Consider the following 288,358-nt stretch of genomic DNA (forward strand, 5'->3'; position numbering starts at 1 on the left):
TTAAGAGATGCACACCTCTTAATAAAGTAGATACAATTCTGGCCGCCCGTGAGCTATAGATTATACCAGTAGCTTTGTTAGATGTGTGCTATAGTTGACACCAGTTTCTGGCATAAATTACATACATTTATTTGGTGTGAGTGAAGGAAACTGTACAAAAGTCAACATTTGCCCACAAAATTTTTGTGCCGTTTGTGACTTTTCTATAACAGAAGACTGCCGTAAAAACATTAATACATTTTACCCGTTGTGTTTGTTTGTTTGTTTGTTTCCCAGTCAAGGTGATTCAGAGGAGTCCAGGGCGGACATGTCTTTTACATTGTCACTTCTATTATTGTGTTGATGTACCTGGCTGAGCTGCCACATTAATTATTTTTAGCCTCCTCTAGGTTAGCCAGCTTGAGCAATGGCAGTGGGTTAAATAGGGAAGGATGCCACCTCGGCCCTAGTTTGCAGAATGTGCTGATTTTTTCCATCAGGCATCAGTGCAATTATGGGTTTGATGCTATTTGTAGTGCCACCGCTCTCTGGCACAGACAGGATCAGCAGCTTGCATCCTGCTTATTACATAGGGGTCTACAATAGGCACTTTGCCATACATTACACCAAATATTACTACTATAAGACAATTACATTTTGATTTTTTTTTTCTGTCTAATTGGTATTACTTAATACACTCTAATACGTGCATATATCTCTTCTAGATACTGAATTAAGTTGGTCTAGTGGTATACAAAATAATGGGTATATTAATTGAATTCTGTATTACAGGGACCATTGTAGTAGACTACATGGTGGTATTTTTCAACACTTGCAGCATTTAAATGGGTTCATATAATAAAAGAAAATAATAGTGCTGCATTCAGATATTTGAATTTACACTATTACTATTATAGCTGATGGCTGAGAAAACCTATTCAATATATCAGTTTAGCCTCTTTGGTTAATTTGATGTATAAAGCTTCCCAACAAGCTGCTGCTATAGTGACAGGGATATGGCCCCATCTCTTCTCACCCCCTCCATCTCAGTGCTCACTGGCTGGAATGAACATCACCCCGGACATTGCCTTATCATCCTCCTCATCAGTGGCAGTGTGACGGAGGAGCTTGGTATGCTCATCACGTCTACTCATCACTCCCTCCTCTATATCCAGCTGTCACATCCAGCAGGAGGAGGCAGCTCGCCCTGCTCTCATCTTGCTCTGATAGGTGACTCCAGCTTTTGTATGAGGCTGAGATTAACCAACATTAGGAAGTGAAAAAAAATAATTCTTAAAAGATATATCTACAAAATATGCAAACTGGCACATACTAGTGAAGTAAGCAACCAGCTCTGTTGTCCAGTACATATAAGCGTTAGAGAAAGTACAGCTTTTTTTCAATCAATCTAATGGACAAGGTTTAAAAATGACACCTCAACATGTTTACAGTGGTAAGATAAGGAGTGTAATGAAAGAAAAATATAAATATGCTTTTAATTGTTCTTCAGTGATGTTATAAAAACCTCTATATTGTTGACCTAGCTCCTAGTGGACAATCTAATGACATCTCATATCCTGTATGTGTATATATATATATATATATATATATATATATATATATATATATATATATATATATATGTGTATATATATATAGATACACACACACACACACACACACACATACACACACATATGGCAGGTCTCCCTTTCAGCTTTCTATTTTATGCAGAATTTGTATTGTTCTACATAATTTTTTGTATATTATGTGTTTTCTTGTCATGTGGTGTATTAGCCTTCGTTCACATCTGCGCTAAGTTTTTTGTTTTTTTTCCGATCCATCAAAGGGATTGAAAAAAAAACAAGTGCTGTTGTATCAGTCACTAACGGCGCCCGATGGATCCCCTTGACTTTAATGGGTTCTGTCGGGTTTCCGTGAGGGTGTCCGTCATTTTTCACCGGAACTACGACGGAGGCCCCTAACAGAGCCTCTGACGCAGATGTGAACAGAAACACTTGTAATTTTTTTGTTTTATAATAAAAAAGTTGCATCAAATCTGTATACATTCGACATTTCGTCATAGTTGAAACTTCTAATGAATGTCCTCCTGTGAGTTTTCTTTGAGTATGTGACATATCTATAACAGTTTGCCAATTTATTGCGATTAACACAGTGATTTTTTTTTCGTTATGTGTAGAAGAGCTTCATTATTTGAAGTCAGTGATTTATCATTGTACATAAACAATGTGGTACCAAAGAGTTAAATGACAGATTCAAATCTGCTACATCAGTATATAGTGGACTTGACACATTAGGAATACTAGGAGGATAATGTGAGCTCTTAGCAAGTGTGAGACATAGCACTGCTCCATCCATGCACATCATCCAGATGTGTCTAGCACTACTTGGAGTGTAAGGGGGCAGAGGATAAGATTTTGGCAGCTGGGAGCTCCTCCTCTTCTCCCAGCCTGGGAGGTAGTAACCCCCTCTACTGTTCCACACAAGGAGCTTTCTCTGTGTTTCTCTCCTCCCTTTCTTTCACGTACAGTCACATAAACATACACACACACACAGAGACAGCACTACACACTCACTCACACCCACTCACACATACACAAAGCAACAAGCAGCAAGCTTCAGAGGACTAATGCAGACAGAGCCAAAGGCAGAAGATGGCTGACCTGACAGCAGTGCACTCTCAGCCCAGCAGCCTGGCATCCCCAGCCCTCCCTCCTCACACAGTCCCTGACGTCTTTCACCTCTAGATAGAGGGGGAATAGCCACTCCACTTTCCTACTCCACCATCCTACCAATACTCTTTTCATTCACGCAGCCATTTCATCAGCACAAACTATAGAAAAAATGGCAGAAATGGAAAAAGAGGGGAGACCACCGGAAAATAAAAGGAGCAGGAAGCCTGCACACCCTGTGAAGAGAGAGATCAACGAGGAGATGAAGGTAAGGGGCTTTTGCTTTGTCAGGGTAGCTTTCCCATGATACTCTAATGTAGAGGTGCTTGTCATTTTGTGTAGGATGCATTGAATGTCTGAGTACCGCCTCTCTCCTCTAGACACATTCACACACTCAAGTCCTGTCAATTGACCGGCTATCATTTTTATGTCACTGAAGGTGACACTTTAAATGGACCGCATGTTGCCATATGCATCACACTGGGTATGTTCCTGCAGCCAACATTTGCACACCTTACCTATAGATAACCCCACTTATAGATAAACGGCGGTAAATCCAGGAGCCATTACTCCAAATGCCATAACAATCGTCAGTTTATTGACATCAGAGTCAAAACACCGAAAACATGAGTTTTTCTTGCCTATTTTAGGAAGTGCCCTTCGTATAGATGAAGCATACCTCACTTAGTTCTAAGCAACTCACTTCCACTGTATCTTCCTCTACCCAAAATTACTTGTCACCTTTATTGTGTTTTCTGTCATTTATAGTGTTTTGCTTATTTCATGTGTATGACAGACCCTAGGGGAGTATGTTGTGTGCAGTAGTCCTGTAAGCCATGGTCACCCAGATGTTTTGCAGAGGTTGCTCTCAATCTGGTCCTTCAGATGCTGCACTACAAAGACAAACAGAATAATAGAGTAAATGACACAAGTAGTCAACTTTAAATGACCACATGTACCGTCACTAAGGATGTACCAGAAAAGCTTCTATACTGTATATGCATGTTTGTGGCGATGATGAACGATTGAAACAATCTATATTTTTCATACACCGCTCACTACTATTAGACTGTATGATACTATATTATATTACATCTCTCTGAGCGATGCCTAGTTGACCAGAGGCCCCGCTTCAATTTGTAGACTTCCATATCTGTCTTGAAAATCTATGTAACTTTCTATTAGCAAATGTGGCATTTCCATTCCAAATCAGTGATCCTTGGTATTTTTCAGTTTTCAGGTTGCACATCGTCTAAAGTGGACAGGCATTTCTCCACATCAACTCAGAGGGTCGGTTTTATTTTTCTGAATACAAAACATAAACTATAATTGAAATGGTTAATTGCCTTCCTGCACCTCCCCGACCCCCCCCCCCTTTCCAGGGCTGCCTAAATCTATCACATTGTCATTGGCTGCTCTAAGCCATCGCTTAATGTGATCTATATGGATTGCAGCTTTTAACATAGGTTCTAGAATTACAAATTAGCTAATTTTAATCAAAACATGTGAAATGTTATCCTGGCTGGATATAAAGGCTGACTGTGCTGGATCCTCTGGGTTTGTTTTGTTTATTTTGGCTGCAGGCACTCTCAGTGGTTTGGGAGATAGTTGTTCTTCATAGCAGATGTTTGTCTGAACTGGTGGGGATGAAACAAAAACAACATTGTAAGGGGGGAAATGACCCTATTTTTAACCAATGCTTTAGTATTAAGGACTAAATCTTATAGTGGATTAGATACTTTCCTTCTAGTCTAGTGTTACTGGTCTTCAGGGTACCCCAACCTACAGTAGCCATTGAGGTGAGAAACACAGCTTAACATCTTTTTAATATATTTGCGGCAGTATAATTCTTTGTTTGTAATTAAAGTACGGTAGATTGTATTTTCCCCTAAAATATTTATTAAAAGTTGCCTTTAAGTATAAATCTCACATACTCCTCTTGTGTAAAGTCATTTAAATTCTATTCAGAAATTTATTTATATCTGTGTTTGGGAAGGTTGAGTGACCACCTATATGGCTGCCCTGCCATTACAGTTCATTAAAGGGTTGTCACCTTGATTATGCGGACTCTTGTACCGGAAAATATGCAGGAATACAAGTAAGAGGAAGGGGGATGGATCATTGAGGATGCTGTAAAAGATGTGTGACAACTTCAATTGCAGCGGTAAAAGCAGCCATATTGGTTGTCAATAAGCTTTCCCGGAAACAGACATTAATTAAAAAAATGGCTGCATGAAATATTACACAAAGCAGGACAACAGCAGCTTATCTTTGGACATTTTTTCTAGTTTTTGGAGAAAATTCTTGTTTAGTTCCTTAGACTTAATAGCAACTTGTGCAGGGTACATGTTATTTTCACCTACTTTAGGCTAGGGTTCCACGACGACATGAAGTCACACATGAATCACATTAAAATCGCAGTTGTGACACAACTTCAATAGTGCCCTATGAAGGAAAAATTGCAAGTAATTGCAATTATCACAACATTTTTAACCATTTTAGAAATTTTGTGATAGTTGCAAGGTCACATGAAACTTTTCTCCTCAAAGGGAACAATTTTAAAGCGATTCACTTGTGATGTCATGTCGTTGTTATGTAGTCCTAGCTAAAAAGGTCACAATGGACTACAAACATTAACTGGGCATAACTTGGTTATGCTCATATTTTTATTTTTTTTGCTGGGTCAAAGAATACAGTAAGCACATAGTGGATATATGGTAAAATAAGTTTGATACAAAATGTCAAGAAGGACACAATGTGCTCTTGTGTAGTTTCATATCTGTAATGTTCAAACAGCCTGGCTATGTTTCCCTTCATCTGAGCAGCTTTCATCTGGACTAGTGTAAAATAAGCCCTGGTAAGTAATCACTGCAGAGCAGAAAGAAAGGAATGTATACAGCAATAGACGGTCTAAGCTGTAAAAACTGAAACCTGAGCACTGGCCACAGATCGGGTATCAAGGCTTTAAGGTAGGGGAAATGAAAGAAATGAAGGAGAGGGAAACACGAGAGTGGGAATGGAAAAGTCAGCTTGGAAAGTAAAGGGGTTGGAGGAGGCCCTCCTCAGGGAAATTTGGCCCAGGGATTAGGGAATTTTATCATGGTGTACAGTGACCTACTCATGTTTCAAACCACATTGGATAGAATTGCCTCTCCCTGCTAACAGAAGAAAAAGAACTGGTGTGCACACTGATTCCCTGTCTACCTCTCCACAGTAATAAAAGGCCATTACTTTTCATTAACCCTTCCAAAGCTTTTCCAGTAGAGAATGAGTTAATTGATTACTGTCAACTTGTCCAGACATTCTACATACTGGCCTATACTAATGACACTGACAAATAACTGGCAAATGTTAGAACAATTTGCTTATACATTTCAAGCTCTAAGCTACAGCTGCCCAAATTTTGTTTTAAGAGAATGCGCTTGAGTCTGTATGGCATTGTAACGTTGCTCTCCTAGTCATCCATTGGCTTGTATGATCCTAATGTTACTTTTTCCTGATATCAGAAAGATACAGTATGCACCTTCTGACACCTTTTGATACATAGTATAATTTCTCATTCCACTTCTGTGTTCACATATTGCAGTTCTGGAGCAATAGTTACATACATTTTTTTCTAACCAAAATAAAGTAAAGTTTATTCGCACCTTTGTGCGCTATTTCCTTTTTTCTGACATAGAATTTATCGGGGTATGAGTGCTGTGTCCTCATAATCTTAACAAAGGGACTGCTGCGCTCTTTCAGACGCCATGCTCCTTCCGCTCCCATCTGCTTGGCTCAGCTTTTACTTAGGAGAGACAACGTTGGGCCATTACAGTTCCACCTGAGTAAAGTAAAGCAAAGCCAACATGATACGAAGAGGGGCAAACCTTGGAAGATACCTACAGATTCACATTTGTTCTAGTGATCTGTGGGAGCTTTAGTGCTTAGTCCTCTACTGATTTTCTATGACATGTCAGAAGATAAGAAATCATACAGAATGGTGCATATCTACTTTAAAGACAGGAGTAGAAAAGAAAGTGGACATGTTCTTTTTATTGCACCCATACCAGTTTAAGCTTCAAAAAACATATTAAAAAAAAAACATGAACACAGTGGCTATAGAAATGCCAGTTTGTGTGAAATTGAACATTGAAACTATTATTGCCATTCCAACTGAGGGAAAGCCTTTCCATTGGTCAATTGGACAATTTATTGGGAGCCATTTAAAAATATTTTTGCAATTATAGGGTTTATCAACAATCAGATTTTTTCATTTATTTTTCAATTCTTCATTTCGGACATTGCAAATTTTAAGCAAGAATGATATGTTCAGGTTCACATTGCAGCAAAATACCTTTCATGTACAGAAACATTGTCTAATCATGGCCAAATTGTTGTGTCTTTGGCCACCCATAGTGTGAGAAAGTATAAGCCCCCCCCCCCCCCATATCCCATTAGAAAAACTGTTTTACATCTGACATAACAGTTTCACTTTGATTAGGGGCTAACACTTGTTGCTTTTTTAGACCGACAGATATTATGTTTCAATAACTTATCATTTGTGTAATGTACATGACAGTTGTAGCAAATATAAATGTGATACAATACAACACTGTGTTCAAAAAGTACATGACTCTGCATAGTTTCCTCATATTATATTTCAATTGGAGAATCATAAAAATATGTTTACCTTACAGTGACCTTTATCACATTTCTTTCCCTCAGCTATCTCTTGCTGCCCCATTGCTTTCTTTTGCTCCTAATAGCAATCACATCATTTAAAAAAATATATAAATGGGTTATCCCACAAAAAATATTATATTTAGAGGAAAGGAACATGTGAAATGAAGTATATTTGCAATAGAAATGGATAAAAAATAATGTTAATTTGGCGGGATACAGTACCAGGGGCGTAACTAGGAAAGACTGGGCCCCATAGCAAACTTTTGACTGCCCCCCCCTAGGTGCCACATGCGGCCTCCCTTATAGATAGTGCCCCCTGTAGACTGTGCTATACAGCCCCCCTGTAGACAGTGTCACACCCCACTTGTAGATAGCGCTCCCACCTCGGTCTTGTAGATAGTGGCATACAGCCCCCTTGTAAATATCGCCATAAGGCTCCCCTGTATATAGTGCCACACAGTCCCCCTCCCTTGTATATAGTGCCACACAGCCCCCTCCCTTGTATAAAGTGCCACACAGCCCCCCTTCCTTGTATATAGTGTCACACAGCCCCCCTTAGTAGATAGTGCCACTCAGCCCCCAGCAGATAGTGCCACATAGCTCCCCCTTGTATATAGTGCCACCCTGCTACCCCCCTTGTATATAGTGCCACCCTGCTCCCACCCTTGTTTATAGTGCCACCCTGCTCCCCGCCTTGTATATAGCACCACCCTGCTCCCCCCTTGTATATAGTGACATCCTGCTCCCCCCCTTGTATAGAGTGTCACCCTTCTCCCCCCCTTGCATATAGTGCCACGCGGCTCTACCCCTTGTATAAAGCGCCACCCCGCTCCCCACGTATATAGTGCCACCCTGCTTCCCCTTGTTTATTGTCCCACCCTGCTCCCCCCTTGTTTATAGTGCCACTCAGCTCCCCCCTGTATATTGCCACACAGCCCCTCCCCCCCAGAAAAAAAAAATATTGTACTTATCTTGCCCCGTTCCCACGAGTAACGGAGCACTGCACATCCTCCGGGCGGCATGCATGCTCAGACCAGTGTGATGCAGTGACATCATCACTCCGGCCTGTGCAGGGAGTCTTCCCAGCGCCTTATAGGCTGCAGGCCTATTGTGGCCTGCAGTCTATAGTATTCATTTGTTATCTGAGGACGCAGATGCAAGTGAATGTGGCTGTCGCTAGCATCGGGGCCCCCTCCGGTGCTAGCTACACCACCCGGGATGAGAGGACCCATGCCGCCAGGCCCATAAAGTCACCACATACCCCAAGCCTAACACAACACTGTGCTGTTGACAAAAATAAAGGGTAATTGTACTATTCCATTTTCCTACGTGCAGCAATTTATATTTCTGTTAAATCCATAAATTGAATGATATAGCACATTGGTTGGGCTGCAATCAATAGATGTAAACATGTTTTGTTTGTCTTCTGTGTGAGAAGGGTAAATCTCTATCCTTTGCACCTGCAAAATATAGACTGTTTGTAGTTGATGATACGAATTCAGTGTAAAATGAGCGATACAGCTGTTCTGTATAGAGAACACAAAACAGCTGTGTCTCCAAAACAAAAGTAAAACGATTTTTTAATAAAGACTAATTAAAATGTTACACTAAACACACTGACTAATCTATTTATTTAAAAAAAAATAATAAAAATAATAATGCCCTCAAAGGTGTACATAGCCTTTAATTTCCTGGATGGTTAAATACTCCTGGAATGTGGTAGTGTGAGTAGTAAGGATAACAAACCATATGGAGGCTATAATGGTGGCCATACTAGATGGGATTTAGCTTTCCTAAAAATACATATACAGCAATAAGACACTATACAGCTGTGCGGAAGAGGTTACAAGGGGTGTTCTAACAATATAAAGTTATGGTACAGTATATCGAGTATATATCATAATTTTATGATCAGTTGGGTATCTAAAGAATAAAGGGCCCCTTGGCATGTTCTCGGCACAGCATTTCTCTCGACCAAGCTCTCTGCAGAATAATCAGCGAGGCAGCGTAAGAGGCACACACACACACACACACACACGCACGCACTCACACACACACACACACACACACACACACACACAAACGCACACGCACAAGCACACACACACACACACACACACACACAAAACATTCCCAGCCACGTAAGTACTACAGACCGGGGAACATGATGTCTTGCAGAACATTGTAGCATAGCCTCATTCAAATGAATGGGGCTGTGTCGCAGTACCTGTACAACATCAGATCATGAGTGGTGCTGCACGAGGAAAAAGTCTGAATTTGGCCACAGTTGTTTTGCTAACATTGAAGCTTATTACAGTAGCATAAACATAGATGATATTTGAACAAATTTCGGATTCTCAATCTGCAGTATGACAATTTGTCTTGCAAAAATGCTGATGGAAATTCCACAGTGTTTAAAACTGTAATTTGTTGTGCCTGTCCAATGTAACTACAGTGGAGGAAATAAGTATTTGATCCCTTGCTGATTTTGTAAGTTTGCCCACTGTCAAAGTCATGAACAGTCTAGAATTTTTAGGCTAGGTTAATTTTACCAGTGAGAGATAGATTATATAAAAAAGAAAATCACATAGTCAAAATTCTATATATTTATTTGCATTGTGCACAGAGAAATAAGTATTTGATCCCCTACCAACCATTAAGAGTTCAGCCTCCTCCAGACCAGTTACACGCTCCAAATCAACTTGGTGCCTGCATTAAAGACAGCGGTCTTAAATGGTCACCTGTATAAAAGACTCCTGTCCACAGACTCAATTAATCAGTCTGACTCTAACCTCTACAACATGGGCAAGACCAAAGAGCTTTCTAAGGATGTCAGGGACAAGATCATAGACCTGCACAAGGCTGGAATGGGCTACAAAACATAAGTAAGACGCTGGGTGAGAAGGAGACAACTGTTGGTGCAATAGTAAGAAAATGGAAGACATACAAAATGACTGTCAATCGACATCGATCTGGGGCTCCATGCAAAATCTCACCTCGTGGGGTATCCTTGATCCTCAGGAAGGTAAGAGCTCAGCCGAAAACTACACGGGGGAACTTGTTAAAGATCTCAAGGCAGCTGGGACCACAGTCACCAAGAAAACCATTGGTAACACATTACGCTGTAATGGATTAAAATTCTGCAGTGCCCTTAAGGTCCCCCTGCTCAAGAAGGCACATGTACAGGCCCGTCTGAAGTTTGCAAATGAACATCTGGATGATTCTGAGAGTGATTGGGAGAAGGTGCTGTGGTCAGCTGAGACTAAAATTGAGCTCTTTGGCATTAACCCAACTCGCCGTTTTTGGAGGAAGAGAAATGCTGCCAATGACCCAAAGAACACCGTCCCCACTGTCCAGCATGGAGGTGAAAACATTATGTTTTGGGGGTGTTTCTCTGCTAAGGGCACAGGACTACTTCACCGCATCAATGGGAGAATGGATGGAGCCATGTACCGTCAAATCCTGAGTGACAACCTCCTTCCCTCTACCAGGACATTAAAAATGGCTCGTGGCTGGGTCTTCCAGCGCGACAATGACCCGAAACATACAGCCAAGGCAACAAAGGAGTGGCTCAAAAAGAAGCACATTAAGGTCATGGAGTGGCCTAGCCAGTCTCCAGACCTTAATCCCATCGAAAATTTATGGAGGGAGCTGAAGATCCGAGTTGCCAAGCGACAGCCTTGAAAACGTAATGATTTACAGATGATCTGCAAAGAGGAGTGGGCCAAAATTCCATCTAACATGTGTGCAAACCTCATCATCAACTACTAAAAATGTCTGACTGCTGTGCTTGCCGACAAGGGTTTTGCCACCAAGTATTAAGTCTTGTTTGCCAAAGGGATCAAATACTTATTTCTCTGTGCACAATGCAAATAAATATATATAATTTTGACTATGTGATTTTCAGGTTTTTTTTTAATATAATCTATCTCTCACTGGTAAAATTAACCTAGCCTAAAAATTCTAGACTGTTCATGTCTTGGACAGTGGGCAAACTTACAAAATCAGCAAGGGATCAAATACTTATTTCCTTCACTGTATATATATATATATATATATATATATATATATATACACAGAATCCAAAAATACAAGACAAAGAAAGGCCCCATGGAGTAGGGCTGAAACGTCGCAAGTGGTGAAGTGATCCTATTTTTGCTGCTTTTTCCCCGTTTTTTTTCAAATATATATATATATATATATATATATATATATATATATACGCACACACACACACACACAGTATATATACAGTAAATCAGCAAGACATGACCATCGTATCCTATTCATAAAATATGAGATTATTTATCATCATTCCGTTCCTGCTGAAGGGATTTGTACTATTGGCTGTAAGGGCATGACCACACATGGCGGAATTCCTCCGCAACTGTCCGCATCAATGCCGCACAGAATCTGCGTTGCAGATTCTGCAGCGGATCTGCACAAAATGTGCAGAAAATTGATGCGGACTGGCCGCTGCGGACTGCAGGAAAAGTGCTTCCCTTCTCCCTATCAGTGCAGGATAGAGAGAAGGGACAGCACTTTCCCTAGTGAAAGGAAACGATTTTCATACTTACCGGCCGTTGTCTTGGTGACGCGTCCCTCCTTCGGCATCCAGCCCGACCTCCCTGGATGACGCGCCAGTCCATGTGACCGCTGCAGCCTGTGCTTGGCCTGTGATTGGCTGCAGCCGTCACTTACACTGAAACGTCATCCTGGGAGGCCGGACTGGAGACAGACGCAGGGAGTTCTCGGTAAGTATGAACTTATATGTTTTTTTACAGATACATGTATATTGGGATCGGTAGTCACTGTCCCGGGTGCAGAAACAGTTACTGCCGATCGCTTAACTCTTTCAGCACCCTGGACAGTGACTATTTACAGACGTCTCCTAGCAACGCTCCCGTCATTACGGGAGCCCCATTGACTTCCTCAGTCTGGCTGTAGACCTAGAAATACATAGGTCCAGCCAGAATGAAGAAATGTCAAGTTAAAAAAGCAAGACGTATCCGCAGCACACATGACATGTGCATGACAGCTGCGGACTTCATTGCGGAACTTTGAATCTCCATTGAAGTCAATGGAGAAATTCCGCCATGAGTCCGCCACTGCTCCGCAACAGACAGAGCATGCTGCGGACACCAAATTCCGCTCCGCAGCCTATGCTCCGCAGCGGAATTGTACGCATCGTGTAAACGAACACTGCTAATTTAAAGTGAAAGTCAATGGAGAAACGGCTCCGCTGCGGATTAACGCTGCGGAGTGTCCGCAGCGGAATTTAAGTGGAATTCCGCCATGTGTGAACCCGCCCTAAGACATATTGAACCCACTGGAGTGTATTAATTCAATAGACACTGTGTTTATAGCCTGGAAAGTGCTCTGGGCAATTTCATCTGCAGCTTAAAGATAATGGGGGCTGTGATTCAGAAATGGTGGTCTTCTCACCACAGAACGGCTAATCAGGGCAAGGATTCGCATATTAATAGCATGATGATAGAAGCCGGTCTAGATAACAATATGTTCTTTGCCTACACTGTAAATCAGTCAAAGATGACAATAAGGGTATGTGCACACGATTAACAAAATACGTCTGAAAATACAGAGCTGTTTTCAAGGGAAAACAGCTCCTGATTTTCAGAAGTTTTTTGAGCAACTCGCGTTTTTCGCGCCGTTTTTTGCTACGTTTTCGCTTCATTTTTACGGCCGTTTTTGGAGCTGTTCTTCATTGGAGTCTATGAGAAAACGGCTCCAAAAACGTCCCAAGAAGGGTCCTGCACTTCTTTTGACGAGCCGTCATTTTACGCGCAGTATTTTGACAGCGACGCGTAAAATGACAGCTCATCTGCACCGAACATCGTAAGACCCATTGCAAGCAATGGCCAGATGTTTGCCGACGTATTGGAGCTGTCTTTTCAGGCGTAATTCGAGGCGTAAAACGCCTCCATTACGTCTGAAAAGAGGTGGTGTGCACATACCCTTAGAAGGAGCTACCAGCTGCAAGCAGAAAGCAGAATAGTCTTAGTAGACAAATCCTCATTTTGTAATAATATGAACTGGGGCTCATTGGTTGCTGTATGGTATAGGGTTATTTTGCTCCAATGTCACTGCTGCAGACAGTCTACTTGTGAATTGTTATAGGGCTGTATGAGTCGCAATGATATGTCACTGTTGTTTGCAATATTCTGGCATATTTCAGTTGGTGGCAGAGAAGACTGTATATAGAACAGTAATAAATGTGGGTTCATTTTCCTGTATTACAGCATTTTGTTAATGCTCTGCATAAGTTGATAAAGGACAATCATTAAAGGGGTTATGTGCAACCCTAATTGAATAAAAATAGAATAGCATGTTCATAAAAAACAATGATCCTTAGGGTATGTTCACACGACAGCGTCCGTAACGGCTGAAATTACGGGGATGTTTCCGCCTGAAAACATCCCCGTAATTTCAGCCGTAACGGCATGTGCAGGCGCTTAAACGCCGCATCCATTACGGACGTAATTGGCACTGCTATTCATTGGAGTCAATGAATAACGGCTCCAATTACGGCCAAAGAAGTGACAGGTCACTTCTTTGACACGGGCGTCTATTTACGCACCGTCATTTGACAGCGGCGCATAAATATACGCCTAGTGTGAACAGACAAACGTCTGCCCATTGCTTTCAATGGGCAGATGTTTGTCAGCGCTATTGAGGCGCTATTTTCGGACGTAATTCGGGGCAAAAATGCCCGAATTACGTCCGTAATTAGTGCGTGTGAACATACCCTTACAAGTCTGTTGTATAAAAAATGTTTAGCTGTTCCCTCCCATATTGACCGCAGACTTAATAGGGCTTTCTGTACCGCGGTCATATAACGCTGTATAGAGGTCATGAGACCTTGTCACATGACCATTTACTCCAATAGATCTAGTACTGTATTCATAGAACTTATAGGACGATAATGATTATTGTTTTTGTTTATAACTAAAACCACCAGTTTGGACCAATAGAAGTGCATTGATTGGATTTACAAGTCTAGCACTTCTGAGTAAATGAGCTATTGAACAAGAAAATGCATTTTCATCAACGTACATAAACAATATTTGCAAAATTTAGAAGAATTTTCTACATGGAAAATCATTTCCATCATTGCAGATATCATGTAACATATGTTTGTCTATCAACCAGCAGCCTGATAATGAATATTGTAACCCTAGTTGGATCTGTGGCAAATTGACCTATGTACTGTATGGCCTTCCTAAGGACCAGGTGTTTGGTGCTGAGGATGAATTAATATGCAGCAGTTTTATCAGATGTACTTGTCTTTGAATGGATGTTTGCCATGGTGCTTTTTTTCCTATGACCTTCTGAACAATTTCAACATGTGTTTCCAGCGCACGTTCACTTTGAAATGGCGACTACACATCACATTCCCTCCCAGAACCTGTCATTCTCTGCTCAGCTGGTTAATGCATTGTAAACGTGCTATTTATCATGGCATTTTATATAATGTAAGTAAATGTGATGCCTTACTGTATAGTTTCATGATCACTGGCAGTGCACATTGCTGTATAAATCCGTTCCCTGATAACAACTACTTTAATAACTACACTGTTCAAAAAAATTAAGGGAACACTTAAACATCACAGTATAACCCCAAATCAATTAAACTTCAGGGATTTCAAGCTGTACAATTAGGGAGAATAAGCGGTTGTGAATCAATTTCTGCCTCCATTGGTGCAAATGAAATTGACAACAGGTGACCTAGAGGGGCAACAGCAAGACAACCCCCAAAAAGAGAATGTTTTTGCAGGTGGTGGCCACAGACAATTTCTCTCTTCTAAGGGTATGTTCACACGAGTGCGTCCGTAACGGCTGAAATTACGGGGATGTGTCCGCCTGAAAACATCCCCGTAATTTCAGCCGTAACGGCATGTGCAGGCGCTTGAACGCAGCGTCCATTACGGACGTAATAGGCGCTGCTATTCATTGGAGTCAATGAATAATGGCTCCAATTACGGCCAAAGAAGTGACAGGTCACTTCTTTGACGCGGGCGTCTATTTACACGCCGTCATTTGACAGCGGCGCGTAAATTACGCCTCGTGTGAACAGACAAACGTCTGCCCATTGCTTTCAATGGGCAGATGTTTGTCAGCGTTATTGAGGCGCTATTTTCGGACGTAATTCGGGGCAAAAACGCCCGAATTATGTCCGTAATTAGTGCGTGTGAACATACCCTTATTCTTCCTGATTGATTCTTTCCTAGTTTTGCATTTTGCAAGTGTCCTTGTCACTAGTGGTAGCATAAGGCGGTAACTGCAGCCAATTCAGATTGCACAGGTAGTCCAACTGCTCCAGGATGGCACGTGCCGTCGCAAAAAGGTTTTCTGTGTCTCCCAGCACAGTCTCAAGAGCATGGAGCAGTTTCCATGACACACTCCATTACACGAGGAGTGCTGGACAGGGCCGTAGAAGTGCTTAAATCCATCAGCAGGAGGAGCAATGCCAGAGCCCCACAAGCAATGCCAGAGCCCCACACAATTACCTTTAGTGGGCTACTAGTGTGCATGTTTCTTACCAGAAATAGATTTCATGAGGGTAGCATCAGGGCCTGTTCTTCCTGTAGTGGGTCCGGTGCTCACAGCCCAGCACCATGCAGCTTGATTGGCATTCGCCAGAGAACACCAGAATTGGCAGGTTGGCCATTGTTGCCCCATTCTCTTCACAGATGATAAAAGTTTCAAACTGAGCACATGTGATAGACATGAAAGAGTCTGGACACACCATGGAGAATGCCTGCAGCATCATCCAGCATGACCGGTTTAGCGGTGGGTCAATGATGGTCTGAGGGTGGCACAAACCTGATAGCCAAGGGTACCTTGACTGCTGCTAGGTACTGGGATAAAATCAGACCCTATGTTGGTTCAGTGAGCTCTGGGATCCTCCTGGTGCAGGACAATCCCCGGCCTCATGTGGCCCGAATATGTAGGCAGTTCATGGATGACGGTGGCATTGTTGCCATTGACTGTACCTCACATTCCCCAGACCTGAATCCAATTGAGAATCTCTGGGACATTATGAATCAGTGCATCCGACGCAAGTAGCACCACAGACTGTCCAGGAGCTCACTGATACCCTGATCTAGCTGTCTCATCAGGAGCATGCCCAGACGTTGTCAGAAATGCCAAGTGTCACATTATGAGTTTCCGTAATGAAATTCACGCAAATTGATCCACCTGTGATTTCAATTTTTGACTTTGATTTTCAAGGTGATTTGGAATCCAGCCCTCAATTGGTTGTTTTTGGTTTCCAATTACCTTTGATACATCATTTTTTTCTCAACGAGTTACACAATTTATATCAGTAAACATTTTCAACTTGAATATTTTGTTCATCAAGATCTGATGTTTGAATTAAGTGTTCCCTTAATTTTTTGTGCTTTGTCCTTAAATGTAAAGACTAAAATAATTCAGCTTTCACCATGCCTGGTACTTTATATGGTAAGACCCCTGATGATTTTCTGTCAATAAATCCAGAGGCTAAAAACTCACCGTGACCTAGTCCTTCTTACACAGCTGCGGGTTTGCTACAATGTTACTTTGTAGACAATGCCCAGTGAGTTAAACACATCAGTAGCAAAAATCTCATGTTCTGACAGAGGATTGCCTAGACTGGATACAATTATAACTCCCAGCTGTGAGAAGTAATAGCTCATTGACAGCAAGAAGAGGTCTTGAAATGGTGAGAAATAGAAACACAAGGAATGTTGGAAAGTTGCATAGCTTTTCTTTAACCCTTTAATGACCAGCCTATTTTAAACCTTAATGACCAAGAAATTTTTTTTAAGTTTTTCCATCGTCGCATTCAAAGAGCTATAACTTTTTTAATTTTGCGTCAACATAGCTGTATAAGGATTTTTTTTTTTGCGGGACAAGGTGTATTTTTAAATAGCACCATTTTGGGGTACATATAATTTATTGATTAACTTTTATTAACTTTTTTGGGGGGTAATAGAAAAAAAACAGCACTGTTGCCACACTTTTTTGCGTCCTAAATTTACGCCATTTACCGTGTGGTATAAATAACACAATAACTTTATTCAGCGGGTTGTTACGATTGCAACGATACCAAATTTATATCGATTTTGTATGTTTTACTACTTTTACACAGTAAAATCTCATATTTTTCAAAATTATTTGTATATGTGTCTCCGTATTTGAAGAGCCATAACTTTTTATTTTTCTGCCGATGCAGCTGTATGAGGGCTTTTTTGTTTGCGAGACGACTTGTAGTTTTTATTGGTACCATTTTGGAGTACATGTGACTTTTTGATCACTTTTTAACACATTTTTTTTTTTAAGGCGGGATTCACAAACAGCAATTTTTGGATTGTTTTTTATTTTATTTTCTGTGGCGTTTGCCGAGTGGGTTAAATAACGTAATAACTTTATAGTTGGGGTTGTTACGGACGCAGCGATAGCAAATATGGTAACTTTTGACATTTTTTAATTTTTTTATAATAAGGGTATGTGCACACACACTAATTACGTCCGTATTGACGGACGTATTTCGGCCGCAAGTACCGGACCGAACACAGTGCAGGGAGCCGGGCTCCTAGCATCATAGTTATGTACGATGCTAGGAGTCCCTGCCTCTCTGCAGGACAACTGTCCCGTACTGTAATCATGTTTTCAGTACGGGACAGTAGTTCCATGGAGAGGCAGGGACTCCTAGCATCGTACATAACTATGATGCTAGGAGCCCAGCTCCCTGCACTGAGTTCGGTCCGGTACTTGCGGCCGAAATACGTCCGTCAATTACGGACGTAATTAGTGTGTGTGCACATACCCTAAGCAGTTTGTAAGGGGAAAAAGTGGGTTTTTCATTTTTTTTTCACTTTTTTTTATTTATTAACGTTATTAAACTTTTTTTTTTAACTTTTTGTTACCAGTCCCACTAGGGGACTTCACTATGCGATCGCTATTATAATAAACTGCAATTCTTCTGTATTGCAGTGTATTACTGCCTGTCCGTGTAAAATGGACAGGCATCTGCTAGGCCATGCCTCTGGCATTAACTGGGGCAGACCTGGGGGCTTTTGTTAGGCCACCCCGGCTGCCGTAGAAGACACCGACACAATGCGATCACACGCAAGATGCCGGTGGGGTGAGAGAGGGAGCCCCCTCCCTCTCTCCAAAACCACTCAGATGCGGTGCTCGCTACAGTAGCTGAGTATAGGGAGTTTTAATGGCTCCCTGCCATATTTATTTATGCTGATGCAGCGCCGTAAAAAGGCTACTGCATTGGAATAAAGCCCGTTAGTGGCCTCCGTAAAAACACTATGGGGCGGTCACTAACGGGTTAAACCATGAATAACCTTTGTTGACATAAAACGAGAAAAGCAGTCTGATCATGATCTAGTGGAATCTACAGTATAGAGACTAGTAGGATTACTTAGTTAGTTGTACTTACTAGATGATACTGAAGCCACATGGCGCTATGACATTATGTTGCTATAACGCTCTTCTTTAATCGTTTATTTAGACCACTTTCACACGGCAGTATTTGTCAGTATTTTGGACCAGTATTTGGATGCCAAAACTAGGAATGGAACATAAACAGAAAAAAGTATAGTGGAAAGATTTCCACCTCTACCATGTTATGGACCAATCCTGGCTTAGCAATACTGATGCCAAACACTGACCTAAATACTGTTGGGTTAGTGAACCCTTAATGTCATATAACCACTGTATGAGTGCAATCACACACGGCAGATTTTGTTGCAGAAATCTTCTGCGACTGAAAGTTCCATTCATGTAAATGGGGTTGTTTCTGCTGGCAGGTGCATGGATTTCAGATGAATGGAACTGATTTTCAGTCACTGAAAATTTCCGCAACAAAATCTTCCGCGTGTGACTGCACCCTAAAGGAAAGCCCCAGTCAAGAATGAGAAGTTGACTATCACATAATGTTTTGGTGTTTCTTCCCTTCTCATTGCAAAGACATTATGTTATCTGTATTCACTGTTACCATGGTTCATATAGATCCCTATGTTGTAGCCGTAATGGCTGTTGTCCCCATGACAAAAATCTACCTCTAATAGTATTTTCATTCCACTACATAGACATCATATGGACATCATGAAACAGCTACCCAGCACCCAGTGGAAGAAAGATTAAATAAAAAAAATGTGAGTTGTAAATGATGCAACATGTGACATAACATAAAAAATAAGGCATTTATAAATTACTATACTGTTTTAACCTTTGATCACCAATTTACAGCATGTATAGCAATATATTCTAAATAATGTTGAATATCTTTGTAAATACATTGTTACATTGATCATGAGTTTCATCAGATGTTATAGCCAAGAGCTGCATTCACAGTTCTGCTTGTTGTCATTGGAAACAGTTGACAACTTCTGTGCAGAAAGTGATCCTGCAACCAATAGTGGAAGATTTCACTTCTGAATCCTGCAAAATTGTGAATGCAGCACTGGTATAATGCAGGCTGTATTCTATATGTGAAATGATATTCAAAAGTGGGCATAAACTTTAAAGCGTACCTATCATTGTAGGTAAATTATTAGAATAAGCCATCATGTTTGTGTACATGAGTAATAACAATATTGCTGACCATAATGTTCCCTGTATCATGTATTTTTCTGTAGTTATTTTCTACATTTCCATTTATTACAGCACTTTTGTTTTTTGTGTGTGTATAGATACAGTGTATATGTGTTTCTCTAGATACTTTGTTATACCATGCATGATGAAGGAACCTAAATATATCGAAAGCTTGCTGTTTAACATTATTTCTTTTATTTCAGTTATTAGGCTCCATTCACAGGACAGGGTCTGAGTGTCGGCCGATTAAAACGGCCGTTTTGGTCCGTTTTTCTCTGTAGATAATTCCATACACTGCCTTCTGTAGATAATGCCACACACTGCCCTCTGTAGATAATGCCACACACTTCCCTCTGAAGATAATGCCACACACTGCCCTTTGTAGATAATGCCACACACTTCCCTATGTAGATAATGTCATACACTGCCCTCTGTAGATAATGCCACACAGTGCCCCCTGTAGATAATGCAGCACACTTCCCTCTGTAGATAATGCCACATACTGCCCTCTGTAGATAATGCCACACACTGCCCTTTGTAGGTGCCACACACTTCCCTTTATAAATATTGCCACACACTTCCCTCTGTATATAATGCCACACACTGCCCTTTGCAGATAGTGGCACACACTTTCCTCCGTAGATAATGCCACACACTGCCTTCTGTACATAATGCTGCACAATGCCCTCTGTAGATAATGCCACACTGCCCTCTGTAGATCGTGCCAGACTGCACTGTGTAGATAATGCCACACACAGCCACCTGTAGATAGTGCCACACAGCCCCCTTGTAGGTAGTGCGACACCCCCCCTTGTAGATAGCATCACCGTAGATGGCACCCCCCCTGTAGATAGCGCCACTGTAGCTCCCTGTAGAAGCGGAATCTCTCTGGCACGGGAATCCCCGCTTCAGGAGTTGCCCCTGATATCACTGTCCCTATATGGATAGTGACGTCAGTGACTTCTCCAGCTACAGTGGCGCTATCTATGGATGGGGGGTGAGTGCCATCTATGGTGGGTGCCATCTACAAGGGGGCTGTCACACTACCTAAAGCAAAAAAAATCTATGAGAGCTCTGTGGTCTGGAGAACGGCCCAAAATAGGCCATGCTCAATTTTTTGACGGCCCCGTTTACCGGGCCGTCAAAAAAATCGGCCATGTGACTAGCCCCATTTTGTGTCTATTGTTCTTACTGCGGTGGTGCGATGGCTGTTAAGTAAATGGCTGTGACACGGCTGAGTATCCCTGTCGTGTGAATGGGGCCTTAGCTATTTTAAAGGTATCATAACTGCCATACTTATGTTCTGTTATTGAGAGCAATACCACTTTTTTCAACTGGCTAACATGTTATCAAACATTTTTTCTTCTGCTTCTTTATGAGACATGAGAACAGGCAGCAAGTCTGCAAACCCCCTCTTGTCCCACAAATACATCAGCAGCAGAGTGTTTAGGACATTTTAAGCATTGGCGCGACATACTTACTAGAAGATGCTACGTTCAGCAGGAGAATTGTGAAAAGACAGGCCCCCTGTCCTTTCCTCTCTTCCTCTCACACACTCTCTCTGTGGGGTCCAGGACTACACCTAATATTACATTTAAAAAATCTAACTGGTGTACCCCGGCTTCATCCACCTCTACGGGAAGAGGCAGGGTTTGCAATGTACGAGCTGTATACATTGTGTTAGCCTATAGACCACTCTCAGTTAGAGAATTATTGAATATTAACAAAATTAATTATAGTCAAGACAGACAGGACAAGCATATACAACTATTGCGTGCTCCAAAACGGTAATTAAAACTAAAGGAGAGTTCAACTCATCCCATATACCTTACCACTTTTACTTAGATGCATCACTTAAAAGCAAATTAGATGAGGTTCTAGATCTCAGTCAGTCCCCTAAAAAGCAATATCCTCTTTGGCCAAGTACATCCAATTGCTCCCCATTTCCTATGAATGTTGCATTTCGGGTGAATCTTTAATGTGAAATGAGGACAATAAGAGGATGAACATTAACGTTATAATATCATATATTTTAAAATAAGTAGCTTCACTTTTTATCATACTTTAAGTAATGCCAAAAGCAGTTATATTTTGCTTCTCCCAAGTAGCACTGTATTTTACTGTGGCAATATTTGTAAAAGGTTTGGTTTAGGAGGCCACACAAGTTGGAAGTATCCAACTAGTTGACCACAGATTGCAGAATAACAGATCTGTTCATGTCTAACTTGTTACCCATTCAAGCACAGCTTAACAATTCATTTTTTAAGTAAAGATTTAAATTAAAGTTCCTTAATTTATTAACATAGGCTCTATATGAAGGCAATAATAAAAGCTAGTATCTTTACAATATATCTTTTTTTGCAGTTTTCACTTATTTTTTAGTTCATTTTTACTGCAACATAAATCATTTGGACTGTACCTGGAAAAAAATAAACAAACTGCTGCTGATGGATTTCTTATTCATGTGTGGCATGTTCCATCGGACTCCGTATGTACGGAGCTATGCTTCTAGAGCAGAAAATCTCCATACACATGAAGTACACAGAGGCTGTATGACTCTATACTAAAGGTGCCAGTGAGCATGAGCCCTTATGTGTCTCTAGTAGCCTGTGCGCATAATATTATCCTGCTGTGAATAGGCTGATTGATTCATCAATACAATATGGCCATTATAATATTTCCACGGCAAAAATAGGATGAAATCTCTGGCAAAATCTGCATACAGTATGTTACATTCATATTTTACTGCAGATTTGGCTATAGATTTCTTCGTTTACATTGCAATAGATGAAATTGGTGGTAAATCTGGAAGAAAGTTGCAACAAATAGGTCATCCTGTGGATTTGAATATTTATATCATGCCCTCAAATCACACCATTTTTTTCAGCAACATATGAATGCGATTTTCTAATACCCTATGCATCCCATATCTAATGTTAATTCGAATGTTTTGATGCTCATGTGTAAAGGTGATTGCAAAGGGCTATTATTGTTACAAATTGTTAGTTTACGATCAGTCGTAACCATAATTGTTCAGTGTAAATGCAAAAAGAGATCAATGATAAACGATCATTTATTCTTGTTCTAAATAGATTGTGAACGCATAAAAATAATCACCATCGTATCAAGTAGCAACTTTTACAATGCATATGTCTGCCTAGTGGATGTCTCTCTCTCTCTCTCTCTCTAGAGAGAGGGAGAGAGAGTGTTATCACTAAGCAACGATGATGATGCCTGCTGGGCAGAGGAGTTTTCTCCTCGATGACTTCTCTATTAGAAATGTCCTTTAGATATTTTTAACAATTTTTTAATCAATCGTTTTTCGGGTGTTTGAATTGGCTCTCACTAAGAATTAAATATAAGTTAATGTACTAGTGGGCCTTTCTGCAGACAATAATATGAATAAAATAGAATCATAATAGGATCCATCAACAGCAGACTGTTCATTTACTGAAAAGAGTAAAAATATATTTAAAAATAAATTCAAGTATTAAAAAAGCTATGAAGAAATCTCACAAAAAAGTCAATGGGTTATTTGTGGACACACTTTAAGCAATCCCATCAGGACTCAGGTACACGGTTGCCAATTTGCTGAGAACTATATAGCCAATATTAATCAAAGCTACAGTGTTCTTTTAAGAACACCTTCCAGTCTCATCATTACTGTACTGGTAATTTATTACTCACAACTTAATGAAAGTCATATTTACAAGAAAAGGAAAGCCATAGCCCTTAAATGTTCTAAGTGTGTTATTGCCCTAAATTGCCAGTTACATCTGCTTGGTCACAGTGCTACAAATCTATGCAGATGACTTAGAACTGCAGTTAAATCTTACAATAAAATAATTACAGAAAATGTTATCTTGCAGCACTGAGAAAATCTTTATTGGACATTCTCCAGCAGAAGTGCTGGTTCAGCCTAATTAGTGGTAGATATTAATAAGGATTTATAGAGCTACTGACCATGGCCCGCAGCTCAGAAAGAGCCTGGATTCTTCCTTGTTAATGTTTCCTGCTACTATTTGCTCCAACAACCTCTATTCCATGCATTAAAAACTCCTTTGTTCTAGCCAATTGATTGGACCACAGGACTATAGCGATTGGTGAGGAATCATGCTGGCATTAAATGGCTTCAATAAACTATAGAGCATGTACAGAGACATTAGGATTGTCAAAAGTTCTGGATAATTACTGATAGAAAATGTAGTTCTGGGAAGGTTTAAAGGGTTATTTCCATCTTAGACATTTATGTCATATCCACAGGATAAGCCATATATGTCTGATAAATTCGGGACCCAGCTCCTATCTCGAGAATGGCAGTCCTCTGACCTCTCCTTTACCTGGTGAGGTGGCTGACGCATCCAGTCGGATACTCAGTGGAGAGTTGGCCAGAGTTGCAGAAAGAGCAGAGCTCGCTGTTTCCGTATCTCCCATAGAAGTGAATAGGTGTTACGGAAACAGAGTAGCATAGGTGGTGATAGGGTTTGAGGTCTGGTTCTTGAGATAGATCTTTTCTCAAAGTTTTTTTGGCTATGATGTGCAATAAAGAATGTAATCGATTTTATTCGGCTTATGCTGTACAAAATATTGCACACAAAAATTTGCAGTACTAAAACCAATAATTGATGACTAAGCATGGGCCAGTCACTTGCTAAGATGCTAAGTCGTTCAGTACAAATATAAATATGTATGTGTACCTTGTTTAAAATGCTGTGCTCAATTTTCTTTGCATGTTCTTTCATTGTCTACTTGCGCTTGTCATTCCTCATTTTGCTTCTGGTGCTGTTAACTGTGTGAATTTACTTGCCTACATTCATATGTTTGAAGTCTTTAACGGACCTGCCCTCTGACAGGGAAGTTATTATAGCCCCCCATAGGGTTGTTAACAATTAGTAGGGCTCCCCTTCAGGCCAGCCGCATCAGAATGGAGTGGGCAAGCAGATGCTGGTGAGTGACATCACAAGGTGTGCCTGCTCCAATCACTTAGACTGTACTGGCGTCTATTACGTGTGTCAGCACAGTATTAGGCTATTACTTCTCCCCATATTGTCACTAGAGGAGAGCAGTACACTCAAAATCACAGAGACATTTGTCATCATTACCACCGCCGTCAACAAACAGTAGTGGGGAGGACCGGAGCAACCAAATTGGAATGCCAGGGGATCTATCAAGTGAGTAATGGCTCTTTTATTGTTTTATTGCCTTCCCCTCTTTGGCCAGTTTTTTTACAAACTCGGAAAACCCCTTTAGGCCCTCACATCATATCTAAAGTGACTGTCCCACCAAATAATCGCTTTAAAAGTGCTATTAATTTTGCTGAAGTTATTTTTTGTTACCCTTTTTGTCTTTGCTTCACCATCACAACTGTTACTGCATGTTTTAAAATAAAACTGCTATACAGTCTCCATATAATTTTTACCATAAATATGTTTCCTGCTGATCACAAAATTACTATAGGGTGCCGAAAATCAGTGTCATATAATGTCATTGTGTCGCCGTGTGTTAAAAAATGTAGGCTACAATGCAGATGTCCGGTCAAAGAACCCAGCGGTCTCTGTGGCCGGAAAGTAAATGGTGGGGAAGGGTCATACAACTGTTTAGGGCACAGTGTGCCCAGGATTTTATTGAAGAATCAGGACAGTTTGTTACTATGCAATAGTAGATCGAAAAAACTGAGTTTGCAACTGCTTATTTACTTATTTATCATTGTTCTAGCTCTTAATGTGTAGTATGTAACCTCTGTGATATTTCTTGCACAGCAAGGACGTTTACAAATGAAGCATGTAATTCCCCATTCGTATGTGTTAGTGTCTGTACTAACCAATTGATTTAATTTGTCAGGCAGATTTTACGGAGAGTCTGGTATGAAACTTCTGCAGCTCGTTGGTTTCTCATGTGGAAAAACTAGTGTTTCACACGTGGAGTGTTTTAATTTTTGTCTGAGCAACCAATTCAATGCATTTTTAAAATCACCATAACAGAAACATAAGTTATTGTAATACATTATAATCAGTATATCTGTAATTAAATGGACATTAACTTTTCAACAAACTTTGCATAAATAGTACAATCAAATATAAAAAAAAAACATTGTAATATATCTTATTAGAGAAAATTGCCTCTTTTTCCACTTATCGGGCTATTTCCTCCACCAAAATGTTTACGTACTGTGAATTTATTTCTTTTTCCGTCTTCACAAACAAAGATGGACTGTCAGCTTACTGAGTGATCAGGTTATAGCTGCACTTAGATGTCTATGGCGAGGGGAGGGGAGAGGAGGAGAGCAGGAACAAAATGAGGAGAGAGACACACACGCTGCAGCAGCTTATAGTAATTGTAAGTGTTTATTGTCCTATTCTCTGTGTGCAGTGTATGGTAGACATAATAGCAGTTGGGCTTCACCCCTTAGCTTAGAGAAAACTGAGAAGAAGAGGTAAAGCCTGCACAGGTACCATCATACAATTTTGAGAGTCATTTTTCATAAAAAATTGCTAAAAATCGATATTTGTGGCTAAATGTGTCACCCAAGTAGAAAATTAGATGCACCACACATCCAAATAATAAAAGTTACATTTGTGTAGGGTTCAAAATATACTATGCAACCAAATGCAACTTTTTTTTAGAGCTCACAGCTTACCCTGTATAAAAATATGACTTAATAATTTATACCCACAACCACCTTCATGCAACTTTGCCTCAAACAGTGATTATAAATAGAAATTATATGAAAATTCAGCTTTGCGACTTAAATGCATACGCAAGCAGAGCCCTTATGCAAAAATGTACTTTGTAAAAATGTATAAGATGTGAGGAGTTAATACATAAAACACGTCTACTATCACAGGTGAGTGTGTTAGAGAAACGCCCAAACTACAGTAATGCAGCAACCAAGTTTGGATTGCAAAATAAATTTGGACTTATATAGGTACCGTATATATTTTTCTATACCTCTATACAAACTTTAGGCTTTGTTCACACGTTTTTTTCACCGCGATTTTTTAAAAATTCTGGCAAAACTACTCCCCATTTTGCTGCGATTCTGCGAAAAACAACTATTTGATGGCAATATGTCAACACAGTCTTTGTTTTTTTTACCGAATATTTTTTTATTGTTTAGTTTCATCACTCAAAGTACTCCAAAGTACATAAAAGAAGAAAATTATAACATAATTGACATTCAATTCTGACAAAATATGACATAATACATGCAGTATCCAAAAAAAGAGAAAAGAAACCCTTCAATCCCTGAGACCCCAGTAAATCGACAAAGATTGGTCAGACAGTAAGGCAGACCATGGGTCGTGTGATCACTATATATCGAGCCCACCTCAGTGACCGCTCTAAAGTGACCGCTTAATTAATACCAAACAAAGAGGGAGGGAGCCTGTCTATGGCCACCTATAAGATTGGGATTTACAGACCAATGTACCATAGCTACAGTTAGGTCCAGAATTATTTGGACAGCGACCCAATCTTCATGATTTGGGCCCTGCATGCCACCACATTGGATTTGAAATGAAACAACTGAAATACAATTAAAGTGTAGACTTTCACCTTTAATTCAAGGGGTTGAACAAAATATCCTGTGAAATGTTTAGGAATTGCAACCATTTTTCTACACAGCCTCCTCATTTCAGGGGCTCAAAAGTAGTTGGACAAATTAACATTACCATAAATAAAATGTGTATTTTTAATACTTTGTAGAGAATCCTTTGCAGGCAATGCTGCCTGAAGTCTGGAACCCATGGACATCACCAAACGCTGGGTTTCCTCCTTTGTTATGCTTCTCTAGGCCTTTACTGCAACTGTCTTCAGTTGTTGCTTGTTTATGGGTCTTTCTACCTTAAGTTTTGTCTTAAGCAAGTGAAATGCAGCTCGATCGGGTTGAGATCTGGTGATTGACTTGGCCATTGCAGAATATTCCACTTCTTTGCCTTAAAAAACTCCTGGGTTGCTTTCGCAGTATGTTTTGGGTCATTATCCATCTGTACTGTGAAGCGACGTTCAATCAACCTTGCTGCATGTTGAATTTGAGCAGAAAATATATCCCTGAACACTTCAGAATTCATCCGGCTGCTTCTGTCTTCAGTCACATCATCAATAAATACTAGTGACCCAGTGCCTTTGGCAGCCATGCATGCCCATGCCATCACACTACTTCCACCATGTTTCACAGAGGATGTGGTGTGTTTTGGATCATGAGCCGTTTCAAGCCTTCACCATACTTTCTTCCTCCCATCATTATGGTACAGGTTGATCTTAGTTTCATCTGTCCAAAAAATGCTGTTCCAGAACTGGGCTGGCTTCTTTAGATGTTGTTTGGCAAAGTCTAATCTGGCCTTTCTATTTTTGCGGCTGATTAATGGTTTGCACCTTGTGGTGAACCCTCTGTATTTGCTCTCATGAAGTCTTCTCTTTATGGTAGACGTAGATACTGATACACCTACTTCCAGGAGAGTGTTCTTCACTTGGGTAGATGTTGTGAAGCAGTTTTTCTTCACCACGGAATGATTCTGCGATCATCCACCTCTGTTGTCTTCCGTGGACGTCCAGGCCTTTTGAAGTTCACGAGATCACCAGATGCACTGTTTTTTTTCAAGAATATACCAAACTGTTAATTTGGCCACTCCTAACATTTGTGCTATCTCTCTGATGGATTTCTTCATTTTTACGCCTAACGATGGTCTGTTTCACTTGCATTGAGAGCTCCTTGGACCTTATGTTGTGGGTTCACAGCAACAGGTTCCAAATGCAAATGCCACACCTGGAATCAACTCCAGACCTTTTACCTGCTTAATTGATGATGGATTAACGAGTGAATAGCCCATGCAGCCCATTAAATAGCTTTTGAGATAATTGTCCAATTACCTTTTGGTCCCTTGAAAAAAGAGGCAGCTACACATTAACCCCTTAAGGATGCAGCCTAGTTTGGGCCTTAAGGCTCAGAGCCTGTTTTTCAAATCTGACATATTTCACTTTATGTGGTAATAACTTCGGAATGCTTAAACCTATCCAAGCAATTCTGCAATTTTTTTCTCGTGAGACATTGGGCTTTATTTTAGTGGTAAAATTTGGTCGCTATATTCAGTGTTGATTTGTGAAAAATAGCACAATTTTGAGAAAATGTTAAAACAATATTGCGTTTTTCTGAATTTAAAGGAACAGTGTCACGAAAAAATTAAATTTTGATATCAATTTGCATTTAGTGTTTTATTATAAAATCTTTTATTTATGTGTGTGTTTGTGTTTTACTTTTTTATTTTTTATAACTTTTACTTCACTATGGGGGCTGCCATGTTGTTTTTCATCTCTGTATGTGTCGATTAACGACACATACAGACATGGAATACGGCAGCTACAGTCCATAGGAGTCAATGAACGAGACCCGTTCCATTGACTTTGCTCTATGGCTCTGTACTGCGCAGACGCAGGTCAGAGTCACACAGAGCAGAGCAGCTGTTTGCTGGGAGAGAGCAGGTGCCATCTTGAAGACCAGCTGCACTGCAGGTAAGATGTACGTCTCTGCATGTCCCACTCTCTCTCTCACAGACCCCCGCTCTCGTGACCCCCGACGGCCCCCCCCCCGACGGCCACCCCCGACGGCCCCCCCCTCGACGCCCCCCCGATGGCCCCCCCTAACGGCCCCCCCCTAACGCCCCCCCCCCTGACGGCACCCCCCTCCTTTGTGTGAAGGACACATGAAGAAACTGTACTGGGAAAGCACTGAATGATAAATCTCTAGTTGTGCTGAGACTGTTTGGGGACGTGACTAATGAACCTCTCAGTCTCAGCACAATTAGAGAGATTTATCATTCAGGGGTCTGGGAAAGCTTGGTGACCACCATTACCCCTCCTACTGGAGTGTGAGAGGTTCATTAGTCACATCCCCAAACACACTCCACTAGGAGGGGTAATGGTGGTCACCCAGCTTTCCCAGACCCCTGAACAATAAATCTCTCTAATTGTGCTGAGACTGAGAGGTTCATTAGTCACATCCCCAAACAGTCTCAGCACAACTAGAGAGATTTACCGTTCAGGGGTCTGGGAAAGCTGGGTGACCATCATTACCCCTCCTACTGGAGTATGAGAGGTTCATTAGTCACATCCCCAAACACACTCTAGTAGGAGTAATGGTGGTCACCCAGCTTTCCCAGACCCCTGAACGATAAATCTCTCTAGTGCTGAGACTGAGAGGTTCATTAGTCACATTCCCAAACAGTCTCAGCACAACTAGAAAGATTTACTGTTCAGGGGTCTGGGAAAGCTGGGTGACCACCATTACCCCTCCTAGTGGAGTGTGTTTGGGGATGTGACTAATGAACCTCTCACACTCCAGTAGGAGGGGTAATGGTGGTCACCCAGCTTTCCCAGACCCCAGAATGATAAATCTCTCTAATTGTGCTGAGACTGAGAGGTTCATTAGTCACATCCCCAAACAGTCTCAGCACAACTAGAGAGATTTACCGTTCAGGGGTCTGGGAAAGCTGGGTGACCACCATTACCCCTCCCACTGGAGTGTGAGAGGTTCATTAGTCACATCCCTAAACACTCCAGTATGAGGGGTAATGGTGGTCACCCAACTTTCCCAGACGCAGATATAACCAGGAAAGGGCTGGATGGACGGGCTGAGGGTGCACAGGGTTTTTGGTGATCCCCCTCTGTCATGTGATCGGACCTAGGTTACCGGTTCATCAGACGGGGTTCATGTGACTATAAATCTGTCCATAACAAGAGACAGTGCACTCAGGACAAGCCCTGCTCTTATGCCGTAGTTGTGTGGTTCTGTCTGCAGTGATGGCGGTGGGTGGCTCTGACACCCGCCTCCCCCGTTGGGTCATCTCAGGACAGAAGGGGTGTCTGGACTGGAAAAAACACAGCGCTGCACCTGTCCTCAGGTCGTGTCTGGTATTGCAGTTCACCTCCATTGAAGTGAATAGGACAGAGTTGTAATACCACACACGACCTGAGGACAGGTGCGGCGCCATGTTTTCCTGGACGACCCCTTTAAGACTTTTCCCGTGTGTGTGTGGCAGAGCGGAGTGTGCACGGGCGCCGCTGATACTTCATAGCCGCTTATCAGCTGTTTTGAAGAATCAGCGGCGAGCACCCCCCCCCACACACACACAAATCCCCCACACACGCAAAATCAAGTGTAATCAAGCGTTTATTATGTGTTTTTTTGCACGTAAAATGTGCAAAACAAAACATGTCAAATACACGGCGTGTGAATCGGTCAACTGAAAAGTCATTCACTTCACTTTCATCATTCTAAGGCTTGGTTCACACAACCTATTTTCAGGCGTAAACGAGGCGTTTTACACCTCGATTTACGCCTTAAAAGACGGCTCCAATACGGCGGCAAACATCTGCCCATTCATTTGAATGGGTTTGCCGACGTACTGTGCCGGCGACCTGTAATTTACGCGTCGCTGTCAAAAGACGGCGCGTAAAATAACAGCCTCGGCAAAGAAGTGCAGGACACTTCTTGGGACGTAATTTGAGCCGTTTTTCATTGAATTCAATGAAGAACAGCTCCAAATTACGGCCGTAATTGACGCCCCGCAAAACGCGAGTACGAGCAATTACGTCTGAAATGATGGAGCTGTTTTCTCCTGAAAACAGCTCCGTCATTTCAGACGTAAATGCAGTTAGCGTGTGCACATACCCTAAGGGTATGTTCACACACAATGTTTTCAGCTGAAAAATCGGAAGCAGAACGCCTACAAGCATCTGCCCATTGGTTTCAATGGGAAATACGGCGTTCTGTTCCAACAGGGCGTTTTTTACGTGGTAGTTTTCCAAAAACAGCACGTAAAAAGACGCCCGACCAAAATGAAGTGCACATCACTTCTTGGGACGTTTTTGGAGCCGTTTTTAATTGACTTTATAGAAAAAAGCTCCAAAAACGGCCGTTAAAAAACGCGAGCTTGATTAAAAAATGGCTGAAAATCAGGAGCGGTTTTCCCTTTGTTTAGTAAGCGTGTGAACATACACTTAGCCTTTTAGTGTGTCCTAGAACTTCTTCCAGCTGCAGAATCACACCCAATATGGCTGCCGGACACTGCTTAGCAATTTGAAGACACCTTTACCTGGCTTGTGAGAGGGGGGGTGAGGTTCCCTCCCACATTTACAGCAGCTGTGAGTCAGGTTGCTTTGCCTTATTCACCTTGCTGTAATTCTGGGAAGTGCTCCCCCTGGTGGCCAACATTGGAAAACATGTCAAATTATTATTTAATTTTTAATACTTTCCACCATACGGAAAAAAAAAAAAATACAGCAAAAAACTTAAAAAATATAATAGAAATAAGTAACGACACTTAAAAAAAAAGGTTTCATTTGCGACACATTCCCTTTAAATACATCTGCTTGTAAGACAGAGGGTTATACCACCCAAAATAGTTACTAGTTCACATTTCCCATATGTCTACTATATCTTGGCATCATTTTTTGAACATTTGTTTTTTTCCTACGACATTACAAGGCTTAGAACAAAAGGAGCAATTTCTCATATTTTGAATAAAATTTTAAAAGCCTCTTTTTTTTAGGTACCAGTTCAGTTCTGAAGTGGCTTTAAGAGGCCTATATATTAGAAACCCCTATCAAACACCCAATTGTAGAAGCTACACCCCCTCAAAGTATTCAAAACAGCATTTAGAAAGTGTATTAATCATTTAGGTGTTTCACAGAAATTTAAAGCAAAGTAGAGGTGAAATTTACAAATTTAATTTTTTGGGCAGAAAATCCTTTTAATTTAATTTTTTGTTCTGTAATTCAGAAGGTTTTATCAGCGAAACGCAACTCAATACTTATTGCCCAGATTCTTCAGTTTTGAGAAATGTCCCACATGTGGCCCTAGTGCGCTAATGGACCGAAGCACCGGCCTCAGAAGCAAAGGAGCACCTAGTGGATTTTGAGGCCTCCTTTTTATTAGGCACCATGTCCGGTTTGAAGAGGTCTTGTGGTGCCAAATCAGTGGAAGCCCCCCAAAAGTGGCCCTATTTGGCAAACTACACCCCTCAAGGAAATGATCAAGGGGTATAGTATGCATTTAGATTCCACAGATTTTTTGCTGAATTTTGTGGAATTAGACTGTGCAATTGAAAATCAAATTTTTCCAATAAAAATTACGAATTTTTAATTTTGACAAGGAATAAAAGGAGAAAAAGCCCCCCCAACATTTGTAAAGCAATTTCTCCCATTTACGGTAATACCCCATATGTAATCATAAACTGCTGGTTGGACAAACGTCAGGGCTCAGAAAGGCAGGAGTGCTATTTGGCATTTAGATCTTGCTGGATTGGTTTCTGAGCGCCATTTGCAGAGCTTCTGATGTACCAGTACAGGGGAAACTTCTTAAAAGTAACCCCATTTTGGAAACTAGACCCCTTGAGGAATTCATTGTAGTTTTAATGTTGTGCATGAGACTCTTTGATCAGTTTTTATTCTATTTTTAAGAGGCGTGGTGACTAAAAAACAGCAATTCTACTATTTTTTATTCTATTTTTTTACAGCGTTCACCGTGCGCTATAAATGACATATTTACTTTATTTTGTGGGTCGATATGTTTACGGCGATACCATATGTTTATAGTTTTTTTTTATGTCTTATGATGTTTGCACAATAAAATACTTTTTATTAAAAAATTATTTACTTTTTGTGTTGCCATGTTATAAGAACCATAACTTTTTTATTTTTCCATGAAGAAACCTGTGTGAAAACTTGTTTTTTGCGTAACAAACTGTAGTTTCGATCAGTACCATTTTTAGTTACATGCGACTTTTTGATCTCTTTTTATTCCATTTTTTGGGAGGTGAAGTGACCAAAAAATTGTGATTCTGGTATGCATCTCTGACAAATCATTGTTTCTTAACCCTATATCCTTTAAAATCTTTGGGGTATAATAGAGTCTAAGATTAATCATAAAACAAATAAATTGGTGGGCGTGATTCAGTGATACTTCCCCAATGTATTTATTTTTTATATAGTGAAGACAAAAGTCCATTCTTCGTTTTTTAGACACTCTAAGGGCATGCCCACACGTGGCGGATTTCCTCCGCAACTGTCCGCATCAATGCCGCACAGAATCTGCGTTGCAGATTCTGCGGCGGATCTGCCCAAAATGTGCAGTAAATTGATGCGGACTAGCTGCTGCGGACTGCGGTAAAAGTGCTTCCCTTCTCTCTATCAGTGCAGGATAGAGAGAAGGGACAGCACTTTCCCTAGTGAAAGTAAAAGAATTTCATACTTACCGGCCGTTGTCTTGGTGACGCGTCCCATCCAGCCCGACCTCCCTGGATGACGCGGCAGTCCATGTGACCGCTGCAGCCTGTGATTGGCTGCAGCCGTCACTTAGACTGAAACGTCATCCTGGGAAGCCGGACTGGAGACAGAAGCAGGGAGTTCTCGGTAAGTATGAACTTCTATTTTTTTTACAGGTTGCTGTATATTGGGATCGGTAGTCACTGTCCAGGGTGCAGAAACAGTTTCTGCCGATCGCTTAACTCTTTCAGCACCCTGGACAGTGACTATTTACTGACGTCTCCTAGCAACGCTCCCGTAATTACGGGAGCCCCATTGACTTCCTCAGTCTGGCTGTAGACCTAGAAATACATAGGTCCAGCCAGAATGAAGAAATGTTATGTCAAAAAAGCAAGACGCATCCGCAGCACATATAAAATTTTCATGACAGCTGCGGACTTCATTGCGGAATTTAGAATCTCCATTGAAGTCAATGGAGAAATTCCGCCGTGAGTCCGCAACCAGTCCGCCACAACTCCGCAACAGCCTTGCATGCTGCGGACACCAAATTCCGCACCTATGCTCCGCAGCGGAATTTTACGCATCGTCTAAACGAACACTTCTAAATAAAAGTGGAAGTCAATGGAGAAAGTGCTCCGCTGCGGATTAACGCTGCGGAGTGTCCGCTGCGGAATTCAAGAGGAAATCCGCCACGTCTGGCCATGCCCTTAAGATAAAAAAAAAGTGTAAGAACGAACCTTGATTTTATATTAACCAAAAAGGAAGGTTTTATTTGAAAATATCTGAATAGGCCATTCTCAGGGACCTTGTAGAGTTTCTGCAGTTCAGTAAAAGTTTTTAATCGTGCATTATTAAATAAATATGAAATGCTTGTAATGTGGTACTTTTTCCAAAACAGAGAATCTGGGAGTCTGTCAAATGCACTAATATTCCTGTTATCCCATAAATGTGTAACTTCAGTAAAGGTATTTATATTTTCAATGAGCTTAACAGCGTCACAGACCCTCTGCTTGTTTTCATGGATAGGCCCCAGTCCCAAATCAGGAGATGTCAAAACCCCAGCTTCTAAAATTTCAAATATGTTAGATCATTTAACCCTTTAGGGTTTTTAACAGAAATCTATTAGCACCAAGGTACTCTGAGTCCCGAAACTGTTGGAACTGAGAAGCCAAAAAGTACTTTCTCCAGTCTGGAAGGGCAAAGCCACCTTTATTTACAGAGTAGGCGGTTTTTTTCCCCATTCCATATTAAATCGTTAGAAATGCCTTCAAGAGTTAAAAAAAAAAAAATTCTGGCAATCAGATCGGACAATTGGAGAAAAAGTGTAATGCTTTAGGTAGAAAAATAATTTTTATCAATTATGTTTTTGCAGCTGTAGTCAAGGGTAATTTATGCGTATTTTATGTATTTAATGTGTATTTAACCCCTTAATGACCAGGCCATGTTGTGCGTTAATGACCAAGGATTATTTTTTGTTTTTTCACTGTTGCATTCCAAGAGTCGTAACTTTTTTTTTATTCCGTCGACATAGCCGTAAAAGGGCTTGTTTTTTGCGGGACGAGTTGTATTTTTTAATTACATCATTTTTGGGTGCATATAATATATTGATTAACTTTATTTTAGGAATGAATTGAAAATAAACGGCAATTCCAGCATTGTATTTCACGTCGTTACAAATTTACACCGTTCAATATGCGGCATAAATAACATGTTACCTTTATTCGATGGGTCGGCACGATTATGGGGATACTAAATATGTAGAGGTTTTATGTTTTGCTGTGTTTGCAGAACAAAAACCCTTTTAAAAAAAATTTAATTACTTGTTTTTGCATCGCTGCATTCCAAGAGCCGTAATTTTTTTTTCTCCGTCAATGTAGCCATATGTGGGCTTGTTTTTTGCGGGACAAGTTGTGTAGTTTTCATTGGTAGTATTTTGGGGTACATGGGACTTATTGATTCATTTTTATTTCATTTTTTTATGGTGGGAATGGGAGAAAAAAAGGAATTTTGCCATTGTTTTTTGTGGGTTTTTTTTTTTAACGTTCACCCGACGATTCAATTAATGCATTAACTTTATTGTTCAAGTCGTTGCGATTGCGGTGATACCATATATGTGTATGTGTTACCTGTTTTTCACACTTTTACTTAATAAAACTACTTTTTGGGGAAAAAAGTGGTTTTATTTTATTTTTACTGTAAGCTTTTTTTTATTTATTTTTTCATAAACTTTATTTAACTGTTTTACTTATTTATTTATTTTTGGTCCCACCAGAGGACTTCACGATGCGATCTGCTGATCGCTTATATAATGCTTTGGTATACTCAGTATACCAAAGCATTATTGCCTGTCAGTGTAAAACTGACAGGCAATCTATTAGGCCATGCCTCTGCCATGGGCTAATAGGCGAATGCTGAAGGCAGACCTGGGGGCCTTTGTCAGGCCCCCGGCTGCCATGGAAACCCGACGGGGGCGCCAAGCTCCCTCCCTCTGTCAAACACCTTAGAAGCTGCTGTCGCTTTTAACAGCGGCATCTGATGGGATAAACTGCCGGAATGGGAGCGCGCTTCGATTCCTGCAGTTGTGGCAGGAAGCGTCTGTGTAGAATGCTGGCAGTACCCACCCCATCAGAGGGACGGATATATCCGTTGCTATGCGGGGACTAACATCTGCTGGTGACGGATATATCCGTTACTCGTCGTTAAGGGGTTAAGAGTATTTAATGAGGTTTTTTTTCCCATTCCATATCAAATAGTTAGAAATGCCTTCAGGAGTTAAAAAAAAAACTAAAAAAAAACTACCATATAGGAGAATTAGAGAAAAAGTGTTATACTTTAGGTAGAAAAATCATTTGTGTCAATGATATTTTTTCAGCTCTAGTCAAGGGTAATTTATTCCATGCTCTTACTTTCCCTCTCAAGTATAGGAACAGGGGAATTATGTTCAGTGTGATATAATCTGCAGGGTCTCTAGATATTTTTATGCCTAGATATACGAAAACCTCAACTTCAATTCAAGGAGGAGACCTGATCAAGGTTTACCTCAGCCGAGACATTTAACCCCTTCAGGACTGAGCCTGTTTTGGCCTTCAGGACGAAGCCGATTTTTAAATTCTGACATGTGTCACTTTATGTGGTAATAACTCCGGAATGCTTTTACCTATCCAAGCGATTCTGAGATTGTTTTCTCGTGACATATTGTACTTTATGTTAGTGAAAAAATTTGGTTGATAAATTCAATATTTATCAAAATTTCTACGTTTTCTAAATTTAAATGTATCTGCTTGTAAAACAGATAGTAATACCACACAAAATAGTTACTAGTTAACATTTCCCATAAGTCTACTTTAGTTTGGCATCGTTTTTTGAACATTCTTTTATTTTTCTAGGACGTTACAAGACTTAGAACTTTAGCAGCGATTTCTCATATTTTCAAGAAAATTTCAAAAGGCGAATTTTACAAGGACCAGTTCAGTTCTGAAGTGGCTTTGAGGGCCCTATATATTAGAAAGTCCCCATAAATCACCCCATTTTGAAAACTGCACCCCTCAAAGTATTCAAAACAGCATTCAGAAAGTGTTTTAACCCTTTAGGCGTTTCACAGGAATCAAAGCAATGTAGAGGTGAAAGTTACAAATTTCATTTTTTTTTTACAAAATTCATTTGTAATACATTTTTTCCTATACCACAGAAGTTTTTACCCGAGAAATGTAACTTATTATTTATTGCCCAGATTCTGCAGTTTTTAGAAATATCCCACATGTGGCCCTAGTGCGCTAATTTACTGAAACACAGGCCTCAGAAGCAAAGGAGCACCTAGTGGATTTTGGGGCCTCCTTTTTTTTAGCATATATTTTAGGTACCATGTCAGGTTTGAAGAGGTCTTGTGGGGCCAAAACAATAAAGCCCCCCAAAAGTGACCTCATTTTGGAAACTACACCACTCAGGGAATTTATCTAGGGGTATAGTTAGCATTTTGAACCCACAGTTTTTTTGCTAAATTTATTTTAATTAGTATGTGAAGATGAAAATCTACTTTTTTTCTGAAAAAACGTAGACATTTTTAATTTTTTCAAGGAATAAAAGAGAAAAAACACCCCAACATATGTAAAGCAATTTCTTCCGATTATAGCAATACCCCATATATGGTAATAAACTGCTGTTTGGACCCACAGCAGGACTCAGAAGGGAAGGAGCACCATTTGGATTTTGAAATTCTGATTTTGCTGGAATAGTTTTCAGTGCCGTGTTGCGTTTGAAATGCACTTGAGGGAACAAGTGGAAACCCCCGGAAAGTGACCCCATTTTGGAAACTACAGTCATCAAGGAATTTTTCTAGGGGTAAAGTTAGCATTTTGACCCCACAGTTGTTTTGCTGAATTCATTGGAATTATTCTGTAAAGGTAAAAATCTACTTTTTTTTATGAAAAAAGGTAGCCATTTTTAATTTTTACAAGGAATAAAGGAGAAACAGCACCCCAACATTTGTAAAACAATTTCTCTCGATTACGGAAATATGCCATATGTGGTAATAAACTGCTGTTTGGACCCACAGCAAGGCTCAGAAGGGAAAGAGAGCTATTTGGCTTTTGGAGCTCAAATTTAGCTGAAATGGTTTTTGGGTACCATGTCGCATTTGCAAAGCCCCTGGGAGGCCAAAACAGTGGAAACCCCCCAAAAGTGGAAATTACACCACTTAAAGAATCTATCTAGGGATATAGTGGGCATTTAGACCCCACAAGTCTTTTGCAGGATTTATTAGAATTAGGCTGTGAAAATGAATATCAACATTTCTTCCACTAAAATGTTACATTTTTTCAATTTCACAAAGCATAAAGGGGGAAAAAGCTGACCAACATTTGTAAAGCAATTTCTCCCGAGTACGGCTATACCCCACATGTGGTTATAAATGGTTTTTCATTAGAAAGTAATTAACCCTTTCTGGACTGATCCATTTTTTTCTTTTCCTTTTTAGTTTTTTCCTCCCCGCGTTCCAAGAGCCATAACTTTTTTATTTTTCAGTCAATAGAGCGGTATGAGGGCTTATTTATTGAGGGACGAGCGGTCGTTTTTATTGGTACCATTTTTTGGTACATACAACTTTTTGAGCACTTTTTATAACATTTTTAAAGAGGCTCTGTCACCAGATTTTGCAACCCCTATCTGCTATTGCAGCAGATCGGCGCTGCAATGTAGATTACAGTAACGTTTTTATTTTTAAAAAACGAGCATTTTTGGCCAAGTTATGACCATTTTCGTATTTATGCAAATGAGGCTTGCAAAAGTACAACTGGGCGTGTTGAAAAGTAAAAGTACAACTGGGCGTGTATTATGTGCGTACATCCGGGCGTGTTTACTACTTTTACTAGCTGGGCTTTCTGATGAGAAGTATCATCCACTTCTCTTCAGAACGCCCAGCTTCTGGCAGTGCAGATCTGTGACGTCACTCACAGGTCCTGCATCGTGTCGGCACCAGAGGCTACAGATGATTCTGCAGCAGCATCGGCGTTTGCAGGTAAGTCGATGTAGCTACTTACCTGCAAATGCTGATGCTGCTGCAGAATCATCTGTAGCCTCTGGTGCCGACACGATGCAGGACCTGTGAGTGACGTCACAGATCTGCACTGCCAGAAGCTGGGCGTTCTGAAGAGAAGTGGATGATACTTCTCATCAGAAAGCCCAGCTAGTAAAAGTAGTAAACACGCCCCGATGTACACACATAATACACGCCCAGTTGTACTTTTACTTTTCAACACGCCCAGTTGTACTTTTGCAAGCCTCATTTGCATAAATACGAAAATGGTCATAACTTGGCCAAAAATGCTCGTTTTTTAAAAATAAAAACGTTACTGTAATCTACATTGCAGCGCCTATCTGCTGCAATAGCAGATAGGGGTTGCAAAATCTGGTGACAGAGCCTCTTTAAGTAGAGCGAAGGTGACCAAAAAACAGCGATTTTGCCGTTTTAAATTCTTTATTTTTCACGTGAGACGCTCCATACATCACCCCCCACACTAAGACATGCTATATCGTGGTGTGCGAAGGGGTTAATGTGCAGCGGATGGTGCAGAGTGAAAATTTAAATTTTCCACTCATATGCCATTTTAGTACACAATATGTTATGCCCAGTTTGTTGCACTGAAGACAAATACCTCATAAAATATTAACCTGGTTCTCCCGGGTATGGCGATGCCATATCTGTGGACGTAAACTGGTGTTTAGGCACGCTGCAGGGCTCAGAAGGGAGGGAGCGCCATTTGGCTTTTGGGGGACAGATGTAGCTTGGTAGTTGTTCTGTTTGGGGTTTTACTGGTGTTTCAGTTTATAATGTGGGGGCATATGTTATCTGTGTGGGGTACATCAGGATATAATAAGAGGGTATAATATCGGGGTAAATAAATAATAATCCGGAGATATGTGGCCGGTGTCGCACTGATAAATGGCGCCCGATCTTATCTGCTTTTGGAACACTGCACATTTTGCATCGCCATATCCTGAGAGGCAGAACTTTTTTTATTTTTTCTCTACCGGAGCTGTGTGAGGGTTTATTCGTTGCGGGACAATCTGTAGTTTTCATCGGTACCATTTTGGGGTACCAGAAATTTTTTGGATCACGTTTTATTCCATTTTTTGGCAAGCAAAGTGACCAAAAACCATCAATTCTGACAATGTTTTTTATTCTTTTTTTTATGGCCTTCCCCCTAGGCTATAAATGACCATTTTACTTTATTCTGCGGGTCGATACAATTACGGCGATACCATATGTATATAATTTTTTTATGTTTTGCAGCGTTTGTGCAATAAAATCACTTATTTATAAAATAAATTATTTTTTGTGTCACCATATTCTGAGAGCTATAACTTTTTTATTTTTCAGTCAAAAAAGCGGTGTAAGGGCTAGTTTTTTGCGGGATGGGTTGTAGTTTGTATCGGTACCACATTTTGGCGTACATGATCACTTTTTATTGTATATTTTGGGAGGGTTGGTAACCAAAAAATTGTGATTCGGGCACTGTTTTTCGTTTATTTTTTTCGCGGTGTTCACCGTGCGGGAAAAATAATACTAGAGTTTAATAGATGGGGTCGTTACCAACGCGGTGATACCAAATATGTGTACTTTTTTTAACGTGTTCATTTTGTTCCTATATTAGAAGACTTATTATAGGAAAAAAAGCATTCTTTGTTTATGTCACTTCTAACTTTTATTTTTACACTTTTTAAAAACATTTTTATTATCTTTTTTTTACTTTTTTCACTTGTCCCACTAGGGGACACAGACTTGCAGCTCTGATCGCTGCTGGAACACATTACACTACACACGTAGTGTAATGTGTTCTAACTGTCATTGTGACGTAACTGTCACACTGACAGGAAGCATCAGAGGACCGGCCGGAGGCTGCTCCTCCGGGGCTTCCATACATGGCAACCCGGAGGTCATTGTCTGGCCTCTGGTTGCCATGATAAGGATCGCAAATGCATGTGGGGGGCTGCCGATCTGCTGTAAACCTCTTCAATGTGGTGATCGCAATCGACCACCGCATCGAAGGGGTTAATTGCCGATTTCAGCGGCGACAGGCCGCTGATCGGCAACGGGGAGAGCAGGGCAGACACCCTGCACAGTTAACCGTCGCTGCGGTGTAGCGCCACGCGGCGGTTAACTGCCGCACCCCCCTTTCTAAATTAAAGTAAGCTGATTTCTGGCCATTCATGCCCAATCTGGCCTTTGGTTGTCTATACAATAATTTAATCCAATTTATGAATTTTTCTCCGATACCAAAACGACCCAATATCCTAAGAAGAAAAAGCCATTCCACTGTATCGAAATCTTTCATTGCATCAATTGAGAAGATGACCCCTCCCATTCTGCAAATGAGCAAACACTCGACGAACATTATTTACCATAACCCTTCCAGGAATAAACTCGGTCTGATCAGGATGAATTATACTATTCATTACCTTCATCAATCTACTGGCCAGGACTTTGGCCAGCAGATTGACATCTGGATTTAACAGTGAAATAGGCCGGTACGATTCCGGCAAAAGAGGGACCTTATCCTTCTTGGCAATCATAATAATCTCTGTAGCCTCCATAGACTCAGGGAGCCTACGTCTAAAACGGGGATTTATTTAACCTGGTATATATTATATAATTCAAATGGAATCCCATCTACCTCAGCCGCTTTGTTATTAGGCGTTTTTTGCAAAGATATGCTCAGCTCTTCAGTGTTATAAGGTGGTCTAACATTGATCTTTGCTCGTTATCTGTTTTGGAGAAATCAATTCCATCCAGATATCTATCTATGCTATCCTCAGATTCTTTTAACCTTGAGCAATAAAGAGCTTGATAATATCCCCTAAACTCTTTGTAAAGGATCTGCCAGGCACAGCTTCGGGGTTAACGCCCATAGATAATCAGTCTGCACCTGCTTCTATGTCTGTGAGACTGACTCCATCTTCCACCACTCAGGGTGGCAGGCTTAGGAGTGGGAGAACCTATCACAGCCTGGCCAGACGGAGCTAGCTCCCGCCCTCTGTCTATTTATACCTGCCTTTCCTGTTCCTCCTTTGCTTGTGATTCTTCTCGTTTGGTTTCCTGGCCCTGCTGCAGCTTCTTGTACCATTGTCCTTGCTTCATATTGACCCCGGCTTGCTGACTACTCTCCTGCTCTGCGTTTGGTACCTCGTACACTCCTGGTTTGACTCGGCTTGTTTACTACTCTTCTGCTCTGCGTTTGGCACCTCGTACTCTCCTGGTTTGACTCGGCTTGTTCACTTCTCTTGTTGCTCACGGTGTTGCCGTGGGCAACTGCCCCTTTCTCCCCCTAGCTCTGTGTACCCTTGTCTGTTTGTCTGTCGTGCACTTATTGAGCGTAGGGACCGTCGCCCAGTTGTACCCCGTCGCCTAGGGCGGGTCGTTGCAAGTAGGCAGGGACTGAGTGGTGGGTAGATTAGGGCTCACTTGTCTGTCTCCCCACCCCCGTCATTACACTCTTCTACAATTTCTCCTACATCATGAACAAGTTCCCCTTTATGTTCCTAATGGAAGTAATAGAGTTAGAAGGTTGTTGATTGCTTACAATATGGGCCAAAAATTTACTTGTTTTATTAGCTTCAAAATAATATTGTTTGCAATTTAAAAAGATATCTGATTGTGCTTCCTCCCATGACAGATTATCCTACTTCATTGGGATTCAGTAACCTCTGAAGGGTTTTCTACTTATAGTTTTTCCGCCTCAACTAACTGTTTTTTTAGTTGCATCCTTTTGGTTATACTGGATCTTCTTAATATTTTTTTGATGTTTAAAGACTATTGCCCTAATAAATGCTTTTAGGGCATCCCATAGAATCGCTAAGTCCGGATAGCCAGAGTTAGCTGCAAACAAGACTGACAGTTCATTATCTATCTCCTGGAATGGAATTTTCAATAAGACCGATGGAAAAATCTTATTAACCCGTCTCTGACTCAGATCAAGCTTGACCATAATAAGGGTATGTTCACACGAGGGCGTCCGTTACGGCTGAAATTACGGGGATGTTTCAGCCTGAAAACATCCCCGTAATTTCAGCCGTACCGGCATGTGCAGGCGCTTGAATGCCGCGTCAATTACGGCCGTAATTAGCGCTGCTATTCATTGGAGTCAATGAATAACGGCTCCAATTACGGCCAAAGAAGTGACAGGTCACTTCTTTGACGCGGGCGTCTATTTACGCGCCGTCATTTGACAGCGGCGCGTAAATATACGCCTCGTGTGAACAGACAAACGTCTGCCCATTGCTTTCAATGGGCAGATGTTTGTCAGCGCTATTGAGGCGCTATTTTCAGACGTAATTCGGGGGAAAAACGCCCGAATTACGTCCGTAAATAGGCCGTGTGAACATACCCTAAGAGGAGCATGGTCTAAAATCCCTGCGGTTCATAAGACACTTTTTTTATATACTTCAGCATTAATTCATTAATAAAACATGCAGGATCCACTTGTAAACGATCACATCTAAGTTCATAAGTTAGATCTGATCGATTACACGTGGATCCTGCGTGTTGGTGATACGCAGGACCTGCCGACACTGAACCTGTCAGTTCAGCAAACTATACAGTTCTACTGTATAGAGAATACAGAACAGCTCTATCTACAAAAGTAAAACTAATTTTTAATAACAACTATTTACAAAGTTTCACTAATCATACTGACTAATCTGTTTATTAAAAAAAGAAAAAAAGAAATGCCTTCAAATGTGTACATAGACACATTATAGACTATTATAATATTAAAATAGATTGCTTTATATCCTTAGTGTAATATCTTAATTTTTTTTTGTTCATCAGTTAATATCTTAGTTATTTGTTGACTAATTGTAGCCTGTTATTTATTGTAGTTGCTGAAAGTTTGTCACCTCTTTAAAAAAGATTTAGGACAATTGTTGCAAATGTTACAAAATATTTTAAATGAGTGAAACCTCCCCAGACGGAGGGGGGGGGGGTGGTTTTGAGAAGACCTCCCCCCATCCGGACCGAATTTGTCTGTGACCGATTTTCCCAATCATTATAGTCTAAGGAAGCTGCCCCTTTATAAGCAGACCACCAACTAATCCGATCAAAAACCGCTTTTTTAAGCAACTTTTTGCAGTGGGAACCCCTTTGAAAAAAAAACAAATTGGTCTTGTATGCTCTATAATGATCTGGATGAGGATGTGCGCCGCATCACCTGACTGGAGAGAGCAGGAGACTTGCTTGGCACATCAGGGGTGAGAAGCTACCAGCATCGCGCCGCATCATTGGGACAGTGGGAGCAGGAGGAGGAGCATTCCTAGCACCATGTAGCATTATAAAAAAGGGGGAGGAGGAGGGAGGCTGTTAGAGAATGGGAGGGAGCAGCATCATACTGCACTAAACAGCCCCTGGGATTGCTGAGCAAGGTCGCATGCAAACTGCAACTGGGTCATCAATGTTAGCAGTAAGGGGGGATATGGAGAGTGGTGCATTACTTGTGTTCAAGAATGAGGGTGTCATACTGGTGTACTGTACTGTATAAGAATGAGATGGAGAGCCATGCTGGGGATGAGAAATGAGAGGGGTGCCCTAATGGGGACCAGGAATAAGAAGGTGGCCATTCTGGGGACTAGGAATGAAAGGGGAGCTATGCTGGGGATTAGGAATGAGAAGGAAGCCATAATGGGGACTACAAATGAGAGCGGAATCCATGCCGGGACTAAGAATGAGAGGGCTGTTTATTTGTGGGCTGTGAATGTTTGCTGACTGCGTTACATACTTTATCTGCTTTCTGAGTACTTTTTTCTTTCACAGGAGCACCCTCATTAAATATAATTTTTCAGTGCAATTTCGGGGGGTTGGTTCAAAGAGGTTTCACTGTATATGGAGCATCAGCACCCAGAACTACTTAGACACTTCCACATTAAAATTAGATTTTCCAGCTTAAGTAAATAAAATGTATAATGAGATGTTATGCAACTTTCTAAAATACTTTGTATATATAAGCAAACAGTGTCAGTCAATATGTTTCAATTAAAAAGAAAAATTTCTCCTCGCTCCAAGTCACTTTCTCTATTAGCGCAGATTTTGAGCTGCAGAGATTGGCTTTGAGGGAAGTGTTCTGTTTTGAGGAGCAGTTAGTGAATGTCTGCTCCAGCCTACCACACTCCAGGCTTTGCAGGAGACTTGACTGCTCTTTCAAATGTCTGGTAGGTACACCCTTTTTTCAGGACTGTCTTGGACAATCTGAAAATATTGGCAAGTATACTTTAGGTATGAAAGGAGATAAAAGATGACATGACTGAAATATCAGTAAAACATAAGCATAACGCAAAGGATTTACAATGATACTCAACATTAGTCAAAATTCCAAAATGAATTTACTAGTTGGTTATCCTTATGCTGCTCAATAAGGTGGAGCCACATTTGTGCTTCAGTAGTTGTCTACAGATAAAAAAAAGCAGAAATTCAAACAATGCAACTACTGAACTGACTTAGAAAAGGTTGCATTTAGGAGTGCTGCAGAGAGCCACACCATTTCCGAAATAGAAAAAAAAGTGCAGTATTTTAATGCTGTTTTTGCAATAGCTTTGCCACAATTGAGGATGTGGTTTTAGAAGAAAAACAGATATAGGAGAGAATTCTTAGAACTGTTTCTATGGAGAATCGCAGCCACAGTACTGCATTTTCCTCCACTTAAGTCAAAGAGGAAAATTATAAGAAAAGCATCATAGGCCACTACAATTGCTGAATTGTAATATCTGACCACTGCGGTAATTTAAAAGCACTGTGAAAAAGCAAAGATGTCTGTCTATTAGTCTTGAAGTAGGCTTTCATTCTTATTAGCTACCTTCTGTACAAGAGGATACTTTTAAAGAATCCCATGTCTTAAGCCAAACTAACACTTTGCCAGTCCAACAAATTTAGACTTCCGACTCTGACCCACTGCCTCTTTAGGGCATGACCAGACGTGGCGGAATTGCTCTGGAAATCCGCAGTGTACACGTTTCTCCATTGCTTTTCACAGCTTTCACAGTAATGGAGATTCAAAATTCCGCAATGAAGTCCACAGATGTTATGTGTGTTGCGTAGCGTATTTGTTTTACGAACATGACATTTCTTCATTCTGACTGGACCTATGTATTTCTAGGTCTACAGCCAGACTGAGGCCCCATGCACACTAACGTAAAAACGCCCGTAATCACGGGCCGTTATTACGGCACGGGCAGGCCCATAGAAGTCAATGGGGCTCCCGTAATTACGGATGACTACGTGTGTGCACCCGTAATTACGGGAGCGTTGCTAGGCGATGTCCGGAGATAGTCACTGTCCAGGGTGCTGAAAGAGTTAAGCGATCGGCAGTAACTGTTTCAGCACCCAGGACATTGACTTCCGATCACAATATACATCAACCTGTAAAAAAATAGAAGTTCCTACTTACCGAGAACTCCCTGCTTCTTCCTCCAGTCCGGTCTCCCGGGATGACGTTTCAGTCCAAGTGACGGCTGCAGCCAATCACAGGCTGCAGCGGTCACATGGACTGCCGCGTCATCCAGGGAGGTCGGGCTGGATGTTGAAAGAGGGACGCATCACCAAGACGACGGCAAAATAAGTATGAATTTCTTTTACTTTTAGTAGGGAAAGGACTGTCCCTTCTCTCTATCCTGCACTAATAGAGAGAAGGGAGGTACTTTCACCTCAATACGCAACGGCTAGTCCGCATCAATTTAATGCCCATTTTAGGCAGAGCCGCAACAGAATCTGCAACGCAGGTTATGTGCGGCATTGATGCGGACAGTGGTGGAAGAAACGTGGCGGATCACCAGTTTGGAGAGAATTTTTTTTATAGGATATTTTTTGTTTTGGTAAATTTATATAAATACCATCTGCCCTTGTCTTCTGTAGTTTTGAAAACTGAGGCCCATTGTGCACATACTTACCAATATTTGAATCCTAAATGAAAGGGCATTTAAAGCCCTTCTTCAGCTCCTACCTTTTAGGGCAAATTTGCATAAATTCACCCTTTTGTGGTCCTATTGGCAGAACTGGTTGGCCATAATTGGGAAGTATGTTGTGCACTTTACACATTAATATAGAAAGTGTAACTCTCCACTAAAACCTATCAATGTGGCAGACCTATTCACATAATCATATGTGTGATAAATCGATACTACTAAATGTAATTGCATCCACTAAACTACCCCCCAAAAGTGCCAAACAGAGGGGCGGAGCTGCTGACTACCTAAGAGAGATCATGTGATACACCATGTAATTCCACAGTACCAGAAAGTGCCTTATTTTCAGTACTCTGTTTGGCTCTTTGTCCGTTTATTTAGTGGATGAATGTTTATTATGAGTTTTTTTTTTTTTTACATTTGCTTAATTAAGAAGAAACGCAAAAAATAACCACTTAAAGATCACTTTTAAAAAACATGTCAAAAAAAGCTTGCATTTTAAAATCTGCCTCAAAAATCCTGAAGGTATTTTGAGACAGATTTTTTCTGCTTGGCAAAAAACGCCGTGTGTATCATACTGATGCTCCAATATAAAGAGGTCTGTCATAGTGACAAGTTCTCTTTAAGTGCCCCTTCCAGAAACCTGTTTAGAGAGTTCATTTTAGCTTTGCAGAAATTCTTTATCCCTTCTTGTAATATTTATGCTTTAACAACTGTGACACTACGGCAGACATGTATTTCCTATTGAGGGACGTGTTTTGGCATCTAGCACAAATATAGCGGAAAAGCCTTTCTGTCCTGGAAAAACATTAAATCTGAATGCATATATTCACTTTTGGACACCATTTTACAGTTTACTTATAGAATTAATCTACATGAAAACTTGAGTAACTTTGTAAATGCACAATCTGTACGGAGCTTGCTCTGGTGATTTGTGTTATGTGAAGTGTAAGGCCTCATGCACACGACCGTAGCCGTGTGCACGGCCGTGATTTTCGGGTCGGCCGGCTGCGGACTGTCAGCGGACTGTCAGCCGCAGGCCGCCCGCAAATCGCGGGACATGCACATGGCCGTAATAAGACATGCCCGTTCTTTCTGCGGTCCGGGCTCCCGGGCCGTGTAAGGACCGCAAAAACTACGGTCATGTGCACGGCCCCATAGAAAAGAATGGGGCCGCAATTCTCCCGTGGATTTTCGGGGGAATTGCGGCCGCAAAAACACGTTCGTGTGCATGGGGCCTTATCCTTACATCAGGCACTAAGTAATAGGATGTAGAAAAAACGAACTGGCTTACTACTGTTAGGGATCTCTCAATAGAATTGATGTCTGTTTCCAATAGCAATCAGCAGATTTGTAAGCATAGCTCTGGACTATAAGGCTATGTTCACACAGGGCGGATACACTGTGTAAAAGTAGGGTGCCGCAGGGAATTCCCGCAGAAAAATTGCGGTGTCGTTTTTTGGCCTGAATGTCCGCTACGGAAAGCTGCACACAAAAAAATAAAGTTTCATACTTACATGAATCATCATCCTAGGGGGCTGGCCTGGACGAAGAAACTCAGAATTCTGGGTAAGCACAGAATTATGGGTAAGTATAAGGTTTTCTTTTGCTAATAGCAGCATTTCCACCGTAAAAATCATAACATCTGCTATTTGTTGCAGGTCTTACCTCCCCAATTCAATGGGGAAAACCCGCAACAAAAAAGCAGCGATTACGCAAATACAATTAACATGCTGTCGATTAAAAAACCGCACCGCAGGTCAATTTCTGTTTTTCCGCTCATCATTTACGCAGCGTGTGGATGAGATTTGTTCATGGATTTCTGCAAGTTCCATTTAGATGAATGGAACTGATTTTCAGTCGTAGAATTTTCGCCAACAAATCTGCCGTATGTGACTCCAATCTAATACAGACTAAAACCAGTACAACATTAGTAATGCAATGAATTGACAAAGTTTACAAATCGCTATATAGATTAATTCTATATAGAACGGTATATTTATGTTTTGAAGTTGATGTTTTTTATACTTTAAATGACCAGTATGCCAGCATAAATGTACATTATGATATTATGTCACTATTATGCATTTAGCTATAGCATGATCTCAGCTAATGTGTCACCTATAAAATATTTAAAGAAGTACTCTAGCAATATTTTTTTGCCTATATAGGGCAGCATAAGCTATTATTAAAGAATAATGTAGAGACTCTTGTGTATGCCATGTTATATACATGTTTTACTTGATGTGCCGTTTATGGTTTGTCTGCCATTTTGGTTCTTTCTTCCCCTAATGCAGCCTACTTTTCCCATGATGCTTCTGGCTTTGCAGAGGGGGCGGAGTCTTATTACACCGCACTTGCTCTGCTCTGGATCATATCTAAGTGCAGCAAGTTATAGATCAGTAGCATAGAACTTCTGTCCTCACACTGCAGAGTCTCAGTGTATCCTATGTGATGCAGCTCAGCCTGTCTCCTCCTGCTACTGTCTAGTTTTCTTCACTTAATTTTTTACATGAGGCAGCGAGGAGCAGCATCTCATAGAAATAAACTGGACTCTTTGCATGCAGCACACACAGATAGTATAGACAGTGTGAGTCAGGGGAGTTTTATAACTCTGCAGCTAATAATTGTGTGGACTCACCTATTATATCACTGCACTCCAGGATTCCTTAGATAGAGCAGAAATCATTTCTTTAGCAGCACTATATGAAAGGGGGGACATATAGAGGAACAAGGATGGTGGAGCTGGGTGGGGAGGGGAGGTGTCATAGCTGCTGGGAGGGATTTAATTGGGGATGATATAATCCTGTAGTTCACAGCAAGTCATCTACACAGGAGAGAGTGACCTCCAGTCTATACATGAGCGCATGTTCTTTTTTGGTGATTAGACTGAGATCACATGACACAGTTGGCTATAATGAAAGGGTTCAAAATGTATAGAGCTGGGAAGAAACAAATGACACTGCAAGAATATTACTGGTGAGTTAGCATGATATATACGGAAAAAAAGTTGCCTGAGCGCTTCTTTAATAAAATATGTCTATGGTTCATTTTCTGGATAACATTATTATATGGCTATTTCTTGGCTACCAAGGATCTTGCAAATAACTGGGATTTTTTTTTACATTTTTTTCAGAACTTTGCAGAGAATACCATGAATGAACTTCTTGGCTGGTATGGTTATGACAAGGTGGAGCTGAAAGACGGAGAGGATATTGAAATTAAGAACTACCATACAGATGGGGAGGGACGGCAGCATATTTCTGTTCTCAAAGGTAATCATTTATTATTAAGGCATTTTATATAATAAGGACATAACAAATCAGTTTGTTCTAGAGTAAGAAAGGAAAGCATGTTAGCCTTGAAGAAAATATTAGTTGGATCCACCAGGGTTTTCAATGCTTTTAACCAGTTCTTACCCCGTGACATAATAGTATGTCGCGGTGAGCTGGTTGTTCCTGTGAACCGCCATACTATTAAGTCTGCCAGTTGACAGTCGGTTGATCAACCCTGCTTCAATAGCGACTCCCCTAAAAAAAGCAATACAATTTAATCGATGAGCTATATGAATTCCAAAGTGGTACAGTTGAAAAATATAACTCATCTTGCAAAAAGCAACCCATCATACAGCTATGTTGACTGAAAAATAAAAAAGTTATGGATTGGCTTTCTGAATGTGGTGATGCAGAATGGCAGTTCTTATACTAAACCTTAAAGGCTGCAGGCGCCATTAGCAGAGTACAATAGCCGTTTAAGCCTGCATTCTGTGAGCACATTACAACAGTCTATTGGAGTGATCTAGTCACACAAAAAAACTGGTTGTTATAAGTGGTGATTATATTGTGCTGACAATGTCTGCAAGGCCGTGGTGAAAATTACAATTTTCTGCAGCCCTTCAGGCTTATTATCAGAATCACTCCTGCTTGTAAATAGAAGGTACTTATAATATTAACATTATATAAGGAAATGTTAATATGCAGTTCTCTAACGTGATATTTAAGATGGCGGCAAACATCATTAAAACTTTATACTTACATTTTCAGGTCTTTTTATTTTAAAGTCTTTTTATTTTAAAGATCTGGGATGTTTTAAATTTGGTTGCAAAATTTGACATTTTCAGTTAGGCTTCTTTTAGACAAGCATATTCCATCTTTTGTGGACCATAATATGGAGCTAATGTTAACCCCTTACCGCCGCAGCCATTTTTCGGATTTTCACGTTCGTTTTTTCCTCCCCACCTTCCAAAAGCCGTAACTTTTTATTTTTCCATCAATATTGCTGTATGAGGGCTTCTTTTTGCAGGACGAGTTGTAGATTTTCACAGCACCATTTATTGTACCATATAATGTAGTGGTAAACTGGAAAAAAAATATTTGGGTGGTGGAAAAAGAAAAAAACAGCGATTCCTCAATACTTTGGGTGGTTTCGTTTTTATGCCGTTCACCCTGCGGTAAAAATGGCATGTTAACTTTATTCTGCGGGTCAATACGATTACAGCGATACCAAATTGATATAGTTTTTTTTTATGTTTTACTACTTTTACAAGGAAAAAACTGATTGTTAAAAATAAAATTTTAGTTTTGTCGCCATATTCTGAGAGCCGTAACATTGTTATTTTTATGTTGATTTAGCGATATGAGGGCTTATTTTTTTGCGGGGCAAGCTGTAGTTTATATTGATAAGAATTTGGGTTACATGAGACTTTTTGAGCACTTTTTATTTAATTTTTTGTGGGAGATAATGCGACCACAAAACAGCAATTCTGACGTGTTTTTTTTTTTACGGTGTTCACCGTGCGGACTAAGTAATGATATATTGGAATAGTTCAGACTTTCACGGATGCCTCGATACCAGTTATGTTCATTTTTTATTTTTTTACATTGTGCTTGAGGGAAAATCGGAAAAGGTTTTTTTTTGAACTTTTAATTTTTTATTTATTAAAAAAACTTTATTTTACTGTTTTTTAACTTGTCCCCCTAGGGGACTTGAACTAGCAATCGTTGGATCGCTTGCACGATATACTGCAATACTAATGTATTGCAGTATATCGTGATTCTGAAAGTCTTCTATGAAGCCCTGTCAGAAGACCCCAGGCTGCTACGCCAACCAAAGGCACCCCCCCCGATCTTGCGGCGGGGAACCAATGGAATGTTACAGGGGGTCTCATTTATTGGGTTAAACAAGCGGGATCACGCTTGAGCGGGACCCCGCGCGTTACACACTCGTCCTACGGAGCAGGCTCAGTCCGTGAGCCCGCTCCATACTCCCCCACCCAACGAATCTTTCCATTATAGTTTTTCAATTTGTGTTTCACTCCTGGTCTTGGTGTCCAAATACTGATGCAAAATACTGATTAAAATATTGCTGTGTGAAAGTGGCCATAAAATTTATGGAGAGTGATCAAAATATGGATGCATCCGTATTTGGTCCGTGTGTCATCTGTATGTCATCTGTATTGCATCAGTTTTTCAAAGAGGCTGTCTTATGTCACTAGTAGACAGCCCATCAGTAATACAGATCTGTAATAGGATTCAACACTGATGAAATACTGATACAAAATCATCCGTGATTCCTCCGTATTTCGGATCTGTATTAGGCCACTTTCACACTTGTGTATTTTGATCAGTATTTGGGAGCCAAATCCAGAAGTGGAACCTACACAGAGAAAGATTATAATGGAAAGATTTGTGCCTCTTCAATGTCTTCGACCCACTCTTGGTGTTGGCTTACAAATACTGATGCAAAATAGTGACCAAAATACAGAAGTGTGAATACGCTCGTCTTAAAGAGGCCTAAAATTGATACGTTCTGTCAACAAAGTGGTCCTAATATAGTGTTATAGCTTCACTGTCTGTCTAAAACCAAATTGTTAATCCAAATTTGGAATACAAATTGGGATTGGTGATTACACTAAGCTGAGTGTGGATCTGTTTCATGTAAATGTAGAATCCTAGATGTGATTGAATTTTGGATGCAGATTTTAAAATGCAAGCTATTTTGGATGCCTCTCTAATGTTTTTAATAGGTATTTGTGGTGTGGATTCCGCGCCAAGATAGGTCAGCTGGCTTTTTTTTTCAGCGCCGCTGATTTAGTTTCTGCAAGCTAAAAACAATAATCGGTGTAAGTACTATTGTGCTAATTCTTATTAAAGGCTTTGGAAGCCAAAAGTGAGGCGCCGATTCTGATGCTGAAAAAGAGTCGTAATTAGTGTGCAAAAAACACTGTGTGAGCCTGGACTTACTAAAACAGGGCATCATATAAAAAAAATGTTAGTTGGCAAGATTCAAGAGAAGTTCAAATTTCCTGTTACTTGTATGTTGACAGAATATTTCTGAGGCAAAAATAGCTCAGTCATGAAGCTTGGGTTATGTGTTAAGAGATGCCAGTATAAATAAGAATTGATATAGCAGTATAGATTGTGATAATTTTTCTTTAACCAGGGCAACTAAATAAATAATTCCCTCCCTCTTAATGATCTGAAAAATCAGTAGAGACATAAGGAAAGGAAAAATGTCTGCCTTATTTTCTAACACTCCAGAACAGAAATCGGTCTGAAAAGGCATAATAATAGTATATTGGCATTGAAAAAAATCGAATCATACAATAGTGAGTGATGCTTATGGGAAATAGAGGAGTGGGCTGTCTGGGTGATTAGGTGAAATGTAATTTTATTTTCCTAGCTTAACCAAAGCTTAGTAAATTGTGATAGGCAGAGGCAGAGCTGCCCTAGGCACAAAGACTGAATACGCCTCTGTTTAGTCAATGAAGGTCATGCATTAATGCAATTACACCAGTTTTCTGGCATATTGGCATTAAAAATTAAATTGAACGAATGTCATATGTAAGAAGTTCCTCCGACACTTTTCCTTAAGCAAACGAAAGATTTCCTTATCAGGTGACAGCGGACATTGAACAGTACTGTGGGCTACACTCTGCACCATGTGCAGCACCAATACAGTGGATGCTATACTGCACTTTTCTCCAAAATGATATACAAATAATAGTAGCACCATACAGTGCGAACATAACAAAGCCACACATAGCTCACATAATAATGCCTTTAAGTGCTCGAATTATACCGCCAATGTCAACAAAACAGTGTCATGTAGTACTCAAATAATACAACCATCAAGTGCAGAATGCTTCTATACGAAGCACAAGTAACTGTACTTCACAGCATCTGCATAATACCGCCAAAAACATATCCAAGCATGTTAGGCAGTGCTGAAATAATACTAACATATAGTGCTGAAGCAATACCTCTGTATAGTGCTTAAAGGGGTTTGCCCATCAGGGACATTTATGGCATATCCACAGGATATGCCATAAATGTCAGATAGATGAGGGTCCCACCTCTGGGAGTTGCACCTGCCTCTAGAATGGCCCCCCCTAAACCCCGTTCTACCTTTCTCGGTTCCCGCTGCTGACCTGGGCCTCTTCGTAATTTCTGACCATATAATCAGTAAACATTTATGAAAACAGCACTGCTCACGTGCTGGAACCGAGAACGGTAGAACAGGGTTTGGGGGACCCCGTTCTAGAGATAGGTGAAGGTCCCAGAGATGGGACCCGCATCTATCTTACATTTATGCCATATCCTGTGGATATGCCATTAATGTCCCTGATGGGCAAAGCCCTTTAAAGGCTATGTAAACCTTTGAACAATTTTTATTAAAAAAAAAAAAAACAAACGTATACATATCCTGTATACAAAGAAGCTGTATCTTGCCATCAAAGCCAAATCCGTCAGGTCAGCAGAACTAACGACTTCGGTGAAAACTGGTCCTGGGTATCTCTGACACGCAGGATCCAGCTGTTATCGATCAGCTCTAAAAAAGGGTCTAGCAGCTAAGACCCTACACCAATCAATATAATAAAGTTGAAGTCCTAGTAATTTTGTATGAAGAGTTCATGAGTGTTAATACATACCCACCTATCCAGTAAAAAGCGGGAACAAGATTTCCACAATCTTAATTTCTTAATTCTTAACATGTGTCATTTCATAAAACTCTACAGAATATTGAAAAACCCCTTTAACTATAAAATAAAGATTTAGTTCAGGAGATTTACAATTGCAATGGTTTATGAAATTAATGAACAATGTCTGGTACGCAGCTTCCATACCAAAAGAACCCAGAAGTTAGTTTGGATATCATGTGCACAAGGCTTTGCTTGTGAAGCCAAAGTAAATGTCTTCTAACCAGAAGTTCCCCTGCTAGATCATAAAGTAAGGTAATTACCATGCAAAGAGCATTGCGGAGCTTGTCAATACTACTACATGCTGTCCTCACAGTCTTTCATTTGAGCCACCTCTTTGTAGCTGTTGGGGCCTGCTGTCCACTTATCCATTCTGAATGCATCAGTTCCATATTGCCAGCCGCTGTTCACTCGGACTTGACTTTTCTGTCTGCTGGCAAATGTATGCAAAATATTTCAGTATTACATTCAAGAATAATTATGCAGACTTGTAATGCTTAGTTCTCATTTGCATATTTTACACACTCAATTCATTTCATTGCCCTTTGGCTGCTCTTTTGTTTTTAGCATAAATTCTACTTATAGTGCTGTGAAAAATTATTTGCTCCCTTACAAATGTCCCACTTCTGATCTTTACAGGGGTTGTCTCCTGAAAACCCCTGTCCATATGCCCTATTAATATATTTAAAACGTACTAGGTGACTCTTCAGAATAAGTTTTACATGAGGAATAAACACTATTTCTGGCCATTATATGACTTGTATCTTGCATTTTTATCAGTTTTCCCCTCTGCAGGCTTCATCTCTAATTCTCAGTTTTCTCTGAGCTAGTGGGCGGAGTCTAACAGCTATCATGTCTTCTACACACAGCACATAGAGAAAGAAGAATCCTGCTCTCCTATCTGTATCACATATATAGAAGCTGCAGCAACATGAAGGACATTATACAACAGTAATGAGCAGTGTAACTGAGAATCCAGCACTAGGGTGACATAACACTTAACAGTAGTCTGTGTCTCTTCTCTGGTCCTGTCACCCCTACCCTCTTCATAGACTTCTATGGGTAGTGTGCCTGTGTCTCCTCTCTGTTCCCTCCTTTTGCTCCCCCTCCCTTCTCCATAGACTTCTATGGACAACATTGTCTGTCTCTTTTTCTCCCTGCTCACTCCTCCTGCTCCTCTCTCCATAGACTATGGGCAGCAGCGTCTGTGTCTGTATTACTCTCACTCCGCTCCATCCTCTGGATCCACCCTCGCCTCTCCATAGACTTCTATGAGCAGCAAAGCCTGTGTCTTTCATACAGTGGCATACATTGCCATGTTAAAAATACGTATACTGTACATATGAAAGGTATACTGGCCTGACGGTTGCAAAAAGGTCACCCTTTTGGCATCTGTTGGGGAATGAAGCCGTCATTCCTTATGCTCAGTAGGAACAGTCATTGTTTACCTCCAGTGGATAAAATTCTGTCCATGGTTATGTGATGGACACACAGGTGCAGAGATCGTTACAGTAGGTGTATCAGAGCTGTGTCTTCTAACGATCCCAGCACCTGTGTGACCATCACATGACCGTGGACAGAATTTTATCCGCTAGAAGAAAACAATGAATGTTCCTACTGATCAGCAACAAGCAGAGATCTTGAAAACTGAGAAATAAATACCAAAAGTATATTGGGAAATTGTATAACTTTAATTATACAAAAAATAACAGTTTGCTTAAATGGGACAACCCCTTTAATAAGTGCTTATAAAGAACCATTGCCTCTATTTAGTTATGGTTCCTAACATTCGAATTAGGGACTGACTTAGAGCATATTTCCAGGTAGAAAGTACAGTATTAGGCCTCATTTACACAAGCGTGTGCGTTTTGCGCGCGCAAAAAACGCCGCATGTTGCGCGCGTTGGCATTGCGTTTTGGCTGCGTATACGCAGCGTTGGTGCGTTTTAAACGCGCGCACGACTAGCGTTTTCTACGCGCGTCAAAAACGCAGGGGAGATTCATGGCAAGCCAGCCTACAAATAGGCCATCTGGCCCAACCCCTGCTTGCTGGGAGAAGCAGGTTTAGCACCATAATCTCCGCCTCTGCCGAGCTCGTCGATGTGTGGAATGTGCCTTTGGGATTATGTCGCGCAGGTGGCGTGTCTTTGGGACGGCAATGCAATTGTCCATGCAGAATGTGACACGTGTTATCGAATTGTGTGTCGGTCTGCATAACTTCTGCTGCATTAATGATGCTACCTTTGATGCAGCAAATATCCTTACACATGCAGGCAGCAGCCTCAGTGTCCCGGTTATTCCTCTCGGCCGATCTCTCTCATCCTGGCTTCGCGTGAGGGATACTTTGGCGGCATATTTTGAGTGTCGATCTGGAGCGGCACCGTGGGTGCGTGATGACCTTTGAAGGGTTCTCTGTTGTTTGTCGGCTTCCCTACATACGTCACATGTGGCCTGGGGTTTTTCTGTTTTTCGTGGTTGTTCTTGGGTTAGGGACTTGCAAAACAAGAGGAGTCTTGACGCGGGCTGCGACCTTAGATCTGTGGGGGTTTGAGCAGGACTTTCGATAGTTTGCAACCTTCTTTCTGGAGATAGAATGTTGTGTGGGCTAAAGTTTGGAAAGTCCAATTGCTAGTGTACGTAGTTTGCCTCGGGGCCCATGACAGCACCTAAACGTCCGCACCTCTTGCAAACCATATCAAACCCTGAGTGATTAAATAAAACCTCATATCACGTGTATATGCATTGGACCCAAATCCCAGAGTTGTGCGAGGGTATAGGCCAAGGAAATGTGGCCCAAACATTGTGTTGAGGGGTATCAATGAAAAACAACACGAAATATAACCATTCAACATTCACGTTTTTAATACAGGGTTTTGCAAAAGCCCAAAAATTTTTCATCAAACAAAAAACACCAACATGGTGTATAATATAGATCCAACAAAAAAGAGGACGGCGAGTTGGCATCCCTGCACCAAAAAATACTGTGGCGTCACAAATTCTGGCCTCCAACACACTTAAAGGTGTTGGTACTGGTGGCCCGGGGACGAATAGGCCTGCATTTCAGCACCACTATGCTGGACCTGGAGCTGTGTAGGTTATTCCTCCGCAGCATAGTAGTGCTGATGTTGCCCGGGGTATGTTGGGCCAGGGAAGTGGGGAGCCATAGGGCGCATATACGGATGCGGGCGTTGCATCTGGGGGCCTGGGTGGAATGGGCCCGGCACCTGGGGCGTGGTGGCCGGCATGGCTGAACTGCGCCGCTGTTCAATGGCCGTGAAGCACACGTTCGGATTGTGGGGCGGTCTGGAAGCGTCGATCAACGTCACGATCGACGCTTGCAGACGGCCCATACGGTCCATGGGGACCAGCCGGAGGAGGGGAACGATGCTTCGGCCAAAGGCATCGTTCCCGTCCTCATCAGCGGCTCGCCTTAGATACTCCAGGACCCGGGCATCTACTTGCCCCGCTGCGGAGGCCTGTTGAGCACGGGCCCGGCGAGTGCGGGCACGCACGGGGCGCTCCTCTGCCGGAGAGGCGACGGCCCGTGCAGACTGGCCAGGGGCGGGCTCCAGGGGTGTCGGCTCTGGGCTAGGGGGCAGGACAGGGGCAGCAGGAGGTTCCGGCCGAGACTCGCCCACGTCTGTCTCCTCTGCGGTATCCTCCAAATTGTCGGTGGTTCTAGAATGAGAAAATTACGTTAGAACAGAATATATAACAATGCCTACAACAACACGATGGCAAACAGGACATGGGCGAACACACATTAGACACATGCAATGGCAGAAACTCTTACGTGCGCATCTCCATGATGTCCTTCAAGAACATCAGCTGTTGGGTATACATATAGGGTCGCTTGCGAGATGCGCCATTCCCGCTGCGTCCCCTTTCACCCATTTCACGCCGGAATTGGTCACGGCAGCTCCGCCACCGTGTTTTGATCTCTTGGACTGTTGGAGTTAAAAAACAGATATCACACCATCAGAACTATGACCTCTCACTTAAATGAGGGGCCCTGCACTGCCAATTACGTGGTACACGGTGATGCGCCTGCTCCACAAAAGTTTCTCATGAAAATGCGCAGAAGACACATACAGGGCCCCAGTTCTTCAAAAGGGATGACATGCTTTGCCAGAAAATGCCTGGTACTCACCCAACCGACTGCGGTTACGGGTTCGGCCACTCTCCCACTCCTGGCCGAACAGCTCCTTTGCGACCACCTCCCAGGCGTCCTCCTTGGCCGTCCGGTTGTGGTACGCCTCCGAGCGAGTGTCCCAAATTTCTGGATGTCCCTGGACCAGGACGAGGAGGCGCTCCACGTCCATCCCACGCGGCATGGCAGCAGATGTTCACAGTGGAAGATACCTTCACAGTCTCCAGTCACTAGCCCTGCCCACTCGCAGTGGAAACGCAAGCACTTCCTGGTTTTTGTTTGCTTTGTCCAGCTTTATAGACTGTTTTTCATGGACATAACAAGTGATGCGTGATTTTCGCGCATGCAACGCAGGAGCGTCCGTGTGTCATGCGTTGTTTTCACGCACCCATTGACTTCAATGGGTGCGTGATGCGCGAAAAACGCACGATTATAGAACATGTCGTGAGTTTTACGCAGCGCACGCGCACTGCGCAAAAATCACGCATCGTCTACACTGCCCAATAGAGTAATATAGGTGCGTACGACACGCGTGAAAAGCACGCCCGTCGCACGCGCGTATATTACGCTCGTGTAAATGAGGCCTTATATAGAGATGATAGAAGCTAAATTTGGCAGGGTAACTAGGCAGTACGGGTTAATTCAGCATTTTCTATTTCTTTATCATAATGTGAAATCAATAGCCTTATTTCCATTCATTACAGTGTCCTGCACATTCATAAGTGAATAGCACAAACCGCTTTCTTGCTTGCCCTTGAGTGTTAGAAACTAGTGGATTAGATTCATTATGAATTCTGGAAACACGGTACATTAAAAAGGATGGATCATTTCTTTGAAAACTGCACATGTTGTAAAATTATTCCCACAGGAAAAAGAGTATTTTGTTATGTTTCATTTCGTTCAAACATTATCAACAATTTTATAGATTGCAGGTTTCATAACCGGCAGGTGTCCCTATTTCTGTAACATTTGTTGAAAGATTTTTTTGCTGGCTGATATTTTGGCATACTTTTTTCTGCTAAAATTAAAGCAATGTATAGCACTGCTTTATAATGTATAAGGGATAAGAGGGAATTCATATAGTAATCTATGTTGTGACTTACGCTAGCGTTACATAGCAGATAAGTAGCAGAATCGTTCTAGTTAACATTGTTAGCTTGTAGTATGGCCCAATAGTGGACAGGATTTACATGACATCATTTTTGAACGTGTCTGACCAACCTTGTTCTAGACACATATAGAAATTCAAGTGTGTGTGTGTATATACATATATCTCAACTTAGAAATGCATGGTAAACTTGAGTTTAAAAAAAAAACAGAATCAGGCAACTGAAACAACCAATTATTAGCGTATTTTGTATTAGAATGTCATTTTGGGCTATCTACCTAGAGGTTCACTACCCTTACAAGAAAATAATATTTAATAATCCAGCATTCCTTATTGCTCTTGCACACAACCGAAGTCGGGCAATGAAAAATAGTCCGTGTGTCGGCCAGATTTCCTGACCCGACCACGGTACAGGTGAATGGTTCTCCTGGCATCATAGACAATTATGATGCTAGGAGTCTCTGCCTCTCCACGTAATGGCTGTACCGTACTGTATCATTTTGTTCAGTATGGAACAGCAGTTCTGTGGGGAGGTCATGTGCAAGAGCTCTTAGATATATACATACATACACACGCACATGAATACTGCACATATTGGAGGCATCACACCTTCCATAATTTACCGCTACATTTGTTCAGTTGAGATTTAACCCCTTCATGCACCAGGACATGCTGGTACGTCATGGTGTCGGGGGAGAAGTATGGAACGTGCTCCATACGCTGCGGGCGTCATCTGTGTTTTACAGCTGACCCCCGGGACTAATGGCCAGGAACAGTCAATCGCGACCACAGCATCTGAGATGTTAAAAAGAAGTGGGCAGCCCCCTCCGACAGCTCATCGGCGCCCCCACAACGCGATCGTGGGGTGCAGACGGTTTTCATGGCAGCCCAGGGGCCTAATGAAAGCCCCCAGGTCTGCCTTCACTCTGCCTCTGTTAAGATGATTATACTGTACTATGTACTATGTACTATGTACTATGTACTATGTGTATGTACTGTACTGTACTGTACTGTACTGTGTGATATTGTACTGCAGTGTATTGTACCAGCAATCTAACGCTGGTTCAAGTTGTCTGGTTCAAGTTGCCTTACAATATAGCGTTATTTAATGCGCACAGTGAACACCATAAAAAAGAAATCATTTGAAATGCCAAAATCGCTGTTTATTGGTCAACTTAATGCGAATTTTTTTTAACCCTTTCACGCCGCAGCCCTTTTTCAGATTTTCATTTTAGTTTTTTCCTCCCCACCTTCCAAAGGCCATAACGCCTTTATTTTTCCGTCTACATAGTACTATGAGGGCTTGATTTTTGCGGGACGAGTTGTAGTTTTTCGTAGCACCATTTACTTTGCCATATAATGTACTAGTAAACGGGAAAAAAATTATTTGTGGGGTAGAAAATGAATAAAACACTGATTCCTCCATGGTTTTTAGCGCGCCATTTTTACGGAAATCACTGTGCAATTAAATCAATATGTTAATTTTATTCTATGGGTCAATACGATTACGCCGATACCAAATATGTGTAGTTTTTTTTCTAGATTTTACTACTTTTACAAGTGAAAACCTAAGTGTAAGAAAGAAAATTAATTTTGTTTCGCCAAATTCCGAGAGCCGTAACTTTTTTATTTTTCCGTCTATTAAGTGGTTTAAGGGCTTATTTTTTGCGGGATAAGCTGTAGTTTTTAATAATACCATTTCGGAGTACATGCGACGGTCTGATCACTTTTTATTTAATTTTTTTGTGGGAGATTAGGTGAACAAAAAATAGAGATTCTGGCGTTTACAATTTTTTTTTTTTACGCCGTTCACCGTGTGGGTTAAATAATGATATATTGTGATAGTTCAGACTTTTACGGATGCGGCGATACCACTTATGTTTATTTATTTAATTTTTTACTATGCTCTAGGGGGAAAATGGTAAAAGTGGGGTTTTTTGAACTTTTAATTACACAACAAAACGACTTTATTTAACTCATTTTTACATTTTTTATTAGTCCCCCTAGGGGACTTCAACCAGCGATCGTTAGATCGCTTGCACGATATACTGCAATATTAATGTATTACAGTATATCGTGATTCTGACAGTCTGCTATGAAGCCCTGCCGGAGTACAAAGATGGCGGACCTGGGGGACTTCGTCAGGCCCCCAGGCAGCCGTGCCAACCAACGGCTCCCCCCGATCTCGCTGCGGGGGGGCCGTTGGGACGTTACAGGAGGTCGCCCCCCTGTTTTTAGTAGTTTAAATGCTGCGATCTCTATTGAAAGCGGCATTTAACGGGTTAAACAAGCGGGATCGCGCTAAAACGGGATCCCGCTCGTAACCCGGAAGTGTCGGCTGTAACACACAGCCGACACACTGGCTCTATGGAGCGGACTCAGCCAGTGAGCCCGCTCCATATTCCCCCACCCGGCGTGCACCGGATATATACGGCGGATGTCGGGAAGGGGTTAATAAAAAGTGATCAAAAAGGTGTATATACCAAAAAATTGTACCAATAAAAAGTACATCTCGTCCTGCAAAAAAATAAGTCCTCACACTGCTCAATACATGTAAAAATAAAAAAGTTATGGCTCTCAGAATGTGGTAAAACAAAAATGTTATTTTTTTTAACAGTAGTAAAATAGAAAAAAACCTATATAAATTTGGTATCACCATAATCGTGTTAAGCCACAGTATAAAGTTAGGTTGTCGTTTATTACCGCACGTTCGTAAAAACGAAACCCAAAAATCAATGGAGGAATCACATTTTTTTCTAATTTCAGCCCGCAAATAATTTGTTTTCAGTTTCCCAGTACATTATATGGTACTTTAAATGCTACTAATAGAAACTACAACTCCTCCCGCAAAACATAAGCCCTCACCCCTCTCTTGACAGAAAAATAAAAAAGTTATGGCTCTTGGAAAACGGGGAGTAAAAAACTAAAATCGAAAAACAAAAAATGGCCGTGTCCCTAAGGGGTTAAAGAGAATATTTCTCTAGATATTCTCCCATGGGAGTGTGTACGGATTCATAATACGATACCATACTGTACCTCTGTTGGCTTCTGATTCCATACAGAGTAATAGGAAAGTCTAAATACAGATTATCTGTTTGTAGCGTATGTAGGCATATGTGTTGTTAAAGCACACGACACATACACCAAAAGTATCCACAGGGTCTTATTTGACCTTCTGACATAATTTGCAAAGGTATGCGTCGGTATATTTTTTCCCCTGTATTGAATAGAGCCGTCAGCTACCATATTCAATACAGAGGCAAAACGTATACAGTATATATATATATATATATATATATATATATATATATTACAATGGGGCCCCTTGGGCTTTGTATGTCACTGTATCTGTATTCTTATACAGTGACATATGTTGGAGCCCTTTCTCTGAGGTATACACTACCGTTCAAAAGTTTAGGGTCACTTAGAAATTTCCTTATTTTTGAAAGAAAAGCACAGTTTTTTTCAATGAAGATAACATTAAATTAATCAGTAATACACTCTATACATTGTTAATGTGCTAAATGACTATTCTAGCTGCAAACGTCTGGTTTTTAATGCAATATCTACTTAGATGTATAGAGGCCCATTTCCAGCAACCATCACTCCAGTGTTCTAATGGTACATTGTGTTTGCTAACTGTGTTAGAAGGCTAATGGATGATTAGAAAACACTTGAAAACCCTTGTGCAATTATGTTAGCACCGCTGTAAACAGTTTTGCTGTTTAGAGGAGCTATAAAACTGACCTTCCTTTGAGCTAGTTGAGAATCTGGAGCATTACATTTGTGGGTTCGATTAAACTCTCCAAATGGCTAGAAAAAGAGAACTTTCATGTGAAACTCGACAGTCTATTCTTGTTCTTAGAAATGAAGGCTATTCCATGCGAGAAATTGCCAAGAAACTGAAGATTTCCTACAACAGTGTGTACTACTCCCTTCAGAGGACAGCACAAACGGGCTCTAACCAGAGTAGAAAGAGAAGTGGGAGGCCCCGCTGCACAACTGAGCAACAAGACAAGTACATTAGAGTCTCTAGTTTGAGAAATAGACGCCTCACAGGTCCTCAACTGGCAGCTTCATTAAATAGTACCCGCAAAACGCCAGTGTCAACGTCTACAGTGAAGAGGCGACTCCGGGATGCTGGCTTTCAGGGCAGAGTGGCAAAGAAAAAGCCATATCTGAGACTGGCTAATAAAAGGAAAAGATTAATATGGGCAAAAGCACACAGACATTGGACAGAGGAAGATTGGAAAAAAGTGTTATGGACAGACGAATCGAAGTTTGAGGTGTTTGGATTACACAGAAGAACATTTGTGAGACGCAGAACAACTGAAAAGATGCTGGAAGAGTGCCTGACGCCATCTGTCAAGCATGGTGGAGGTAATGTGATGGTCTGGGGTTGCTTTGGTGCTGGTAAAGTGGGAGACTTGTACAAGATAAAAGGGATTTTGAATAAGGAAGGCTATCACTCCATTTTGCAATGCCATACCTTGTGGACAGCGCTTGATTGGAGCCAATTTCATCCTACAACAGGACAATGACCCAAAGCACACCTCCAAATTATGCAAGAACTATTTAGGGAAGAAGCAGGCAGCTGGTATTCTATCTGGAATGGAGTGGCCAGCGCAGTCACCAGATCTCAACCCCATAGAGCTGTTGTGGGAGCAGCTTGACCGTATGGTACGCAAGAAGTGCCCATCAAGCCAATCCAACTTGTGGGAGGGGCTTCTGGAAGCATGGAGTGAAATTTCTCCCGATTACCTCAGCAAATTAACAGCTAGAATGCCAAAGGTCTGCAATGCTGTAATTGCTGCAAATGGAGCATTCTTTGACGAAAGCAAAGTTTGAAGGAGAAAATTATTATTTCAAATAAAAATCATTATTTCTAACCTTGTCAATGTCTTGACTATATTTTCTAGTCATTTTGCAACTCATTTGATAACTATGTATTTTCATGGAAAACACAAAATTGTCTGGGTGACCCAAAACTTTTGAACGGTAGTGTATGTTGGGAAATATTCCCAACATGAAGATCAAACGCAATGTGAATAGAGCCTTAACCTTCACAATACACTCAGTGAATAATTCCCAAATTACAAATAGCTTGTGGGTTCCGTTTTTCATTATATTTTTTTAAATATAATCTATATTTCTACATAAATATCTTAACCATGACACCAACGACTTCCAAGTGAAAAGTGCCAATGATGATCTATCAACGTAAATCCAAAAAGTCACTGCTGCCAGTGTTAGGTCTGTATTTTAGATTCATAATATGGCTTTCTTTTCAATCAAAGTCTGCATCAAAAGCAGGTCGCTCCATCAGATGCTATACGTATTGGATTGAGTTTTTGATTGCTACGTTACATGGCACACCACACAGAACTATATGGGCCACAATTTGGTTCCATTATACACAGGCGTGTTACAGGCAAAAAGGCCACAGTCGTGTGCATGAGGCCTTAGGCTGTGTTTAAATTATGTTGATACCTCCCTTCATAATATTTATTAAAGGTAACATTAAATTTAACTTTTTTCAATGCACAAAATTTTAGAAATTCTGTCAAAGATATAAAAACAATGTTAAAAACTCAAGGAAGTCAAAGTACGCAGATATACAGTACAAGGGACAAAACATACTGTGAGTAAACCATAGAGTAGGGCCACAAATGTTGGGTTTATAATGACTGATTAAAGTCCTTTAGCAATACATAGTAACAGTATATATTTATTTCATTTTTGTTCTCATTTTATTTCAGAAAATTCATTTCCAAAGCCAAAAGTATTGGAGGACAGTGTTATCTCACCATTCAATACAAATCTAAATTATTCAGGGCTGGCTGCAGGAAATGGGCTACCAGAACTACCAGCAGGGTCAATGGATCATGGAAATCATGGAAATATGCCAATTGTGGTACCTTTAATTCCTCCTCCTTTCATGAAACCACCAACAGGTATACAATGACTTTATGTATATTTGTGCTACTAAATATGATGGCTTATGTTCCGCCAATCAATATAAAATCTGCATTCTGTTGTAAATATAGTCACATAGTTCGTACGGTTGAAAAAAGACACATGTCCATCAAGTTCAACCAAGGGATGGGAAAAGGGAGGGGATGAAATAGACAAGTACTTTACTATTAGAGCAGAATGTATAGGTAATGTGACTATAGAAAATCCCTTGACAATGTAAGCTATTACTGTGACAATTGACATTGTACAGACATTTGTATTATGTTTTTATACTTCAGACCTAAATTTATGCCAGGGAAATAGTTAAAAGATAGATTAGACATTATTAAATCCCACTATGAATAAATGTTCTTACAATACTATGTAGCATTTAATGAAACACAATATTACATTTTTATGTAAACTTCTGCTGACCCTAAAATAATTAGTAGTCACAATGAAGAGAGTGGTGGGTGACTACTACTACATGAATTATCCAGATTATGGTTCTCAAATACTCTACTAAAGGGTTATTGACAATGAGTAAGGCCTCATTCACATGACTGTATTGAAATATGATTAAAAATTGATGGATTGCTTTGTCCATAATGTCTATATTGCATATTTACTGGTTATTTAAAGTGACACTGTCACGATCTAGTAGCCGCATCTGCTGCAGAAATTTTGCCTGTGGGATAGTCAGCCGTACGATGCCCCAAGCCACTCTTATAGACTCGTGTACTGGGGGCTTTAGACAGCTTTTGCCACTGCAACCTGTCTGCCATGTCCAACGCTGTATCACCCTGACCTGTTTTCTCCCAAGGCCCAGCCAAAAAAAAAAAAAAGATATATTTTTTCATTGACTTCAAAAGAAAAATACAGTACCAATGCGCACCATTTATTTGAAATTCAATTTGACCATCAAAACGCATGTGAAATTAACCCTTTATTGCTATATCTTGGCTCAGCTATAAGTGTGCTATCTCATTATCTGCAGTCTGTGTAAACATGTCTATACTTAGAATAGGATCACCTATAAAATTAATCTACAGTAACCATAATTTTGTTGAAAGATACTTCAAAAATGAAATGGTCTTGCTTGTTACAACCCAACCAATCAGATTCTCTTTATTTTGGCCATATTTCTTTCATACAAGACAACCGATATCTGACTAATTTGACCTAAACTGAGAGGTGGATTTTTTTATTGCCAACTTTCATGTCTTAGTCTTTCACATTAAACATATATATGCCACAGTATAAACTTAAAAAAATGTATATGCATTATTCATTGTAATATTTATCTTTTTTTTTACTACAAGTTATATGCCATTGTTCACACATTTTAAGTAATTGGCATGCATTCCATATTACAAAGTTTATCAAAGTGTAGCTTTAAAGTATAATAAGGTATCTATTGCATGTTATCATGTTATGTATTTCCTCTCGAGTTGGGCTTTTTTCCAAGACTTATAAAATGGTTTTCTTTTACACAGTTAGATGAGCGGGCACTTTATGGTGATTGGATCCTCTTTTCCTGTCTACCAATATCTTTCTTCTTCTCTCATGACCTTCTATCTCTTACCAGTGGCAACCCCTTTCTCCTGTTGTCTTATTCACACAGTCACAAAGTTACTATTCAATCTGGTGAAATATTCGGTTTCTTCACATGTGCAACCTTGCTCCCATATCTCACTTTTGTAGCTAAATTCTCACACTCAAGATTCGCTTATCAGACCGTATAAATTTAGTATTTGTTGAAGGACATGGATCACTATTGACTTATTTTACCTTCAGAAACAGTTTATACTCCTCTTGTACAGTATTAATGCTCCCATCGCAAAAACAGAAGAAAATCAACTTTAAATCACCATATTAAATAATTAGAAGCGTAGAATTATTAGAACAATAAATAATTAGAATAATTAGAATATTAATAAAGCTCAATTAGTTGATTAGTCATCTCTTTAGTAACAAGTTTGTAACAGAGCATGGTTTTAATAGAGAATCTTACATCTCTACATTTCTGACTGACTGTATTTTGCATTGTTGCTCTTTCTTGCCTCCTTGTATTGTATACTCCAAACTAAAAGAAAGTATCCTTTAAAACATGTGTAAGCAACGTAATTATTGGGGCATATGACTTTATTAGTCTAAATAATTGTACTTGGTTTTCAGCATGCTACTCTAGCAAACTTGTTGCCATAAAGGCCACACACAAATATTTGTACATTGAAGAGGTTCTCTCAACATGACAATGTCTAGAAACCAAGTATCTGCGACCATGGATACCAAAATGGCAAAAAAATCGTAATGTGTTCTGCAGCTAGTAAAAAAAAAATATGTCTTCATATATTATGGGAATGTAGCTGCTCTATGGTACCGTATAAATTGAGAACCACCTTTTTGCCCAGTTAAATGAAAGATGTGTAATCACATGCTCAAAATGAATTTTTCAGTATTTTACTCTTATTTTATTAGCAACATAAGAGCCTTAAAGGCTATGTACACCTTTGAGGGCATTTTTTTTTTTAATAAAAAGTTTAGTCAGTGTGTTTAGTGTAACTTTGTAATTAGTCTTCATTAAAAAAAAAATACTTTTGGAGATACAGCTGTTCTGTATTCTCTATACAGAACAGCTGTATCATTTGTTTTACACTGAATCTGTCAGTCCCGCGGACCTGACAGGTTCAGTGTTGGCAGGTCCTGCGTGTGTCTGACACGCAGGATCCACCTGTAATCAATCACATTTTAGTTCATAAGGTCCGCGGGACTGACGGATTCAGTGTAAAACGAGAGATAAAGCTGCTCTGTATAGAGAATACAGAACAGCTGTATCTCCAAAAGAAAACCGATTTGTTAATAAAAACTAATTACAAAGTTACACTAAACACACTGACTAACCTATTTATATAAAAAACAAATGCCCTCAAATGTGTACATAGCCTTTAAAGGGTAACTAAACATTCAACAAACTTCTGACATGTCATACTGACATGTCAGAAGTTTTGATTGGTGTTGGTCTGAAAAATGAGACCCCCACCAATCGCTAAAACAAAGCGATAGAAGTGCTCATGTGAGCGCTGAGCGGCTTAGTTTCTGTTTGGCTTTTTCCAGAAATTGATGTACATCGGCTTTACGGAAAAAGCCAAACAGAAACTAAGCGGGTCAGCATTTACATGAGTGCTTCTGCCGCTTTGTTTTTGAGATTTGTGTGGGTCTCAGTGTTCAGACCCCCACCGATCAAAACTTCTGAAATGTCACTATGACATGTCAGAAGTTTGTTATATTACATCAATTGTAGTACAAATATCAAGAGTACAGTACAAAATATTCTCGTACTATTGGACCACTGGGGTATGTTGACCATGTTCCTACCCAAAGATACATACTGTTGCCTATATCACAGTGGCCATTGCCATTAAAGGCTAAGCTTAGAAAGCACAGGGAGGCAAAGTAAGTTATCAGCTACCAGTGTTTCCTCAATCCTGCCAGGGGATAACAGTATATAGAAATCCATCTGACACATAAATTATATACATGGTATATGAGGCTGTACAGATGTAGGCCTTCCATCCGAATACTATGTATAAGTATAAGTCCAGGAACATCAAACTGGGGACAATTGAAGAAGGTGCAAAATATTGCTTCTAATTTTTGGAACCGCTAAACCAACCTGTTTAGATACAATCTGTGAAACACTGTATAGACTTGAACAATTTCACTGCATTGTTTCATGGTTTTTATTAAGGGTATGTGCACACACACTAATTACGTCCGTAATTGACGGACGTATTTCGGCCGCAAGTAGTGGACCGAACTCAGTGCAGGGAGCCGGGCTCCTAGCATCATACTTATGTACGATGCTAGGAGTCCCTGCCTCTCCGTGGAACTACTGTCCCGTACTGAAAACACGATTACAGTACGGGACAGCTGTCCTGCAGAGAGGCAGGGACTCCTAGCATCGTACATAAGTATGATGCTAGGAGCCCGGCTCCCTGCACGGTGTTCGGTCCGGGACTTGCGGCCGAAATACGTCCGTCAATTACGGACGTAATTAGTGTGTGTGCACATACCCTAAGAGTTCATATAAGCAGAAGATTCAGCTGAAAGTATTCTTTAAGGTTGCCTGAGAATTACAGTCTACGTCATTTCATACAGTGCAGGTGATTCAGTCTTGAGGGAGAACTCGATAGTCAAATCTGCCTGCTTCAAAGTGGAGGTGCACTATTAATCAGTTTCTCATTATATATTGTGACGTTCTGTTCAGAAACACCAGACTTTGCAGAGATCCCCTTACTCACATCTTTCACATGTGCACTGGTATTGCTAGGAAGTGCGGTATTTCTATACTGAGCTTACCTAGGAATAATGGAAGAATGACCATTTTATTCACATGTACTGTTCACTATATGGGCAAAAATATGTGAATACCCTTCCTTATTATTGAGTTCAGGTTTTTCCGCCACACCCATAGCAAACAGGTGCATAAAATCAAGCACACAGCCATGCAATCTCCATCGACAAACATTGATTATAGTATGGGTCAGACCTAAAGAACTCAGTGACTTTGAACGTGGCACTGTCATAGAATGCCACCCTTGCTAAAAGATCTTCCCTGGTCAAATGTAAGTGCTTTTTATTGTAAAGTGGAACCATCTAGGACTGACAACAGCTCAGCTACGAAGCAGTAGACCACACAAACTTGCAGAGTAAGGCTGCCGAGTGATGAAGCTCATGCCGCATAAAAATTTTTTGCCTTTTTCTTTGTTGTATCACTCACTACAGAGTCCCAATCTGTCTCTGGAAGTGACATCAGCACAAGATTTGTGTGACAGCAGCTTCAGGAAACGGGTTTCCATGGTAAAATAAATCTAGGTCGGGCAGAAGCGAGAAGAATGGGAGAATGCTACCTACTGAAATGTATAGTGCCTACTGATAATGGTTAAGGCTCTTTTTCAGGGTTTGGACGAGGCCTCGTATTTTCAGTGCATGGTAATGTTAATGTTGCAGCATACAGATTTTGGACAATTGAATGCTTCCAACTTTGAGCCAACAGTTTAGGAAAAGCCCTTTCCTGTTCCAGCATGACTGTGTCAAAGAGAAGTCCATAAAGACATGGTTTGACAAGTTTGGTGTGGAGGAACTTGAATGGCCTGTACAGAGCCCTGACCTCAACCCTATCAAACATCTCTGAGATGAATTGCTGATTGTGAGCCATACCTATTTGTCCAACATCAATGTCTGACCTCACAAATGTTCCTTTATCTGAATTGGCACAGAGTCCCACAGACACACTCCAAAATCTTGTAGAAAGCTTTCCCAGAGGAGTGGAGGCTGTTATAAGGGGGCCCAACCCCATATTAATGCCTATGGTTTGGAATAGGATACGTTTGTTCATATAGTGTACAGTTATTAAACCTAATTCAACAAATGCTTATTTGTTGGATACTATTCACTGGGGGCTCGAGGAACGTCTGTTGCCTCTAATCACTCTTGTTCCAGCCCACTGTTTTATGTCTGCCCGGGTTGAATAAAGTTTAGTGAATAGATTGCTGGTGAAGGCCGCTACTTCTTTTCTTTTGGCTGTTACTTGGACTGTGTGATTACAGGCTGAGCACCACCAGAATTATCCACGAGGGTCCTTTCATTACTACATTGTCCCTGTGGAGCAGTGCCGACTGATTCTCCAGGTGGTCATATATATATATATATATATATATATATATATATATATATATATATATATATATAAATTCCAGTGTTATCTTGTGTTGTAGGCTTATAAGCTTATTTACGCTATCGAGATTAAGCCATTATCACTTTCAGCCTGACTGTCTGTTTAAAGACCATATATGCCACTCTGATACTTAAATGCTATGGACGCATTTGACATGGACATTTTTTATTATATATATGTTAGTGGTTACCTTGAGTAAAAAAGTTGCACTAAGTTTAAAGCTGCAATCTTTATTCCATTTCAGTCCCCCTGATATGCAGTTTGCAACCCACTCATGTGAGCATGTCCCTCCCAGTAATACATGCGGGATGTGAGTTCTGTGTGTCCAGGATGCTGCTGTCTTCGCTGGATCTCATGTAATAGCACTATCCCTGTACTGCTTTCTTCTTCTACAGCCCAATAGGAATCTGTTCTCACTTCTGCCAAAAGACACTGATGCTGAGGAGTGTGTGATTTCCCCCTATTTACCCCTGCACAGTCCGTGTGCTAGACAGCCTGTGTGATCTTTCCTCCCTATCTGCACTCTGATACTGACAGCCTGTGTGATCTGCCGTCCTTAAAGACCTGGATGCTTTTCTCCCTCTTCTACCTCCTCCCCTCCCTGATGCTCTCATACCCTTGGAGAAAGCTAAGCCAGTAGTAGTTTGCTGTTGGATCTATGTCAGAAACAGCAGGACAACTAGCTAGATGAAGGGCTTACACATACCATAGCAGAAAAATGGTGGGATATATTTAATAAAGACTAGTCATCAAGTTGCTTAATTTTGCATTGACAAAGCAAATGAACAATGAAAAAAAAAAATCACTGCAAATGTGTCCATAGCCTTTAAGTTTCCATAGTTGCCTACTTATAGTGATGCAAAGATTTTTCTTTTATACTATAGAAGACGATGTGTCAAATGTACAAATCATGTGCGCCTGGTGCCAGAAAGTGGGAATTAAACGCTATTCCCTGAGCATGGGGAGTGAGTTGAAAAGCTTCTGCAGTGAAAAGTGCTTTGCAGCCTGCCGAAGAGCATACTTCAAGAGGAACAAGGTAAGAGACGGAAGAAACTTCACCCAAATATTAACCAAAAGTTATATCTTGATGCATGCTTATGTATGGCTGTAACAGAGAACAAATTTGCATGATAAAAGTTAATGTAGTAATATCATAGTCTGTGCTTTTACAATAACTTGTCATGCATGTTTTATATTTAAGCAGGATCTATGTAAGTGTAGGTTCATAGATATAATCTAATTGGAGTGGACTAACTTTGTAAATATATTGCATTATACAGTACGTTTGTTTAACAGTCCGTATGTAACACCAGGTATCTATGGTACTGTAAGTTCGATTCAATATAACAGCAACAGAGGGGGGAGACGACTGGGTGTTACTTCTGAAACACAGACTGTTGAACACGGGTACAGTACACCTTTCTGAATGAGGCCTTAAAGGGACTTTATTGATGCCTCTGGGACTTTATTGATGCCTTTAGTTTTCATAGGTCAACAATATCAGATAGGTGAAGGTCTGGCTCCCGGCACCCCCACCGGACAGCTGAAGTAAGAAGACGAACACTACAACCTCTTTACAGTTTACCCTGCACATCGCCGTACACTTCCCTATCGTGTGTGCCTGGAAATGCAGTTTAGTCCGATTTACTTGAATGGGACCAGAACTGCAGAGCTGCTATGGAAGTGTATGGTGCTGTGCCTGGCAAACTGTTCCCCTTCAGTCAACTGTTCGGTGGAGGTGTTGGGAGTCGTACCCCCACCCATCTGATATTGATGACCTATCCTAAAATAGGTCATCAATGTAAACATCCTGGAAAACCGTGCCAATTTATACTGATCCTGAATTACAGTCTGTATTATAGCACACAGCTGATTCCTTCTCCCCAGCAACCCCCAGGGAAGTGGAGTTTTTATGGAACAGTGGTCAAGTATGTGCGCTCCATGTATTTCTATGGGATTTAGGAAAGAGTGATAGCTATTGGCTGTCTCTGTAACTCCCATTGAGTTGTATGGAGTGGCAGTGTGCAGTGAGCATTCTGGGGGATAGTTTTTTAGATTACGGTAAGAAATGCCAGCACAGCAAACTCTGGACAGATATTGAAAATGTGGGGAATGCTTGGAGATTTGATCTCTGATCATCTAAATGTTAACTAGAATGCCGTTAAACAGTGGACCTACATATGCTTTAAGTGAGCTATTTAGAGCAGTTCTGTCACGTCAATTTGCTGCCTTAGGTAAAGACCGCATATAACAGAGACAGGTCCATCTCTAATTAGCCAAAATGGCATAAAAATGTGCGGTTTGGCTAATAGGAGTGATCAAAGAATGTACTGGGCTCATAGTTATGAGCCTGGTGTATTCATGTGGAGAGTGCTCCCTCCGTCTGTCCTCGCCTCCCACTGCCTTCCCCGTCCTCCTCACAGTGATTGATGGCTGGCTGCTGTGTATCTGTAAACACAGCAGCACATCAATCACTGTAAGGAGGGCGGGAACAGGAGGGGGGAGCACTCTCCTCATGAATACACCGGACTCTTAACTATGAGTCCGGAGTATTCTTTGATCACCCCTATTAACAAAGCAGCATAATATTTTTTCGTGCAGTTTTGGCTAATAGGAGAACGGACCTTTCGTTGTAATATGCTGGCCTTACCTACTGCAACATATTGAAGTGTCAGATCTGCTTCAAGGACTTGCCTACATTTACCCCATAGGTGGAGTCTCCCTACACTGCCATTTCCCAATATCTTTATAATGAGTCTGTAGGTTTGGCATCATTGACAGAAAAAAGAGCCTTCACTGCTGGTTGGCTCAACCCGTAGGAGACAGCTGGATTATTGTTAAACACACCTTATATTTACTGCAGTTCCTTTATGTCTAGTGCAGTTCCCTTAGGCCAAGTTCACATGGAGCTTTTTGCAGGCAGAAAAATATCTGCTTCAAAATTCCTTCAGGAATTTTTTGCTGCGTTTTTCGCAGCGGTTTATCGCCCGTGGCCATTGAGGACAGCGAGCAAAAAACGCCATGAAAAATGCTCGGAAACGAGAACCGCGTTTTTTCTGCATCCCATTGATGCAGAATCGCGGAAAGAAAGGACATGCCGCATTTTTGTCCCACGAGCGGCTACAAGCCGCCTGGGCGAAAAAAACGCCTCTGCCTCCCATTAAAATCAATGTGTGGCAATTAATGCCGTTTTATGGGACTGATTCCGATGCAGTTTCCGCGTCAAAATCAATGCCAAAAAAACGCTGTGGACTGGGCCTTTATATATACTGTATATATGTACACAGAATGACCACTTTATTAGAGACACCTTTCACAATTGGAGCTTCCTTGTATGGAAATTAACGACGTGACGCATAAAATCAAGTGAGCACGTTTTCTGTGGATCAGTTTCAGTGTAAATCGACATTAGAATAAGAAAATTGAGCGATCTAAGCTACTTCCAATGAGGCATAGTCATCGGTGCTAGACTAGCCGGGGACATTATTTCAAATATTACCAACCTTGTGAGGTTTTCTTGTGAAACAGTCTGGAGAGTATACAGAGAACGGTGGGATCGAGAAAAGACATTCAGCGAAAGAGGATTTTGTGGACATAAACGACTCATCAACAAAAGGGGTCAGAGGAGGATTTCAAGAATCATTGTGACAAACAGAGGTTGCACAGTCAAGCAAATTGTATCCAAATACAACACTGGTTCTCCAACTCACATGTCTGAACTCACATCTCAACGTTCCTTAGCATGGCTAGGCTATAACAGATGACCAGTTTGTGTGCCATTGCTGCCTAAGGGAAACAGAAAGGCAAGACTCCAGTGGGCTAAGATGCACAAAAATTGGATCACTGAGCAGTGGAAAAACATTGCCTGGTCAGAGGAATCCAGAATTCTGTTGCACCATATGGATCAGAGGATCAGGATTAGGCACAAGGAGCATTAATCGATGAACTCTTCCTGTCAGGTGTCAACTGTTCGGGCTGGTGGAGGTTGAGTAATGGTGTGGGGATTGTTTTCTTAGCACACCCTGGGTTACTCTGATACCTGTGGATGGTCGTTTGAACATTAGGGCTTTCCTAAGAACTGTGGAAGACCAAGTTCATCCCTTCATGGCACCTGTTTACCCTATGACAGAAGGACACTTTAGCTGTAACTGTGAGAATTTATCCTGTCCACATGGGCTAATAATTCCTGCAGAACAATTTCAACAGCTAGTGGAATATATACCACAATGGATTGCTGCGTTTCTGAAGGCCAGAAGAGGTCCAACTTACTACTATATAGGTGTCACTAGTAAAAATGGCCATTCAGTGTATTTTTTAAACCAAAAGCAGGAATGGGACATGAACAGAAGAAACATATAAAGGATGTCCTTAGGCTTCGTTCACATCTGCGTCAGGGCTCCGTTCAGGCGTTCCGTCTGAGCTTTCCGTCAGAACGGAACCCTGACTGATGTAAATGGAAACCATATGTTTCTGTTTTTATCATAATTGATTTCAATGGTGACGGATCCAGTGCAAATGGCTTCCGTTTGTCTTCGTTGTGCAAGGGTTCTGTCGTTTTGACGGAATGAATAGCGTAGTCAACTATAGTATTGATTCTGTCAAAATGACGGAAACCTTGAACAATGGAGACAAATGAAAACCATTTGAAATGAATGGTGAGGCAAACGGAAACCTATGGTTTCCATTTGTTTTTGTCCCTTATATATCCTGCTTCCCCTATATATCCTGCTGCCCCTTATATACTCTGCTGGCCCTATATACCCTGCTGCCCCCTATATACCCTGCTGCCCCTATATACTCTGCTGCCCCAATATATCCTGCTGTCCCTATATGCCCTGCTGCCGCTTATATACCCTGCTGCCCCTTATATACCCTGCTCCCCCTATATACCCTGCTGCACTTATATATATATATATGCCTCTGTGTGTGCGTTTATATGTGTCTGTGGGTATAGTTATCATCTGTGGCGTTATCTGTACTCAGAGAGTTATCACTGTGTTATCAGCGGTGTTACATAGGACTGCAGGTAACATTTACTGCATTATCTGTATTCAGAGAGTTATCACTGTGTTATCTGTGGTGTTACATAGGACTGCAGGTAACATTTACGACATTATCTGTACTCAGAGAGTTATCACTGTGTTATCAGAGGTGTTACATAGGACTGCAGATAACATACACTACATTATCTGTACTCAGAGAGTAATCACTGTGTTATATGTTGTGTTACATAGGACTGCAGGTAACACTACTACATTATCAGTACTCAGAGTTATCACTGTGTTATCTGTGGTGTTACATAGGACTGCAGGCAATATCTACTACATGATCTGTACTCAGTTATTACTGTGTGTTTTCTGTGGTGTTACATATGGCTGCACATGAAATCTACAACATTATCTGTACTGGGTATATATGGTCTGTTTGTGAATGTGTCTTTTGTGCTTGTATATATGTGCCTTTTATGTGTATATATGTCCCTGTCTGTGTATTTATCTGCCTTTGTGTGTGTGTGTGTGTGTGTGTGTGTGTGTGTGTGTGTGTGTGTGTGTGTGTGTGTGTGTGTGTATGTATATATGTGTCTGTACGTCTATATATTTACCTGTATGTATATATTCCAGAATGTGTGTATGTATATTTGCCTGTATGTCTAAATATCTGTCTTTATGTATGTACAGTATAAATGTTCCAGCGTGTCTATATATGTGGTTAATTTTTGGTTTGTGTAGGGGGCGGCAATAGAGAGTCCCGCACAGGGCGCCATTCAACCTAAGGCCGGCCCTGGTTACAAAAATATCCAGGTGAAAGAAGCTGGCAAAATAGCAGCCATGTTGTTCTGTGTCATCGACAGAGTTAGGGCACTCCTCCTTGATGCAAGGGGACGTCTGCATGGGCCTAGTAGGTCGCAAGATGGTGACTGCGCAATTCGGGCCTATCGCCCATTTTGTAGTTAATAGTGACTGACTACTAACTAAGAAGGCCCTATAGACCTATGAGAACCGACCGTTTTCTAAGTTGTTTCTTTGTTGCTGGACATTGCAGGCTTACTGTTCCCTTTGACTATCCTGAACGTCTCCTTTTACGTTCCCCCTCTAACCGCCTAACTAGATCTCTTCAAAGTGGGGGCTACCTTACCAAGCTCTGCCCACTCTCCAGGATCTTACTGCATCTTCAGGCTCTTTCACAGATACAGCCTACACTGCGTTCCAAATTATTATGCAAATGTTATTTTTCGCTGATTTTCCTAAATAGTCGATGCAAATGACAGTCAGTATAATCTTCAAGCCATCAACCGTTGGAGTATAATGCAAATTTTATTGAACAAATCTCCTAATGATCACAGATTTTGTTTTAGAAGTAAAAAACTCAAAATGCACTGTTTCAAATTATTATGCACAACAGAGATCAAAACATTTTAAAGGTTGTAAAGAGAACTAAAATGGTAATTTGTTGAATTTGCAGCATCATGAGGTCATATTTACAGAAATCAAAAGCTCTTTCAATCAAAAAAAACTTAACAGTCTAAGTTACATTATAACATAGTACTAGCTAGTTGCCGTTAGGCAAAAAGCCCTGTTTTCCAACTACCATAAAGATAAATAATAAATAAATAAAGTAAATTCTTTAATGTGCTATATATAGCAATATGACAGACCACATGAAAATTAAAATTGTCACTGCTTGATTGCCGGGTGAACGTATGCAAGACAGCTGCCCATGCACTAGTGTAACACACCTATGAACCAACGTGACACGACCGCTATCTTAGCCGTCAGTGATTGAGGTGTGTGCTTTAGTTTAGCCAGCAAAAGCAGGAATTAAAAATTGAGGAGCCCCCCCGACATGTTTCGTTACTGCTGTAACGTCCTCAGGGGAAATGGGAGCCCCATGTTTTCAGTACGGGACAGTTTTCCCACAGCGAGGCAGCGACTTCTAGCATCATAGATAACGATGACGATAAGAGCCCAGCTCCCTGCAGTGTGCTCAGTCCGGGAACTGCGGCCGACCTGCGGACCGTATATCACGGACTGAACACGCTCGTGTGAATCCGGCCTTAGGGTATGTTCACACGCACTGTTTTCAGGCGTAATTCTGGCGTTTTACACCTCGAATTACGGCTGAAAAAACGGCTCCATTACGCCTACAAACATCTGCCCATTTCAATGGGAATTACGATGTTCTGTTCCCACGAGCCTTTATTTTACGCGTCGCTGTCAAAATACGGCGCGTAAAAAGACGGCACGTCAAAAGAAGTGCAGGACACTTCTTGGGATGTTTTTGGAGCCGTTTTTCATTGACTCCATTGAAAAACAGCTCCAAAAACGTCAGTAAAATACGTCGCGAAAAACGCGAGTTGTTAAAAACGTCTGAAAATCAGGAGCTGTTTTCGCCTGAAAACAGCTCCGTATTTTCAGACGTTTTTAACAACTGCGTGTCTGATTTTCAGGCCTTTTTGAAGCTGAAAATGAAGCTTCTTTCAATTTGGAGCTTCTTTTGAGGCTTATTTTCAGGCTTCTTTTGAGGCGTTCTCTGAGGCGTTTTTCATAGTGTTCAATGGAAAATCAGCTCCAAAAAATGCCTCAAGAAGTGACATGCTACTTCTTTTTACGAAGCGTCTTTTTACGCTCCGTTTTTTAAAACAGAGGCGTAAAAAGACGCCCCATATGAACTAAATGCTGTTTTTCCAATTGATTTCAATGGGCAGATGTTTGTAGGCGTTCAGCTTCCGTTTTTTCAGACGTTTCTCGTCCGTTTTTCTCTTCTGCAAGCACTTCCTGGTTTCACTCTTCTTTTTTTTTCTGCACTTCTTTAGCAACTGATCCGTGAAAAACTGACAGCAGATGGATTTTTCCATGTATTGTTCGTTTTTTTTCACGTACTCAGGCCTCATGCACACGACCTTATTTTTTCCCACCCGTAAATACTGGCGTAAATACGGGTCCGGTGTCACACGTATTCGACCCGTTTTGCACCAGTATTTACGGACCCGTGCCCGTAAATATGGGTCCGGTGTCACCCGTATTCCACCCGTATTTACGGGCACGTTTTTGGCGGCAAAATAGCACTGCACTAATCGGCAGCCCCTTCTCTCTATCAGTGCAGGATAGAGAGAAGGGACAGCCCTTTCTGTAATAAAAGTTAAACAAATTCATACTTACTCGGCCGTTGTCTTGGTGACGCGTCCCTCTCTTCGCATCCAGCTCGACATCCCTGGATGACGCGGCAGTCCATGTGACCGCTGCAGCCTGTGATTGACCTGTGATTGGCTGCAGCGGTCACATGGGCTGAAACGTCATCCAGGGACGGCCAGGACGTCGGGCCGGATGTCGAGGGGGACGCGTCACCAAGGCAACGGCCGGGAGACCGGACTGGAGGAAGCAGGAAGTTCTCGGTAAGTATGAACGTCTTTTTTTTTTATTTTTTACAGGTTGCTCTTTATTCTGATCGGTAGTCACTGTCCAGGGTGCTGAAAGAGTTACTGCCGATCAATTAACTCTTTCAGCTCCCTGGACAGTGACTATTTACTGACGTCGCTTAGCAACGCTGCCGTAATGACGGGTGCACACATGTAGCCACCCGTCATTACGGGAGCTCCATAGACTTCTATGGACTGTCCGTGCCGTTATTACGGCCTGAAATAGGACATGTTCTATCTTTTTCAACGGCACGGGCACCTTCCCGTAAGAAAACGGGAAGGTACCCGTGGCCAATAGAAGTCTATGAGCCCGTTATTACGGGTCGTAATTACGACCCGTAATAACGGGAGTTTTTACGGTCGTGTGCATGAGGCCTCACAGACTTTATTGGGTGACTCTTATCTACAAAAACAGACCGGAATATGGCATTCAACAGACACACACTCCATGAAAATAACGGATGTGTGAATAGCACCACTGAGTTGGGTCAGTGTGATGTCCATTGTTAAAACAGACCGCACACTAATGAGAATCACGTTCCCGTAAATAAGGCTTAATAAATTGCTTATCAGTGTAAGGCCTCTTTCACACACAGAATTTTTCTGGCGTTGTAAACTACATAGAAAAACATAAACATAAACAAATGTAAAATGCGTCTTTTTTGTGGTGCTTTTGAATTAGTGTTATTTTGTACATGCTTTTTTCTATAGTGAAGCATATGGGAAAAACGGCTAAAAAAAATGCCATACAGAGAACTTGCTGCGTTTGGAAAAAAAACGCCACTGATCAGAAAGTTGTCTCAAAAACGTAGTTGTGTGTAGAGCATTTGATATTTTAATGTAACATCTGGTCGCACTTTAAACTGCGTGAAAAACGCCATTAAAAATGCCACGAAAGACGCCCAAAAACGCAGCAAAACGCTGTGCCGTAATCCAGCCTAAGGGTATGTTCACACGGCAGCCTCCGTTACGGCTGAAATTACGGAGCTGGCATGTGCAGGCGATTTTCACTGCGTCCATTACGGACGTAAATGGAGCTGTTTTTCCATGGAGTCAATGGAAAATGGCTCCATTTACGTCTGAAGAAGTGACATGCACTTCTTTGACGCGGGCGTCTTTTTTACGCGCCGCCTTTTGACAGCGGCGCATAAAAAAATGACGCTTTTGAGCCGCATTTTCGGACGTAATTCGGGCCTAAAACGCCCGAATTACGTCCGTAAATAGTGTGTGTGAACCCAGCCTAAGGCTGGGTTCACACTACCTATTTTCAGACGTAAACGAGGCGTATTATGCCTCGTTTTACGCCTGAAAATAGGGCTACAATACGTCGGCAAACATCTGCCCATTCATTTGAATGGGTTTGCCGACGTACTGTGCCGACGACCTGTAATTTACGCGTCGTCGTTTGACAGCTGTCAAACGACGACGTGTAAAAATACAGCCTCGGCAAAACAAGTGCAGGGCACTTCTTTGGACGTTTGTGGAGCCGTTTTCTCATAGACTCCAATGAAAACAGCTCTAAAAACGGACGTAAGAAACGCTGCAAAAACGCCGCGAAAACGGCGCGAAAAACGCCGCAAAAAACGTGAGTTGCTCAAAAAACGTCTGAAAATCAGGGGCTGTTTTCCCTTGAAAACAGCTCCGTATTTTCAGACGTTTTTGGTCACTACGTGCGCACATACCCTAACACTGACAGGCAATAATGCTTTGGAATACTATATAATAATTAGGGTATGTTCACAGGATGAGAGGCATTTACGTGTGAAAAGACAGACTGTTAACAGCTGCCTCGTTTCACACGTAAATGCTCCTCCTCGCATTTTGCGAGCCGTCTGAGACGCTCGTAAATCTTGAGCTGTGCTTCATTGAGTTCAATGAAGAACAGCTCAAATTACGTGGCAAAGAAGTGACAGCTGTCAAACGACGACGCGTAAAAATACAGCCTCGTCAAAAGAAGTGCAGGACACTTCTTTGGACGTTTTTGGAGCTGTTTTCTCATAGACTCCAATGAAAACAGCTCCAAAAACGGACGTAAAAAACGCTGCGAAAACGGCGCAAAAAACGCCGCGAAAAACGCCGCAAAAAACGCGAGTTGCTCAAAAAACGTCTGAAAATCAGGGGCTGTTTTCCCTTGAAAACAGCTCTGTATTTTCAGCCGTTTTTGGTCACTACGTGTGCACATACCCTTATATACATTATATGCAGGACACTTCTTTCAGAAGTAATTTGAGCCGTTCTTCATTGAACTCAATGAAGCACAGCTCAAAATTTACGGCTGTCAGAGAAGCCTCGCAAAATGCGAGGAGGAGCATTTACGTCTGAAACGAGGCAGCTGTTTTCTCCTGAAAACAGTCTGTCTTTTCAGACGTAAAAGCCTCTCACCGTGTGCACATACCCACAGCTGTCAAACGACGACGCGTAAATTACAGGTTGTCTGCACAATACGTCGGCAAACACATTCAAATGAATGGGCAGATGTTTGCCGACGTATTGCAGCCCTATTTTCAGACGTAAAACGAGGCATAATACGCCTCGTTTACGTCTGAAAATAGGTCGTGTGAACCCAGCCTTAGGGTATGTTCACACGATGAGAGGCATTTACGTGTGAAAAGACAGACTGTTTGCAGCTGCCTCGTTTCACACGTAAATGCTCCTCCTCGTAATTTACGAGGCGTCTGAGACGCTCTGAGACGCTCGTAAATCTTGAGCTGTGCTTCATTGAGTTCAATGAAAAACAGCTCAAATTACGTGGCAAAGAAGTGCCCTGCACTTCTTTGCCGAGGCAGTCCATTTACGCGTCGTCGTTTGACAGCTGTCAAACGACGACGCGTAAATTACAGGTTGTCTGCACAATACGTCGGCAAACCCATACAAATGCATGGGCAGATGTTTGCCGACGTATTGCAGCCCTAATTTCAGACGTAAAACGAGGCATAATACGCCTCGTTTACGTCTGAAAATAGGTCATGTGAACCCAGCCTAAGGGTCTAGGATGAGAATGATGAAGCAATTTTGAAGCACGTAGCATATCTTGACGCTCCTGGATCCGTTTGCAAAATATGTTCCAGACCCCAATCTGTCTCTAGTCATTAATTATACTACTGTCCTCCTAAGTGCCCTTTGGGCTTCCTGGGGCATCAGCATGCCCTATAGCTATGGCAGTGTGGAAGCAGTGAAATGTTCATGACATAACAAGACATATCATAAGACTATAAGCTTCGATTTATATTATATTTAGGAAATAGACGTCATGACAGGATCTACCTCCAAGTATGAGTTTGTGGCTCCTGCTACACATTTACTCATTCTTCTATGGAAAAAATGTGACTGTGATCGTAAAACACTCCATATTTCTTTGTTAATCTGACTTGTGACTCTGTTTACAGAGGGCCTATGAGTTCTGAGAAAAGGGTATGTTCACACGCACTAATTACGGACGTAATTCGGGCGTTTTTCCCCGAATTATGTCCGAAAATAGCGCCTCAATAGCGCTGACAAACGTCTGCCCATTGAAAGCAATGGGCAGACGTTTGTCTGTTCACACGAGGCGTAATTTACGCGCCGCTGTCAAATAACGGCGCGTAAATTGACGCCCGCGTCAAAGAAGTGACCTGTCACTTCTTTGGCCGTAATTGGAGCCGTTATTCATTGACCCCAATGAATAGCAGCGCCAATTACGTCCGTAATGGACGCCGCGTTCAAGCGCCTGCACATGCCGTTACGGCTGCCATCGTGTGAACATACCCAAGAAGTGACATGTTCCTATAAATATGATTAGCAGACCAGTGAGGTTAAAATCTCATGGGATTCTGTTCTTCTCTGGGAGATACCAACTGTGAGGGGGGGGGGGGGGGGGCTGATTCTATAAAGCATCTTAATTGGAAATGGGAGTGCTCATATCTTGCCAGGTTTAACGGTCTCTCCCAGCTTAAAAGCAGGAAATCTCATGAGACTATTAGGCCAGGATCACACACACAGTTTTGCTGCAGTTTTTGTGGCAGTTTTTATGGCAGTTTTTTGAGTAAATGCCAGAAGTGGATCCAAAAAGAAGGAAATGTATAAAGAAAAGACTGATGCATCTGCTTAGGGTATGTTCACACGGCGGGGGTCCGTAACGGCTGAAATTACGGGGATGTTTCAGCCTGAAAACATCCCCGTAATTTCAGCCGTACCGGCATGTGCAGGCGCTTGAACGCCGCGTCAATTACGGCCGTAATTAGCGCTGCTATTCATTGGAGTCAATGAATAGCGGCTCCAATTACGGCCAAAGAAGTGACAGGTCACTTCTTCTACGCGGGCGTCAATTTACGCGCCGTCATTTGACAGCGGCGCGTAAATATACGCCTCGTGTGAACAGACAAACGTCTGCCCATTGCTTTCAATGGGCAGATGTTTGTCAGCGCTATTGAGGCGCTATTTTCGGGCGTAATTCGGGGCAAAAACGCCCGATTTACGTCCGTAAATAGGCCGTGTGAACATACCCTTACTTTTGTGTCCACTTCAGTGTTCGGCTCAAAACACCGAGCCACAATCTGCCATAAAAACTGCATCAAAACTGTGTGTGTGATCCTGGCCCAAGGCCTCCTTCACACACAGAATGTTTCAGGCAATTTAACCCTTTCAGGACCAAGGTCTTTAGCTGCCTAAATTACCACAGCAAAATTTCACCTTTTGGAATGATACATTCCAAAAGTTTTGTTTTCTACTTTAGTAAATATTTTTTTCCCTTTTTTGCGGGACAGCTGGGGCTTTGATGTGGTTTCAAAACAATGCCATTATCTTAACATTTTGTTTTATATAGGGCAAAAATAGAAAAATGTGGGAAAAAATAAAAATGGCCTTCTTTTTTTCCTTTTATAACTTAATTGAATTACTTATATTTACAAAAAAATTTCAGCACAATATAATCCTCTAAGGGTATGTTCACATGATTTCAAGGGAAAACAGCTCCTGATTTTAGAAGTTTTTTTAAGCCACTCGCTGCATTTTTTACAGCCGGTTTTTGAGCTGTTTTCTATAGAATCAATGAAAAACAGTTCCAAAAACGTCCCAAGAAGTGACCTGCACTTCTTTTTCGCGACTGTGTTTTTACGCGTCCGTTTTTCAAAACTGAAAACATGATTACAGTACGGGACAGTAGTTCCACGGAGAGGCAGGGACTCCTAGCGTTGTACATAACTATGATGCTAGGAGCCCGGCTCCCTGCAGTGTGTTCGGTCCAGGAATTGCGGCCGAAATACGTTCCGTCCTTTACGGACCGAACATTCTTGTGTGAATCCAGCCTTACTGTAAAGGATCTGCCAGACACAGCTCCCGGCCTCGGTCTATTTATACCTTCATTTCCTGCTTGTCTTTGCCTGTGATTCTTTCGTGTTTCCTGGCTCTGCAGGTCCTTCTACTACTGCAATGTAGATTACAGTAACGTTTTTATTTTTAAAAAACGAGCATTTTTGGCCAAGTTATGGCCATTTTTGTATTTATGCAAATGAGGCTTGCAAAAGTACAACTGGACGTGTTGACAAGTAAAAGTACAACTGGGCGTGTATTATGTGCGTACATCGGGGCGTGTTTACTACTTTTACTAGCTGGGCGCTCTGATGAGAAGTATCATCCACTTCTCTTCAGAACGCCCAGCTTCTGGCAGTGCAGATCTGTGACGTCACTCACAGGTCCTGCATCGTGTCGGCACCAGAGGCTACAGTTGATTCTGCATCAGCATTTGCAGGTAAGTAGCTACATCGACTTACCTGCAAACGCCGATGCTGCTGCAGAATCATCTGTAGCCTCTGGTGCCGATGTGTCCTCGCTCGTCTGACACGATGCAGGACCTGTGAGTGACGACACAGCGTGATCTCTCGAGAACACGGCTGTGTCTGCACTGCCAGAAGCTGGGCGTTGTGAAGAGAAGTGGATGATACTTCTATACACAACGCCCAGCTAGTAAAAGTAGTAAACACGCCCCGATGTACGCACATAATACACGCCCAGTTGTACTTTTACTTTTCAACACGCCCAGTTGTACTTTTGCAAGCCTCATTTGCATAAATACGAAAATGGTCATAACTTGGCCAAAAATGCTCGTTTTTAAAAAATAAAAACGTTACTGTAATCTACATTGCAGCGCCTATCTGCTGCAATAGCAGATAGGGGTTGCAAAATCTGGTGACAGAGCCTCTTTAAGTGTTTTTTTTTTGTGAGAAAGATTTGATCTTTCAGTTCACTGCACCTCAGGAGAGTCAGGCTGACACTCTGTTCGCCCGATCTCTATAATGGCAGAGCGCTATACAGCGCAATCTGCCAATATAGTTAGGACTGTATATATACGCCCTGCTTGCACGGAGCATCGGTGATTAGGACGAATATGTACAGATTGGCGGCGGTAGGGGTTAAACTACATTAAAAAATGCTTCCAAAAACTCTAGCTGTAGTAAAGTGTAAAATGCATTTTTTTTTAGGTGTTTTTAGTGCCGTTTTTCATTTAGGGTCATTTTGTACATGTTTTGAAAAGAACACCATACCCAGAGCATGTTGCATTTGGAAAGAAAAGCTACTGACCACAAAATTGCCTTAACAACTTTTTACAAACCAAAACGCAGTTGTATGTAGCATATTTAATATTTTACTATAGACTTTAATGTAACATCTGGCAAAAAACAACAACATTTTAAACGCCACGAAAAACACACAAAAACACAGCAAAAAGCTGTGTGTGAATTCAACTTAACTGCTCTCTGCTGCCCACTACAGCTGAAGTCGCCTCCCTTTCTTAAAGGGCCAGAGCTCAAATCACTAAAATAAGCCATTTTTTATTTTCCTAATTATACATAGTTGCCAGCAGTCCCAAATTTTCTGGGACTGTCCCAAATTTACAGAGACAGTCCTGGCAAATCACTGTCCCGGCAACTGGCCTATTCAATTTTATCTGTGCCCTCAGGACGCAGAAACAATTAAATATTATAGCAGAGCAGGAGCGGAATCCCCATCCAGAGAGTAGCCAACGCTGTGGCTGGAGATTTCGCTCCTAGAGGTGGCCCCTGACGTCACTGTCCATATTTGGACAGTGGGGTAAGGCCTCATTCCCACGACAGGGTTTCCCGGCCGGGTGCCGGCCATTCATAAATCGGCCGGCACCCGGCTGCATTAGGAATAATAGACCCCTAATGGGGCTATTCACACGACCGATTTTTTGACGGCCTGGAAAACCGGCCGTCAAAAAATAGGACATGCTCTATCTTCGGCCGGGTACCCGGCCCCCATAGAAGTCTATGGGGCCGGGTAATACACGGCCATCACCGGGATGTGTCCCAAGTGATGGCCGGGTTATCCGGCGCTTGCACTCTATCTCCTCCTCCTCACAGCGCAGAGTGCATGTGAGGAGGAGGAGTTGATGCCATTCTGACGAATGGCTGTGCGCTGTACACTGTGTGGCAGGGCCGGGGTGTACAGCAGGTGGAAGGGAGCGCTGCGCTGGCTCCCTTCCCCTGCTTGTTTTAAAAGCGCCCTGGCCCGGCGACACCTTCGATGGCGCCGCTAGCAGCTGCTGCTGCTGCGGATGCTACTACTGCAGCGACGCCACTATAGCAGAGCAGGGAGGTTACATAGTTTGTACGGTTGAAAAAAGACACATGTCCATCAAGTTCAACCAAGGGATGGGAAAGGGGAAGTGGGATGGGAAAGGGGAAGTAAAAAATTTCTACACATAGCAGTTAATATTTTTTTGTTCTAGGAAATTATCTAAGCCTTTTTTAAAGCCATCTACTGTCCCTGCTGCGACCAGCTCCTGCGGTAGGCTATTCCATAGATTCACAGTTCTCACAGTAAAGAAGGCTTGTCGCCTCTGCAGGTTGAACCTTTTTTTCTCCAGACGGAGGGAGTGCCCCCTTGTTTTTTGAGGGGGTTTTACATGGAACAGGATTTTACCATATTTTTTGTATGCGCCATTCATATATTTATATAAGTTAATCATGTCCCCCCTTAGTCGTCTTTTCTCAAGGCTAAATAGGTTTAGTTCTTTTAATCTTTCCTCATAACTTAGATTCTCCATGCCCCTTATTAGCTTCGTTGCTCTTCTTTGTATTTTTTCCAACTCCAAGGCATCCTTTCTATGAACTGGAGCCCAGAACTGGACTGCATATTCTAGATGAGGCCTCACTAATGCTTTGTAAAGTGGTAATATTACATCCCTGTCCCGTGAGTCCATGCCTCTTTTGATACACGACAATATTTTGCTGGCCTTTGAAGCAGCTGATTGACACTGCATGCTGAAATTTAGTTTATGATTTACAAGTACACCCAGATCCTTCTCAACAATTGACTCCCCCAGTGTAGCTCCCCCTAGGACATATGATGCTTGCAGGTTTTTCGTACCCAGATGCATAACTTTACATTTATCTACATTAAACTTCATTTGCCAAGTGGACGCCCAAACACTTAGTTTGTTTAAATCTGCCTGCAATTCACAAACATCTTCCATAGTCTGAACTATATTGCATAGCTTGGTGACATCTGCAAAAATAGAAATAGTGCTATTAATCCCATCTTCTATATCATTAATAAATAAATATCTGCCCGCTCTGCTATGTGCTAGCCCCACTTTAGCTCCTTGAAGGAGCGTAATCCCCGTGTTTTCGGGGATTCCGCTCCTGGACAGAGCGCTTGATGTCTCTGTCCATATCTGGGCAGTGACATCAGGGGAAACTCCTGAAGCGGAATCCCCGAACACATGGGGATTCCCCTTCAGGAGTTGCCGCTGATGTCACTGTCCAGATCTGCCCGGCCCGGCACGGATGCAAAACTTTATGCAAACCGGCCGGGCAGAAGGGCCGATTTTACCGGCCGGCACTCGGGCTCGGGTGCGACCCGGTCGTGTGAATCCCGCCTAAGGGGCTCCTCCTGGACCAGATTCCCCTGTAGATAGTGCCACACACATCCCCCCCTGTAGAATGTGCCACACACACCCCCATGTAGAAAGTGCCATACCCCCCAGGAGATGGCGCCCCACACAGCCCCCTGTAGAAAGTGCCACACACAACCCCCAGTAGATAGCGCCCCACACAGCCCCCTGTAGATAGTGCGGCACACACCCCTGTAGAAAGTGCCTCACACACCGATTTAAAAAGTTCCACACACCCCACCCTGCCGAAAGTGTCACACACCCCCCTGTAGAAAGTGCCACAACCAACCCCCTGTAGATAGCGCCCCACACAGCCCCTGTAGATATGTCCACACACACCCCTGTAGATAGTGCCACCCGCCATGTAGATAGCGCCCCACACACCCCACCCTGTCAACAGCGCTACACCCGCCCTCCCCATTGGGGCTCCCTCTAAGAGTGAAATCCCCAAATAGTGCGTTGCCGACGCTCTGGCCGGGGATTCCGGTCTAGAAGGATCCCCTGATGTCACTGTCCACATATGGACAGTGATGTGCGGGGCTCCTCCAGGAGAGGAATCCCCGGCCAGAGTGTCGACAAAACTCTAGCTGGGGATTCCACTTCTAGAGAGAGCGCCAATAAAGCTATCTACAGGGGATGAGTGGCACTATTTATAGTGGGTGTTTGTGTGTGACACTATCTACAAGTGTGTGTGTGTGTGTGTGTGTGTGTGTGGCACTATCTACAAGGGGTTGTGTGTGGCACTATCTACAAGAGGGTGTATGTGGCACTGTGTACAGAGGGTACTGTGGCATTATCTACAGAGGGCACTGTGGCATTATCTACCGTGGGCACTGTGGCATTATCTACATAGGACACTGTGGCACCATATACAGAGGGCACTGTGATATTAGATAACAGAGGGCACTGACACCATTTACAGGGGGCACTGTGGCAATATCTACAAAGGGCACTGTTGCAAAATCTACAGAGGACACTGTGGCACTATCTAAAAGAAGGCAGGGTGGCACTATTTACAGGGGGGCCATGTGGCACTATCTACAGTGGGCACTGTGGAATTAACTACAGGAAGCAGTTGGTGGCAATATTTACAGGGAGCAGGGTGTGGCACTATCTACTGGGGGCAGTGTGGAGGATCATCTAGGAGGGGCACTGAGTATGGCACAATCTATGCTGGTTTTTACACTACCAGTAGTGGTCAGCACATATTACCTAGCCCTAGTGATAAAGTGAGACACCACCTGCCTGTAAACAACCGGATAACCAACCGGCCACCATAGTAGTTGTCTGCCAAACTAGTGCAGAAATTCTGGGAAGAAAGCCATGCCCCGTTAACCATTCCCACCAGATAAGCCACGCTCGCATAAGACACACCCACCAAAGAAGCCACACCCTAAGTGTCCCTGAAAAAATTTTTTTTTGCCAACAATGTCTATATACTGTATATACTTGAAGAAGGTTCTCGATTTTGGTCCCATATTACTTCATGATGTATCCCAGGAACTGATGGGTCCTCTTTCACCACCATATAATTGTGAATTGGATATAATAACCACCACTGGACAGGTTGCCAGGCCAACATGGTCATTATATTCACTACAGATTTACAGACGTCCTTGCCATAATATACCGTAGGAATTCACATTTTACATTATGAAAAAATCCACTGACTTCTGCAGACTTTGGTCCTAACCTGCTCTTCTAATTTTCTTTTACAACTTTATAAATAAGACATTACTTATAATAATGATTGGAGCCAAAAAAAAAAATTCTTATCAGAAATGTATGCAATTGTATTTCATTGTAGCTAGTCTACTTGTTGCAGACAACAGAGAGATTTATCATAGAAAATAGAACAGTATATTCAGTATTTCCATTCTCTGGGTTGTAATTGCAAATAGACGTCATAGTCTTGTCTTTATCATAAATGGTCACACGTGCTAATAACTTGTCTGCTAAACAGTTAAAGAAAGCATTATTGAATCATCAATATACCTGTCTAATCTCTAAAATTCACCCACTGTTTATTTATATCATAGTTATGCCATTCTACACCATATCATTTTTAAACAAGAATAAATTTGTCACATTTCTCCTGCTAATGCATGTTCCGAGCTGCGAGCCCCAACAACAATTTAGGATCAGGTTGCAAGATACAGCTACAACTGCTACAGTCCTGCTATGTGATATGACTATGTGTTTAGTTAAGAATAGTTTAGAGACTTATATTTCTATTTAACGTGCATATACAAAATACAGTGATTACCAATTACTATTGGAAATTACAGTATAGTAATTATTTTCTGAAAAGTCTACATTAGTGAATTTAGGAACAGTATTTCTTAAGGAAATCTCCACTTCTGTACAGATTTTCAGAGGTATACTTAATTCACAAGCACTGCGCTATTATTGTGTATGCTTAACTCAAATCTAAACAGTCTATATATAGGGTCGATGGCATTGGCATGCTCAGTAATAATTGTGCAGGCTATTGGGCCACTTCTGTTGTCAAGATTTAGTAGTTACAATGTTGTACATATAAACACTTTCTTTAACTAGCAATTTCCTATTAGGGTGCATTCACACAGGCAGGTTTTGATCAGGCTTTTTTAATGCAGTATTTGAAGCCAAAACCAGGAGTGGATTCAAATAATAGGAGAAGTGGTATCTATCTTTTATACTTTCTCTCCCTTTATGAGTCACTCTTGGTTATGGCCTCAAAAACGGCATAAAAAAACCTGAACAAAACCTGCACATTTGAATACACCCTTACAGTCCACTGTTAATTTTAGCATTTCTCACTTTTGCTGTGGAGCACAACTCATAACATGTAGGACAGCAGGAATTTTCTGATTTCCCGCAAGTTAACTGCAAACACTTCAGCAGACGATAGGCATTTTCATCAGAGCTTGTCACACTATAGACCAGGAATAGACAATGTCTATTGGCTTTAGGAGCCAGTTAGACCATTCCTGGAGCTAGGTTTGTTTTTGTAGTGACCTGAAAAACCTATATGACCAGCCCCAAATTTTTAATAGCACATACAAAGCTCCTGAGACTTGTCCATCACTGCTATAGATCACCATTAAACATTTGGGGCTTCACTGCAGCACTTCATGTTTTCATTGAGATGTTCCAACAAATAAATGAAGTGATCCCAATAATTACATAATGTTCCTATTTATAAAAATATATTCAATTATTCACTAGTGATTTTGAACGGCTGAAAGGACAAATTTAGAGAATTATCATTTTTCGGTTGTCCTTTTTTCGTGCACCAAACGATCATCTTCGACAACGACCAACCCCTAGTCCTAGACATGATCTAACGTGTTGGATTTTTTTAAACAGTCGTTAAAATCTTAATTTCGTATGACAAATGATGTGTAAAGAGCATTTGCCAGCAAATAACATCATGAACTGGATGTTAGATGAAACACCTATCATCACAAAATGGCAACAAACAGGCATCCGTCCGCTGGGCCAAGATGACTACATAAGTTAATTAATAGATGTCCAATTTTTCAGTGAGAAATTGTTACACAACTGTAAGGGTATGTTCACACGCCCTATTTATGGACGTAATTCCGGCGTTTTTTTTATGCCTCGAATTACGGCCGAAAAACTGCTCCAAACCGCTTTTTTTTTACTCGCCGCTGTAAAAAGACATCCGCCTCAAAGAAGTGCATGTCACTTCTTTGGACGTAATTGGAGCCGTTTTTCATTGACTCCATTGAAAAACAGCTCCAATTACGTCCGTAATGGACGCCGCGAAAAATGCCTGCACATGCAAAAACGTCTGAAATTCAGGAGCTGTTTTCGCATGAATACAGCTCCGTAATTTCAGATGTAATTGGCGTTGCCGTGTGAACATACCCTTACGGTCGTCTGTTTTGCTAATCGATGCCGGACTAGGGGTGGACATACTATATATGTGTGACCTGTGAGGCCTAGTAGGTAAGAGGGCCCTCTAAAAGTCTAAAAGCAGCTAACAGCTTCTTGCTGCTTATTATTTTGCATATAAGGGACTTCGCTAATACATTTCATAGATCATAACTAGGTGCTCTATAATGCGCTATCAGAGAACAAGGGGCCCACATAATGTCCCGCACAGGAGCTCTGTTATCTGTGTCCGCCCCTGCGCTAAATAACTACGAACGAGGAGTCTGCAATTGTTTTGCCGTTCAAAGTCACTAATGTGCGGCCAGCTTTACACTGGCTCATATATATCGTAGCTCTCGCTTCTGTGTTACTTCTATGATTGACTGAGATTGTTCTGATGATTAATTTGTACCGAAGCTGCAGACAGGAATTTTATCATGAAACGATAAAACAGTTTTTCCCTGAACATTAAATAATCATAACTGAATAAGTAGCAGTTCAGTAGGTTTATTATTTCTGTTGTAGGTTGTGACATCTGGTAATGGAAAAATGTCAGATTTCATAGTGGAAATGTTTTTCATCTACATTGTTATACAGATGTTATTAGCATTTCTGCTTTTCATTCTGATCATTATGCCACTCACTACAAGTCTTAATGTAGTCTTAGAATAGAACACAAACACCTTACATTATACCATCAGCGGCCTGATACCTATACTTCAGAACGCTTGGCAGACACAGAAAAGACAACTAAAGTTTCCTGATTGTGTAAAGTTGGCCACACAATAGAGCATTTAGACCACGGAAAAAAATGATTTACTCTTCAGCGGACTGTCGGTATCTTTTTATGACACGAAGCATGACATATGCCAACCAAAGTCAGATATCTGTGGAAAAGTTATATAAGTACATCATTATGTGCTCATTTTAAGGGTAAGAATTCAGAAAACAATATGCAGAAAAAATAAGTGGTGTTATGTGTCATTTTGTACATGTGTATTTTTAGTGTTTTTGAAGTCCTATTAGAAAAAAACCGCTACATTTTGAAAAACATACCACTGACCACAATAACGCCACGAACCAAAACGCAGTGTATGTAGTTCATTTTATTTTATATTTGACTATAGACTTTAATGTAACATATTGCCGCACAAAAAAAAATGCACCAAAGAACGCTGTTAAAATGCCATTAAAAATGCCACAAAAAACAGAGATAAACAATGTGTGTGAATCTAGCCTATGGCTGGATTCACACATGCAGTTTTTGATGCATTTTTTTTTTAGCAAATGCCAGGAGTTGACGCAAAAAAAAAGGAACAACTTTCCTTTCTCTCTTTTTTTTTTTCCACTCCTATTTTTGGTTAAAAAAAAAAACGGCATCAAAAACAGCATGTGAGAATCCAGCCTCAAGATAATAAACTTGACGGGATATACTGTATGTAGTATTTTTTTTACTCCATAGAAACTATACTTCTGACAGTTGAGATATTACTAACATGTACAAAGGTGAAGAGACTATCAAGACATTGTGAAATATTTCATCTTATTGTAATAGATGAATATTTCAAGATTGTCCATGATTTCTAGTTAATATATCTGATATATAACAATTTCTCAATGGCTTGAATGAAGCGCTGCTATTAAAATGACAATATAAAGTGGCATGCGGGGAAATAATTCCAGAGAGAACAGATCTTTTGACTTATAGCAATAGAGGGTGTTTGGCTATAACATTATTGCAGTTACTAGACAGTGCTGTGGGGATATTTTCTGTAGTAGCATTGAATAAATACACCGCATTCCAAATTATTATGCAAATGTTATTTTTCGCTGATTTTTCTAAATAGTCGATGCAAATGACAGTCAGTATAATCTTCAAGCCATCAACTGTTGGAGTATAATGCGAATTTTATTGAACAAATCTCCTAATGATAACAGATTTTTTTTTTAGAAGTAAAAAACTCAAAATGCACTGTTTCAAATTATTATGCACAACAGAGATCAAAACATTTTAAAGGTTGTAAAGAGAACTAAAATGGTAATTTGTTGAATTTTCAGCATCAGGAGGTCATATTTACAGAAATCAGAAGCTCTTTCAATCAAAAAAAAAAACTTAGCAGGCCAAGTTACATGTTAACATAGGACCCCTTCTTTGATATCACCTTCACAATTCTTGCATCCATTGAATTTGTGAGTATTTGGACAGTTTCTGCTTGAATATCTTTGCAGGATGTCAGAATAGCCTCCCAGAGCTTCTGTTTTGATGTGAACTGCCTCCCACCTTCATAGATATTTTGCTTGAGGATGCTCCAAAGGTTCTCAATAGGGTTGAGGTCAGGGGAACATGGGGGCCACACCATGAGTTTCTCTCCTTTTATGCCCATAGCAGCCAATGACACAGAGGTATTCTTTGCAGCATGAGATGGTGCATTGTCATGCATGAAGATAATTTTGCTACGGAAGGCACGGTTCTTCTTTTTGTACCACGGAAGAAAGTGGTCAGTCATAAACTCTACGTACTTTGCAGAGGTCATTTTCACACCATCAGGGACCGTAAAGGGGCCTACCAGCTCTCGCCCCATGATTCCAGCCCAAAACATGACTCTGCCACCTCCTTGCTGACGTCGCAGCCTTGTTGGGGCATGGTGGCCATTCACCAACCATCCACTACTCCATCCATGTGGACCATCCAGGGTTGCATGGCACTCATCAGTAAACAATACTGTTTGAAAATTAGTCTTCATGTATTTCTGAGCCCACTGCAACCGTTTCTGCTTGTGAGCATTGTTTAGGGGTGGCCGAATAATAACTTTATCCACACTTGCAAACCTCTGGAGGATCCTACACCTTGAGGTTCGCGGGACTCCAGAGGCACCAGCGGCTTCAAATACCTGTTTGCTGCTTTGCAATGGCATTTTAGCAGCTGCTCTCCTAATCCTATTAATTTGTCTGGCAGAAACCTTCCTCATTATGCCTTTATCTGAACTAACCCGTCTGTGCTCTTAATCAGCCACAAATCTTTTCACAGTACGATGATCACACTTAAGTTTTCTTGAAATATCCAATGTTTTCAAACCTTGTCCAAGGTATTGCACTATTTCACGCTTTTCGTCAGCAGAGAGATCCTTTTTCTTTCCTATATTGCTTGAAACCTGTGGCTTGCTTAATAATGTGGAACGTCCTTCTTAAGTAGTTTTCCTTTGATAGGGCACACTTGGCAAACTAATTATCACAAGTGTCTGAGATTGATTACAATGATCCAAAGAGCCCTAAGACACAATACCATCCATGAGTTTAATTGGATCACTAATAATTAAATGTTTATGACACTTAAATCCAATATGCATAATAATTTGGAACACGGTGTAATTACAAGTGTTCCAGCATTCAGCAATGACAGCAGCAGGGCAATCTGTCATTTAGTTTACTATACATTTAAATGTGACCACATTAAAGCCTTGCAGTCAGATAGCAATTACCAAATTATATCTAGCTGCCATTATCTTTGTGTTATGGCTTTTGAACCCTAGTCGGTTAAATGTTTTCTAGACGTGTTTTTTAAGCAGTGCAAAATGTGTTATTCAATTTTTTTGTGCTATTAGTGCTGTTATTATTATTATTGTATTCCTGATGCTGTGACATTGGAAAATTAAGCAAGACTGGATTCATACATCATGTGTTTGGTGCAGATTTTGGGGCTGTTTTTTTTTTTTAACCAAAGCCAGAAGTGGATCCAGGAGGAAGAAGAAGAAGAATAAGTTTTTCTTTTATATTTCACATTCCTTTTGAAACCACTTCTGGCTTTGGCTCAAAAATCTGCATCAAAACTCCAACAAATACGCAATGTGTGAATCCAGCCTTAATGCAAATGGAATTTCGTAATTGGCTAAAAAAAACAGTGAAAGAAAGATCTTGGGAAGTTTGCATCTTTTTCTCTTGCATGTATGGGTAGTCTCCGAGTCTGCTTCTGTCTTTGAACATTTGTATTATTGGATTTTGTTACAAGTGCCTTAAATGTGCACATCTCTTCTTTGTACACCCCAAACTCCCATCTCTTTGTAAATTGGGCACCTTGGCTGATTGCATAGGGCTTCATTGAGGGTCTAGTACTTAAAGGGATCCTGTCATCAACATCTTACCTGTTAAACTCTCCTGACCCCTCAATAGCCGTAGCTGTCCAAAGTTCGTTCCTGTTCTCTTCTCTCCTTAAGTCCTCCTCTGTCGGTAAATATCGTCGTTTAAACTCTTCGCGCCTTTTATGGTAATTATTTTGCACTCTGTGACGCAGCTTCTTAACCCCGCCCACTTCCGCCACCTGTCCGGCCCTGCCTGGCTAAATCTCGTTCAAATCATCGCGCATGCGTGCTACACTACCTAGCTGTAGCATGACTGTCGCCGACGAGAAGTGTGGTGGAGAGCAATACAGCACAGCAACAAACGCTTACCTATGCACTGCTTCGTCCACTCTGCTGTCAGGAAACGGGGGCTGGATTCGGAGACGAACCGACGGTGATGACGTCACACTGAGCGCCGAGCATGCGCAGTAAAAGAATGTGAGAACAGCAGCTTTGCTCAATGCGCAAGCGCGGGATTTTGTGTGCGGTGCAGTGAGAGCAGCTGTCAATCAAAAAGAAGGAGGCTGAGTCAATTCTGAGATTCTGGAGGAATGAAAATCTGACTCTTCGAAAGAAGATTTTACTCTTTTCTGCTCATTTGCATACGGTGCGGGACCACTGAAAAACTGAATATCAAAGGTACAGAGCTTACGTAGAACATATTTATAGGTTAGATAACAATGATTTTTCACCCACTTTCACCAGGTATTGCTGGCTTTATAGCTAAAATGCTGGTGACCGGTTCCCTTTAAGGACTGGTGCGGAGACTCCGAGAAAAATCACAGTCAACAAACTATTAAAATTCAGTCATTCCCTGGCACTTTCAGGACTGTTGTCAGTCATATTTGACACTATATGGTTTAGGGATAACAAGTATCCACTCTTTTCCAAGACTGAGCAATAACTGTGTCTTTTTATATTTCAAGATCAAAATCAATGTTCTCTCAAGAAAAAGAATTCTAGAAATATTTTGAAATACTATCTACATACCTAAAAACTTTAATAAATAATGTCTTTATGCTGATGAGCTCAAGTTGCAAACTTAAGACATTTTCCAGCCAAAAGCATTTTTTTTTACAATACTGTTTCTGCATTAAAAATAGCTAGAAATTAGTCAGGGTAGCTCATTACTGGAAAATCACATTAGCTGTGGTGACGAGTTTACTTGTTTGGTTCATATACCAAAAATACCCTTGGAAATATGTAAATCAATATGCACCATCTCTCAAGACACCACGGGATGTGGGATAATGTAAATCTGAATGACATACTGTATATGCTTTTGTTATTATTCGTGTTTAAAACACATTAAAATTCATTACTCATACACATATCAATAAAAAATACATAAACCTAAAATACAAAATAATATATAAATCAATAGTAAGACAGATGTGTCCACCCTTAACTTTTCTTGAATTGCGTTGAGTTACATAATTTGTCATGATACCAATTAAATACAATCTCGTCCAGTAAAAAAAAAAGTTTACCTTAACGCATAATTTTTTTTTACATGGGAGTCTATGGGCAATGGATGGCATTCGTCACGGCCATCCAGTAAAAAATCATACATAAAAACGTATACTTTCTTTTAACATGGGAGTCTATGGACGATGTCTGACGAAAGGACCCCATCAAAGGTATACATCTCTTTTAGAGACACAAGTTAAAGTAGGATACATCTGCATGTACATATAAAATTACAATCACAATTCAGGGGATAAAAACAATTCCCACAGAGCCCTTGTGGGATAGTATAGTTTTGAAGGTTGCATGAAAAGGGTTGGCCACTGGATAAAAGATAAATGTCTCATCACTGGGGGCACCATTACTAGAACTTTGAATAAAGCGGCTGTACAGCATGTGCACGCTGTTCCATTTAAAGTCTATAAGACTGACGGAGGCAGCCGAGTCAGTCCATCAGCCCCATAGACTTTGAATGGAGCGGCAGGGCATATGCTCGACTGATGCTCCATTCAAGCTCAGGACCCCTATTCTAGTGATCGTGGGGGTACCAACAGTGAGACCCCCAGTGATCAGACATTTATCACCTATCATGTGGATAGGTGTTAAATGTTGATCTTTGGACAACCCCTTTAAGTTTTTGAATAAAGTTGTAGAATATAGCTGTATGACTACAGTTCTTGACTTGTTTGGTTAGTCACAGATAAATAATGCAACAGGTGGTGCAACACTTAAACACATTGTAACTCATTGATATGATAAAAAATGCTGTCAAACGTGTTAACTTTGTGTTCAAATGTGCATCTCACCTGTCCAGAACAGAATCCTCTTAGTTTTGCTGCCTTCTTTATCCAACATTCTGGTGTAGCTAAAGAAAACACCACTATAGATGTGTCCACTCCTAGTTTTTCTTGAATTGCGTTAAGTTATAAAAAAAAATTCATGATAGCAGTTCTAAACAATCTCACGCAATCCAGTAAAAAAAAACAACGTATATGGTAAATGTTTTTTAAACATGGGAGTCTATGGGCAACGTATGGTTTACAGATGGCATATGTCAGAGGCATACGTCACCGCCAACCAATAAAAAAAATATGCGTTAAACTTATACTTTTTTTAACATGGAAGTCTATGGGTGATGGATGAATAATGGATGCTTCTGATGGATGCCATCTGTTACCCATAGACACCCATGTTGAAAGATGTATACATTTTACGTATACGTTTTTTTACTGGATATCTGTGACGTATAAACTTGGGAGTTTTCGGGCGATGGAGGTATATGTTTTTTTACATGTTTAACATCTTGCGCTATACATCTCGGGTTATGTTGGATTTAGAGAGAAAGTAACTGAGGACACACCTGTAGCTCTGTTTGATGCCCCTGTGCAGTGGCTTCTTGGAGATGCTAAAATGGGGTGCAACTATTACAGTTTGGTGTGTCTGTGCAGTTTAGCGCTCCTACTCTTTTGTAGTTGGCTATTTCTGAGCCTGTGTTTCTCGCAGTTTATAGGATGCACAGGAGAAAATGATGCTTACGAAATTCACCAATTTAGATGGTATTCTTATGGTTGTTAGTGGAGAAATATTTAACAATTGTTCATATGTTAATTAGCTAAACGTATTTCAGAGTTCACTTTACTCCTTCCTCAGTAGCATAAGTGCATTTTTTAAATTTATGCCACTGAGAAAGGAGTCAAAATGATCATACATTAATGCATATCCGTGATTTATCATCAATACTTATGATAGCATTTTCCCTTTAATAGGGTTAATGGTCATATGTCCCAGAATAAACCTGTTTTTCTACATCGAAAATGTCAGTGCATTTGTCATAGCCCTTCCCATATGTATCCTCTAGTTGTCAGGAACGCACAAGCTGCCACCCATGGTGTAAACAAAATGAAACTGTCATGTATAACAATAAGGTATTTATACATTTTTATTTGGAATTGTAGGGTGTTTTATTTTAGCTTTATTTCCTGTTGAAATAGCAAATAACCATTTTACATTGCACAAAGTTATTCAGATTTACCATTGAAAATTGCTAAATAATGGGAAACCCAATCTTCAAGATAGGTTTATGTGTCCAAGATGTTCACATTTCCCTAAGAGATAAGCACAAACTACATCTATAAATTCAGACAGAAATATCTCTGCAAAATGATCGTACAATCAAAAAGGGAGGTTTTCTGTGAAACGGTTGGCAGCTGTCTTTGCCACTTCCATACATTATAATCTTACCGGACCTTTGTTGTACATTCTGCGGCTGGCCAGCACCACATAGCTTGAGGTATTGGCGCATCATCTGACAGTGACTGTACGTGTAATAATGACTTTGAGCTTCTAAGATTAGGTAAAAGTTGTAGCGTTGTACAGTAGTGTGACCTGTATACCCGTCATAGCTGTAAACATTTCCCAGTGCCCACTTACTGTGAGATAAAATAAGCTGATAAAAAATGGTAGACAACACCCAAAATAGAGGACCACAATGCAATACTATAGTGTACCCATGCCAATTGACACACCGGTATGTTTAAAGTCATATTTTTACCATGTCCACAAACACTTCTAGTTGAGCTTTCAAAGCCACAAAAATAGTAACTTCTCCCTTTTTTGTGGGTGCTCTAAGGAATCAAAAATTGAAGATATATAAATATTTTAGGGCTAAGAGATAACTTTGACCAAATAAATTTTTTGCTCATATTGTTTTACACACCATCTTCTAATCTTGATATTTATATTTGTCACAAACCATGTATGCACACATAACACAAATAGTAACATAGTAAGGCTAAAAAGTCTATCATGTTCAACCTATTATCCTGCAGTCATAGATGTAACTTGAAGCTCCTTGGCCCCAGTACAAAATCTGTCACAGGGCCCCCCATCTAATATGTGCCATTTATAATACTGGTGTCTTCTATTGTGGTAGGGGGGTCCCCTCAGGTACCAGAGCCCAGATGCAACTGCTACCTCTACACCCCCATTATCTATGCCGCTTTCTGCAGTGTTGATCCGGGGGAAGGAAAACTAATCCTGTAAGGCAGTGGCCAATTGGCACATATTGGGGGAAACAATTTCTTCCTAAATCCAATATGGCAATTAGAATAAATCACTGTATTAATGACCCATCATTATGTCTTTCTAGAAAGTCATTGGTATTCTACTAAAAAATATTTAATTTAGAAGGCATAGATTGCCATCATTAAAAGGCGAGTAACAATGTTAGGTATCTGAAACAATCTGGACGTCATGTCAGGCTGTGTTTCTTTAGTGCACCCTGCACTGCCTTTACTTGTAAACATGCCATTATCTTTGCATAAACCCCAAGATTTTTACTAGTAAATGGTTTTATTTTCCTGACGAGAGAATCTGGAAGCTCTTCCCGTGCCCAGGTGCTAAAGTGACTTGCATTAAACACTAGCAGATACGCTTTCGCATGCGGGATTTGGAAATGTTCTTGCTCCATCTGTTTGCAGTAGACTGTTCTCTAAAACTGGCTGACCACCCACGTATTCGCCCACGCACCCACACACTGACAATAACTAAGTGAGACGACTACGCTATTATAAGAAATCCCTGGCAGCCACTTATGGGAACTCTTTTATTGTTGGTATTCACAGAGCGCTGCACACATACACAACTCTCCTCTGTGAATATTCCAATTTCAGTAATAACTAATTTTATGTGCCCAATGCACTGGGAGCCTTTTCATCCTCTCTAAAAACTAAAAATGCAATAACCACATGGAAGGATTGCGCACATTGATCCGTATCCCAGACTGTACTTTTCTGAAATGTTTAGATTCTGTTACTTGGTAGCACGTATGTATGACTATAGCCTATGTATACATCTCACATACTATAGCATATTTACTTCACTAAAATCCTTTTTTTGAGGCAGCATATAGTTCGAGGCAAAATAAAGTGTCAATAATTGTGAGTCCAGTATTAGCAGGTCTGAGCTCCTGTTTACACTGCTGCGTAGAGCACTGCATAGCTGTCATTTCTTCCCCACAATTGCAGGCACAGCTCCACCATCCCCTTTGCTCAATAAAAGGCCCTGCGTATTACGTGCCGTTTCCAAGATACAATTTACACAATTGTTAGACAGTTGTGAGGAAATAGTTACCACAGAAACCCAACAGTGACCAATTAGTTACATGATTAAACCAGAAACCATGGCATCTGACATTTTCTCCGTATTGATGGAGGATTGTACAATGTTATTCATTGACTGTTTTGCCATCAGGTATGTCATGTGTTATTCTATAAATATACCTACGTACATTGACCTTTTTACTACGAAAATATTTCAATCTCCACGCCACAATGCTATTTCCTTTGCCCTGATTTTTATGACACAACAAGGTAAATGTGGTGTACTGTTTGAGTATGGATCGGATTTGCTTGACTGGCGTACAGTGCCACTTGTATTGATTTTCTCATCTCCTGCTCAGCCATCTGTGAGTGAAGACCCTGAGCAGACTCACTTACTAAAATTAAGAGGGAGGTGTCCAACATCAATAGACTGGGATAAAATCAGAGCAATCGTCTAAGAAATGGACCCTACAAATTGACCTTTAAGGGCGGGTTCACACATAGCGGAATTTCACTTAAATTCCGCTGCGGACACTCCGCAGCGTTAATCCGCAGCGGAGCCGTTTCTCCATTGACTTTCACTTTAATTTAGCAGTGTTCGTTTACACGATGCGTACAATTCCGCTGCGGAGCATAGGCTGCGGAGCGGAATTTGGTGTCCGCAGCATGCTCTGTCTGTTGCGGAGCAGTGGCGGACTGGTTGCGGACTCATGGCGGAATTTCTCCATTGACTTCAATGGAGAGTCAAAATTCCGCAATGAAGTCCGCAGATCTTATGTGTGCTGCGGAGCGTATTGTTTTTACTACCATGACATTTCTTCATTCTGGCTGGACCTATGTATTTCTAGGTCTACAGCCAGACTGAGGAAGTCAATGGGGCTCCCGTAATGACGGGAGCGTTGCTAGGAGACGTCTGTAAATAGTCACTGTCCAGGGTGCTGAAAGAGTTACGCGATCGGCAGTAACTGTTTCTGCACCCGGGACAGTGACTACCGATCTCAATATACATCTATCTGTAAAAAAACATATAAGTTCATACTTACCGAGAACTCCCTGCGTCTGTCTCCAGTCCGGCCTCCCAGGATGACGTTTCATTCTAAGTGACGGCTGCAGCCAATCACAGGCCAAGCACAGGCTGCAGCGGTCACATGGACTGGAGCGTCATCCAGGGAGGTCGGGCTGGATGCCGAAAGAGGGACGCGTCACCAAGACAACGGCCGGTAAGTATGAAAATCGTTTACTTTCACTAGGGAAAGTGCTGTCCCTTCTCTCTATCCTGCACTGAATAGGGAGAAGAGAAGCACTTTTCCTGCAGTCCGCAGCGGCCAGTCCGCATCAATTTTCTGCACATTTTGTGCAGATCCGCTGCAGAATCTGCAACGCAGATTCTGTGCGGCATTGATGCGGACAGTTGCGGAGGAATTCCGCCATGTGTGGTCATGCCCTTAAGCTTCTAGTTTTATTCTATTGAATAGATCACAAATGCTAATGGGATAATTAGTAAAGTTTAGAAGCTATTTTTTCACACAATATTATATTGATCAAATAAGATTGATAGCCTGTTAACACAAAACTTTTATTCAGATAAATTAAGTTTGAACAATTATGGTACTGAATATATATACAAAAGTGATGGGTTGGAAACAAAGTCATTGTATTTCAAATAGGATGTACTATTTTTCAGTAGACCATAAGGACCCTAGATATCTGTTGGTTTTCTAGGGGAGCAGATCAGATCGCCTGGTGATCAGAGGCTTGATAAGTATGACACTCAGCCGTAAACGCAGTTTTTTTTCCATGCAATTGTGAAAGAATACTGACATAATTAAGTTGATAAATTTGCCCCATGTCTTTTGACATGCATTCATATTCGGAGAAGTCTTTCTCTAAGAAGAAATATTAATAATCAATGAGTCTCCCAATGGAAGCCGTTTAGCCCGTCCAATTATTTCTTAGGTATTGGAAGATGCAGTTTTGTAAAAAAAAAAAGATTTAAAAAAAAACACCACATTTTTACTGGGTTCTTTATCCTCAGGGGAACAGGGGCAACAACAGTCTAGTATTCCTTCTGACTATTCACATTTTACATTCTTTATTGCAGCTGTGTTACTTTTAGGCCCCATTTACATATTGCAGATCTGGTATTCAATATTTGTAAAACCAAACCAGGATTGGATCCTAAACATAGTGCAAAGATTTATACTTCATCTCTTCTTTGCATCCAGTCCTGGTATTGGCTTCAAAATATTGATGCAAAATAATGGCTAAATCGGCAATGTTTGAATAAGGCCTGCGAGGCCTTATTATTAGATTTCAGGTGAATTCACACAGTGCAGAATGGTGCGGCAGAACTGCACAGATTACCAGCTTTTTTTTTTTTTTTTTTTGCTGTGGTTTTATTGTCAGTTCAGTTGCGATTTTCTTAAAAAAAAGTACACAAACTTGCTTTTGTATGCAGTTATTCGTACTTTAGCTACAATGAGGTCGCAGGATTTTCCACTGTATACACTCTTAGGCCTTTTTCACACAGTGCAGTTTGGATGCAGTTATTGAAAGCTAAAACTAGGGTTGGATCCAAAAATTTGCAAAATAATAATTCTTCTTTTTTAACTTCTACCTAAAGAAAGCTGCACCAAAAGTGAGCCGTGTAAATAAGAACTTAAAGGGAATGTATCACCTATCATTTTTTTTGTAATTAAAACCAGATAGTGAAACATATTCATTTTTCTAAACTGTTTTTATTTTTTGATGTAGATTTTTTATTCTACTTTCTGTAAATGCTTATGTGAGCAGCCATCTTGACTAAGCATTCAGAGATATGCGTTACAGCAGCCACATAGGCCATAGGAACTTGTGAACAGGAGGGGACCCTTTGAGAGTTTTCTAGTCATTCTCTGTGACCTGTGCAGAGGTCAGTGTGCAGGAAGGGATAGGAAGGGAGCTTTGTCCACATCACCTATTATCAATGGTTGGTATTGTGTTATCTATATATAGGTGTTACCTTTTATTGTAAGGCTGGATTCACACGAGCACGAGCTGGGCTCCTAGCATCATAGTTATGTACGACGCTAGGAGTCCCTGCCTCGCTGCGGGACAACTGTCCCATACTGTAATCATGTTTTTAGTACGGGACAGTAGTTCCGTGGAGAGGCAGGGACTCCTAGCGTCGTACATAACTGTGATGCTAGGAACCCGGCTCCCTGCAGTGTGTTCGGTCCGGGACTTGCGGCCGAAATAACGTTCCGCCCCTTACGGACCGAACACGCTCGTGTGAATCCAGCCTAATTCTGCCTGTGATAATAATGAAATGACTGCTGAGAAGTGATCTCTGCAGAACAGGAAGTGTCAGTCTATTGTGAGGTTCAGTGGCCAGAGTGAAAAAGAGTGATTGTTTTTTAATATAGATAATGACAAAGAAAATACAAAAAATCTTACAAAATATGTTAAACATAAAATCTTGATTTCATTTTCTGATGACACATTCCCTTTAAAGAAAAGCATTTATTGTGATACTCGTATACTATCTAATTGCTGAACGTCCTTAAATCAATTTTTTTTGTAAAAAATAAAATAAACTATGGGTAATTTAATTAAAAGACTAGACAGTGAGTTTTCCTCATCATATTAGCATTTTACACAAACTCGGTACGTCCAGTGTTTTATTGGAACATCCTTTTACAGAACTGTTTGAAACATCTGATTATGTTTAACCATCTCCCATAAATCTTCACAGACTGACACATGGTAGTAGCCTTTTTCTGTACTACACTTCTAAAGCAACATGCAAAGCAGCACCCGCCAGGCTTTACGGGGCCTGGCTGGCCACCAAAATGGATGCACACACCTGGCAACACAGAAGCACAGATGCTTCAATAAGAGCAAAAATCTGGTCTCATAACAAAATACATTGCATGCTAGAGGCAAGCAGGAACTGATAAACTGCCATACGACTGTTGGAATGGCTGCAAAAATGATTGGCTACACAGATGTGAGTACTTTGATTTCTGTACGAGAGCTTAGCATAATTGTAGATAAATAGGACAAAAAGCATTAAAATATTTTTTAACTATTAGAGATACTCACAAACATTCTATAAAACCTTACAATTCTAGTCCATTTTTTAGTAAGTATTGGCCAACATTAGAGACAAGCTAAAATGTAATTTTGTCATTAAATTTGATTTACAAGAAACAAAAAAGTCAAACAAAAGGCAAATGATGCATACAGATTTTGCGGCTTTTTAACCCATTGGTTATCATCTTTTATGGCATATCAATTAGGTAGATATATAGGAATTTCTAGCGGATATGGGCTGCTTGGTTGAACCTCCTTATTTCTGGCAGCCCATAGGAAAAGAATGGATACCAATGAAGCACTCGGCACGTGAAATACTGCATGTACAAAGCACCATAACTACAATCATTTATGGAACAAAACCTGAATGCTGTGAGCACTGAAATCCACCAATTATTTATGGGGCAGTGTGCTTGTCTGTTTGACAATGTGCTCTGCCAATGTTATCTATAGGAAAAAACGGAAATTCAAACGTAAACAACAAACCTGACTTTTTATTTTGTTGTTGGGGGGAGCTGCTAAAATACCACCTGAACTGGATGGTGTCTGGATCGCAGAGCTTTGGTCTCATCAGTTCTGGTGATTTTGTTTATGTACATGTAGACTTATGCCTAAGTGGCCTATATGAACTCTGCACATCCTGAACTTTTTAGGTTATGTTCACACATTGTGTAATTGAAAGTGTGAAATCTGCGGCTATATGTGGATATTTAGGCTGTTTTTTTTTAACCCAGCCTTATTTTTAGGAGGAGTTGTGCATCTTAGGTTTTGCATGGGTCAAACTTTGAGCTACAAACATCAATTTTTAAGCATATTTTATAAAATGTTAAATGAAAGAAATATACTATCATTATTTTAATATCACAATGATGTTCTGATGACCTCTAAAGACTACTCTGAATTCATCTTCACTATTGTTCCTTTCTGGTTTTCGTTTGTTCTCAATCTGATCAAGGCACGTTGGTTCATGCAAAGAAGTTCCAAGCAGACATTTTCATCTGAACCTAATTTGTCTCTACTGAATTAACCAGCAGGTCATTATTTCCATTGCTGAGAACTTGATGGTGAATTTGCTTGGAAACGATACTAATTACAAGAGAGCCCTGGAGTGACAAACATTGGATGTTTTTTTTTTTTTTAATAATGTTTCTTACCATTTTTCATAAAGTCATTTCTGCTGTGTTGACATTTGAATATGGCTTATGCTCTGTTATGTTATGTCAACACGCTCAGCGTATGTGCAGGGAAATCACGAAGCTCATATGCCGAACGCAGTCATAGGCCCCTCTTTACCTGATGTAGGGCAAAAGAGTGTCCTTTTGGTCTTTGTTAGGGTGGTATGTGTCTGCATAACTTTTTGTTTTTTTACAGTATAGGAAAGCGCAGCAGACTGCTCTTTTATTTACAGTTAGCCACTGTAAAGAAACGTATACCGCATGGTTTATGTTTTCTTGTGACCAATAGGCAACGTCTGCCATCGTCTGGTTACACAATGGCATACTGAACGTCTGAAGTATTTGTCAAGGAATACTCATGACGTAAAGTATGCTGCCAACATATCGCTCTGACGTAATGTGAACAGAGCCTGATTTAACTAAAATAATGACTAATGTTATACATAGTATGCAGTCAATATTGCTTGATTGGCTACTGTAATTTATAGGATACATTTGGCGGGGAAAAACTGTGAAGGGGCTCAGTGCTAAATTAGTGCTGCGGCCCCTTCATTCTTAGGGCTGGTGGGAATCCTAGTGATATGCCATCATTTTCTGTGATGGGAATAGCCATTTAATGTTGCACAGGGGATTTAATTAGTTTCACTAAATCAGTCATTAAAACCTTTTTTTTCATGGAGAATTCACAACACATGGCTTGTTGGGGTTTCTTGAGGACAGGTATAGGAAACACTGCTCTATTGCATTTCATAAATACTGCATTGCCTTTGATGAAATATTGCTCGGATTATCATCTCGAAGTTATTTTGGTGCTTGAAGGGGTATTCCCATTTTATAAAGTAATGACATATTGCTTGGATCGCCTATGATCTGTGGGGGTCCGACATGAGCAAACCCCACCGATCCTGAGAATGAAGGAGCTGCAGTGCTAATTTATTGCTGTTTCCCCTTCACTGTTTTTTCAAGTGAATGGTGCCAGCTGCGTCGTGTAGCCGGGAGTGCAGCTGTGTCGGAAAAACTTAGAAAGGGGACACAACTCTAAGTAAGCGGACCCCTACCAATCATAAAGTGATGGTGTATACTAGCAATATGATATAATTTATAAGATGGGAACTGCCTTTTAAGGCAAAGTTTCCCCATAATATCTATCTGCATAGTGCATCATAGATTCTAGACATGTTGCACGCTCCCGGCTTATATTTTCACTTTTGATAAGTTCTATATTTGGTTTTGTGTGGTTGTCAGGTGAAACACCTTTTTTGCTTCTGATGTCCTAAGGACATTTTATTTTAAGTGCCATATCCATAAATATAGTTGATGCTACACAAATGTTGGAGCATAACATTACAAAAGGTGTTTGCACAAGTCTTAGATGGTGGACACAATACATTACACAGGTACAGTTTCTATGAAAGCATGATTCATAAACTAGCTTTACAAAATACTGTTTCAATATATAATCTTTCTCCTAACTGATATATTTAATGGCACTTTGATGACTTGTCAAGGTCCAGCCCCCACATTTCTGAAATGCATTGTATTTTCCTACTACCATATTTAGTCTTTAAGCTAGTTACACAGTGGGAAGCTAGGACAGAAAACGGTAACGTGGGCATTTTTAAAAAACCCTCTTTAGCATTATACGTTTTATTCATTACTTAAATCCTGCTGAGCTTATTCAAAATAAATACCTGCAATTTAAGGTAAATAAATAAATAAATCGAACATATAAGGCTACATTCAGACAAGTGTGCCCAATTTACGCGCGTAGAAAACGCCGCGTTTTTTCCAACATTTCATGTTCATATGCCATCAGTGTGCGATGTCTATTGGCATGAGTGTGCTTTGCGTGTGCCATGCGTTTTTCACGTCCGTGCCAGCACTTCTATTATTTTATTTCTCTGCATTTCTTTGTAACTGATTCGTGAAACACAGACAGCACACAGATGTCATCCGTGTGCTGTCCGTGATTTTCACGCACCCAAAGACTTCAATGGGCGACTAGGTGCACAAAAACGCACTAATATAGGACATGCAGTGAGTTTCACACTAACGGACAATCGCTGCCTGAAAACTCACGCATGTCTGAATAGCCCCATTGAAATGAATGGGTCCGTGTGCTGTAAGTTATTTCACGGACAAGATTCACACTCGTCTGAATGAGCCCTAAAGCTAATGTAAAGTTTACAGATCTGCATCTGACCCATGAAATTACACATTTTAATTTATTTAACATGGGATTTCATAGATTTTCTGTGTGCGAGAGTTTATCACTGTGAATGTGTGCAGAGTACAGCTGCGGTCGCTGATAACACAGGATGTGTACAGGCAGCCAACCACGAGAAAGCGCTTCGCTACACTCTATGATCACTCTTCTTTATATTGCCAGAAATCCTCTGAGCACACCAATATATTATGTTTGGGGAGACACTTGGGTAACATTCCATGATGCCGTGTTCTTGAGGCAATGTACAAATCCAGCCGTTAAAACCTTCTCCTAGTACAAAGCTGTATTTTTTGCAAATTGTAGAATGTATTCTGTATGTTCATAACAAACGTGACCAAGCTATAAGTCCTTTGATTTTACTAAATAACAATATATTTCATATATAAAATAATGATTGCCTGTTTTGTCAAGGACGGCACCTTAGATTTTTTCTTAGATTTTTTTTAGGGCGTAGGATTGATAGACTTCAAGTGCTTTTTAAGTGCAGCCCTCTGTCCATGGTGCTGAATAAACAATTATTTTTTATGGCAAATTTCTACCAGATTAACCTAAAATGCCTGTAGCATTCATAAATATCAGTCAATCTAGCTGAGCCGAGAATGCAATTTTTTCCCTTCTACACAAAACTTGTCTATTATACTGTATAGCAAGTAATGAAAACAGGACACTTGACCATTGTGTCTTATCTTGCTGCAATAGAATGCGTTTTAATAGATATAGATTACCGTTGGCTTCCTGGCTGCCGTGAATGCAATAAAAGCAATGGTGAAAGGACTATATGTATGTTTGGTCATCTTTCAAAAACAAGACATTGTCCAACCAAAACAGAAATGTTCTATTAACTCTGATGGTATCAATAATCTTTTTGGAACCAGTAAATGTGAATAGAGGAGCATGCTATGCGAATTTAAAGAGGCTCTGTCACCACATTATAAGTGCCCTATCTCCTACATAAGGAGATCGGCGCTATAATGTAGGTGACAGTAATGCTTTTTATTTAAAAAAACGATCTACTTTTACCACTTTATTAGCGTTTTTAGATTTATGCTAATGAGTTGCTTAATGCCCAAGTGGGCGTATTTTTACTTTAGACCAAGTGGGCGTTGTACAGAGGAGTGTATGACGCTGACCAATCAGCGTCATGCACTCCTCTCCATTCATTTAGGCAGCGCATAGGGATCCTGCTAGATCAGTATGTGCTGTCTTATACTAACACATTAACAATACTGAAGTGTTTAGACAGTGAATAGACATTCCACAGGATGTCTATTCACAATCTCTGCACTTCGTTACTGTTTCTATGGTAGTTACAGCAGAGGAAGCGTGATCTCGTTGTAACCTGTCATTTACCGCGTAATAATATGAATAATTGAATAACTGATGGGACTGTGTCAGATTGCGTAGGGACAAGTCCCATTGACAAGAGGAAAGATAACACCCAGTTGTCAATTTATTCATATATTTTTTCAGGAGAAATAGCAGAGTTCTTAAAAAAGATGCTCCAGAATTGTTATGTCATAGGGAATACAAGTATTTACTAAACAGACATGTAGGAGAGTTCACTGTTAAAATAATGAAAGTTAGACTAATTGCTAACAATACCAATTGAGCATCTTTGTGTATGTGATTTATTACCCTAAGTAACATTATTCAGCAGTGTTCTGTGGGGGAAGGGCTGGGAATGTTTCTATGCTACAATAGCTGGCTGGAATTTGTGTAGATAAAATTAAAGGTGCAGTCAATTTGTCACTTACAACAAGTGCATATCTTTCCTATCAATTTCGATTTTGTTTTTAAATTAGATATTGATTGAAACAAGGTAAATGAGATAAAAGATGGTAATGCCCTAAGACATAGGGAGATTTATGTCATTGTCAAGAATATAGCCTCCTAGGACAATGCTTCTTAAAATAGTGCAGGAGTAATGCCTTTATTGTGAAGCTTTTAAACACATACGATATGTATTTTGATAATATTTTATAAAAAAAACCACATTTGCTTTTGACCCCAATATGTCTTCATTAATATGTTTATTCTAGACATATGTATTGTGGGAGTCGCAATATATATATTAGACTTGTTTTTTTTTTTTAAAACTACGATTATAGTTCTGAATGTCAAACTTTGAGTCTTCAATAGTTACGGCTTAATTCATTAAAGAATATATAGACTTTTGCAAGCATTTTTTTAAATTAAATGATTGTATTTAGTGTTTTTATACAACTTTTAAAATCCTTCTTATTAAAAAATTGTTTTACTTTTTAAGATACAGCTTCTGCGTATCCTGTATACATAGAAGCTGTATCGTTCTGTCAAAGCCGATTCCATCAGGTCAGCTGAACTGATGGCTCGGCTGAATGCTGACCCTGCGTGTCTCTGAAACATAGGATCCAGCTAATAACGATCACATGTAAGTTTTCAACTTAGATGTGATTGCTATTAGCTGGATCCTGTGTGTCAGAGACACGCAGGGTCAGCATTCAGCCAAGTCGTTTTAAAAGTTGCTTAAAAACACTAAATACATTAATTTAATAAATAAAAAAATGCTAACAAAGGTGTACATTGCCTTTAAGGAATGGCCCTCTGATTGTCATGAATAGGCTCCATAAGTCCTCATCTTTCTGCTGATCATGGTGTCCCAGGGGCCAATCTCTACTGACCACACGTAAGGATACCTCATCAATGTAAAATCCTGGAAAACCTCTTTAATGGGACTGTCTACTCTTTATGTAAAATTTATAATTGGCACTAATTGTAACTTAATGAAAATTTATTGCGGTCTCTATCTCAGGATGGAACAACACAATTGTCTTATTTGAAGCAAGCCTTAGCCCTTTATTGAATTCCAGGATCTCTTTGCTGCTGTTTGGATATTTTTGAAATGTGGGAAAATCTGACATTAGACATGAGAAAGGAATTGGTAGAGGGATGTCCTAGGTCAATCACTTTTTGAATTGTTGATTTTATATAACATTTTGTTTAGGCAATAGTATTACTTACAGCTGTTTTTTTTCCACTTTTCTTATTTACATCTTAGTAGAGGGAAAACCACATGTAAGGCCCTGTTCACATTACGCTTTAAGGCATTTGTAAGAGGTGTAAGTTGGGAGGACCCCTGATGTATACCTTCGACGGAAGGTTGAAACACATCCCACTGTATAGGCATACAGTCTAATACATCGTCACTACCATGCTCTGTGCCCAGTAAAACTGATGCCACTATCCATATGTAGACAGTAATGTCAGTAGCTTACAACGTTGGAGTCCCTGGCCAGAGCATTGAAAGCGCTCTGGCCGGGGACTCCGTCCTTAGTGAAGCTTTACAATACTGGAGTCGCTTGGCAGGGCATCAAAAGCACTCTGCTCTGGGACTCTGGCACTAGGGAGGCTCCTGAAGTCACTGTCCCCGGATTGAGCGCTAATTGATGCTCTTCTCAGGGACTCCGGACGCTCGGACGCTCCCCAACATATATTTTTAATGTGTACCGGTGACGGAAGCCATACAATGGCATATGTCGAACATAGGATCCCATGTTGAAAATTTTTACCATGCGGTATTCCCTCAGGATGGAATGGCATAGTCTACAACGCTAATCCATTTTTTTTTTTAAAGTTATACTGACGTGAACTAGCCCAGCGGGATAATACAGACGTATGAACTTGTTTAGCCTGTATGCCGAGAGGTTTAAATGTAGTTGAATAACGAGATGCAAACTACTGTAGGCCTAAGGGTAGGGCGTCCGTAACGGCTGAAATTACGGGGATGTTTCAGCCTGAAAACATCCCCGTAATTTCAGCCCTAACGGCATGTGCAGGCGCTTGAATGCCGCGTCCATTACGGACGTAATTGGCGCTGCTATTCATTGGAGTCAATGAATAACGGCTCCAATTACGGCCAAAGAAGTGACAGGTCACTTCTTTGACGCGGGCGTCTATTTAATTTGACAGCGACGCGTAATTTACGCCTCGTGTGAACAGACAAACGTCTGCCCATTGCTTTCAATGGGCAGATGTTTGTCAGCGCTATTGAGGCGCTATTTTCGGACGTAATTCGGGGCAAAAACGCCCGAATTACGTCCGTAATTAGTGCGTGTGAACATACCCTAAAACTCTTTGCAGACCTAATTTTTGGTTTACGTTTCTCCCGTAAACCCGTAACCCGAAGTGAATGCGAACGTATGGCCCTGAAGTATGCAACTGCATGCAATAGAGTTACAGTACATACTTCGCCCATTGACTCCAATTGCGAAATGTGGTCTACATTTTTATGCAAGTCAACTATGCTTTTCAATACAGTAAAAATAGCATGCTGATGTCCATCGCACCGAAAGGCATACGTCAAGCCCATTATAGGCTATGACACATTTTTCATATACATCAGCAACATTCTGTGGTTCCGCAACATACGCAGCAAGAGCATAGCCTAAAGCTGCCAGTGTTGTGTATGAATATGCACTTTCTCTGTAAGTCAGTTTTTTTTTTTATTATTTACTATCATTTTAATTAACGTCTGTTTTATGATATACTTCTTCATTGTCTTTAGCAACGTACATTTTGTGTTTCTATGTAATCACAACTGTGCGCCTTTTTCTTTCTTTTTATTGTCTATCAATAGAGAAACAATAAAAAAAACATTTAAATATGTGTTTACATCGCACCATAAAACATTTATTGCTATACACACATTTATGCAGCTGTTAAAATAAGAATGCTATAACTATATGTATAATAAAAGCTCATTTAAAGCACAATATGTCTTTTAGTGACCATATTGCCGGAAATCTCAGCCGCAATAATGTGGAAACGGCTCTGTAGACTGCAATATGTTCCATTGTGTATGAACACAGAGCGCTTCTCCCTTCATCAATAATTTAAAGCAAGGACTTCATAAACCAGCAGTAAATTATTTGCGCTGCCTCTTTGTTGTAACTACTCTGAGTGTTATAGTAAAACACCATCTATTGTTTTGCTGATGAATGCACCAATTCTAAATGTGTTATCGTGAAAAACAGAGATCTGGTGTATTCTCAGGCATTTATTTTTCATCAAAGCAATCCCTGATGCCATCTCGAGTGAAACAAACCAGAGATTGGGAATACAAACCCCTTAGGTTATTATTTACTATGCCTTTATATTAGACTGATGTTCAATGTAATATCTTTGATAGATGTAATTGTTAATCAGCTTCAGATAAATTTACAATTTAGAATATTTACAAACAAATAATGTGTTGTTTGTGCAGAAAACAGATTATACAGCTATATATATAGTACTTTTACTATGTTAATATGTGAACACAACCTATACTAGATTCCAATCTACTAACATATGCAGAAAATAATATTTTTATATAATATCAGATACAAGAAAAGTTAAATATTATATAGGCGATACAGTCTATAGGCATGTTGGCGGTTGTTTCTGAAACTTTTCCCAGCGTGTATATATATATATATGCCAACAGTACACTACAAATGTGTGACTTTAGCCTGAGATGTATGTTTGGGCTTCTTTTGTGCTTTGCTGGTCTCTAAATCACCAATAAGGTTGGTTATTATTCATGTTTTTCTTTTAATATGATATATTTATTATCTGGTGCTACTATTACTTACTCTGAAAGGTAGTTGCCTTTTTTTCCATCCTTTTTTAATTAATGGAAAAATGTATGAGTGTGCTCTTTTGGCATACATTCGTCCCATTTACAGTATATTGGGATCCTGCAGCCCGAACTTTATTGAAAGGTGTAGTCAACTGCACTTTTCAATATAACTGTATACAAATAAAGAAAGCGTATATAATATGGTGTTTTATTTAAATAGGATAAAGTTGCATACATTTGCCTATATGTGAGGTCTTAGAAATGGTCCCGGCGAACATAAACACCAGTGTTTTTCTGATTTTTACATAAATTTGTTGACTACTTTACCTGTACCTATCGCAAGCAATTTTAGTTGCCTGAGTTTGCAAGCTGAATTTCCCATCTCTACTGTAAAAGCGACAGGTCTTGCTAATGCTGTCTTCTGGGGTACCCCTAACTAGGTTCTAAGAAACCCCAGGATTCTAGGGAACCCTGGTTGGGAATCATTGACTTAAAGGGGTTTTCCCGAAAACCCCTTTATTTCAAAGGTTGTTAAAAAATACATATACTTTCAATATACAGTACTGTCTTGGAAATTACTATTTTTATTGTCTCGGCCCACTTCCTGTCCCGCCGCCGGTCCTCTGGGCAGTGACATCACGTTCATTAAGATACCATCTCACGTGACCATAACAGCCAATCATGGCACAGCCCTGCGAGGTTAGGTCCAGATTTAAGTCTAACATTTATGGACCACTAGTAAGAAGGACCTTTAGTTTAATACATCTTAGTGCGTATGAAAAAACATGTTCTACATATATACTGTAATATTATCAATGTATAGAATAGAAAAATGGGTATTATGCAACCAAAATCTAGAAAGCTGTACAAATCAAGGCAGTGACTGGAATTAATAATGTTTGAATGGTCCGCAGGGAAATTGGTGGGCAATAAAGAAAAACTACATCAGGGATTCAAAACTTCTCTGCTGTCCTTCTCTGCCACCCTCCCCACATCAAGATAGAAAAAATAAAAATATCTAGAAATCTATGATCCTGCACTGTGTCCTGACTACCATTTTCCTTCCTTGCAGTGGAAGCTGGGATTGGAAGTGCTGGTGCCATGTCAGAAAATTTTCTATCAGCACTTCTATTAAATACAAGTGACAACTGCATCCCACTAAATAGAGGCCCAAAAGTATTTCAGTCTCTGCTTGGCAAAAAAACATGGCTTAAAAATGATTCATTAGTGAATCTGAAAGACTCCCACATAGATAAATGCTTATTACTAGAGTTAGCATATACCTTTTCTACATGGTAGAAACTGTTCTGGTTGACAAAGATTTATATTTCATAAATCCTTGCAGTAGAGATTTGCAACTCTGATATCATTGCCGATATGCTTATGATTACTTGTTGATACTCTATATATAGTTTGTAATGCCGGCGGCGTGATCTGCTCCTTCTGGCGGTCCCCGCTGATGGCTTGCTCACCTCTGCCGGCGGTATCCTGCTCCTTCTGTTTGTCGGCGTTCCATGGCCACCGACATGCTGCCTCCCACCACGCGTGGACGCCGATGTGACTCTGCTCCCCAGCATCATGCTCCTCCTCTCTAGCCAGCTGTGCCGCTTCTTTGTCTCATAGGGTGCGCGCGCTCCCTTGCTAATTCTTAAAGGGCACTCAAATCACCCCCAACCAATCCCAGATGCCCAGTACATACTTAAAGCAGACTCACTGGTCACCTGATACTTAAGCAACATTGGTTCAATGTTAGTTTGTTCCTGCGAAGGATCCATTACTGTCAGCTCATCCGAGTATCTATTTCAGCCTGTATGGATCCTTTGCCCTGCACGGACTCAGATTGCCCTGACCTTGGTCAGACCATGTCTGTCCTATTGCCTGACCCTTCGTTGTACTTCACCATTGTCTCGCTGCTATTCATATCGGAACCACCTCAGGAGGTATCGACCTGGTAGTCTCCCCGCAGCGAAGTCCGTATCCTTATACGGGCATTAAAGGGTGAATAACAGGGAGGCTACTTAGACAATTCCCTTAGAGGTTGCCCAAAGTCAAACGGGTTGTATAGCTCAGTGGGTCCACAACCCGCTGGTTATTACGTCGTTCTTCATTATAACTCAGGGGTCTTAGCACATCCATGGAACTTAGCACCCTCCAGTATTTCTGCACAATGGATTATTACAGTTGGACATACTTATTTTTATCTTAGAACAGAGCACACAACTACTTGCTGCCTTGTAAATGACTCACACTCCTCTTCCTATCTACACTTCTTACTTTCATTTCATCCTTTCCCCTTTGGTTCATGGGTATTTTTCTTAAATGAGTTGGCAACATGCCAGAAAGTCACAATTTAATGCAGAGCAAAATGGAATATACATAATTATATGCAAGCCATATGGACTGTAGACGGCTCAGATGTGAGTTTCTGGAGACAGAAAACATGAAAAAGACATCGAGAGAGAGGGGCAGAGCAGTGATATCAGATGAGAGCAGAGTGCAAATGTCATAGAAATGAAAATTTTAATGAGCATGCTTTCTGACACTCCTCCTCGCACCTTGTTCCCACTCTGCAAAAGAAAGTAAAAAATCCCATCACACATCATTTCTAATGACCCTATTTACAGCCACTATTTAAAGTGCAGCTTTCTTAATTAACAATTTAGATGAAAGCTGCTTCCATTGTGTCATACCTAATCCTCAAGACGTATTTTATCTCTGCATTTCTAATGAGGCTCTATTATTGTTGACAGTTTTGCACCTCTTCATAATCTGTGAGTTTAGGAGCATTATAGAAAAGAACTATTCACTGTTGCATTAACTGCCCCTGTCTGAAAACGTAGTTTTCGCTAACATTTGGTACAATTGCAATACAATGTATTACCTTATGTACAAAACACTCATAAGCAGTGGGAATTTTTTGGCTGAGAAACTAAAGGAATAATTCTTCCTGCACCCAACAGGTTCAAATAAGGTGAATATACATACAAAGTATGCACGACTAAAAAAATCTATCTCATACATCTAAAATGGGGTTGTTTTTGCTGCATGTTCATGTATTTCTGTAAGCCCTACTCAGATGCATGGGACAGTAGCAGAAATTTTTGAACAGCCATGTTTGAACATATCCAAATACATAACTACAGACTTGTCCTCCCTTCTTCTCTAAACCCGACATAACCTAAGATGTATTGGCGCAAGATGTAAAAATAAATGTAATTTTTTTTTATACCTCTGGTGGATTTTGGCCATCACCCATAGACTCCCATCTGTTAAAAAAAAATGTATACCTTTAAATGTATACTTTTTTTCTGGATAGCAGGAGATTGTATTTAATTGGTATCCTGACAAATTGTATAATTTAATGCAATTCAAGAAAAAGTAAGGGTTGGCAAACCTGTATACGCTGAACCTAAAGTGAACATGTCAGCAACAGAAATGACACAATTCTTTAAATATGGCTAGAGGTAATGATACCTGTCACAAGGTGTTTTCCAATTTTAGTCTCATGATGTGACTTTCATGCTAGTCGTGTATTCACTAAAAAGTCAATGGAGCACAATAGTGTTACTCTCCATTGAATTTTGTGCAGTGCGACTTAATTGACATTTTCTATAAAATTATAGAAAAACAAAACACAAAATTAATAAATAAAACAAGTATTAAGGTGCGGCTGATCGGTGTGGGGTCTGGATGTCGGACCCCCACAGATCATATACTGATGATCTATCCACTGGATAGGTCATCAGTTGTCAGGTAGTGGACAACCCCTTTAAGCAATAACAAATGGACAGTTTAGGGTATGTTCACACGGCCTATTTACGGACGTAATTCGGGCGTTTTTGCCCCGAATTACGTCTGAAAATAGCGCCTCAATAGCGCAGACAAACATCTGCCCATTGAAAGCAATGGGCAGACGTTTGTCTGTTCACACGAGGCGTATATTTACGCGCCGCTGTCAAATGACGGCGCGTAAATAGACGCCCGCGTCAAAGAAGTGACCTGTCACTTCTTGGGGCGTAATTGGAGCCGCTATTCATTGACTCCAATGAATAGCAGCGCTAATTACGGCCGTAATTGACGCGGCGTTCAAGCGCCTGCACATGCCGGTACGGCTGAAATTACGGGGATGTTTTCAGGCTGAAACATCCCCGTAATTTCAGCCGTTACGGACCCCCGCCGTGTGAACATACCCTTACTGAAAAGTTAATTCAAACTTGACAACCAATACGGCTGCACTTCCTGTTGTCACTTATTAAAAAAGGGCTACCACAAGTGAATAGCAAATTCCAATATCTCATATATAAAATAAATGTTATTAACAAACTTTGGTTGCTGCTTTAGGGTATGTTCACACGAGGGCGTCCGTTACGGCTGAAATTACGGGGATGTTTCAGCCTGAAAACATCCCCGTAATTTCAGCCGTAACGGCATGTGCAGGCGCTTGAACGCCGCGTCCATTACGGCCGTAATTGGCGCTGCTATTCATTGGAGTCAATGAATAACGGCTCCAATTACGGCCAAAGAAGTGACAGGTCACTTCTTTGACGCGGGCGTCTATTTACGCGCCGTCATTTCACAGCGGCGCGTAAATATACGCCTCGTGTGAACAGACAAACGTCTGCCCATTGCTTTCAATGGGCAGATGTTTGTCAGCGCTATTGAGGCGCTATTTTCGGGCGTAATTCGGGGCAAAAACGCCCGATTTACGTCCGTAAATAGGCCGTGTGAACATACCCTAAAATTCAAATTAAGCAATATAAGGCAGTTTTTAAATTTTTGGATAGATATGCTCTTTTAAGTTATGTTTACACCAATTCACCACAAAGAGTGCAGTACAAGTAAATGGGATCAAAAAGCCATTTACACGTTGCAGAAAAAAAATCGGTGTAGATTTCAGGGCTTGATGTGAATGTTCACATTTTGTTCCGGAGCTATTTCAGGACCACAGGTAAGTAATTATCAGGAGATGAGCCTATCTTCAAGCTTATACAACATTTTAGTTTTGGCACAGTGATTTTAAACTTGTAAATTAAAAAAATAATATGCTGTACAGTAAAGGGATAACTAGCCATAAGCCATTTGAGCAGAATCTACCATTTTTAGTGAAAGCAAAGCAAACTTCTCTTCATAACTGGTTAAATATACTGAAAAGTTAACTAAACTTTTAAAAACTTTTCACACGTCAAAAGTTTTGATTAGTGGCGGTCCGAGCACTGAGACCCCCACTAATTGCTAAAACTTAGTGGCAGAAGCGCTCAGGTGAGCGCTGTGCCGCTTTGTTTCTGATTGGCTTTCCTCGGAAAGCAGAGTGAGCGGTGTACGTACTCATAGACTTTCTATTCAGCCCGTACACCGCTCCGAGGGTAGCCAATCAGATACTAGGCGGCACAGCACTCACACGAGCACTTCTGTCCCTTCGTTTTAGTGATTGTTGGGGTTCTCAGTGTTTGGACCCCCGCCTATCAAAACTTTTGACACGTCACTATGACATGTCAAAAGTTTTTTAAAAGTTTAGTTACCCTTGAATCCTACTATCCATGCTACCATTTTTGTTCTGTTTTCCGTTCTCCTAAATCTGATGACATGTCAGTCGCAACACAAATTATGCATGATTCACTTAAAGTAATGTATTTATTTGACAATATAGATTTATTATTTTTTATTATATTCTTTTTATGTTTGCCATTTGTATGTTATGAATGTAGGTATTTTTGTTTAAAGTCCCTAAATAGCCATTATATTTTCCTTCAGGCTAGAGATGAAGATGGACATGGTGAAAATTTTCCCCAGCAACACTATGCTAAGGAAACTCCGAGACTTGCCTTCAAGAATAACTGCGAACTACTTGTAAGAATAATGTTAATAATAATAATCTTTAAACAAGTCGAGATTGTTACTTTAGCACAGTGTAAATGCTTTAGGAACGAGACAGTATATAGAAGAACAGGCTCTTTTTCTTAGTTATCACTCTATGATATCATGTATTTTATAGAAATTTTGCTGAAATGTTATCTTTGTAATTTTGCACAGGACTGCATGTACACCTAGTAGTTTATATTTAATCAATGAATTAAATGCCAATTGAATGCTATCTCTGTATATTTTACAATCAATGCAATATATGAGTACATTTATAGAAGGATATAAACTCATAGGAGGTTGGATATTCCCGTCATGTGTTGCTATTCATTTAAAGTGTACCTCACAATATTTATAACTTGATAGATGCTAGCAGTATATATATATATTCTTCATAGTTAATCAGCCTTTAGTGCTCTCTTTGGTAGAGTGCAAAATTATCCTTCATTCCCGTACACACTTGTTAAAGAGGCTCTGTCACCAGATTTTGCAACCCCTATCTGCTATTGCAGCAGATAGGCGCTGCAATGTAGATTACAGTAACGTTTTTATTTTTAAAAAACGAGCATTTTTGGCCAAGTTATGACCATTTTTGTATTTATGCAAATGAGGCTTGCAAAAGTCCAAGTGGGTGTGTTTAAAGTAAAAGTCCAAGTGGGCGTGTATTATGTGCGTACATCGGGCGTTTTTACTACTTTTACTAGCTGGGCGTTCTGACGAGAAGTATCATCCACTTCTCTTCAGAACGCCCAGCTTCTGGCAGTGCAGACACAGCCGTGTTCTCGAGAGATCACGCTGTGTCGTCACTCACAGGTCCTGCATTGTGTCAGACGAGCGAGGACACATCGGCACCAGAGGCTACAGTTGATTCTGCAGCAGCATCAGCGTTTGCAGGTAAGTCGATCTAGCTACTTACCTGCAAACGCTGATGCTGCTGCAGAATCAACTGTAGCCTCTGGTGCCGATGTGGCCGACACGATGCAGGACCTGTGAGTGACGACACAGCGTGATCTCTCGAGAACACGGCTGTGTCTGCACTGCCAGAAGCTGGGCGTTCTGAAGAGAAGTGGATGATACTTCTCATCAGAACGCCCAGCTAGTAAAAGTAGTAAAAACGGCCCGATGTACGCACATAATACACGCCCACTTGGACTTTTACTTTAAACAAACCCACTTGGACTTTTGCAAGCCTCATTTGCATAAATACAAAAATGGTCATAACTTGGCCAAAAATGCTCGTTTTTTAAAAATAAAAACGTTACTGTAATCTACATTGCAGCGCCTATCTGCTGCAATATCTGGTGACAGAGCCTCTTTAAACTCTATGTAAACCTTTGAAAATTTTTTTTTAATAAAAAGGTAAGTTAGTGTGATTGGTGCAACTTTATAATAATTTTTTATTATACTTTTTGAGATACAGCTGCTCTGTATTCTCTGTACAGAGCAGCTGTATAGTGCGCTTTGACCTGAATCCGTCAGGTAGGCGGGACCGACAGGTTCAGTGTCAGCTGGTCCTGTGTGTTTCTGACACGCAGGATCCTCCTGTAATCGATCACATCTAAGTTCATAACTCAGAGACACGCAGAATCCGCTGATGCTGAACCCGTCAGTTCCGCGGACCTGACAGGTACAGGATTCGGCGTAAGATACAGCGGATACAAAGCAGCTGTATCTCAACAAGTAAATATAATTTTTAATAAAAACAAATTAGAAAGTTGCACAAAAGACACTGATAGACATTTTTATTTAAAAAAAAATTGCTTTCAAAAGTTTACATGGAGTTTAAAGTAAAAACTGATACACTGGGGCAGATTAAGCTGTGCATGTTTTAGGCCTCATTTACACGAGCGTGTGCGTTTTGCAGACGCAAAAAAACGCAGCGTTTTGCGTGCGCAAAAGGCACTTGACAGCTCCGTGTGTCATCAGTGTATGATGCGCGGCTGCGTGATTTTCGCACAGCCGCCATCATAGAGATGAGGCTAGTCGACGTCAGTCACTGTCCAGGGTGCTGAAAGAGTTAACTGATCGGCAGTAACTCTTTCAGCACCCTCGACAGTGAATTCCGATCACAATATACAGCAACCTGTGAATAAAAAAAAGACGTTCATACTTACCAAGAACTTCCTGCTTCCTCCAGTCCGGTCTCCCGGCCGTTGCCTTGGTGACGCGTCCCTCTCTTGACATCCGGACCCACCTCCCTGGATAACGCGGCAGTCCATGTGACCGCTGCAGCCTGTGATTGGCTGCAGCCTGTCCTTGGCCTGTGATTGGCTGCAGCTGTCACTTGGACTGAATTGTCATCCCGGGAGGTCAGACTGGAGGAAGAAGCAGGGAGTTATCGGTAAGTAAGAACTCCTTTTTTTTTTACACGTTCATGTATATTGTGATCGGAAGTCACTGTCCAGGGTGCTGAACCAGTTTAACTCTTTCAGCACCCTGGACAGTGACTGTCTCCTGAAGTACCGGAAATTTTTTTGCCGGGTTCGGTCAAAACGAGTTCGGTTCGCTCATCTCTAAGACACTCCGTTTGGATGTTTGTAAACAGAAAAGCACGTGGTGCTTTTATATTTACATTCAGAGTTTGACAGCTCTTGCGCGAATCACACAGTTCGCACGGAAGTGCTTCCGTGCGACCTTCGTGGTTTTCACGCACCCATTGACTTCAATGGGTGCGTGATGCGCGAAAAACGCAGAAATTTTGAACATGTCGTGAGTTTTTTTCAGCGCACTCACGCTGATCAAAACTCACGGACTGTCTGCATGCCACCATAGACTTGTATAGGTCCGTGCGACCCGCGTGAAAAGCACGCGCGTCGCACGGACGTATATCACGTTCGTGTAAATGAGGCCTTAGACAGTGTAAACTTAGAGCAGGCAGTCAGAAGATGCACCAAATTTTTCACAGTGGTGCACGCTGTATGATAAATTTAGTGTATCAAGCTAGACTTGCTAGACACTTTTCTCCTCCTTATACCACTCTTCATTTGGCTTATTTTGCAACAGAATTTTGTGGCAGACCTTTGACGTATTTAAAACTTTTTTAAAGGTCTAGAGTAGTGCAAACATCTGTTCTACAATGAAATGCGCCAAAATGTGTCAAATTGTGGCACATTTATCAACACATTCTAGACGGAGACAAATTAGTAAATGTGCCCTACGGTGTTATGCGTTGTGCAGGGCTAGGTGCACACAGGAGGTTTGTATTTGGTGAATTCATGTGTCATGCACCATTCCCTTAGTCCCAAAACCAGGCATAACAGAGTCTATTCGTTTTTCCCATAGTGTTTCCTTTCTGAATCCACTTCCATCACTAGGCTTCCAATTCATAACCACTTTATATTGCTCCTATTGACGTAAATATGAAATATAAAAAGAAGTATGTATAGATCAAGAACTCTATTTATGTAAGTGACCACAGAGCATTTGACATATGTCTGTGGGGACAGATGATCAGTGTTCTGTACTAAACAAATGGAGCACTGAAAGCTGGTTAATGCTTCTTTCTGTATGGTTGTGTACAGCAGTAGATAGATTTTGGACTAAATTCACAACAGTTACCAACCTCTATGTGGTCTGTACTAAGGTGATGAACCCTGAACATGCAGTATTTGTGGTCATTCAATATTTTTTTTTGAAGTCTGGTCAAATTATTGGTCAAGAAATCAAAGTAATAAGAAGAGCTAAACGGGTGAATTGTTTTTTTCTTAGAGTCGTTCCTCCTCAATCTCCTATTTTCTACTTGCAAGAAGGCGACATGCCTCCCACATGATATTTGAGGTCAAAGTAGGCTTAGGGGACATAGCATCATCTAGTAGGAACTCGGAAACAGAGGGGGGGGGGGGCAGCAGTGTAAGAAGCCCCAAATAGGCTTCTGCTAGAGATGAGTGAACTGATTCAGCACAAATTGAATTTGGTCCAAACTTCCCAAAAGTTTTGGATTCAACAAAATCTTCGGGGTTCGCTGCGCACAAATCTGCAAAATGGCGGCCACCAGTGAGCGCCGGCTCCAATTTTACAGAGAAAAAAAGAAGGGGAGAGGAGGAGATAAAAAATATACCATACTTACTCTCCCCTGGTCTCCTGTAGTGACGTGTCCCATGTGACTTCTGCAGCCAATTCCAAAACGACTTCATCTCAGGACGCCAGCAAGGGGAGATTACGTTGTTTTGTCCAATGTGACCGCTGCAGCAGTCAAATGGGACAAAACAACATAATTTCAGGAGACCGGCAGGTGATATGACGCTGTTTTGTCACAAGTGACCGCTGCAACCTGTGAGTGGCTACAGTGGTCACATGGGACAAAGCAACGTCATCTCAGGAGGCCGGCAGGGAGGCCTCGCTACGAAAGAACAGGGGGAAATGCTATTGATTTCGCAACAAAAAAACTGAAACCTTATGGAACGGAGAAGAGCGCAAACCATTAGCAATGGAAGCGTTACCATTGAAATCCATGTTAATTCTAACAGAAAGCTATGGTTTCCGTTTGTTTTCCATTCTTGGGTTCACCTGACTGAAAGGTGTGATGGAACCCACGAACGGAACCCTGGCGTAGATGTGAATGAAGCCTTAGCTGCAAAGTTTGTCTAAAATATGCCTTTAAGGATAGTAAATATTTGGAAACAAAATGCTTACAAGATAGGAGCCACTTCATGTAGAAATAGAAATTCACTGATTAGCATACACATTTCAGGTAAAGGAAGGGCATGATCATATTAGTTATTTAGGGAAACTAAGGTATCTAAGAAACTAAGGTATCTAAGGTTTTTTCCTTAGATAGACAAAACAAAATGTATCCTCCAGCAAAGATGCTAACTAAAGCCCGATGCACACGGCCGTGCCCATAATCACGGCCTGGGATGGCTCGCATTTTCGGGCCGTGCTCCCATACAAAGTATTGGAGCACGACCCGTAAAATGAAAAAGAACGGACATGTTCCATAATTTTTGTCACATTTCTATGGCCAGGACACTTTCACGTAAACAAACGGGAAAGTGTCCATGCACAATAGAAGCGGATAGGTTCGTAATTGCGGCCCGCAATTACGACGTTTTTAAGGTCGTGTGCATGGAGCCTTAGGCCCCATGCACATAACCATAGATTTCATCCGTAATTACGGACCCATTCATTTCTATGGCCGATGGACACCTTCCCGTATATTTACGGGAAGGTGTCCGGGCCGTAGAAAGCTTCCGTAAAAGATAGGACAGTTCCTGTTTTATTTCCCCATACTTTATAATGGGAGCACGGTTCGCAAATGTGGATCACTGTCCGTAGCCTTCCACGCCGGCCGTACCCGTAATCACGGACCGTGATTCAGTGCACGGTCGTGTGCATGGGGCCTTAGGCCTCGTGCATACGACCATAAGGATTTTTACTTTCTGCAAATACGGATCCGCAAATTCGGATTCACATCTGTAGCTGTTCCCAATTGCGGAAGCGCCCATAGACTTCTATGGGCGGGCCCGTGCCAAAATTGCGGACAAAAATAGGACATGTTCTATATTTTGCGGACCATTTCTACGGCCCGGACACATATCCATAAATATACAGAAATGGCCTATAGAAATGAATGGGTCCGCAAACTACGGTGGTGTGCATGGGGCCTTACAGACAGAGTAAGTCTATGTTCACATGGCACAGATTTGCCTTAGGCAAATTCACTATGGATTTTTTAAATAATTCACTGCAATAATCCGCAGCTGAAAATTGGATTTCTACTGCGGATTGGCCAGGGGATCTGCCCATGGATTAGACCAATGGTAATTCAGCAGAGCTTATCCGTGGCTTTTCAGTGTAGATTTTTTTCAGTGTGTGTAAATGGGTTATAAAATACCTAATTTACATGTATTGCTGGCGGAATGTTAACGGATTCTGTCAGGATTTAGGCACAGTATCTGCGCCTAAATTCTGACAGAATCCTCAGTGTGTAAAATAGCATATCACAAGACCGCATGATCAGACTACACACTGGGTTTGTTTGTGGTCTGTGACCATGGAGACACACACGTCTGAATAGGAGCTGTATACACAAAATGTTAGGAGATATTTAATCAAGTTATTTGTTCTTTTTTAAATAATCAGATTTTTATTACATTTCAAAATAAAGTATACAGAAGTGAAATATGCAAAACAGTACCAAGTTGGTGCCAAACAGGTAAGACAGTGACATCTTCAAATACAAATAGAAAAATAAATAATTCAAAAGCAGTTACTACCAGGAGGTGTAATTCCGTGGTGAATCCATCACCCGAGAACCACCTCATCTGAAGGTGAACTTAATAACAGAGGGATAGCCTGTACAGCTATGTGTACAGACAAACAAAAAACCCCAGAGAAAAATAGAAAAGAGAGAGAGAGAAGAAGAAAAAGTGAGAGAAAAAGAGAATAAAGGGAGAGAGGTAGGGGGGAGGGAGGTAAGGGGAGAATAATAAGAAAAGGTATACAAGTGTCCAAGACGAAGCATGGGTTGTATGGTCCAACGACAACCAACTCAAGATAGGCCTTACATCAGCCAAGCAGAGGAGGGGACCTGTCTTAAAAGAAGACCAGGGAAGCCATGTGCGCACAACTTAGTCGGATCTGTCTTGATCCTCAGACATAAGGGATTCCATGCGCCACAACAGATCCAAGTCAGTAATCCACTCCCTGACTGTGGGGGTTTCAGCAGACTTCCACAGTCTGGGGATGACTCTGCGAGTATTTGTTCATTTTTTTAAAATTCTAGATGCATTGGAGCAATGAAACAAATTAGTTGCCAAAGTGCATGTAGCCTTTAACTTGCATTTTGTGAATCTTAAAGTGTAGCTAACCGTTTGACAAACTTCCGACATGTCATAGTGACATGTCAGAAGTTTGGATTGGTGGGGTCCGGGCACTGAGACCCCACCCAATCGCTAGAACGAAGCAGCTGAAGCGCTCGTGTGAGCGCTCAGCCGCTTCGTGTCTTTTCGGCTTTTTCCGGAAAGCCGATGTATCGGAGTACGGGCTCATAGACTTTCTATTGAGTCCGTACACCGATACATTTATTTCTGGAAAAAGCCGAACAGACACGAAGCGGCTGAGTGCCCACACGAGCGCTTCAGCTGCTTCGTTCTAGAGATTGGTGGGGGTCTCAGTGCTCGGACCCCACCAATCCAAACTTCTGAAATGTCACTATGACATGTCGGAAGTTTGTCAAACGTTTAGCTAGACTTTAAGTTACATTTTACAACTGAGATGATATCAAAACCTTAAGTAAAATTATTTTCTGTATAACTTAAAATGGTTCCCCTGCACAATGTCATAGACGTACTTAACTCAACAACAAACAGGATCGACCAAAAGACGATGGCAAAAAATACACACAGTGCTATAGAGTCCTTAGGATCTCACTATTTTCTGTTCATATTTCTCTAGATTGGCAGCTATTCAAATAAAAACTTATGTTCAAAATTTATTTTTTGGACCATAACCTACTTTTGGAGCATTTTCAGTGTGTCCTTACGTCTCACGGCAGTATAATGATACGTCAGTCCTCCTTGTGTGTTAAAATAAGGAATGATAATAAATTTTTTCAAAATTCTAATTTCGAGCTTGTGAGCCGGTACCTGTCCATTAAGACCATTTACAATAAATCACTTTCACATTGAACCACATCTATTTTAAAACCTATTCTCTATTTTATACAGACTAAGTATTTAAACTGATAAATTTAAGAGAAATAGATTTAATATTGATACTACTGCATGGCCATATGTAAAGCTTCCTCATAGTGCACACAATGCCAAAACAATAGCCAGAGACAATCTATCGAAACATTGAACAGAGGGCTATCTGTCTGGCACACTGACAGCATTAGCAATGACTTCTCTGAATAGATTGTCTAAATAGCTGTTTATCTGCAATATTTTCAAGCACACTTTGCCAAGACATGATTTACAGCAAGCTTGAACAGCTAATGTATTCACATTGGATTATTTTGTGCTGGCCAGAGATTCTGTGCCAGTTTGAGGCTTTTATGTTGAATTGAGTAATTGAGATTTTCTTTCATACTATGTTTTAGATATTGATTCATGTTATCTAGTATATTATACTTGAAAGGGATGGACCCTCACTCTACCTAAAACAACCCAAACTACAGTAAACATAGACTCTGGAATAAATGCGACAAACACTTTATTTTGGATATCAAAATGGCCACAGCTTTATTTAAATCACAGGATTAAAACAATCACAGAAGCAATCAGGTGAATAGCTAGGTCGGTGAGATTCATGAATACTCTGGCATACAGCACCCGGCCAGGCAGCAAGAAAGAAGCAGCACACGCTCTAGCTTGCCATTCTAGTCGAGCCAGTACACTTTAAGGGCACCAATGACACTACTGAAGATCCTCACTCCTGTTCTCAACCTCTGTGCCCACCCCTAAATGTCGTTACCATTACGACATCCTTCAAGTTGGCCACTTCCAAAATTCAGCCTGTTCACCACAACGAGGTTCAACATCCCCTATAAGTTAAAATTAGTCAACCATAACTTGCCTGCAACTTCCACCTGACTCCTCTACTGCTACAGAAAAGGCCATTTGACACCTTAAATTGACTCAACCGCCACCAAACCAACCAGACCTAATCCTTAGAGATGCACTAGCCATCAAGCAAACCTATACAAGCCACATTTTAGCTTCTAAACAAAATTACTGAGCAAGCAACAAATAGAAAATATTATACAGCTCAGCTCTACTAAATTGTGGCTGATGATACAGCAACTAAAAGAGCTATAATCCTATAAGGGAAATACATCGAAATATGCAATGATAATGGATAACCATAATCTGAAATGCATGTCTGGGTAATTCTGTCATATCCAAAAAACAAACAATTACTGATCACTAAAAGCATATATTTATATATTTTACAACTATGGTAATAACTCTAAACTCTAATAAATTCTATATTCATCCATGCATATAGGTTATATATCATTTACATTGTGCAACATGCATTCCACCCTGTTCTAAAAATGGGACAAGGCATATCTCTTCCTCTAGAAAACCAGCACTGTCCAGTTAAGCCCACTGACAAAGATTTGCCCCATAACACCCGGCACCAATATATCGTAAACTCTTTACATGTAGAGTCTTTAAAGATTAATGGGCGGTGATGTTATTAATGCCTTCAATCATTTTTAGTTCACTTGATGACCTTTATCCTTAGCCACACAACCAGATTGAACATATTGCACTTGTTTTTTTCACAACCAGCCCATCATAACCAAATCACTCTAATTCGGATCTCTCCCTTGTCCTTAGCCGTGATCACCAGACCTGAAGACACCCTTAAGATAAATCAAGTATTTGTTGTTGTCCCTGGGGATGCTCTCCACGGGAACTCCAACACTCCGGGTAATTCCCAGACCCAAATAAAACAAGGACATCCATCTAATGTACAATTCCACCTGTTGTTACTCTTTCTCGAAGGCCATATTCCTCTAACACAAATGGTCAAGTCGATCAGGCCGCCAATTTGAAGCTGAAAATCCTCTTCATTGTTAGATATGGGCCAGCATCATCTTGATGCTACCCATTCCACAGGGTTAAATCTCTGTATAGCTGGTATATACAGAAGATGGACTAGTCCTGGGCTCCATGTGTTAGCTGGTTGCATTAGGTAACCTTTAAAGACACATGAGTGGGTCAATAAATACAGTCAAACATCTTGACCTTAAATAAGTCATCAGAATGGGTACTTGAAGCTACATATCTCATTTAAAAAAAAATTACTGCCCTTTTTCCTCTCCAGCCACAGTCGCTGACTCGTAAGACTCAATTTATTTTGCAGGCATGCAAAATATTACTGCCATGACCCCAGGGGCTTCAGCCTAACAGGGTCTTATAAAATATAGTTTGTCAAAACAAGTGAGCCATACTGAGATGGTTACCCCTCTACACCAGGGGGCCATACCTGAGATGATTACCCTTCCACACCAGAATGTCATAACTGACATAGTTACCCCTCCACACCAGGGTGCCATATTGAGATGTTTACCCCTCCACACCAGGGAACCATACATGAGGTTTCCCCTCCATACCAGGGGACATACCTGAGATAGTTACCCCTCCATACCAGGGTGCCATACCTTAGATGATTACCCTTACCTGACAAACTATAAGTAACTTAAGGACCCATGGAAATACAGTATATCTATCCTTTTTATTTATTTTTTTATAGTACAAATTATATTTGATTATAATGGACTAGATGCAAAGCAGACAGAAAAGTAATGTGTGAAGAAACAAATTAGTATGTAGCTCAATATAAAACTGTTAAATATGTAAATTTTATAAACAGCAAGATGCAGTTAGGTAGTATAAAACAGAGAGGGTCCTTAAATCTAAAAAAAATCTGCTGATAATCAGCCTTCACCATTTTTTTTATTTATAAAGACTCCAGTAGTTAAGCACTGGCTTGGAGGCAATTGGTACCTAACGCAGATTACCAACTAACACTAAGGAACCTTGTCCTATAGGGTTACTCAGTGAGGCCATACTACTATAAAACACAGCAAAAACCTTGGCGGTCCACACCGTAGATGGCTTACCCCAAAAGCCATTTTAGCAAGAACTTTAAGGACCCCCTATCATGAATGAAAATTCCCAACAGTTCTTCACTATATGTTAGGTATATGGGCTCAACAAGGATCTGGCACTATGTAGGTAACTAAGGGAAAGCTTGATCAGCTTTCAGTCTGTACAGCAATGGAATACTACAGCTTATCATTGGGAACATTTCCCAGAACATAGTCTGTGATAGTCAATTATGGATGTTCCTGCATTATATGATGTAATAATAAATCTGGAAAGTAAAAGCCCTGCTCATCTGGATACAGACAGACAATAATGTCCAGTCACTTGCTATGCGTCAATAACAAGATATGTAATATTTAGATCTAGTATTTGTCTGAGCGTTGGGGTATGTTCACACGCAGTGTTTTCAGGTGTTACGCCTCGAAAAACGCCTGAAAAAACGGAAGCTGAATGCCTACAAACATCTGCCCATTGAAATCAATGGATAAAACAGGATTTAGTTCATACGGGGCGTCTTTTTACGGCGCTGTTTAAAAAACGGAGCGTAAAAAGATGCTCCGTAAAAAGAAGTGCATGTCACTTTTTGAGGCGTTTTTTTTAGTTGATTTTAGGGTATGTACACACGCACTGTTTTCAGACGTAATTTGGGCGTTTTACGCCTCGAATTACGCCTGAAAAAACGGCTCCATTACGCCTAAAAAACATCTGCCCATTGCTTTCAATGGGTTTTACGGTGTTCTGTTCCCACGAGGTGTTATGACAGCGATGTGTAAAACGACACCGGCGAAAAAGCAACATTTTTGGAGCCGTTTTTCATTCACTCCATTGAAAAACAGCTCTAATAACATCCGTAAAATACGGTGCGAAAAACGCGAGTTGCTGCAAAAAAGTCTGAAAATCAAGAGCTGTTTTCGCCTGAAAACAGCTCCGTATTTTCAGATGATTTTGGTCACTGCGTGTGAACATACCCTAACATTGAACACTATGAAAACGCCTCAAAAAACGCCTCAAAAGAAGCCTCAAAAGAAGCTCCAAATTAAAAGAAGCTTCATTTTCAGCTTCAAAAACGCCTGAAAATCAGAGGCTGTTTTCTCTGAAAACAGCTCCGTAATTTTCAGCCGTTTTTGACTCAGCGTGTGAACATACCCTTAGCTGTATGTAGTAAAGACTCCAACATCTGCATACAATCAAGTAATCACTGTATACACATCCAATACATGAGGGACACCGATATAGAACTGGGACCCATGTATCCTACAGAGCAAGGGGCTATGCCCTCTCACCGCTCCCGACCATGTGCTAAGCCGATTATTTTTCTATATATATTTATATATATTCTATGGTTATAAATGTGAATATGCAGAAGACATATGGCAGAGACTCCTAGTAATCCACTCAATCCTATACTGTTCACCATCTTTGGTAATATATGAATGAGCACATGGTAGGTATACTGTACATCATGGTACAGAAAATGTGCAGCCATGAGGGACATTATATAGAACGCAGCACCAGGGTGGCTTAGATAAGATGACTGAAGGCTGCCATATATACAAAGAGTATTCAGTATACAGCACTGGGTTAGAATTCATATAGAGATCATAGAAAAGCTGCATTATACAGCAGTAATCTATGATATATCAGTCATGTCTACAGAGGACACACAGGAGCATTGTGTGAGGTAAGTGGGAGCAGATACATGAGAAGACATCCCATATGTGAAGTAGAAGCTGAGATGGAGGTTACATACAGATCACAGGACTCCATATACATGAATTTAGGGTGGTACACACATACCCCAGACTCACCCTGGCTTAACTCTATTAACTATACAGAGAAAACTGCAGTAGTTAAAGGTTCCTCCTTCCCAAAGTAATGTCCTCCGAGCTTAGTGCTCCAGGGAAGACCATCTATTGAATGAAATAAACGAAAATTGCCTATTACCAGCAAACAAATTAGTTTTTATTTCAGTATTTGATAAGACATTGCTTTTTATCTATAGACATCATACTGTGTTAATGTGGGAACATTGAATATATGCCAAGATTCTTAGCAATAACGGAAATATTGTATTATTGACAAGATTTCTCGGTGTAAATTTGTATATCTCATACTTTTACAGGTCAAGGGATTTGCTGTGGAGATTTGTTTAGCTTGTTCATATGATATATCTATTAATATATGTTTATTTTTCTGGGTAAAATAATAAACCATTTGACAGAAGGAACGTACCGATAAAGGTGATGCAACTGGTCCAGACACCTCCCCCCAGCCGGTTCCTATGATCTAGTTGTTGATAAAGAAGTCAGATTGCACAACTGGTGTTATAATACCTGTAGGCCAATTGGAGAAGTAACTCTGATCCCGTCTGTACATTTAGACTAGTCCTAGGGTTAGTACACATGGCTACTGAAGCCTCCTGAAATACTGCTCTCATCATGACAAGAATTTAAGTGAACATTTTATCGTATGGGCAAGGGTGCAGCAAGCATAGTTATGGTACACCGCTTAGGGACCCTTGCACAATTACTGTGTGATTTCTAGCTTACCAGGAATGCTATCTTCTGAGATGTCTCAATACCATGATTATACCATCTGGTATACACAACCCATTTTAAATTAGGGTATAGTGAGTTATCAAATGCATGTTTTCCATCATGACTTACTTAGAGCCAGTGACAGCCATGGCCGATTCATGTAAACGCATGATTTTTCAATCCATATCTCTTTATATAAATGCCGATAGGGCAGATATTTATGCTGCCCTGTCTGAGGGCATCATAAAGCAGCGACAGACACGCTGATTTCCGTGTGCTGTCATTTATTCGGTAATGTTAAGTAGTTTAGGAGTGTAGAGAACTTATACTTGCGGCAAGTGGCCAGCACCACAAGTATGAGTCCAAGTATATTGCCATATTCACACTCTAAGGGCTTATTCAGACGAACGTCTAATAAGTCCGTGCAACGCAAGTGATTATCACATGCCTCGCACGGACCTATGTTAGTCAATGGGGCCGTTCAGACAGTCTGTGATTTTCACGCAGCGTGTGTCCGCTGCGTAAAACTCACGACATGTCCTATATTTGTGCGTTTTTTGCGCATCACGCACCCATTGAAGTCAATGGGTGCGTGAAAATCACGCGCAGTACACGGAAGCACTTGTGACACGCGTGATTCGCGCAACAGCAGTAAAAGCTGTGAATGAAAACAGAAAAGCACCACGTGCTTTTCTGTTTACAAACATACAAACAGAGTGTCATCATGATGGTGGCTGCGCGAAAATCACGCAGCCACGCATCATACGCTGCTGACACACGGAGCTGTTATGGACCTTTTGCGCGCCCAAAACGCCGTGTTTTTTGCGTGCGCAAAACGCACACGCTCGTGTGAATCCGGCCTTACTGTGCATAGGGAGAAAAGTTTCAATCAGCGGCTGGAGGGCTGGGGCAGCATGAATATATGAATATACTTGGATTCATACATGCAGCGCTTCAGAACTTTACCTACTTAACATGAACTAATAAGTGAAAGCACGCTGCAGCGTGTATGTCACTTCAATATGTTGCCCTCAGACACAAACTGAGCGATCTTCTTTAACACTATTTTGTATCTTATATTGCAACTTGAAGCTAATTTTTAATATATCTTTATAGTCTTTATAATATTAACTGAGGTTTATAAGTATAACAGGATGAACGTGACTTAAAGGGAACCTGATATGTTGAAAATGTAGCAGCATGTTATTGAGGAGAAGGAGCTGAGCAGGTTGATATATAGTTTTGTGGGAAAAGGTTCATTAGAACTTGTAATTTATTGATATAAACCTCTGCTCATCCTGGGCTTAGGAGTCCAGTGGGCCGGCTCACTCAGTGATTAACAGTCTTCCCTGTATATGAGTACATACTGCCATAGCTGTCAATCATGGAGTAGTACCGCCTACTGGACTCCTAAACCCAGAATGAGCAGCACTTTAGATCAACAAATTACATGTTTTACTTAATCCCGCAAAACTATGTATTAATCTCACCTTCTCCTTCCGTCTTTAACATTCTGCCCACAGATCAGACATCATGTTGAATGCAACAGGTTCCCTTTAACTATGTTATTACACAACATCATAGTCACATAATGGGATTCAATATAATCCTATGGGAGAAAAATGGCACACAATTGGTAAGAGACGTACAGTATAATCTGAAAACAAATTGTCTAAACTGGATAAACGGCAAAAACATACTAATCCTGTAGGTTAAATGTCTTTCTATTAAATCGCTCCTAGTTTCTATGAGAAAAATTAGATTGCGACAGGGATTAATGGTAGTGATGAAAATTTAGTACAACTCTGCAGAATATGCTGGCGCTATATTAAATAAATATTAATAAATCTATTAAGAATCATTATAATATTATTATAATGATTATCGTATCAGCAAATGGAGGTGCATTTGGATGTGGCTGCGAGGAATAATTATGGATTCTGTGTTTTAGGTCTTTTATCAAAGCCATTGAGGTATACAATATACCTCAACAATTGTGATCAGTGACACTAATAAACATCATAGCACATATATTCCAGATCAACCTAATTACTATCCTTAGCCGCCCTGCAGATGTAGCGAATTTATTATGGATAACCGTCCAGATTTGCGGGCGGAACATCTGCCACGGAAGACTGCGGCATCCACATGCTGCTGAATATTTCTCAAATCTCATCCACATGCTGCTGAATTTTTTTCGCAGGAAGTCAGAGCATACGGCGGATTTTCAAATACTCCGGATGCTCATTCTGTTCTGGATGTTCACTGTGGATTTCACAATTTTCAATGTAGAAGGGGTGAAATCTGCAACAAAATCTGCACATAACATGTGTGTGCAGAAATTGACCTGCGGTTCAGAGCCTCTATCTGTAGCATGTCAACTTATCTTGCGTTAATACGGCAGACTTTTCATACGGAAATTCAGGATGGAAATTCTGCAGCATTTAAGGAACGTGTTCAGGAGCCCTAATAGTAGCTGATTTGACATCATTGTAATCTGCTAAATTTATTAGCTAATGAATTCATTTTGTAAAATAGATGTAATATACAAATCTGTTTTGTGGTCTTCAGAATTCAGACTATGTAGTGCATGTATTGTAAAAGATTTAATATATAACTAGAGCTGTAAGTTCACGTCTATTTTCTTGTAGTGATCCGTTAAATCCACAAGGGCTCTTCCTGGTACAATTCAGAGAGTCTTTGCTAATGGCCTGTCAGGCGAGATTTCAAGTCAGGAGGAGACAAAGTGCTTTCTTACCTTCAGGGTTCAGCTGGTTATTTTGTCGTATATTTTTTGCTGGCTGAATGGCCTCTTTACCTCTATAAATGAACATGCTCTAAGGGAGCTGCCAGGCTGGATGAAGGGGATTCACACTAGGAGAGTACGGAACTCCCAATAGTGTAGGTTCTTGTACTTAAACTTTTGGAAATGGGTAACAAAAATCAATAGACGTAAAAGTACCAGTATTATTTTTTGTTCTTCACTTCCCCCGCTGTTTAAACCGGCATGGACTGGGAATCATAAAATTTGTGTTGATAAAATGGATGCTGTCCAAATTCTAATGGAAATTTTTTGTTGACTAGATATATCTAGCTCAGGAAACCACATACAAGAGAAGGTATTGCCATTGTGTAATAAAGTGTTAATGGAAATCCTACATATACAGTGAAGGAAATAAGTATTTGATCCCTTGCTGATTTTGTAAGTTTGCCCACTGTCAAAGACATGAACAGTTTAGAATTTTTAGCCTAGGTTAATTTTACCAGTGAGAGATAGATTATATAAAAAAAAAAAAATAAATCACATTGTCAAAATTATATATATTTATTTGCATTGTGCACAGAGAAATAAGTATTTGATCCCTTTGGCAAACAAGACTTAATACTTGGTGGCAAAGCCCTTGTTGGCAAGCACAGCAGTCAGACATTTTTAGTAGTTGATGATGAGGTTTGCACACATGTTAGATGGAATTTTGGCCCACTCCTCTTTGCAGATCATCTGTAAATCATTAAGATTTTGAGGCTGTCGCTTGGCAACTCGGATCTTCAGCTCCCTCCATAAGTTTTCGATGGGATTAAGGTCTGGAGACTGGCTAGGCCACTCCATGACCTTAATGTGCTTCTTTTTGAGCCACTCCTTTGTTGCCTTGGCTGTATGTTTCGGGTAATTGTCGTGCTGGAAGACCCAGCCACGAGCCATTTTTAATGTCCTGGTGGAGGGAAGGAGGTTGTCACTCAGGATTTGACGGTACATGGCTCCATCCATTCTCCCATTGATGCGGTGAAGTAGTCCTGTGCCCTTAGCAGAGAAACACCCCCAAAACATAATGTTTCCACCTCCATGCTTGACAGTGGGGACGGCGTTGTTTGGGTCATAGGCAGCATTTCTCTTCCTCCAAAAACGGCGAGTTGAGTTAATGCCAAAGAGCTCAATTTTAGTCCCATCTGACCACAGCACCTTCTCCCAATCACTCTCAGATTCATCCAGATGTTCATTTGCAAACTTCAGACGGGCCTGTACATGTGCCTTCTTGAGCAGGGGGACCTTGCGGGCACTGCAGGATTTTAATCCATTACGGCGTAATGTGTTACCAATGGTTTTCTTGGTGACTGTGGTCCCAGCTGCCTTGAGATCATTAACAAGTTCCCCCCGTGTAGTTTTCGGCTGAGCTCTCACCTTCCTCAGGATCAAGGATACCCCACGAGGTGAGATTTTGCATGGAGCCCCAGATTGATGTCGATTGACAGTCATTTTGTATGTCTTCCATTTTCTTACTATTGCACCAACAGTTGTCTCCTTCTCACCCAGCATCTTACATATGGTTTTGTAGCCCATTCCAGCCTTGTGCAGGTCTATGATCTTGTCCCTGACATCCTTAGAAAGCTCTTTGGTCTTGCCCATGTTGTAGAGGTTAGAGTCAGACTGATTAATTGAGTCTGTGGACAGGAGTCTTTTATACAGGTGACCATGTAAGACAGCTGTCTTTAATGCAGGCACCAAGTTAATTTGGAGCGTGTAACTGGTCTGGAGGAGGCTGAACTCTTAATGGTTGGTAGGGGATCAAATACTTATTTCGCTGTACACAATGCAAATAAATATATATAATTTTGACAATGTGATTTTCTTTTTTTTTTTTTATATAATCTATCTCTCACTGGTAAAATTAACCTAGCCTAAAAATTCTAGACTGTTCATGACTTTGACAGTGGGCAAACTTACAAAATCAGCAAGGGATCAAATACTTATTTCCTCCACTGTATTTATTTGCATTGTGCACTGAGAAATAAGTATTTGATCCCCTACCAACCTTGCACCTTGCACCGATCAGCGGATTCGGCTGCTTCTGGGCACCGGATGTTTTGAATGGTATGCAGTAGTTGGAGCCGGAAGCAGATTGCTCTGACTACTACATAGCGGCTGTTCGGCAGTAGAATAGAGCTGCAGTAATGCAGCTCACACTATATTCTTTGACCGGAGCATCTGCATCCAGCAATATCGTCCGATCACCGGAGGCAGCCGTAGCAGCGGATCAGTGCGGGTTCCGGGTGTCGGACCCGCACCGATCATATACTGGTGACCTATAGGTCATCAGTTGTCAGAACGTGGAAAACGCCTTTAATTTGAACAAAATGTTACCATATTTGGTAAAAACAACTATTTTTCAGATCAGTAACTATGTAGACATAGTGGTAGACAAGTCAGGCAAGAGTTTCCACACCGAGAAAACTATTGCATATGGGTTAGAACCTCTTATGAGGCTTATAAGCAGCACACTGATTGGCCAGACACTGTAGGGTATATTGAGTTAGGAGAATATCAATTCCAAAGTGTAAATATACATTACACATATTGAATGTGCCTAAGCCTGCATCATTAATCATTCGCAATAATAAACTCATTTCTTTGTAGTTTGAGACTGTAATACCAGCTCAATGAAAAAATACTTCAATCATCAATTCTAAGTGCTGACATGTGAATGAATAGTAAGGATCACATGACGCGATTAAGATTCATGCTTCTAGGTCAGCAAAACATAGGTGCATATTAATTGAACAGTACGTTTTGAGGCCCTGAAAACTGATCACTTACTACTTATTTAAAATTTGCAGTTTTCCAAAGTAAAAATTTCCAGCAAAGTTGTAATGGCTCAATTAAATGTTACAAAACCATTTTCTGCTCAAACCAACACAATGTGTTATACCAGTGATTATTATACATGGTTTAGAATATATCATTTTGTTTTTAGCTTCCTTAGTCCTTAGTCTTGAGCACCATCTATGGTAAACATTTTTTGTTACCGTTGGTTTCTGGTGACAACCCATCACTATACTTAAAAAGGAGGTTGGTGCCACGTTGACGACAGAACAATGATGTCTTTATCAGCAGTTTGTCAGAAAAGCTGAGCTAGAATACAGAAAGGGAAATCACAGCTGGATGACGTTTCAAGATACTTAAAATTACAAGCTTTTTGTTTAGATGTTTTCGCTTTATACAGGTTAATTGTGGAAGCTAAGATGAAGAATATTGGCCAAGTGAAACTAGATACTATAATGGGAGGGTGTAATGTCTTCTCATACATCTTTATGAATGGGAAAAGAGTTACTAATGCTGTATCTGCAGTGGGAGCATGGTGGATTCCATAAACTCTGGCACTTATCTTAGACAAAAACATATTAGTAGAAAAAGCTATAATTTTTAGACAAATCTACATGCAAAGCCAATTCATGTGTAGTTCTCTTTGCAAATATTGATTAGGGAAGGGAAAAGAGGGATAAGGATTGTGGTTATCCCCACAATTTGCCTTTGTGTCCTTTATGGTTTAGGATAGGGGGTCATCCGCACTATAATCTAAATCGGACCTAGATTGGACAATTGTAATAATTTATACACAATTTTTTTTTTTTTTTTCTTATTCAAATTTTTATTGAGTTTCAGAACACAAAATTTACAAAACATAGTGGAGGGAAGGCCTCCACACCTAAATAAAAACAAACAAGGTCAGTGGACCAAAGCAAAAACAAACAAAACACCAAAAGGAAAATCAATAATGTGCAACACATCTCAACATGAAAAAGAGTGGTCGGTATACAACAGTAGCATGAGTAATCCTAGAGGCATAACAACAGAATGTACAGCGAGACCACTTAATTCAAACAGAGAAGAAGAGGCACATTACCCTAGACAGGGGAAGAGAAAGTATAGAAAAAGGCCCCAAGAGAGGGAGGGATAGGAGGGAGGGGAGAGGACAAGGGGATCCTGGACTCCAGTTCTGGCGTATTATGAATGAAAATCAGCAGCGCGCAAAAGCCATAGTACATTTCACAGGGGCATAGGCCGACTCAGGTTACCGCCGTGAGGTAGGAAGGAGAAGAAAGAAACACTATCCAAGGAGACCATGTAGACGTGTATTTTACCACAGATGCCGGGGAGTGAGCCACCAAGTGTTCCATTCGCTGTATCAAGGCAACCTCCCGAAACCACTCATCTAATGTTGGGGGTATTGCCGTTTTCCACCTGCGCGGGATTACTGACTTTGCTGCCTGAAGGAGATGTCTAACTAGTGAGCTTTTATAAACTTGTATTGGCATCGGGAACATGAATAAAAGAGCTGCTTCCGGAGAGTTGGGGACATAGACTCCAGTAACCTCCAATATTAATTTAAGCACCGCATCCCAAAAACTCCTCAACAAGGGGCAACTCCACCAAACATGAGACATAGAACCTCCTACAGCACCACAACGCCAACAATTGTCAGGCACAGACGGATACCATTTATGGAGCGCAGCCGGGACCCTATACCATCTAGAGACAATTTTGTAACTAGTTTCCTGGGCCCTAATGGCTATAGAGGCTTTTTGTGAGAGGGAGAAACACCGCTTCCATTGTGCATCAGTAAATGTAGTATGTAATTCTCTCTCCCAGGCCCCGCAGAAGGAGGGTAGTTGTTGGGAACGCTGTGAAAGGAGTAATTTATATATTGTGGATATGGTATGGGTAGGTGGCTGGGAGGAGACACATAGGCGCTCAAAGTCCGTCAACAACCTGTGAAGGTGTGCGCGTCGGTTAACTGTTCCATAAAAATGTTTTAACTGGGCATATTCATATATATGGCGAGTGAGGGGCACGGCATCGGGGCAGATGGAGGTTAGGGGGAGAAGAGAGGAAGCGGAGAGGACCTGAGCAAAATACATGGGGCCGGTGGGCGGCCTGCCTAGGAAGGAGCGACCAGCCTTACCAGCAGGAAAGGCTGGATTATCTGTGATAGGAGTTAAAGGACCCAGGGGGTCTATAAGCGAACATCCAGGCCCTAAGGACCTCAACGCCATGAGGGTATGGTAAACAACAAAGGAGGCTTGAGTCGGTCTGTTCCCGGGCAGGATCCACGGCAGGGATGATAGGGTACTGGGACATAGTTGTTGAGCCAAACGGACCCATAGTTTTGATTCTTGGTTATGAAAAAAATCTAAAACACGTGCGTGAGTTGATGCCAGATAGTAGAGCCGACAATCCGGCAGACCAACCCCACCCGTACCCCTGGAACGAGTCAGCAGAGCCCGGCTCAGACGTGGACGACCAGTCGGCCAAATGAAGGAGCCGAAGCATCGCTGAAGCCGCAACCAATAGGAGGATGGAATAGAGATGGGGATCGTCTGCAGGAGATAAAGTAAGCGGGGGAGGAGAGACATCTTAATAATATTGATACGACCAAACCAGGAAAACTCTTATGCCAGGAATTAAGATCAGTGCGAAACTTGGCCAGTAGGGGGATAAAATTATTTGTAAACAATTGTGTAAGGTCCCCACTTATACGGGCACCCAAATATGTAATACCCCTGGAGGGCCATGAAAAGGGGAAATTACTTTGGAGAAGCGATACTAACGGGCCTGGAAGAGAAACATTTAACGCCTCAGACTTAGAGAAATTGATTTTGAAATTAGACCATGTTCCAAAACGAGACAACTCGGACATCAGTGAAGGGAGAGAGACATGAGGGTCTGTGAGATAGACCAATAGGTCATCAGCAAATGCCGAGCACTTGTATTCCTTCCCTCCAATGTTAATACCCTTAATATCCGTGTTGCTCCGAATGGAGGCCATGAGGTGTTCCATAACCAGGACATACAACAGGGGGGATAGGGGACAGCCCTGTCGTGTGCCATTGTAAATAGGGAAAGGTGCCGAGAGGGAGCCATTTATTTTTATTTGGGCCGAAGGCGTGCGATACAATGCCATAATTTTTGCCAAGAGAGAAGGTCCTATTCCCACATGCCGAAGGGTTTGGTAAAGGGCAGGCCACGATATTCTGTCAAATGCCTTTTCAGCATCCAGGGACAGGATCATGAGCGGGATTCGGTTAGTCTGGGCGTGGTGAATGATATCTAAAGTTTTAAGGGTGTTGTCACGGGCCTCCCGACCAGGCACAAACCCCACCTGGTCCGGGTGGATTAGTTCAGGCAGGTATTTATTCAATCTATTGGCGAGCAATTTAGCGTACATTTTTAGGTCTACATTGAGCAAGGAGATGGGACGATAACTGGAGCATAATTGAGGGTCCTTACCCGGCTTAGGGATCACTACGACATGAGCCAAGGTGGAACTAGGAGGAAACAGGACCTCCGGGGAAATAGAGTTAAAAGCTAACAACAAAAGCGGTAGCAACCGGTCCGCCAACACCTTGTAGAACTTGGCAGTGTAGCCATCCGGGCCAGGACTCTTCCCCCCTGGGAGATCGGTTATAACCCTGAGGAGTTCCGAGGAAGTGAAGTCCGAATCAAGTTCCTCAGCTATCTCCCCAGACAACGGTGTGAAGGGGGATGAGAAAGAATCCCGGTCCGGCGGATGGGAGGGGGCGGGGGTGGGAGGGTCAAGGTTGTAAAGATCAGAGAAAAAGCTATGGAAGCACTCCGCTATCTCTGGGGTCGTGTGAACAACTTGGCCAGAAGGAGCCTTAGTATTTGGGATGTGTGACTGGGCAATTCTAGTTTTTACAGCTCTGGCCAACATACGTCCGCTCTTATTGCCAAACTCGTAGAATTTACTGCGACAGACTTGGAGAGCGCGCTGCTGGGCAGAGTCCAACAGCCGTCTGGCGTCCTGTCGGGCAACCTGTAACTCCCGTAAAATCGGAAGAGACAGCGCACGTTTGTGAGCCAGTTCAAGAGCGCTAATTTTTTGGAGAGCAATTTTAAGGGAGTGGGCCCTTTCTCTTTTAAGGCGCGCCCCGTGTTTTATGAGGACCCCCCTGAGAACGCATTTAAGGGCTTCCCAACGAACCAAGGGGGACGTGTCATCTTGGGCATGATCAAGTGTGAAATGTTCCACAGTTTGAAGCAAATCAGCATGGCACACCCCATCCAGGAGCAGGGACTCATTCAGTCTCCAAGTCCAGGGGCCTTTAGTGATGAAGGGGAGATGTAAAGTACAATATACCGGGGCATGGTCAGACCACAGGATACTGCCAATGGACGTAGAGGCTACCCAGGGGAGAGCATGTTGCTGAAGGAAAATGTAATCCAAGCGACTGTAGGTGCCATGCGGATGGGAGTAAAAACTATAATCCTTATCCGTGGGATGTTGAATGCGCCATGCATCACACAGTTGAAGTTGTAGGAGAGCTCGCCTCGCCCGCCTAATAGCACCGTATGCAACACTAGAACGACCAGTAGAATTATCCACCGTCGGATCCAGAGTAAGGTTAAAGTCTCCGCACAGCACCACAGTCCCCCGGACCACCGGAAGGGCGGTTTCTATAAGTTGAAGAATGAAGGGCACCTGACCCTGGTTAGGAGCATAAGCGTTAATCACCGTGAATTCCCTCCCACCAATATTAAGCACTAAGATGAGGTATCTCGCCTCGGGATCCACAACAAGATTGACAACCTGATGGGGGAGAGACTTGTGAAGGGCTATGGCAACTCCACACGATCTGGAGAGGGGATTATTACTGAAATGCCACGTAGTGTAGTGTTTGTGCTTGATAGTAGGGGCATGTCCCTCCTTAAAATGTGTCTCCTGGAAGCATGCGATGTGTACCTTACGCTTGTGTAGATGGTGTAAGATTTGCGCCCGCTTTTCAGGAACATTCAGCCCCTTCACGTTGAAGGAGGCAATATTAAGGTCAGCCATGGATGCAGACTAAACGGCTCACTGAGGTATGCCGGGTAGCGCACGAAGGATCGGAGTCCAGGATCACCAGGAGGGAAGCAGAGGAGGGAAACAAGCTAGGAGTAAAGAACAGAGCATTAGAGAAAAACACAGACATAAAATCAAACAAAAAAGGCAGTACGAAAACAACTGCCGCACAAACTAAGCGCACAATTGCGGAAGACCAAAAATTCGGTCCAAAACCTACAGGGGGAAGGTGACAACTATGCATAAGAGTTATCCGCACTCCCTAGCGTACAATAATATAAGTATTAACAGCTTAACATCATTTGCATACTTTAAATAATGAGAGAGGAAGACATTGGAAGGCATCTGAAGGTAATACTCAGAGCAACAAGCAATCTTGAAATCAGACATCAAGTAAGTAAGTAACAGGAGGAATTCCAGGAGCGACAGTCCGGATCATCATGCCGAACGGGCGGTCTCCATGGGTGGAGTAGGATCACGTTCTTGTCGGCGTCTAGATCGTCTGCGAGGTCCACGCGGAGGACGACCCTCCGCCACAGCTAGGGGCCCAGAGAACGGGCGTCTCCCCCGCGATCCCCCGCCAGCAGAGGATAACAACGAGGGCCACTCCGGTAATGCAACATGAGGAAGGTTCAAGTCCCGCAAGAAACCAGGCAGGTCGGCCGGGGATCGCACAGTATAGGTACGGCCCTCCTGTCGAACCATCAGGGCAAACGGGAAGCCCCACCTGTAGATGATGTCCCGGTTCCGGAGCACCTCCAGCAGGGGTTTGAGAGCAGCTCTTTGCGCCAGCGTGTGTCGAGATAAATCCGGCAAAATACGCAACTGCGTGCCTTGGTGGAGAATGATGGGCTGCCGTCGGATTTTTTGGAGGATAGAGTCCTTGATTGCGTAAAAATGGATTCGGCAGATGACATCCCTCGGCCGAGGATCATCAACACTTACAGGGCGGAGAGCTCTATGTGCCCGGTCGATCTCTATATGGGTATTCGGCGGACGGCCTAGTAAAGTATTGAAGATGGTGGAGAGAGTCGAAAACAGCTCAGACGCAGGAACAGATTCGGGCAATCCTCGAACACGTAGGTTGTTCCTCCTATTACGGTTTTCAATATCATCAAGGTGCTGCTGCAAAGTGAACAACTGAGCTGAGTGCTGCTGAATAGTGGATTGGATATCTGCAATAGTGGCATTATCAGCCACCCGGTCCTGCGTAAGAGTGTCCACCCTCGTAGAAAGTGAGGAAAGTTCAGCACGAAACTGTGTAAACTCCAGCTTGCATTCTTCAACGATCTGTCTGGCGAAGGACGTCATATCAGCCCTAGTAGGCAACAATTGAACAAGCTGGCGGATATCTGAGAGAGTCGCCGGCCGATTTTCACATATAGATCCAGACGACGGGTCAGTAAAACTTAATCCCCTACTGGCTGGGGTGTCCACTTCAGGCGACGGGAGTGGGTGCAATTGAGGACCTTGGCCACTTGCAGGTAGTGCAGGCATAGCCCCAGGGTGCTGGGGAGCTCCCATAGGCAGGGTCGAGGCTATGGTTGTTGGGGCATTGGGGAAGCTGTGCCATGCAGAGCCAGAGGACCAAGAGGGAGAGGCCCCCACCAGCCCAGGGTCCCTGGGTGGGAGGGGAAGATCTGGAGCTATCAGTCCCACAGCGTGTGAGGTGAGCTGGGTGATGGGAGGCTCAGGGCCTCGGTACTCACTGTGCCTCCTAGCTAGCTCCTCCAACTGCAGCACTGCAGGCAGGGCAGGTGTGGTGTCTCTCACTCCCGGGGATGGTAGTAGGCCGCTGTCGGGTCTCGGAAGGAGAGGGCCTGCAGGCCATGAGAGCAGTGACGGGGGAGGGTGGTGTCCTGGCATGCGCAGGCCCTCCGGAGAAAGCCGGCCGCCATCTTGAGAGGCCACATGGTCCTGTGACAGGGGAACGGCGTCCGCCGCTTCAGGGGCCCCTAATGCCTCCCAGCTAGACCGGGGATCTGGTGCCTCTGGGTCCGGTACCTTCTGCGTTGGCACACTCTCTTCCGGAGCAGCTGAAAGGAGGGCCGTGCTCTCCAGAGCAGGCCCGCATCCGCACGCCTCATGGTCCCGGCGGCCATCTTGGAGATCGGCAGGCGCTGTCGGCCGTGCCGCAGGAAACATCACAGCCCGGGAAGGAGACAGGGGACCGGGGACCCTCAAGATCTGCACCTCAGAGGGTGAGTGGACGTGTCCTTCTGCCATCCCTGGCCCCCCTGTGCACTGGTCCGTTGGGGATGGAGAGGTCGGGCGGCCATCTTGACCACCGGCCTCGGCCCGCGTCGCAGCCCGCAGCTGCATCTGGGGCTGTCGCCCAAAATACTCCCCGATATCGCGCTGGGGCGATGAGGGGCATGTAGGGGCTGCTGCCTTCGTTTTTTTTTGATTCTTCCCCATAGCTGGGAGCGGATGTCAGCCGATTTCGGGAACGCTAAGAGAGGAGCTGGAGAGAGCACGTCTTCACTCTCCCATAGCTGGCCACGCCCCCTATACACAATTTTTAATAAAGTTTGCTAATAAAGTTTATTATTTTATTATTTTCATAACCTTTTCAACTGAACCACAATCATTATCCCTCTTTTACCTTCCCTAATCAATATTTGTACATTACTGGTGGTATACACTCTTGTGGTTCTCATTACCCACTCTATATAATATAAATGAGAGGGTATTTGCAAAATCTCCTATTTTAGTTCTCTTTGAATGCACCCAGGGTTGGGATCTGGACGGTTCTCCCAGGTTCTCCAGAATTGGGAAAAAGCGTGATCCTGACCCAGTACCCCAGCACACAATACTTACAGTGACCTTAGGTTGCGGATGCAATTGAGCAATCTAACTAGCGCTGGCAAGTCAAGGAAACTATCAGTTTCCTTCCCCCGCCATTAGTCAATTTATCTGAGATGCAGGGTGCAATGATGTAATTATGCCACCTGCATCATTCCGCTGGATCAGACCTGGCCAGTAGAGACTAGGCCTGCATCCCTGAAGGAAAGCATGAGAACAGGGACAGATGAGTAATGTAAACCTTTTTTAGTGGCCATTTTGTGTGTCACTATCTACAGGGGGCACTGTGAGTGGCACTTTATAGAGGGACACTCTGTGTGGCTTTATCTACAGGGCCAGTGTGTGTGGCACCATCCATAGGGTGCAATGTGTGTGGCACTATCTAGAAGGGGCACAGTGTATGGCACTATCTACTGTGTGGCGGCATATTCAGGGACACAGCAAGTTGCACTGGTCTTGTGTTTATGGTGCTTTATTGTATTGTATTCGGGTGTACAGTGTGGAGCAGTATATTCATGGGCACAGTGTATGGTGCTCTTATATTCAGGGGCACAGTGTGTGGCACTATGAGGATTTTGTGTTAGTATGTGCAGATGTGTTGGAAAAGCAAGGAGCCGGAAACATCTGAGATGCAAATTCTTCAGTCCGGAGTCATAGTAAGGAGACGTCGTCAAGGAGGTCTGGATCGAATGGAGAAGAAAAGGAAAGAGAACGACTCTAATCTGAGAAAACGTCACTTGTGAGTCACTGCATGTTTATTCTATCTCTGACTGTGTTATATCATTACTGTATTCACTGTAGGATCAGCAGCCAGATGATGAGTGGTATCATTATTTTTTGTACAACAGCAACTCCCAGCATATCCTTAGCATTGTTTAGGCCATACTGGGAGATTTCGTTTCACATGGCTCAAACGTATATGGCATGGATTAAACTGAATTTGCAAATGATCTCAGTACTGAACTGTGTTTGTGTGAACTGAGTTTGGTTCTGGTGCTGTATATATGTACTGGACTTGGTTCTGGTGCTGTATTTATGTACTGAGCTTGGTTCTGGTGTTGTATTTATATACTGAGCTTGGTTCTGGTGTTGTATTTATATACTGAGCTTTGTTCTGGTGCTGTATGTATGTACTGAACTTTGTTCTGGTGCTGTATTTATGTACTGAGCTTGGTTCTGGTGCTGAATTTATGTACTGGACATGGTTCTGGTGCTGTATTTATTTACTTGGCCTTGTTCTGGTGCTGTATTTGTGTACTGACCTTTGTTCTGGTGCTGTATTTATATTATGAACTTATTTACTGTATGTACTGAGCTTGGTTCTTGTCCTGTGTTTGTATGCTTTTGTAATTGTCATGATCAGTGGGTTGTTTGTACCCACTAGGCTACTCCGCCTGATTGGCGTAGCAGCTGCTGGCCAAATAGAAGCTAAACAAGCACGGACAAATGGTACCTTGGAAGTAACTGGATGCAAGCTGAAGCAGGTTGTGCCGGACTGCTGGAAGCAGACTGTGCTGTATTCCTGAAAGCAGGCTTTGTCAGATAGCTGGAAGTAGGCTGTGTCAGATAACTTTAAGCAGGCTGAGCTGGGTAGCTGGAAGCAGGCTGTGCTTGGTAGCTGGAAGCAGACAATGCCAGATTACTGGAAGCAGGCTGTGTCAGATGGCTGGAAGCAGGCTGTGCTGGATAGTTTGAAGCAGACAATGCCAGATTACTAGAAGCAGGCTGTGTCAGATAGCTGGAAACAGGATGTGTCAGATAGCTGGAAGCATGCTGAGTTGGGTAGCTGGATATGGTACGCTGGGTGTGGTACACTGGATACAAGATTTACGATACTAGACTCAGGATACTGAACCTCTGCAGGAAATACTTGGAAGTACAACATTGCTTGGGCACTGGAACACTGGGCAGATTTCCTATTTTAGTCTTGGAAGTGCACAGATAGGCTCAGGAAACTTTACTGTGCATGTGCTGGCCCTTTAAGAGGAGGTCAGCGGCCTTCCTTGATCTCATGACTGAGAGCTTGCCGGCGTCCCGGAGGAAGAAGGCACCGGCGAGCACAGTTAAGCTGGCGCCTGCGATCGCCAGTAGGGAGATAATGTCGAGAGGTAGCTCGTTCCAGAAAATTGCCCTGTGTAAAGAGGGCAGCTATCAGCAGATAAATATTCATCTGCTGATCGTATCGTTCTAAATGTGAAAAATATTATCTTTGTCAGCAGCACTGCGCTGCTGACGTGATACAAATGTAATACAAATGTTGTGAAAGGAGCAAACGAGTGCCGATCAACGAGCTGTCTCATTGATCAGTGCTCGTTGCAGCGGTCAAAATGGGCTGGTTTAGAAGTACCTTTACAGAGTTTTGAACAATAATCCAAAGAGCAAACTCCATTCACATACCTAATAGACTGTTCATTATGTTGAAGGTTGTAAGAAAAAAAAAAACATTGCTGGTCACTTGTGGCATTTTTATTTCAAAGTGTCAGATGTTCTGAAGAAAGATTCCTTCTCCAGTAGGTGCCATGCTCTCATTCTTTCTAATTAATTTCTGAAGACTTCTAATTGCCCTCCTGAAGAACACTTAAAGGGGCTCTGTCACCAGATTATAAATGCCCTATCTCCTACATAATCTGATTGGCGCTGTAATGTAGATAACAACAGTGTTTTTTCGATAATTTTTGCGCAAGTTATGAGCAATTTTAGATTTATGCTAATTAGTTTCTTAATGACCAACTGGGCGTGTTTTTACTTTTGACCAACTGGTCGTTGTACAGAGGAGTGTATGACGCTGACCAATCAGTGACCAATCAGCGTCATACACTTCTCATTGTTCCAGCCCAGCATGATCCACAGCACAGTGTGATTGTGCAGTGAAAGAAGCTGGGCTGGAACAATGAGAAGTGTATGATGCTGATTGGTCACTGATTGGTCAGCGTCATACACTCCTCTGTACAACTCCCAGTTGGTCAAAAGTAAAAACACGCCCAGTTGTCTATTAAGAAACGAATTAGCATAAATCTAAAATTTTTCAGAACTTGCTCAAAAATGATAGTTTTTCAAAATAAAAACCACTGTTGTTATCTACAATTAATCTGGTGACAGAGCCTCTTTAACATATTAAAAGAAGGAAAGATCATTTACATTAATGAACAGCAAAGCAATGGGTCTACATCTGTCTGTCTTTTTGTATAATGAATCATTTAATTCTGTGGGTAAGTACTCATAACATTTGTATTGAATAAATGCAGCGTGTCTGTCTCGGAGGACTTGCATTGTAGAAAGCACCTGCAGTGATTTGCTTCTCGGAAATCCCATACTATTCTTTTTCTAAGCTATTACATTAGGAAATCCGTTTTGTCATTGTGGGATATATGCAGAGGAATATTTAGAGACACAGATTTAGGTCGACATCATTATTGTCACTCTTTTCAAGCAGTGCGACTTGACATTTGACAGAATTTCCATCTAATATTCCCAGAGAACCAGAATGTTAATAATGCAGAAATATTGCAAGATTGTGGAATTTCAACTGGATGATTTACTTATACATTTTGTGCATGAGACAATTGTTCCATCAATGTCAGATCAGTAACACATCTTGTGTGTAGATCTGGCAAATTGAAAATTCTATTCTATGAAATCCCAAAAGTGTTCAAAACTGGATGAACCTAAGATTAAGATCTACTTCTATAATGATAAAATGAGAATAATTAAATGTAAAAGCAGAATAAATGTACCATACTTTTATTTACTGTGTAGGTACTGTAAAGGTTGGGTCAATCTATACATTGCATGCAAAATTATCTCTGGATCCTGTTGCATTAGTGTTGATACATTGTGGGATCCGTGTTTGTGGGCTTCCATACCATATCTCCTCTAGAATAATATGACGTTTGCACACTGATAGGATGTTGAGGTGTATCCACATGGTAACGATAGCGTAGTGACTATGACCTAGTAATAGATAGCCTCTGCTGCTTTAGTTTCTTGAACAATAGTAATGTAATCCTGTTGGATGCTCAGGTAATAAATGTTACTGTCATTGTACGTGTGTTTTCTTTATTCTTTTCTATACCAAACAGGTATCACCTGCACAGTAGTGGATTATATTAATATTTGGGATCAAAACATCAAGGGGTTTATTTCCGGACTGGTGCCAATACCTTGGGCAGAGACTACACAGTGTTGACCAGCAACACTTCAATATCACGTGAAGCCTGGTCTTGTGACTCATTCTATTTACATTCCTAGATTGGTTCTAACATGACTGGGCTCACATATACCAGTAGTGTGCAGCTAGTTGTTTTATGCCTGAGCTGGACACAGTGGATGACAAAGTCGTGCACTTTGTGCACCGGTCCGGTGTCTATTGCCACACAGAAATAACAGTTTTGTTATCAGTTTTCTGCTGCTGGTGGGAGGATCAGACAAACAGTTAGGTCCAGAATTATTTGGACAGTGACACAATCTTCATGATTTGGGCTCTGCATGCCACCATATTGGCTTTCAAATGAAACAACTGAGATGCAATTGAAGTGTAGACTTTCAGGTTTAATTCCAGGGGTTGAACAAAAATATCCTGTGAAACGTTTAGGAATTGCAACCATTTTTCCACCCAACCTCCTCATTTCAGGGGCTCAAAAGTAATTGGACAAATTAACATTACCATAAATAAAATGTTTTGTTTTTTTAAATACTTAGTAGAGAATCCTTTGTAAGCAATGACTACCTGAAGTCTGGAACCCATGGACATCACCAAGCGCTGGGTTTCCTCCTTTGTATGCTTTGCCAAGGCTTTACTACAGCTGTCTTCAGTTGTTGCTTGTTTGTGGGTCTTTCGAGCCTCGAGTTTTCGATCGGGTTGAGATCTGGTGATCGACTTGGCCATTGCAGAATATTCCACTTCTTTGCCTTATAATACTCCTGGGTTGCTTTCGCAGTATGTTTTGTGTCATTATCCATCTGTACCGTGAAGCAACGTCCAATCAACCTTGCTGCATTTGGTTGAATGTGAGCAGAAAGTATATCCCTGAACACTTCTGTCTTCAGTCACATCATCAATAAACACTAGTGACCCAGTGCTTTTGGCATCCATCCATGCATGCCCATGCCATCCCACTGCCTCCACCATGTTTTACAGAGGAGGTGGTGTGCTTTGGATCATGAGCCATTCGAAGCCTTCTCCATTTCTCCACTGTTTTCCTCCCATCATTCTGGTACAGGTTGATCTTAGTTTCATCTGTCCAAAGAATGCTGTTCCAGAACTGGTCTGGCTTCTTTAGATGTTGTTTGGCAAAGTCTAATCTGGCCTTCCTATTTTTAAGGCTGATTAATGGTTTGCACCTTGTGGTGAACCCTCTGTATTTGCTCTCATGAAGTCTTCTCTTTATGGTAGACTTAGATACTGATACACCTACTTCCAGGAGAGTGTTCTTCACTTGGGTAGATGTTGTGAAGGGGTTTTTCTTCATCATGGGTTGGATCATCCACCACTGTTGTCTTCCGTGGACGTCCAGGCCTTTTGGAGTACACGGGATCACCAGTGCGCTCTTTTCTTTTTTCAAGAATGTACCAAACTGTTGATTTGGCCACTCCTAAAATTTGTACTCTCTCTCTGATGGATTTCTTAATTTTTTTCAGCCTAACGATGGTCTTTCACTTGCATTGAGAGCTCCTTTGACTTCATGTTCTGGGTTCACAGCAACATCTTCCAAATGCAAATGCCACACCTGGAATCAACTCCAGACCTTTTACCTGCTTAATTGATGATGGATTAACGAGGGAATAGCCCATGCAGCCCATTATATAGCTTTTGAGATAATTGTTTAATTACCCAATTACCTTTTGGTCCCTTGAAAAAGAGGCAGCTACATATTAAAGAGCTATAATTCCTAAAGCCTTCCTCAAATTAGGATGCAAATACCCTCAAATTAAAGCTGAGAGTCTGCACTTTAAGCCCATATTGATTATATAACTGTATATTCAATATGTTTTGGTAAACCGCTAAAATGCCAAAACTTGTGTCACTGTCCAAATAATTCTGGACCTAACTGTATGTGAAGGGTGCCTAACATCTCATCAATTGTGTTTTTTTCCATGACAGTCCTGGATTTAGGACAAAAGAAGGTGTCAGATGATGATTGGATGAATGACTGAATGGATTGACATGTGGACATTGTAGATCCTTAATTTATCAAATTTGTCTTCACTATCCAGTTTTTTATTTCGTTTTTAATTGTGGATTGTATTTATCCTACAAATGGATCTGAGACACTGTCAAATAAGTAACCGTAACTTTTGTTAAAATAGAGAAGAAAAAAATACTTCTACATTTGTACTCCAAAGATATGTCTTTTATCTGCATTGGTTTCAGTGCCTATTAGATGATATACTGAAATGCAGTGTTTATTTAACACCTTACATTTACAGCTACAGCTTACTTGAAACATTTTTAATGTGTGGAAGCAATTAAGCATTGTGTAGTTAGGTAAATTAAGCTCTTTAACCCCTTGGAGACACAGCCTGTTTTTGCAAAGTGGTCTATTTTTTTTAAATCTGACATGGGTAACTTTATGTGGTGATAACTTGGGAATGCTTTTACCTATCCAAGTGATTCTGGGATTGTTTTCTTGTGACATATTGTACTTTGTTAGTAAAAAATTTGGTCGATAAATTCAATATTTATGTGTGAAAAACACCAAAATTTAGAGAAAATTTGAATTTTTCAAAATGTAAATGTATTTGCTTGTAAGGCAAACAGTAATACCACACAAAATAGTTACTATTTCACATATCCAATATGTGTACTTTGTTTGCATCGTTTTTTGAACATTCTTTTATTTTTCCAGGACGTTACAAGGCTTAGAACTTTAGAAGCAATTTCTCACATCTTCAAGAAAATTTCAAAAAGCTATTTTTTCAGTGACCAATTCAGTTCTTATATATTAGAAAGTCCCCATAAATCACCCCATTTTAAAAACTACACCCCTCAAAGTATTTAAAACAGCATTAAGAAAGTGTCCTAACCCTTTAGGTGTTTCACAGGAATACATTTTTTGCAGAAATTCATTTGTAATATTTTTTTTCCTGTAACAGAGAAGGTTTTACCAGAGAAACACAATTCAATATTTATTTGTCAGATTCTGCAGTTTTTAGAAATATCCCACATGTGGCCCTAGTGTTCTAATGGACTAAACACAGGCCTCCGAATCAAAGGAGCACTTTGTGGATTTTCAGGCCTCCTTTCTATTAGAAAATATTTTAGGCACCATCTCAGGTTTGAAAAGGTCTTGTGGTGCCAAAACATAGGGAAAACCCTCAAAGACACCATTTTGGAAACTACACCCCAAGGAATTAATCTAGGGGTATAGTGAGCATTTTGATCCCACAGTTTTTTTGCTAAATTTCTTTGAATTAAGCCATAAAAATTAAAATCTAAATTTTTTCAAATAAAACATACAATGTTTTCATTTTCACAAGGAATAAAGAGGAAAAAGCACCCCAACATTTGTAAAGCAATTTCTTCCAATTACGGAAATACCCCATATGTGGTCATAAACTTATGTTTGAACACACGGCAGCACTCAGAAGGGAAGGAGCACCATTTGGCTTTTGGAGCTCAAATTTTGCTATAATGGTTTTAGGTGCCATGTCGCATTTGCAAAGCCCCGCAGGGATGAAAACAGTGGAAACGCCCCAAAAGTGACCCCATTTTAGAAACTAAACCCCTTATGGAATTTATCTAGGGGTATAGTGAGCATTTTGAACCCACAGATGTTTTGCAGAATTAATTGGAAATAGGCTGTGAAAATAAAAATCAGAATTTTTTTCCATAAAATGTAGATTTAGCTTAGATTTTTTCATTTTCACAAGGGCTAAAGGAGAAAAAGCACCACAATATTTGTAAAGCAATTTCTCCTGAGCACGACAATACCCCATATGTGGACATAAATTGCTGTTCGTACCCACGGCATGGCTTAGAAGGGAAGGAGCGTTATGTAGCTTTTGAAGCCCAAATTTTGCTGGAAAGGTTTGCGGTGCCATGTCACATTTGCAAAGCCCCTGCTAGACCAAATCACTGGAAACTCCCCAAAAGTGAACTCATTTGGGAAAACTACACCCCTGAAGGAATTTATTGAGGGGTATAGTGAGCATTTTGACCCCACAGTTTTTTTTGCAGAATTTAGTGTAATTGGGCTGTGAATTATTTTTTTTTTTTTACAAGGAATAAAGGAGAAAATGCACACCAACATTTGAAAAGCAATTTCTCCCGATTACGGCAATATCCCATGTGTGGTAGTAAACTGCTAATAAACTGCCCACAGCAGAGCTCAGGAGGGAAGGAGCGACATTTGGCTTTTGAAGCTCAAGTTTTGCTGGAATCGTTTTTGGGTGTCCTGTTGCATTTGCAAAGCCCCCGAGGGACCAAAACAGTGGAAACCCCCCAAAAGTGACCCCATTTTGGAAACTAAAGCCCTCAAAGAATTTATTGAGGGGTATAGTGAGCATTTAGACCCACAGATTTTTTGGGTGAACTTGTGGAATTACGCAGTGAAAATGAATATCAAAATTTTTTTAACTAAAATGTTGAATTTCATTTCCACAAGGGATAAAGGAGAAAAAGCACCCCAACATTTGTAAAGCAATTTCTCCGGAGTACGGTAATACCCCACATGTGGTCATAAAATACGGTTTGGACACACTGCAGGGCTCAAAAAGGCAGGAGCGCTATTTGGCATGCAGATTTTACTGATTTGATTTTTGGCCGCCATGTCGCATTTGCAAAACCCTGAGGTACCAGAGAACAGTGGAAGCCCCCAAGAAGTGACCCCATTTTCGAAACTACACCCCTCAAGGCATTTATGATTTGCCTGCACAAATGACAGTGCTCAGAAGTGAAAAGCACCATACGCATTTGAGACCTATTTTGGTGATTTTCACAGCATTGGCCCACAATTGCAGGGCTCCAAGGTCAAATAGTAAAACAAACCCCCAAGTAGTGACCTATCTTGGAAGTATTCCTATCTTGGAAACTACTAAAGTAGGGCATATTAAGGGGTGCAGTGAGCATTTTGACCCGACGTGTTTTTTCATTAGAAATGAATGCATAGTGGATGGTGCAAAGTAAAAATTAAAATTTTCCGCTGATATGCCATTTTAGTGCCAGATATGCCATTTTAGCCCAGTTTGTGCCACTGAAGACAAATACCTCATAAAATGTTAAGCGGGTTCTCCCAAGTATGGCGATGCCATATATGTGGAGGTAAACTGCTGTTTTGGCACGCTTTAGGGCTCAAAAGGGAGGGAGCGCAATTTGGCTTTTGGAGCGCAGATTTTGCTTGGTAGTTTTGTTTGGTGTTTCTGGTATTTCAGTTTATAATGTGGGGGCATATGTAATCTGTGCGAAGTACATCAGGGCATAATAAGAGAGTATATTAATGGGGTAAATAATAATACATAGATATGTGGCCAGTGTCGCACTGATAAGTGGTGCCCAATCTTATCCCCCTTTTGGAACACTCTGGACATTTTGCATCACCATATTCTATTCCAGACCTTTTTTATTTTTTTCTCCACCCGAGCTGTGCAAGAGCTTATTTGTTGCAGGACAATCTGTTGTTTTCATTGGTACCATGTTGGGGTACATGTGATTTTATTGATCACTTTTAATTACGTTTTTTGGCAAGCAAGGTGACCAAGAACCAGCAATTCTGACGTTTTTTATTCTTTTTTTTTTTTTTACAGTGTTTACCGTGAGCTATAAATGACATTTTACTTAATTCTGCGGGTCGATACGATTACGTCAATACCATATGTATATAGTTTTTTTTTATGTTTTACAGCGTTTGCAAAACAAAATCACTTTTTTTAAAATAATACATTTTTTGTGTCACCATATTCTGAGAGCCATAACTTTTTTATTTTTCATCAAAAAAGCTGTGTAAGGGCTTGTTTTTTTGCGGGACAGGTTTTAGTTTTCATTGGTACTGTTTTGGGGTAAATGAAACTTTTTGATCACTTTTTATTCTATGTTTTGTGAGTGGTGACCAAAAAATAGCGATTCTGGCATTGTTTTTTATGGAAAAAAAAATTGCGGTGTTCACCGTGCGGGAAAGATAACATTAAAGTTTTACAGTTTAGGTCGTTACGGATGCGGTGATACCAAATATGTGTACTTTTTTTTAACGTTTTCATTTTTTCCTGTAATAAAATACTTATTATAGGAAAAAATACTGTTTTTTTATCTTGAAACTTTTATTTTTACACTTTTATTCAACATTTTTATTAACTTTTTTTGTCACACTAGGGGACTTGAAGGCCTGCACTTCTGATCTTTACTCTAATACATTGCACTACCCACGTAGTGCAATGCATTAGAGCTGTCAGTTATTCACTGACAGCAAGCCTATATAGGCCCCTCATCCGGGCGCTGCCTAATTGGCTTTTATACGTGGCAGACCGGGAGGCCACTGTTAGGCCTCCAGGTGCCATAGCAACGATCAGCAACACTGCATATCACAGCGATGCTAATCGGCTAAAAATCACTAAGAAGCCGCGATCGCTTTTGATTGCGGCATCTAAGGGGTTAATGCCAGGGTTTGGAACTAGCTCCGTTCCCTGCCATTACAGCACGTGTGAGCTGTGACATACAGCTAACACCGGCGGCTGATGTCGCAGGCTCAGCTTCTAAACCTGCGCCATCTTGTTTCTGGGGACAGAAGCCTTTTAGACCCCGGCTACAGGCGGGACCTTGCAGGCTTCCGTACTTGGCAGACAGGAGGCAATTTTAGTCATCAGAACCTCGCGATTACATCGCTGGGTGCCGATCTGCTGGTAAAACCCCATAGATGCAGCGGTCGCTTTTGAGCGCTGCATTTTAGGGGTTAATCGGCCGGATCGGAGACTAGCTCCGGTCCTGGCCATGCAGCAGGTTGTCAGCTGCAATATACAGCCAACACCCACTGGCGATGGTGCGGGCTCAGCTTCTGAGCCCACACCATCATCATTGCGTACTATTACGTTGCTTTGCCTTAAGAACTTGACGACAGCAACGTAATAGTACGTGACATGTCGCCAAGGGGTTAATAATAATAATAATAATAATAATAGCACCACCAACAACAGTTATTGTCCATTTACCTGCAAAGAGCTGGGATATTTGTGTCTTTTAATGATTTGTGCAACACTGTAGAGCATAGCCCATTAGGGGGTGTTTTAGCTGCTGCCTGTCCCTCTTTTAGTGGTAGTGACTGTAAGCTACGCCTAAGGCAAAAAGTCAATATCAGCTTAAACCAGAACTTGCCCCCAACACATTTTGGGTCATTAATGTAATTATTTCTGTCAGCTGTACAATGGAACAAAAACATTGATTTTCTTACCATAATTTATACTTTGTATACTGTTGAAAATGTATTTGTCTGATTCCATGTTGAAATACGTTAAAGGAGATTTAGAAAAACAAAAACACACTTTTACAGTATGAAGAGAAATTACATATTTTTATTTTACAAAGTACTAGATCAAATATTATTTTTTATCAGTTTTAGGCTTCGTTCACATCTGCGTCAGGACTCCGTTCATGGGTTCCGTCGAAGCTTTCCGTCAGGGGAACCCATGAATGAAACCCTGACTGAAACAAACGGAAACCATCTTCTGTTTGCATCACCATTGAAATGATTGAATTGGTGATGGATCTGGTGCAATTGGTTTCCGTTTGTCACCGTTGTTTAAGGGTTCGTCATTTTTACGGAATAAATACCATAGTCGACTGCACTATTCATTCCATCAAAATGACGGAACCCTTAAACAACGGTGACAAACGGAAACCAATGGTGATGCAAACGCAAACCTATGGTTTCTGTTTGTTTCAGTCAGAATTCCGTTCATGGGTTCCCCTGACGGAAAGCTCAGATGGAACCCATGAGCGGAGCCCTGACGCAGATGTGAACGAAGCCTTATAGTGCCAACATATTGAGCACCACTGTACATGGAACGTATTTTCTCACTGTTGTCCCTATTCGTAGTAGGGCTTACATTCTAATCTCCCCATTTTAGGAGAGAACGTATACAATATGTATTAAAGCCAATATTGTAGAAAGGAAATTCACCTATCAGTATGTTTTTGGAGTGCTCAGATACATGAAGAGCATATATCATGTATAATGTATGTATTGAACTGGTTGAATTAAAGCTCTGGACCACTGTGCTTACCAAAAAACAGCATATTAGGGAATATCACATATTAGTCTTATTTTTATTATTTTTATTTCTATTTTCTCCCTTAGGCCTCATTCTTTTTCTAAATAGAATAGATTCCATATTATATTTTGAATTTACCAAAAGTTTGCCTTGGGCCTCCAAAATTTTTTATATTGTATTTCAGCACTTGCAAAGAAATATTATTTTTCTGCCAGTCCCTAGACAACCCGATAAAAAGATTTGACAGCAAAAAAATAAAAATACGACTCACCGTCACCTGGAGGATTGCAACAGCAAACTAATCTTAGTGAATATACACTTTTGTAATGATCTATTTATCATTCTTTACCATCTATCTGTCTATAAGTACCTTTCTATTAAGTAATTGAGTATAGAAAAGCAAAGCGAATCATATCCTCGACATGTTCAGTACAGCTGAAAATGGGTATAAGTGAGGGCATGGTTTCAGATGAAGGGACACAATCAGTATCTGACTAGGATGACTTAGGCCCACCATCAATATATACAGAACAAATACACAATTACTCTTAAAGGGGTTGTTCAGCAAATTAATGTTATTTTTTTGTATAACTAAAAGGTATACAACTTTCCAATAAACTTTCTGTATTGATTCCTCACAGATTTCAACTATGTTGTTATTATTGTCATATTATTAATACATTCTAACAGGACACATATATTGGGGGCATGTGGCAGAAGAAAGTAGAAAGTATAAATGCTGTATATTGATGTCTTCTTTCTTTAGGAGTTATGAAGTGCTGGGATGTGCTTTCATTGACCACTGTTGTTATTAAAGGGAATGTGTTGCAAGAAAAACATGTTTTGTTTTTTTTAATTAAACATTTAGTGTGTAGGTGATTAAACATTGTTCAAATTTTTTTTATTTTTTTCACGAGTCAGGAAATATTATAAATTAGATTCTAATTTATAATATTTCCCATTGCTGGTCACTAGATGGAGCTATTCCCAAAATTGCAGCATTGCAAAATTGGGTAAAAAGCCCTCGCTCTAGTGAGCTCTCAGCATCCCCCCCTCCTTTATCCTGGCTAGTGCCGGGATAAACGAGGGGTTTGAACGGTCTAACCTCCTACACTGTGTGTCGCCATTTTTTGAGCTAACACACAGTGTAGTAGGTTTACATACAGTAGTAAACGTACACAAACACGAACATACATTGAAATCTCTTACCTGCTCCTGCCGCCGCGGCTCCCTCCGACCCGTCCGCTCCGTCTGCTGCCGCTGGTCCAAGTGCACAAGTCCGGAAGCCGCGACCGGAAGTAGTAATCTTACTGTCCGGCCGCGACTTCCGGTCCACAGGAAAATGGCGCCAGACGGCGCCAATTTCAAATTGGACTGTGTGGGAGCGGCGCATGCGCAGTTCCCACACAGACGGCGTACACAGAAGTGGATGGGACGGGAGCCGTTCGCAGTACCTATGGGACTGTGGCTGCCGTATTCCATGTCTGTATGTGTCGTTAATCGACACATACAGAAATGGAACAAAAAATGGCAGCCCCCATAGGGAAGAAAAAGTGTAAAAATAAGAAAAAGTAAAACACAAACACACAAATAAATATAAACGTTTTTAATAAAGCACTAACATCTTTAACATATGAAAAAAAAAATTGTGATGACACTGTTCCTTTAAGTGACTTTGAGACTGTTAATGTTTGTTCTTGTATTTCCCTTTATTGTGATATTGCTCAAAAATAATCTTCTTGGGAAATCTTAGTTTGAGTTTATTGATATTTGAGGTGCTCTACCGGAATATTGAATGATGTCCTTTCTTGCTTCATTTGTGCATAGGACTATTTACTGCATAATTTGTCAAAAGTTAAACATTCTCAAAGTCTTAAGGTCTTTTTTACATGGGCCAATGATTGGGCAAATGTGCGTTCATATGAAGACTCATGCCCGATCATTGCCATGTGTAAACAGGGCAACGATCAGCCGATGAACGAGCAAACGCTCATTCATTGATTCATCGGCTGTAAACAGAGAGATGTGCTGCCGACATGATGGAAATGTATGAGGACGAGCAATCGAAGTAAGGAGCGCTCGTCCCCATACATAAACATTCATTGTTCCTTGTGAAAGGAGCAAACAAGTGCGGATCAACAAGCTGTCTTGTTGACCGGCGCTCCTTTTCACAGCCCATATCGGGCCGTGCAATATGACCTTAAAAGTCCTTTGGATAAGACTAGTTGGTCTGATTTTGTTATAGGATATAGATATCTATGTATAGTCATTACTTTGGATTATATAGCAAAGTGCCACACATTTTAAAAGATAGCATGTAAATAATTTCTTAACAAGGCCGAACAAAAAAAAAGTTTTAAACACTGGCTAATATTGCATTTTAGAATAAATTTGAAGCTACGAAAATCACTTATAAGCATCTGCACAACACAAGTACGTTCTTTCAAAGTGCTGTATATGTAAACTATTGTTCGCTTGTGTAGGAATGCCAAATAAAACACTTACTAACCAAGTTATCAGATCCCAGAGACCTGGCTTAGGTTTTACTCTATCAAAAGAGACAAATATTTCTGCTGATGCCATTTCTTTTATGTGGTTTACTGGATTACAATGTTTCACAGGAAAGAAGTTGAATGAGCTCACAACCATTCAGCTTTTAAGTAGTAGTTTGGCAAAATGCCATGAAAATATAAATAGCAGGCCCCACAATGAGACAATTTACATTTTATCACTGAGTTTCTGTGCTACAGTGAAATAAATAGCTGAACATAGTTTGATCAAATTATAATATTTAATATGTAGCATCTAATCTTCACTCAGTTGTGATTCTTCACATGATATGGAGGCTGAAGGTCCACTAATGCTATCATTAACACATTATATTGGAGAGACCAGCAAATATCTGTCTCACTGAACAGTTATAGAATAAGTTTTCCCTATTTAAACCTATAAGGACACAGCTATTTTTAGGCCATTGACTCCTTTGCTGCTTTTTTTAAATGATGATGATGATGATTATTATTATTATTATTATTATTATTATTATTATTATTACATGTTATGTGAAAAACAATTTGGAATTGGGTTTAATAATTTTTTTTTAAACCGTCTAGTTTCTGCAATTTGCAAGTGTTACAATACATTGCAAGCTGCTTGATACCATTAAGTGTCAATCCCGAAAAGCCGGGCTCACTCTCCAGCCCCTCCTGTCTTCTCCTTTTCTCATTTTTCGTTTTGGCCATTACAAATGCGGCAATACCAATTATGTGTAAAGTTGTTTTTTTCTATAAGAGAAAAATATTTTTTTTAAATGTTTATTTTACTTGGGATTTATTTTTCTGTAAACTTTATTGATCTTTTTTAAAAAATTTTAGGGACTTGAACATGCGATCGCTTGATCGCTTCAATAATACCCTGGAACGCTTCTGTATTGCAGTGTATTATGCCTGCAAGTTTTATACTAGTAGACCCTACCTTCAGTTACTGTGGAAACCCATAGGCAGCCCGTGATTATGTTGTGGGTTCACCGGTGGGTTTACAGAGGGAACCCCTTTTCTTTGTAAATGCACTTAGATACTGCGTTTGCATGTAGCTGAGTGCGCTTACATGCACGGGAAGCCACCAGGCTGTCAGAGGATGTCAATCAACACAGAATAGGCATTATTGTGACTGTTCATCTGAGCAGCTATACCCCCATGTTTCCAAGAACCTCACTTGTGCGGTTTGTACATCTTTTCAGGCATGTAAGCTAGCAGAATTGTAAATGCAGCTGTTGATGACAATGTTCTACTGATAAGTAGTGCAATGTATTTGCAAAGGTGCTCAACTTTGAATGTAGATGTTATCTAAACTGTAAAATGGTGTCCAATACACACAATACAAAAAAAGGAAAAAAAAACTGTGTCTCTAGTGCCACGTATAGGTAGCTAACCTATACGTTTTCCAAACCCTTATAGATCCTTGAAACATGACTTGGGTTATCAGCCAAACAAAAGCCAGACTCCTTACTAGCGGGATCTCCACAGGAGAATCAGTGCCTTCCGAGAGTCTATACATATGGTATCTCACACAGCCCAATAGAGCCCTCTTTTGCACCAATGAGGAGCAACTACTCCAAAACAGTGCTACCTATAGATAGATGTCTCTGGCTTGGCTAATAACCCAGTCATTGTTTCAAGGCTCTGCAAGAGGTTGGACATTGACTTAAAGGTTTTTATAGTTATAGTACAGAACTTGTCAAACTTTTGGATGCTTCTTGCCACAAAGATGACTGCGTTGTACAAACAACAAACAACTTCCAATAGAAAGATGAGAAACTCTGCACTAAGAACCAGCATTTTGCTCTCCTAATCCTAGACCCTTTCTGCAAAATCCAATGTATGTATATACAAATAGAAACACAAAATTTGCATATTATTTTGGACCTACTACTTTTGTAGATATTTAGCGGCTTACAAGATGTAATGATATATGCTGTTACACTATGGTCTTTCCCTCGCCCCCCCAGTGCATTTCCAAATTGCATATAATTCCAATAAGTATAGTCCCTGGTTACTTGGAAATTGAGTAAATTGGACTGTCACATACGAGAGGTATAAGGGATCAGATGTTGGTTTGCTATTAGTGACAATTAACATCAAAAGGTAGCATCCCAAAAACTTGTTGTGAATAAAGTGTTGTGATATATAAATAGCTTAAATATCATATTTGCATAGCACGGTTATATTTGTGATGTTTTAAAATGTCAATATTTCTTGCAAAATTTCAATAAATTTTGCAATGAATTTATGAATAATTGGAACAGCACAAAAATTACGGATGGGTAAAGAATACATTTCTTCTATCCTGTCCAAAAATGAAGGCATCAGGAGAACTGCTGACATCTGTTTATCTGTTTATAGCAATGGCAAGAGAACCCATATTAATTCCTGTTCAAAATGCCATACGAAGGAAAAGCATTAGTGCAAACAAGAGCCGTATTTGAATTGTAGATCATGTCTTAGCCATCTGTGAGAACGGATGGTGTTGAGAAATTAATGTGTTAATGAAATCACAATAATTTCGCAAGAGCAGTGAACGGGTATCTTAAGATGATGGTTTTAGAATTAGGTGGTGATGGAGCTAATAATAGTCAATGACTTTTGGTGCTGGAAAGTTGTTTCAAGGAAACCAAGTGACAGGTCTTGCTATATGACATTAACAACGAATACTATGCAAATGCAGTATTAGACCTAGTGTACACAGCAGGCCCAAGGGCACAACTGTGTTCTGCTGTATGGTGCTCCGTGTGGCTCCAGATTATGGATCTATTTTCCACTTGAAGCATTGCTTCTATAATACTTCATGTCATAGAGGCGCATTCCTTTATTTGTTAAATTGGAGAAATATGAAGGTACCGTAGGGCCCATATTATTCTATGTGTGCCGTATTATGACTATGTACAACTCAGAGGTTGTATGGAGCCAAAATATGACTTTTGATTAAAATTTTAGAGTAACTATAAATAGCTAATAGGAATGCTATCCTGGCTACTATATTGTTCTTTTCATTATTTGCATTAGGATTTGTTTGAAATCCCCTGGTTTTTACATACCATTGACAGTTTTGACGTGAATTACTGATCTACCTTATTATTATTATTAATAATATCCGTGGAAACAACTGTTGGAGTCCACAGTTTGTCTCTATGGTTACAGGTTTCGGCTAATAATGGTCACTTATTTACAACCTACAGATCACATTACATCTAAGCCTCTAAGGTTTATGAGCAAAATCGTGTTAATTTAGTTTAACCTTTTAGTGATCGCCAATACTCATTTTGACGGCGGTCACTTATGGGCTTTATTCTGGTGCAGTAGCCTGCCGCAAGCAGCTAAAGCGCCCTGCTCTCAGCTACCGGAGGTAGCTGAGGACTTGGAACAGACCTGCTCGAGCGGGCGGGATCGAAATTAACAACGATCCCGCCCGTTTAACCCCTCAGATGTGGCGGTCAATAGCGTCCACCGCATCTGAGTGGTTTTAGAGGGGGGGCAATGCGATTGCGGGGTGCCTAACAATGCCCCCCCAGGTCTACCTCTAGTGAATGCCAGACGCATGGCCTGACAGATGCCTGTCCGTTTTATACTGACAGGTAATAAATACACTGAAATACAGAAGTATTGCAGTATAATATGAAAGCGATCTAATGATCGCATAGTGAAGTCACCTAGTGGGAATAAAAAAAAAATTCAAAAAGTGTAATAAAGTTAATAAGAAATAAAAATCCCAAGTAAAAAATGTTTCCCCTTACAAAATGCTTTATTATGAAAAAAAAGTAAAGAAGTTTCAAATATTTGGTATTGAGGGCTTAGGTAACGACCGCAACAATAAAATGATATCATTATTTAGCATGCACGGCGAACACCGTAAAAAATAAAATAAAAAACAATGCCAGAATAGCTGTTTTCTGTTTATCCTGCCTTAAAAAAAATTGATAAAAAGTGATCAAAAAGTCGCATGTACTCCAAAATGGTACCAATAAAAACTACAAGTCGTCATGCAAAAAAAAGCCCTCTAACCGTTACATCAGTGGAAAAATCAAAAAGTTATGGCTCCTAAAATATGGCAATACAAAAACAAATAATTTTGAAAAAAAAGTGTTTTTACTGTGTAGTAAAACATAAGAAAACTATATCAATTTTGTATAGTCGCAATAGTAACTACCCGCTAAATAAAGTTATTATGTTAGTTATACCACACGGTAAATGGCGTAAATTTGGGATGCAAAAAAGTGGCGAAATTGCTGTTTCTTTTTTTATTCCCCCCAAAAAAAGTTAATAAAACTTAATCGATAAATCATATGTAGCCCAAAATGGTGCTATTAAAAATACTTGTCCCACCAAAAACAAGTCCTTATACAGCTATGTCGACACAAAAATAAAAAAGTTATAGCTCTTTGAATGCGACAAAGGAAAAACTTAAAAAATAGCTTTGTCGTTATGGCCTAAAATAGGCTGTCCACTAAGGGGTTAAATGCCAATGTTTTTGGTAAAAAAAAACATACTTTGCGAAATTGTGTTAATTATTCACGAAACCGTACATTAACCCCTTGATGCACCAGGACGTAGCAGTACGTCATGCATTGCAATGCTTTAACGCACCGGGACGCACTGGTGCGTCATGGATGCAAAATGTCACCCTATCAAAGGACAGGGTGACAGAACTGTGCCAGCAACTGTTTATGACAGTTGATCAGCACAGTAAAACGGCAGGGGACCAATCAGATCGGTCCCCTGCCGGCGATCGCTGTGATTGGTCAGTCACAGCAGACTGACCAATCACAGCTCCTTGAGAACGAGTATGTGATGGCGCTGGCTCAGAAGCTGAGCCAGCGCCATCACTGCCGGGTGTCGGCTGTATATTTCTGCCGACACCCCGCTGTAATGGCTAGGACCGGAGCTAGGCTCCGATCTGGGCGATTAACCCCTTAGATGCAGCGATCGCTGCATCTAAGTGGTATCTAGCCTGTCGACACCCCTGATGGTTGCCATGGCCGTGGGTGTCAGCTATTTGTCATAGCTCACATCCTGCTGTAACGGCCAGGACCGGAGCTGGGCTCTGATCCGGCAGATTAACCCCTTAGATGCAGCGATGAAAAGCGATCGCTGCATCTAGGTGGTTAGATCGCACCCGATGGTTGCTAATGGCAATGATCGGCACAATGAATGCTATGGCAACCGGAGGCAACAATGACCTCCTAGTACGGAAGCCTACTATGCCACGCCGGGAGGCAAAGCCTAATGGGGCTTGCTATCAGTGAATAACTGACAGTCTAATACACTGCACTATATAGGTAGTGCAGTGAATTAGAATAGCAAGGGCTTCATGCCTACAAGTCCCATAGTGAAACAACAAAAAAAGTTAATAAAAATGTTGTTAAAAATAAGGGAAAAAATAAAAGTTTCACGTTAAAAAATCAATAACTGCCTTTTTTCCAATAATAAGTCTTTTATTATAGGAAAAAATGGAAACCATAAAAGAAGTACACATGTGGAATCACCGCATCCATAACGACCTGAACTATAAAAATATCACGCTATTTTACCTGCACGGTGAACACCAAAAAAATAAAAACAATTCGAGAATTGCTGTTTTTTGGTCACCACCCCTCCCAAAACAGTATAAAAAAAGTGATCATGTTGCATGTACCCCAAAACTATACCATTAAAAACTTCAGACTGTCCCGCAAAAAACAAGCCCTCCCAGAGCTTTCTTGACGAAAAAATAAAAAAGTTATGGCTCTCAGAATATGGCGACACAAAAAAATAAATTATTATAAACAAAAGAGATTTTGTTGTGCAAACGCTGTAAAACATAAAAAAAACTATATACATTTGCTATCGCCGTAATCGACCCGCAGAATAAAGTAAATATGTCATTTATAGCGCACGGTGAACGCCATAAAAAAAACATCAGAATTGCTGGTTGTTGGTCACCTTGCCTGCCAAAAAATGAAATAAAAAGTGATAAAGAAAATTCGCATGTACCCCAAAATGGTACCACTGAAATCTACAGATTGTCCCGCAACAAATAAACCCTCGCACAACTCCGGTGGAGAAAAAATAAAAAAGTTCTGGCTCTCAGAATATGGCGATGCAAAATGTGCAGAGCATTCCAAAAGCGGGTACGATTGGGCACCATTTATCAGTGCGACACTGGCCTCACATCTGCGGATTATTATTTATTTACTGCATTATTATACCACCCTATTATGCCCTGATGTCCAGCTTACCTATGCCCCCACATTATAAACTGAACTTCCAGCAATACCCCAAACAGAAAAACTACCAAGCAAAATCTGCGCTCCAAAAGCCAAATGGCGCTCCCTCCTTTCTGAGCCCTACAGTGTGCCCAAACAGCAGTTTACATCCACATATATGGCATCGCCATACCCAGAAGAACCCGCTTAACAGTTTATAAGGTATTTGTCTTCAGTGGCACGAACTGGGCACAACATATTGTGCACTAAAATGGCATATCGGTGGAAAATTGCAATTTTCACTTTGCACCATCCACTGAGCGTTCATTTCTAATAAAAAAACAACAACCCCTGGGGTAAAAATGCTCACTATACCTTTAAAAAAATGCCTTGAGGAGTGCCGTTTTCAAAATTGGGGTCACACCTTGGGGGTTTGTTTTACTATTTGACACCAATCACCAAAATAGACCTCAAATGCGCATGGTGCTCTTTTACGCCTAAGCCCTGTCATATGTCCAGGCAAATGATAAATGCCTTGAGGGGTGTAGTTTACAAAATGGGGGTCACTTCTCAGGGTTTTACACTCTACTCTGGTACCTAAGGGAGCTCTGCAAAGGTGACATGGCGCCTGTACACCAGTCCAGCAAAATCTGCACTCTAAAAGCCAAATGGCGTGCCTTCCATTGTGAGCTTTGCCATGTGCCCAAACAGCAGTTTAGGGCCACACATGGGGTATTGCTGTACTCAGGAGAAATTGGGTGACAAATTGTGTGGGTTTTTTTTCTTAATTGGATCAAAAACTACCGTATTTTTCGTACTATGAGACGCACCTGACTATAAGACGCACCCAGGTTTTATTCAATTGAAAATAGGAAAAAATGTCATATTTTACTTCTTTTACAAAGAAAAAACTATTGGTTAAAAAAAATAATTTGTTCAGTTTCAACACATTCTGAAAGCCATAACTTATATTTTTCCATCATTTGAGTGTGTGAGGGCTTATTTTTTTCGGGACGAGCTGTCGTTTTTATTAGCACCCTTTTTTTGGTACATACGATTTTTTTTATCACTTTTTATTTCATTCTTTTTAGCGCTATGGTGACCAAAAGACAACGATTCTGGGGTTTTAAATGTATTTTTTTTACACCGTTCACTGTGTGAGTCAAATAATGCTATATTGTAATAGTTTTGGACTTTTACGGATGAAGCGATACCAAGTTTTTAATTATGTTTTTATTTGTACATTGTGCTTGGGGAAAAATGGGAAAAGGTTTTTTTATTTTAACGTTTCATCTTTTTTTACACTCCTGAAAATTAATATATTTTTTTACACACTTTATTAGTTCCCCTAGGGGACTTGAACCAGCGATCATTAGATCGCTGGTAAAATACACTGCAATACATGGATGAGTTACGGAAACAGCGTAACTCGCTGAGCTACGCTGTTTCCGTAACTCCCATGGTAGTGAATGGCAGTTACAGAGCAGCGTAGCATGCTACGCTGTTTCCGTAACTACTATTCAGTTCTATGGGAGTTTCGGAAACTGCATAGCTCAGCGAGTTACGCTGTTTCCGTAACTCATCCATGTAAGCAGGAAGTGGCCGGAAAAAAGCGGAGCTGGGTAAGATAGAACGGCGCTTAGGGGGCCTCGTTCTAGAGATAGATGCGGGTCCCAGAGGTGGGAGCCGCATCTATCTGATATTTCTGACATATCCTGTGGATCATTACCGCTATATAAATTCCGTGAGGGGTGTAGTTTCCCAAATGGGGCCACTTTTGCACTGTTTTGGCCCGGCTTTGCAAACGTGACATGGTTCCGCAAAGCATTCCAGCAAAATTTGAGCTCCAAAAGTCAAATGGTGCTCCTTCCTTGTGTCCAAACAGCAGTTTATTATTACCACATAAGGGGTATTGCTGTACTCGGGAGAAATTGCTTTACAAATGTTGTGGTGTTTTTTCTCCTTTATCTATTGTGAAAATGAAAAAAATCTGAGCTAAAGCTACATTTTATTAAAAAAAATTTAGATTTTCAATTTCACGGCCTAATTCCAATAAATTCCGCAAAAAACCTGCGGGGTCAAAATGCTAACTATACCCCTAGAAAAATTCCTTGGGGTGTAGTTTCCAAAATGGGGTCACTTTTGTGGGGTTTCCACGGTTTTGGTCCCTCCACGGTGTTGCAAACACGACATGGCTCTGAAAACCATTCCAGCAAAATCTGGGCTCCAAAATTCAAATGGCGCTCCTTCCTTTCTGAGCCCTGACGTGGGTCCATATAGCAGTTTATTACCACATATGGGGTATTGCCGTAATCGGGAGAAATTGCTTTACAAATGTTGGGGTGCTTTTTCTCCTTTATTTCTTGTAAAAATTAAAACTTTCTACATTTTTTTTTTTTAAAAAAAAAACGAAATTTTCATTTTTACAGACTAATTCCAATAAGTTTAGCAAAAAACCTGTGGGGTCAAAATGGTAGCTATACCCCTAGACACATTTATTGAGGGGTGTAGTTTCCAAAATGGGGTCACTTTTGGGGGGTTTTCATTGTTTTGGCACCACAAGACCTCTTCAAACCTGACATGGTGCCTTAAATATATTTAAAAAAAAGGAGTCCCCAAAATCCAGTAGGTGCTCTTTTGTTTCTGAGGCCGGTGCTTCAGTCCATTAGGACACTAGGGCCAGAGGTGGGATATTTATAAAAACTACAGAATCTGGGCAATAAATATTGAGTTGTGTTTTCATGGTAAATCCTTCTGTATTAGGGAATGTTCACACGATGAGAGGCATTTACGTGTGAAAAGACAGACTGTTAACAGCTGCCTCGTTTCACACGTAAATGCTCCTCCTCGCAATTTGCGAGCCGTCTGAGACGCTCGTAAATCTTGAGCTGTGCTTCATTGAGTTCAATGAAGAACAGCTCAAATTACGTGGCAAAGAAGTGCCCTGCACTTCTTTGCCGAGGCAGTCCATTTACGCGTCGTCGTTTGACAGCTGTCAAACGATGACGCGTAAATTACAGGTCGTCTGCACAATACGTCGGCAAACCCATTCAAATGAATGGGCAGATGTTTGCCGACGTATTGTAGCCCTATTTTCAGACGTAAAACGAGGCATAATACGCCTCGTTTATGTCTGAAAATAGGTCGTGTGAACCCAGCCTAACAGAAAAAAATGTATTACAAATAAATTTTGGTAAAAAAATGAAAATTGTAAATTTCACCTCTACTTTGCTTTAATTCCTTTGAAACACCTAAGGGGTTAAGAGACTTTGTGAATGCTGTTTTGAATACTTTGAGGGGTGCAGTTTTTAAAATGGGGTGATTTATGGGGACTTTCTAATATATAAGGCCCTCAAAGCCACTTCAGAACTGAACTGGTCCCTGAAAAATAGCCTTTTGAAATTTTCTTGAAGATGTGAGAAATTGCTGCTAAAGTTCTAAGCCTTGCAACGTCCTGGAAAAATAAAAGCATGTTCAAAAAATGATACAAACATAAAGTAGACATATGGTAAATGTTAACTAGTAACTATTTTGTGTGGTATTACTATCTGTTTTACAAGCAGATACGTTTACATTTCGAAAAATGCTATTTTTTGCAAATTTTTTTTTTTTACATTTTGGTGTTTTTCACAAATAAATACTGAATTTATCGACCAAATTTTTTCAGTAACACAAAGTACAATATGTCACTGGAAAACATCGCTTGGATAGGTAAAAACATTCCAAGTTATTACCACATAAAGTAAAGTGTCCACAAGGCCAAAACAGGCTATGTCCTTAAGGGGTTAAAGTTTGTAGGACACCTGAATTTGTTGTGTATGTTTTCATAGTAAAGTTTTAATTGTTGACTAGATTATTGATACATCCCTAGGAATGCATTTTGTAACCATATAAAAGCAAGTATCTGTTGAAACTCAAATAAAATAAATGTATGAGCATAGTTATGAATGGTTCAGTAATGTATAGAATAATACTTGAAGGAAGAGAAATTGGTAAAAATCGCTGGTAGCAGTAGGGATGGAACAAAGAAGTCCAGAACGGAATTTGTAACAACCATGAGTTAAAGGGGATGTAAAATATTTGCTTCGGATAAAATCTAAGATAAAACATAACTTTTAGGCACAGGTGATGTTGTTTTTGACAAGTGTATCGTATATCATTACATTATATACTATTGTTAGTCCTTGTCACATTGCTGACTTTCTTACTTTATTTTAGGTATGTGATTGGTGTAAGCACATACGGCATACAAAAGAATACTTGGACTTTGGAGATGGAGAAAGAAGACTACAATTCTGCAGTGCAAAGTGTCTAAATCAATACAAAATGGACATTTTTTACAAAGAAACGCAAGCCAACCTTCCAGCTGGACTGTGCAACACATTACATCCTCCAGTTGACAATAAAGCAGAAGGCACGGGGGTACAGCTGCTAACTCCAGATTCCTGGAATATATCGCTGACAGATGCTCGAAGAAAGGTTCCTTCCCCAGTGTCTGCAGCTGGCCAAATGCAAGGTTCTGGATCATCAGCCTCAACTACTGCCTCCCCTTCTGAAATTGCCAACAGCTCAGTTTCTAAAATCCCAACACCGATTCCCAAATCCATTCCTCTAAATGAAAGTCCAAATATTGCCCCAGTACCTGTCCCACCACCTGCCAGTTTAGTGCCTCCCATGGGTCTGCCACCCAGGAGTCCTCCGATGATTATGACAAATAGAGGACCGGTTCCTCTGCCCATATTCATGGAACAACAATTTATACAACAGATACGCCCACCCTTTTTAAGGGGTCCCCATGGCTCAAATCCTAATAGTCCTTTGTCCAATCAAATGGTTCATGGTATGGGTTTACCACCAGGTGGTCCCAGAGTTATGATACCCACATCAAGTCCTATGCATAGATCAATGTTATCACCTCACATTCACCCACCAACTACACCTACAATGTCAGGCAATCCAGGATTGATTCCACCACATCCGCCTGGAGGTCCTCTACCTAGTCTTCCTTTCCCTCCCATGGGCATGATGCCAAATGGTCCTATACACATGCCTCAGATGCTAAACTTTGGTTTACCATCTCTTGCCCCTTTAGTGCCACCACCTACCCTTTTAGTGCCATACCCAGTTATTGTTCCCTTGCCCGTTCCAATACCAATTCCCATACCTTTTCCCCATGTAGTGGATTCGAAACCCCCAAATGATTTCTCCAGTAATGGTGAAAGCATCATTCCAAGTTCATCCAGTGAGTGCCCAGGAGCAAAGCCAAATGAAAACTCTTTGTTCTCGAGGGATTCCAAACCAAGGTCTTCAAAGCCTTCTGACATTTCCCCTGGTGGTTCAGGGCACTCTTCTTACCAGTCTCCAGTCATTCAAAAACATTTGAAAACTGAAATAGTGGATTTGACAGTGAGGACTGTAAGTCTGGAAAAGAGTAAACCTAGCATCCCTAGTACGCTTCAGGGGCTACAGGATGGAGTCATAGATTTAACTCTGGCACACAGGTCTAGACTCCATAATGTAATTCATAAAGCTGTTAATCCTCAGTTAAAACTTGAATCTGAACCCATCAGTGTTGTAAACTTGGCTTTTGGTAACTCAGATAGAACCAACTGTAATGACTGTATGGATGGTAGTAACCCAGTGGAAACTAAATTGTATCCCTCCAATGACTCTAATTTTTGTGGTTCAAACTCACGAGCCCCAGGTACCCCAGGACATGAAAGCAGTGCAGCGGTTTGCAATGTAATTGTAAATGGCACAAAGGGCACAGAGGGCACCAAAAACTCTGATAAATCACACGAGCAAAAAAAGACATTAGACAAGGAGCTAGTAGTTAGTGAGTTGGAATCTGTTAAAGAAAATAACTGTGCTTCAAATTGTCACTCAGAGCTTGAAGCCGGCAAGAAGAATCTTGTGGAAGAGTCTCTGACAGCAGGGGACAAACAAGATCCTAATCTAAACAACCCTGCAGATGAGGACCATGCTTATGCTTTGAGGATGTTGCCTAAAACAGGCTGTGTTATCCAGCCTGTGCCAAAACCAGCAGAAAAGACTGCAATATCACCATGTATAATCTCATCTCCAATTCTCACCACAGGGACAGAAGAATTGGAGCCACCACTCAAAAGGAGGTGTCTCCGTATTCGAAATCAAAATAAATAAAGGTTTGTGAAAATATTTTCCATACAATTTTAATTCCTCAAGATTTTAGGATTGTTGTATTTAGTAACAGCTGGCATTTATTTTTATTTAGCAGTCTATCATATAATTTCCATTTAATAGTCTTTAAAAACATATTTGTATTTGTTGTTGCATTTGTTATTTCAGTAGAAAGTGGTGGTAATGCATATTGCAGCGTATTTCATTTGTTTGCCAGATATCATAATAGTAAAAATGTTAATATTTATTTCAAATATTTTTCACAATTTAATTCCAGTCTCTACTTCTTTTAATACTTTAACAGTGGAAAAAATGCGCCTTGTTTTTATTTTGATCACGTAAAAATGATACTGAAAATGTATGTAAAAATCTGAAAAGTGTAGGTCTCACTTTTGTGATGCCGTCTTTTTTACGCAGCTGTTTTCTGAGATAACATTTTTAAGTTGAGGTGACCTGGGTTGAACATGAATTGAATAAATTACATGAATTATTACTGAGAAGTAGAAAATATTGGGGTAGTAGCTGTACTTTACCCACATTATAGGATAACGGGTAACTGTGAAGGATGCAATGAAGTGACCTGGAAAGATCTAATAAAGGTGGGGCTTAGGAACAGCTCTTATGGTGGTGCCTCCAGTCTGATCCAGCGTGGCTGAAGTTTTAGTTTTCACAGAGGATTCTAGTTTTCATAGATATTGCAGCTATACATGTCTGTTCAACACAATGTGTAGAAACGGTAGAAATGTAAAAAGACCACTCTATAGGGCCTATTAGATTCATCAGGTGTGCTGTGTTTTTTGCTTGCTCCCATATTAAGTATAGTCATTCTTCTTATATGACACCCATTTGACTTAATAGAAACAGCCCAGAGATGCTCCCATACTAAATAATATTATTAATAATAATAATAATAATAATAATAATAATAATAATAATAATAATAATAATAAAAGGTTAATAGTAATAAAAAAAGTTATGAGGGAGAAATTGTGGAGGGTGATGAGGAGACAGTGAACTTATTAGACATTTTCTTCTTTTTTTAATAAAAATGTGTATCAGTGTGTTTGGTCCAACTTTCTAATTACTTTTTATTAAAAATAATTTTAACTTTTTCAGATACAGCTGCGTTGTATCCTCTACACAGAGCATCTGTCAGGTCAGCGGCACTGACGGGTTCAGTGTTAGCGGGCAGGATCCAGCGGTTAACAATCACATCGAAGTTAGGGACACACAGGACCCGCTGACACTGAACCCGTCAGTGCCACTGACCTGACGGATACATGTTTCAGCACTAGATACAGCTGCTCTGTATACGGAATACAAAGTAGCTGTATTCATTTTTTATGTACAATTCCGCCATCGTTTTTGAAGTTTCTTTTTTACCGCGTTTACTGTAGTAAAAATTACATGTTAACTTTACTCTACGGGTCAATACGCTTAGGTTAATACCAATTTTATATAGTTTATGTTTTACTAATTTTAAAAAAGTAAAAACACTTTGTTAAAAGACAATTGTTTTGTGTCACCATATTCTGAGACCCATATCTTTTAAATGTTACCGTCAATGGAGCAGTTTGATGGCTTGTTTTTTGCGAGGCAAGCTGTAGCTTTTATTGGTAAAATTTAGAGGTACATACGACTTTTTGACCACTTTTGTATTCCATTTGTTTAGGGAAGCAATTTGAGAAAAAAACAGCAATTCTGGCACTGTGATTTTTTTTGCCCTACGACATTTACCTTGCACATTGAATAATGTGTCATTTTAATAGTACAGACTTTTACTACCCGTTGATACCAATTATGTTTACTTTTTTTATTGCTTGCATTGTTTTTATGGAAAATGTAACCTTTAGTTCATTTTTACTATTTATAAAACTGTTACTAAACATTTTTTTTAAACTTTTTTTTAGTCCCCTCATGGATCGCTCATGCAATACACTGCAATACTTTAACTGTGCTCTACTATTAAGAACTGTTTCTGGCAAGTCTTAATAATAGAGCACTAATATCAGACCAAGAGGACTTAAAGAGGCCGTGGGGGGGGGGGGGGGGGGCGATCGGGGGACAGAGATCGCTATTGATCGTGGCATCTAAAATGCTTGAATGACGGGGATAGGAGTTATTTCAGATAATGGCTTTTGCAAGCAGGTGTCAGCTGTATGAAACAGCGGCATATACCATGCATATTTGAGTAGCGCGCATCCACCTTACATGTACGACAGATGTTGCTAAGGTGTTAAAACCAAGCTCTATCCTTATTAAACCTATTGAAGAATTCATTATGAAATTATTCCGTCTTTTTTTTAAATGTGGGAGCAATTTGAAAGTACTGACCTGGCTGTCAAAGAAATAAAAAGGAGTTACTGACCCCTCTGATTACACACCGGGCTTATTTATGACAGCCGTTAGTCTGGATCTCATCTGTAGTATACAGGGCCATCTTTATATTGGATGATGCCCTGAGCAGTACCTTCCACTGGTTCACCCCATGCGGTGCACTGTTATACAGTGCCTAATTATAAGCACCATACAGCATGGTGCCTAAATAACAGTGCTCTAATGGCCAAATAACACTTTCATACAATATGGTGCTAAAAATAACAATGCTATACAATGCCAGAACTACCATACACTGAACATATAATTTCACTGTATAGGGCCTAAGTAGCAGTGCCACCCAATGCCTAAATAAATACCACCATACAGTGGTCAAATAATACCTACATACCTCCATGCAGGGAACGAAAAGCACCGCAAATGAACACCTCAAGGCTGCCGACACATGCGATATATATACTCAAACGGAATTATGCGATATACTCAGACAAATGATGCCATGCGACTGTGTCTCGCACCTTCACTGTTATGTTGCAATAAAGATGGCTCATTAGTCTCAAGGATGAGTGCCATGAATTGCTCTTGTCTTCAGTTTTGGCTAATATCAACATACAGTGAGCAAATAACAGCTTTATACACAAATAATCTAATAACTGTGTTATACAATGTATAAATAATACTGCTGCACAATTATTACTAAGACTTGTGGTTGTTACAAGACACGGGTGCCGACCATCTGAGGCGCCCATACAGGTCGCACACCCCAAAAACTGGCTTTGGTAGTATGCTTGCTTGCTTTAAACTAGTTTATAGAGTATAGTTGTAAGGGAAATTTATTTGGATTGTCCTGGAAGGGGAATTGAAGGGGAACGTGTAATAGTTTGGCTTCCTATACAGAATCGTGGTCCTGGATTTAGGGACCTTGGCAAAAGCCTTTAGGGATTACTTATTTTATTCACCTCTTACACTGCATTATTACAAGCATATAGGAGTGTTCTCTGAATAAAATCTCTGATTGAACAAACTCATTGTTCTGTATTGATTAGGAATATCAGGACAATTATTATTTTTTTGTACATACAACAAATTTACATTGCGTGAAACAGGCTTTAAAGGGGTTGTCTTTTGAAGACAACCCCTTCTCTGACCTCGGATGATCAGCTGTTATTTCCAGGGGAAGCAGCGACCAGCCCCACATTTCCCCTGCAGCAGCCTCTTCAGGAGACATGTAGCATTACATACCGGCCATTCAAATAAATTACTGTTAGGGATCTGCCAGGTACTTCATCTAGCTATACTCCTGGGATTAATCAATCCACACCTGAGGCCAGACCTGTTCGACTGACACCATCTCCCACCAACCAGGGTGGCAGGCTCAGGAGTGGGAGAGCCTATCGCGGCCTGGTCTCTCGGAGTTAGCTCCGCCCCCTGCCCTTTATTACCTGCCCTGTGCTCTCCCTCAGTGCTTGTAATTCTTTTGGATTCCTGGCCCCACTGCTGCTTGCTCCAGCCTGCTTCTGCCGTGCTTCTGCCTTGCTGCAGTTCTGCTTGACCTGCTTGCTTGCCCTGGCTTGCTTCTGTCTCCGTGCCCGCTCGGGTGTACTCACTTCGTCCTGGTCCTGACTGTTCGTTCGCCGCCCCGTTTCCTCGTGGCGTTCCGTGGCTACTGCCCCTTCCCTTGCGTGTTCCCTGTTTGTCTTCCTGTGCACTTAGCCAGCGTAGGGACCGCCGCCCAGTTGTACCTCGTCGCCTAGGGCGGGTCGTTGCAAGTAGGCAGGGACAGGGCGGTGGGTAGATTAGGGCTCACTTTCCCTTCACCTCCTTCCTGCCATTACATAATTACAAGCCCTTACCTAGTCTACCATTTCTCCTACGCTGACGCTATTATGGACCCCCTTGAGACCCTGACCCAGCAGATGCAGGGCCTCTCCCTACAGGTCCAGGCCCTGGCCCAAAGGGTCAATCAGGGTGACGCTGCTTTAGTAGTACCCCTCACCTCACCTCTAGAACCCGACCTCAAGTTACCTGACCGGTTTTCAGGGGACCGTAAGACGTTTCTCTCCTTCCGGGAGAGTTGCAGACTGTATTTCCGCCTAAAGCCCCACTCCTCAGGTTCCGAGAACCAGCGGGTGGGTATCATCATATCCCGACTCCAGGAAGGGCCCCAAGAGTGGGCCTTCTCCTTGGCTCCTGACGCCCCTGAACTTTCCTCTGTTGATCGTTTTTTCTCTGCCCTCGGACTCATTTACGACGAGACTGACAGGACTGCTTTAGCCGAGAGTCAGCTGGTGACCTTACGTCAGGGTAGGAGACCGGTTGAGGAATACTGTTCTGATTTTAGGAAGTGGTGCGTAGCTTCTCAGTGGAACGATCCGGCCCTAAGGTGCCAGTTTAGGTTAGGATTATCTGACGCCCTGAAGGATCTGCTGGTTAGCTACCCCTCGCCTGACTCCCTTGACCAGGTTATGGCCCTAGCAGTACGACTTGACCGACGTCTCAGGGAACGTCAGCTAGAACGCTTCAGTGTGCTCCCCTCTGACTTTTCTGCGATTCCCCCCGAGGTCCCGTCTCCTCGCCCCTCCACGGAGGACTCGGAGGTACCTATGCAACTCGGGGCCTCCATGCCCCCTCGACAACGTAGGGAGTTTCGCAGAATGAATGGTCTCTGCTTCTACAGTGGGGACGACAAGCATCTACTGAACACCTGTCCCAGGCGCAAGAATAAGAAGCCGGAAAACTTCCGCGCCTAAGTGATCATCGGGGAGGTCACTTGGGCGCACAGGTATTTCCCGTTAATGTGAAACGCAATAAAATTTTGCTTCCCTTTCAGGTCTCGTTTGCTGGCCGGTCTGCCACGGGCAGTGCTTTCGTGGATTCTGGCTCATCTGCTAATATCATGTCTGTGGAATTTGCTATGTCTCTAAAGATGCCTTGTATTGATTTACCTTATCCTATCCCTGTAGTAGGAATCGACTCAACCCCCCTTGCTAATGGTTATTTTACTCAGCATACTCCTGTTTTTGAACTCCTGGTTGGCTCCATGCATTTGGAGCAGTGCTCTGTACTGGTGATGCAGGGATTATCGTCTGATCTGGTTTTAGGCCTTCCCTGGTTGCAGTTGCATAATCCCACATTTGATTGGAATACTGGGGATCTCACCAAATGGGGTAATGAATGTCTTATGTCATGTCTTTCTGTTAACTCTATTTCTCCCCGGGAGGAGGTAAACACGCTTCCTGAGTTTGTTCAGGACTTCGCCGATGTGTTTTCTAAGGAGGCCTCCGAGGTGTTGCCCCCCCATAGAGATTACGATTGCGCCATCGATTTGGTGCCTGGTGCCAAGCTTCCTAAGGGTAGGATATTTAATCTTTCATGTCCTGAACGTGAAGCGATGAGGGTGTATATCCAAGAATGCCTGGCCAAGGGTTTCATTCGCCCCTCGACTTCTCCTGTAGGTGCTGGCTTCTTCTTCGTGGGGAAGAAGGATGGTGGTCTTAGGCCGTGCATTGATTATCGTAACCTGAATAAGGTCACCGTAAGGAACCAGTACCCACTTCCTTTGATTCCGGATCTTTTTAATCAGGTTCAGGGAGCCCAATGGTTTTCTAAGTTCGATCTACGGGGGGCATATAACCTTATCCGCATCAAAGAGGGGGATGAGTGGAAAACTGCGTTCAACACACCCGAGGGTCATTTCGAATACCTGGTCATGCCCTTTGGGTTGTGTAATGCCGCTGCTGTCTTCCAGAATTTTATTAATGAAATCCTGAGAGAGTACCTGGGTAATTTTCTTGTTGTGTACCTTGATGACATACTGGTGTTTTCCAAGGACTGGTCCTCCCACGTGGAGCATGTCAGGAAGGTGCTCCAGGTCCTTCGGGAGAATAATCTGTTTGCTAAGACTGAAAAATGTTTCTTTGGGGTACAGGAGATACCATTTTTAGGGCAAATCCTCACTCCTCATGAATTCCGCATGGACCCTGCCAAGGTTCAAGCTGTGGCGGAATGGGTCCAACCTGCCTCCCTTAAGGCGTTACAGTGTTTTTTAGGGTTCGCCAACTATTACAGGAGATTTATTGCCAACTTCTCGGTCGTCGCTAAGCCTCTTACGGACCTTACCCGCAAGGGTGCCGATGTCCTCCATTGGCCCCCTGAGGCCGTCCAGGCCTTTGAGACTCTCAAGAAGTGCTTTATCTCGGCCCCCGTGCTGATTCAGCCCAACCAAGAGGAGCCATTTATTGTGGAGGTTGACGCTTCCGAGGTGGGAGTGGGGGCCGTCTTGTCCCAGGGTACCAGCTCCCTCACCCATCTCCGCCCCTGTGCTTACTTCTCTAGGAAGTTTTCGCCCACGGAGAGTAACTATGATATTGGCAACCGCGAACTTCTAGCCATTAAATGGGCTTTTGAGGAGTGGCGGCACTTCCTGGAGGGGGCCAGACACCAGGTAACGGTCCTTACGGATCACAAGAATCTGGTTTTCCTAGAATCGGCCCGGAGGCTTAATCCTAGACAAGCTCGGTGGGCACTATTCTTTACCAGATTTAATTTCTTGGTTACCTATAGGGCTGGGTCCAAGAATATTAAGGCTGACGCTCTGTCACGTAGTTTCATGGCCAATCCTCCTTCCGAGAAGGATCCCGCTTGTATTTTACCCCCTGGTATAATCGTCTCTGCCACGGATTCTGATTTAGCTTCTGATATCGCGGCTGATCAGGGTGCAGCTCCCGGGAACGTCCCTGGGGACAAACTGTTTGTTCCCCTGCAATACCGGCTGAGGGTACTCAGGGAAAACCATGACTCCGCTCTATCTGGTCATCCTGGCATCTTGGGCACCAAACACCTCATTACCAGAAACTATTGGTGGCCTGGGTTGCCTAAAGATGTTAGGGCTTACGTCGCCGCTTGTGAGGTTTGCGCTAGGTCCAAAACCCCTAGGTCCCGACCTGCGGGCCTACTACGTTCCTTGCCCATTCCCCAGAGACCTTGGACCCATATCTCCATGGATTTTATCACCGATTTGCCTCCATCTCAGGGCAAGTCGGTGGTGTGGGTGGTAGTCGACCGCTTCAGCAAGATGTGCCACTTTGTGCCCCTTAAGAAGCTACCTAACGCCAAGACGTTAGCTTCTTTGTTTGTGAAACACATCCTGCGTCTCCATGGGGCCCCAGTCAATATCGTTTCTGACAGAGGGGTACAATTTGTTTCCTTATTTTGTAGAGCTTTTTGTAAAAAGTTGGAGATTGATCTGTCCTTCTCCTCCGCCTTCCATCCCGAAACTAATGGCCAAACGGAAAGGACCAACCAATCCCTGGAACAATATTTAAGGTGTTTCATCTCTGACTGTCAATTCAATTGGGTCTCATTCCTTCCCCTTGCTGAATTTTCCCTGAATAACCGGGTCAGTAACTCGTCAGGGGTCTCCCTGTTTTTCTGTAATTTCGGGTTTAACCCAAGGTTCTCCTCCGTCTCCCCTGGTTGTTCCAATAATCCTGAGGTAGAGGAGGTTCATCGGGAACTGTGCACTGTCTGGGCCCAGGTTCAGAAGAACCTAGAGGCGTCCCAGAGCGCACAAAAGATTCAGGCGGATAGTAGACGTTCTGCTAACCCCCGGTTTGTCGTCGGGGATTTGGTCTGGTTGTCGTCCAGGAACTTGCGCCTTAAGGTCCCGTCCAGGAAGTTTGCTCCCCGATTTATTGGACCTTATAAGATCATTGAAGTCCTCAACCCTGTATCCTTCCGTCTGGAGCTCCCCCCATCCTTTCGCATACATGACGTCTTCCATGCCTCCCTCCTTAAACGCTGCTCCCCGTCCTGGTCCCCCTCGAGGATACCTCCTGTTCCCGTTCTCACCCCTGAGGGGGTGGAATTCGAGGTGGCCAAGATTATGGACAGTAGGATGGTCCAGGGCTCCCTCCAGTACCTGGTCCATTGGAGAGGATACGGGCCGGAGGAGAGGACTTGGGTACCTGCCCGTGATGTTCACGCTGGGGTATTGATCAGGAGGTTCCACCTCCTCTTCCCCACTAAACCGGGTCCCCTTAGTAAGGGTCCGGTGGCCCCTCATAAAAGGGGGAGTACTGTTAGGGATCTGCCAGGTACTTCATCTAGCTATACTCCTGGGATTAATCAATCCACACCTGAGGCCAGACCTGTTCGACTGACACCATCTCCCACCAACCAGGGTGGCAGGCTCAGGAGTGGGAGAGCCTATCGCGGCCTGGTCTCTCGGAGTTAGCTCCGCCCCCTGCCCTTTATTACCTGCCCTGTGCTCTCCCTCAGTGCTTGTAATTCTTTTGGATTCCTGGCCCCACTGCTGCTTGCTCCAGCCTGCTTCTGCCGTGCTACTGCCTTGCTGCAGTTCTGCTTTACCTGCTTGCTTGCCCTGGCTTGCTTCTGTCTCCGTGCCCGCTCGGGTGTACTCACTTCGTCCTGGTCCTGACTGTTCGTTCGCCGCCCCGTTTCCTCGTGGCGTTCCGTGGCTACTGCCCCTTCCCTTGCGTGTTCCCTGTTTGTCTTCCTGTGCACTTAGCCAGCGTAGGGACCGCCGCCCAGTTGTACCTCGTCGCCTAGGGCGGGTCGTTGCAAGTAGGCAGGGACAGGGCGGTGGGTAGATTAGGGCTCACTTTCCCTTCACCTCCTTCCTGCCATTACAATTACCGTCCATGTAATGCATGGACACGATGGATCTGCCAAAGAAGGTGTCACTATTACAGAGCGGCTCTTTGTTCTGGCACATAAAGGACTTATGGACATGGGGCATATGGACAGAGGTTGTCCTGATGGGCCAACCCGTGTCTAGGAGCCATTGTAGTGCTGTGCTGCCATCTTGTGACCAATTGCAGATTAGATCAAGTAGATCTTATCTTTGTAAAATCTCTATTTTAGCATTTTACTCTGTACTATGGTTTGTATGCCAGGGCATATAATTGTGTATGTGGTTCATTTTGGCTTATATCAAATTTTATATTGTTTTGTATGGTATACAGTAGATAATCGCCTACAAATTTATTATAACTGTAAAATAGAATAATATATGAGTTTGCTGTGATAAGGGAGCATGCCATGATGCATGTGCTAGAGGGGTTGTCTATTCAATGCAAGGGCACGTACAGATGTGGCAGATTTGCTGCAGAATTCCACGCGCGGACATGCCACAGTGGAAATCCACATCAGATTTTTGTTTCTTCGGTTTCTATAGTGTTTTAGTCTACCTAGTGCAGACGTTGCAGAAAATAGCTTGTGGTGCGGAATATACATTCTGCAGCATGCTCAGTCTGTAGCGGAGAAGCATCAGATTTTCACTGCAGATTTCAGCCATTGCAATGCCAAGGCTGAAACCTGTGGCATGTACAATGCAAAATCCGCCACGTCTGGATAAATGATCACAAATTTTGCAGCAGATTCTTTGCATAATTGCCACAAATTTGCGTGAAACATCTGCAGCGGAAAACTTCTGCCAGGTCTGAATGTGCCCTTAAACATCTTCTGACGTGTCACTAAGTCAGAAAACAGAGGGGTTCTGAGCTCGGAGCACTGCTGCCCCTTCAGTTTAGCAATTGGTGAGGATCATAGTGCATACTGTAGATCAGGGGTCTTAAACACACTGCCGCATGCAGCTTCTGAGGCTGTCAGCTTCAGTCCGTGGTGCACCGAAGCTTCCGAGATGTTCAGGACAGCAGAGAGTAGGCAGAAGGAGTAGATCCGCACAATTCCCCCTGTAGATAGTGCCAACCCCCCTCCTGTACATAGCACAGGGCCGGCGTCAGCACCTGGCGAACCCAGGCAAGTGCCGGGGCCCACCATCCTTGGGGTGCCCCACTCGGCCGCCGGATGCTGGTGCAGCCGTCATGACTCCTTCAGGAGTGGAATCCCCAGCCAGTGCATTGCCAATGCCATTGCCGAGGATTCCGCTCCTAGAGGGAAGCCCCTATCTTGGAGCGGAATCCCCACCTCCCTGGTAGTACCACCTTCGGGGCTCCCTCTAGGAGTGAAATCCCCAGCCAGAGCATTGCTGACACTCTGGCCCAGGATTCCGCTCCTGGAGAAGCCCCTGACGTCACGTCCATATAGGTGCAGTAAAGTCAGTGGCTCCCCGTGGAGCGGAATCCCCAGCCAGAGTCTTGCCAGCGCTCTGGCCCGGGGATTCCACTCCTTGAGAAGCCTCTGACGTTACTAACATATATGGACAGTGACGTCAGGGGCTCCTCCTGGAGAGGAATCCCCAGCCAGAGCGTCGGCAATGCTCTGGCTGGGAATTCCACTCCTAGAGGGAGCCCCAAAGGCGCTAGATACAGGGAGGGGGGCTGTGTGGCACTACCAGGGAGGGGGGCTGTGTGGCACTACCTGGGTGGGGACTGTGTGGCACTACCAGGGGGCTGTGTGGCACTACTAGGGGGGCTGTGTGGCACTACCAGGGAGGGGGGCTGTGTGACACTACCTGGGTGGGGGGTCTGTGTGGCACTACCTGGGATGGGGGCTGTGTGGCTCTACCTGGGAGGGGCATTATCTACAGAGGGCACTGTGGCATTATGTATAGAGGGCACTGTGGCACTATCTACAAAGCGCACTGTGGCACTACCTACAAAATGAACTGTGGCATTATTTACAGAGGGCAGTGGCATTATCTAGGACGGGATTGTGGCACTATCTACAGAAGGCACTGTGGCAGTATCTACAGAGGGCACTGTAGCATTATCTACAGAGGGCACTGTGGCATTATCTACAGAGGGCACTGTGGTATTATCTACAAAGGGCACTGTGGCATTATCTACAGAAGGCATTGTGGCAATATCCACAGAGGGCAATATGGCACTATCTAAAAAGGGTCTGCCCAATCTTGATATACTTGTGTGTGTCAAACGTTGCCAACTTATCAGCCAGACTGCATTTAGCGACACTTAAACTGGAAAACTGGATTGTTAAAATAAGCACTTGAAGTAAACTCACAAGTTTCCTGTAAGTTTAAACCTAGCGGTGTTATTATAGTAATGTAGTACACCGCATTCCAAATTATTATGCAAATGTTATTTTTCGCTGATTTTCCTAAATAGTCGATGCAAATAACAGTCAGTATAATCTTCAAGCCATCAACCATTGGAGTATAATGCAAATTTTATTGAACAAATCTCCTAAGGATAACAGATGTTTTTTTAGAAGTAAAAAACTCAAAATGTTTCAAATTATTATGCACAACAGAGATCAAAACATTTTAAAGGTTGTAAAGAGAACTAAAATGGTAATTTGTTGAATTTGCAGTATCAGGAGGTCATATTTACAGAAATCAAAAGCTCTTTCAATAAAAAAAAACTTAACAGGCCAAGTTACATGTTAACATAGGACCCCTTCTTTGATATCACCTTCACAATTCTTGCATCCATTGAATTTGTGAGTATTTGGACAGTTTCTGCTTGAATATCTTTGCAGGATGTCAGAATAGCCTCCCAGAGCTTCTGTTTTGATGTGATCTGCCTCCCACCCTCATAGATATTTTGCTTGAGGATGCTCCAAAGGTTCTCAATAGGGTTGAGGTCAGGGGAACATGGGGGCCACACCATGAGTTTCTCTCCTTTTATTCCCATAGCGGCCAATGACACAGAGGTATTCTTTGCAGCATGAGATGGTGCATTGTCATGCATGAAGATAATTTTGCTACGGGAGGCACGGTACTTCTTTTTCTACCACAGAAGAAAGTGGTCAGTCATAAACTCTACGTACTTTGCAGAGGTCATTTTCACACCGTCAGGGACCCTAAAGGGGCCTACCAGCTCTCTCCCCATGATTCCAGCCCAAAACATGACTCCGCCACCTCCTTGCTGACGTCGCAGCCTTGTTGGGACATGGTGGCCATTCACCAACCATCCACTACTCCATCCATCTGGACCATCCAGGGTTGCACCGCACTCATCAGTAAACAACACGGTTTGAAAATTAGTCTTCATATATTTCTGAGCCCACTGCAACCGTTTCTGCTTGTGAGCATTGTTTAGGGGTGGCCGAATAATAGCTTTATGCACACTTGCAATCCACTGAAGGATCCTACACCTTGAGGTTCGCGGGACTCCAGAGGCACCACCGGCTTCAAATACCTGTTTGCTGCTTTGCAATGGCATTTTAGCAGCTGCTCTCCTAATCCTATTAATTTGTCTGGCAGAAACTTTCCTCATTATGCCTTTATCTGAACGAACCCGTCTGTGCTCTGAATCAGCCACAAATCTTTTCACAGTACCATGATCACGCTTACGTTTTCTTGAAATATCCAATGTTTTCATACCTTGTCCAAGGTATTGCACTATTTCACGCTTTTCGGCAGCAGAGAGATCCTTTTTCTTTCCCATATTGCTTGAAACCTGTGGCCTGCTTAATAATGTGGAACGTCCTTCTTAAGTAGTTTTCCTTTGATTGGGCACACCTGGAAATCTAATTATCACAGGTGTCTGAGATTGATTACAATGATCCAAAGAGCCCTAAGGGTATGTGCACACGGTAGCAGGCTTTTACGTCTGAAATGACAGACTGTTTTCAGGAGAAAACAGCTGCCTCGTTTCACACGTAAATGCTCCTCCTCGTATTATGCGAGGCGTCTGTGACGCTCGTAAATCTTGAGCTGCCCTTCATTGACTTCAATGAAGAACGGCTCAAATTACGTAGCAAAGAAGTGTCCTGCACTTCTTTGCCGAGGCAGTCAATTTACGCGTCGTCGTTTGACAGCTGTCAAACGATGACGCGTAAATTACAGGTCGTCTGCACAGTACGTCGGCAAACCCATTCAAATGAATGGGCAGATGTTTGCTGACGTATTGGAGCCCTATTTTCAGACGTAAAACGAGGCATAATACGCCTCGTTTACGTCTGAAAATAGGTCGTGTGAACCCAGCCTTAGACACAATACCATCCATGAGTTTAATTGAAAAACTAATAATTAAATGTTTATGACACTTAAATCCAATTTGTATAATAATTTGGAACACGGTGTATTATTATAGTAATGTACTGTAGTATTGTTATAGAAATTTAGTATTATTATAGTAATGTAGTATTGTTATAGTATTATAGTAATGTAGTATTGTTATAGTAATGTAGTATTGTTGTAGTATTGTAGTATTATAGTAATGTAGTATTGTTATAGTAATGTAGTATTGTTATAGTAATGTACTGTAGTATTGTTTATAGTAATGTAGTATTATAGTAATGTAGTATTGTTATAGTAATGTATTATTATAGAAATGTAGTATTATTATAGTAATGTAGTATTATAGTATATAGTATAGTTATAGTAATATAGCATTGTTATAGTAATGTATTATTATTATAGTAATGCAGTATTATAGTACTGTAATATTGTTATAGTAATGTAGTATTGTTATAGTAATATGGTATTATAGTAATGTAGTATTATTATAGTAATGTAGTATTGTTATTGTAATGTAGTATTATAGTAATGTAGTATTGTTATAGTAATGTAGTATTATTATAGTAATGTATTATTATAGAAATGTAGTATTATAGTAATGTAGTATTTTTATAGTAATGTAATATGATTCTAGTAATGTAGTATTGTTATAGTAATGTCGTATTATTATAGTAATGTAGTATTGTTATAGTAATGTAGTATCATTGTTATAGTAATGTAGTATTATTATAGTAGTGTAGTATTGTTATAGTAATGTATTATAGTAATGTAGTGTTGTTATAGTAATGTATTATAGTAATGTAGTATTGTGGTAGTAATGTAGTATTAGTATTATTATAGTAATGTAGTATTATTATAGAAATGTAGTATTGTTATAGTAATGTAGTATGATTATAGTAATGTAGTATTGTTATAGTAATGTAGTATTATTGTTATAGAAATGTAGTATTATTATAGTAGTGTAGTATTGTTATAGTAATGTATTATTATAGTAATGTAGTAGTGTTATAGTAATGTAGTATTATTATAGTATTATAGTGTTGTTATAGTAATGTATTATTATAGTAATGTAGTATTATAGTAATGTAGTGTTGTTATAGTAATGTATTATTATAGTAATGTAGTATTGTTATAGTAATGTCGTTTTGTTATAGTAATGTAGTATTATAGTAATGTAGTATTATTATAGTAATGTATTATTGTTATAGTAATGTAGTATTATAGTAATGTAGTATTATTATAGTAATGTATTATTGTTATAGTAATGTGGTATTGTTATAGTAATATAGTATTATTATAGTAATGTGGTATTGTTATAATAATGTAGTATTATTATAGTAATGTAGTATTATAGTAATGTAGTATTATTATAGTAATGTAGTATTATTATAGTAATGTGGTATTATTATAGTAATATAGTATTATTATAGTAATGTGGTATTGTTATAGTAATGTAGTATTGTTATAGTAATGTAGTATTATTATAGTAATGTAGTATTATTATAGTAATGTGGTATTATTATAGTAATATATTAATATTATAGTAATGTAGTATTATTATAGTAATTTAGTATTATAGTAATATAGTATTATAGTAATGTAGTATTGTTATAGTAATGTGGTATTATTATAGTAATATATTATTATTATAGTAATGTAGTATTATTATAGTAATTTAGTATTATAGTAATGTAGTATTATTATAGTAATGTAGTATTGTTATAGTAATGTAGTATTATAGTAATGTAGTATTATTATAGTAATTTAGTATTATAGTAATGTAGTATTATTATAGTAATTTAGTATTATAGTAATGTAGTATTAATATAGTAATTTAGTATTGTTATAGTAGTTCAAATAACTAATTGATTAACAATAATTTGTATTGTATCAAATTTGAAAGTAATGCGGCCCGTCAACTTCCCATTTTTCCTATGTGTGGCCCACTTACCCGGCCGAGTTTGAGAGCCCTGCTGTAGATCTTCACTGATAACAGTTTCTAACATATCTCAGTGACATATCAGAAAATGCTCAAAGATGAACTTTCCCTATAAGAGTTTATACTATACGTAATGAATAAAGCATGCACCAGATTTTCCTATCATAGCTGTGTTCAGACCATGGATGTAGTAATATCGAGATAAGAAGGGCTGACTTTTAACACATTAAATACACAGTGGCAAGATCCTTATCTTGACTTTTTAATGGCTTTTGTTCTGTGATATCACGCTGCAGCACGTTATCAGTCAAAATAAATATGGCTACATCCATACATAACTTGGCATAGGTTGTGTGACCTGCCATTGTTCAAGCACTGAGCCTGAGAGCAGGAGTGGACCGCCTGTGCTTCCTTTGGTTTTGATTCAATCTCAGAATTTCTCATAAAGCATTAATATGATTGCTATGATTGGTCTGTGTAAGAGAAGACTATAAGAGGGGAGGCAATCTATGTTTTTATGATCATGTTGATCCTAAGATTAGACAATTTTACTAGCTGTGTCACAAGCAACATATGTAATGGATACAATAGCATGTTGATTCCTGATGATCTTACTGCAGTAAATATAAAAACACAGCTTGACTGTAACTCGGTAGCGGTAATATCGTCATACCTAATTCATTGAATTCAGTAATAATTTCTGTATAAATTAGTTGCTGATGAGATATAAATAAAGAAGACGGTATGCTGTAAACCATCTGGCCTCTAATCACAGATGACATTGCTTAAATGTAAGCGAACAATTCAGAGAAACACATTAGAAGCTAGATTACGTTTTATAGCTGCCTGCCTAGTCTGCCTGCTGAATACATTAATGTTCCAAAAAAGAAATATTTTCATATTATCCAAATATAACTAATTCTATTTTAGTAGATTTTTATTTCATGTCAGCCTTTATTTCAATTTCATCATAAAAGATGAAGTGCTTTTTAAAGACCATTTAAATAGTTTTACTTAATTCCATGCCATTAACTATGAATGTAATAGAATAATTGTAATATGCGTGTATTCTGCTAAAGACTCAATTCATTCATATTTAGCAAAACACTGTCTTTTATATTTCTTACAGCTCTATGTAAGCAGAAAACTTCCAAGACTTAATGATCCATGTAAACAAGACTTGAGCAAATAACTTTACAATGGTAGGACTATCCAGAAAACATATCTGGTCATAATGAAGCTTCTAAAGGCCCTATTATACCGATTTTGGCCGATGCAGCGAGCACCAATCAACGAGACAGCTCGTTGATCGACACTAGTTTGCTGCTGTCACAAGGAGCTAGTATAGGGACGAGTGGTTGTTACTCCGATCGCTCGTCTCCATACGTTATTATCATGTCGGCAGCGTTTACACAGAGAGATGTGCTGTTGACAACGATAATATTTAACTTTTTCAGAACGATACAATCAGCAGATGAATGAGCCCTACATGGAATACTTAAAAAGAGTCTGTCACCACTATTGATCTTCCCAAAACGCTTACACCGCTAGTATACAAGTTTAAATGGTACCAATTTAAAGAGGCTCTGTCACCAGATTATAAGTGCCCTATCTCCTACATAATGTGATTGGCGCTGTAATGTAGATAACAACTTTGGTTTTTATTTTGAAAAACGATCCTTTTTTAGCAAGTTATGAGCAATTTTAGATTTATGCTAATTAGTTTCTTAACGACCAACTGGGCGTGTTTTTACTTTTTACCAACATGGCGTTGTACAGAGGAGTGTATGACGCTGACCAATCAGTGACCAATCAGCGTCATACACTTTTCATTGTTCCAGCCCAGCTTCTTTCACTGCACAATCATGCTGTGCACAATCACACTGTGTGTGCAGTGAAAGAAGCTGGGCTGGAACAATGAGAAGTGTATGACGCTGATTGGTCACCGATTGGTCAGCGTCATACACTCCTCTGTACAACGCCTAGTTGGTAAAAAGTAAAAACACGCCCAGTTGTCTATTAAGAAACGAATTAGCATAAATCTATAATTTCTCATAACTTGCTCAAAAATGATCGTTTTTCAAAATAAAAACCACTGTTGTTATCTACATTATAACGCTGATCAGATTATGTAGGAAATAGGGCATTTATAATCTGGTGACAGAGCCTCTTTAAGCATACCTATGTTGGTGATCATGCTCCAAGCATAATTAGGAGAATGATGTTTTATTCTCTAATGCGCCATATACTAATCGGCCAGGCAGTTAATGGTCCTGACTTCTTGGCTGTAATTCCTCCCCAGCCCCCTCTCTCTGCTCTTGAGTGACAGATGTAGCGGATAACACGTTTTGATGCAGGAGTCCGCTAGAGCTGTCACTCAAAATCAGATCATTAGCGTATGACACATGAGTGATTGAAGCATAATTTTCCTGGTGTATGCTCTTCACCTATCTAGCCGTGTTAGCAGTTTAAAGGGGCCAAAAGTGGTGAGAGACTACATTTAGGCCCCATGCACACGACCGTAGATTTAGTTCGTAATTCCGGTCCGTAATTACAGTCCGTAATTACGGACCCTTTCATTTCTGTTTCTATCTTTATATTTACGGAAAGGTGTCAAAGCCGTAGAAAGTCTCCGCAAAAGATAGGACATGTCCTATTTTTTGCTTTTTACGGACCGTGCTCCCATACTTTCAGTCACGATAAGAGCCTCCGTCATAATTGGCGGAAGAGTAGCAGCATATTTTTTCTGGTTAAAACTACGTACACCACGGCAGAACCACGATGGACTCCATTATAATCAATGTGACCCATCAAGCGCCGTTCATGAGCATCGTGTGACAGATCGGGAACCCCCGTCCTTGTTTCCATTATAATGGAAACCATGACGGTGTGCACAGAGCCTAAAAGAATAAGGACAAAAATTGAAGGAGCAGAGAAGGCAAATGGCCAATTGCTTGTAATGAACTTGAAGACGTGCAAAATTACTAAAACAGATGCCCAACACTAATCCAAGATATGACAGATTTTGCATGTCTTTCTTGATATGTAAATATCATAATTACTATAATCATCTTCTACTTTAGTTTTAGTTTGTTATTTAAAACCCGACAAGATGGATTTTCAAATGTATTTTTTTTTTACATATGAATAAGAATGGTCACCGCTCATTTGCATGTTTTTGTATACAGTGCTCTGTAATCATGTACATAGCATCACCAATGCTGGTTTCAGAAATAGCTCCATTTATATACCACAACATCATCTCATTCAACTTGCCAACTATATAGATAATGGAGCAATTAAACCTAATTAATGTCTATTTAACCCCTTAAGGACACAGCTATTTTGAGCATTGCGGAAACAACTGTTTTTCTGTTTTATCACCACTGCGTTCCGAGTTCCATAACGTTTTAGTTTTTCCAATAACTTAGCTGTATGAGGGCTTGTTTTTTGCCAGATGAGTTATTTTTTTTTGTGTGTAAAACATACACATATGGCAAACATGTGGGCCTTATCTAGGTCCCCAGCTCTATGGCAACCCATCAGCACCCTGCGATCGTGTCAAGCATTCTGCCACTGTCTAATGACTGAGATGCTGCGTTCACTATTAACCACGACATCTGAAGGGTTAAACAGCCAGGATCCACGTTATTGCCGATCCTGGCCATTGCGGCAGCGTACCAGCTGTAATACACAGCTGACAACCACTGAGGATGGTGCAGCACTGCACCTGTGCCCGCACCATACCCGTGCCGTACATTTGCGGCGCTTCGCTCTAACTCCATAACGCTAGGGCATTGAATATGAAACACATGTTGCCAATGAATTAAAGAGGCACTCCCACAAAAAATGACTTCTCTGGCATTTTGGAAAGGCACATTAGGCAAATTGTGGTGAAAGTCATCTTCTTACTTGTGGTTGGTTGTACTTGTGAGTTATCCACTCCTTTCTGGTCCTCAGCTGTGTCATGTGACGAGCAATAGGACTCTCCAGCGGCCACAGCGTCTATTGTTTGGATAGGAAGTCAGTTTCTCCCTTCATTCCTGAACATCGAGGCTGTGATAGTAATAATAGTAAGGTATGACGTGCCAGTAAGAATAGTATTGTTTTGAAAATGTAAAACTGCCAGGTAGAAACGATGCATCATTGTGCCTGATGACATAAAAATGCATCTTAACATTTTCCATGCCCCATCATGAATGGTGTCCTGTTAGTATCCTGCAGGAGGATATCATCATTGTGAAATCATATAATGCTGTTTGATTATATATCCTATACTGACTCTATTGGTATGCTTAGCACAGACTTGCAGCTTATAGTAGGGACACGAGGGGATCACTATAATGGCATCATTCCGTCAAATTAAACTTCTATGGGCTTGTAGAGCTCCATGATCCTGGACAAGAGCTGAAGTTTTAGTTTTTGACTGGAGTGAATCTTTAAAGAGGACCCAAAAAGCCTCAGTCTCTGCTCTTGGATGCAACTCTCATGGTTGTCTAAGGCCGGATTCACACGAGCGTGTGCGTTTTGCGCGCACAAAAGCTCCATAAAAGCTCCGTGTGTCATCAGCATATGATGCGTGGCTGCGTGATTTTTGTGCAGCCGCCATCATTATGACACTCTGTTTTCATTCACAGTTTTTACTGCTGTTGCGCGAATCACGTGCGTCACATGGAAGTACTTCCATGTGCTGCGCGTGATTTCCACGCACCTATTGACTTCAATGGGTGCGTGATGCGCGAAAAACGCACAAATATAGGACATGTCGTGAGTTTTATGCAGCGGACCCACGCTGCATGGAAATCATGGACTGTCTGAACGGCCCCATAGACTAACATAGGTCCGTGCGACGCGCGTGAAAATCACGCTCGTCGCACGGACGTATTATACGTTCGTCGGAATAAGGCCTAAAAGTGCTCAATTTCTAGGGCTGGCACCCCAACTTATGTCATTACTTATCATGGTTCCAAAAGTGCACTCATCACCCATTCTGGAATGTTATTGGGGACACATCAGACAATGTCACTGACATTGCCAATTATGTTGTCATCACACATATGAAGTGGTCACTCCTGTGATATAATTACATATGATTCACTAGTACCCTACAGGGGACCTACAAATACTCCTGTTAATGTAATCAGCTATGACTTCAGCAAAGTGACGTAATGCCCCCAGCGCTATCACACAAAATTAACCCTTAAAAAATTAGGTTCTCTTATCACAGGCAATGCATTTAATATGGGCTACTCCCGTGACCCCTGGCAAACTGCTGATTTTGCTGGGTGAAGTTGCCATCAGCTGCTAATTTCCCCTGCATTGGCTGCTACAGGGAAAATGTAGTATTACATGCCCGCCATTCACCCATTGTGGAACCTTAAAGGGGATGCATCATATTTCCACCCTTGCTTCCGTTTGTGTCTGCCACTCAATTTATAGATTTTGCACCCCTTGTTACATCACTGCCCACCAAACCCCCAACTGTGATGTCCAAACCAATTCTGGAGCCTTAAAGGGGACACTTTAGGTAATGTCACTGAAATTGCCCCTTATGACATCACCAGTCTCATTATGTTATGTCATTAGATGCACTAGTGCCCTACATTTGACCCACTGGTCCAAGTCCCTGAACTACCCCCCCCTGTGGAGCCTTAAGCATAGGCCACCTGTGCAATCTTGCAGTTCAATTTATATGGCTGGTAGCCCTTATGACATCAGCACCCGTCAAAGAACATGCTTGTCACTCGTTATGATGTAACAGACGACCCAATGGGTCAGCTCTCACCCATCCAATAAATGTATCCAAAAAATATGTATGGACGTCAGTTTTCTCCAAAATGCTTAATTTATAATAATAATGGTTGGTAGGGGATCAAATACTTATTTCTCTGTGCACAATGCAAATAAATATATATAATTTTGACTATGTGATTTTCAGTTTTTTTTTAAATATAATCTATCTCTCACTGGTAAAATTAACCTAGCCTAAAAATTCTAGACTGTTCATGTCTTTGACAGTGGGCAAACTTACAAAATCAGCAACGGATCAAATACTTATTTCCTTCACTGTATACACACACACACACATACTATACATATTTATGTATATATACACTCTATCTCTATCACAGACAAAGTACGCACATTATGCACAAAGTACGCACAGTACACAAAGTACGCACATTATGCACAAAGTACGCACAGTACACAAAGTACGCACATTATGCACAAAGTACGCACAGTACACAAAGTATGCACATTATGCACAAAGTACGCACATTATGCACAAAGTACGCACAGTACACAAAGTATGCACATTATGCATAATGTACGCACATTACACAAAGTACGCACAGTACACAAAGTACGCACAGTACACAAAGTACGCACAGTACACAAAGTATGCACATTATGCACAAAGTACGCACATTATGCACAAAGTACGCACAGTACACAAAGTACGCACATTATGCACAAAGTACGCACATTATGCACAAAGTACGTACATTATGCACAAAGTACGCACATTATGCACAAAGTATGCACAGTACGCACATTATGCACAAAGTACACAAAGTAGGCACATTATACACAAAGTACACAAAGTACGCACATTATACACAAAGTATGCACATTATACACAAAGTACACACGAGTATGCACATTATACACAAAGTACACCTTGTAAACACATCAATATGTACATTAAACACACATGAATATGCACATTAAACACACATGAATATGGACATTAAACATACATGAATATGGACATTAAACACACATGAATATGGACATTAAACATACATGAATATGTACATTAAACACACATGAATATGCACATTAAACACACATGAATATGAACATTAAACATATATGAATATGGACATTAAACACACATGAATATGGACATTAAACATACATGAATATGGACATTAAACACACATGAATATGGACATTAAACATACATGAATATGGACATTAAACATACATGAATATGGACATTAAACATACATGAATATGGACATTAAACATACATGAATATGGACATTAAACACACATGAATATGCACATTAAACACACATGAATATGCACATTAAACACACATGAATATGGACATTAAACACATGAATATGCACATTAAACACACATGAATATGGACATTAAACACATTGTAAATACACATGCACTTACCTTTTATGTCTTCACTGCAGCTCTTCTCCTGCTCACAGCACGACACAGAGCCCGCCGACAGTCTCCCCTCCCCCATGTCCCGACTGCTAGCAGCAGAGGAGAGATGTTTAGAGCAGGGAAGGGGGGCTGGAGGGGTAGCTTCTAAAGCAGCACAGACCACGGCTGCTAAGTAGGAGCGAAGCTCCCCTCGCCTGACAGGTGCGGTCCTGGCACCGGGGCTCCCTCCAGTGCTAGCGACGCCACTGGGCATGAGGGGGTTCGGGCGGCCATGGGCCCCTTGGGAGCCTTGGGCCCCGGGCGGCCGCCCGAAACGCCCTAATGATAATCCGCCACTGATCACCCCTATAACCTCCGTTTTATTGCCCCGGCTTATCTTAATGATATATCACTTCTTGTACTAATTGTCTTTGTGTAACATCTAAATGTTGTGCTTTTTCTAAGTCATTCATTTGTAAAATGCCTGAAGAAGGAGCCTCTGAAAGCCGCATATAGAACTTTTAGGCTGGGTTCACACGACCTATTTTCAGGCGTAAACGAGGCGTATTATGCCTCGATTTACGCATGAAAATAGGGCTACAATACGTCGGCAAACATCTGCCCATTCATTTGAATGGGTCTGCCGACGTACTGTACAGACGACCTGTCATTTACGCGTCGTCGTTTGACAGCTGTCAAACGACGACGCGTAAATTGACTGCCTCGGCAAAGAAGTGCAGGGCACTTCTTTGCAACGTAATTTGAGCCGTTCTTCATTGAACTCAATGAAGAGCAGCTCAAGATTTACGAGCGTCTCAGACGCCTCGCATAATACGAGGAGGAGGAATTACCGCTGAAACGAGGCAGCTGTTTTCTCCTGAAAACAGTCTGTCATTTCAGCCATAAAAGCCTCTCACTGTGTGCACATACCCTTATGCTTAGCCAATAAAGGTATCATACCTTCTATACTTTTGTCTTTTTTGACACAAAAGTATTTAACATCGCTGTAACCTGTCATTTACAGCGTAATCTCGCGGGATTACGCTTGCTCTGCTGTAACTACCACAGAAACAGTAACGAAGTGCAGAGATTGTGAATAGACATCCCGTGGAATGTCTATTCACTGTCTAAACACTTCAGTATCGTTAATGTGTTCGCATAAGACAGCACATACTGATCTAAAAGGATCCCTATGTGCTGAGGAAATGAATGGAGAGGAGTGCATGACGCTGATTGGTCACTGATTGGTCAGCGTCATACACTCCTCTGTACAACACCCACTTGGTCAATAGTAAAACACGCCCAGTTGTCCATTGAGAAACTCATTAGCATAAATCTAAAATCGCTAATAAAGTGGTGAAAATAGATCGTTTTATTAAATAAAAAGCACTGCTGTCACCTACATTATAGCGCCAATCTCCTTATGTAGGAGATAGGGCACTTACAATGTGGTGACAGAGCCTCTTTAAAGGTAGTTTATTTGTACCCAGAATGTTCAGCAGTTCAGGAGAAAACATTGAGTTAAATGAAACAAATATTTCTGTTGCTACTAGAAGGAGCTTACTGTATTCTGATTTATTATTGAGTTCAGTATGAACTGTATAATTCTCTATGCAGTGAGCTCCCTCTACTGACAGTTGCAGACAGAATTTAACTTGATGGTTGTGTGAAGGGAAGCAGGGGATCTGAAAAAGAGATGTGACCCTTTCAAGTATTCTGGACCTATTTAGATTAAATAAAATTACATCAGAGATACATAATATCACATACAAGTAACAATATATCATAAACCACATAATTATCTAAGTTCAAATGTAACCTGTCATGTTGAATGTGTTCTCTGATTTGGGGGCAGCACATTAAGGGGTAGGAAGAACTGAGCAGATTGTTATATAGATTTGTGTGAAAAGATTCAGTATAACTTGTAATTTATTCTTTTAAATCCTAGTTAGTTATGGGCTTAAGAGTCCAGTGGGCAATCCTAGTTCTTAAATCCAGTGGGCAGTCCTACTCAGGGATTGACAGCTAGTTCTGTATGCACACTCATAAGGGGAAGGCTGCTATTCAGTGGTTGAGATGCCCACTAAGCCATAACAAGCAGTGATTTAAATAAATAAAATACAAATTATATTGAATATTTTCCCACAAAACGTTATATTAATCAGCTCCTCCTGCTCTATAATATGCTGTCTGCAGATCAGAAAACATGTTGTGTGACAGGTTCCCTTTAAATGTTAAACCCTATACCACCCTAGACCTCCAGGGATATAAGATATAATATCCCTAGATGAACATGGGTAATGGATGTCGATATTGCCCCCTTCACCACCCTAGCCATGAGACATAATAGGTATTAACAGCTACACCAGGGATTTTACAGGAATGCTATAGCTTAACCCCTAAGCGTCACAGTGTAAAAATGTATGATGTAGAAAACTGCCAAACTAAGTATAATCGGGGGGTAGAAGGAGGGACATTTTGTCTCTGTCATAGGTGCAACACACTTGGATATCCCCTTATAAAATCATGCGTTTGCTCCCCCCACCCACAGAGGCACAGTTTTCTTTAATGACCCTCATCTCCCTCCATTCTCCTTCTCCCATTTCCTTCACAGCAGCACACATCTCCTCCCCAACTGCAGGATTTTCTCTCACTGTCCTGTCAGGATCAAATTGTTCTTTTTCCCTTCCCAGCAGCACAGACTCCTCACTCCTCACAACCTACTGCTGCAATACTTGAGGCCTTCTGTCTCCTCTCCTGCTCGTTCTCTAAGGCCCTGTTCACACTGAGTTTTTTGGCGCTGTTTTTGACGCTGAACCCGCATCAGAAACTGCCGGAAAAGCCTCAAATAGATTTTTTCCAGTGAGCGGAAAAAAACACTAGGGGGAAAAAGAAGCATCATGCCCTTTCTTCAGGCATTTCTATCTCTGACCTCCCATTGATGTCAGAAAAAGCGGTTTTCGCTGCGTTTTTTTTCCCGCGGCAAAAAATGCGCTAAGTGTTCTTCCGGCAGGTCAAAATTTGCCTCAAAATTCCTGTGAACAGGACCTAAAGGTGCTGTGTAGTGTATGGACTGATCAAGAGCCAATCAGAGTGAGAATGATTCAATCTGGTTTACTATAGTTTAGCCACTCACCATTGGTCAGTTTGACAGTGAATCAGAGAGAACAGTCCTCACTCTGGTAGATGCAGAGCACAATATGGGACAATCCTACCCTGTATTGTGTTTTTTCCTCCCCGCCTTCCAAGAGCCATAAAGTTTTGATTTTTCAATAGACTTAGACATATGAGGGCTTGGTTTTTTTTCAGGGCGAGTTGTAGGTTTTTTTTACTGTACCAAATATTGTACTGGGAAACTGCAAAAAAAATTATTTGTGGGGTGAAATGGGGAAAAAACAGCCCTTCCTTCTTTGTTTTTTGAGTTCCGTTTTTACGGTGTACACCATGCATTAAAACCAAGATGTTAGCCTTATTCTACAGGCTGATACGATTAGGGTGATACCAAATTTATATCGTTTTTTTTTTATGTTTTACTACTTTTACAAAGAAAAAAATCTTTGGTAAAAAAAAAAAAGTTTTATGCCACTGTCAATTGAGCGGTGTGAGGGCTTATCTTTTGCAGGGCAGGCTGTCATTTTTATTGGTACAATTTTGGGGTACATGCAACTTTTTGATCACCTTTTATTACATTTTTGTGGGACACGAGGTGTCCAGGCATTTTTACTTGTATTGTTTTTTAGGGTTTTCACCTTTCAGTTTACATAATGTTATATTATAATAGTTCAGACTTTTACGGACGCGGCCATACCAATTATGTTTTTTATTTTTGTTTTTTTACATTACTTTGGGAAAAAATGGGGAAAGTTTTTTTTTTTTAACTGCTCCATATATCCCCCGTCCCCTATGACGTACATATGCAGTGCTTGGTCCTAAATAGGTTAGTTGAAGCTCAAACTGGAGTGAACAAATAGTTTACTGCACCAAACGCCACATAAATCATACAGGCAGTAGCTTTTTTAGGTGAAGTTTCTGGTACAATTAATGTCTATATAGGAAAATCGTTCTAAAAAAAAACCAAACTCTGAAAAAGCCATGAAAAATATACCTAAACGCTGTGTGTGAATCCAACCTCATGGTTTATTCAGACACAATGGAAAATTTCCGCTGCAAATTTGGGCCACAATATGTGCCCCAAATTTCACTATTTGCATTGAAAAATCCAGAAGAAATCTGCAATAAGTAAGAGTCTGCGCTGAAAATCTGCAACAAATTAGCCACGTCTGAACATGACCTTAAAGGGGTTATATGATATTAGAACAAAAGGTCTTCTTTTTCCAGACAGTGTCACTCTTGTCCATGGGATGTCTGGTATTGCAGCTGAGGCCAGTTCAACTGAAGTACAATACCAGACAGCCCAGGGACTAGAGTGAACCTGTTTCTAGAAGAAGTGCAGACCCTTTCCTTTTACTAATCTCATATAATCCCTTTAAGTGAATGCCTATTCCGTACAGTGCTCTGGACTAAGCTGGCATTATGTAGGTAGTAAATAAAATACATTTCTTGTGGCAGACTGTCAGCATTTAAAATGCGGTTTGAAATAACGTCAATATCATGTTATGAATAAAAAATTTAAAAAATGTATAAAAATATAAATATATATATATATATATATACATACATATATGTGTATATATATATATATATATATATATATATATATATATATTATTGTATGCACCATACCAGTATATGAAATAATGTTGTTGTTTTTTGTATCTTTTGATAGGATGCTGGCTAACAGGGTATCTTGCATGGGAAAATGTGAGCAGCACAGTCTACGTACACTTCCCCAAATACACCAGCTGGTTCACTTCTTATTTCCATTCGTCTGCCTGCCACTGCCTTTGCTGAACACAAACTAACTTCCTGCTGTCTCTACCCATCATGCTGTCGTGCAAGAAAAGCCATGCCATCCATATCTCATAGGATGCTGAGCATTCCTTTCCACTTCACTTTCCCCTGCATCTACAGTTGTTATCGTAAAGAAGAAAGTGGACCAACAAATTACTCATGCCCTCAGTATCTGTATGGGAGGGAAACGTATGACTGGAATTATATGGACGTCTTTTTTTTGCTTAAGAGACTTATGGTTTTGCTGCTACAATGAGAATTTGACTTTGTTGTATAGGGTGTGGAACTGTTAAAAGGGTAAAGGTTTTGCATTGGAATAGCAACACTTCATAGTGATTTCTCACTTACCCATGATGCACTTTTAATTGAAACATTTAAAGAAAAAGTTTTAATGGCTAATATTGTACTTTTTATTTTAACAAAGGCCACCTTTATGTCTAATGCCATATTTTCAGTGTTAGGCTTTTTGTATTTTAATCCTTACATAGTGCAGTAGAAGGCAGCATGAATAGTTGATATTGTGGTTTCTTGTACAGGCTAGATGGCAAAAGAGATCTGTAACTGTTTATTCTACTCATATTTCTTTTTAAACTCCCCCTAAACAGCACCCCAATTGGGAACAGAGCAAAAGTGTTGAACTAAAGACCAAAATTCCCCTAGGGTGTAAAATAATCTGACAAGTGAGGGAGGAGATATTTGCTGAGCGTCATAAGAGATACAGGATGAAATTTCAACCTCTCTAGATTTGACTGATCCAGGAAGCCAGCGAGACAATCTCTCCACATACACACAGCCCTTTCATGATAATTGGAATAGTATGGGCATGCCAATGATGGAATGGGGGCCAAGTGAAATTTTTTTTCCCCCCAGACACCCTTTTTCTTGGAACCACAACCCCCCTTTTTCCTGCCTGCTATTATGTTTTCGTGGTTGCTTACTCCTGTCTTGATGAAGAAAAATGTGCAATTCAGTCCTCAGTCACTGGAGTGAGGATATAACAGGGTAGAAGACACATTTATTTAATTATGTGCACTTGTACAGATGTAGCCAAGAGTCCAAAACAACACTAGCATAGAGCTCGTGTGCCAGCACTTATCTTTAAGAAAGAGTGGAACTGATGTAAAGTGTCCCCCTTACTTTTTTCATTCAAGTTTGGCGAAATCTCATTAAATCACATTGTGATTCAGTGTATATGTTTACTAACTCAAATAAAGCATCTGCTCATTCACCTTTTCTGCACAGTGCCTGCTATTTGAAGTAGACGTGCATTTTTTATAATTATGTGGATTCGATATAAAGGCATTCTGTGCAGTATGGATTGGAGCATAGCAGCTTTTTTAGTGTATGTGTACTGTTAGTACTATGTATATAATGTATTTCTATAGCTTTGTTTGTAAAAAAGGACAAAAAAGACAAAAACAAAATCACTTAGCAGTTTAAACTACTGTTTCGGAAATGCCCCCTTTATTTATTAACATGGACTCGATTCCGAATTTGTGGAGTGTCAAATCCTCTTTCTGTCATGTTACATGTTTCCAGAATTGTAACTTTTAACCTGTTTGGGAACAGACGACCTATCAATTTGTTTCCAAAATTAAAATACAACACGTCATTCTTTGGTAAATTTGAAAAAACTCTGTATTATTATTAACATTCCCACTGTGATGAAGGCGACTTGTGTGTGTGGAAAGAAAGTGAACTGAAGTGTTTGTGTTTTGTTGGATTATTGGGATAATGATATCTTTATGGACTGTTCCTTACAACATCTCTTTTCATCCTATAAATTTCTGTGCAAACTTTGACGATGTTGTTTTTTCATGATTTATATATTACTCTGTATACATAAGACAAAGCTTTTAGCACTATAAGTTCATTATAATTGTTAATTCATGTGTACATATATTCATTATGTCATAAACAGTTTTAATGTCAGTGGCATACCAGCCACGAAGAGGGTTAAAGAGGTGAGGGGCCGTTATCATTTTCGGCCTGTTTCCCAAGTCCAAATTAGATGCATGGAGAAAGGCTGCTTTGCGATCTGGTTCCCTCTGCTGCCTCTGTCCCAAGATCTGCAACTCTGTGGAGTCTATCTTGAAAAAGGGTTATGGACTATGGGCACCTTAGAGCATGCCCAGATTGAGGGTGCGTGTACAGTCGATCAAAAAGAAGGGAAGGCCTTATTTTGATTTTGCTAAGAGGCCCTTCTTTCTTAATTTATTATCCCTACTTAATGCCTAACAGGTTAGGGCCATGTCAGATGGATTGTTTTTAACTGGCTGTCCTATTAACTATCTGGGCAACTTGGTAATTATGGACAGGATAGTTGGCAATGCTTACCTAGAAGTTCTGTCATATTATGCCCATTATGCTGTGGTAATAATCCACCCTGTCTTTGCAGAGTATATAAACTATATTTGACAAGCGGTGACAGAAGTTATCGTGCGGCAATGTCTGCTATGTGTAGTCATACCCAGAATGTACTGTGAATGCGACAGGCAGTTAAAACGTGCTGCTGACATGTTGACGTGACAAAGAGTTGAAACAGATGTACAGTGACAAGCTTGGGAACAAGAAATATTGGTGTATTTTTTTAAATACATTTTAAACTCTGCATAATACTAAGATGACCGAGGCATCAAAAAATTATCCGTTGCCTATATTACATATATGTTTTATGTTAGTTCAGGTCACATGCCCACGGAAAAAAAAAGAAACATACGGTAATGATGAACAATGCTCTACTATAGATCTACACCAGGTTTTCCCAGCTGGGTTTCCACAGTGGACAACAATGGTAAGCACTGCCAAAGTTGCACAGTGACGCTGGCTGGCTGACATTTGTGAAACTCCACCCAAGCATCTGGGCGTCTTGATGGGCGTCTTGATGACATGACCCATTACTTCTGTAGAATTACATGGTACAACCTGGACCTGGATGCTCTAATTTCCGTGCGTAAAATGTTCAGCACCATGTGGATAAGACTCAGCCTGTTGCCTGCAAAAATCTTATGCTGTTGACTTTTCACCTACAAATCTGGATGGGAAATCTGCAATAAGCTCTGAACTTGCAGCTTCACAAGCAGGTATATCAGATAAAGCAGATCTTGAAGATAAAAGAGTAATGCACACATAATACAACATAAAACATCAATAAGCATTTAGGTAACCACCCTATATAAATGAAATACTTTAAAAAAAAAAAAAAAACACCTGTTAAATTAGAAATTATATGATTTAAATATTAATATGTACAAATGTGAAGATAAACTGGAAGATTAACTGATCTCACATAAATTTGTGGTGTGTAACAAGATATTTTTGAATACTCAACAGACTTCATGTAAAGCAATTACAATAAAGAGTTCTGCTGTACAATTGAGCAAATTTCCCGAAATTCGTTTCGGGTTAATTTCTATCGAACTGGCCGTAAGATTAAATTTGGTCTGAATAAATTCCTTGAGAATCTAAAGTACCACGATTGCCCTGAAAAGTTGTGTATGACACTCTGATGACTTCTAGGACTGTATCCAACCCCTTTCAAGCTTTTTAATGCCAAGACAACATTAGTATTGTCAAAGTGACAGCAACATATATGGCTATGGATAAACGGATGGTAGCCGGTGGTAACAAACAGCCTGTTTAAAAACACACTGCACTATCAGAATTTTTATGCTTTTTAAAATAAGAAAAAATGGTTCAAATATGATCCCTTTTTGGTGGATCTAAAGTACCCCGATTGCCCTGAAAAGTTGTGTATGACACTCTGATGACTTCTAGGACTGTATCCAACCCCTTTCAAGCTTTTTAATGCCAAGACAACATTAGTATTGTCAAAGTGACAGCAACATATATGGCTATGGGTAAACGGATGGTAGCCGGTGGTAACAAACAGCCTGTTTAAAAACACACTGCACTATCAGAATTTTTATGCTTTTTAAAATAAGAAAAAATGGTTCAAATATGATCCCTTTTTGGTGGTAGATGTCTTAGATTGTTGGCTAAGTTTAACACAGAACAATATGTAAAATTTGGGTGGCACTATTAGCAATTATAGATATATGCAAAACAAAGAGTAACGTCGCAACCGTGATGTCTGTATCAGCTGGCAGCAGAACTTTTATCAGCACCAGGATTTAAATTAAAAATCTATTTATTTAAAATAAAATTGTCCCTTGGACACAGACTGATGTATAACGGCGCTATATAAATACTTGATACAGAACAATACGCCAAATTTTGGTGGCACTATTATTAGCAATTAGATATGTGCAAAACAATATGTGACTTCACGTCCGGGAAGTCTATATCACTAGACAGCAGCACCCTATCAGCACCAAGATTTAAATTAAAATTAAAATCCATTTATTGGAAAAAAAAAAGTTGTCACTTGGATACAGACTGAAATATAAAGGCGCTGAATAAATGCTTGACACGGAACAATACACCAATTTTTGTGACACTGTTTGATATTGGCAAAACAATAAATTATGTAAAGTCCGAGATGTCTGTTTCAGAATGTAGCGGCACGCTATCAGCACTATTGAAGAAGATTTGTGAATAATGTAATGAAGATTGGTGATTCACAAATTAATGTAAGAATTGTATAGCTGCAGCAGCACTCGCTCACAGCAATGGTTGCCTGTGCCTGCCTTACTAACACACTGTCGGACGCTTTTCTATCTCTAAAATCAATTTCTTATCAAATTATTGTAAATCTAACTATCTATTCTCTTCTCCTCACTATGAAACACCCTCACGTACAGTAATCCACTATTTATCTGCAGCAGCATTTCCTGGTTTAGCTGTTTATAATGGATATGACTGTCATCAGTGACTCACACCTATACCCCTCATGATTGGCTGTGCTAGAGGGAGGGCTGCCTGTAAAGCATTATGGGGAAGCCCGCCGGGCTACCGCCCCGAGGTCATGTGATTCTTCTCCTCTGTCTCCTTGTCTTCATCTGATTTATAAAATGGAGACCGCCATTCAGAGCAATACCTGAGGTATGAATCTCAAAAGTTTTGGATCTGCTAAAATCAGAATCTTTTTGAAGATTCGGAACGAATTTGTGTAGAATCAATTTGCTAATCTCTACACCGCTGTTATCCACTTGAACAAGCAGAGTACTGAAAGGGCAAAAATGAAGTAATACAGAGTGCTGTGGATAAAATCTTAAAGGGGTTTTCCCACGAGGGACATTTATGACATATCCACAGGATATGTCATAACTGTCAAATAGATCCGAGTCCCACCTCTGGCACCCGCACCTATCTCTAGAACAAAGCCCCTAAACCCCGTTCTACCTCTTTGTGTTCCGGCTGATTTCCGAACATGAAGGACAAAACATCATAGCTCGCTGAGTTACGCGATTTCCGTAAGCCCCTTAGAACTGAATGGTAGTTACGGAAACTTTGTAGCTCGCATGCTATGCTGCTTCCGTAACTGCCATTCACTACTATGGGAGTTATGGAAACGGTAGCTCAGTGAGTTGCGCTGTTTCCGTAACTCCAGTCCATGTAATCAGGAAGTGGCCTGGGAGTTAGCGTGAGCACAAAAAGCTAAAAAGGGGTTCTAGAGATAGTTGTGGGTCCAAGAGGTGGGATCCGCATCTTACATTTATTACATATCCTGTGGATATGTCATATATGTCCCTCGTGGGAAAACCCCTTTAAGGGACTGGTTTTGCAAGCAATGGCTTTCTTTAAAAGGTAAAAAGTTGGAAGTAAAATATGTGTTTCGGGGTTAGTTTTTTTTATTTCTAGCATTGAACACATCTAGAGCAGCAGTTTCTAAAATGGCAGGGTCTCCGTGGGTTCCACTGGCTGCCTGCAATGGTCTCTGCTCATGGCTGCATGGAAGATGCACTACATATACATTATATACACTACAGCAGGGCTTAATCTTTCTCTACTGGGGCCTCACCAGACAGAATATGCTAATGTCTAACACCATTGGTCTTAGTCCATGCCAAAATGACCTCAATGTCTGTTCTCTTTGAGGTATAGAACCTGCAGCCCGGGATGTCATTGTACATCCCCCAACGATGAGAACACAGACATACTTGTTAAAGGACAGTTGCATCCCGCTGAAGCAGAGAACGAAGTGCCATTATTATACGGCAGCTCCGTTCTCTCTTCCCTTACTGATCATGTATTTTTTCATATTTTTTTATAACGGCAGACAGAATACTATCATGTATATATGGCTGTGTGAATGGAAGCAGGGGGTTTGGAGCTTTGTATCAGAAACAGAACTTCAAGCCCTGCAACAGATATACTGCATTATGTAATGAATCAGCACAGAGTTTAGCTGGTAGCTACACTTTATTTATTGCTAGCAGTCATGAAATCCTGTGATGGAGATTAAACACTGTTGTTTTTGTTGTTTAAGATAAATCAGGAAAAGACTATATAATAAGATATTTAGTCTATTCTTGGCTGGAAGAAGCCGCCTCATTACAATCCATCTAAGCTTGGTCAGGTTTCAAAATATGCGGGTGCTCAAGTTTCAGCCAAAGGCTGGAGAGGTGAACTAGAAAAAATATTTTTTCTATAGATGTATGCTGTATGTATGTGTTATGTATGATTTTAAGACTAATGTAATATACATATGCATATTATGTATGTATGTATGTATGTATGTATGTATGTATGTATGTATGTATATATATGTTATCATCAACACAAAACACATTGTAGCTAAATGCCTAGTAGTAAAGATGCTACTTTTACATTACAGATCTGGCATGAAGTCCTATTTATCCTCCTGGTATGTGATCTCATGACATAAGCATTCTGCATGGAGATGTTATGAACATACCATATAATGTTTCAGAAAAGTTACACCAGTAAAATAAAGCATACTGTTGAAATCATGTTCTGGAGATAAAGATAAATAACATTGCTTCTTGAGCTGAGGAGGAAAACATGCGACCCTTGCTGATCTAAAGATAGCGTTCAGTTTTCTACTTTGATGTGGACACACATATCAGGAAAAATCCTTCAGGTAATGTTCACACCACGGTTTTGGCCTATCAAGAAAGTATATAGATCTATGATGCAACATACAGTATCGATGCAGATGTATGTCAAAAGTTTGTATTTTTGGCTTATGTTTAACAAAATTTTGGGGGCACTGAAAAAGATAGTAGGTAAACTTTTTAGAACCACAAGAAAAGTGCATGTTAAATATATATATATATATATATATATATATATATATCTATATATATATATATATATATATTCGATGGCAAAAAGATCCAAAACATATTGGCATACTCTTTCCTACTTCATATTTTTTGGATATGTCTGAAGAGAAAAAATGAGAGAAAAAAATACTTATTTTCTTCTCTTTTTAAACATATGTGACATAGGGAACCTACATGGTGTGAGCCGGATCTAATGAATTTGTGTACGAGCCTTTTAGAACACGGCCAGATGTGGCAGACAATTTCCTCTGTGGATTTCCCCGCAAATCCATTGTAAATCGGCAACAAATCTCCTGCAAAATCTACATTTATAATGATGAAATTCACTGTGAAAATCTGTGGCTTTTCCACTTGTATTATACTGTAAATTGCTGCGGATTTGCGATGCAGAATTGATAAGGTAAATCAACAGCAAATTTGCCAAGTCTGGCTTCAGAAGGTTCACTGAAGTGACAACTGAGTAAAATATACCTTTTAATAGTAACTCGTTTTAAAAACAGGGGTAACACACCACTGTGAAATAAGCCCCACCGTGAAAATTTAAAAGCGTATTAAACAAAAAACACTGAGTCATTATGATAAATATATCTCAGTGTTTGTAACAATGTTTCACTGAAAACAGCATTTAACCTGGGCACAACAGTAGTACAATCCCCAAAGTGCACCAGTGTCCGTGAACAAAACACCGGATCTCCTAGCGCTGGGTGTAAAACAATGCTACTGTCCCCTATGCAGACATTCAATATACAATGAACGACCCTACGCGTTTCAGATACTCATCCTCAGGGGTCCGTATCTTGGTCACTCTGGCCTCATCACCAGCGATAATAGTATTCAACAGCAGATATTCTGCTGTGCGTCATGGGAAGATGCTCGTATCGATGTCAACGGCATACTTCATTGCAGGCGCTGGGTTACTATAAGCACCAAACTCCACCCCTCGTTTTTTGGCGGCGCTACATAAACTGACCAATCACAACACCCTCTCGATTCGTGACACCTGCCCATGTGACCCCCCGCCGTCAGCTGACAGCCAGGGGTCATCATCGGCCGCATCAAACCGAACGCGCAGGCGCAGTAGAAGCCAGGGACGTATCGCCCGGACTGCCAAGTAAGAGGAAGGTAAGAGCAAGCCGATAATTTGTTTGTAAGTATGTCTTGCGGGACAGTTACCCACCGCAAGTGGACTACCTATAATAAGCAACTCTCTAGTTTATAAACACATATTGGGTGGACAAGATAGCGGAATCCCTCCCATTTAAAATTTCTGACACAAGATCTCTAAATATGTTAACTGGCCAATATGGCCATATCAAACATAGTACACTATGCAAAATACAACCACCCACCCAAAAGGCCACCCAAGGTGAATATTGGCCACCTAAGGAGGAGGAATGGTATTACATATTAAATAAAACACGTATAATTAGTCTGCTCGTTTAAACCCGCTGGTTGTATGCATGCCAGTCTATGGATCCATTGGGCTTCTTTGCGTAGAATTAAATTGTCCCAGTCACCTCCTCTTTTAGGGGGTCTAATGAGTTCAATTGCTTGAAACTTTAAACATGCTGCTTGGCCTTGGTGTTTGGCATGCACATGCTTAGATATTGGGGTGTCCCTAGCATGAATAATGTCTCCGACATGCTCCCTTATCCGGCGCCGAAATTGTCGCGCCGTTTTACCCACATAATTAAGGGGGCATGGGCATGTAATGAGGTAAACCACCCCCGCTGTTTTGCAATTCACAAAATCCCGAATGTTGTATTTCTCCTGTGTTGCAACACTGGTAAAGCTATTCCCTTTGAGAATGAAGTCACAAGCTTTACAGCTACCACATCTAAAAGTGCCTGGTATTTGTCTATCCAGCCACGTACCCCTAGGTAAAATGGGGTCAAAACAGCTATGCATGACTCTGTCCCTGATGTTTTTCCCTCTCCGATACGTGACAGAGGGCCACTGTGTGATCTGATCAACCAAATCTGTGTCAGAACTGAGAATACGCCAATACCTTTTCAGGATTTGCATGATATCATTTTGTTTAGAATCATAGGTGCCTATGAGTCTCGTAACTTGTTCTTGTTTACGTTTTTTAGGAACCAGAAGACATTGCCTATCTGCGTCCCTTGCTCCCTCATAGGCTTTTCTGATTACACCCTTGGGGAAGCCTCTATCCTTCAATCTTATCTTGAGTTCCTGAGCCTGGCACTCAAAATCACCCATGGAGCTACAATTCCTGCGTACTCTCATAAATTGGCCTTTTGGAATACCACGTTTGAGGGGATAAGGATGACAACTGTTCCATTGCAAGAAACTATTGGTTGCTGTTTCTTTCCGGTGTACCTTTGTACGAATTGTGCCTTCTCCTGTTTTTATAATTTTCAAATCCAGAAAAGACAATTCTTTTTCACTGATCTCACACGTGAACCTAAGCCCTATATCATTTGTGTTGAGGGCTGCTACAAAGCTATGGAACTCCTCTGCTGTAGAGTTCCAAAGAAGCAGCACGTCATCAATATATCTAATCCATAGTCCAATGGACGAAGTCCATTTGGTAAAATTGTCCCCAAAGACAATTGTCTCCTCCCACCAGCCAAGAAATAAATTTGCATAGGTGGGAGCGGCAGGACTCCCCATTGCAGTGCCACATTGCTGATGAAAGATCTTGTCTTCAAAGATAAATATATTTTTTTCAAGAACAAATTGTAATAACTGCAAAACAAATTGGTTATGGGCTGCAAACTGAGTGCCCCTTGATCCAAGGAAGTACTCGATCGCCTTGTAACCCAATTTGTGAGGTATGGATGAATACAACGCCTCAACATCCAGGCTAGCCAACAGTGTGCCTTTCTCCAAAGAAATACCATCAATCTGTTTCAGAACATCCATAGTGTCACGTACATATGATGTGAGACTCAAGACAAAAGGGCGCAACACCTGATCAACATATGTACTCACATTTTGAGTTAGATTATTAATGCCTGAAACAATAGGTCTGCCACGTAAGGGGGGATACCCTTTGTGGATTTTGGGCAGGCTATAAAAACATGCCATGATGGGAAATTGTGGAAACAGGAACCCAAACTCGCTAGCACTGATCAAAGATCTGCTCTTTGCATCACTCAGAATGCCCAGCAACTCTTTCTTGAACAGTGCTGTGGGGTTATCCTTCAACATGGTGTAACAGTCAGGGTTAAGTAAAATGTCCTCACACATTTTTTTGTAGTCATCTCTGCCCATGACCACGATGTTCCCACCTTTATCAGATGCCTTTAGAACAATATTTTGTTTTTTCTCTAAAGTGGTCAGAGCTACTCTTTCGGACCAGGACAGGTTGTTGTCTATGCCCCTAATGTCCTGACTAAGATTTTTAATCTCATCTCCCACCATTTCCACAAATAAATCCACATTGGTAAAATCTCCTATAGGTGGCAGCTTCCTACTCTTCAATTTAAGATTGGTGAAAGGACCTAGACCTGGGGTTCTACCAGATTCCTCTAGTTACCCCTCTAAGGCCACCAGGCCTTCCATATCAGATTCTTCTAACCCCAATTCAATGCATTTTTTTCTATTATGGTGTTTGAAGAATTTGATCCATTTAAGTTTGCGAGCAAACAAATTAAGATCCTTTATCCAAGAAAATGAGTCAAACTTAACAGTGGGGACAAAGGAAAGGCCCTTTTCTAGTAGCGTGCTCTCTGATGCACTCAAAATATATTCAGATAGGTTTATGATTCGTAGTCTATCCATATTTCCCTTCACTAATCCTTTTGTCCCCTCAGCATGTAGCGGGAAATGGGGGGATTGTTGGCTAAAAAATTATTGCCACTATTAGAAGAGGCTCTAGCACGGCCTCTATTTCTACCTCTAGCTCCTCCCCTGTATTTTTGTTTCCCACCACTACCACCAAAGAAAGGGCCCACTCTTTCAGAGTCTGTTGTTTCACTCTCTGATGTGGAAGGGTCAGTTTCCCTCGGCCCCCTATTAGTCTGTTGATATTGCTGTTGTTGGGTATTGACAAAGTCGTAAGCTTTTTTCTCCCTAAATTCCTGTAGGTCTCTCTGGAACTGGAAGCGTTTACGTTCCTTTAAATAATTAGTGAACCTTTCTAGAGTTTGTTGTAGGATTTTATCTTTTTTATCAAAACCAGGGGTATCTACCAAAGACTTAGCTGCCTCAATCTCTTTTTTGAGCTCCGCACTAATAGAGTCAAACTGGACTTTCTCTTCCTCCACTAGAATCTGCATCAGCCTAAGTGAACTCCCTGTGATCTCCTGTTCCCACCTTTCTTTTATATTAGTGGTTTTTAATCTTGATGCTGGAACAATGGGGACCCTAAGGCCTCTGGGAACTATATTGTTTTTTAGATAGTTTTCCAAACTCTGGATCTCCCACCAGCTTCTAGTATAATCCTTATGTAGTCTATTAAGGTTTTTAAAGGTAGTTTTGAGAGACGCACCCTGTGCTGTATACATCAGTTCACATTCAGAAAAGACACTTTTAGCCTCACTCATCCACCCTTCCGTGTTTAAATCAGAGAGTGCAAAGGCTGCCATACCCAGATATATTGAAAGTAATAACTGTATGGATTAAATATAAATTCACTGTATAAATTGATATAAATATAATTGTGCTCCCACAATATAAGGAAATTAGAAGGTTCACTGAAGTGACAACTGAGTAAAATATACCTTTTAATAGTAACTCGTTTTAAAAACAGGGGTAACACACCACTGTGAAATAAGCCCCACCGTGAAAATTTAAAAGCGTATTAAACAAAAAACACTGAGTCATTATGATAATTATATCTCAGTGTTTGTAACAATGTTTCACTGAAAACAGCATTTAACCTGGGCACAACAGTAGTACAATCCCCAAAGTGCACCAGTGTCCGTGAACAAAACACCGGATCTCCTAGCGCTGGGTGTAAAACAATGCTACTGTCCCCTATGCAGACATTCAATATACAATGAACGACCCTACGCGTTTCAGATACTCATCCTCAGGGGTCCGTATCTTGGTCACTCTGGCCTCATCACCAGCGATAATAGTATTCAACAGCAGATATTCTGCTGTGCGTCACGGGAAGATGCTCGTATCGATGTCAACGGCATACTTCATTGCAGGCGCTGGGTTACTATAAGCACCAAACTCCACCCCTCGTTTTTTGGCGGCGCTACATAAACTGACCAATCACAACACCCTCTCGATTCGTGACACCTGCCCATGTGACCCCCCGCCGTCAGCTGACAGCCAGGGGTCATCATCGGCCGCATCAAACCGAACGCGCAGGCGCAGTAGAAGCCAGGGACGTATCGCCCGGACTGCCAAGTAAGAGGAAGGTAAGAGCAAGCCGATAATTTGTTTGTAAGTATGTCTTGCGGGACAGTTACCCACCGCAAGTGGACTACCTATAATAAGCAACTCTCTAGTTTATAAACACATATTGGGTGGACAAGATAGCGGAATCCCTCCCATTTAAAATTTCTGACACAAGATCTCTAAATATGTTAACTGGCCAATATGGCCATATCAAACATAGTACACTATGCAAAATACAACCACCCACCCAAAAGGCCACCCAAGGTGAATATTGGCCGCCTAAGGAGGAGGAATGGTATTACATATTAAATAAAACACGTATAATTAGTCTGCTCGTTTAAACCCGCTGGTTGTATGCATGTCAGTCTATGGATCCATTGGGCTTCTTTGCGTAGAATTAAATTGTCCCAGTCACCTCCTCTTTTAGGGGGTCTAATGAGTTCAATTGCTTGAAACTTTAAACATGCTGCTTGGCCTTGGTGTTTGGCATGCACATGCTTAGATATTGGGGTGTCCCTAGCATGAATAATGTCTCCGACATGCTCCCTTATCCGGCGCCGAAATTGTCGCGCCGTTTTACCCACATAATTAAGGGGGCATGGGCATGTAATGAGGTAAACCACCCCCGCTGTTTTGCAATTGACAAAATCCCGAATGTTGTATTTCTCCTGTGTTGCAACACTGGTAAAGCTATTCCCTTTGAGAATGAAGTCACAAGCTTTACAGCTACCACATCTAAAAGTGCCTGGTATTTGTCTATCCAGCCACGTACCCCTAGGTAAAATGGGGTCAAAACAGCTATGCATGACTCTGTCCCTGATGTTTTTCCCTCTCCGATACGTGACAGAGGGCCACTGTGTGATCTGATCAACCAAATCTGTGTCAGAACTGAGAATACGCCAATACCTTTTCAGGATTTGCATGATATCATTTTGTTTAGAATCATAGGTGCCTATGAGTCTCGTAACTTGTTCTTGTTTACGTTTTTTAGGAACCAGAAGACATTGCCTATCTGCGTCCCTTGCTCCCTCATAGGCTTTTCTGATTACACCCTTGGGGAAGCCTCTATCCTTCAATCTTATCTTGAGTTCCTGAGCCTGGCACTCAAAATCACCCATGGAGCTACAATTCCTGCGTACTCTCATAAATTGGCCTTTTGGAATACCACGTTTGAGGGGATAAGGATGACAACTGTTCCATTGCAAGAAACTATTGGTTGCTGTTTCTTTCCGGTGTACCTTTGTACGAATTGTGCCTTCTCCTGTTTTTATAATTTTCAAATCCAGAAAAGACAATTCTTTTTCACTGATCTCACACGTGAACCTAAGCCCTATATCATTTGTGTTGAGGGCTGCTACAAAGCTATGGAACTCCTCTGCTGTAGAGTTCCAAAGAAGCAGCACGTCATCAATATATCTAATCCATAGTCCAATGGACGAAGTCCATTTGGTAAAATTGTCCCCAAAGACAATTGTCTCCTCCCACCAGCCAATAAATAAATTTGCATAGGTGGGAGCGGCAGGACTCCCCATTGCAGTGCCACATTGCTGATGAAAGATCTTGTCTTCAAAGATAAATATATTTTTTTCAAGAACAAATTGTAATAACTGCAAAACAAATTGGTTATGGGCTGCCCCTGTTTTTAAAACGAGTTACTATTAAAAGGTATATTTTACTCAGTTGTCACTTCAGTGAACCTTCTAATTTCCTTATATTGTGGGAGCACAATTATATTTATATCAATTTATACAGTGAATTTATATTTAATCCATACAGTTATTACTTTCAATATATCTGGGTATGGCAGCCTTTGCACTCTCTGATTTAAACACGGAAGGGTGGATGAGTGAGGCTAAAAGTGTCTTTTCTGAATGTGAACTGATGTATACAGCACAGGGTGCGTCTCTCAAAACTACCTTTAAAAACCTTAATAGACTACATAAGGATTATACTAGAAGCTGGTGGGAGATCCAGAGTTTGGAAAACTATCTAAAAAACAATATAGTTCCCAGAGGCCTTAGGGTCCCCATTGTTCCAGCATCAAGATTAAAAACCACTAATATAAAAGAAAGGTGGGAACAGGAGATCACAGGGAGTTCACTTAGGCTGATGCAGATTCTAGTGGAGGAAGAGAAAGTCCAGTTTGACTCTATTAGTGCGGAGCTCAAAAAAGAGATTGAGGCAGCTAAGTCTTTGGTAGATACCCCTGGTTTTGATAAAAAAGATAAAATCCTACAACAAACTCTAGAAAGGTTCACTAATTATTTAAAGGAACGTAAACACTTCCAGTTCCAGAGAGACCTACAGGAATTTAGGGAGAAAAAAGCTTACGACTTTGTCAATACCCAACAACAGCAATATCAACAGACTAATAGGGGGCCGAGGGAAACTGACCCTTCCACATCAGAGAGTGAAACAACAGACTCTGAAAGAGTGGGCCCTTTCTTTGGTGGTAGTGGTGGGAAACAAAAATACAGGGGAGGAGCTAGAGGTAGAAATAGAGGCCGTGCTAGAGCCTCTTCTAATAGTGGCAATAATTTTTTAGCCAACAATCCCCCCATTTCCCGCTACATGCTGAGGGGACAAAAGGATTAGTGAAGGGAAATATGGATAGACTACGAATCATAAACCTATCTGAATATATTTTGAGTGCATCAGAGAGCACGCTACTAGAAAAGGGCCTTTCCTTTGTCCCCACTGTTAAGTTTGACTCATTTTCTTGGATAAAGGATCTTAATTTGTTTGCTCGCAAACTTAAATGGATCAAATTCTTCAAACACCATAATAGAAAAAAATGCATTGAATTGGGGTTAGAAGAATCTGATATAGAAGGCCTGGTGGCCTTAGAGGGGTTACTAGAGGAATCTGGTAGAACCCCAGGTCTAGGTCCTTTCACCAATCTTAAATTGAAGAGTAGGAAGCTGCCACCTATAGGAGATTTTACCAATGTGGATTTATTTGTGGAAATGGTGGGAGATGAGATTAAAAATCTTAGTCAGGACATTAGGGGCATAGACAACAACCTGTCCTGGTCCGAAAGAGTAGCTCTGACCACTTTAGAGAAAAAACAAAATATTGTTCTAAAGGCATCTGATAAAGGTGGGAACATCGTGGTCATGGGCAGAGATGACTACAAAAAAATGTGTGAGGACATTTTACTTAACCCTGACTGTTACACCATGTTGAAGGATAACCCCACAGCACTGTTCAAGAAAGAGTTGCTGGGCATTCTGAGTGATGCAAAGAGCAGATCTTTGATCAGTGCTAGCGAGTTTGGGTTCCTGTTTCCACAATTTCCCATCATGGCATGTTTTTATAGCCTGCCCAAAATCCACAAAGGGTATCCCCCCTTACGTGGCAGACCTATTGTTTCAGGCATTAATAATCTAACTCAAAATGTGAGTACATATGTTGATCAGGTGTTGCGCCCTTTTGTCTTGAGTCTCACATCATATGTACGTGACACTATGGATGTTCTGAAACAGATTGATGGTATTTCTTTGGAGAAAGGCACACTGTTGGCTAGCCTGGATGTTGAGGCGTTGTATTCATCCATACCTCACAAATTGGGTTACAAGGCGATCGAGTACTTCCTTGGATCAAGGGGCACTCAGTTTGCAGCCCATAACCAATTTGTTTTGCAGTTATTACAATTTGTTCTTGAAAAAAATATATTTATCTTTGAAGACAAGATCTTTCATCAGCAATGTGGCACTGCAATGGGGAGTCCTGCCGCTCCCACCTATGCAAATTTATTTCTTGGCTGGTGGGAGGAGACAATTGTCTTTGGGGACAATTTTACCAAATGGACTTCGTCCATTGGACTATGGATTAGATATATTGATGACGTGCTGCTTCTTTGGAACTCTACAGCAGAGGAGTTCCATAGCTTTGTAGCAGCCCTCAACACAAATGATATAGGGCTTAGGTTCACGTGTGAGATCAGTGAAAAAGAATTGTCTTTTCTGGATTTGAAAATTATAAAAACAGGAGAAGGCACAATTCGTACAAAGGTACACCGGAAAGAAACAGCAACCAATAGTTTCTTGCAATGGAACAGTTGTCATCCTTATCCCCTCAAACGTGGTATTCCAAAAGGCCAATTTATGAGAGTACGCAGGAATTGTAGCTCCATGGGTGATTTTGAGTGCCAGGCTCAGGAACTCAAGATAAGATTGAAGGATAGAGGCTTCCCCAAGGGTGTAATCAGAAAAGCCTATGAGGGAGCAAGGGACGCAGATAGGCAATGTCTTCTGGTTCCTAAAAAACGTAAACAAGAACAAGTTACGAGACTCATAGGCACCTATGATTCTAAACAAAATTATATCATGCAAATCCTGAAAAGGTATTGGCGTATTCTCAGTTCTGACACAGATTTGGTTGATCAGATCACACAGTGGCCCTCTGTCACGTATCGGAGAGGGAAAAACATCAGGGACAGAGTCATGCATAGCTGTTTTGACCCCATTTTACCTAGGGGTACGTGGCTGGATAGACAAATACCAGGCACTTTTAGATGTGGTAGCTGTAAAGCTTGTGACTTCATTCTCAAAGGGAATAGCTTTACCAGTGTTGCAACACAGGAGAAATACAACATTCGGGATTTTGTCAATTGCAAAACAGCGGGGGTGGTTTACCTCATTACATGCCCATGCCCCCTTAATTATGTGGGTAAAACGGCGCGACAATTTCGGCGCCGGATAAGGGAGCATGTCGGAGACATTATTCATGCTAGGGACACCCCAATATCTAAGCATGTGCATGCCAAACACCAAGGCCAAGCAGCATGTTTAAAGTTTCAAGCAATTGAACTCATTAGACCCCCTAAAAGAGGAGGTGACTGGGACAATTTAATTCTACGCAAAGAAGCCCAATGGATCCATAGACTGGCATGCATACAACCAGCGGGTTTAAACGAGCAGACTAATTATACGTGTTTTATTTAATATGTAATACCATTCCTCCTCCTTAGGTGGCCAATATTCACCTTGGGTGGCCTTTTGGGTGGGTGGTTGTATTTTGCATAGTGTACTATGTTTGATATGGCCATATTGGCCAGTTAACATATTTAGAGATCTTGTGTCAGAAATTTTAAATGGGAGGGATTCCGCTATCTTGTCCACCCAATATGTGTTTATAAACTAGAGAGTTGCTTATTATAGGTAGTCCACTTGCGGTGGGTAACTGTCCCGCAAGACATACTTACAAACAAATTATCGGCTTGCTCTTACCTTCCTCTTACTTGGCAGTCCGGGCGATACGTCCCTGGCTTCTACTGCGCCTGCGCGTTCGGTTTGATGCGGCCGATGATGACCTCTGGCTGTCAGCTGACGGCGGGGGGTCACATGGGCAGGTGTCACGAATCGAGAGGGTGTTGTGATTGGTCAGTTTATATAGCGCCGCCAAAAAACGAGGGGTGGAGTTTGGTGCTTATAGTAACCCAGCGCCTGCAATTAAGTATGCCGTTGACATCGATACGAGCATCTTCCCGTGACGCACAGCAGAATATCTGCTGTTGAATACTATTATCGCTGGTGATGAGGCCAGAGTGACCAAGATACGGACCCCTGAGGATGAGTATCTGAAACGCGTAGGGTCGTTCATTGTATATTGAATGTCTGCATAGGGGACAGTAGCATTGTTTTACACCCAGCGCTAGGAGATCCGGTGTTTTGTTCACGGACACTGGTGCACTTTGGGGATTGTACTACTGTTGTGCCCAGGTTAAATGCTGTTTTCAGTGAAACATTGTTACAAACACTGAGATATATTTATCATAATGACTCAGTGTTTTTTGTTTAATACGCTTTTAAATTTTCACGGTGGGGCTTATTTCACAGTGGTGTGTTACCCCTGTTTTTAAAACGAGTTACTATTAAAAGGTATATTTTACTCAGTTGTCACTTCAGTGAACCTTCTAATTTCCTTATATTGTGGGAGCACAATTATATTTATATCAATTTATACAGTGAATTTCCAAGTCTGGCTTCACCCAAAAGATTGCTCTCATTTGTTCTGTGTCTCCCACCTGAAGTTGATGTGATGGTGGGCGCCGCCTTGAGCACATTGGGTGGTACAGTTGCCAAGGCAGCAGCATGACGCCCAAAGCCGCTTCTGCACAGTTCTTATTCTAATTAATAGGAGGTGAACAGGAGAGGTTTTGGTGTTTTACAGTTGCCTTATAATCCGAGTTATAACCAATGGCGCATGAATGTACCAACCATTTGTGTTAATTTCTCTTGGTTTTGTGCCCTAGTTCTGGATTTCCTGGTTTAGTATCTAGTAGATTGGTAACCTTGTGCCCAGCAGTCATTTATCTGTCTGATCATGTCTACTGAAATCTCTACAGAAAGGCTACAACAGATTGGGTGTGACTGGTCAAATATAAAAGAGACACCTTTTCCTACCCCTACTCTTGCTAGTTCCAAACATAACAACTCTACAAAATTATTGTACACCTTGTGATAGAAATAGAGGGAGAAAATATATTAAATCCTAATTTCTCAACAATTATTACTCTTAAACCAGAGCATAAATGGGTGGGGGCTACCGGGGTATGTGCCATGGGTGATGTGGGTAATTAAATACAGGCTAGGGCAGCAAACCGAATTTGTACTATGGGTTAATAAAACTATTGCTTTGCTCTTTTCCAAGCTAACAAAATCCCCAGTTCTAGTCACATTACCAAACTTTTTTTCTATTTATCTACATTCGATCCCCTAGTTCAAGCATGCACCCACCCCCAACTCTGCCCTGGACTAGGACACATTTTCCATAACTACGTCTGGCCTTATGGTTGGAGCCTGTTCTGTTCCACCTCTTTGGATTGTTGTCTGTGACCACAACAGTTAGAAGGTTAGATTCTGTGTTCGCTGAGAGCTGATGTGATGTCATTTGATAGACAGATGTAGACAGAACGATATTATTTGGAACAGAAGGAGGCATTACAATTTCCAATTTACTTCAACCACTGAAACTTATCTTCATTGGTCTACTAAAATACTAATTTACTAATACCACTCAAATTGATTAAACAATAATTAATGACCTAAAGGTGCATTAGAACAAGAGTGACCTACACAACAGTACCCTACAAATAATGTCACTGAGATATTATTGTTGTAACGTTATTGCCAAATTCTGTTGCTGCTATCTGTATTATTTATATGGACGGACTACAAAGTTAACTTAACCCTTATTTATTAAAGTGAGTCTGTAATAAATAGCTATTAGCAACCCAACTTATGTCAGCTGGCCTGGCACATGGCTAGCCTCTGCCTTGTAGTCGACATCTCCTTTCCCGAGCTCTCCCTCCTGCGTGTTTGCGTGGTACCAGAAAGCTTTGCCTTCTGTTTCTGCTCACTGCTGCCACCTGCTGCTGTTGGCACACATTCATATGTTCCATAACCTGTGCTTAGTTACTGACCTGTTAACCAGCACTGTATCATCCTGTTATATCAATGAACTATGATCCTGGCAGCTGTTTTTTTTTTACAGCTCCTCAGTCACCTGTTGCCATTGGAGATTATTAAGTGATCTGCAACTTTGGGATTCCCTCTGACAAAGTCCATACCTCCGTCAGTAATAGATTATCACTGTTATATTTTGTTTTATTAGGAAATACTTATATATTTCATTATATACATTAAGAATTAACTCATGCAGTTTCTTTATCTACAATGGTCACTCACAAAAGAACTGGCTATATTGGATTTATTTTGGAAGCTCCCAATAGCAGTGATTGAACATGTGTATCTAGGTTGAAAAGTGCTGGTAACATGTAGAACCAACGAATTGGCTATAAAAGCCAGTACGTATATAGTCAAGGGATGAAGCCACATCCACAGTCATCAGAAACAGAAGAATGTGGAGGGGAACCACCAAGAGAAGGAAATTGGGCTGAAAAAAAAGGAACGAAGCCAAGGCTCACTGCTGCTGTTTGGACGTGCCAGAAAAAGTGGTATTTAGGCGGGATTCACACGACAGGGTCCCGCCCGAGCACGAGTGTCGTCCGGTAAAATCGGCCATTTTGCCCGGCCGGTTTGCATAAAGTTTTGCATCCGTTCCGGGCCGGGCAGATCTGGACAGTGACATCAGCGGCAACTCCTGAAGGGGAATTCCCATGTGTTCGGGGATTCCGCTTCAGGAGTTTCCCCTGATGTCACTGCCCAGATATGGACAGAGACATCAAGCGCTCTGTCCAGGAGCGGAATCCCCGAAAACACTGGGATTCCGCTCCTTCAAGGAGTAAAAAAACAAAGCTTATGTGGTTTATATATAGAAGCATCCCTGTTAGGATATAAATTGTCAAGACTACAACACTGTCATCTCCAAAGCCTGCAAATGACATCACATCAAATGTATCACAGATGTTACTATTGGCAGGATGGCCTACACTGTGCTTCCTGATTAAAACATGGTCTACATTGTGTCCCCTGAATGAAAAATTTCCCACTCTGTGCCCTCTAAATATAAAGTGCCCAGTCTGTGCCCCCTAAATAGAAAATAGTCACTTTGTGCTCCCTGAATAAAATATTTCCCCACAATGTGCCCGTGAATGAACAAAATGCCCAGACTGTGCCCCCTGAATAAAATATGCCCACACTGTGCCCTCTGAATAATAATAAAAAATGGCCTACACTGTGTCCCCTGAAAAAAAGAAATGACCTTCGGTACCTATGAATGAAAAATGGCATTTGCTCTGCCCCATATTAAAAAATTATGTACACTGTGTGTCCTGACTAATGAAATGGTCTGCACTGTGCCCCGTGACTAAAAAAATGGCTTACATTGTGCCCCCTGTATTCAAAAACAGGCCTCCATCCCCTCAGTAATAATACTCACCTCCCGACGTTCCCGTGCCATCATGGACTCTTCTGGCCAGGCTCCTGCAGAACAACGCAGGCAGTACAATGACATCATCTCGCTACCTGTGTCAAAAAGAATGCGCCTAATGGCGCGGCAGGGAGCCTAGCACGGCTCGTGTGCACCCTGTAGTGCTGCGACCATATGTAATTATATCTATGTCTTAAGAACAAGGATGCATTTGAATGCAGGGAAGGTGAACCAGGTCTCCATCCCGCTTCTCCCCGTTTCTGCGAATCAATTGTTATTATAACCAGAGGCGTAGCTAGGTTCTCCTGCACCCGGGGCAAAGATTCAGTTTGGCGCCCCCCCCCAACTTATTTCCCGACATCTCCTTCCCCCTCGCCATGTTTTCTTTCCCTACCAATCAATGAGGTGTAATTTTTTTTTCACGATTTTTTTAATGTAACTCGAGTATAAAAGCATTTCTACATTTTACAAGCGATGTAGATCCATAATGTAATTAACATAAAAATAAATTAAAAGAAAATAAATTAAAGAGGCCACACACAGCCCCCTATAGATAGCGCCACACAGAGCCCCCCCTGTAGATAGCGCCACACACAGCCCGCTTCCCCCGTAGTAGATAGCGGCACACTCACACCCCTTGTACTTAGCGCCACACTGTGAACAGACCGGTGAGCGGTAGCCTACCGCTACCACTCTCCGCTCTGCCTGGTGTGACTTACCGGAGAAGCCGAGGAGGTCATGCGGCGCAGGCAGCGGCGGAGTTCCTTCTGACTAGGGTCGGTGCAGCCAGGGCCGGCCTTCGCTTGGATGGCGCCCTGTGCGGGACTCTCTATTGCCGCCCCCTACACAAACCAAAAATTAACCACATATATGGACACGCTGGAACATATATACTGTACATACATAAAGACAGATATTTAGACATACAGGCAAATATACATACACACATCTGGAATATATACAAACAGGTAAATATATAGACGTACAAACACATATATACACACACACACACACACACACACACACACACACACACACACACACACACATAAAAGGCACAAATATACAAGCACAAAGACACATTCACAAACAGACCCATATATACCCACACAGGCACATATGTACACAGCACAGATAATGTAGTAGCGTTACCTGCAGTCCTATGTAACACCACAGATAACACAGTGATAACTCTCTGAGTACTGATAATGTAGTTGTGTCCCCTGCAGTCCTATGTAACACCACAGATAACACATTGTGCTAAATTACAATCTCAGCTCTGCTACACAGTACAGATAATGTAGTAGATGTTACCTGCGGTCCTATGTAACACTACAGATAGCACCAGGGGCGTAACTAGGAAAGACTGGGCCCCATAGCAAACTTTTGACTGGGGCCCCCCCTCCCCTGGGTGTCACACACAGCCCCCCCTTCTAGATAGTGCCTTTTTTGTAGCCCCCCCCTGTAGATATCTACAAAGGGGGCTGTATGGCGTTATCTGCAGGGAGGGCTGTATGGCGTTATCTACAGGGGGGGCTGTATGGCGTTATCTACAGGGGGGGCTGTATGGCGTTATCTACAGGGGGGGTCTGTATGGCGGTTATCTACAGGGGGGCTGTATGGCGTTATCTACAGGGGGGGCTGTATGGCGTTATCTACAGGGGGGCTGTATGGCGTTATCTACAGGGGGGCTGTATGGCGTTATCTACAGGGGGGCTGTATGGCGTTCCCTATAGGGGGGGCTGTACGCGTTCTCTACGGGGGGGCTGTATGGCGTTCCCTGCAGGGGGAGGCTGTACGGCGTTCTCTACAGGGGGGGGCGCTGTATGGCGTTCCCTACAAGGGGTGGCAGTATGGCGTTCCTTGCAGGGGGGGCTGTATGGCGTTCCCTACAGGGGGGGCTATATGGCGTTATCTACAGGGGGGCTGTATGGCGTTATCTACAGGGGGGCTGTATGGCGTTCCCTATAGGGGGGGCTGTATGGCGTTCCCTGCAGGGGGGAGGCTGTACGGCGTTCTCTACAGGGGGGGGCAGTATGGCGTTCCCTGCAGGGGGGGCTGTATGGCCTTCTCTACAGGGGGGCTGTATGGCGTTCTCTACAGGGGGGGGCTGTATGGTGTTCCCTGCAGGGGGGGGCTGTATGGTGTTCCCTGCAGGGAGGGCTGTATGACGTTATCTACAGGGGGGGGCAGTATGGCGTTATCTACAGAGGGGGCTGTATAGCGCTAACGCCATACAACCCCCTTGTAGAGAACGCCATACAGCCCCCCTGTAGAGAACGTCATATTGCCCCCCCCCCCTGTAGGGAACACCATACAGCCCCTTCTCCCAAAAAAATCCGACCTACAGTGTGTCCTACAAAAGACATGTATCCCCTCTCCACAGGACTGGGGATACATGTGTGATCGCTGGCAGCGATAGGGAGAACGGGGGACTGAAAGTCCCCTGAAGTTCTCCATGATTAACCTCGGACTTCCGGCGTCTGTGTCGGCAGCTCAATAAAAATGAAAGGAGCGCTGGTCACGCATGCGCACAAGCGCGACCGGCGCTCCATTCATTTCTATGGAGAAGCCGACACAGACCCCGGAAGTTCGAGGTTTGTGATGGAGAACATTGGGAGGGGGACTTTCAGTCCCCCGTTCTCCCTATCACTGCCAGCGATCACACATGTTTCCACTATCCTGTGGATAGGGGATACATGTCTTTTGTTTAATGGCAGAGCGGGGAGATACCTCCCTGCTCTGCCGTAGTGTTCAGTGGCGTCCCGCTGTAGCAGCCATAGCGGCTGCTAGCGGAGCCTCCAGCCATGGTGGGGGCCCGTGCCGGCGGGCGACACGGGCCCCCTCATGCCGCGGGCACCGTAGCAGCCGCTACTGCTTCTACGGCGGTAGTTACGCCACTGGATAGCACACTGATAACTCTCTGAGTACTGATAATGTAGTTGTGTCCCCTGCAGTCCTATGTAAAATCACAGATAACACATTGTGCTAAATTACTATCTCAGCTCTGCTACACAGTACAGATAATGTAGTAGATATAAGTGACAAACACATGCAGAAACACAGACAGACAGAGACACACACAGACAGACAGAGACACAGACAGACAGACAGACAGACAGAGACACACAGACAGACAGACAGAGACACAGACAGACAGACAGACAGACAGACATACACACACTCACTCACTCACCATGTCTCCTTGCTGACAGGTGAGGACGGGCTGTGGGCGGAGCTTCCTCTCTGCTTCTCGGCAGAGCACAGATCACAGAGTGGAGGCAGATGCTGTAAGGCTGCAGCACGGGAGTGGACTTGTCCCCTGACCTGAGTTCATCTGACCTCATGTCACTGATACATACGTGAGGTCAGGTGACTGGACTGGTCCACTCCATGGCTGTCACAGACCCGTCAGAACGCCCTATATTTCCTGGCTCTTCCTAAGCTGCTGCAGGTGTCCTACATACGGGGCGTCTGTCAGCAGCGATCAGCTGCTCTTCGGCGCCCCCCCTTCCCTTGCGCCCGGGGAAAATGCCCCGCCTGCCCCCCCTAGCTACGCCCCTGATTATAACTACCAGTGCAGGAGAAGTGCCTGAATCCCGCTGACTATACTGTACTAAACTACGCTATTGTGGTCTCCCTGCATGATGAATACCAAAATATGTCCACTGTAAAATGATGATGAGTTGATCATGTGTACTAGCACAGCCATGATGCTGTTCCGCACACAGATACTCAGTGTTCATGTAGATTGTGATCAAAATCATTCATATTTTAGTGCCCGTGAGACTGTTTATAAAGGTGTCAGATCCTCATACTTGTAATTCTGGAATGGACTAGGTTACTCACGTTCTTTAAAAAAAATGTTACCTTACTATCTTTGCCTACCAATGCATAACCCACTTAAATACTGGCACCATTTATATACATACATTATATATATATATATATATATATATATATATATATATATATATATATATATATATATATATATATATATAAAAGTACTGTCTATACACACACCATTCATTGTGGTGGCTGGATGACTAGGTCATAGAATCGGCGAAACTGCATATCTTGTGGGTTGTTCCTGGTATGCAGTGGCTAGTACCTACCATAGGTGGTCCATAGAAGGACAACCGATAAACTGGCGGCAGTGTTATGAGCACACAAGGCTTATTGATAGAAAACAAAGTCTAGCCGACCAAAGAAGGGCTACTCTAGCACAAATTGCTGAAAAGGTAATGCTGGCTCTGACAGAAGGGTGTCAGAACACATAGTGATCTCAGCATGCTGAGCTTGGGGCTACATAGCCGCAGACCGGTCAGAGTGCCTATTCCAAACCCACGGAGCAAGAGGTGGCTTAGTCTGATTAATCACTTTTTCGCTTACATTATGTGGATGGCCAGCTGCATGTGCGTTGCTTATGTGGAGAAGATATGGAATCGGCGCACTATAGGAAGAAGGCAAGCCGGTGGAGGCAGTACAATGATGTGGGCAATGTTCTTCTGGGAAACCTTGGATCCTGTCATTCATGTGGATGTTACTTTGATAAGTACCACCTACCTAAATATTGTTGCAGACCAGGTACATCCCTACATGGTAACGGTGTTCCCTAATGGCAATGGCCTCTTTCAGCAGGACAATGTGCCTGCCACACTGCAAATATTGTTTGTTTAGGAATAAATTGAGAAACATGACAAACAACACACCTACATATTAGTTTATCAAAGTCATGATTAGTATATCAATGTCACGATTGAGCCCTCTTGGCGACATGGTGTCCAAACAGTGTATCTAGGCTACCTCCCTCTGTTTCCTTCAATAATTTTTTATTGGAGTTTATACAACAAAGAACAAGTTACCTCCCTCTGGTGTTATGTCTATCACCACCTTTGTGTGGAGGGGGTACATGTTCCAAAATCTGAAAAGTAATCTGGTTCGGGGCTTGTCCTTTCTCCTGTAAATTAAATGATACAGCCAAATTCAGCTGTGATATTCAATCACATTTTTTGTGTGGTTTCCCCTATATGGATATTCCAAAGCATAAACAACATATGCTGTTGAACAATCAAAGCAAACGGATATAATCTTTAAATGGGATATAACATTACCCTTGATCACCAAACTGCATTGTGCACAGAACATGCACGCAGAGGTGCCCTGTTTTTTGGTAGTTACAAATCCATGAATCCCTGAAGTTTTTTCACCAGGAATTGGGGACCAACATCTGCTTGAATAAGGTGATCTGTATGAAGCCTCTATATAGAGGAGACCACTCAAAAAATATGTGATCAAATATCTCATCATAAATCAGTATAAATCGACTGTCCGCATAAACAGCTCAACTTGCCTGTACCATTCCATTTTCTTGAGAGAGGACATGCTTCTAACTAGATCAATTTCTAAATTTTGGAACATATACCTCCTATGTAGAGGTGGGGATAGAGAAGATTGATTCAGAGGGAGTAACTTGGATACACCCTTTGTAAAAATCTGACGTGAAATTAGTCGAAAAACCTCAGCAGAAACTCGAGAGTCAACCTTGGATTTCTGCCAAGTTTTTGCAGTAAAAACTGCTGCTTTTCTGCGCGTAGAGTAGACTAATCTGCTTGTGGCTATCCGAAGCGTTTTTTTTGGGCGGATTGTACAGTGTAAACCGCGTTATGTAATGACATGTTACTTCTTTTTTTCAGTGACGTGATTTGTAGTTCCGCTCACTGAAAATAAAGCCCCGTATGAACAGCGCGGCGGTTTCCAATTGAAGACAATGGAAAACTAGTTACAAGCGTTTTTTATGCTGATTCGGAATTAGAATTAGCGTGAAAATTCCACCATATGAACAAGGTCTTAGTATACCTCTATTTAATCCATAATAAATGATGTATTCCCCTGGTTTAAAAAAGGACACAAGTCTGAAAATGTGCTGTTTTAAGCATTGTACTCTTTAATAAGGACATCTTCAATTAGCTATAGGTTTTTACAAAGATTATGCAAGTGCAGGTTCTCCATTAGTATAACGCTATTAGCTAAAGACCAAGAATGTAATTATTCCCTTGACTAAAGAGACACATTTTTTAAAGTCATTTGTAAAAATCCATTAGATGAAATTGTCAGACCATTAGGTAAGGAAACCTCATTACAGTTTCAAGTTAGCCACTTCTTGCAAAAGATTAAGAAGTAAACTTTCAATAGTTTCACCTCTTAATACATGTATTGCATCTTTCAACTGGCCATGAACCGCAATTGTGGCATTACGACCATGGCCATGAGCCATCCTTTTCCCCCTTCCCATCAGCCAAAAAATCAAAAATACTTACCTAGCCGCCCCTCTTTGCTTCTTCCCTCCATGTCCCCTCAGGCTCCCTCAGCATGCTGTGGCTTATACAAGTTCCTGATGCCAAGCTGCGTCAGGGCTTTATATGCAACACAACACTCAACATCCTTACAACAGTCACATAGAATGTTCTTACAGTGCCTGGCGTCAGTACCTTGTATGAGCCACAGTATGCTGACAGAGTCTGTATACTTTTTTTTTGTCCGGTGAGGATGGGTAAGGGGGGGGGGTGGGGGTAGTCTGATTGGGTACTGCAAGGTACTGGGTTCGGCACAGGCCTCTAACTAGCTACACCCCACAGAGTGAAATCTAAACTAGCTAGGAGCTGTAATTTAAACCAGTTTTCCAGTGTAAATTATAATTAATCGTACGGGCTGCTGTGGCTAGGCCCCCTTTTGGAGAGCCAAGCCCCTTTTTACAAAACAGGCAAGGGTAGCTTAAAAAGCCCAGAAGTTGCAAATTTCAGCGTAAATTGTGACATTTGGGCCCTTATGCAACGTTTCCACGTTAAAAAAAATGGTGTAGAGAAAAGGTTGGCATATTCAAGTGTTATCAGCTTTAGTGTTGATGTCCCTATGGCCTTGTTCACACAGCGCTAAAGAAAAAACGCTGTGTAAACGCGTCAAAACGATAGCGTTACTTGCAAAGTCCTTTTTAAAGTACAAGCCATTTTGACACCTTTTTGATGTGTTTTCGGTGCATTTTCTGCGCATTTTACGCGTCAAGAATTTACCTAATGCTTCTTTTTTTACATGACGTGTTTTTAAACACGCACATGTAAAAAAAATGCGCTGTATGCAATGCAATGCGTTTTTCTATTGACGTCAATGTTAAAGTATGCGTTTTGACGCTTTCTTCGGCGCATAAAACGCGGCAAAAACTTGTCAAATAAACGCTGTGTGAACAGGGCTATTATATCCCAAAATACACCTTTGAAAAGTCTGATATTTTTTTCTACATACAGACTAGGACAGGCACAAGAATAAATGTAAATTAAACCCATTGAAAAAACAATTATACTAAATGGCTTTCTATCAAGCAGGTTCACAAAACTTTTTGTTGATGGATTAAAAAGGAATGTTTTGCCTGACCCATTTAGCAATCCTGTTCTGTTAAATCAAAATTCTCAAATACGTATTTGAATTTTGTTATACTCAGTATAGAAGTATAAAATAAGATATCCTGGATGTTATACCTTTCCTGATTCTCTAATCCTAACCCTTATGATCATCAAAGGTGACCAAAAAATAATCCCTCAAAAAAATCGAATTAAGTTTGTGTTTGTAGACCTACCCCTATATATATTACATTTATTTCATGACAAAATTTGGAAATTTTACCTCTGCATTAAGTTAGGATTCATAACTGTCTTAGTAAGCGGTCAGCGGTCAGGTCACCCACAGGGCAGGGGTGGGGTGCGTGTGCTTCTTAGGCTCAAGACACGCCCTCTGTTAATGGATTGGCCAGAACTGCTTACGTGAGCAGCTGTGGCCAATCCGTGTAGACTCGGACGGCAGAGCAGAGCAGGACAGGACGGGACCGCAGCAGTTCAGGTAAGTAAATGTTTAACAATGTAGGGTTTAATACCGTTACTTCATGTACACTAAGCTGAATGTAGTCAGAGCGGGCTGTGGCTGTGTAATACAGCCATTGGCTCGCTCCTGACAAGTTTGTGCCCGCGGTCAGCATGAGGTGATGCGGCCCGCTCATTAGTGCAGCACCGGCCACATCACCTTATGCTGACCGCGCACGCACACACACTTGATGGTCAGGAGCGGGGCAATGGTTGTATTACACAGCCGCAGCCCCTCTCTAACGGCGGAGATCAGAAAAACCTCTGATCTCCTCCACTATCCTCTTGAATTCTGTGATCAAAGCTAACCGCAGCATTCAAGGGGAAAATGCAAAGGGAGATGCCCCGTGGACCGCATCACAGGGATTCCCTGTGACGTGATTGAGGGAAATACCATATATGGGCAGACAATCCAGGGTCCATTGAAGGAACCCCAGGGCTGTTTGACCATATTTCCTGTTGTTAGGGCATACTTAGCTTTGTCCTAAGAACTGCCTGTGTACTATCAGTACACAGGCTAATGTACTGGCATATAGATATAGTTTAAAAAGAAAAAAGTCAAAATAAAGTAATGTTAAATTAAAAAAAAAATTAAAAATACACACCCATTTTTTACACTAAACATTAAAATAAGTCTCAAAACTTAAAATATACACACATTCGGTATCGTTGTGACCGTAATAACCTGAACAAATTTATAGCATCATTTATAAAGTGAACACTAAAAAAATATATAAAAACTGCTTTCTTTCACTTATTAATGTGAGGCACGAGGTGTTATGAATTTTGAACCTCCATGTGCCTCACATTAATAGTAATTAACCCCGTCATGTACCTCACACATTAACCTAATGTTATGTTATGTTATCCATTATGACTGTGAGAAACACTATGGGGTTAATTACTATTAATGTGAGGCACATGGAGGTTCAAAATTCTTCACACCACATGCCTCACATCAGAAAACGGAAGAACTTTTTTAAATTATTTTTATTGTTGGCAAGTATCGTTTTGGTATTGAGAATCACAATTCTACATGAAGTATCCGTATTAACCCCTTAATGACAAGCCTATTTTAGACTTTAATGACCAAGCCATTTTTTAAGTTTTTCCATTGTCTCATTCAAAGAGCTGTAACTTTTTTATTTTTGCGGTGACATAGCTGTATAAGGTCTTGTTTATTGCGGGACAAGTTGTAATTTTTAATTTTGGGGTACATAGAATTTATTGATTAAATTGTATAAACTTTTTTTGGGGGGGGAATAGAAAAAAAACCTGCAATTTCGCCACACTTTTTTGCGTCCTAAATTTACGCCGTTTACCATGTGGTATAAATAACACAATAACTTTATTCAGTGGGTTGTTGCGATCAGAAAAGAACAGGCCTGCATCAATGGAAACTTTATTGCTGAGCCCCGCCAATGCTAGTAATTCCTTGCACGGGGACTCCTTTGTATCTGAAGGAGTCCCCACACTAGGTTTATAGTGGCACACGCACCTGAGATGCGCCAAAATTCTGGCTTATCTCAGGTGATCCTGCACCACTTACAAGGCTCAGTAACTAAGCAGTGACAGCTCTAAGCTGTCATTGGAAAGTTTACTTCACATGGTGGCCGGTTACCTAAGTTCATTGTCTTAAGTAGGCCAATGAACTGAGGTAACCTGGGACCACGTGATGTAAATTAACTAATGACAGCATAGAGCTTAGTTTACTGTCACAGACCCAGGAAGGTAAGGGTATGTTCACACGATGAGAGGCATTTACGTGTGAAAAGACAGACTGTTAACAGCTGCCTCGTTTCACACGTAAATGCTCCTCCTCGCATTTTGCGAGCAGTCTGAGACGCTCGTAAATCTTGAGCTGTGCTTCATTGAGTTCAATGAAGAACAGCTCAAATTATGTGGCAAAGAAGTGCCCTGCACTTCTTTGCCGAGACAGTCCATTTACGCGTCGTCGTTTGACAGCTGTCAAACGACGACGCGTAAATGACAGGTCGTCTGCACAGTAGGTCGGCAAACCCATTCAAATGAATGGGCAGATGTTTGCCGATGTATTGTAGCCCTATTTTCAGGCGTAAAACGAGGCATAATACGCCTCGTTTACGCCTGAAAATAGGTCGTGTGAACCCAGCCTTAGTATAAAAATGGTTTTGATTTTTTACTTATTAGTGTTGCTACTGTTTTTTTGAGTGTTTTTTTACAGGTTCGGTGATTGGACTACGTCGGATTCGAGGACTACTTCGATGCCAGTGTTTTTTTTTCTTTAATAAATTGGTTTACAAGTGTTGTGTGGGGGGCTTTTATTTCAATAAAATATTTTTTCTGTGTTGGGGTTTTTTTTTAACTTCATTACTACTGCCCTAGTAATGGTGCCTGTCTGATAGACAACATCCATTAATAAGGCGGGGCTTAGTGTTAGCCGGTGAAGAGGCTAACACTAACCCCTTCATCCTTACCCTGGTACCCATCACCACCAGGCGTGCCGGGAAGAGCCGGGTACGATCCAGTACCCGACCATCTAAAGTGATGGTCGGGCACTGGAGCAGCCGCAAGCTGGTATTATTAAGCTGGGAAAGCCCAAAAACAATGGGCCTTCCCACCCTGGTAATGCTAGGCTGCTGCTGCTTTATTGTATCTGGCCGGTCATGAAAAATGAGGGTGGGGGGCCCACGTTGTGTTTTTTGGGTATGTCCACACATAATGTGAACACTGCAGATTTTCCAGCATGAATTTCATTATGAAAAATCTGCAGCATAATACAGTAGCAGCAAAGTACATGAGATGTGAAAAAAATCTCATCCACACGCTGCATAAAAAACCCACCGAAAAAACATTCAGAAATTGACCTGCGGTGCGTTTTTTTTAATCCACAGCATGTCAATGTATGCTGCAGGATCGCTGGTTTTCTGTTGCAGGTTTTCACTATTGAATTAATTGTGGAGGTAAAACCTGCAACAATTAGCACACGTTGCGATTTTTGGGCCGGAAAATCTGCATTATTGGGGGCGTCAGCCCTAAAAGTGCCTAGGGCAGCACCAACTCCAAATATAGCCCTGCTTGTGACCGCTGCATCTTTTGATTTGCTGCAGAGGTCACATGAGATGAAACGTCATCCCAGGAGACCAGGTTGCACTCACAACAGAGGATTCACTATTACAATGTCTAGGGGTAAGTATTAACCTTTTTGTTATATTCAAATCTGATTTGCGATTTTTGCGGAAGAATCCCAGCTTTATGAACAGTTTCTTGGCGTTTTTCAGGTAGCAAGGGACAAGGAGGACAAAACTAACCAAGATGACTTTTGATAGAGTGGGTATGGATTTCTCCACACTCAAATACCTTGCAAAACGCAGAACATTCAACCCAGTACCACCCACTACCTATAAGTCAGCAGGAATGCTGAGGTCCACTCTGCTGGACGAGGCTTATGCACATGACAAGATGTGCATTAGCAAGAGGAGTGTTTTTAATAAAACCTACAAACGGCTCCACATGCTCGTTAAACTTATCTATGTGTATGAGGAGACGTGGAAGCATGATCACTCAGAAATGAAGAGTGATTCCCAAAATTTTCACTGCCAGTGTTGTGTCAATAATGGGAAGTGGGTTTGTGCTTTGCAGACACAACTGGCAGATAGTGCCCAATGTAAAATTGTTGGAGATAAGCAAATTTGCATGCTGGAATCGCAGGTGATAGTTTTGAAAAATCATGGTGATGATATTGATGCACAGCTGACTGGGTCTTACGCTGATAAGGCGGCATCTACAGATGTGATCACTGCCAAATTGAATGATGAGCTTGCTGTTAGGTCACAATTGGTTGCCAGTATGCAAAATATCATAAAGGATTTTTCAAAAATGTTACCGGCCTTGTCTTTTTCACTAAAGTCAAAGCCTGATGCCGCTGTAAGTTTGCAAGCCACAGGGCAAAAAGGGGGGGAGTAGTAAGAGTGATGGATCAGATGTCCCAAATCGTGATCCCATGCAGAAACCTGAAGGTAACAATGTTACGAAAGTGTTAAACAAATGTAAGCGCACAATAATTAGAAGCGCGTCCCTAGCCATGCAGAACTTTAGGAGATCATGCACTGTTGACGGCCCAGCAGAGCATGTAATATTAAATGTTTTGCATGTGCTGGCTCAGGCCATATTGCCAAGTACTGCAAGTCTTTGGATACTCAGAGGAAATGTGGTCCTGTTAAATGTTTTAAATGTGGTCAAATTGGACATAATGCTAGGAACTGCCACAGTATAAGCAACCGTGGAAAGCCTAGTAGTGTAGCAATAGAAAATGGCCGCATTACAACTAATGGTTGATTTAGGCAATGACAAAATGGCTGTATAGGAGTTTCCTTACAGCCTTATGTGCCCCAACATGTGCTGTAGGGTCGAAATGACCAACGTGAAGTTGACAGGGGGAGGTAACCCTGGAATAACACCCACATCTTATTACAAGATAATGGGTTTGGTAAGACAGGGATATAGTTCCACAAACCTCAGAATTATGTAGAACCACAAAACAGTGCTTCATCCACAGCTCCCCTCGGATATCCTAACCTATGAAGGCAGCCATCCATATCTGTCTGTTACAGATGTGTGTTGAAAGAAGGAGGATGCGATCCCCTGCAAAGGTAGTTAGGACCATTTGCTTAGACACCAGTGTTGAGATACCGAGGGTTCCTGTGAGATGAAGGTCACCCCAATGCCCTCCTCAAGACATGGGTCAAGGGTTATGGTGTGGGTATGAAGTGCAGAACGTTTTATATACCATCCACGTGACTAACTGCATTGAAAGAGGAATACTTCTCTCAGGAGCACATTGTACCCTTATCCCGTCCTGGGCATTGATGTGGCAGATCAGAAGGGAAGAACTCCTGTTACCCCTGATAAGAGGCTCGACGTCTGTCCAGATACCCTTGTGGGACTCCAGGCGATCCCTTTTGGGTTTGGCACCGAACTGAAAAACTCCTGCTATATTTCAGTGAGGAAGAGGATGTTGTGGAGAAACTACAAAGATCGCAGTGATTGAGAACGACCTGGAAACAGAATTGGAAGTGTCCTGGTGGGAGAGCCTGTTCGGATTCAGCCCAAGGCCACTTCATTTTTTTACCATAGTCATCCACCCTGTCTTAATGCTTCTGATTCTAGTAACTATCATGTACTTTAGGCCTTTCTTCATTTAAAGATGAATGAAAGGACTGGCTGACCAAGTACAATGAGGTCAGGCAGAAAATCATGAAAGCATTCGAAGACGGGGATTAAGGACATGACAATACAGTCCTGCGACCCTAAATTGTCTACTGTATAGATCTATTTGTAAAGTGTAATCTGAACCAATGTGTCGTACAAAAACATTCAAGCTGTACATATAGACATTCTAAGTGTAGATATGTGTCCGCAACATAGATATACTCAGTGGGGACATTCCCGTCCCACAGTGAGTGTGTGCGTATGTATGTGTAGGCGTGCATATATTTACAGCCTTTAGTCACACAATTTACATGTGTACCTTTCACGTGTTTATGGAGGAGTAGGGAGAGATGCTGTTTAAACACGAATCTCTATATGTACATATACCCTGGGCCACCTTCAGGGCAGTACTAGGGGTACTGCTGTCAAGGGCCCGGACCAAATCAAACTAAGGAGGGGGGCTGCCCACCTCTCCGCCTCTGGGCTCTGCTCACTTGTCTGCCCCTTTGCCCGCCCCCTCTTCTACTGACCTCCTCCTCCTACTCCACATCAATGCAACAGCGCGTAGCTGTGTGAGAAGAGGAGGAGGAGTCAACTCCCAATTCATAACGCGGCGACAGGCGTTTTCTGAGCCCACCGCCATTTTCTGGACCTGGACCTGTGTGCTGGAGCCGGAGGTCTGCATCATCGCTGGGAGCTGGGACAAGCACTGGAGTGGGAGCCAGCAGTTCTTCTGACACAGTAAGTAAAGAGTCTGAAAGTTCTGAATAAAGGCTAGTCCACACGTGGCGTAAATGCTGCGGATTTTCCAATGTATTTCATTGTGGAAAATCCACAGCATAATACAGTAGCAGGTGTGGATGAGATTTCAGAAAATCTCATCCACACGCTGCGTCCGAGATATGCGGAGTTTCCGCACAAAAATAGACCTATGGTGCTGTATTTAAAGCCGCAGCTTGTCAATTGTGTTTGCGGAATTTTGTTGTGGGTTTTCCCCACTGAATTTAATGGGGATCTAAAACCCGCAACACACATTCAAGTGTTGTGACTTTTGCAGTGAAATCGCAGCGATTACGCAACTTATAAAAACCCAAACACCTTATACTTACCTCTGATGTTCTGCAGGCCGTCCTCCTGGGTTGAAGTTTCAACCCATGTGACCGTTGCAGCCAATCCCAGGCTGCAGCGGTCCCCTGGGATGGAATGTAAATTCTACAGTTTTCCGCAGCGGACATTCCAAGTGAAAAACTGCACCACAATTTGGCGCGTTTTTTCACCCGTATTCCCTGCATCCACCGGGGCAGATACACTGTGTACCTCTACACAGCGTATCCACCCCGTGTGAACTTAGATTAAGTATTATCATTAGGGTATGTTCACACGTAGCGTAAACACTGTGGATTTTACGCAACGGATTTCATTGTGGAAAATCTGCAGCGTAATAAAGTAGCAGCAGAGTGGATGGGATTTTAATTACCTACTTTTAATGTGACCGCTGGTAACCCGGTCACATTGAACTCTCTATTCATTAGAAATTGGTGGGGGTCCGACTCCCGACACCCCTGCCGATAAGCTGCTTTGAAGAATCAGCGGCATACAGTGCTGCTCCTTTAATCCTTGCTCCTACTGTGAATAGCCGTTATGCTTGTAGCAGTGGTTCACAGTATTACAGCCTTCTCCCATTCAAGTAGCTGCTGCTGCAATAATCAGCACGTCCTACCATTGTACAATCACCCAAAAAATGGAGCTGCACAGTGGTAGCCAATTTGAAGACACCTCCTCATGGATTGTAGCCAAAAATAGGTAGGGGGGTTAGTGTGGTCACTAGTAGAGAGAGTCTCCTTCGCGCATTTACAGCAGCTATAAGTCAGGTTGCCTTGCCTGATTCACCTTGCTGTAATTATGGGAAGTGTTCCCTCTGGTTACCAAAATAGGAATTATTATTATTATTATTATTATTATATCATTATTATAAAATTTTTAATACTTTCCACTTTGTGAAATAAAAAAAAATACACCAATATAATAAAAATAAGTAACTCACTAAAAGAAAATAATTTAAATTTGCGACACATTCCGTTTAAGCTGCTCAGCAGCCCCGCGCTGCAATCTAGCACATCTTCATCTCACGCTCACGACGTCAAATCAAAAGTTATTTGTTATGTATCACACAAAGAGAGTGATATGGTGCTGGACATGGAACCGTTAATGGGCGGTGCCATGGGAGGGAACAGACAATTTGGTTGTATGGGGCCCTGAAATTCCTGATGGCAGTCCTAGATATACCTATGGTTTGGGGGGAATTGTTTTACATTTTGTGTGTATGATTGTGAAGTGTGTAGGAACCCTAAAGGACAGGTAAGCAGTGGTGGATTAAGTAGACCATGGGCCCTGGGCTGTTACCCAAACTTGGGCTCCCTTCCGCACCGCCGCCCTGCCGCACCGTAACTATTTTTAACACTACCTGTTTGGGCAAGCATTAACAAATGGGTGTTACGATTCCCCTTGTCACAGGGCTGTGTCCCTAGATACTGACAGTATCACACTGTGCAGGGACACGTCCTCCTGACAAGGGGAAATGTCTATCAGTCCTGGACTGCAGAAAGACTTTTTGTGAAATACAAGGATTTCCTATAATAAACATGTCAGGAGAGGTCACAGATTTTCTATAAATCTAGTGACTCACAGGTGACGACGTCTCAGATTCTAGTAGTTTTTTTCCTCTTTTCTTCTCCATCCGGTTCAGAGCTCATGACGACTTCTCCTGGCCATGACTCATTTCTGCAGAATTTGCCACTTAGATGTCTTTCGGCTCCTCACTTTTCCAACATTTCCACATTTATAAACGAAAATAAAGTTATCATGGTGCCACATACTGTGCCCCTAAATATAATAGCACCAAACACTGCGTGCCTGAATATGATAATACCACACACTGTAAAACACCACATACACACAGCCCCCTGTACATAGTGCCACACACAGCCCCTGTAGATATTACACACCCCCATAGATAGCGCCACACACAGCCCCCTGTAGATATCACACATCCCTCCATAGAGAGCGTTACACACAGCCCCCTGTACATAGTGCCACACACAGCCCCTGTAAATATTACACACCCCTATAGATAGCGCCACACACGGCCCCCTGTAGATATCTCACATCCCCCCGTAGAGAGCGTTACACACAGCCCCCTGTAGATAGTGCCATACAGCCCCCTGTAGAGAGCACCACACAGCCCTCCCCCTGTTGTAAGTAGCACCAAAAAGTCCCCCTATAAAGAGCGCCACACACATACCGCTGTGGATAGCGCTACACAGCCCCCCTTGTATATAGTGCTACACAACCCTCCCCCTTTGTACATAGTGTCACACAGCGCTCCCCCTTTGTATATAGTGTCACACAGCGCTCCCCCTTTGTATATAGGGCCACACAGTGCTCCCACTTGCATATAGGGCCACATAGCCCCGCCCTTGTATATAGTGACACAGAGCACTCCCCCCTTTGTATACAGGCCCACACAGCGCTACCCTTCCCTTGTATATAGGGCCACCCAGCACTCCCCCTTGTATATAGTGTAACGGAGCAATCCCCCCTCCTTGAATATATACATAGTGATAGTCCCCACCTAAATAAAATATATACAGTTTACTTACCTTCCCCCATGGTGGCCGCTCCAGCTGGATGCGTGTGAATCCCCCGGACTAGACGCATGCGCAGACCGGCGTGATGCAGTACCTCATCACGCCGGCCTGTGCAGGGAGTCTTCCCAGCGCCTTATAGGCTGCAAGCCGGATGTGACTGGCTGCAGCCTATATTATTCATTTGTATCTAAGTCCTGAGGACTCAGATGCAAATGAGTGTGGCTGCCGCTAGCACCGGGGCCCCCTCCGATGCTAGCGACGCCACCGGGCATGAGGGGGCCCGTGCGATCATGTGCGGTTCGGCCGGCCGTGGGTCCCCCGGGAGCCTTGGGCCCCAGGCGGCCGCCCGAACCGCCCTAATGATAATCTGCCACTGCAGGTAAGGTACACACACACACTCTTGTAAGTAATTGCCACCTCAAAATTAGAACTGGTATGGTCCATACGATGATGGATTGAAGGTTAGGTAGAGGGGAAATAGAAGGATGCTCTGCCCCACAATTAGATTCCAGGTATTGAGACACCACCTCATACTCAGGGATGTTAACCTGCCATGATAGAGACCTGGATATCAGCCCACAAAGATTGTGTTTTGTCTTCAATTAAGCTGCTGGGAAGATTTGGAAAAAGTAACAGACTGCGTACTAAGGAGGGTTGTCGATAGGCGGGCTAAGCTATTACAAGGCTGAATTTTAGTAGCCTTACACGGTTTGGCACGCTAAAATAAGATCGGCCGCTGAAAAGACCTGCTAACACCGCTAAAGAGGAAGGAACTCTAAGACAGAAGAAGATCCAGGACTTTCAGGTTTGTTCGAGGTGTTCTATGGACTTTTAGGTTTTGTTTGATGAGCTTCGTTCTAGGGAATTTGAGGTATCATTTGATGAGCTTCGTTCTATGGACTATGAGGTTTGTTTTATTAGTCTCGTTCTATGGACTTTGATGTTTTTTTTTATTAACTTTGTTCTATGGATACTAGACTTCTGAGTTTGGGAACTGCCAGGAAGGTGTGCTTGAGGGGATATGTGATGTCCGGAGTACCTAAATTCAAAAGGAAATACTTCCTTCCATCTAAGCAACCAGTGAGGTTGAGGGGGTAAATACAACCCCACAAACACTTCCCCAAATTGCGTTGTCCAGTACCCAACAGGGGGATTGTAAAGGGAAGTGTTCCCTTTAGAGGGCTCCTGTGCAAAGAATGTGCATGGGCCCCCCATAACCTAACCACACCCGGGGGCATATAAAACTAAAACAAATCTATATTGAACATTTTATTACTAGTATAAAACACAAGTAACAAAACATAAATAATGCAAACAATGTTACTGAATAATACCACCACACAGTAACCACATAGTGACTGAATAATACTCCATACTGTTACTGAATAATACCTCCACACCATTACCAAATAGTGTCTATATAATACCCCCATACTGTTACTGAATAATACCACCACACCATAACCACATAGTGACTCAATAATACTGCCATACTGTTGCTGAATAATACCACCACACCATAACCACACAGTGACTGAATAATACCCCCATACTGTAACGGAATAATACCACCACACCATAACCACATAGTGACTAAATAATACCACCATACAGTTACTGAATAATACCGACACAACATAACCACATAGTGACTGAATAATACTCCATACTGCTACTGAATTATACCACCACACCATAACCCCTTAGTGACTGAATAATACCCACATACTGTTACTGAATAATACCACCACACCATAACCACATAGTGACTGAATAAAACCCCCATACTGTTACTGAATAACACTGCCACACCGTAACCACATGGTGACTGAATAATACCCCCACACTATTACTGAATAATACCACCACACCATAACTACATAATGACTGAATAATACTCCCATACTGTTACTGAGTAATACCACCACACCATAAACACATAGTGACTGAATAATATTTCCATACTGTTACTAAATAATACCGCCACACCATAACCACATAGTGACTGAATAAAACCCCCATAATGTTACTGAATAATACTGCCACACCATAACCACATGGTGACTGAATAATACCCCCACACTGTTACTGAATAATACCACCACACCATAACTACATAGTGACTGAATAATACCCCAATACTGTTACTGAATAATACCACCACACCATAACCACATAGTGACTGAATAATACCCCCATACTGTTATTGTTTAATACCGCCACACCATAACCACATAGTGACTGAATAAAACCCCCATACTGTAACTGAATAACACTGCCACACCATAACCATATGGTGACTGAATAATAGCCCCACACTGTTACTGAATAATACCACCACACCATAACTACATAATGACTGCATAAAACCCCCATACTGTTACTGAATAATACCACCACACCATAACCACATAGTGACTGAATAATGCCCCCATACTGTTATTGTTTAATACCGCCACACCATAACCACATAGTGACTGAATAATATTTCCATACTGTTACTGAATAATACCGCCATGCCATAACCACATAGTGACTGAATAAAACCCCCATACTGTTACTGAATAATACTGCCACACCATAACCACATGGTGACTGAATAATACTCCCACACTGTTACTGAATAATACCACCACACCATAACTACATAGTGACTGAATAATACCCCCATAGTGTTACTGAATAATACTGCCACACCAAAACCACATAGTGACTGAATAATACTCAATTCTGTGACTGAATAATACCACCACACCATAACCATTTAGTGACTGAATAATATTCTCATACTGTTACTGAATAATGCCGCCACACTTTAACCACATATTGACTGAATAAAACCCCCATACTGTTACTGAATAATACCGCCACACCATAACCACATAGTGACTGAATAAAACTCCCATACTGTTAGTGAATAATACTGCCACACCATAACCAAATAGTGTCTATATAATACCCCCATACTGTTACAGAAGAATACCACCACACCATAACCACATAGTGACTGAATAATACCCCCATACTGTTATTGTTTAATACCACCACACCATAACCACATAGTGACTGAAAAAAACCCGACATACTTTTACTGAATAATACTGCCACACCATAACCACATGGTGACTGAATAATACCCCCACACTGTTACTGAATAATACCACCACACCATAACTACATAGTGACTGAATAATACCCCCATAGTGTTACTGAATTATACTGCCACACCATAACCACATAGTGACTGAATAATACTCCATACTGTGACTGAATAATACCGCCACACCATAACCGCATAGTGACTGAATAAAACCCCCATACTGTAACTGAATAATACTGCCACACCATAACCATATGGTGACTGAATAATAGCCCCACACTGTTACTGAGTAATACCACCACACCATAAACACATAGTGACTGAATAATATTTCCATACTGTTACTGAGTAATACCACCACACCATAAACACATAGTGACTGAATAATATTTCCATACTGTTACTGAATAATACCGCCCACCATAACCACATAGTGACTGAATAAAACCCCCATACTGTTACTGAATAATACCGCCACACAATAACCACATAGTGACTGAATAATATTTCCATACTGTTACTGAATAATACCGCCATGCCATAACCACATAGTGACTGAATAAAACCCCCATACTGTTACTGAATAATACTGTGACACTATATACAAGGGGAGGGGGAGCTGTGTGGCACTATATACAAGGAGAGGGGGCTGTGTGGCACTATATACAAGGGGAAGGGGGTAGCTGTGTGACTATATACAAAGGGGGACTGTGTGGCACTATATACAAGGGGGGGCTGGGTGGCACTATATACAAGAAGTGGACTGCGTGGCACTATCTACAAAGGGGTAGATATATGGCACGATATACAAGGGAGGCAGTGTGGCGCTATCTACAGGGGATGCTGTGGCACTATATACAAGGGGGCACAGGGGGATTATTACTGGGGTGGCACAAAGGGGGCACATATGGTTGTGTTCAGATGGCACTGGTTTCTTTGGGTGCTCGAAGTAGGGTCCCAACCCGGGTATAGGTTAAGAATTTGTACTCGGCACACCTTGCTTGTGTTACAAAAATATATTTTTATTTTTATTATGGATGCCAGAGGCTGTATGTGCGACGTCGACGTTTCGGTCAGACAGACCTTCGTCGGGCACTGAGCCGTGCTGGGGACTGGATCGGTACAAAATGATGCGTGTATAGCGCTGCTGTGGTCAGTAACCGGCGGCTTACCGCTCTGTGTTGGCGCGAGATTACGCTGTAAACTGTCATTTCAAATGAGATTACACTTGCTGTGCTGTAGTGTCAGGATTGTGTTAGCGAAGTGTCAGAATTCTGAATAAACATCACGTCCTGGCTGGAGGTAATGTATATTCATTGTCAGAACACTGCAGTAACGTTATAGTGTGTTTATGTGGCTGCACATAGCGATATAGCTATATCGCTATGTACTGTGTAAATTAATGGCGAGAAGTGTATGACGCTGATTGGTCAGCGTCATACACTCCTCTGTACAACGCCCACTTGGCCAAAAAGTAAAACACGCCCAGTTGTTCATTAAGAAACTCATTAGCATAAAGCTAATATAGGTCATAACTCTGTAAAAAATTATCGCTTTTCTAAATAAAAAACACTGCTGTAATCTACATTACAGCGCAGATCACATCATGTACAAGATAGGCCACTTATAATGTGGTGACAGAGCCTCTTTAACAGAGAGAGACAGGAAATGCTGCCTTTGATCCCCTGTCTCACTACTCTGCAGGGGACCGGAGAGGGAATTGGGGATGTATCCTGTGATGCATTTGTGCACCACAGGACGTCCCCACTGATTAGATTACCTCCCTCCCCCTGTGTGCTCATGAGTTGGTCGGTGATGTCATATCACCGCACCAACCCATGTGAGCCGGGCACAAGTGCCACTATTGTGCCTGCGCCTGGCTCAGGAGTGAGCGGCAGGGTTTAAATAGCCCTCCCCTGGTGTGTTCGTTCTCCTGTACACCCCTCACCACACACCGACAGACCTCTCCCTGGCTCTCCTGCTTCCTCCGGATCCCTCACGACTCCACCAACGTTCTCTTCTCTCTCTTGCCTCACCGCCCGGCTCCCTGCACGGATGCTTCCTGCCACCAACGACTCCCCTGTACAACGACCACTAAGTATCACCTTCCCCCTTTCCACGTGCAGCATTCGCTACACTTAACCCTTTGTACCTCCCCCTACACAAAGAGCATTTTAACCCTTACATCCCCTAGTCTTCCCTGCACATTAACCCTTTTCCCTGGTTAACCTTTTACCTGTATATCCTCTACTATTACCCTGGTCTACACTACTTGCCTGGTTAACCCTTTCCTACCTCTAGCCCTGCACATTAACCCTTTCCTCTTGGTAACCCTTTAACTGCATATCTCCTGGTATTTTACCCTTCACGTCCCTTGTCTCTATTTAACCCTTTAGTGTACAGGGACAGGTAGATCCAGGAAGGAGTGGAACAGAAATAGCGTGACTGCACTGTTACTTATATGTATATATTTTTTTAAATCAAATAGTTTTTATTGACACATATTTTCATAATATACAAACATTCAACATAATAGACAATAACATCCCTTCCACCCAGACCCTCCCCGCAATTTAACCCACTCATTTGCAAAGAGCACTAATGCACTGTATTGATCCACAAGACCACAACGAGCCACTCCACACACCCATAATTATGCACATTCTGCCATCAAGATCTACCTCAAATATTAATGGCTTTGATCCAATAGTCTGACGGACACGTCAGTCATAAGAGTAGCTGACGGCAACCCCCGCGACATCAACCATGCTGTCCATTGACCCTCAATCTTCTTAAGACTTCCTTTTCCAGATGTATAATACCATTCATATGATTAACCAATTCTCTATAAGTGGATGCAGAGGAGTCCAACCATCTCATAGCTATCAGCTTACGCGCATGGTACAATATTTTTTTAATTGCCAATCTTTGAAAAGTCCACATATCCCATAATGCCCACTAACAGATCACGTGACACCTGGATTCCAAATAACTTATCCACCATTCCAAAAACCTCTCCCCAGTGCCTCTGCAGTATCGCCCCCCCCCCCACATCATATCGATAAGATCCGCCTGTTCCTTCGGACATCTCGGGCACCTTGCATCAGCTCGAAGACCCATTTTTTCCAAGAGCAACGAAATACGATAAATTCTATGAATTAAGAACAACTGAGACCTGCGGTGCGCCACGTTAAGGGAGATCAAGGGGACATCTGCCAGGATGCTTTTCCAAGCATCTTCAGATACAATCCTCACATCACGAGACCATTTTTCCCTCACCAGATCTAAAGGGGATTTTAACATATTACCCAATAGTTGGCTGCATAGAAATTAAATTACGCCTTTCGTACTTCCTATAGTTACCAGTACGTTTATAATCACTGATGCCTGTACCTCTGGCTGGGACCCTACATATTGCGCATTCAATGCCTGTCTCGACTGCAAATACTGATAATGGAAAGTATTAGGTAAAGTAAATTCCTTCTGTAATTGTTGGAAGGATTTTAGTACACCATCTTTATATATTTGCAAAATAAACCTGGCCTCAATACATTCCAACTGTTCAAACCCCCTCAACTAATGTGTTGTGCCATAGAGGTGTGAACCGAGTGAGCCCAGTGATGCACTGCAAGCCCAGAGTCTTCCACCAAATCCTATGTATCAATGAAACAGTCGGCATAGGATTGGGCGGGAATCTAAAGCGGTGTGCATCCAGCAAAGAAAACAAAGAGCTTCGTCCTAACAGATGCGTTAACATTGCATCACCAGAATCCTCATTGTCCAGAGCCCTAGGCCTCAATCTTCATCTTACATTTTCCCAAAAGTGCCGAGATTTTCAGAGGAATAAAATCCATAACTCTACGAGTGATCTGTATCTTTAGGTGCTTAAATTGTGTTGTGACTGGTACCCTAGTCAAATTAGATGGTAAAGGATCCACTAAAGGATCTACTGGGAGCAAGGTCGATTTATCCCAATTTATATTGAGACCAGAATATGTACCAAATAAAGTAACAGTACAGAAAACCTCAGACAGTGACTCCTTCGCATCACACAGAAACAAGAGGAGATCATCGGCATGTAGTACCACTTTCTCCCCAAGCCCCCCATATTTAAGCCCTACAATCTCCTGAGTCATTCTAGGCTTAATTGCCAGGGGTTCTATATCCAGAGCAAAAAGTAAAGGAGATAAGGGACACCCCTGCCTTGTACCTCTTTCCAAGGTAAAAACATCCGATACCATATTATTAACTCGTACCCGAGCCCTAGGTGCTTTATACATTAGCCGTAGCCAGGAGATATACCGGTGCTCAAATACCATTCTCTCCAGGACGGCCCACAGATAAGACCTTTCTGCACTGTCAAATGCCTTAGCAGGATCTAGAAACAATACAACCCGGTTCCCAGGATTATCCGGGACTGCCTGGAGATTCAGGACGCCTAATATTAATAGCAGTAAATTTAGAGGGCATAAAGCCCACTGATGGTCGTGTACAAGAGATGTAACAACCTTTCCGCATTTAAGCACCAGGACTTTTGCCACAATTTTTATGTCAGTTGGAATTAATGATATGGGACGTTATGAATCAGAATACTCTGGATTTTTATCTGGCTTTAAAAGAACGACTATAAGTGCTTCCATCATTGAGGATGGAAGTCTCCCCCTCTCCTCTGCCACCTGTAGCATTGACAACATTTGGGGTAACAGCAAGGCTTGTAAACCTCAACAGGGAGTCCATCAGTTCCAGGAGCCTTCTCATTGACCATCTGCCGTACTGCTAACTCTAAAATCTCCCATTATGACCAATGAAGCCTCCGGATCATGTACCAGGAAACCCAGAGCCGACTTAAGCACCGTACTAGAAAATGGAGGTGGAACACAAATTGCAATGATAATACACAGAGTACCATATAATTTACAATATAAGCAAATATACCTTCCCTCTGTGTCTATTTCCGACTTAATACATTCACATGGCAGATTTCTATGTATTAAAATACAGATACCCCTTGAATAAGAGGAGAACGTGGAATGGAATGCATGTGCAATCCATGCCCTCTTAAAGGCAAGGTGTCGCAAATTTTTTTTATTTTTATATAATATTGCTTTTAGTATGTCATTAAAATAAATTTTATTTATTTGTGTTTTTGTGTTGTAACTTTTATTTTTTTCTTTCTTTTACTTCTCTATGGGGGCTGCCATTTTTTTTTTCATCTCTGTATGTGTCGATTAACGACACATACAGAGATGGAATACGGCAGCTACAGGGCATAGGAGTCAATGAATGGCTCCCGTCTATTGCTTCTGTTCTCTGTCTGTGTACTGCGCAGACGCAGGTCTGAGTCACACAGCAGAGCAGCTGTTTGCAGGGAGATAGCAGGCGCCATCATGAAGACCAGCTGCACTGCAGGTAAGGCGTGTGTCTCTGTCTGTCCCTCTCTCTCTCTCACAGACCGCCGCTCTCGTGACCCCCGGTGGGCCCCCCCCGACGGCCCCCCGGCACCCCCCCTGATGGGCCCGCCCGACGGGGCCCCCTATAGTCGTGCAGGACTCTGTATAAAGGGCACATGATGTAACTGTCCTGGGAAAGCTGGGTGATAAACAATATGCCCGCTGTTAGTGTGGTACCCAGCTTTTTCAGACCCCTGAATGATATATCTCTCTAGTTGTGCTGAGACTGAGAGGTTCATTAGTCACATTCCCAAGCAGTCTCAGTACAACTAGAGAGATTTACCGTTCAGGGGTCTGGGAAAGCTGGGTGACCACCATTACCCCTCCTACTGGAGTGTGAGAGGTTCATTAGTCACATCCCCAAACAGTCTCAGCACAACTAGAGAGATTTACCGTTCAGGGGTCTGGGAAAGCTGGGTGACCACCATTACCCCTCCTACTGGAGTGTGAGAGGTTCAGTAGTCACATCCCCAAACACTCCAGTAGGAGGGGTAATGGTGGTCACCCAGCTTTCCCAGAAGCAGATATAACCAGGAAAGGGCTGGATGGATGGGCTGAGGGTGCACAGGGTTTTTGGTGATCCCCCTCTGTCATGTGATCGGACCTAGGTTAGCGGTTCTGATGCAGACGGGGTTCATGTGACTATAAATCTGTCCATAACAAGAGACAGTGCACTCAGGACAAGCCCTGCCCTCATGCCGTAGTTGTGTGGTTCTGTCTGCAGCGATGGCGGTGGGTGGCTCTGACACCCGCCTCCCCCGTCGGGTCATCTCAGGACAGAAGGGGTGTCCGGATTGGAGACACAGCGCCGCACCTGTCCTCAGGTTGTGTCTGGTATTGCAGTTCACCTCCATTAAAGTGAATAGGACAGAGCTGTAATACCACACACGACCTGAGGACAGGTGCGGCGCCATGTTTTCCTGGACGACCCCTTTAAGACTTTTCCCGTGTGTGTGTGTGTGTAAGAGCGGAGTGTGCACGGGCACCGCTGATACTTCATAGCCGCTTATCAGCTCTTTTGAAGAATCAGCGGCACACGCACGCACACACACCCCCCTTCCCAAGTGTAATCAAGCGTTTTTTTGTGTGGTTTATGGCATGTAAAATATGCACAAAAAAAAACGTGACAAATACACGCCGTGTCAACCTGTCAACTGAAAAGTCATTCACTTCACTTTCATCATTCTAAGGGTATGTTCACACGCAATGTTTTCAGCTGAAAAATCAGAAGCAGAACGCCTACAAGCATCTGCCCATTGGTTTCAATGGGAAATACGGCGTTCTGTTCCGACAGGGCGTTTTTTACGTGGTCGTTTTCCAAAAACGGTACGTAAAAAGACGCCCGCCAAAATGAAGTGCACATCGCTTCTTGGGACGTTTTTGGAGCCTTTTTTCATTGACTTTATAGAAAAACAGCTCCAAAAATGGCTGTAAAAACCGCGAGTTTGATAAAAAAATGGCTGAAAATCAGGAGATGTTTTCCCTTTGTTTAGTAAGTGTGTGAACATACCCTTAGCCTTTTGGTGTGTCCTATAACTTCTGGCAGCTGCAGAATCACACCCAAAATGGCAGCCGGACACTGCTTAGCAATTTGAAGGCACCTTTTCTTGGCTTGTAGGAGGGGGGGGGGGGTGAGATTCCCTCCCACATTTACAGCAGCTGTGAGTCAGGTTGCTTTGCCTTATTCACCTTGCTGTAATTCTGGGAAGTGCTCCCTCTAGTGGCCAACATAGGAAAACATGTCAAATTATTATTTAATTTTGAATACTTCCCACCATGTGGAAGAAAAAAAAAATACAGCAAAAAACGTAAAAAATATAATAGAAATAAGTAACGACACTTAAAAAAAAAAGGTTTAATTTGCGACACATTCCCTTTAAGCAAATGCACGGAGTTGCTTAACAGATGTGTCTTCTTTAAGCATACCAGAGCAGGTTGGTACTCCTGTAAGGCAGTAAAGATCGCATAATGCTTGGTAGCATCATTCAAACCTTGGACATTCCACGTTAGGAGATTAACTAAGACATCTTTACCGCAGAATGAAATAAGCAACATCTCTCCTACATGTGCATAGTACTCTTCAGCAAAGCCACTCTCTCATCCTCCCAACCCACGAACAAACCAACAAAACATATAAAGACATTAGACAGCAATTACAGCCCTCTGAAATAGAAGGCGGGGGGTATTGAAACAAAGCCCCAGCCAGATAACATGCAGTTAGTACATTGCAATATTCAAAATGAACCAGCATCTAGTAATATGAGATACCAAAGCAACCAAAGGCCACCTCGTCTCAGAACTGCATTGCTATTATTAAGAGATACATGGAGCAGAGTTCTGGCAGCTTTAGGCCTCATGCACACATCCTTCACCGTTTTGACGTCCGTTTGAAACGGATCCGTGTGACATTATGACTTCCGTGTGTTTTCCGTTTTCACTCCGCGTCCGTTCCGTTTTAAACGGAAGTTGTGCTTCTGTTTGTCTTCTATTTTAAATAGGAAGGTATTAAAATTAACTTGTCACATGACACGGGGAACACCCATAGGAACGTCACATGATCGTTTTGGCGCTGTTTTCTCTAGCCTTCAATGCATAACAGAGCGAAACAGGGCCATAAATAATGAATTACAGCAAAGTGCAATGTGTGTATTGACTTACTTATTTTCTGACACTATGCACGAGTTTTCCTCTGACGAGGATGGGGGAGGGAAGAACTTATTCCCAGCGGATGACGTGGACCAACTTCTTAAAACAGTCCGGGCCACTATGACCCCAAGGAACCCCGGTCTGTTCAGGACATTATGTTTGAGGACCTGGGTCCTAGGAAACAGAGGACTTTTCCTGTTCACAGGAATATAACCAGCCTGATTAGGAGGGAATGGAAGAACCCAGACAGGAAATTAGGCATTCCCAAGATTTTGAAGAGGAAATATCCCTTTGCGGAGGGTTTAAGTAAAGACTGGGATAGTTTTCCCAGACTGGATGCCCTGGTAGCGAAGATATCCAGGAAAAATGCTTTACCATTTGAGGGTCTTGGGTCTCTACCCGATTCTATGGATAGAAAGGCAGACTATTACCTAAAAAGAACCTGGGAAGCATCTGCGGGGGCCTTTAAGCTGGGTATAGCGGAAACATGTGTAGCCAGGTCTCTGAAAATCTGGATAGCTCAGTTAGAGCTTCATCTCAGGGACAAGACTCCTAGTGATCAGATACTGGCTTCCATCCCGGTTTTGTCTAAGGCCCCAGATTTTTTGGCTGATGCCTCAGTGGACTCAGTCCGTCTGGCAGGCAGATCCGCAGCCTTATCCAAATCAGCCAGAAGAGCAATATGGCTGAAAACATGGAAGGGAGATGCAGGCTCAAAAGGGAAACTTTGTTCTATCCCTTGTTCAAGGGATTTTTTGTTTGGCCCCCCACTGGATGATCTCCTGGAGAAAACATCCGATAGGAGGAAGGGGTTTCCTACCCAGGGCAAATCAGACTCCTTTTCGTCCCAGGAAATTTAATAGAAGACCCATTTCCAAGGGACAGGATTTTAGATCCTCTATATTCTCTAAAAAGAACAGGGGTTTCTTGTTTAGGCCTCAGAGCGATCCCAAGAATAAAGATCACCTGCAATGACGCCAGAGGGAGCGCGGTAGGAGGTCACTTTTCCCTTTTATATCAAGAATGTGAAAGGATCTCCTCGAACAAATGGGTTCTAGATATCATAAAAATCGTTTTGACCTCCTGTATCGCAGCCATAATGTGGGCTCAGTTCAGGTCCAAACCTCTGCAGAGGGACACTTTAGGAAAGTGGGACAAGAGCAAGCGCTCACTAGATCACACTCTGCTAGTTTCCTCAGCAGTCAGACTCTCGCTCAGGTGGTGGATGAAGGTAGAGAACCTCAGGAAGGGTGTTTCATGGGCCCCAACCCTGAACATTATGACAGATGCCAGTCCTTGGGAGCGGGGAACCCATGGCGAATCCTTCTGCCTTCAGGGTCAGTGGGATCCTCAAACCTCCATAATATCTTCCAACTACAGGGAGCTGGAGGCAGTACTTCAGGGAATGAAAAACACAATTCCTATACTTTCGGGAAGAAGGGTAAAGGTTCTTTCAGACAATACGGATATAGTAGCATACATAAACCATCAGGGAGGTACAAGATCAGGGCTTCTGATGAAGTTATCTACAGAGACCTTTTCCCTAGCCAAGCTACATCTATCGTCCCTTTCAGCTGTCCATCTAAGGGGAAGGAACAATCTGGTAGCAGACTTCTTGAGCAGAAGACCGTTGCTGCAGTCGAAGTGGTCCCTGAATCAGGACGTCTTCCAGATGATTGTGGCCAGGTGGGGGAATCCTTCCATAGACCTGTTCGCTACCAAGGAGAACAAGAAGGTGCGCAGATTCTTTTCCCTAGATCCCAGGGAATATCCAGTAGCAGTAGATGCTCTCTCCCTGAGTTGGAGCCTGGAAAAGGGTTATGCCTTTCCCCCCCTCTGTCTACTTCCGAGAGTTTTAAAAAAGATCAGCGAAAACAAAGCCTCGGTAATCCTGATTGCTCCATTTTGGCCAAGGGGGCCGTGGTTCACCTGGGTGGGGAATTTGTCCGTAATCCAACCATGGATCCTTCCAGACATACTAGATCTCCTGTCCCAGGGCCCAGTAGTTCATCCAGACATCTCCAGGCAGCATTTTACAGCATGGAGACTGAGAGGGTAATCCTCAGGAAAAGAGCTATCTCTGAAACTGTCATCTCTACTTTACTGTCAAGTAGGAAACAGGTTACCTCTAAAATATATTTAAGGGTCTGGAAAGCTTTTCTTACCTTTACAGGAATTGATATAGATCCATTAGCAGATCCAGATATTCCCCTGATTTTAGACTTTCTCCAGGCAGGGCTAGACAAATACCTCAAACCCAGTACATTAAAGGTACAGATTTCTGCCCTAATCTCCTTCTATGATTCCAGATTAGCAGAACACCCCTGGATTAGAAGGTTCCTGTTTGCGGCCTCGAGGATAAGACCCCAAATAAGGTCTTCAGTCCCACCCTGGGACTTAAACTTAGTCCTTACTGCTTTGATGGGTTCATCCTTTGAACCTTTGGACTCCCTGTCCATTAAGTTTCTCACTCTAAAGATGACGTTTTTACTAGCGGTTACCACCACCCGAAGAGTAAGTGAAATTCAGGCCCTCTCGGCCTTTCCCCCTTACACTTTAGTATTGGACGATAGAGTAATTATGAATACCTTACCAGGTTTTTTGCCAAAGGTTATTTCCCCTTTTCATCAAGACCAAGAGATTATTCTTCCCTCTTTTTGTGACTCCCCGAAAAATCCAAGAGAACAGGAATTTAATTGTTTAGACGTAAGGAGATGCTTAGTCCACTTAGTCACAAAGAACTGGAGGTCTTCAGAAAATCTCCTTATTTAGTTCCAGAGTCCAAATAGAGGGTCGGCAGCTATCAGACCGACAATAGAACGGTGGTTTAAACAGACCATACACTTAGCCTATGTGGGCCAGAACACTAGTCCCCCAGAGTTCTTTGGAGCTCATTTCACCAGAGCTGTATCTACCTCTTGGGCTGAAAGAGCCAACGCATCTCTAAACCAGATTTCCAGGGCGGCTACATGGAGCTCATCCCACACCTTTATTAAACATTATAGATTACAGTTGTATTCAGTCACTGACTTAGCCTTTGGTAGGAAAGTTCTACAAGCTGTAGTCCCACCCTAAAACTGGGGTTCTATTTTACATCTCCAGGGGTTCTGTCATAGGTGACAGGGTAAAAGATTGATTACTTACCGGTAATCGGTTTTTCATAAACCTATGACAGCACCCCCCCTAGTTCCCCCCCTTCAGTAAACTTTCTTGAGGTGGCGCTAAAAAAAAAAAAAGATATAATAAATAAATGTGGGTGTGTGTCTATACACACACAGTGTATATATGAATAAAAGATAACTAATTCTCATCCTAAATTCTTTCTAAAGACTGGGTGTGTGGAGAGGTGTGTCCTTTTTTATATCGTCAGGCTTCCTGTCCAGAGAATGGGATGTCTCTCCAGGGGTGCTGTCATAGGTTCATGAAAAACAGTTTACCGGTAAGTAATCAATCTTTTTTTCAGCATGTATGGTGGGGGCTCCTGCAACAAATGTCCGGCTACATGCTAGGCTAGGCCACGCCCCCACTTATATGTATGTTTAGATAAGTGGGTGGTGGTGTAGTATAGTACTGCTGATAACTTGCGATAATACTGTGCCAGGTGTAATGTCAGTATATTCAATACATATTAAGTTATTTGGGTATACGGATACTATACCGTGGATATATTTACTGTGTTGTGTACTTTCTGTTTAATATCTAAGTATATTGCTTTTATTTGCTATACACTTGTGTTGTGAATTACCGCGTACACGTGCACACATAGTGGCAAAACAGATATATAGCGTAACACAAGGAAAAAGGTAGGGGAGCTAGGCATAAGCCTAGTGACCCTTATATAAAGGAGGTAGTAATAGTGGATGACACGAGCCAGTGAACTCCACTAAATACAAGCCCCTTTAACATATACACTACCGTTCAAAAGTTTAGGGTCACTTAGAAATTTCCTTATTTTTGAAAGAAAAGCACAGTTTTTTTCAATCAAGATAACATTAAATTAATCAGAAATAGACTCTAAACATTGTTAATGTGCTAAATGACTATTCTAGCTGCAAACGTCTGGTTTTTAATGCAATATCTGCATAGGTGCATAGAGGCCCATTTCCCGCAACCATCACTCCAGTGTTCTAATGGTACATTGTGTTTGCTAACTGTGTTAGAAGGCTAATGGATGATTAGAAAACACTCGAAAACCCTTGTGCAATTATGTTAGCACCGCTGTAAACAGTTATGCTGTATAGAGGACCTATAAAACTGACCTTCCTTTGAGCTAGTTGAGAATCTGGAGCATTACATTTGTGGGTTCGATTAAACTCTCAAAATGGCTAGAAAAAGAGAACTTTCATGTGAAACTCGACAGTCTATTCTTGTTCTTAGAAATGAAGGCTATTCTATGCGAAAAATTGCCAAGAAACTGAAGATTTCCTACAACGGTGTGTACTACTCCCTTCAGAGGACAACACAAACAGGCTCTAACCAGAGTAGAAAGAGAAGTGGGAGCAGGGGCGTAGCTAGGGAGGGGCAGGCGGGGCACGTGCCCCGGGCGCAGTTCAGAGGGGGGCGCCAGCGCCCCCTCCTCCTGCACTATAATTGTACCTGTGTCGCAAGGACACAGGTACAATTAGTAGCAATGAATGACCGGGCACGTTCCGTGCCCGGCCATTCAGCGCCTTTCCACGAATGAAGCGACTGGTACCTTTTGTACCAGTGACGCTTCCGTCGATGAAAGGCGCTGACTGACTGGCAGGGAAAGTCCTCCTGCCCAGCCAATCAGCGCCTTTCATAGACGCTGTGTTCAACCCCCTGGAGACCTGCGCAGAAGAGAGGCTGCCGGACGGCGTGGGAGCGGGAATAAGGTGAGTTTGAATATATATATATATATTTTTAAATGTAATAGAAGTGTGGCTGTATCTGCGGGGGGAGGGGGGACTTTGTCTACGGGGGGGTGTCTATCTACAGGGGAACTATATCTACAGGGCTGGGCTATATACAGGGGGAATATATCTACAGAGGGGCTATATCTACAGAGGGGGAATATATCTACAGGGGGGCTATATCTACAGAGGGGGCTATATCTAAAGAGGGGGAATATATCTACAGAGGGGGAATATATCTACGGGGGGCTATATCTACAGAGGGGGGCTATATCTACAGAGGGGGGCTATATCTACAGGGGGGCTATATCTACAGAGGGGGGCTATATCTACAGAGGGGGAATATATCTACAGGGGGGCTATATCTACAGAGGGGGAATATATCTACAGGGGGCTATATCTACAGAGGGGGAATATATCTACAGGGGGGGCTATATCTACAGGGCTGGGCTATATACTGGGCGACTATATCTACAGGGGGGCTATATACTGGAGTGGGCTGTCTATAGAGCACCATATACAGGGGTGGCCTATAGCTACAGGGGGGCTATATAGTATATAGCCCCCTGTAGATATAGCCCACCCCTGTATATGGTGCTCCATAGATAGCCCACCCCAGTTTATAGCCCCCCTGTAGATATAGTCGCCCTGTATATAGCCCAGCCCTGTAGATATAGCCCCCCTGTAGATATATTCCCCCTGTATATAGCCCCCCTCTGTAGATATAGCCCCCCTGTGTATAGCCCCCCTCTGTAGATATAGCCCCCCTGTGTATAGCCCACCCCTGTAGATATAGCAGCCCTGTGTATAGCCCAGCCCTGTAGATATGGTTCCCCTGTAGATATGGTCCCCCTGTAGATATGGTCCCTCTGTAGATATAGTCCCCCTGTAGATATAGCCCACCCCTGTATATAGTCCCCCTGTAGATATAGCCCACCCCTGTATATAGTATCCCACAAATAGCTCCCCCTATAGTGCTCCACAGAAAGCCCACCCCTGTATATAGCCCCCTTGTACATATAGTCCAGCCCTGTATATAGTGCTCCACAGATAGCCCACCCTTGTATATAGTATATACAGGGTTGGGCTATCTGTGGCGCACTATATACAGGGGTGGACTATCTAGTGGAGCACTATATACAGGGGTGGACTATATGTGGAGCACTATATACAGGGGTGGACTATATCTACAGGGGGGCTACATACATGGTTGGGCTATGTGTAGAGCTCTATATACAGGTGTGGGCTATATCTACAGGGGGCTATATACAGGGGTGGGCTATCTGTAGAGCACTATAGGGGGAGTTATTTGTGGGACACTATACAGGGGTGGTCTGTATGGGGGCACCATCTACAGGGGCTCTATGTCAGGCACTATCTACAGGGGCTCTATGGCAGGCACTATCTACAGGGGGCACAGTGTGTGTGTGTGTAGGACACGGTGTATGGTGCTATTATAATTAGAGGTGCAGTGTATGGCGCTATTATATTTAGGGGCGTAGTGTGTGGTATAATGATAACTTTATATTTATTTATAGGTGCAGAAATGTTGGAAAAGTGAGGAGCTGAAGACATCTGAGCGGCAAACTGCAGAAATGGTCTGTGACCGGGAGAATTCATCATAGAGGTCTGGACCGGATGGAGAAAAAGAACTAGAATCTGAGACGTCACCGGTGAGTCACTTAATGTAAATGTTTATTCTGCCTCTAATCAGTAATGTAGTCGCTGTATGATCTGCAGCGAGATGATTATGATAGGATTTATTTTTTGTGAAACAGCATCTCCCAGCATATCCTTATTATTGTTCAGGCCATGCTGGGAGCTGTAGTTTTACGCCGTACACACCTATACGGCAGGTGTTGCACTAAATTGAGCTGTATTTGTGCTGGTGCTGTATTTATGTAATGAGCTTGGTTCTGGTGTTGTGTATAGAACCATATTGCTTGTGAAATGTACAAATATTTTTATGCTCGCGTTACATAAAAAGAAATGACACGTCGATTGGTAGAGAAAACAAACACGGCGAGGGGGAAGGAGATGTCGGGAAAGAGGTTGGGGGGGGGGCGCCAAACTGAATCTTTGCCCCGGGTGCTGGAGAACCTAGCTACGCCTCTGAGTGGGAGGCCCCGCTGCACAACTGAGCAACAAGACAAGTACATTAGAGTCTCTAGTTTGAGAAATAGACGACTCACAGCTCCTCAACTGGAAGCTTCATTAAATAGTACCCGCAAAACGCCAGTGTCAATGTCTACAGTGAAGAGGCGACTCCGGGATGCTGGCCTTCAAGACAGAATGGCAAAGGAAAAGCCATATCTGAGACTGGCTAATAAAAGGAAAAGATTAATATGGGCAAAAGCACACAGACATTGGACAGAGGAAGATTGGAAAAAAGTGTTATGGACAGACTAATCGAAGTTTGAGGTGTTTGGATCACACAGAAGAACATTTGTGAGACGCAGAACAACTGAAAGGATGCTGGAAGAGTGCCTGACTTCATCTGTCAAGCATGGTGGAGGTAATGTGATGGTCTGGGGTTGCTTTGGTGTTGGTAAAGTGGGAGATTTGTACAAGGTAAAAGGGATTTTGAATAAGGAAGGCTATCACTCCATTTTGCAACGCCATGCCATACCCTGTGGACAGCGCTTGATTGGAGCCAATTTCATCCTACAACAGGACAATGACCCAAAGCACACCTCCAAATTATGCAAGAACTATTTAGGGAAGAAGCAGGCAGCTGGTATTCTATCTGTAATGGAGTGGCCAGCGCAGTCACCAGATCTCAACCCCATAGAGCTGTTGTGGGAGCAGCTTGACCGTATAATACGCAAGAAGTGCCCATCAAGCCAAACCAACTTGTGGGAGGGGCTTCTGGAAGCAGGGGGTGAAATTTCTCCTGATTACCTCAGCAAATTAACAGCTAGAATGCCAAAAGGTCTGCAATGCTGTAATTGCTGCAAATGGAGCATTCTTTGACGAAAGCAAAATTATTATTTGAAATAAAAATCACTATTTCTAACCTTGTCAATGTCTTGACTATATTTTCTAGTCATTTTGCAACTCATTTGATAAATATAAGTGTGAGTTTTCATGGAAAACACAAAATTGTCTGGGTGATCCCAAACTTTTGAACGGTAGTGTATCAACTTTGAATTTACTGTTAAAATTTAGTTGTTTTATCCATGCAAATTATGTTTGAATTTACTGCCACTAGGTCTCTTCCTTTCTTTATTCTGCAGTCCACCCACGGTTGTCAAGCAAAATCTGTCCCTAGTTACAGAGCAGAGAAGATGGACTGTAGGGAGTGAGGGTGTGTCTCTTCACTGCCTGCCTACAGAAGTCTATGGAAAGGGGAGGAGGCAGGAGGAGGGAGCTGGAGAAGATAATGAGACACAGACATGCTGTCCATACAAGTCTATGGAGAAGGAAGGGGTAGCAGGTGGAGGTAGCAGGGAGAGAGAAGAGACACAGACATGCTGCCCATACAAGTCTATGGAGAGGGAATGGGTAGCAGGAATAGGGAGCAGAGTGAGAGAGAAGACACAGATGCCGCCCATAGAAGTTTATGGAGAGGGGGGAGCATTAGGAGGTAGCAGAGTGAGAGAAGAGTTACAGAGGCTGCTTATAGAAGTCTATGGAGAGGGGAGGGAAAAGCAGGAGGAGGGAGCACAGTGAGTGAGAGACACCTGTCCATAGAAGTCAATGGAGAGGAATGGGTAGCAGGAGTAGGGAGCAGAGTGAAAGAGAAGACACAGATGCTGCCAATAGAAGTCTATGGAGAGGGGGCATGAGGAGGGAGCAGAGTAATAAAGGAACACAGAGGCTGCCTATAGAAGTCTATAAAAAGGGGAGGGGAGCAGGAGGAGGAGGAGGAAGCAGAGTCAGCGAGAGACACAGATGCTGCACATAGAAGTTTATGGAGAGGAGAGGGGGAGCCGGAGGTGGCAGCAGGGAGAGAAAGACACAGATACAATGCCCATATAAGACTATGGAGAGGGGAGAGGAGCAGGTGAAGGGAGCAGGAAGATATGCAGACACTGCTCAGAGAAGTCTTTGGGGAGGGAAGGAGGGAGCAGGAGGAGAGAGCAGAAAAAGAGAAAGACACAGATGCTACTGCCCATAGACATCTATGGAGAGGGTAGTGGGAGCAGGAGCTGAGAGACACAGACACTGCCCATAGAAGTCTTTGAAGAAGTGAAGGGAGCAGGAGAAGACACACAGACACGCCGCCCTAGAATTCTATGGAGGGGGAGCAGGAGAAGAGAAAGACATGGATGTGGCTGCCAATAGAAATTGATGAATAAGGGAGGGATTCTCAGCTTTACTGCTGCATAATCTCCTCCATGCTGCAGCAGCTTCTATGTATAAATGTGATAGCATGCCTCCCAATCCTCCCGGATCCAGTAGAACATTCCCGGATTCCAGGCAGTCCCACTGTCTCGGGCAGCTGGTGGCATGTTTCTGTTCCAGCTACATATTTGTCCAATGGTGTAGCATTCACTATGTAGTGCCAGCCTTGAGCGACTTAGCACAGACAGGTGCAAGTTTGAACAATCCCTTCTGCTCGTCATAAGAACTGGGCTAGGTGAGTTTTTTTGTTTATTTTTTATTAGGCATAATGGGGGCATTATACTGTGTGGGGTGAGGCACTATGGGGGCATTATGCTGTGGGGAAGGCACTAAGGGGATATTATACTATGTGAAGAGGCACAATTGGGGCATTATACTGTGTGTGAGGAACTATGGGGGCATTATACTGTGTTGGAGGGCATTATTGGGTCATTATTATACTGTGTGGGAAGCACTATATGAACATTACACTGTGTATAAAGCACTATGGGGGTATAGTGTGGGGGCACTATAGGGGCATTATAATGTTTGTGGGCCAGATGTAGCCAAGTTTATCTTGACTCTGACAACTTGCTGCATCGTGAAAAGTAATTGAAAAATCATTGAAAAACTCAAGTTAAAGTTTCTTGCCATTATGTATTTGTTGCATTAAGAGTCAATATAAAGATGGCTACATCTGTATGTGGGATTATACTGTTTGGAGGCACAATGAGGGCATTATATTGTGTGTTCGGGCACTATGGGGGCCTTATACTGGGTGAGGAGGCACTATGAGAGCATTATACTGTGTATGTTTCACTATTGGGCATTATACTGTGTGGGAGAATATACTGTGTAGGGAGACACTATGGAGGCTTTACACTTTGTGGGGAACTATGAAGGCATAACATAACATAACATAACATAACATTTACTGTGTTACTGTGTAAGGAGAACTATGGGGGCATTAAACTGTGACGAGGCACTATGGGAACATTATACTATGGGAGGTACTATGGAGCATTATACTATGTGGGGGGCACTATGGGGTATTATACGGTGTTGGGAGGCACTATGGAGGAATTATACTGTGTGGGGAGGTACTATGGGGGCATGATACTGTGAAGAGGCACTATGGGCATCATACCGTGTGGGCTGAACTGGGTATAAATGGGCGGAGTTAGAGGCATGGCTTAACGTAAAAAAAAATCCCTTGCTGCGCCGCAGGAGGTATCCCTTTTTGCAATTCTTGAAAGTTGAGAGGTATGGTGATAGATAGAGATAGGAGAGCAGTGTTATTCCTCATATACACACATATGACAGCTTATTCTGAAAAGTCATCTGAAATGTTAGGAACGTTTTCAATTAAATATTAATAGTGTTAAATTGAAGGATTATTTTCAAGATGTATAACAGAAACAGATAAAAAAAAAGAATGAGAAAATAAAGGCATGAAATTATTTGATTTACAAATTAATTAGGCCTCGATTCACATCTTCAGCGTTCTTTCCGTTGTTCTGCTCTGTCAGAAGCACCAAATTCTGTCAAGGTGTCCATGGTTTTATCGGAAACAATAGTGCTACTGTTTACAGTATTCTCATCTGGATCTATGATAGAGGCCGCTAACTGAGCCTCCAATGCAGATATGAAGCAGGCCTTATGGAAAAATTGGCTTAATTATATGTAAAAAAAAACAACTCTGTAGGAATATTATATACGGTATGTGTAGCAACTCATGTGCAATAAATTTTTCTTAGCAAAAAATAAAAGGATATTCCAGTGAATTTGTCAGATAATATGGGTAATATGATAGCTTACGTTAACAATAATTCAGTATGAATACATTTTTAAACGAATGATAATTCAGTATGAATTATCGTTCAGATAATATGTAGCGGGAAAGACCGGGCCATGAAAATGAAAACTGTACTTTATCCTAATAATTTGGTGGTTACAATCTGCTGTTTCTTTCTTTCAGCCTGGTTTTAGACAGCTGCAGTGGCGTAACTACCGCCGTAGCAGCAGTAGCGGCTGCTACGGGGCCCGCGGCATGAGGGGGCCCGTGTCGCCCGCCGGCACGGGCCCCCACCATGGCCGCAGGCTCCGCTAGCAGCCGCTATGGCTGCTACAGCGGGACGCCACTGAACAGTACGGCAGAGCAGGGAGGTATGTCCCCGCTCTGCCATTAAACAAAAGACATGTATCCCCTATCCACAAGATAGGGGATACATGTGTAATCGCTGGCAGCGATAGGGAGAACGGGGGACTGAAAGTCCCCTGAAGTTCTCCATCACAAACCTCGGACTTCCGGGGTATGTGTCGGCAGCTCGGTTTATTTCAGCGACTACCACAAAATGCAGGCAAAAAAGCAGGTACTTTGCAAAATCGAGGCAAAATCCCAGCATTTTGCTGACATTTCTTGGTAGTTGCGACAAAAATTGCTACCTATCAATATACCCTAACACAATTTCTCTTATTACTTTTCAACCACTAGATGTCATTAGTGAACCTTCTCGTTTCTTGTATTCATTGTGGAGGTTAAATAATAGTCAAATTAGGATTCAATCTTCAAAAGATACTAGAGACACAGATGAGGACATCAGGTGGCTTCCAGCATTAAGAAGTACACAGGTTTACACAATAATACTGAGTGTGGTTGATGAATGCACTATTTATGGCATAAAAAACCCCTAAAGACATTTTAATTTAAATGTGAAGTACTTGGGTGTGATAGTTATTCTTGAAAATAAATAAAAATAATGATATTATTTCTTGAAGGAAAACATAAGCAGTGCTGCATGCAAAAAGTAGATTTTCTGTTCATGCCCATTGAATTTAATATTGAAGAAATATTATTGTTTACTGCATTATCCTTAAAGTGTTACTCCAACTGCACAGCCAAAAAATAAAACATATCCCACAGCATCCCCTATGTATAAACAATTAAATACATTTTTTTTTTACATTTTATTGAAAGCCCGAGTCGTGCTTTCTATCACCCAAGTGCATAAAAAGTGCGGGAATGGCACACAAAATCGCAGGCCTACTCCTAAAGGAGTGAGGCCCGGCATAACCATTCCCCGACCCTCCAAACCGTAGGCCCAAAGGATCGAGGATCCGATGATCCCCCATCACCAAAGCTTAGGGAGACCCAAACATCTACCTGGGCTGCCACCCTAGTGTACACCTAGGAGACTGTATCAATGTTGCACCTCCCCTCCGAAGAAGTGAGGCTGGGTTGCAGGGGAAAATGGAACCAGAAGGCCACACATTTTCCCCCTAGACCTCAGGAGGGTCCCAAAAGGGCACCGCATCCGAAAAACCCTTGTGACAAAACGTGACAAAATACACAGTGAAAACTTAAATAAGTGAATGTGCGCTGTGATAGAGCCTGGACATTCGCCAGATATAAAAAAATTCCTCATCTGCCAGCCAGAAGGCCGGGAGAATAAAGGCGTGTGCTCAGATAGTGTGAAAGACAAGTGCGTGCAAATGTGCCATCTCTCAGTGGGATCCTACCCCGAGTGAGTTAGGGCACCCCAGGGTCACCTGCCCTGGGGCACATAGCAATTCAGGCTTCCAAACTACCCAACCTCATTACCTCGATCCGGCGGTTGCCTGGTCACCTACAAATGGTACCTTTAAACAAAATGCGTATGCCAGAGCAATTACCATTGTGGTTCCCTTCCCTCACCTTGGCGTTCTGTCATCCCCCAACGATGGCGGCTATACCACCGGCGAAGATGATTACTAACCTCAGCTCGAGCAGGTACTACACTTGATCTTAGCCAAAAGGCCGAGAAGCGATAAACAATTAAATCAATTTTTGATTGAAAATGCTTTATTCGCAATCAGTCGTCATCATACAAACATTACTGCAACGCAGCTCAGGCCATGAAGCAGTAAATAATAAATAATAACACTCGCCGAAAATAGCATGACAGTATGACACACAGTACCGGCTAACCTAGACTATACATCACGCCACACGCTAAACTAACTTTCTTCCATTCACTAAAATCAATCAACAAAGCATTACAAACAAGTGATGGGGTGGGGGCGTGTGAAGGAGTGGGTAGGGAGGGGAAATCACAGGCCCGAAGCTTTATTGAGAGACAACACACAAGTAGGGAGAGTGGGGAGGAAGGGGAGTATCAGTCCTCTTCCTCATCGATGTCCGGGCTGTCCCAGGTGGAATGGTCTCTCATTAGGCTGTGGATCAGCCTGCGGCAGTCCTGGATGGACACACTCTTTCCTCACAGAATTAAATGATTCCTGGCAAACCATATAGCGTCCTTAAAACAGTTTATAAGGTGCCAGGCGTCCTGGATTGCTCTATCAGTTTTAATCCCAGGAAATAGTCCATAAAGTAACGAGCGGTATGACAGTCTGTTCCTGGGAACTGATTACTTGAGTTCGGGTTCCAAGGCTTTCCACAGACCCTGTGCAAAGGGGCACTGCTAGAAAATGTGCAAAGATGTTTCCAACGTGAAGGGGCACCTGGGTCAGTACCGGGTCTTGCACAGGCTGCGGGCATGCATGAATGACCTAAGAGGCAGTCCTCCCTGGATGGCCATCCATGAAATGTCCTTGTGCCCATTTGTCAACCTGCCAGATGACACATTAGTCCAAACAGTCTCCAATGTGTCGGCATAAAGCCCTGGAACAGACTGTGCCAAGTCCTTTGCTCTGATGTGCTTGTGGATCGTCTTAGGTTTCCACAAGTCGGTCTTAAGACCCTCCAGTTGATGCTCCCTCACAAACCGGACAACAACTCCATAGAACAAGGGAGCATGCCAGTTGTAAGGGAAAGAGCTGCCCCACATGTCCCAGCCAAAACCTCGCCAGAGGGGAAGGAGTAAGAATCGGGACATGGCCTTGCCCGCAGAGCTGTTTGCTGTCCTTAGAGTCCTACGAACACAGTCACATACAAAGGCAATCCGCAGCAGAGTGGGGATGTCTGGTATACCCTTCCCACCTTTGCGGGGCTCCTTGTACTTAACATGTCCGCTTTATTCTGTCCATTTTCAAACCCCAGATGAAGTGTAACACAGTTCTGGTAATGGTCCTCGAGACAGTGGCAAGAGGGGGCCATGTCTGCGCAAGGGAATTGTATCACGGGCCAGACTTCGTTACGCAGAACCAGTGCTTTGCCCTCAATAGTGACTTGTCTGAGGCTCCACAGTCCGATTCTCTGGTTGACTTTGGCCAAGCATTCTTCCCACGACTTTAGGGCTGCACCTTCCTTCCCGAACCAGACTGTCAGAATTTTGATGAGGTCCGGCTTGATGGTAAATGAGGAGGGGGCAGAAGAAGATAGGTGCCAGTTCCTGGGCTTGATGGTAAATGAGGAGGGGGCAGAAGAACACAGGTGCCAGTTCCTGGATAGCATAGCTTCTGAATTCCCACAGTTGACTTTTGACCCTGAAGCCTGTCCGAACTCCTCTCCGGTCTGGACGAGTGCAGTCACCGAACGCTGGTCAGCGCAGAAGACGGTCACTTCATCCATGTACAGCGAGCACTTGACCTTGAAGTGTCCTGGACCATGTGCGGTGATCACTCGGATCTCTCCATTCCGCCGGATAGCCTCTGTGGAGAGCTCTATAACACAAACAAAAAGGAGAGGTGAATGTGGACAGCCTTGTCTAACCCGCAAATAAACAATTAAATCAATGTTTTTATTTTTTTTATTTTAAAGTCCGAGTCGTGTTTTCTGTCACCCAAAGTGCAAAAAAGAGTGCAGAGGTGCCACACAAAAAAGTGCACAAAGGATGCGGTCTATCGCAGCCCTACTCCTACAGGAGAGAGGCCCTGCATAACCATTCCCCGACCCTCCAAACCGTAGGCCAAGAGGATCGAGGATCAATGATCCCCCCTTGCCGAAGCTTAGGGGGACCCAACAACATTCCAAGGCCTCTACCTGGGCTGCCACCCCAGTGTCCACCCTGGAGCCTGCATCTGATTGCGCCTCCCTTTATTACTTTATTTACTGGTTACAATGTTGAGATATCACATGTTGTTTGCCACTGTATAGATGCAAAAATCTGCATTATGGAGCTGAATGTTGGAGTGGGCGCTTCCTGTTGTTGACATATACCATGGAAACTGATCGCAGTTTTTAGTTTCCTTTGTTCCCAGGAGGCCAAGCGTTTCATTTCGTGAATGTGCTTAGCTGCTCAGCCAATCAGCGCTCTCAGAGGCAGTTGACTGACACCCCTCAGCTGAGCTATGCAGAAGTGCGGTCAGCCGATGCCCCTCCCCTCAAACAACGTAATGGTACTGTTCACCTGCTGATGTCTAAAACCACAGTCAGCTTGGCTCTGGCTAAAATGGGATGTAGAGTCTTAGGCTACATGCACACATTGCAGAATTTGATATGGAAAATCTGCATCAAAACCACAAACAAACGTAGGAAATTCCACAGGTAAAATTCGCACTCAATATTGCATTTTTTATCTGTTTTCAGATGCAATTTTAACATTTTGATGCGGAAACAGGTGCGGATTTTATGTTGTGGATTTTTATGCATTTTGTCAATTTATGTGCAGAAATAATCTGCAGCAAGTTTATAAGATAACTAGAAATCTCATTTATTTCACTGATGTATGCGCTGTGTAAAATCTACACGTTCTAGAATTTTTCCACACCTTAAATTGATCTGTGGTGCGGATTTTAAAGAGGCTCTGTCACCAAATTTTGCAACCCCTATCTGCTATTGCAGCAGATAGGCGCTGCAATGTAGATTACAGTAACGTTTTTATTTTTAAAAAACGAGCATTTTTGGCCAAGTTATGACCATTTTTGTATTTATGCAAATGAGGCTTGCAAAAGTACAACTGGGCGTGTTGAAAAGTAAAAGTACAACTGGGCGTGTATTATGTGCGTATATCGGGGCGTTTTTACTACTTTTACTAGCTGGGCGTTCTGACGAGAAGTATCATCCACTTCTCTTCAGAACGTCCAGCTTCTGGCAGTGCAGACACAGCCGTGTTCTCGAGAGATCACGCTGTGACGTCACTTCCCCATGTCCTGCATCGTGTCAGACGAGCGAGGACACATCGGCACCAGAGGCTACAGATGATTCTGCAGCAGCATCGGCGTTTGCAGGTAAATCGATGTAGCTACTTACCTGCAAACGCTGATGCTGCTGCAGAATCAACTGTAGCCTCTGGTGCCGATGTGGCCGACACGATGCAGGACCTGTGAGTGACGTCACAGATCTGCACTGCCAGAAGCTGGGCGTTCTGAAGAGAAGTGGATGATACTTCTCATCAGAACGCCCAGCTAGTAAAAGTAGTAAAAACGCCCCGATGTACGCACATAATACACGCCCAGTTGTACTTTTACTTTTCAACACGCCCAGTTGTACTTTTGCAAGCCTCATTTGCATAAATACAAAAATGGTCATAACTTGGCCAAAAATGCTCGTTTTTAAAAAATAAAAACGTTACTGTAATCTACATTGCAGCGCCTATCTGCTGCAATAGCAGATAGGGGTTGCAAAATCTGGTGACAGAGCCTCTTTAAAATCTACAGCATGTCACTTTATCTTGCGTTTATTAAAAAAAATGCAACAATATTTTCAACATAAAATCTGCACATGTTTTCGCATCAATATGTAAAAGGCACACCAAAAAACGCATAAAAAAAATGCAATATCAAGTGTAGATTTTACCAGCATCTATTGGTGGTTTTGCAGATCTTATGCATCAAAATTCCGCAATGTCTGCATGTGGCCTAAGGCCCCTGCACACTGGACCGAAATGCTGCAGAATTGCCTGTGGGAATTTCCATGCAGAAATCTCATCCACTTTGTTTCCATTGTAATACGCTGCGGAATTGCCGCACGGGCATTCCGGACGGAGATTACACAACATTTAAATTCCATGTTCAGTAGGCCTAAGGGATCCCTGGTTTTCACCCTTTAATCTCCAAACAGAGATGTGGACTTTGCTGCAGGGAATCCCCAGGTAGCAGTGCCCAGAGTAGTCATCAATTGGCAGTTAAAAAGCAGGATGAGCAAAAGTGTAAATGGGAGGCAAAGACTAATCTTTACCAGGTATCTGTCCATGAGGTGGCAAAACCAGAGGATAAGGCAGATGCAGGATCAGGTTTCCCCCATTAAATTCAATGGGAGGTAAAACCAGTAACAAATAGCAAGCGTTGTGACTTTTCTGGTGGAAACGAGGCAATTCCGCAGCAAAAATCGCAAATGAGAATAAAAACGAAAAAATTTGGTTTGAAATTATTAAAAGACGCTAATACCCCGGCAGTTGTCATAGCGACGCATTCCTCTGTTCTGAGTGCAGCTTCGCCTCATGGGATGACGTTCCATCCCATGTGACTGCTGCAGCCAAACACATGAGCCGCAGCGTCATCCGAGGAGGCCAGACTGTACTCAGAACTGAGGGATACGTCGCAAAGACAATGACTGGGGGTATTAGCTTGTTTTTCTTCCAAGCACTGGTTTCCGCAGTGGAGATTCCTGTCCAAAATATTGCGCCACAATTCGGTGCGGTTTTTCAAGCTGAATTTCCTGGAGGTTCTAGGTCAGATATGATCCATAGTTTTATGCAGCGTATCAAACCCATGGGAACCCAGCCTAAGGCCTCATTTACACGAGCGTGTGCGTTTTGCGCGCGCAAAAAATGCAGCGTTTTGCGTGCGCAAAAGGCACTTGACAGCTCCGTGTGTCATCCGTGTATGATGCGCGGCTGCGTGATTTTCGCGCAGCCGCCATCATAGAGATGAGGCTAGTCGACGTCAGTCAGTGTCCATGGTGCTGAAAGAGTTAACTGATCGGCAGTAACTCTTTCAGCACCCTCGACAGTGCATTCCGATCACCATATCGAGTAACCTGTTTAAAAAAAAAGAGGTTCGTACTTACCGAGAACTTCCCGGCCGTTGCCTTGGTGACGCGTCCTTGGTGACGCGTCCTTGGTGACGCGCCTCTCTTGACATCTGGCCCCACCTCCCTGGATGACGCGGCAGTCCATGTGACCGCTGCAGCCTGTGCTTGGCCTGTGATTGGCTGGAGCTGTCACTTGGACCGAATTGTCATCCCGGGAGGTCAGACTGGAGGAAGAAGCCGGGAGTTATCGGTAAGTCAGAACTTTTTTTTTTTTTACACGTTCACGTATATTGGAATCAGAAGTCACTGTTCAGGGTGCTGAACCAGTTTAACTCTTTCAGCACCCTGCACAGTGACTGTCTCCTGCCGGGTTCGGTCAAAACGAGTTCGGCCGAACCCGGTAAAGTTCGGTTCGCTCATGTCTAAGACACTCCGTTCGGCTGTTTGTAAACAGAAAAGCACGTGGTGCTTTTCTGTTTACATTCATAGTTACATAGTTACATAGTTACATAGTTAGTACGGCTGAAAAAAGACACATGTCCATCAAGTTCAACCAAGGGAAGGGAAAAGGGAAGGAAAAATTTCTACACATAGGAGCTAATATTTTTTTGTTCTAGGAAATTATCTAACCCTTTTTTAAAGCCATCTACTGTCCCTGCTGTGACCAGCTCCTGCGGTAGACTATTCCATAGATTCACAGTTCTCACTGTAAAGAAGCCTTGTCGCCTCTGCAGCTTGAACCTTTTTTTCTCCAGACGGAGGGAGTGCCCCCTTGTTTTTTGAGGGGGTTTTACAAGGAACAGGATTTCACCATATTTTTTGTATGTGCCATTAATATATTTATATAAGTTAATCATGTCCCCCCATAGTCGTCTTTTTTCAAGGCTAAATAGGTTTAATTCTTTCAATCTTTCCTCATAACTTAAATTCTCCATGCCCCTAATTAGCTTCGTTGCTCTTCTTTGTATTTTTTCCAACTCCAGGGCATCCTTTCTATGAACTGGAGCCCAGAACTGGACTGCATATTCTAGATGAGGCCTCACTAATGCTTTGTAAAGTGGTAATATTACATCCCTGTCCCGCGAGTCCATGCCTCTTTTAATACACGACAATATCCTGCTGGCCTTTGAAGCAGCTGATTGACACTGCATGCTGTTATTGAGTTTATGATTTACAAGTACACCCAGATCCTTCTCAACAAGTGAATCCGCCAGTGTAGCTCCCCCTAGGACATATGATGCATGCAGGTTGTTGGTACCCAGATGCATAACTTTACATTTATCTACATTAAACTTCATCTGCCAAGTGGACGCCCAAACACTTAGTTTGTTTAAATCTGCCTGTAATTCATGAACATCTTCCATAGTCTGAACTATATTACATAGCTTGGTGTCATCTGCAAAAATAGAAATAGTGCTATTAATCCCATCCTCTATATCATTAATAAATAAGTTGAATAATAGTGGTCCCAGCACTGAACCCTGGGGTACACCACTTATAACCGGGGACCATTCAGAGTAGGAATCATTGAACACAACTCTCTGGATACGGTCCTTGAGCCAATTCTCAATCCAATTACAAACTATATTTTCTAAACCTATAGTCCTTAATTTACCCATTAGGCGTCTATGGGGGACAGTGTCAAATGCCTTTGCAAAGTCCAAAAACACTAAATCCACAGCGGCCCCTCTGTCTAGACTTCTGCTCACCTCTTCATAAAAACAGATTAGGTTAGTTTGACAACTTCTGTCCTTAGTAAAACCGTGCTGGCTGTCACTTATAATGCTATTTATTGTCACATAATCCTGTATATAGTCCCTCAATAGCCCCTCAGTTTGACAGCTCTTGCGCGAATCACGCAGTTCGCACGGAAGTGCTTCCGTGCGACCTTCGTGGTTTTCACGCACCCATTGACTTCAATGGGTGCGTGATGCACGAAAAACGCGGATTTATAGAACATGTCGTGAGTTTTTTTCAGCGCACTCACGCTGAGCAAAACTCATGGACTGTCTGCATGCCCCCATAGAGTAATATAGGTGCGTACGACACGCGTGAAAAGCACGCGCGTCGCACGCGCGTATATTACGCTCGTGTAAATGAGGCCTAAGGCTGGATTTACACACACACACGCACACACGCACACACGCACGCACGCACACACGCACACACACACACACACAGTATTTTCATGCGTTTTTATGCATTTTGTGTGGCTTTTTTAACCCTTTCAGGACCAAGGGTCATCGATGCTTCAATGACCAGCCCCACTTTTCAAATCTGACATGTGTCATTTTGTGTAGTAATAACTCTGGAATGCTTTTGCATATCCAAGCGATTCAGAGATTGTTTTCTCGTGACATATTGTACTTTATGTTAGTGGAAAAATGTGGTCAATAAATTCATAGCTTATTTGTGGAAAAACACCAAAATGTAAAGAAAATTTGCAAAAATTATAATTTTTCTAATTTTAAATGTAATCTACTTGTAAAACAGATAGTAATACCACACAAAATTGTTGCTAATTAACATCTACCATAGATCTACTTTATATTTGCATTGTTTTTTGAACATTATTTATTTTTCTAGGATGTTACAAGGCTTAGAACTTTAGCAGCAATTTCTCACATTTTCAATAAAATTTCAAAAGGCTGTTTTGACAAGGACCATTTCAGTTCTGAAGTGGCTTTGAGGGCCTTATGTACTAGATAGACCCCATAAATCATCCCATTTTAAAAACTGCACCCCTCAAAGTATTCAAAACAGCATTCAGAAAGTTTATTAACTCTTTAGGCGTTTCACCGGAATTAAAGCAAAGTAGAGGTGAAATTTACAAATTTAATTTTTTTTGCCGAAATTCATTTGTAATACATTTTTTTCTGTAAGGCTATGTTCACACGATGAGAGGCATTTACATGTGAAAAGACAGACTGTTAACAGCTGCCTCATTTCACACGTAAATGCTCCTCCTCGCATTTTGCGAGCCGTCTGAGACGCTCATAAATCTTGAGCTGTGCTTCATTGAGTTCAATGAAGAACAGCTCAAATTACGTGGCAAAGAAGTGTCCTGCACTTCTTTGCCGAGGCAGTCCATTTACGCGTCGTCGTTTGACAGCTGTCAAACGACGACACGTAAATTACAGGTCGTCTGCACAATACGTCTGCAAACCCATTCAAATGAATGGGCAGATGTTTGCCGACGTATTGTAGCCCTATTTTCAGACGTAAAACGAGGCATAATACGCCTCGTTTACGTCTGAAAATAGGTCGTGTGAACCCAGCCTTATACAGAAGGTTTTACCAGAGAAACGCAACTCAATATTTGTTGCCCAGATTCTGCAGTTTTTAGAAATATCCCACATGTGGCTCTAGTGTGATAATGGACTGAAGCACTGGCCTCAGAAGCAAAGGAGCACCTAGAGGATTTCGGGGGGTCTCCTTTTTTTAGACTATATTTTAGGCACCATGTCAGGTTTGAAGAGGTCTTGTGGTGCCAAAACAGTGGAATCTCCCCAAAAGTGGTTTTGGAAACTACGCACCACAAGGAATTTATCTAAGGGTAAAGTTAGCATCTTGACCCGACAGGTCTTTTGCTATATTTATTGGAATATGTCTGTGAAAATGAAAATCTACTTTATTTTCTGAAAAAATATTTAAAAAATTTAATTTTTACAAAGAATAAAGAATAAAAAACACCACAAAACTTGTAAAGCTATTTCTCATGATTACGGCAATACCCCATATGTGGCAATAAACTGCTGTTTGGACCCGCTGCAGAGCTCAGAAGGGAAGGAGCGCCATTTGGCTTTTGGAGCGCAGATTTTGCTGTTTGGGGTTTTGCTGGTATTTCAGTTTATAATGTGGTGGCATATGTAAGCTGGGCAGAGTACACCAGGGCATAATAAGAGGGTATAATAATGGGGTAAATAAATAATTCATAGATGTGTGGCCGGTGTCGCACTGATAAATGGTGCCCAAACTTATCCGCTTTTGGACACTGCACAATTTCTGTCGCTATATACTGAGCATCAGAACGTTTTTTTATTTTTTCTCCACCGGAGCCATGCGAGGGCTTATTTGTTACGTTACAATCTGTAGATTTCATTGGCACCATTTTAGGGTACATGTGATTTTTTGACCACTTTTTATTAGATTTTTTGGCAAGCAAAGTGACAAAAAAAACATACATTTTGACAATGTTTTTTGTCCTTTTTTTACAGTAATTACCATGCGCTAAAAATGTAATTTTACTTTATTCTGCGGGTCGATACGATTACGGCGATACCAGATGTATATAGTTTTTTTATGTTTTGTGGCATTTGCGCAATAAAATCACTTTTAGATAAAATTATTCATTTTTTATGTCACCATATTCTGAGAGCCATAACTTTTTTATTTTTCAGTCAAAAAAGCTGTGTAAGGGCTTGTTTTTTGCGGGACGGGTTGTCGTTTTTATTGGTACTATTTTAGGGTACATGCGACTTTTTGATCAATTTTTATTCTATATTTTTGGAGGGTTGATGACCAAAAAAATAGTGATTCCGACATTGTTTTTTAATTATTTTTTTTGCGCTTTTCACCGTGCCGGAAAAATAATATTATAGTTTTATAGTTTGGGTCGTTACGAACGCGGTGATACCAAATATGTGTACTTTTTTTAAATGTTCATTTTTTTCCTATAATAAAAGACTTATTATAGGAAAAAAAGCATTTACACTTTCATAAAACATTTTTCTTACTTTTTTTTTTACTTGTCTTACTTGAAGACCTGCAGCACTGATCGCTGCTATAATACATTACACTACCTAGGTAGTGTAACGTATTATAAACTGTCAGTGTGACGCTGAAAGTCACACTGACAGGAAGCTTATGAGGACCGACCTCCGGCTGGTTCTCATAGGCTGCCGTGCATGGCAGACCCGGGGGCCGTTGTATGGCCCCCAGTTCTGCCTTATAACTGACTGTAGCACCTGCAATCGGTCCCCGGGAAAGTTTGTTGTAGCAACAAACTTTCCAGTTTGTTGTAGTAACAAACTTTCCAGTTCGTTGCTACAACAAGCTTTCCCTGCGATCACATGACCGGGACCTGAACCAATTAGGTCCCGGTCATGTCTCCGGGACCAGAGGCAGGGGTTAACAGCGCGATCCGGGTGTCAGCGCTACTCTGAGACACCCGGATCGCGCTTTTAACACCCACCGTGAATTCACGTCGGCACTGCACAGATCCCAGCAAATCCCGACGTGAATATACAGTGGGCGGTGGGGAAGCGGTTAAAGGAACAGACATTTCCTAACACAAACTTTACACTTACGCATTTTGAGCAGATAACGTCACAAAACCATTTTGATAGATACAGTTTTTCTACTGTGGTTTTACAAAACACATGTTTACATGCTGTCTTGGTGCTTTTCTGTTATCGTGAGGCTCTCTGCTTCAACTTTTCTATCAGTGTGAATAGACCCTTAGGGTATGTTCACACACACAAGTAAAAACGGCTGAAAAATATGGAGCCGTTTTCAGAGAAAATAGCCTCTGATCTTCAGCCGTTTTTGAAGCTGAAAAGGTTTTTTGAGCCGCTTTTCTAGACGTTTTTGCAGCTGGTTTTCTATTGACACTATGAAAAACAGCTCCAAAAACTTCTCAAGGAGTGACATGCTACTTCTTTTTGCACTGCATTTTTTTACGCGCCATTTTTTAAAACAAAGGCGGAAAAAACGCCCCGTCTGAACATAACGCAGTTTTTCCCATTGATTTCAATGGGCAGATGTTTGTCAGCATTCAGCAACAATTTTTCAGGCGTATTTTGAGGCATTTACACCCTGAAATACGCCTGAAAACTCTGCGTGTGTACAACCCCTAATAGTAATAAGTATCTGAAATCCACATAGTACAGGATTCCATGACTTTGTTGAATCTTAAAGGGGTTTGCCATGATACATTCTTATATTGCTCTACTCCACACTAACATTGTGATTTACTTACTTTCAAAAGTGCCCCTGTTCTTTCCTATCCCCGCAAGTCATGTTTCCTGTGACAGCACGTTTTCTTCTGCCTCTAGTGACATGCCGTACACTGTTTGCTTGGGCTAGAAGCTAATAGTCCTAGCCGAGTATATGGCACGTTGCTAGTGATGTTTTTTTTTTAAGGCGTTTATTTTCACAGTGGGGAACACGCATTCGTGGGCCCCACTGCACTCTTTAATACAGAATTATCAGCGCATGCGCTATGTTTAGTCAGCAATAAAAAACACACCATGTCAATAAACAGTGCCGAACAGGGATCGAGTAACATTAAGTGCCGATTTTTTTTACTAGAAATATTGGCATCATGTCAGCTTCAATAGGGAAACTAATTTTGTCTAGGTTTTCTTTTGGGGGGATCTTGGAAAACCCCTTTAAGAACTATCATCTGGTTTGACAAAAATGTTATAGGGAGCTCTCAGGGGGCACTATCTATATGGTGCAATTTTATATAGGGCCCTTAGGGGTGTACTATACATGGCGGAATTTCAAATGGGCCTCTTTGGCAGGCACCATTTGTATGGTGGTATGGTGGTATTTACTGTTAGGCACTATCTATATGGCACAATTTTAAATGGGGCACTTAGGGGGCACAATACATGATGAAATTTCATATGGGCACTTTGTGGGGCACTTTCTGTATTATGGCGCTATTTATTTTGGGGCACTGGATCCACTATCTATATGGTGCTATTTACTGTGGGGCACTATGTGTTTGGTAATATTTAATGTAGGGCACTGTCTTTTACTATAGTACAGCATCTGGGTGCTCTTGGCAGGAAAACAGGCACTCTATAGAGGACAGGTAAAGTATTGAAATCAGAAACATTATTCGCGGGTAACAGTAGGGTGTTACTATTAAAAAGGGCAGCAGTATGGGAATTTGTGTAAGTATTGAGGGTGCGAATATTATTCGGAAAGCAAAAAGTCAAAGATGTCTGTGTTACAAACTCTGCAGAGACGAGTCATAGCTGAAAAAAACGTCATGGAATTCTAGGTCAGATAAAGAAGACTAGGAAAGTAAGTGACTACAATCAGAGAAGACATCACCTGTGAGTCACTAGATTTATTTGTAATTTACTATTCCTGTGATAGTATCTGATCACCACTTTAGTCTTTTTTCTAGTCTGATACTACTTTGCAGAATGCCTGAGTGGTATCTGACCAGTATAATGTCACTGTTTTAAGCTATGTACACATTTAAAGCGAAACATTTTGTTTTAATAAATCAATGTTTTATTTGAAACAACTATTAAATTGACATTTATTCTTCTATGTATCAGTATACATAGAAGCTGTATTGTTCTGTAAAAGCCCCGGCCGTCAGTGCAGCTGAGTTGATGGCTTGGCTGAAAGCTGGTCCTGTGTGTCTCACACACACAGGATCCAGCTAATAATGATCACATCTAAGTTTATAACTTATATATGATTGTTATTAGCTGGGTCCTGTGTGTCAGTGACATGCAGAACCAGCTTTCAGCTGAATCGTCAGCTCAGCTGATCTGACGGAATTGGATTTGACGGAATAATACAGCTTCTATGTATACAGGATACATAGCAGCTATATCTTAGAAAGAAAAAAATGGTATCAATTGCAGTCCCAGTGGAAAGACCTGCCTACATTATTCTCCAGTACTGCTGAAATTGGTGGATTGAGACAACTTTAACCTAATGTGTAAGGTCTACATTATTCTTCCCATCATTTTATATCCTTTTTGATTATTGTTTTTTATGGAAAAGGTGATTTTTTATTTTAAATCGACTTTTTCAAGTTATTCTTAAATTATTCAATCTTACATAGTTACATAGTTAGTACGGTTGGAAAAAGACACATGTCCATCAAGTACAACCAAGGGATGAGAAAAGGGAAAGGGAAAATTACTACACATAGGAGCTAATATTTTTTTGTTCAAGGAAATTATGTAAGCCTTTTTTAAAGCCATCTACTGTCCCTGCTGTGACCAGCTCCTGCGGTCGGCTATTCCATAGATTCACAGTTCTCACAGTAAAGAAGTATAGTCTGACCCCTCTTTCACCTAACTACCCGTTTATTTTCTACATTGACCTCCCTCCTCAGCCCTAGTTTAAATACTCCGCCACCCCGGCTAGAATTCCCTCCACCAGCGCAGCAGACCCACTTCCATTTAGGTGCAAATCATCTGCAGAATACAGTTTGTACCCCAATGAAAAGTCAGCCCAGTGCTCTAGGAACCCAAAGCCTTCTCCTTTACACCAGGACTTAAGCCATGCATTTAACTCCCTGAGCTCCCGCTGTCTTTCCTGTGATGCGCATGGCACAGGCAGTATTCCTGAGAATACAACCTTGGAGGTCCTTCCCTTCAAATGTAGCCTAGTTCTTTAAAATTATTCTTAAAGGGTAACCTCTCACCAGTATTTCACCTATTAAACCAACAATACCTGGTGGTAGTGAGTGAAAAATCATTTCTATATAACCTATAATTTTCGTCTAAGTCGGCTCTGTAGCTTTAGTATTCAGCTTTTTTTTTCATTATCAAGATTTTTATTTTGTAGCAACAAAATTACAGCATATATACATTACACAGTTTTGGCAGAAAAATTTGTATCATGTATAAAATACAGATTATAACAGTTTATAAACATTATGAAGATGCATAAACCCAAATAGGTGGTAACCTCCCACTCATCTAAAGAGCATATGAATTAAAGTACAGTAGAACTAACTGTACCCCATATACAGTAATATAATACCATAGCCAAGAGGACCAGGCCTCAATAAAGTAAACATTGGTACATATAAGTGCCACAGAAAAATTATAACAACAACACAAGACACCAGACAACAAAGGGAAACACAAACACACATAGCGCATAGAGAAAAAGATCACATAATTTGCTCAGAACCTACCATCAAGCCATAGAGGTAGATCAGTACCACCCCGGAATCCAGACCATACTGCCCAAGTTTGGACAAAGAGCACAGACTTGCCCCTGTCTGCTGACAGTAATTCCTCCATTCTCATTATCCCGTTCACCTCTGTCACCCATTCCGTCAAAGAGGGAACCGTATGAGATTTCCAGTGCCTAGGTATCACCGTTCTCGCCGCAGTCAGAAAATGTCGAAAGATACCCCTTTTGAGGTGTGTGAGAGATCCAGGAACCATGGAGAGTAACCCAATAGATGCCGAGGTCGGAACTTCAATGTGCAAGAGCTTCTTGCCCAAATCAAAAATCTTCCCCCAAAAGGTACGTATCCTGGGACAGTCCCACCAAATATGCAACATGGTTGCAGGAGCTTCCCCACACCTCCAACAATCAGCAGACACATCCGGAAATATCTTATGCAGCAAAGCAGGGCAACGATACCACCTAGTGAGTATTTTGTAGTTTTTTTCCTGGGCAAAACAAGACATTGGCAATTTATGGGCTAACAGGAAGGCAGTACCCCATTCCTCTTCAGTATGTTGAACCCCCAACTCTTCGTCCCATGCATTGGTGAAAGACAGTTGAGAAAAGGAACAGCTGGGCAGAAGAACTCCATGCAAATATGACAATACATGCGAAGGGGCCGTTGGTAAAGATAAATACTTTTCTAAAGGAGTCTTATCCTGTAATAACACCAGACAGTCCTCCAGAGAAGAGAGATAAGAACGCAGCTGTAAGTATGACCACCAGGTTGATCTTCTCCCCGGGCAAGCCTCAGAGACTGCATTCATTGACAACATGACACCTTCAGGAGTAAGGGTCTCAGACAGATATCCACCTTCTCTTCTCTCCCAGCAGAGGAATGTATCCATACCCAACGCCGGAGGGAACGAGGGGTTGTCGAAAAGAGGAGTCATAGGACCCGGCCGATTCACCAGGCACGCAGCACCCATGATCCGCTCCCATACCACAAGAAACTGACGTGTGAGGAAAGGCAGAGATAGACTATGGCGCTGTAGGACAGTCAACCACGGCAAAGAGGACAATGCAAGAGGAGACATATCTCTTTCGATACGCACCCATTGCTTACCTGTTTCCGAGCGGAACCAATCCACTACCCTCATAATCAGTGCGGCTTGATGGTATCTTTTAAAGTCTGGAAGACCCGCGCCCCCGTCTATTTTTTGGCGACTAAGGACAGCAAAACGAATGCGAGGCTTAGAGGAACCCCACACAAATTTGGTTATAGCCCTATGTAAGGTCTTGAAAAAACCCGCTGGTATTACAATAGGGACAGTCTGGAAAAGGTATAAGAATTTGGGCAAAATATCCATTTTGACCGCATTAATTCGCCCAAACCATGACATGCGGTTCCCTCCATATTCTGCCAACTCCTTCAAAGTACGTTGAAGAATAGGTGTGTAATTCAACGCGAACAAATCTGCCTGTTGCGTGGGCACCTGCACCCCCAAGTATTTTAAGGATGTAGATTGCCATTTGAATGGGAAAACCCGAGCGAGATGGGCAGCCATAGAAGCATCCAGAGATATATTCAAGGCCTCCGATTTGGAGTAATTAAATTTAAAATTGCTTAGATGACCAAAACGCTCAAATTCCTCAGTCAGAGATGGCAAAGAGATCATGGGAGTTGTTATAAATACCAGGAGATCGTCTGCATAAAGCGCTAATTTATGATGCTGTGATCCTACCCGTACACCATTAACATCAGGGTTGCCCCGCAGTGCCACTGCCAGGTGTTCCATAACCAGAACATACAATAGAGGCAATAGTGGGCACCCCTGTCTCGTGCCATTAGCAATAGACAAGGAATCAGATAGGAGTCCATTAACACGAACCCGAGCCGTAGGCCTATGGTATAATGCCATTATCCTATCCACCATAGTAGTGCCAAGGCCTACCTGTTTTAGGACACTGCGGAGGAACACCCAATGCACTCTGTCAAAAGCCTTCTCGGCATCAACCGACAGCAAGCACATCGGTATCTTACGGGATTGGCAAAATGAAGTTAAAAGGAGAGTTTTGTTGGTGTTATCCCGTGCCTCCCGACCACATACAAACCCTACCTGAACATCCCGTATCAATCCAGGTAACAACGGTGACAAACGAGATGCAAGCAACTTTGCGAAAAATTTTACATCTACATTAATTAATGAGATGGGTCTGAAGTTAGCGCAAGAGGTTGGGTCCTTGCCTGGCTTTGGTAACAGAGTAATGTGAGCCTCGAGGGACTGGGGTGCAAAGGGACACAAGGAAGACACGGAGTTAAAGACTTTCGTCAAAAAGGGAACCAGTTGAGCCTTAAATGTTTTATAACATTTGTTGTTAAATCCATCAGGCCCTGGACTCTTGCCCAAGGGTGATTCCTTAATAACATGTTCCACTTCTGATTCCACAAAATCCTCCTCGAGTCCCGAAGCCTCCCCCTCCTCTAAAGGCGGTAAAGCCGTACTATTTACATAATGATCTATTTTGTCCCGCAATGCCTCAGCCTGCATATCGTGAAATTGCCCCTTGATGTTATATAAAGTCGAGTAATACTGTTTAAAGCACTCTGTAATACCCATCGGGTTATGAACTTCGCCCCCCGAAGAAGATAGTATTTTAGGGATGTAGGACGCTTGCGTTCGGGGATGTAACATACGCGCTAAAGATCTACCGCACTTGTCTGCAAATTCATATGAGTGTTTTCTCATCCGATCTCTAAACCGGGCGTGTGATTGATCTATAAGAGATCGCAAGGACTCCCTTGCTGTGGTAAGATCCGCAAAAACCTGTGAAGATGGAATTTGTTTATGACATGATTCCAACTCCCTTATCTGAGTCAGGAGACGTGCAATAGAAATCCCTTTCTCTCGCTTGAAACGTGCCCCGTGCTGTATTAGGACTCCTCTAATGACACATTTCAGCGCCTCCCATTGGAGTGGTAAGGAGGTAGGGTCATGTTCATGTACTGCAATAAACCCATCAAGAGCGTCCTTGAGAGCCGACACACATACTGTATCCTTCAATAAATTATCATTACGTTTCCAAGACCGAAAATTCGGTACCGAGTCAGGAAACGAAAGGGTCAGGAACACTGGGGCATGATCTGACCAGATCATGGGGCCCACATTAGTACTAGGATGCCAGGTAAGCAAATGGTGACTGATCAAAAAAGCATCTATCCGACTGTACATGTTATGCAAGGGGGAAAAGTACGTATACTCTCTTACCTGAGGGTGCAGAATCCTCCACACGTCAATCAATTGCATGGAATGCATCATAGCCTTTAGTGCCCCCAACTGTGATTTAGGAACAGCAGACCTGCCCGAGGAGGTATCAAGCCTAGGATCAAAGGTCAAGTTAAGATCTCCACCCACAATTAAGACGCCCTCTGTAAACTCTTCCAATTTCTTCAAGAACACTCGCCCCACTCTAGCCTGATCCTGATTGGGAAGGTACAAGTTAGCCAGTGTAAGAATCTTATTGCGCATAGACAATTTTAGAAAGACATATCGACCTCCCGGGTCAACCAAAACATCAATGATTTTATGAGAAAGTGACTTGTGGATACCTATGCTAGCCCCTTTGGACTTGGATTCCGGGTTGGCACTGTGAAACCAAGACGGGAAGTATCTATTTGTAAATTGTGGCATATGGCCCACCTGAAAGTGAGTCTCCTGTAGGAACAAGATGTGTACTCGTTCTTTATGCATGTTATATAAAATTTGTGAGCGTTTTTCCGGGACATTGAGCCCCCTAGCATTGAAGGTACAGACCTTCAATTGCGCCATCAGAATCTTTACCCCGAGGAGCTCAACAAAAGAATGCACTAAGGCAGAGGTGAATAGGACAAGACAGACGAGGAGGGGATATACAACAACAAAGACAAACGAACGGGCGAACTTATCGCCCACTCCTTGAGCTACTCAAGGAGAAACACTCTAACAGACACCGGAATCAACCAGTGAGTCCCTAAGAGGAGAAGTGTCAGGACACAGACTAGCCAGTGCCCCGCACCCCCCCAACCCAGCAATTATATTCAAGCAAGTAATAATATATTATTACAGTTAGGAAAACCAAGGCACTTTGCATAACACCCAATAGTAATGAGACAAAAGTATGCAGCATTAATATACACCTAGAAATACCTCAAAGGAGCATATTCCTATATACATTCAATGTTATCAAAAGTGCATATACTTGCAAGAGGTACAAGGGATTTTAGAAAACCTTAAGCATTCACGTCTGAAGCACAATGACATTAATCGAACCATACCAATGGACCCGCAGTGTCCAGCAAAAATAAAATCAGTTGCAACGAGCGGTAACACCAATGTGAGTGGCTATAAGAACACAGACTATATTTGCTTTAAATGAGAAACCTCAGAAATATTGCATTGAACTCTGATAACAGAACACAGAAAAGTCTAAAAAGGATATCAGATCGGTTCAGCTAGGCGACCCTCATGCCTACGACCAGGAGAAGCAGGAGACCGACCTCGCCTACGCGCCCGTGGACGCGGCGGCGGGAAGGGAACATAAGGCCAATCAGGGATGGAGACTCGAGGCACACGGAGAGCAGCGCAGAAGTCCGGAACATCCCCTGGGTCCCGAACACTCAATAATGACCCATCTCTGCGGACCTGTAGCTGAAAGGGGTGACCCCAAGAATAAGAGATCTCATGCTCCCTCAATACATCCAACAGAGGACGACGCACTCTGCGCTTATCCAGAGTCATTTTGGACAAATCCGATAGCAGTTGAATCTTGACCCCTTGCAATAAAACTTTCCCTTTATCACGGGCTTTTCTCATTATCTGCTCCTTGAGAGAGAAAAAATGGACACGACATAGCACATCTCTAGGCCTGTCTGGATCCGGGTTCCGAGGACCCAGGGTCCTGTGGGCTCTATCCAACTCAATAGGATCTGCAGCAGGGCGTCCCAGTAAGGTATTAAATAGAGATTGTAAAGTAGGGATAAGTTGACCCGGAGAGATATCCTCAGGAATGCCCCTCAGCCGAATGTTGTTGCGACGATTCCGATTCTCATGATCCTCAGCCAAATTAAATAATGCATGAATCTGATGAGAGTGCTGATCTAAACGGGCGTCCTGAGAAACTTGTTGCTGTGAAATAACTGAGACATCGCTCTCCATACGCTGCACCTGATCTGACAATTGGGATAGGTTAGTGGTGAGAGATTGTATCTCAGACTTGTATGTCGTTTCCAGACGATTAACATAACGCTCCATGTCCTGCTTAGTGGGTAAAGCTGATAACTGACGTCTCAAGCCCTGTAAATCAACCCCAAGGGCAGATGCACCTCCCATTGACGTTGAGGGGTGAAGATCCATATCTATATGAGATGTGGAAGGCAGCAATGCAGGACCCAGCACATGCGGGAGGGAAGATGGAGAGACTCGGCCGCCATGACGGGCACCACGTGACACGCCATCCCGCGCAGGCAGCGCCATCACATCCCCAGCAGAACTCGGTGTGACCCCATCTAGCCTGGAGGGAACCAGCCCCGATGCACCGGACAATGAAGGAAAGGTACCATCAGTACCTGAAGAAGCAACGCCGGCCGCAGATGAAATCCCCTCAGGGAGCAAGGACTCGGTGCCATCGCGTCTCTCCTCTGTCGGCGCCATCTTGGAAACTGCTCCTGCCCCGGCGTCGGTCAGAAAACGCTGAATAGACCCAGCTGCAGACATCTGCCGAGTATGATAATGAGTCCCCGAAGAGGCCCTGGACTTCCTAACCATCAGGTTAGTAAATATATGCGCTTTTGATGCTTTTAAATTAGCTTATGATCGGGTTGAAAGGAGTGCAGGCGCGGAGCTCTCAGAAAGCACGTCCGGTCAGCGCCATGTCCAAGCCACGCCCCCAGTATTCAGCTTTTTAGTGTTCCCACACCGTATGCAAATGAGCATAAAAGAGTCAAATCTTCGTTTGAAAAGAGTCAAATCTTCATTTGAAAAGAGTCATATCTTCATTCCTCAAGTCTTTCCGAGTATACCCTGCCTCTGTACTTTTGATTGACAACTCTTTGCCTTCCCCAGTACACAAAATCCTGCGCTTGTGCATTGATGTCCTCTTCTGGTGTGTGCGCACAAAGGGACACCGGATTATTAAGATAAAAGGCGCAAAATGTTTGCAGACCGTTATTTACAGTTATAGGAGGAGTTTAGGAGAGGAGATAACGGCAATGACCTTTTGATAGCCGCGGCCAGTGAGGGATAAGTAAAGCTCAATAGGTGAAATGCTGGTGACAGGTTCCCTTTAAGGCTCCTCCACCTACCATGTATTCTGTCGTTGGTACCCACATGGACCACGACAGCTGGATCATCACCAGCCCCTCCCAGTAATTTATAATTTGTTCTAATGAGTAGAACAAATCTTGTTTGTTCTACTCATTTAAAATAAAAAACATCTCCCCACGGAAAAGTCTAAGCTGTATAAAAAGGCTCTTGTAGTACAAAGAGAAACAGCACAGTCAATAGGAGTCTTAGGAGATTACATGCACAGATCTTGTACTATGTAATACCCTATCTAGCCGATCAAAGACTTTAGCAATGTTAGGGATTAGAAGAAAACTTGTATATATGGATTACTTCTCTATCTTGTGTAGGATTCTTTTTATCCTTGAAAAAAATTATTTCAATCAATCTACATCAGTTCAGTATTTGGGTGCATGAGTTCACTTTACTAGAATCAGTACAAGATTTTTCAAAAGCCTGAAAACGTTAAGTTGTGATTGACAGTATTTGCTAAAATAAAAGTAAATGTGTCATGTAGCCTTAGGTCGAGTTCATAAGGGTCGGATACGCTGCGTAAAACTACGCAGCGTATCCGACATAGAACCCGCAGCACATTCCGTCCGAAAATCTGCACCACATTGCGGTGCAGTTTTTCGGGCAGAATTATCACTGCAGAAAGCAGCACTAGGAAAAAACAAAAACGTTCTTACTTATCCTGGCCTTACCCCTGCAGCCCAGCCTCCTGCGATGACGTTTCATCCCATGTGACTGCTGCAGCCTGTGATTGGCTGCAGCAGTCACATGGGATGAAAGATCATCCCTGGGGTCGGGCTGGATGCAGGAACAGTGAGTTCTGGGTAAGTATAATTTTTTTTATGAGTTGCGATCTTTGCGGCGGAATTGCAACATTTGTATTTGTTGCGGGTTTTACCTCTCCCATTAAATGCAATGGGGAAAACCCACAACAGAAAAGCAGCGATTCTGCAACATAAATCTTTCATATCGCAGTTCTAGCTGTGAAACAATCGGAGATATCGCCAATTGAATACACAGTCGGGAATGGAAGCTGTATAATATAAGATCACGCTGTGTTGCTGGGCAGTGAAGGGGGAGAAGTTGCATGCTGATTGTACAGCGTCATACAGAAAACATTACACCGCCCAGAGTGAAAAGAAAGTCACCTCCTATATGACTATAGGATCCAAATTAGCATATTTAAAAAAGTGCTCATATGTTTGCAAATAATAAACTTTTTTAAAACAAATCACACTGTAGTTATCAGCATCATAGCGCCTATTAGATTAGTTAGGAGATTGGGAATTAAAAAACTAGTGACAGATCCTCTTTTAGAGGATTTTGCCTCTTAATAAATGTGTCACACTTTACTCCAATTTTTCTTTCTATTATGATTGGAATAAATTGCCCCATAATGCATTGAAGAAATTTTATTGGGAAAAGTATTTTTATTTATTTTTAAGACGTTCACCATACAGTATAAATAATACTATATGTCAATGTTATTGTACGGGTCATTACGATTATAATAGCACTACATTTATGTTGTTTTTTGTTTTACTACTTTTGCACAATAAAAACACTTTTTTTACAAAATTATTTATTTTGTGTCACCACATTCCATGACCCATAGCATTTTTACTTTTCCGTCGATGGACATGTAAGAGGGCATGTGTTTTGCAGGACAGCTTGTAGTTTTCATTGGTACCATTTTTGGGTACATTTTTAATACATTTTATTCCTGATTTCAGGAGGCGAGATGAACAGAAAGCATATATTCTGGCGTTGTTTGTTATTTTTTCTTCATGGCGTTTATTGTGCGGGATAAATAACATTCATTTTATAGTACAGGTTGTTACGAGGTGTTCCTCCCTCCAGCGCAGCCTCCTGGGATGACGTTTCATCTCATGTGACCATTACAGCCAATCTCAGGCTGTAGCGCCAGTCACATGGGATGAAACATTATCCCAGGAGGTCGGCCTGGATGAGGTCAGCGGGCAGCCGCTGCAGCCAATCACAGGCTGCACCAGTCTCCTGGGATCAAATGTCATCCCAGGAGGCCGGCCTGCTAGCAGGCCAGCTAATGCTGCAGTTTTCCGCAGCGGAAATACCGGGCGAAAAACTCCACCACAGTTTGGTGCGGTTTTTCGGCCGGAATTCCTGCGGCGCACAGGGTGTATACGCTGCGTGCTTTTACGCAGCGTATCCTCCCTGTGGGAACTCAGCCTAAATGGTGCCATGAAAAACTACAACTCGTCCTGCAAAAATCAATCACATAGGGTTATATCCAGTGCCGCGCCTGCCATGAGGTGAGGTGAGCCGACAGCCCCAGGCGGCGCCACCTAGCCGAAAATGGGGGGCGGCATTTTGAGCCAGGGACGGACAGGACCGAGGGAAGGGGACATGCCTTATTTTGCTTAGCAGCTGTGCCTATGACGCTGTACGCAGCACGCGCTGCCAGAGAGGAGCAGGTCTGTAGGAGGAGCCGTCGAGCTCTCTCTCCTCAAATAAGATGA

General features: G+C 41.8%; 1 protein-coding gene and 1 pseudogene across 5 annotated transcripts; one reads left to right on the forward strand and one right to left on the reverse strand.

Annotated features, from left to right (window-relative positions):
* The first annotated feature begins 2,451 nt into the window (after positions 1-2,451).
* Positions 2,452-205,104, forward strand: SOBP (sine oculis binding protein homolog). 5 transcript variants are annotated; one of them, XM_075862230.1, is made up of 9 exons: positions 2,453-2,940; positions 3,906-3,962; positions 19,445-19,510; positions 50,785-50,923; positions 66,643-66,837; positions 73,463-73,614; positions 122,278-122,373; positions 174,074-176,019; positions 203,156-205,103. In XM_075862230.1, the coding sequence occupies exons 1-8, from the start codon at positions 2,845-2,847 to the stop codon at positions 176,015-176,017; spliced, it is 2,745 nt and encodes a 914-aa protein (XP_075718345.1). In that variant the 5' UTR covers positions 2,453-2,844; the 3' UTR covers positions 176,018-176,019; positions 203,156-205,103. The 5 variants fall into 5 exon arrangements, with proteins under 5 accessions (XP_075718350.1, XP_075718345.1, XP_075718346.1 ...); XM_075862235.1 differs by lacking the exon at positions 66,643-66,837 and having other exon boundaries at positions 2,452-2,940; positions 203,156-205,104; XM_075862231.1 differs by lacking the exon at positions 3,906-3,962.
* A 60,428-nt stretch (positions 205,105-265,532) lies between these two features.
* LOC142761471 (U2 spliceosomal RNA) lies at positions 265,533-265,599 on the reverse strand (annotated as a pseudogene).
* Positions 265,600-288,358: the final 22,759 nt, after the last annotated feature.

Source organism: Rhinoderma darwinii, chromosome 4 (assembly GCF_050947455.1).
Source record: "Rhinoderma darwinii isolate aRhiDar2 chromosome 4, aRhiDar2.hap1, whole genome shotgun sequence".
NCBI lineage: Eukaryota > Metazoa > Chordata > Amphibia > Anura > Rhinodermatidae > Rhinoderma > Rhinoderma darwinii.

Coding starts and splice junctions, on each gene's coding strand:
- SOBP (XM_075862230.1), top strand. CDS start 2,845: ATGGCAGAAATGGAAAAAGAGGGGAGACCACCGGAAAATAAAAGGAGC. Junction 66,838..73,462: donor TTTCATGAAACCACCAACAG/GTATACAATGAC, acceptor TTTATACTATAG/AAGACGATGTGTCAAATGTA. Junction 73,615..122,277: donor CATACTTCAAGAGGAACAAG/GTAAGAGACGGA, acceptor ATTTTCCTTCAG/GCTAGAGATGAAGATGGACA.